This window comes from Gambusia affinis, linkage group LG06, assembly GCF_019740435.1.
Source record: "Gambusia affinis linkage group LG06, SWU_Gaff_1.0, whole genome shotgun sequence".
NCBI classification, from domain to species: Eukaryota; Metazoa; Chordata; class Actinopteri; order Cyprinodontiformes; family Poeciliidae; genus Gambusia; species Gambusia affinis.
This window is the reverse complement of record NC_057873.1, coordinates 31,644,927-31,907,855: the sequence shown is the minus strand read 5'-3', so window position 1 is coordinate 31,907,855 and position 262,929 is coordinate 31,644,927. Positions and strand designations below refer to the sequence as shown.

Sequence of the window (262,929 nt, the reverse complement as noted above, 5' to 3'; positions counted from 1 at the left end):
ACGTTTCATATTAGTATATATCTGTTGTGTTTATGCTGATCATTGCAAAACATGGGATGTTTTGCAGGGAATTCCTTAAATAGGTTTTAATGTGTGTCCATGAGAGGATGACTTGACTTTGTAGTTCAGAGTAATGCAGCCAAGTTGATAATTTTTAGTCAAAAAATGAGAACATTTAGCTATAGATATACTTACCATCGCTTGTGAAAAATAAGTATACTAAGTATATAAGATTTTAGCCCACTTGAGCAAACTTGAAGCCAGACTACTAATCAGTACACTTGAAGTATGTTATTTTTGGAACAACTAATTTGGTGCTTAACATATTTTAATTGTAATTAAATTGTAGAAAATCAGAATTTGATGTGTACTATCACATGTTTTTTGGAACAACTAAAGGTATTCTTTGTACACTTTAAGTATAAGGATTTTATGCTACATAAACATGCTTGATTAGTGTATCTTAAACTTACCATTTTTGTGAACAAATGTCATTTAAAATAAATTTAGAACATCTTCTAAGTATATAAGCATTACGTCTTTTATAGGTTAGCACTGTGATCACAGTATGCTCCAATTAAACTTTTGGTTTATTATAATTGCTAATGAAGTACAATTTTTACTTTCTTATCAATCTCTTTTATTATCCTGCTTTGTCACTTTGTACATTACATGCTTCATACACACTACAGTAATGCAAACACATCAGTACCAGTACACAGAAGGATCAATTACAACATACTTTATTGAATACACAAATACTGAATTACTTTGTGTATACAGTATATTCATATTTTTGAAAAGGAAATTGCCAATATATTAACACAGAATTATACAAATATATTAAAAGTTTACACACAACATGTGAGGATTTGGTTTTTCTGTGTATTAATTTAGATTTGTGTTCAGTTCAGTCTGATTCAGTTGATTGTCCCCAGATGTCCCTTGTTTCTCCTTATTTCCTTCACTATGTGTTTATTCCCACCGGTGTCTCTTGTTTCTTGTCGGGTCCTTGCCATAAGTAGTGTATGTACTGTTGTGTCGTTGTTGTTTCCTGTTGCCCAGTTGCTACCAGAGTCTGAACTCTTAGCCTTCTGCTCACCTGTGCTGCCTGGACTTGTGTACTCCTTGTGTATTTATCATTACATCATCAATTGTCTCACCATAACCTGGGTCCACCGCATCTACCTCACCATTGCTTAACCACACATGATGACACAAGATGCTTATGAAAATTAGCACAATAAAAAATATGTGCCGTGTAGAGGAAATGTGAAAAACCATTTCACCAAGGACAGAGTATTGTTTAAATTCAATGTACCAGTATTCCAGTATTACTCCAGAAAAACTGACATTTCTTCTTCCTGAGAACAGTGAGAATCAACGACAGAACTTTCCCATTCACTGCACAACTGCACTTAACAAAAACCTACAAAAAAGAATAAAACAATAGAGCAATTAAACAGAGGAAGTACTTGTATTTTAAAGAGTACAGAAAAGAGGCAAATGAGGCAAAAGTATGTCTAAATTTTAGCACATTGTGGCCTCACTATGTATTTTCAGAAGTAGTGTGATGATGATTGGGATCGGATGCCTGGGTTAACAAAACATTTCTAGGTGATATCTTTGCCTGTATATGTTAGTAATAGAAAAACAGTCAATAATATCATAGCATCAGTTGATGCTGGATTTAACTATCATGTGTGGTTTAAGTGTTGACTTACAGGAGAGAAGCTACTTTAAAAACTACAGATCATCCATCCATGATCTGAACACGCTGATCCTTGCAGGGTGCTGAGGGGGGCTGGTGGTGCCCATCTCCAGCAGTCATCAGATGAGAGGCGGGGTTCACCCTGGACAGGTCACCAGTCCATAACAGGGTCCTGAAAGCTGACAATGAATAAAATTTATGAAAGAGGAATGGTAGATTAACAAGGAGATACATTTTGTCTAATTATTTTCAAATCAAGACATGTTTATTAAGCATTTGTGGTGTCAGAAAAACACCAGTTTTTGCTGTTAAAAGTGTAACCAGCTGCTCAGTTAAGAAAAAAAAACAAAAAAAAAAACATGCCTTACCCCATGAAGATGATGTAGAGGTTCATCCTCAGAACTTGAGGTGATGTTGTGGAGCCAGAGCCTCTTCTGAAGCAGGAAAGTCTTTAGGTTTTCTAATTCCTGATCCCTGGCTTCCTCTTTCATCTTGATTTGCTTAGACTGCAAAAATATGTTGAGGATAAAAACAATGATAAATGAGTTATAACAACAGACTCACAATGTCAAAGTCTCCTAGGCATTCTGAGCTTAATTACAACCAGGTTAAGTTTATGAAGAAAACTATGTTAAGTCACAACACAAATAGCCTCCTTGTAGTTGTAACATGAAGTTGAATGATTGTAATAATCACAATGAAATTTATAAAACACCTATTTCTGAAATAAACGTAACAAACAAATGTATATACAGTCCCTTGCAAAAATATTCAGCCCCCTTGAACTTTTCAACCTTTTGCCACTTTTCAGGCTTCAAACATGAAGATCTTAAATTTGTATTATTATAATCAACAAGAAGTGGGACACAATCATGAGGTGGAACGGAATTTATTTGATATTTTAAAACTTTTTTAACAAATAAAAAACTGCAAAGTGGAGCAGTACATTTTTAAAAAGAGTATCAGAAGTATTTTTCTACAAATGTATTTATTTTACAGTTTTAATATGATCTTAAGTATATTCACATACTAAAGATGTATTTTAGAAAATTACAGCATACTTAAAATATACTTAAATATACTATTTTTTCAGTAGGGATGTCTTAAGGTAACCAAAACCATGTCATATTTTGATGCCGTACACAATCCTCTTAAAAAGTTCGATATTGAATACATTCTAACTTGTGGTTGTAATGTGAAGAAATGTAAAAAGACACAGAAGTCTTTTGTATAAACTCTTTTCAGTAGTTGATCTGTTTCCACCAGATCATAAAACAAGGACAGATACTAAACCTTAAAATAGGAAAAGAGATAAACAACTAGCTTATCAAAATGATCCACTGATTTTCCGCATGATAAGAAGATCATCTCTAATTATCTCTGTTAAAAAAAACAAACAAACTCTGCACTGATATTTTTAAAAACAAAGCATTACTTTTTTCCACTGGCTTATGCAAGCATTAAATTAGTATCACTAACTTGTACTCTTGTAGGCGTGTCATGGTCAGAAGGGGAATATAAAACTGCAAAGTCATCTTGGAAAGACAGAAGCATCTGAGGAGCAAGAACGAATTCAGCAGCAACAAGATGGATACCTTCAAACATCTAAAAAGCAGATCTTCAGGTAAGCTAATGGAATTAAGTGTTAAGCGTTTTGGAGTCCTCAGGAATAGATAAAATATACAAGTACAAGCCATTTACCACTTCTACTATTTACAACTAGCTTTGCTAATGCAGGTTAAGTCATAATAAAGTACAGGAACATTTTCATGCATGATGATGGCTGATTTCTTCCCACAGGAGACAAAAAAACTAAATCTAGGAAGAATTCTAAGCACTTCACAGATGTTCACGGTCTTCCTTGCATTGAAAAGATTGTAACCTCAGTGGAGGACATTCCTGAGCCCATCAGCACCAACATCATCGGCATCATCCCAAACTGGATCAATGGGAATTTCTTGAGAAATGGGCCAGGGAAATTTGAGATGGGTAATCACAGGTGAGAGGATAATTTGGGTTTCCTGTTATGTAAAGCTAAAGATTTGTCTGTTAAAGGATTCTATAGAATGAAACATTTACTAGCTTAATGAAACTGTTCTGCCTTTTCTTATGGTCTCTCCATCATGTAAAGCTTCAACCACTGGTTTGATGGGATGGCTCTTCTGCACCAGTTCAAAATATCAAATGGGGAGGTCACTTATAGGAGCCGCTTCCTGTCAAGTGACAGCTACAAATCCAACAAGGAACAGAATCGCATTGTGATGTCTGAGTTTGGGACGGTTACCATGCCTGACCCATGCAAAAACTTCTTCCAGCGCTTTGTGTCAAGGTTTGAATTACCAAGTAAGTAGTGTGTGTTACTACACACAATTAAAGCAAATAGTTGAGATACTTTATCTCAATGTAAAACTACACCATTGATAATGTCAGCTTCTTCTGTTCCACCAGAACCAACAGACAATGCCAATGTGAGTTTTGTGACCTACAAAGGTGATTTCTATGTCAGCACTGAAACTAATATCATGCACAAGGTGGACCCAGAGACCCTGGAAGCAACTCAGAAAGTAAGAATAAATATTGTTGTGGAATCTCTAAAGGGGGAGTATTACGTTAGATCAACTTTTTTGATCTGTGCATCATGTTATTCCCTCATAGTGTTGTTTTGATTTTTTAATGCATGTTTGAGAAATCTTTTAATCTGGCAACCATTCAGCTGTGGAAAACAACTGGTTGGACCCAGTTCCATCTTCAAGGACGAACGCTGAAAAGCAGCATTTCAACATAGATGAGTCATGTTGTGTTGACTTTCTGAAGATGGAGTTTCAGAAAGAACAGGAGATTTTAAAGAGACAGAAGCCCAATTTCAAGGTGTTAGATTAGGAAGTTAAATTTCTTCTAAGTCATATTTCATATATAGCTTTTTTTTAAATATCAACTGAAGGTAATAGTTTGTTGATTGTATTTTAATACGCCACTATGTGCCTGGAAATACGTAATACTGCCCCTTTAAATAAAGTAATTATTTTCTTCAGAGGTTACCTCTTCTCCCTGCAGGTGGACTGGAGCAAATTTATTGCAGTAAATGGAGCAACTGCACATCCACATACTGAGCCAGATGGAACAGTGTATAACATGGGCAATTCCTATAGCAGCAAAGGTATTTCATATCATCATATTAGGCCCAAGAATTGCAAAACTTTGGTACTACTCACAGACTTAAAGAAACTCACTGGGGCTGTGTTGTATCTGTGCTGACAGGAGCATATTACAACATTATCAAAGTGCCTCCAACCAAGGTAGCAGAGGAGGAAACCCTGGAGGGAACCACAGTGCTGTGCTCAATTCCAGCAGAGGACAAGACCAAACCCTCTTACTACCACAGCTTTGGTGAGTTAAAGATCTGCAAATTATAAGGTTGCTTTTGATCTTTATGCTAATGTGAGAACCAGTTTAGAACAAATTGTCTTTTCGTTTGTGGTGAACAAAAACAACAGTTTTAGGAATAAAAGAAGATTGTTTTTTTTATACATTTTATTGCCATTACAGTAATCTAACACTTTTTATAGTTACTGACCAACCTTATGTTTCCTTTTTTTTTCTCCCCTCCAGGGGGTCTTTTGTGGGCTCTAGTTTCCCTTATATGACAGTAGGCTGACAGGAAAGGGGGAGGAAGAGGGGGAAGACATGCGGCAAATGTCGCCGGGTCCGGGAATTGAACCCGCGACGGCCGCGTCGAGGACTCAAGGCCTCCAAATGTGAATCGCGCTATCCCCTACGCCAGGGGATGTTTCCTTGATGTTTCATCAAGGAAACATCAACCTTATGTTTCCTTGATGATTTTTTTGTTTAGTTCAATCAGGTCCAAGTTGTTGTGGTTGGAGGGCCCTCTTGCCATCACCCTAATCTAGCTGCTGTCACAGATTCAGGACAGCTTTCTGGTGGGGCCATTTCAAAATTTTAATGTTTCTTCCAGTTAACATGCCAAACATGTCGGTTAACTTACATTTTTAATTTAAATCTGAATCTGCCAGAGTTATGAATACTGTAACTCCGTAACACTGCAGAATTTTCAAAAAGTAACTAATATAATAATCTGAATCTGTTGCAGCAATGTCTGAGAGCTATGTGGTGTTCATTGAGCAGCCCATCAAGATGGACCTGCTGAAAATTGCGACCGGCAAACTAACAAGAAAAAGCATCAGTGATGGCTTCTCCTGGAACCCCAAGCTCAACACTATCCTTCACCTGATTCACAAACTTACAGGCAAAGTAAATGGAACATTCAAAAAAAGTCAAATATTTTACTTTATGTGAGATACATTTTCAACAGATTCATTGCTGCTTCTGCCTTTCAGGTAAGCTCCATCAAGTATCTTGCCAAGCCGATATCTACCTTTCACCAGATCAATGCATATGAGGAGGATGGTTTCTTGATCATTGACTTGTGTGCTTCGGACGATGGACAGGCTATAGCAAACTACAACATCCAAAACTTGCGCAAGTCTGGGGAGGCCCTTGATGAGGTAACATGCCCAAATAAAATGCTAAAATCTTGTAAGCTTAACAACCAATTTGTGAGAAAAACCCAACCAATAAGCACAATTAGCAACTTAACCAGTTGCATGATTGCAACTCCATCTAAAATGATGACAACACTTTCATAAAGTTCAAAACTAGAATAAGAACAAGGAAGAAAGGGGATGCCTTTGAATAAGCCGAGAAGCGGCTGGTGGTGACGACAGCAGAAGGAGGCTGTGTTTGGTGGGATTGGACCGAAATCTGAAGTTGACAGAGCAGAATCGACAAATTGCTGATTGTAATTCTTTAATCATTGGGTTTTTCTTATAAGCTGGTCCATCTTTAATTAAAGTGGCACATCCTCCTTCACCACCATTACTTCTATCCTGTCTTTCTATTCAGAAATCTTTTAAATTCTTGTCCATTAGCTATTAAACTTCTGGCATTCCACTGAAGAATATATAGAACCGTTATAAAAGCTTGGATCCTAATCCTGAGCATTTTCATACCATTTTGAGTTGCACTCAAATTGGTATGAATTTGATCTGCTTGGATTTCTTTCATATCTAAAAACCTTCCTGTTTCTGTTACAATTGCTTTTATTTTATCACTTTTCTTCTTTATTTGTACTGTAACATTAATAATATGGCACATAAATGCTACAAAGTTTTCTATTTTCACCACCACTGTATTTTCATCCACTCTACATTCATGCAAACATGCATTTTGTGTTTTCGTTGGCGGTAACAAGATTTGTCTCAGATAATTCTGCCCTTGGTTTGTATTCCAAGTTGTGTTTCTTTTACCTGTTTCTCCCAAATTCATTCCTCTTGCACTGTCTTTCCTTACTCTCTTTAGAGTTTCAGCATATGAAACTATTAATTGGATTCTTTGACGTTCTCTGGCTTCCCTTTGTACTTTACATGCACCATATGTACCATTTGCTGTTTTAACTTGACAATATGCTATGCTGTGTTCTACTCTGCAGTTACATTTGATTTTAGCATCTGTATTACATTTTCCAAATTCATGTGGACCTCCACATCTTGCAAGCCTAACTTTTCCTTTACAATCCTTTGCAATGTATCCCATTCTTTGGCAAATAAAACATCTGAGGGGTTTAGGGGTGTACTCTCTAACTCTGTAATTCATGTATCCCAGCTGGATATTGTCTGGCATAATGATTTCAAACTGTAGAATCACTGCCATAGTGTCTTTAAGATCCCTGTATTTTTTATTTTTAATCCTGGTGGCATCTCTTATTTTCTCTCCTTTGACTTGTTTTTTTCACATCCTGCATTGTCATTTCAAATGGAACTCCTGAAATTACTCCTCTCAGCCTTGCTAAAGATCCAGAAATATACGTTTTGATTCTTTCCCCAGTCAGGGTTTTCATTTTGATTATCTTCTGTTGTTCTGATTCATTGACAGCATGTATTAGCACTCTTCTGTTATTTATGATCGTAGATGTTTTATTTTTCCCTATTTCTTCCTCTATTGCAGGGGTGCCCAAAGTCGGTCCTCGAGGGCCGGCACCTGCATGTCTTAGTTCTCTCCTTGGTGGCACCAACAATCTTTTCAGCAGGTCAATGTTCTTCTTAGGCCTTCTAACAAGCCATCATTTGAGCCAGGTGCATTAAACCAGGGAGAGAACTAAAACATGCAGGATGCCTGCACTCAAGGACCGACTTTGGGCACCCCTGGTCTATTGCTTTGGTCAGCTTTATTGGGTGAATAGATCCCCCTTCTATTCTATTCAAAGTCATTCCACCATGACTTTGAATTACACTTCTATGGAAAAATCTTTCTGTTCTCGTGAACCCGTTTGTTTGTTTTTGTCCTTTTGCCAACTTCTGCTCTTGCCTCACTTTCTTTTGACCAACTTCTTGCCCCTTCATGTCTTTTATTAAGTTCTCTTTTCACTCTTGATTATGTTGACATCATCCATTTCATCTCATTTCAACTATTTCCTCCTGAGTCATGTTGTTGTAGCAAGTCATGTTGCTACAGTCAATGTGCAGTTTATGCAATCCCCCAAAATCAAATCCTACCACCTTTGTTTGTTTGCTACGTTCACTTCACCTCCTGTCTCCCAGCTTCCCTGTGCCAGCTTCTCCCCTACCCTCAGCTGACTCTTGCTCATCTATTCACACCTGCTACCAATGAGCTCATCAGCCCTGCTCCATTGTTCTCGCCACCTCCTAGTATTTAGAATACGTTTGCCAGTCTAGAAGCCACTCAGTTACTTTGCTACTCAAGTTGTCAGTCAGTCAGTTCACCCAGTCAGTCTACCACTCAATCAGTCATAGTCAGTTGTCAGTCTGCAGATGAAACAATCAGGTAGCCAAACAATAGGGCTCCTGTGCTTGCACCATGTTTTCCCTGCAACTGTGGAATAAAACAACAAAGAACTGCATTTTTTATTTGAGGTTGGAACTGTGTAAGCCTGAAACCCAGAGTGTATCAAGTGGCTATTTGAGTTAAATTCACTTTTATTTTAACCATCTTGAAGTCTTAAGTTTTTTTAATTTTTGAGTTCTTTGAGAGCTATTGGACTAAGAGTTCTGCTTTAACCTGACACTTCTTTGTATGTATATGTATATGTTCAGCTGAACATTTTTCTGCTTACTGAGGCTCATAGGAACCTATTTCCACACCAGGTGTACAACACCCTCTGTAGAGTCTTTCCTCGACGATTTGTGCTGCCTCTCACGATTGACCACTGCACCCCCTACAACCAGAACCTGATTGACCTGCCCAACTGCACAGCCACCGCTGTTAGAATTGGCAAAAACAAGGTATTCAGTCAAAATAATCTACAGACGTTAGTTGTAGAAAATGTGTAAACCACACATTTTTTCCCCTAAAATAAGGGTAGGCAATACAGGTCCTCAAGGGCAGGTGTCATTCAACTATTGGATGTCTCTTAGGTCCAAAACCTCCTAAGTGCAGTCACATTCTCCAGCGTTGTGCTAATGATCTCATTATTTGACTGAGATGTGTTGAAGCAGGGACACATCTAAAGGTTGCAGGACTCTGGCCCTCAAGGCCTGGAATTGCCCACCCATGTTCTACAGAGAGCACTAAATCATCAACAACAAAAAAACTCTGAGAAAAATGATATTTGTGATGCTAACTTTTACATATAGGTGTTCTGTACCCATGAGGACCTCCATGGGGAGGATCTCCATAAATATGGGGGTCTGGAGTTCCCCCAGATAAATTATAGCAAGTACAACATGCATCCATATCGCTATTTCTATGGCTGTGGCTTCAGACACCTTGTAGGGGACACCCTATTGAAGATGGACATCCAGAGGAAAGAAATGAAGGTAAACTGATGTATTCCAACAAATAAACTGAACTAAATTGTGTACATGTAACACACTTTTTTCACTAAAGGTGTGGGAGTGTCCCAGTCTGTATCCATCTGAGCCTATCTTTGTACCCTGCCCATATGCTACAGATGAAGATGACGGTATCATCCTGTCTGTGATCATTACTCCAAACAAGGTCAGGTATATTTTAACTGTGAAGTTCTAATACCTCACAGTACTTCATAGAAATAAGGAGAAATGTTAAATGTAAAATTGACCTTTTTGAGTTATAATATTATTCCCACATCAAAACCATATCTGGAGTGTTGCCTTGATTTTCTTTTTCACGCATGTTTGAGAAATCCTTTAATCTAAAAGGCAACCATTCAGCTGTGCAAAACACTAGGTTGGACATATCACTGCCTCACAGGGTAGCCCACCTCCAAAGATTCCCCACTCAGATCCTTCAGAATAGCAAGCAGCAGTTAATAAACACTTGGTGGAACTGCACATCTGCTGAGCTCATTACAGGAGCTACTTGCTAGTGCAAGGCTGGTCAAAAAAAATACAAGAATTTTGCACAAAAGCTTAATTACCCAAAAACACACCTAAATATTTGAACCCACCTTTTCTCCACACTAGGCCTCCAGACAGACTGAGTTGATCCCCCAACTGACTTTCAACAGTTATAGCCTCTCTCTTTCTCCAGTTTACTTTTGCTGAAGAGATACAGCCAAAAAGAAAGACAGCGTTGACTAAAACATCAATATCTTCCTGTGTGTTTACAAAAACTATTAAATCATCAGCATAAGCTGACATCTTTAAAGAGACATTACACCCAGGAATAGAAACGCCACACAAATTTTTCCTCAGCTTATGAAGCAAAGGTTCAATTGCCAAGGAATAAAGCATCCTTGACAAAGAACAGACTTGCCTCACTCCTCCATCCATTCATCCATTTTCTTCCGCTTTATCCGGGGTCGGGTCACAAGGGAAGCAGCTTCAGAAGAGAGGCCCAGACTTCCATCTCCCCAGACACTTGTTCCAGCTCCTCCAGGGAAATCCCAAGGCGTTCCCAGGCCAGCCGAGAAACATAGTACCTCCAGAGTGTCCTGGGTCTTCCCCCGGGGCATTCTTCCTCCCGGTGGGAGGCATCCTGACCAGATGCCCGAGCCACCTCAACTGGCTCCTCTTGATGAGAAGGAGCAGCGGCTCTACTCTGAGTCCCTCCCGGATGACTGAGCTTTTCACCCTATCTCTTAGGGAGAGCCCAGACACCCTACAGAAAAAAAACATTTTGGCCTCTTGTATCCACTATATATATATATATCTATATATATATATATATATATAGATATATATATATATATAATACTCTTCTCACCCACCGCGGGTGGTCTTCTCTCTGTCTTCCTCTGAGCTCGGGTCCTCTACCAGAGGCCTGGGAGCTTGAGGGTTCTGTGCAGTATCTTGGCTGTGCCTAGGACTGCACATTTCTGGACTGAGATGTCTGATGTTGTTCCTGGGATCTGTTGTAGCCACTGCCTGAGTTTGGGGTTGACTGCCCCGAGGGCCCAGATGACCACAGGCACCACTGTGGTCTTCACCTTCCAGGCCCTTTCCAGTTCCTCCCTTAGGCCCTGGTATTTCTCCAGTTTCTCATGCTCCTTTTTCCTGATGTTGCAGTCACTTGGTATTGCTACATCCACCACAACGGTTTTCCTCTGTTGTTTATCCACTACGACAATGTCCGGTTGGTTCGCCCTCACCATTTTATCTGTCTGGATCTGGAAGCCCCACAAGATCTTAGCTCGGTCATTCTCCACTACCTTTGGGGGTGTTTCCCACTTTGATCTCGGGGGTTCCAGTCCATATTCTGCACAGATGTTTCTGTACACTATGCCTGCCACTTGGTTATGTCGTTCCATGTATTCTTTCCCTGCCAGTATCTTGCACCCTGCTGTTATGTGTTGGACTGTCTCAGGGGCCTCCTTGCACAACCTACACCTTGGGTCTTGTCTGGTGTGGTAGATCTGGGCCTCAATTGCTCTGACTCTCTCTCTCTCTGTGTGTGTCTCTCTCTATACTATAAAATGATGGAAGCCGTAAAACACATACTACTGCCCTTTTAAATGCATCATAGTTATTTTATATTTGCCTTTTTTTCAGGACAAGAGTACTTTCCTTCTGGTTTTGGATGCGAAGACATTCGAGGAGCTGGGAAGGGCTGTGGTGCCAGTCAACATCCCATATGGCTTCCATGGAACATTCAGTAGCACAGCCTAGACCTGCCTTCTTTAAAGTTCTTGTCTAATTATACATTACAAATGACTTCGTTATACATTTAATGATAGACTGAAACCCTTCAAGGCTCTCTGTTTATATGTTGCATGCTGATGTTTTGCTTATATGACAAAAAAAGGCTTGAGAATATTGATACTATGAAAACTTTAAGCACAATGTACCCTATATTAGTGTGAGAGTGTGTGTATTCTATTGTGCAACAGGGCATGTGTAATGAAAAGATTGCTTAAATAAAAGATGCTGCTTCTGAAAACCCTGCAATAGCAGAAAAAATGGTAAATGCTCACACAGTACATTTCTAAATGCATGAAGCATAAGGAAAAACTTGTGCTTAAGTGTAAAGGGCTTTCATTCACTCCTGTTTGACTGAAAAAGAAGAAACAGGAAGTGATTGTTTGAATAAAATGTTTCAAAAATCACTCACACCGTTTATTTTCCTGTAGCTTTAAAAATTACTTTGGTAATTTTAAAGAAAATAATGTCACCCCGCAATGCTTTTCATAAGTCACAGGAATGTTTTCTTCTTTGTTTGTGCTTCTCTTTTAAGTGTCTGTAGAGAACAAAATGCGTCACTATTTGTACTGTGACTGCAGCTGGAATAAGTGGAGACATTTTTATTCATTTAACATTTTATTTCAGCAGAAAGATAAAATAATTTTGTAAATGAATTCTCTGTCATTTATTTACAAAGAGATATTTCTATATTCTAAGTACAGATTCAATAAAAACGTCGGTATTTTAACATATTTCCTCCTGAACTGCAGACAGGTCACATTTAGTACACAAGCAGGGTGACCAGAGAAATAAAACAAACACACCTGCCTCATCTCCCACTTAACGTACAAATTTAACTCTGCAGCTTATTAGAAATTAGAGCCAAACTTTGCCTCAGGTTGCACTTCTTGTCTTTCAGGTAGGACTCCAGGTTTCGAGCTTCTGTCAGAATGCCCTCCAGTTCCTTCATCTGTGTCGTGTCTGCTGCTGCTCTCTCACTGAAACAAACCAGACTGACAGTAAAAATATGATCATACTCTTAAAACAGGGGAAAAGTTACACATCCTGACGTTTTATTAGGTGGCACACACTACACGGTCTTCATCCCACATTTTGAAAACAATCAGTTGTTTAAACAAACCTTAACAACTAGTGATTACTGTTAGGTAAATTGTATTACTAGTATTATCAAATATTCGTTGTATCATGTAGCCTTGTAGTTACATTTAGATAATGTTTACTATATGCTTTTACTCTTTTTACTCTTAGTATAAGTAATGTTTCTGTGTGTTGAATAACTTTGATTCCTTCCTGAGGCCTCCCTGAGAGATAGCAGTGACAACCACTCCCAGCAGAGTTTATTGCCCTGCGAGAAGCTCTGCTCTCCTTTGTTTGTTAGATAGCTATAAAGCCGTCGCCTTGAAGACATACAACGTGCCCTGCTCAACCCCATGCCTGAAACAAGAATATTCTAGTGTTTAAGTAATCTGTGTCTGGATAGTGATTGTCATTAGCGTTGCAACTATGTGATGAATTGTTTTCCCCGCCCTTTGAGAGTTGCAGCGCCCAATGTGAGAGGGATCCTAAATGCAATAAAAAGAGAGGAGCAGGCATATGTGTTTTCAGAGCGGTAGGAGATTGTAACTGAAAGCACATCTCTGTCTGTTCTCCTCGCGAGCACAAGAATCGAACTCTCTTGTCTTTCCTGTGTTTGTTTAATTTGTCTTTAATAGGTATTTAGACCTGACAATTACACACTAAACACCTGGACCCGCTGAAAGATCACAGACTACTAGATACTTTCAGAATAACAAAAACTGACAGAATGCATCAAACTCAAACAGTTTTAAGGGCAAGAGCTTGAAGGAACACACACTAATAAGTGGAGGTAATAGAATATATTACAAAGTAAACTTAGATCATCCTGACTGTATATGACAATGTTTGATGGGGTTAGGAATGACTCAACATTGACCTTAAACATGTAATCTCTTTTTGGCCACAGCGTGAAATCCAGTGCAGTAATGCTTTTATGTTATGTAGACGCAAACTGAGATTTTTTTTAAGTTGCCATATAGGCATAGCCAGGTGCTAGCAGTCGTTCAGCCTTAAACTTTTAATCAGCTGATGTAAGGGTGATCGAGATTTCCAAAAAATATCACAATATTCTTTTAAAAAACTTCAATGACAACATCACAGACAATATTCCACATTTTCAGATTTTCATTTGTTTTTATGATTTGGCCAAATAAATATGTAACTTCAAAACAGTTGCTTTTTTTAGTTTAGTTTATAAACTGACATTAGAATAAGAAATATTTTCATAAATAAAATCACATAATATGTTTAGTGCATCAAAGAAAATATAAAATAGATCAAATATAAATGCAAACTAATTATGGCCAACAAAAAGCTGCCCCGAGGCAAAAAGTCACTTGGTAACTGATGTCAGTTACCAAGTGTAACTAAAAAATGTCAGGTTCCATGTTTTTCTGTGTATTTATTTCTAGTTTCATGTGTGTCTGAGTCACCGTGTTGTCCTGTCTATCTCCTTGATTAGTTCCCAGGTGTGTCTCGTCCCCTGATTACCTCATGTGTATTTAGTGTCACCTGTGTCTCCGTGTCTTTGTTGGGTCCTCGTCTCATTTTGGCGTCAGTTCTGCACATGTCAGTTTGTCCATAGATGTTTTCCTGTTGCTACCTGTTATGAGCATCAACCTACGCTCAGCAGTGCTGCCAGGTCTGTGGACTGTTTCTGGATTATTGTCAGGATTAAATTCATCATCTACATCTCTTCTGGGTCTGCCGCGTCTACCTCACCTCACACCACACCAATTCATGACAAAAAAATACACAAATAAAACAAACTTGTAGTTCAACGGAACATTAGTTTTAGAAGATGTTAAAAGAACACCTACATTATGTGCAACACTAAGAATTTTATTTTAATATAAAAAATAATCTTACTTTTAATAATGCTCAACACCAAAATACATGTTACATAAAAAACTGCACCGAGTAAATGCTTGTGATAACATTCTAATGATCTGGAACTCATTTTCATTTCTTCCATCTGCCACAGACATCTCCACTGAAGTAATAACATCAATGGAATTGAAGTTATTAATTAAATTAATTAATTTAATGTTTAGCTTTCATATTCCTGCAACTGCAACGACCCCTCACCCCCAAGTCCATCTCTCCTGCACTTCCTCCTGCTGCTCTGTTTGCTTTGCTTTACCAACAGTGAGCAAAGTTTGGTTAATTTTTTTCCTAAAGGAATATTTGATTCGAGACACAGAGCAATAAGCACTCTTGGTTCTACTGATTCATTCTCAATTTAGGCAACGTGATTATCTGCAGCTAGCTAGCTTCTTCCATATTCTTGAGTAGTCATTGTAAACTTGTACCTGCCATCAAAAAAATGACAAAATGGACAGAAAATGTTTCTTCTGTCTCTGAATTCCAAGTAACCAGGTAACAGTGGGTAAGGGAGCTGCAGCGGCCAAAACACTACATCCTTCCCTTATTGCTGACATCAGCTAAATCTGTGAGATTTGGTCCAGTTCAGAGTGTGGACCAGCTTAACCAGCTTCTTATTTGTTTTAATTGCAGTTGGCAAACAACTATAGAAACAGGTCAGGCTCAGTTAAGTGGCATCATCATTTGATATTGTTATATTAACTTTTTTCACCAGTGTCAAAAAGTCCACCGGTATTATTGTAAGCAAGATTACGTAGCAAAATCTCAGTTAAAATGCCGTTTTGAGTCATTTGTCTACTATTCTATTTGCACTGTCTTTTCTAGATTTTTTTTCTTTTTGCATTTGGAGATCACTGGTTATGATCTCCAGAATGCAGTTTGAATATTTGCAATTTCTTCACCGGTATTGATATTTTTTGCAGAATTGTATCTGACAGTTAAAATTGTGCCAGTGCTTGTGGTCAAAAACTGTGTTGAGAAAGTGTGATGTAAACACTGTCATTGGGGTGGTTAGATGTAACACTCTGTGGTCTCCTATGCAGTCATAGGCAGTTGCATGGCTAATTACCAGAAATCCAAATACAAGCTATCACAACCCTTAAGCTTCAAGTCAGAGTAGCATGTCTAAAAACTGGAACAACTTCAGGATTACCGTAAAAGGTCAGTAAAGTTTGTGAGCAGCATGCTGATCTCTCTTCTTGCACCTGGAGCAAGAAACAAAATGTTACATAATAGTAATATTTCCATTCTAGTAGTAAAAAGGAACTATTATATGTTTTATATATGTTTTTCAGAAACTGTAAGTGATCTAAGGTTAGTCTAGACTGGGATATTCTGTTTGTTTTATACATATTAAAAGCAGCTTTCTACTACTTGTGAGAACGGCATACCTGCAACTGTGGCATCAAATGAACCGGCTGACTTCAGAGTAGATGCTTCAGAATGAGCTTTTTTCTTCTTTGGTGGAGATTTGTCCCGATATGAATGTGGACAATCCATCTGCAGCAAGGAGAAAAGATGAATACTTAAAGTTTGTCATGGCAGTTTTGTTCCTCTTAATCTGTCACTGTATCTTCTGTCAAACATCTGAACACACGTTAAAAACAGACTCCTCAAAATGGAATATCCAAGGTAAAGTGATGCATGATTTTGAAAATGTCTGATGAAAAATGAAAAATAGTAAATGTGTGCATTGTATTCACATACAGCAGACCCTTTAAATTGAATACCTTGAAATAAAATTCTCTCTCTTCCCCCACCACCACACACCATTTTCTACCTCGTTACATGCCTTGTTTAAAGCGAGCGACACCAGAATAACTTGACCTATGCATGTAACCCCTAAAGCAGGGGTGCCCAAACTTTTTGAAACCAAGATCTACTTTTTCTTTCACCAGCCGGCAGAGAGTTACCACAAGACACAAAGTTATGAAAATTGTAAATGAAACTCTATTGACTAATTTTATATGCAAATACACATCAATAACAGCACACATATTAAAGTGGTAGAAAATTGAATGCAGTTTGGTCCTCAGAGATTTCTGATACTAGAAGGAGATTGCTAGTTTCTCATAGCAGAAGCTTGTTGCAAACTTTAGACCAGCAGGCGTCAATCAGTTATGGTAGATCTAAAATTTAGTTTTATAATTTAAATGTGAGAGACTACAGACTAATAGGAGGAACCAAAGAGAACTGTTAAGATAAAAGCACACCTTCTAAAGTTGGGAAATTTTTCCTCCAACAGGTAGAAGAGGTGTCAACTCAAGCCAGATGTTGGACTGGATGTTTATTTCAGTGTCAATTATGAATGTTAGCTCTTCATTTTCAGCAGTGGAACTATGCAGGTTGAAAAAGCTTCTCATTTTGGAGAAAGTCGCATAAACATCCACATGTAGTCAGTAAAGCTCCTCTCAAACTCTGGGCTCAAGGCAAGATTTTAATATTGGACAAGTAATTTAATTTCACATGATTGTTGTGGTAGGAGCCATTTGTTTGCTAAATACTTCATTAAATGTCCTATTTAATGTTTGTTGTGAATGACAAACAAGGTAATTAGTCCAATTTTGTCGTTTATTGAACACTAAAGTTACAGCAGCTATAATGTGCCATAGCAAAGGTAAACAAAGGTAAAATAACCAGAACAAGTGAGCAACTCAAAACCACTCCTATTTTTTTTACTTAGTCTGTACTTAGAGCGTACTTTAAAAACATGACATTCAGTGCACTACAATATTTTGTTTTCAGGCTTGATGTTTATTTTGTGATTATCTATAAGCGCTGGCCTGAACACAGCAGTGGTTGATTATCCATCCCATCCATCCATTTTCTTACACCCTTCTTCCCTAATGGGGTCGGGAGGGTTGCTGGTTCCTCTCCAGCTGCGTTCCGGGCGAGAGGCGGGGTCACCCTGGACAGGTCGCCAGTCTGTCACAGGGCAACACAAAGACATACAAGACAAACAACCATGCACACACACACTCACACCTAGGGAGAATTTAGAGAGCCCAATTAACCTGACAGTCATGTTTTTGGACTGTGGGAGGAAGCCGTAGAACCCGGAGAGAACCCACCATGCACAGGGAGAACATGCAAACTCCATGCAGAAAGACCCCAGGCCGGGAATCGAACCCAGGACCTTCTTGCTGCAAGGCAACAGCTCTACCAACTGCGCCACTGTGCAGCCCAGTGGTTGATTAGCTACTTTAAATTCCTGCTCTGCTAGTGATGTCAGAAATTCGGTCTGTGGGTCGCCTTTTTTTAATGGAACCGAAATGCACAGAATTGTGCAACATCTTGTTGGAATAATCATTACTGTGATTATTAGTTTTGTTGAGTCATTAATTTGAACATGTTTTGTTGAGTTCTTTTTATCTTTAATAAAGTTACAGACGTTTTGGATCTTAGTGAATATTTTGATAAGTGCACTAGGAGAGGACCTGCTGGTCTCAGCCTCTTGGCAGCGTTCAGCTTGTCTCTTACTGCAGAAATCAACTCAAAACCTTCCAGAGGTCGACCAGTTGATTGTGATTGACATATTGAGCACGCCTGCTCTAAAGCTTTCGAATGCTGCATAATGGTCAAGTGAATGCTGGTAAATTGCAAGCCACACCTCTTTGGTTATGCTATCCAATCTGCATCCACTGAAAATACACCCTTGCAAGGTACAGTGTTTATCACAGAACTAGAGTTGATTCAAGGGGCCTAAATATAAAGATTCCTGCCACATATGTTTTAGACACAATTTTTATTTGTAACAACTTTTGAAAACCTTGTATCCTTTTTCTATCATTTCAAAAAGTTCTTAGTGCTGATTTGTCACATAAAGTGTCAATAAACCTTGTAGTCGTAATAAAATTGCCAAGATGTAAAAAGTTGCATGAATATACTTATTTTATCCATCCACTGTCCATACCTGCTTGTCCTGTATGAAATATACTCTTTCATGAGAAACTATCTGCCATGTAGAGACAACTTAGTAATAGGGCTGCAAGTAATGATTATTTTAGAAATTGATTATTCTATCAATTATTAATGATGAGAAATAACTTATTCAGACAAAGAAATTGGCACATTCTCCAACTGAACCACTTAAATAAGTGGTTAAATTGGGTGATGCCTCCCATCCCTCCACCCCCTACCCATTTTTAAAACCCTCTCCCCATTTCTTTTCAGTCTTAATTTTCATTATTTTTATTTTATTATCTCTATACTTGGTATGTACATATTTTGTCCTGTTCAGTTATGTAAAAAAAAACAACTTTTAGGATTTGAATCCTATGCCTTTATCCAGCTGTTCACTCAGTAATTAATTTGTATTTGTGTCTCCTTTTTTGTCTGTCATGGTCATGGAGAGGTTGTGTAATATATGACATAAGTAGTTAGAATTCCTGTTGTAATGTACCCTTTCCTCCTAATAAAAAAATATGAAAAAAACCCCACTTATTTAATATTTATAATTCCAAAAAATACTCAAATTTATTAGAATATTAGAAATATGTTTTTAAAAATGCTATTAACCAAATAATTTAGTTAATTTTAAAAAAAGAAAGAAAACATTTGAGTGCCTTAAATGCAATGTTTTAGTGAACACTTATTTGTAACATCAACATGTGAAAGCTCAGCCCTTTCTGCTTGACTTAGGATCAAAGTGTAGAGCTAAAGTGTTTTGGATTAACCAAAATATGCTTAATAGAACATTTATTTTGAGGAATTTTAATGGGGTGAAGCTAAAACTATACCAATGGAAGAGTTCTGGATAGAACAGATTTGTAAACAAAGAAAGGTGAAGTGTATATAATTTTTGTACAGTTTACGCTTAATTACTACTGTGGGTGTGTTCTTTGTTCAGCAAATGGCCTGTTTTTGAGTCTCCAGTTAACAAATAATTGATTACTAAATTAGTTGATGATGATTTAAATAATCATTTCATGACAATTAATCCGACTGTTTCAGTTCTATTTGTTACAAACATTTCTTATTGTGTAAAATTTTTGAAGATTAACACTGAAAGTGTGACAAAATCTGTGGAACGCAGTCTAGTGTAACACTGTCACACAAACTAGCCTGTCTTAGTTTGTGGGACAGTATTAAATAATATTAATATAAATATTAAATAGTGTAATTTAATATTTATATTATTAAATAATATTATTTATAATATTACATAATATTCATCTAAAAATCATTTTAGAAAAGAAAAATAAACACTTTTTTATTGCAGTAATGCTGTAAATATTTCATTTTAGGAAATAGGTTAGTCTAAAATGTATGTCTTCTCAAGATAAGTAACATGGAAATTGGCTTCTTATTTTGATATATTGAGTACATGGTTGTTAGAAGATTCCTGCAGATAATGAAACAGTTGGGTGTGCACATGAAGTGATATAAGATGTTCTAACCTCTTGGGAAGTTGTTTGGTTTGTCCCTTTGTTGCTGCTCAGTGTCTGTTTGGCTACTGCTGGTGGCATCAGTTTTCCTGCCATTGTTGCCATGTCTTTCATTACACTGTACACAAGACATTTAGCAAGTCAGTGGCTATTCCTAACACTTCTAAAACAAGTGATAGGTCACGTTTGCATGAGTTCAATGCAGCTCAACACAAATGTTGTAAGGTTCAGTATAAAAAGTGCTAAATAAATGTATCCAGCACAGTTTCACTGAGCAATTGTGGAATATTAGTGGTTTTGCTGATAGCTTGTACATTATCAATGTTTAAGGATAAATGTCCAATATTATTTACATCCACTTTTGCAGCATAATCCGTGACAATTATTATACCTCCGTATATACTAGTGAACGTGTTCAAATATTATCTTCTGTATGAGGACAACCAGAAGCTGCCTATTACACTTCTCAAAAGCTATAAAGTTTATTTATATTAAACGACTTCATACTCACACTTACTTCTAATTTATCAGCAATTTAAATTTTTATTTCTCGACCTTTATTGCTAAGTACAAGCTAACTAACAATATCCTGAGAAGGAAAAATAAATATTAGCAAAACAAGCTAGTAGCTAGCCTGTTACTAATGAACTGCATAAAAGAAAATAACAATGATTATGTACAGGTGACTACTCACAAGCTCACTCACAAGTACAAACGGTCTGTTGAAGAATTAAATATATTCATATATTATTGCGTTTTCATCCGCCGCCGAAGTAGACGTTATTTTCTAATTAATTTTAGAGGGGCGCAAAACAACAGCGCGTGTCAACCGTGATGGATTCAAGAAAACGTCGGGCCAAAGAACTGCGCAACTTTTCTGTGGCTTTTGAAGTTTAACCCATTAACGCCTGAATTCATTTGCAATTGTATGGGCGGGTGTTCTGTCAGATAGCCATACATTGTCAGATCGTCATACGCGTATGACAAACTGACAAACTATATCTGTCAGATCAGCATACGTTTGCATACGTTTCAGCATACGTTGTCGAATCGTTGTCAGATAGTCATACGCTTAGCTCAGACATGTATACGTTGTCATTACCATATGATTTTATTTAATCAGCAACATAGAATCATGACGTAGATAAGGATTTTTTTCAAAAGTGAAACACTGGTTTTGCCCCAGTTTCAGTGTGGGTAAAAATTGCGTTTTCATACACGACATGCTATCCAAGTTAGCAGACATGTTATCCAACCCAAAAATATTAAGGAAGTGGGGGACGTGAATTTAAACAGGGCGTGTTTTAGGACGTGTTTTGTAGTTTACTGCAGCTGCAGCAGCATTAAATTTAATTTATTTAGTTACTTTTTATTGTGTCTCTTCTCGCGTATGACAAGCTGACGACTCCTCTCAGTATGGCGGACCTCCTGCAGAATGCGCATGCGTGCGCATGCGCTCTTACCATATGTATGCTATTCTGACATGTATGGCTATCTGACAGAACACGGGCATTGGGGAGCATTGCTCGCCCACAGAGTCAATCGTTCTCCCTTTTTACTTCAGAGTGACTAACCTTTTATTATTCCTATCTCGATTTGATACAGTAGGGGTTCACGCACTTCCCGTATCTGTGCCCTTTGTTTCCCGCATTTTTTCAGTCGTTACAGCTGCTTAATCCATTGTTAACATGTCATAGGGGAGAGCTGCTGCTACTGTGCAGAGCGGCACGCCGGTGTCTGTTAGAATCATGGCAGCAACTAGCCAAAGGAAATGAACTTTGCACAGTTTTATCCTTCAAACTAACCCGAGTGAGTTGAATAATGCCGTTGGTTATGGTAATATTAGCTAAATGATGACTAGCTAATGCCAATATATCACATTAAGCTTGTTAACAAGAATAAGCTACTAGTATTGTTATCTATGTTTAACAGTAGGTAGTACCGGTCATGTTTAGTTGAGTAAGTTTTTGAGGAAAAAAATAAGTTACTTATAAATACGGAAGAGGATTGGGAGCACTGAAAAAACAGGAAAGCTGTCTTTTAAGCATGTCATTTAAAATAGTTAAATATAGACATTTCAGAATTGTAAATGGTCTCTCACACCTGATGTAATAATATCTGGGTATCTATTTTGGCTCACAGCATAGGTGCAGGTAAGCAACAAGTCAAATTATGTGTTATGATCAAGGTTTCCCCCAGAAAAATTGCTAAGCCTAAAAGATGTTAAGTTGACAGGAAATGTAAAAATATTACTGGGTAATTATGTTACGGAAGACATCGTCAGTGAAATGTTACATTAGAAATTAGTAGAAATGATCATTCTATGTAATTAATGGATAATGAAATACTACTTGGGAACACTATGGATTGCTTTGTGCTTTTCACACAAAAATAATAAATCTATAATTTGTTCTTGTAAGATGGTAAAATATGAAAGATTCAATGGGTATGAGTACTTTTTGATTACTATAAAGTTTTGTTTCTACCTCATTTATACAAGGAATTTCCTGGCAGCTTAAAAAGCTGGATTTAACTCTTGGCATTTGGGTTGGGGGGGTTTACTATTGTGTATATTTTCCCATGAAGAGACTTCATATGTACCTTTTTAAGTGGGACAGTCTGAGCACTCCAACATTACAGTTGGACTGTTGTTTGTGGACACTGTGATTTCCTGTGAATTATTTGTTTATTTCACATTCGTTCGGTTATTAGTTTCGTTTCATGGAAACGCAAGCTGTCAATAACAGCCTTTGTGAACGTGTGTTGTAGATGTTGCTCACATTTCCACGGCTCTTGAACGCAGCATCATTGGCATCACTTGCCAGTAGAAGGAGCTCTTTGGAGCTCACCTAATCCAGGAGCCTAACATACACAAACATGGCGATAACGCAGGCGGACAAGATGCTGTCCTCTCTCTGGTGTTCCATTTGCTTCTCGGTCCTGGCGCTTTCCGGGGGAACCCTCCATCTTCACCAAGAGCGACGCTACACCCTTCCGCAGAACAGAGGCTTTTTCACCGTTGGAGCGAATCTGGATGTATTCGCGCGAGATGGAAGAGGCTCTGCGGCTCCAGCGTTGCCTCTGGCCGCTCAAGTTGCGTCCGGTTCAGGCGCTCAGAGGGAGCATAGGAGCCGACGGAGCGCTGGCAAGTCGGCCATGCCGAAGGTTTACGGCCAGGTAAAGCAGCGCACGATGCAATCCGGTGAGGCTGGGGTAATTTGAGCTCCATGCATCATCTCACACTGTCCTTAGCTAACAGACGTGGACATTTCTCACCATTCACCATAACCTCACATTACTCCAACTTGAATGTGGTAAAGAAATGTCTGTTTGTGCCGTTTACCCTTGCTCAGAATAGTGTTGAGGAGGTTAATCTGGTGTTTGCAATGTTGCACAGTTCAGTGAACATGCACAAACCGGCAGCCTGCAGATGGCAGCCTGTTTAGAATAAGATAAACCAGTAAATTCAGATCTTTCTAGAACCCACTTACAATTCTGCAAACATCAGAGTGTCTGCAGGTTCCTGTAATTAGCTGGGAGAGGGAAGCATGGTGTTTTCTCAGAAAAGAGAATTGTGGTGTTTGCAGGTGTGGACTGTTGGGTAACAAACAGTTAGTTTGTTTTCCTGGGTGCTGAATAAAATGCAGCGCTGCAAGGATTTTATTGTCATCCAGCACTGAAAATACTGGAAGGAAAATGACTTTGCAGAATGCTGTACAGGTATGCATTAAACAAGAGCTTGGTATAATTGATACTTTAGTAATAGTTAGATCAGAACGAGGAAGTGATCTCAACCTGCCTTGGTCAGAGTAAAGCAAGCCTCACTGGAACATACCGTAATTATTTGGATTGGCGCAAGTCGTCAGTGGTGCTAGCTTTGTTGCGTCATTCAATAAAGGCCATCCATTAGTCTGACATTCTGTGTGTGACTGATGCACGCTCCTCGTCTTCCAGGATGACACAACTGTTGAGCAGGAAAACACATTGAAGGAATGAGTGCAGTACCACTGCAGCATGCAAGTTCAGGAAGACTTGGAGAAAGAGGGCTGTGTTTTAAGGAACTCAGCTGAACTAATCCAGGGTGCTGCTGCCATTTGGATGGTTCCTGCAAGTTCTGGAATACAAGAGAATTCAGAGGCAAAACATGCATTAGAATATGGAAAAAGTTCCCTGTCTCATTCTCTAAAATGAAACTACAGATCTCTTGTTACAATTGTTTAATTTAATAATAAACCATTTTGTAGAATATGTACATAAACAAAAACATTGAAGAACCTAAGCTCCTTCAAAATGCATAAACTGCTCTATCCCTTCTTGCTGAGTTTCACTAACCATGTTTCCATCAACATTTTTTATTTAGCACATATTAAAGTATTGCATCAAAAAATGTTAAATTACTCAATTTTGTGAAAAACTAGTTCTTATGCTCATTGGAGTTTGTTGTCGGCTTGTTTGAAAGTTTATAGTTTATATATTTATAAGCCGGAGAGTGGACCAATCACACCGCTGGTGCCTCTGCTCGTTGATGCCCAAGCTGCTGCTGCTTGATCTCAGCACAGATTGTGCGCGCCTCCTTTCACTCAAACAGGACACAGGCTGACTTGTATGCCTGTGTCATCCTGGCATACAAGGTGGATACAGGCATACAGGTCTTGTATACCTGTATGCATACAAGGCATCAAGATAACCTTGATAACAAGTTTATCAACCTCACAACCTTGTAATAATAATTTCTCACATCAACCCCTGTGAGGAATTATGTTTCTTTAGAGAACTCTACATCAAGGTAAGGGTTTAAAGTCTGCCACGTTAGCTCTGGTTGCGCAGTTCAATGTGAACCTCAGAAATAACTTGTAGTTGCGCTTTCAGAGGTGTGCGTTGAGCAAGTGGTGAGAATGATTTATCTTTGTGGACAAAGAATTATATGCAGCGTTTACATCTCAAAACGCTGCCCAGCATGTGGCTCTGTCTTTCCTGTAAAGTTTATGTATGTGCTCCCGGTTGGCCGGTGCATTAATGGTTAACAAACCGGTGCTAATCACTCATCAATCACCCAGTGACGAGCTTTCCTGCTCTCCTCATAGTCACTCATCACACTTGTTTTTATATTATTATTATTATTATTATTATTATTATTATTCCGTTTACATGATGCATCAAGCCATATCAAATGCTTTGTGTACTTAGGTAGCCAGAGGCAAAGATCTCACAAACTCGTCACTTAAAGTTGGGCAACCACAACAGTTTCTTTAAAAACTCAACAGACACGAAATGGAAGAGCTACTAAAGCCACATTAGCGGCCTTGAATTAAATCCCGTTGCAGCAGATTTAACTCATCATGACTCATAAAGTCCAAGGCTTTATGAGGCCTTGAGCAGAATTTGACTTGAGGGCTGCTCTTGCTGCTAAAAACATCAACATCTTTAACAGCTTCTGTGTTAGATTTAGTGAAATCTGGGATTTTTCAACCTAATTTTCCAACCTAAAAAGCAATAAATTAAAATTGCAGTTCACTAATTTGTATTTGTGAACAAACACATCTTAAAGTCAAAGATTAAACTCATATAATCAGAGTGTAGCTGTGGTAAAAAAACAATCTAACTATGAATATTGTTTTTTGAGCTTTAACAAAGTATGCTGAAGCCATTAAATCAAATTTAACAGCATTGATAATCTCAATAAATAAATGTTACATTTATATATCTGTGGTCTGTGTTAAAATATTAGCATATATGGGGTCCCTGAATGCCTGGGGGCCTGATGGAGCCACTGACTTAATTTGGATTAAACAGAAGTGCAAATAATTGATATTCCTTTTAATTGTCTACTTGTTGTTTTTAAGGCTAGTTGTGGGTTTAGATAGCATTTCGCTGGCGATGTCTTCCTGTAACATACGGAAGGCGTACAACTGAAAACTTTTCTCCAGCTTACTTGGTGGAGCTTCAGATTGATGTACATCACTGATTGTTACCTTGGGCAAGCCCTGCAAGCACCTAGTGTAAAAGGCCATTTTCAACAAACCAGAAGCGACCGAGCCACTTATCCCCGAATGCGGAAGCAGATGTTCAAAGAGCCCATTGGTTCAATATATATTTTCTCATTGATAATGATGCAAGGATTTTTTTATTGTCATACCAGCTTGGGGTTGTGGTACAAAATTTGTACTCAGATCCCAGATTAATTTACACAAAAAGTAAATAGAAAAATAATAAAATAAAAATAAATAAATTAACAACAAAGTAATTGGAGAAGCTGCATTTGGTGCAGCCCAATTTTTTATTTATTGACTTAAATGTTTATTTATTTATTTATATATTTATTTTATTCTATTTTGAATTTCACGTCTGAACAACAAATTTTATAAACTCTTCTGAACAGATTGTAGTTTTCTTTTTTACAGTGTTTTTGCCCAGCCATTTATATCTTTTATGCCTATGTTAACGATGTGATTTGGCTTTTTCATCACAAACAGAAACACATCTGCCAGCTGTACTTCCACGATGTGCTCTGCCACGTATTTGTTGTGACCAGGATGATATAAAACTTTGTTTTCCAGTTTGTTCGCAAAGCTGATGCTACGTTAAGCATCAACTACAGCACAGCAGCCCTCTGTGTTCAGTCTGTCTGCTCACCTGTGTAAGTACACCCACCATGCTTGCCCTGAACAAGGCACAAGGCAGCAGCTCCAGGAGGAGAAAGGTTGTTGTATTCCATGCATCGCAACACTCATTTTAAGGATGCCTATTGGTCTCTTAAAAACCTAGACATTATCATCTTCGACATTATCATCTCCTGTACCGAATTTGAAAATCGGATGTTATGCTGCTAGCTCATAGCATTTGTCAACAACTAATAGGTGCAAGTGAGAGCATTATGTAACACAAATAATCACCCGGATGAAACATTGTGTACTAAATAATAAAACATAATTTAACAAAGTTTTGAGGCGGATAATTTGTTTCTAGGAGTTTTAGTAATTGAAGTACTTGAATCATTCAAGGAATCATTCCAGCTCTATTCTTCAGTCAGAAATCCTCTGGCTAACCCTGGCTACGTTCTGGAGTGCAGCTTAAAGTGGCAAGCATCCTGCTGCAGAGGCCATCCACCACAGACACATTCTCAGCTCGCGGTGAACTTGTGTGCTGCTGTAAGTGTTGGAGGAATCTGTAAAACATGGTGCAGTATGCGTATGGGTTTTAAACTGGCCACAGGAATGTTGTAAAGTGGAGGTCTGTTGGCTCAGAATCTGAAGAACAGCTCTGCTGCTGCCTTTGATGTGTGGTTGTCAAACCTAGAGCTGCAATTGCCCAAGACCCTCCCTGTAATCCACTGATGATTGCATGAGGAAGGGTCAGGTACAAGTCAGCTGAGCTTGGAGAAGGCTCGCTAGCTGAACCACAAAGGCTGTACACCAGTTTCTGAACCAATGAAATCAAGATGCTATGTTGCATAAGAAACTAACTGTAGGCTACAATGGTATAAAGTAGCTTCCTACCCCATATTCAACAGTAACACCCTCCAGAGTTTTTGCTCTACCACCAGAGCTCTGATCATCGGTCAATGAACCCTAATTGCGTCATCTTGCTCCCAACAGTTTGCTGCAATGTGTGAAAAACCTTTTGTCTTCACAGCCAGTCTGATTCCAGATCAGCCATGCCAGGCTGCAGAGACTGCCTTCCCCCCTCCAGTTCTCTTCACCCAATATAAAATGCAGAAATTTACTGCTGCAGCAGGACCTTGACTTGAGAGACGGCCCAGGCTTTTACCCAGGCATGCTGACGAGGCGGTGTGTGTCAGTGGAGTGGGGCCTTTGTGTGCAGGTAACACTTTGGCGACAGCATATGCCCTTGTTCCCCGGAATGTTTGCGTTGCTGTGACTACAGCATCACAAAAGGGCAAAACCACACTGATAAATCATCATTTACTTGCCGTGCCTCTTTGTTGTCCACCCACTCCCTGGACAAGAGCTCGATATTTCTAGTTACTGCGTTGGTTTTATAGATTTTTCTTTTTTCAAGCTGTTGTAGGAAAAGATATTAGTGTCTTTGCCTTTTATGAGATTAATTTTTTCTTTCTCCCTGTAAGATCATGGCAGAAACACTGGTGTTAAATCGGCAATATGAAGCTGCAGCCTCTCTTGTAACAACAGAATTGTTTCAAAAGAAGGTGGAGAGCGGGTTGCGTCGGGCCACAAAAACCTGTTTCAAAAAAGTTATGTGTTATTTCTGGAGCAGCAGAAAGATGTTCGAAGACAAATTAAGCTCTTTCATGGATCTGCCCCCTCTTGGAGTCATCAATAAAAGATTAGTAAAGAAGAACTCTGAAAGATGAGATAGCCAAGCAGTGACAAGAAGATGAAATAACCAATTTCTTTGTATTGATCCATTTGCCTGATGGGAGGTGCACACAGGAGGTGTTGGTGTTTTGGCTTGTCATTGCAGTACTTACTGTTTACATGGAAACAGACAGCAGGCAAAATTATAGGTATGCCTCAAAGGTGTTGATGACATGGTCATGGAAAACTACAGATTGGTTTTTCTGTTTAATGAGCTGGGTGCATTTCAAGTTAGTCTGCTGTGGTATAAAATTACAAACAGAAAAATGTTCTAATTTTCTAATTCCACCTGTTTCTTTTTGCCCCATAAAAATAAACATAAGTAGGGCTCCACCAATTTAAAAAAAATTGAGCCAACATTCATATCCAATATTAATATTGGATATGAATACATCCAATATATTGGATATATATTGGATGTATATCCAATATATGGCCAATAACCAATCTTTACTGATATTACATACATTTTTGTAACTTCACAAAAAGACAACCACACCACTGATTTATTCTCTTTGCTAGAGGCAGTTGGGGGGAAGTTATAATGTTATAATGAAGTTATAATATCCCCCATTATAACTGCCCTAAGCCCTCTGGAAACATATATTAAACTACCGCCGCTCAAAATAGATTTGACCTAAACAATGAGCTGCTGGGAGCATTGAGCTCTGATATTGTGGCGAATAAATTCAGAAAAAGTATACAACACTCCTTAGTGTTGTATACAAGGTAAACACAAACGTATTGTTCAGAGGTACTTTACTGATATCCACATGGACAGAAAAACATGAAATGCCAAAAAACATCAGATGCTAACTGTGCTAATGCTATAAGCTAATACTGTGACACTGATGTGTGAAAACAATGTGTAAAGGTCGGAAAAGCACCGCTAAGTTGAACGGTGAAGTAATAAAGTTCTTTGAGTGTCCAGGCTGAACAACATAAGCTAACACTATCTGTTTAAATAGATTATAGATTATGGTGGAGTCAGCCTGAAGCTAACAATTACAGCAGAAATAAAGGAACCTGAGACAACATTTTAGGGTAGGGTTATGCCCAAGGCCTCCAGTCCTCGACGCGGCCATCGCGGGTTCGATTCCCAGACCCGACGACATTTGCCGCATGTCTTCCCCCCTCTCCTTCCCCCTTTCCTGTCAGCCTACTATGAAAAAAGGGACACTAGAGCCCACAAAAAGGACCCCCTGGTGGGGGGGAAAAAAAAAAAAAATGTTTATCATGATAACTTTGTTATTGCAATAGTCAACAATGGAAGGCGTGTTGGTGGGATTGAGGAGGTCTTCAAAGTATTCTACCCACTGGCACAAAACGTCCTGAGTCGAGGTCAACAGCACACCATCCCCACTATAAAGAGTATTGGTGCTGGGCTGCTTTCCCTTCCTGAGACGCTGGAAAGTGAATCAGAATTGCCTTGAAGCCGTGCAGCAGATGGCAAAATTACACAAAAACTGGTCGAGCTCTTAATGCAGAGTATTAAATATATTAGAGTTTCTTAAATTCATATGTGATTTTTATTTTTGTTTCTTATTTGTGTCTTGCAGGCCAACTTGAATGACTCTCATAATCAGATGGTTGTACACTGGGCTGGTGAGAAGAGCAACGTCATTGTAGCATTAGCCCGAGATAGCACGGCAGCCACCGGGCCCAAAACCAGTTCTGTAAGTTCTCATACAGCACAGTACTATTTCAGCTTCCATGCATTCAGCCTCTGCTGGATGGCATTTTCTGACTTCATTTTTTCTCACCCCTAAGAAAATCTACTCAACAGACCAAGATCTTTCATTTCAAAAAATAGACAGTAGTGGAGACAAGTTATCTCAATGTGGTTTTGGATAGATGTGGTTCTCCCAACCAGCCATGGTTGGGCAAACTCCCACGCTCCCTCTGGGACCATGATGAGGCTGTGGAACTGGTCCAGTGTTCCACGACCAGAACGAAAACCACACTGCTCTTTCTAAATCTGAGGTTTGACTATCCGATGGACCCTCTTCTCCAGAACCCCTGAATAGACCTTGCCAGGGAATTTTAAGAGCTTAAGACCCCTCTGTAGTTGAGCACACTCTGCAGTCTCCTATTAGAATAGAAAGACCACCCTGGTCTGCCAATCCAGGGGAACTGGATTAATATCACGTCACGTCAACCAACACAACCCTACAGCATCCAGAGCTTTAAGGAACTCTGGCCGAATCTTATTCACCCCGGGGCTTTGCCACTGAGGAGCTTCTTAACTACCTCAGCAACCTCAATACCAGAGATTGGAGAGCCCAATGCTCTTCTTCCTAAGTGGAAGGCATGTTGGTGGTATTGAGGAGGTCTTCAAAGTATTCTACCCACCAGCACAAAATGTCCTGAGTCGAGGTCAACAGCACACCATCCCCACTATAAAGAGTATTGGTGCTGGGCTGCTTTCCCCTCCTGAGTCGCTGGATAGTGAATCAGAATTGCCTTGAAGCCGTGCAGAAGTCTTTCTCCATGGCCTCTCCGATCTCCTCCCATGCCCAAGTTCTTGCCTCAGCAACCACCCAAACCACATGCCACTTGGACTGCCGGTACTCAACAGCTGCTTCAATGGTCCCACAGGCCAAAAAGGCCCAATAGGATTCCTTATTCAGCCAGACAGCATCCCTCACCAAACGTGTCCATTGGGTTTAAGAGTTGCCGCGACAGGCACTGACAGCCTTGCGGCCACAGCTCCACTGAGCCGCTGTGCTGCATGTTTTTGATGAGTCCAGACTCCAGCACAGCTGATTCATATGATTCCATTACCTCCTTTGCATTCCTGCAATTGCTGTAGAAGCTGCTTAATCACCTGTTCATTAAACTTTAATCTAAAGCTTAATGAAAGCCAGGTATAAAATAAGTTAAACAATGCTTACTGTAATCTTAGTCAAAATAAAACAGATGAAACGAAATTCCAAAGGTAGGATGTATGGAAAAGAAATCTGCTGAGTAAGCAGCATGTGACGTAGTATCGATGTGCACAAGCACATTACTGCTTTGATGGGTAGCGCCCATAGAACACCAGGTCTGTGGAAACGGGATTACTTCAAAGTAGAGCTGAGCCAGGCTGGGTCGAGTAGACAGGAGCTGCTAAAGTAGAGCCAGTGTTAAAGGGACAATAGATGGTCATTAGCCAAACTTGCTGTACAACACTAGTAGTAACTGCAGAAAAGGGATTTATTGTTCTAGAGTTGCACACAGCGAGGCTTTGGAATGGGCCTTAAAATCCTGATCCCCATGTTTCCTCTTCAGGTCTACGTTTCGTACAACTATGGGACAACTTTCATACCAGTGTCGACCAACTTCCAGCTCTCCGAAGCGAAGGCCAAGAACGGCAGCAAGCAGGTCATATCTCAGTTCTACCACAGCCCTGCAGACAACCGCAGGGTGAGTCACTAATCTTCTCCTACTGTGGCTGATATTTTCACAACAAACTTGGAAGCAGCCGCGTAATTTTGCTGCATGTCATGCAGCATTTCATGCGCATCAGAGTTGCCATGGGTGCACATGTGTGTCTGTTTGTGTGAAGAAGTTTACTTGCACTTTTTCAGCAACAAGGCAGTTCAAAGTGCATTATGTGTCATCAGTGCGGCTATTTAACTTTAATTTAAAACATTTATGGTACTTTAGGAACCATGAATAAAATAATTCATCCATCTTTTTTTTTTCTTTTTTAAGACAGGAAAAAACTACAACAATTTAACTTCATATGACTTAATGTGCAACCTTGAAAGACCAACTGTATTGATAGAAAAAACTGAAAAACTAAAAGCAACTTCCATTAATCTGTTTGCTTTTTGGCTTAGTCATGCACAGAGTTTGCTATCCATTAGTGCAGATTGAATATTGATTGAAATATTTTGCTCTCCCTGAGGGGGAACTTCTGAATTGTTCTGATACATTTTAAGCATTTCGATGAGCCATTAGTTGTTTGGTCAGTGATCCCTATGATTCTGGATGCTGTGCTCCTAATTTTCTACCTTCTATCAGCTGGTGTGATGAATAACCATTGTAACAAGGTATTGTTTTAGAACTAGAAGAAACTGATTAGTATCTCAAAAGCTCAAATACAAGTACATCTGGGAAGTATTCACTTTCCGCCTCCATCCTCAATCCTTATTCCAAATTGTATAAAATTATCCTCTTTCTTCAAAACTATGATTCTCCATTATCACCATGTGGAAATGTTCTCGTTGCAAATAGAAAACTTAGGAAACCACATTTATTTAAGTATTTACAGTGTTGCCCTAACACTTTGTTGATCAACCTTTGCTAACAGTTGCAGTCTCCATCTTAGCTCACCTGTCTTTAGGCAGTTACATCCACTCTTCGCTGCTGTTCTTCTCCATTAGGTTGGACGGAGACATCTGTCAGTCATGTTTAGATCTCTCCAGAGCAGCTCAGTCAGATTCATGTCTGGACTCTGGCTCAGCCCCTCCTGGATCTCCACAAGGTCATTTGGGATCCTTCCACAGATTTGTGACTTAATATATTACTATCTACAGACAGTTTTTTTTTATCTCATTTTTGGTGTTTGACCTCTGACCTGTTGTCAACTGTGGGACCTCATAGAAACAGGTGTGTGCCTCCTCAAGTCAAGCCCAATCAACTGAACTGGACACAGCTGAACTCCATTTGACTTATAGAAACATCTCAAAGATGATCAGTTTTTTTCCCTTTATGACTTCTGCAGTTAATATTTATGTAAATGGGATCTCTTGCTTTTCTGTTTTTTTTTGCTTTGTTTCTATTTATTTTTAACAATAAATAGTGACACTTTTTCATAGTTACAACCTTCTTTCTATTACAGCTTAATACATTCCACATTATAAGTTGACAAAAGAAAACAAGATGGCAATAACACTGTCAAAAGTTATAGAACTTTTGACAAAAATGATGACAAGATAGGGATGGAAACAAAACAAAATAAACAAAAAACAAACAATAAAATCCCATCTGACATAAGGTAGGGTGCACATTCTTGTTAGTTTTTCTGTTTTCAATAAATAGAAATGGCGTATGTACCAGGAAACTGACTCTGTCCAAATGGAACACATCAACACCATCACACAGTCTGACTTTCTACCAGGACAGCCAGAGATTTAAAGAGGAACAGCAAAATCAAAGGAGGTGGATGAGCAGAGCTGCTAACAACTGTGTGCGTCATCCAGGAAATGTTACTGTGAAATATTGTTTCTGCTGCCTGGACATTGAGCTGTTAGCAAATGATGATAGCTATCGCTGTCATACAGCAACAATCTTCTTCTTGAGATTGGTTGCAAAACTGACTTCTTTTGGAGATCATCCTTAACGACTCTGAAGATGCTTCAATGACATGACTTATGACAACATTTCATTTCCTCTTGGGATAAAGAAGGCATTGTTGAATTTAACTGAATTTCAATTTTATGCTTGAACAGTGGTTCTGTGTGATCATTTGAACTATTAGTATATGATGCTTCTCCCTCTAACCCAGGTTTTTTGGGGAGTTTTGTCATTATTGCAAACTATATTGCAGATTAAAATCTAATGCTCCATCCTCACTCCTCCTTAGTATCTGTTTGTGGACTCCACCAACAACTACTTATGGACCACATTTGATTTCTGTAAGACGGTGCAAGGCTTCTCCGTCCCGTTCAGACCCACTGACCTGCTGCTTCACCCAAGACACTCCAACCTGCTGCTGGGATACGATGGCTCTCATCCCAACAAGCAGGTAGAGCCTCTTCTTGCTCTCCAGGTTTTAAATCCTCTCCTGTTGTGGGCTGATTTCTGAGTTGACTTTCTGTGTAAACGCTGCCCTGTGTACATTATCCCGATAATGTGTACATATACATATATATTTTACAAAACAAAGGATTTGATGCTGTGGTTTCAGCTGCTGGTATAACTTCTCTGAGCCATAGCTGGTAAATCTTCCTTACTGGGGAATTTTAATAGCTGTTAGCTGCTGATGTTTCCTCAGTATTTGCGTTCCCATTAACCATAAAATTGCACAAATAGAAATTACAAAAATTGCTTAATGGAGACACACCAATTAAAAAAACAAACTTTCTTTTTTTTTTCAATAAAAAGTTTTTGCACAAGGATGAAGTAGATTTTTTTTTATGTAGGTGTATTTTGCAAAACTGCAATGGAAACACTTTTTTTGTATTGCACAAATCACATGATCAACAGCCAGATGTTACTGCTGATGGAAAAGATGAAGAAGGTGACAGGAAGTGACAGAAGGTTGATGATTTGTTTTTGCAGCTGGCTCTATCAGAGCTCTCACAGCATCACACATTTCATAAAAAGTTGTTTGCCATTCCAGAATGCTGAATCCATAGCTCTTCTGTAAAATAATCAACTACAATTTCCCCAAAACACCACATGGGCTTATTGCTCCAATGCTTGAATAAGATGCTGATGGATCTCTGAATAGGTGAATTATGAATAAATCTCATTTTACTATTTTAAAAAAGCCCACTTAGGTGCTGCACTCGTGCTATAACCACTATGATACCAGCATGACACTGCTGTTTTATTCAGCTTGTCTAAGTTAATGTGTGTCTTTCCCTATCAAATAAACATAACAAAAATAATTAAAGATAGAACTGTTTACGTCCATCACTGCCATACCATGAACAAACTTATTCAGATTTGACTTTAATTTAATTTATTATGTAATGGAAACACCGCAGTTGCAACACTGTTTGGTAACACTTTATTTGATTGACATGATGCTGTCATAAACATGACATAACACTTGTCATGAACATGATTAAGTCTATATGAATATTTATTGCTGTTGTCATAAAGTGTAATTTGGTAAATAATGACAATTTTAATGCTAAGTTGACATTATTCAAAATGTCTTTGTTATGACAACTTGACAGAAACCTACCCAGCTAGCAAGCAAATGTACGGACTACGTCCACCGAGCCTAGTCTGAAAGTTGGACTTCAAATGTTCGGACTTGACGTTCCCCAAATGTTGTTTGAACATTCACTCTGAACATTCACACATCATGGAAAAAATATTTTTGCTGTAATTTTATTTAATCAATTTTAATATTTTTGAAACCTTTATGGTGGTTAATATTTTTGACAGAACCTTTATTTTTGTCCTTTAGAAAGTCTGCATCTCTGAATGTTGATTGAAATTTGTATGAACGTCCATGGCCAAACATTATCCTCTCCTTTCAAATAATGGTTATAAGTCTGATTTTTTTGATTCCCTTCCCTGCATTATCTGCATTGCATTTATTCTAAACTAATGTAAATGTATCTCAAAGGAGAGTAATGCTTAAATAAAAGTCCAAGAAGTACTTTCATTTAGAAAATATTTATATTATGCCGAGTGACGTCACTTCCCAACCCAGATTGTATTCAGATTTCTGCAGTTATTAAACAACGCTTCTGTATTTCACATGAAACCGATGAGATCTACCTTGTTTGGTAAGTGTTTGATTTGCATACTTATTTGTATCATATTCTGACCAAGCATGTGGTAAGAGCATAAAAAGGCATATAGCTTGTTACCGACGCTTTTTATGTGTATGTTTGTATCACCCCAAGCTTTATCGTCCTTCATATTGACCACATGGCGCCATTATCTCATGACTTCTCAATCTTTATTATAAGTTTGATGCAGCCAGAAATACTTTTCTGTGTGGAATGTGCTGCTCTTTTTTTCTTCGATGTTGTAGTATCCTGGACCACAGTGTCAACATAACTGGTAAGCAGGTAATCAAGAGATTTTGTGGTCGGATTACTTCATTCATAGACTGAGGGCCTTAGAAAATCCCAGCATGGCCTCAGTCCACATATCTACTGAAAGTCAGGCAGAGTGGTGCTGCTAGCTAACAAGTAAAAATGATAGAAGGAACTGAATGCAAATTGTCTTTTTCAGCGTATGAAATGGAAACATTTATGTTAGAGATGTACTTTGCCCCTTTTAAAAAGCCAGGTTAAAGAAAATAAATGCATTAATACTTTATACTGCCAAATGTGCAAAGCCTACTGACATTTTCCAACACAGCAATGAAAAGAGGCAGCTGGTAAAGGGAGTTACACCATTTAATTTTCCTTTGTGATCAATGAAGTATTTTTGAATTGAATTATTTTTTCATCTACAGGTGGAATCTAACAACAGCAGGATCGACAGGACCAGTAAGAACTGAAGTTTCTGTAAACTAGTAAATAGTTGTGGAGGAACAAAGAATTGATATGTTCAGTCTGATCCATAATACCATGTTGTTGACCCTGTGGTTTATCTTAATCTACTGTCATCTCACAAAACATTGCCTGTCTTTTCCTTCTCTCTGGATCATCAGCTAAAAAAAATATGCAGCTGGAAATATTAATGCCACAACATTAATTGATATCACAATGAAAAGTACTAAGTGATGCTATGCTTTGTGCCAGTTGTAGTTAAATTGCCAATTAGATCTAAGGTTTATCTCATTATTTCAAGGTCCTTCAAAGAGTTGTCAATGCTGATGGCTGTGACTAGGAAGGATCTCCTGTAGCAGTCTGTGTTACAGCCTCTGACTGAAGACACTGTTTTTCTATGATAGTCTCATGAAGAGGATGCTCATGGTTGGTCATACTGTTTATTCATGAACATTATTGGGATTTCATATTGTTAATAATATACTATTTAAATGTTTGCTTTCATAGATTTAATTAAAGTAATGACTATTTTTTCTGATATGTAACTTCAGGTGACAACTTGAAAGTAAGGCATAAATTCGCCTAGCTGCAGATGTCAAACCTCAAAAGCAGAATCCCAGGAGGATCAGGGTAAAAGGTATGGGAGTAATTAGGATTACTGGCTGAAAAGAGAGAGAGTTCTTTGTGGTTTCCTTCAGTTGGATCTCTTTATGCTGCTTCAATGTTATTAGGAGATTTAAAAACAACCTGCCTTTACTACTGTATTACAGACCACATCAAAATACATGACAATCAAGTATTAATGGACAGAACTTGCCTTAATTAAATAAATCGCGCCAATGTTTATGCAGGTTTTTTAATTAAATATTTTTGTTACAGGTGAAATGAGATCTATTCAGATTCCGAGGAAAAGCCACAGATTAAGAGAATCTTCCCCATGACCAGCATCTCCATGTAGCCACAGCCTCCCACCTCTCATCTACCTTCACCATCTTATCCACTCTGATGATCCACCAGCTGCTCTATGTTCACCTGTGGCTGTTTAATCCTACAGGGCTGAAGACTCTCAGTCTACATTGTCTTCTTTGGCCACTGAGTAATAAATGCTCTGAGTTATTTTACATTCTATTTGACTGAATTTCTTTTGTCATTCTTTGCAGACTGGAGAATTCAGTGTAACATCTTCAAAGCTTTAGAAGAGGTGAAGGAGACGGCCTTGGAAAACCACAGGATGCTGCGAGTCATTCTGATCCGACTTACAGCCACTGATGCTCCTGAAGAGATGGATTCACTGGATGAGCTCAACCTTCCATCCTGCACCGTTGAAAAATTAGAAGTCCTGGCCCAAAAACTAGATTTAGGAGCTGTTCAGATATAAATAGTATGTATAATTCTTTGAAAACTTAATTAGCCTTTTTCTTGACATTATTCTTCCCTTCTATCAGAAGCAGTACTGTATAAATAATGACTTTTAAATTCTTTGTAGTGTTATTTTCTCAGCTGGATCTCTGAGGGACCTGATTGGCTGTCTGCAACATCCATCCATCCATCTTCTTCCGCTTATCCGGGGTCGGGTCGCGGGGGTAGCAGCTTCATCCTGACCAGATGCCCGAGCCACCTCAACTGGCTCCTCTTGACATGGAGGAGCAGCGGCTCTACTCTGAGTCCCTCCCAGATGACTGAGCTTCTCACCCTATCTCTAAGGGAGAGCCCAGACACCCTACAGAGAAAACCCATTTCGGCCGCTTGTATCCACGGGTTTGTGGTGTCTGCAACATTTTATCTAAAATCCCCTCAAACCGGTAAGAAGAGCAGTAGAGCGAACGGGATGGAGAGAGAAGTCTTTCTGCTCTCCAGCACTTGGTGACTGAATTTAGTAAGTATAATCTCATGGACCTTTCAGTCTAAAACTATGTGAATTGTTATATATTGTCCTATAGGTGGACTTTATTGTGCACGTTTCTTTGTAGCCAATAAAATATTGTGTTTCATAAAACCATGAAACTTTTCTCTATAATACACATCTCAATTTAATATATATATTTTTTGTTTCTTTTCCAGAGGCTGTACCAAAGAACCAAGGTCAGAATCAGAACACTTTTAAGGCTCAACGTTGTCTGGTTTGTTTGTTTTTTTCTTTGTTTTTTCTATTATTATTATTATTATTATTATTATTATTATTATTATTATTATTATTATTATTATTATTATTATTATTATTATGATGATGTGCATGTGTCAACGCTCATGAAATCAGTTACGGTGTAAATATCTCTTTTAAAGTCATATTTTTAAGCAGTGGTTGGTTTTTAAATGGTAACTTTGCCTGGATTTATTATTATTGTGAATGTCTTTTCTGAAAACTCATTGCACTAAAATTGAATCCGCGCTGTTTTACTTTGTATAACCAAGGTTTCATTAATGTGTTTTTGGTACATATGTACTGCATATGTATGAATAAATGTGATTCTGTTTTTAGCATATTTTGTCTTGGGTAGTCTTTAATGTTAACACTGTAAAATTAATAAATTCTTTGCCAAGTGTTTTTAAGTGGTTGTCATCAATTTTCCAATTTGATACAACATTGGATTAATATCTTTAGGAAATGAAATTGCTATATTAGCATTTCCACAAATCTAGAAGAACCATAAAATAGCATTTTATTTTGACCTACTGTGAATGTCCGCAGAAAGTTCTGAGCAAACTTCCGGCAGACTTTCAACTGAAATGTCTAATGGTGTTTCATTTTGACATTATCTGACGAATGTCTAATGATGTTTCATTTTGATGTTCAGAAAACGTTGACTGTGGACATTCAGCAGACATTCAAGACAGCACTCAGCACGTCGTCTGAACATTCAATGCTAGCTGGGTAGACAAAAATTTCTTTATGACTATTTGACATTAACCTAGACAAAAATGTGTTTGTGTTGACAACTTGACATTAACCAAGAACCATCATATGTCATAAATAAAAGTAAAACAGAATTACTTAAGAAAAAGTTTCTTTCAAGAGTCCTAACATTTTTTGCTTTGATTGTGTCAGCCATCTCCTTCTTTGTAGCCTTCCTGTAACGCTCTAAAAACAGGGAGATCTTGTTGTTTTCATTTCCTAGGAGCAGCTCTTTGAAAGTATCCAGAAATGCTCTGAAATTATAGCTGTTTTCACAATTGTGGTCAATGTAGGCCTGTCGCGATAAACGATAAATCATTTAATGTAGATAAATTAAAACTATCGATGTCATTTTAATTATCGGCTTTATCGTCTCTTCCAGCCTTTTTCTCTTTCTGTTGATGACACTGAATGAAAAAAGGCTCAACTCCACTGCTCTCCACTGACCCTCCCTTCCTCATTTCCTCAGTGTAATGTCCAGTTCACACTACACCATCTTAGAGCTGTCGGCCGATTGTCGGCCCATTTTCAAAACCTGAGAGATCACACATTAGCCGACAGAAATCCTAGGTATAACGGTTCGATCGGGTTCCATCCTGCCGTGTGATGTCCAACAATGGGCACAAAATAATGGCTACAAGTTCAGTTAACTGATTTTAAAACCAGGCATTAATCAATGCTTTACTCCAATCTACCTGCAGTGCATGTGGCTCTAGTGTCAGCGTAACGTCCTGACTGAATAAAAATCATTAGAACTTATTTATGTCTCCTTAACAAAGAACAGCTGAAAAGTTACCAGGTTCATCAACTGGTAGCAATTTGGCTCCAACTCCTACCTTGTCATTTCTATATTCTTTGCACCAAATGTTTTATAAACATTAATGTTGTTTCCACATATCATCTCCAATGTCCGCTGGACTTCGGGTTGGCCGTGTCAGCTGTTTGGGATTCCCCTCTGTAATTTCCCCTCAGGAAACACTGAAGAGAATCCACGCTTTCTGAGTGGCTACCTGTCACATTCAACAGGCTGTGTTAACGCTCCCAGTCGGGGAAAACCCCTGATTTAGATCGGAGCGGCCACATCTACCGTAACACACCACACACTGCAGGATGATCACAAGCGACAATCTTAGAACAATCAAAGTTCTGATTGTCTTAAGGGGAAAATGTAGGTGTGAACTAACATGTAGTGTGAACTATTGCATCAGGTAGTCGATGTTCCATCTTCTCTATTTAAATCTAATGATTACTGAAGGGCAATATGGTTTACAGACTTCATAATCTGCACTCTTTTGGTTGAATGCAGTATTTATTTACACTTTGGTGTTTTTATTCAGGTACATTTTTGTTAATGGAGACTGAGAATCCATTTTATTTTTGTTTTTGGTTGTTTTGTTTATTTTATCAGTTCCAGTGTTAAATGTTCTTCAGAAAATAAAGTGCATCTATCTTTGGCAGGAAATTGCATGCATTATTATGTCATTTCCATTAAATCAGTGAACAAAGGTCTTCAAACAATATTATCGTCTATCGCAATAGTTTTTTGAGACAATTAATCGTTCAGCAAAATTTGCTATTGTGACAGGCCTAGGTCAATGTTAATCAGGGTGAAAGCCTTATCATGAATTCAAACTTGGTGAATCTCTTCTGGACACTCTCATAGTAGGTGATGACTCAATCCATTGCGGTCACTTAAAAAAAGGACAAAAACAAATAAACAAAAAACAATGTGATCTTAATCCCGTATTTACACCATTCCAAAAATGTCCCTTGATGCAGACTCTCAGAATGGTAGACTGGCAGAGAAAAGTGCTTGTTATAAAATGCTATATAATTATTTCTTAATACAAGTAGCATAATGAGTAGAGCTGAACAAAATTATTCTGATCAAATATTTGTTTGGCAGAAGTTCATACAGCTTGCCACTGTTGTTATTCAGAATGCATCATTTAATGCAGTGGTCCCCAACCTTTTTATCAGCGCAGACTGGTCAAGGCTTGTGGTGAACTGTCAGACAAGGCTTCTACATGTTGGTGCGTCTGCTAAAGCCTAGTTCACATTTTAGAATTTTTTGCCCCAATTTTACCCTTAGGACAATCTTAGAACTCAGAACGTTCTAAGATTGTCGGTTGCGATAATTTTAACTGATCATCCTGCAATGTGTGGTGTGTTACATAGAATGCCAGACCACTTTTCCATGTGACAGATAGCCAATCAGAAAGCGTAGTGACGTATGCATGAAGGAGAATTTCAAACAGCTGACATGGCGCAACAGACGGAGCGGGCGGAGCAAGTCAGTCACTGCCTCCATGCATTCCCTTACAAAAATATCCCATGAAAATCACATGTGACTTTCACATGTGATCACATGTGGTTCACACAAATTTTTACATGTGAATGATGTGAATCACATGTGAAAGCACAGGAATACGTGTGATTTTGGAACGTTTCGTGGTAAAATCACATGTGATTCACACATTTCCACATGTAATCACATGTGATCACATGAAAAAAATTTTGTAAGGGATTGCATGGCAGGCACCTATTCTACACCAAAAATAGCAATGTTAATTATTTTATTATTATATATTATTTTGTCATGATGACAAAATAATATAATTCAAAATAAGACAAATTTTTATAACAAATTAATGACAGATCATGATTTCTTGGTTAATGTCAAGTTGTAATAACAAAGACATTTTGAATAATGTCAGCTTTGCATTAAAAGTGCCATTATTTACCAAATGACACTTTATGACAACAGTCATAAATATTCATGAAGACTTAATCATGTTCATGACAAGTGTTATGTCATGTTCATGACAATGTCTTGTCAGTCTTATGCACGCCCCATCACATAAAGTGTTACCAACTAGTTGTTTTTTTTGCATTAGTATAATATAGACAAGGACTTGTGCATATTTGTAATGAAAAAGCAGCTTTAGAAAGCATTCGATAATAGTCTTCCTCTCTTCAGCTCAAGCATTTCCAGTGTTCTCCTTGTCACGTGTGAGAGCTGGAGCATAGCAATGAGTCAGTCTGACCTACATTTTTGAAATTCACCATCCCCCTCTTTCTGCTTCTCCTTCCCTGCCTCCCCCCACTATCCCTCATTCACCGACCCACCTCCACCTCCATAGCTGTGGAAGTCAGACGACTTTGGGGAGACGTGGGTGTTGATCCAGGAACATGTGAAGACCTACTTTTGGTAAGACAACAGCTGTCTCTGTTCGTGATGTGCAGACCTCGCACAGGAGTGTGAACGTAATGTGAATGGGAGGAGTGTTCTAGGCTCTGTGGTATGTTCTCTGGATTTACAGTGAAAAGAAAAGAGATTCTTCCTTCCAGAGAATATCAGTGGAATGTAAGAACATCTTGTTGGAGAATCCAGCTGCGTTCAGTTATATCAGCACCAGTATCATACGTCATGCTCTCATGGCTGAAAGATTTGAAGAGGGTTAAATGTGGACAATTAGTTGGCCAGGTTGAACAATGTAAAAGATGACACCAAAAATCCATGCATTCATCTGAACAATCCGGAGCAATCCATTTTGCTCCGGATTGTTCAGATGACGGGATTTATTGTCCATTACAATCAACCCAGATTTCTTTTTTTTGTATTCTCAGTTTCACCACCATTTATGTGAATTTTAACATGTAATCCACTAAATTTATTAGGGATGCACAATTGTCTTTTGACAGGTAAAAAGCCTGTGTATTTGTAGGATTTATTTTAAGATTTCATTGCTTATTTTTTAAAATCTTAAAAGGATTGGCTCATCCTATCTCTGTGATCTAAACATGCACTCTGCAGAAAGAGTGTTTGAGTCAAACAGCCAGTTTCTCTTAGATGTTCTGAGATTCAGGTTAAAATTCAGAGGTGGTCAGACTTTTGCAATTTGTATTCCCAAAGTTTAGGAACACAAATTGTACGGACCACCAAGACTGTTGAGACTTTTAAATCTTTGCCCAGACACTTTTTTTTTTTAGCTGTTTGATTTAAACATGGTTCGAGTTTCTTTTATGATAGGTTAGGGTTATATTTGTATTTTCTTTTAACCTTATGTATTTTTTATGTTCTTGTTGTTTTCTTGATTTATTGTATTGAATTGTACACCACTTGGGTCAACAGCGGTTGTATTTATGTACTGAATAGACTAAATAAATTGACATTGACATATTGGTACAACATTGTAATTCATCCCCATGAATCAAAATGGACCAATATTAAGAACCAATATGTATTTCTATCTTGTCGCCATTTGTTTCTGGAGGGAGAGGCGAGAGGGTTGGTCATGTGTTATTGGTTTGGTCATGTGACAGTAGCTACATTACCGTTGACTGTATACTTGCACAATTTTACTTTTTGAAAATAAATTTGCTTAATGGAAATACGCCAATTTTGTCATGAAGTGCGGTGAAGAGGTGGTGAGGATGACGCTGAGGACCCAGGTTCGAGTGAAAGAATTATGTTTTTAATGATTATAAGAGTCCACAGGGGGAAAAAAGCAACCCAAATAGGGTGGGGTGGGCGGAGGAGCGCAGGAAGGAGGGCCAGAATACAGGAAACAGAAAACTCAGTCCATAAATAAAACAAAAACTGTGAGGGAGGGGCCTGTTGAAAACGGCGTAGGAGGCGAACTCATGGTGGCGAGTCTGGAGGCCAGCAATCGCGCAGGAATTGGACCCGTTGTGGCAGATCCGGAGGCCGGGAACGGCCCAGGAAGCAGACCCGTCATGTAGAATTTGGAGGCCGGGAACCGTGCAGGAGGAAACCACGGAGAGGTGGAGGCGAGCGGCCAGACTGCCGCACGGACTCTCAACGAGGCGGCTTGATTCACCCGATGTTTTCATTAATAATCCTCTGTCCTTTGTCACTTAGTAAAGCTTTCCAACAATATTGGAGTGTCAGGTTTTAGTTTTAGAATTACTTGTATAATGTGACAGATACTTCCTGTTATGACAATGATGTCAGTTGAAACGCTAACACCTCTATGGGACAATGATGGTGACGTCAGGAAGAGGAAAAAAAAATCAATGTGAGCCGCAGGGCCAGCAAAACTATAAGAAAAAGTTCCACTTACAGTCCGTAAAATATGGTAATTAATTGTCTTTGTAAAAGAAAAAAAAACAACTGATTATTGTGGCATTGTGAACTAAAAGTGTATTGATCCATACTCCGGTGGTGGAGTTTGTCCCGCAATCTGTGGGTTGCCAGTTCCATCCCCACTCTTTCTGCCTCTGTCATTATGTTCTTGGAAGACATTCACCCACCTAGTCTTCTGGTGGTGGCCTCCCCTTTCAGGCTGCCCCAGGACACTGTGGCCACTGTCCAATAGCTTGCCCCATCAGTGTGTGAATGTGTGTGTGAATGTGTGAATGACTTACCGTCACTGATACTCCTCCAATGCAGAACAGAAGCAGAAACTGACTGGAATGTTTTTTGTTTGCAGTCTGTGATAAAATGGAGTCACAGCTGACTCACTGCCCCCCTCCTCCCTCAACCCCCAAATTAGCTTTATGTTCATCTTTGAGCAGCAGATTGGAGGTAGCAGAAGGCTGCTAATCACTCATGTTTCGTCAGCAGTTTTTCATTGCAACTGCATTTGGGTTTCAGGTCACTTGGTCAACTTCCTCCCTCCCCTGGCAATTTTCATACCACTTCCAGTCACTCATGTATTAAAGCATCAGCAGAACAGAGAGCCCTTTTTGATGTTTGGGTTGGATTTCCACCTACTTTTGCAAAGAGCCCTTTTGCCTACAGAAAATGGCAGAGTTTTCTGTTCAGGTTAAATAAAATATACAGCATTAAAAAAAAAAGAATTATGGCTGCATTCTCCAGAGACACTCTGCTGCCCCACTCCAATAGTTCTGCAGAGACCCCTTCCCAAAAAAATTATTTACATCAATTATTAGTGAGCAGAGCTGGGTGGTAACTAGTTACATTTACTTAATTACATTTACTTGAGCAACTTTCTTGAAAAAAGTTAATTTTAGGAGTATTTTTACTGTTCTGTAATTTTCCCTTGAGTAATTTTATTATCAAGGTATCACAACACTTGTAGATTTCTACCTTGTATTTCCTCCAGGCATTAATCTACCGCTCCCTGTGTGGAGGTTCACTTAGGGACTGTCAACAAATATCTGAACCAAACACTCCTGACAAACAAATGCCTTGCCTTGTGACTGACACAAAAAAGGGATAATTAGGGTTACACAAGACACACTATCTATTGAACTTTTAGGTTATATTCAGTATTTTAAATAATTTTAATATTAAATAATATCATGTTTTCTTCAATAGCTTCCAAGTCATGTGCCCTATTGACTCAAAATCAGTGTGAAGTTGTTCTACCAAAGTGTATAGATGAGGTACACTCATGTTTATTCCATTTTAGCTGTTTTTTTTAATTTTTAATTTTTAGCTAATTTTTTTAGTTAAATTTTTTGTATTTTTTCCCTATAGCTTCTGGGATATGTGACACACTGACTTAAAATTAGTCTGAAATTGTCATACCAAAGTGTAGATGAAGCGCATTCATTTTTACTCCATTTTAACCCTTTTTATACTTTTTAGCAACTTTTTTGTCAAAATTTTATAAATATATTTTTTAGCAATTTTTTCCCCAATGTTTCCTAAATTTAGACAAAAAATTACTACAACATATTTTTACTAAATCTTGACAAAAAAGTGCTAAAAATATATTTACTAAATTATTGACAAAAAATTGCTAAAATAAATAAAAAAGGGTTTTTATTTTTTTTATTTTATTTTTCCTGCTCCCTTCTTCCCCCATTCATGAACAAGATCCCGAGATACTTAAACTCCTCCACTTGGGGCAGGAAACCTCCCATCCCCCAACCCAGAGAAGGCACTCTACCCTTTTCCGGCTCAAGAGCATGGATTTGGAGGCACTGATCCTCATCCCGGCTGCTTTACACTCGGCTCGTAATTGCTGTTCAGTGTGCTAACGGTGGAGAAACAACTTTACATTACAGAAAAGTAGTTATCCACCGTCATCAGTGGCCATGCTAACTAGCATTAGCTAACTAGCATTCATGACAAGCTCAGGCATCAGGAAGAAGCTGTAACCAACTTCATGGGTACTGGAAGGGGGAGAGCAAGTGCAAGTGAGGGTGAAGACCGCCTCCTGTCTTTGATTGGTTGTTGCTAGTTAGCGCTGGAAGAAGGCAGAGGAGCTCAATTTTTTCACATATTATTTGTTATGACAAATAATATGTAAAAAAAAAAATAAAAAAAATTAATTAAGTTACATAACGCTGGTTTTAGGTTGGTTAAACCAGCTGATATCGCTCTGTACATAAATTAAAAATATCACATTTTACTGAAATTTGGAATGGAATTTCTTTTTGCTGATGCTTTCTAAAAATATTGCTTTGAGATTCTTGAAAATCTGCCAGGAAGCTATTAATATGCAGGTTGACTCAGGTGAACATAAAAACAACCAAAAGAGGGGAGGACATTCAGAGTGTTCACCCAGGGATTAGTACAGAGGAAGGAGCATATAGAGTCCAGATCATGTCAACAAGTTGAACTGGGAGCTTTGAAAGGAGGCCAGAGAGGCAGAGCCCAGGCGTCACACTGGTCTCTCTGTTCAGCTCTTCAAGCTGCGGAGGGAAACAGCCTGCTTTGGAAAGCTGCTGATAGGATGCAGCAAACCACCTCCATTCATGCGAGCCGAGCGGCTGTACCATGCTACTCCAGTCTGGTGGCTACAAATAGCTAGTTTAGTATAAGGTACACCTGTACACTAATCATGATGTCAGATCAGCATCTTGATGTGGCACACCTATGAGGTGGGATGGGTTATCTTAGCAAAGCAGAAGTGCTCACTATCAAACATTCAGACAGATTTGTGGACAACATTTGAAAGAAATGGTAATATTGTTTATCTGGAATGAATTTTAGATCTTTGAGTCCATCTCATGAAAAATGGGAGCAAAACCAAAAGTGTTGCGTTTATATTTTTGAGTGTAGATGATGGCATTTAATTTACCCTTTTGGAATAAAATAAATTTGAACTGAATCAATAAATATTGCTACAATATAAAATGTGTTCAGTACTTCAAATGCATTTAGATAGTTTTAAAGTGCAATATTAATGACTATTTCTATAGTGAAATTTAAAGTATGTCTGAAAAATTCTCTAATTTTAAACTTTTGTTCTTGAATTGGAGAAACACTCAAGAATTCCAAAGTGCTTGTAAAAGGGATTATTTGTTTGGAAACACAGATTATTTGTTTGTTGCAACTTGACTTGTATATGCAACAAGTCAAGTTGTAGATACATGTGCAACTTGGCTTGTCAGCATACTACAACTGTTTATCACAGAGTAATAAAATAAGTTATTCTACCAAATTGACATTATTGAATGAGATGTGTCTTAATGGCCCATAAGTATTAAGTACAGTTTAGTTGATAATGAAAAAAATGGCCCAACCGTCTCAGACATTGATTACTAGCAATATTAAAGCAATTTGTTCACAGAAAGTCATCAGCTCTCAGTGAGATAAGTTGAGTCCCTCTATATAAGACAAACATACACGTTGAGCAATAAGGGCAACGGAATAGGGCAAATAAAATACAGTAATTTCCCCATATTGTGGTCACAATTAGAGGGAAAATGAAGATGTAGTTGCATCCATCAAGGCTGCTGATCAACTAAGCCTTCAGAAATTAAAAATGCAGAGATGATGTGCTATAAATTAAACCTCTGACTACTGCGGATACTGCAAAGCTGCTTGGGAGGGTGGTGCAGGGTGAAGAGAGGTGACCTGCACTGCCAGCAAGTTGTAAATTGTTTTATTAGCCTAGATGTAAATAGTTTAGGTAGAATAATGTATTCTTGCCTGCATTCTGAATGCGACATGCACTTTAGAGTAAATGAAGAGGCAACATGACATCAACTGATAATCCCTTTATAAAGTATTTGTGCAAACAATAAATTATTGTTTGCACAAATAAATCTATTCTATTCTAAATGCGACCTAAAAATGGTTTTCATGTCCAGTATTGCTGTCAGATTTAATTTTGTATATATATGTAGCTGAGATTTCCACTGTAGTTAAAACACAGGTAAGATCCCCCTCAGCTATTATGAGGGGGTAAGAAGAGGAGAAATATTCAATCCTATGCTCAACAGAAAATAAACAAATAACAAACTCAGGCTTTCAAAACGGAAAAAAAAAAATCAGAAAAGTTTAGTTTGGAGAAGCTGATTTGGATTTATTTCTTATCTTCTTCCTCCCCCTGTTCTTTCACCTGTCAGTTTCAATTCTTCTTCTTCTTCTTCTCCTCTGTCTCAGGGGTGTGGAGCCCTACGACCCCTCCACCACGGTGCTGGTCCAGAGACACGAGCCGCAAGGCGTCTCCACTGTACTAAGTAGCACCGATTTCTTCCAGAGTGAACAGAACCGGAAAGTGATCCTGGAGCAGGTGGACAGCTTCCAGCTGAGAGACAAGTACATGTTCGCTACAACCACACGGGTAAGTGGGAGGAGCCTAGCGCCCTGACCACAAAACTCTGAAATGCTTCCGTCATGTTTCCATTAACAGTCAGGCAATCTGAGAAGTCATTTAGAAAGATTTTTTACTTCAAAGACTGTCAGTATGTTACTAGAAAAAAAATTCCAAGTGCTAAAATTGAGAAGTATGAAAGCCGAAAGTGGACATTTTCCGCATATTGTTTTTCCCAATATGGTAATGTTTATCTTGAGATAAGTTGTCCTTCAGATGCATGCCTTTGTGGATGGAATCAGGTTTAACACACACAAGTACACACACCAATCTGGTGATCTTGAGAAAATCATATGCAGAGAATTTATCAGATCGATACCAAACAGACAGCCATCTGCCAATACTAGGGGTGGACAATATGAACTTAAAGTTTTATTGCAATATTTTGTGGTACTATTGTGATAACGCTAAAAGTGACGATAAGAACTATTTATTACTGTTTTATATATTTTTTTGGTAACTGTCTTGCTCTCACTACATGACATAGCAATGATAAGATGATAACTCCAGAAACACAAACACTGCTCTTGAAAAACATTCTCATTTGTAATGTGTTTGTTAAGGATAGCAGCCACATAAAGAAATGTAATTTTATTTCATAGATGTACTAAACTGCTCTCATTGAAGAAACAGTGGAGGAAATAGTAAGACCCACTGTCTCAACAATGCAGGTGTCATTAACTTGAATTTATCATTGCAATGATGATTCAAAATTCTTATCATAATAAGAAATTTATGACGATAAATAAACAATACAATATAGATGTTGTTGCCAATAAAGAATAGAATAAAACTTAATTCATTGCCAACTTGAAATGTACTATGTCTTGCATGAGGATATGTCTGGATTGTCATTGAATAACACGCCTATTTCTAGTTACGGAACAAAATTCCAGACTAAAATTTTAAAATTGGAGCATATTTTGTGGCTTCAAGATGGAGGCTAAAATCCAGCATATTTTTTTATTTTATTAATCTTTTTTTTTTAAATTGAATTGGAATTGTAGTAAATAGTCATGGTTCTTATGAAAATGTATTTTTCTTTTGCCATACCACTACAATATATCAGGTTTTAATAGACGAAATGCATTTTCTAAAATATCAGTAGACAACTTGGGTTTGGAAGCTGCACTCTCTTTTTTTCAGTGAAAGGAAGATTTTTGGATTTGTGTTGGGTGATTTAGTTGAAAGTTCCTGATTTCAGTCTCTGTATGGAGGAAGAGTGAACAATGAACATCTCTGTCTCTTTCTCTGTCTCTGTCTCTATGACCTTCCCAGAGATTGCTGGGCAGCCACAACCCATCATCTGTTCAGCTCTGGGTCTCCTACAACCGCCAGCCGATGAAAGCTGCCCAGTTCATGACCCGGCATCCAATCACAGTGAGTTTTAAAATAAACAGGGTCGATCCTGTTTCTAGAAAATCAGACAGAGATGCAACTCTGGGACAATTGTTGCAGGTATAGATCAAGTTCAGCTTAAACATCACTGTGTTGGTGTGCTAGGCAGTGATGTTCACTGTGTGTGTGTAAAATGTGACTCTATGGTCTGAACTCTAAGTGACTTGCTGCTTCCCTCGCCCATCCAACAGGAGTACTACATTGCGGATGCATCAGAGGACCAGGTGTTTGTTTGTGTGAACCACACAAACAATGCCACACACCTGTACATCTCAGACACACAGGGCCTGTCCTTCTCTCTGTCACTTGAGAATGTGCTCTACTACAGTCCTGGGGGCTCAGGCAGCAACACACTCATCCGGTACTGCAAACACACACACGCACATGCACACACAGATTTAGTCATCTGTCAATAACACCAAGAGGAAATTCTATTAGGAAAGAGAATTTCCTCAAATTGTTTATTAAGTAAGATTTGCCTGATTTGATTAAAAATTTTCAGCATTTCACATTGATAATATACTTCCAACATAAAGTAATGTCTAAATAGAATTGCTTGATTCAAGCTGGAATAGGTCAGTGGCCTATACAAAACATATTCACTACTTTTAATACACAAAATTATTCTCAGATATTGAGAATTCACCAGATCAGTTCTGCCTGTTTTGAGTTGATTCAAGAATGTGCTATTTTAACCTAAACAAAAATGTATTCATTATGACAACTTGATATTAACCAAGAAATCATGATCTGATATAAATTTGTTATAAAAGTATTACTGCTTAAACTGATTAAAAATAATGTAGCTTTATGTTATTAAAGCTAAAGTCTAATCACTAATACTTTTATAACAAATTTATGTCAGATCATGATTTCTTGGTTAATGTCCAATTGTCATAACAAAGACATTTTGAATAATGTCAACTTTGTACTAAAAGTGTCATGATTTACTGAATGAACCTTTATATTCATATTCATAACCATGAGTAATATTCATGAAGACTTACTCATGTTCATGACAGGTGTTATGCCACGTTTATGACGGTGTTATGACAGTCTCATTCACAGCCTGTCAAATAAAGTGTTACCCAATTTCTACTTCTATTTCAGAATCAAGTTCTATTTTCTGATTTGTCACATGAAAATCTTAAGGGGTATGAATACTTTGTGGGGTAGTGTTTGTCTCAACTGGGTACTGGAAAGCTCAAATTTTATTTTCCAGAAAACCTATTTTTATAATGTGTGCCATTTTTCTCATGACATAAAACACCTTTAACCTCATGTGGCTACAGTTGCACAAAAAAAAAAGATTTGTCATTCCATTTGTGCAACTATTGATCAGTTGGATATAGGTTGTCTTACTACCGATAGATGTTTGATTTCATATTATTTAGTGGGTAACATTAAACATTGTGACCTTGCTGTGCTATCAAACAGCAACCGTACCGTACCAGTAGTAAGGTCGTTACCATAGTAACCTCTTGGACTCTGAGGACAGCCTCCAGCTCTGCAAGCAGATGCTTGGTAACGGTGTCCAAACACAGACAACATGTGTTTCCTTATCCAATAGAAACACTAAAACTGTTACTTGATGTGAAGCATCAGCCTGTTCCCATTTAATGATGATTTGTTGTCTTTTATCAACTTCATTGGGAGGGTTAGCCAGCGTTGGTTCAGGTGTGATCCTTTCTGATGATTCTTTTAGTGCAGGGGTGGGTACTCCTGGTCCTGGAGGGCCGGTCTCCTGCAACTTTTAGATGTTTCTCTACTTCAACACACCTGAGTCAAATAATGAGGTCATTAGCAGAACTCTGGAGAACCTGACTGCACTTGGGAGGAGATTCAGCTGTTGGATTCAGTGGTTGGACCAGGGAGACAAATAAGAGTTACAGGACACCGGCCCTCCAGGACTAGGAGTGTCCACCTCTTATTTAGTGTCTCTGACAGCCTGTCTTCTGCTAATCAGATCAGTGCTGCATGTACTGTTTAGTTTAGTGATGGGTAAATGAGGCCTCACGTATCGTTTCGACCCATAGCAAAACTGTATTGATACTATGTCGATACTGCGTCACTGAATACTGGCACCTGCTGGTCATTAAAAATCCCTACAGAGAACGTAGTTAGACTGATTTAATGACTTAGTCTACGATAAGATTTAAGTGATTGTATAGTATTGTATATTATATATTGTATTATGTCATATCTTCAGTGAAATTCAAAATATATTTGATATTCTTCGATACAGTCAATAAATAATGTGAACATGTACCAAGTGATGAAAGTGAAAGTGGTTGGAATGAGGATGCTTGTAGACTGTCTCCCCCACACCCCCAAAAAAAATTCATAAAAAAAAATTAATTTTTCCGATATTTTGAAATTTAGTCCGTTCCGTTTTTTTGACACAACTTCTCCTGTGTAGAAAAAATAAAGTAAACAATACATTTCTATGAAATAGTTTATAAAACGCAACTGAGTAATTTGTAGAATGGCTGTATACCTGAGTTTATCCTGGGTGTATCTGGGACTTCATCCTGATGCCCTATAATGCCTCAGCATTGAGGAGGTGGATTCATTTAAAGAAAACAGATTTTAGTGACACTGTATATTGTTCATATAAATTTTATTTTTTCTTTTATATTTATTTTGTACACAGATCTTTATGGATGTGTTTTGCTGGAAATGTTTTTATTATTATTTATTTATAACGGGGATGTCTTTATTTTCATTTTTTCAGTCTAAAGATTTTTATTTATGGAGGGTAATTTAAGAATACAATTTTGAAATGTATGATTTAAAAGGAGAAATGTATGCAACACTTAACCTGAAGAACATGATATGAAAGTCAATTTCAGCTGAATTTGGATTCAGATAGATCGAGTAGAAACTGGAAAGAACTGGATGAAACAACAACAAAGTGATAACCAATATTTTATTTTCTGATGTAAAATCAAAATGGTCCCAAACTATGACACCTTTTGTTTGCTTTGAGGCTCCGTAGTTGATGCTGTACCGTAAAGTATCAAGAATTATTTTGGCAAATGCATCCTGCTGACAGATTCGCTTCCTTATAAAGAAAGTTTGGCACGTCAACATTATTTCGAAACAGTTCCTGTATCGGTCACGTGACATGGTGAAAGCAATAGGCGCACCGATATTTTAGATATTTGGCAGCTGAATTTATGCATGTTTAATTTAACAATGCCTCTGATGGACCATTCCTTTAAACTAGCTTCCTGTTGTCCGGCTGGCTTTCAGGTACTTTGCCAACGAGCCGTTTGCAGACGTGCATCGGGTGGAGGGACTCCGGGGCGTTTTCATCACCACGCTCATCAACGGCTCGGTCAGCGAGGACAACATGCGCTCGGTCATCACATTTGACAAGGGGGGGACGTGGGAGCTGCTGCAGGCACCTACTGCTGACAGCCTGGGCGGAACGGTGGACTGCCAGGTACAGCAGGGTCCAAACCACCTGGTCCTTTCAAATGGGAAGTTTATTTGTCCCTTGAGAGAAAAAAAACAAACTTCACATTATTATTATTAAGAACAGTTTCCTAATTATTTAGTGGCAGTGTTATGTAAAATTGACTTAAATTTTTACATCATGTCGCAATGTTGTTCCCTGACTAAAAGCACACCTGTGTTGTTTGAGAAACCCTTTAATCTCCATGGCAACCATTCAGCCGTGCAGAACGCACTCAGCTCCTTCAGACTAGCCAGCAGCAATTAGCAAACACCTGGTAGAACTGGACATCTGCTGATGTCATCCCATCTGCTGATGTCCAGTTCGCTGGTAAAAGCGAACCTATTTTAAATTAAAATAGGACTTACTTTTCAGAGCAACGCTGGTAAAAGCGTTAATAGAGGAGCCGTGTTGTGAAGACTTCTCAAATGTGGAGTTTCAGAAACAGCAGGTAGACCCAATTTCAACGTATTAAATTAAAAAGTCTAATTTTTTAGGTCATAGAAGTAAGTGGAAGTATTTGGATTTAGTAAAAGGTATTTTATTTAAATAGGTGGAGATTGGTGAATTAAGAATCCCCTGTGAACTAAAGGTGGATTGGTCTGTCACAGCTGGGACTATTTAAGGCTGCAGTTTCACCTGCATCCATCTATCCATCCATCCATCTTCTTCCACCTATCCGAGGTCGGGTCGCGGGGGTAGCAGCTTCGGAAGGGAGGCCCAGACTTCCCTCTCCCAAGCTACTTCTTCCTGCTCCTCCAGGGGAATCCCAAGGCGTTCCCAGGCCAGCCGAGAGACATAGTCCCTCCAATGTGCCCTGGGTCTTCCCCGGGGCCTCCTACCGGTGGGACGTGCCCGGAACACCTCACCAGGGAGGCGTCCAGGAGGCATCGTGACCAAATGCCCGAGCCACCTCAACTGGCCCCTCTTGACGTGAAGGAGCAGCGGCTCTACTCTGAGTCCCTCCTGGATGGTTGAGCTTCTCACCCTATCTCTAAGGGAGAGCCCAGCCACCCTACGGAGAAAACCTATTTCAGCCACTTGTATCCGCGATCTCGTTCTTTCGGTCATGACCCAAAGCTCATGACCATAGATGAGGGTGGGAACGTAGATCGACCGGTAAATTGAGAGCTTTGCTTTTTGGCTCAGCTCTCTCTTCACCACAACGGACCGGTACAGCGCCTGCTTGACGGCAGACGCTGTGCCAATCCACCTGTCGATCTCCCGCTCCCTTCTTCCCTCATTCGTGAACAAGATCCCGAGATACTCGAACTCCTCCACTTGGGGCAGGACACCCCCCCTGACCCGGAGAAGGCACTCTATCCTTTTCCGGCTCAAGACCATGGCCTCGGATTTGGAGGCACTGATCCTCATCCCAGCTGCTTCACACTCGGCTGCGAACCGCTCCAGCGAGAGCTGCGGATCACGTCCTGATGAAGCCAAAAGGACCACATCATCCGCAAAAAGCAGAGATGCCACCAAAAGGGAATCCTTCAACATCTTGGCTGGTCTAGAGATTCTGTCCATAAATTTCAAAAAAATTTCATAAAAGTAATGAACAGAATCGGTGACAAAGGGCAGCCCTGGTGGAGTCCAACTCTCACCGGAAATGAGCCCGACTTACTGCCGGCAATGTGGACCAGACTCTTGACACCAGTCATACAGGAACCTGACAGCCCGTATCAAGGAGCCCGGTACCCCATATTCCCGGAGAACCCCCCACAGGGCTCCCCGAGGGACACGGTCGAACACCTTCTCCAAGTCCACAAAACACATGTAGACTGGTTGGGCGAACTCCCATGCACCCTCCAGGACCCTGTTGAGGGTTGTTATTGCGCCACATCCCGCCCCCCTCCTTCTCTCTCTACTCACTCACTCTCTACTTCCTCTTCTGAGAGGGGAGATGTGCTACCAGCTCTCCATCTAACGGGTTAATTGAGTTTCCTAAATCTGCTGAGATTTACCCTGTCCAGAACTGAAGTAAACTCTGTTTAAGCTGGCATCGAGAAACGATTTGCCTGGTTTCTGACGGCCTCCATCCAGGTGTCCCACCCTTCTGCCCCTTGTGAATTAGCCAGACTGATCAACCTGCAGTCAACTAGTTTCACAGAGCTCACCTGTTAACGGTCGCTCCTTCTCTTTTATTACAACTTGTTCTTGTTACTGAACCAGGTAGGTTTTAGTGACTCAGGTGAGTCCGAAGGATGATGTTTTAAATTTGGGCCACCAGCAACCAATAAAACATTTTCCAGCTCTTCCTCTCCAGAATCGAACATCATAGGTATTTTACAACCATCAAAGAACTTTAAGGTGACTCATTAATTGAATGTCCACAACATCTTTTAGATTTCATTTATGCTAAATATTTTATTAGTAAGGCAATTTTGCAAGGGTCAGTACAGCTTAATTCAGTAGCAGAAATAATCAAATATGTAAAATCAATCATCTAGTCTATCTTTCCCTAATACTGACACTGAGAACTAAAAAGGGAACCTTTGAGAGAGACGGACAGAGTTTGGCTTTTCGAACCCCAGACCTGGCCTGATGATGAAGGAGGTGTTGCAGCAGGAGGAGGATGTTGGTCGACGAAGGCAGGGATCTCTGTAGGTCTGATGAGCTTTCTTCTCCTCATGGGTGGTGAGGTCACACAGGACTTGGGTGCTGGCAGGAAGGAAGGCACCAGTTCTTCTTCTTTGCCTTTGTTCTTGTCTTTGCCTTTGTCTTGGTCTTCATCTTTGACTTTGGGGTCTGAACCCAGCGGATGAGAGAAGTGCGATTTGAAGCCACATGTTGTGGGGCTGACGGGTTAGTCCCCATGATCAGGACAGTCTTCAGCTCTGTGGCCCCGGCTCTTCTTCAGCTGCAGAGTTCTTTGTCCATCTCCATCTTGACTCGAAGCTGCCTGGAGGATCCAACCAAAGGTTCCTCTTTTGCTCTCACCTTTTATAGGGTTTATCCAGCCTTTTGGTTCATTGGCATTGGCTAGCACTGTTGCTGTGCTTATTTCATTGGCTGACTACTTGGACAGATGATCTCATATCCATCACTGTCTTAGAGACATTGTGTCTGTGCTAATGTCTTAGGTTGCTTAACAACCTGTTTCCAAATAAGGCGTTGACCATCTCTGCTCTCCTGTTAGTTCCCCTTTTCCCCTTAACCTTTCACCTTCCATCCAACTCCAACACATCAGTGATCTTTAATTGCAGTTACACCTTCTACACTATTTCAATCTGTAGAGACTCAGACAGACAAAAGGGTAACCATTAGAAAAGTTTAATAACAATATGATTTAAATCTTTGGCGCTCAGGCCCCGGCTAAGGACATTGATCATCGCAAACTTTGCGATGGGCTTGGATGAGCATTCCGTATGCTGAGAGGAACGTCATGCCCAGGGACCCGGCACTGGTGGTGGAGGCGATGAAGGATGTGGCCTGATGTTGAGCGAGTGGAGGTGAAGGGGTGGAGGTGAGTTGAGCTCTGCTGGAAAGCGCACGATGCCATGGATGGTGGTCCTTATCAGCTGGGGCTTGGACGGTGATTGGACGTGACGAGTCTTGGTCCGGCGTTGAGGAATCAACGGTGATGAGCCGGAAGTTCCGGCTGGATGATGCAGGTGGGGTTAAAAGAGTCTTCCAGATTGAATTTGCACCTATAGGCTTCATTTCAATCTGTAGAGACTCAGACAGACAAAAGGGGAACCATTAGAAAAGTTTAATAACAGTATGATTTAAATCTTTGGGGAGCACAAAACTCAGCGCACAGGGAGCTCAAAACTCAGCGGATGGGGAGCACAAAACTCATCGCACGGGAAGCACAAAACTCAGCGCAAGGGGAGCACTAAAAAGTTAAACGATGTCATATAGATTATAGTATCGAAGCTGCGAGAATGCAGAGCCTTGGAGTAATGGATGAGCGTAAAGAGAAAACTAAGACTGGAAATGAGGATGAGAAACTGAGGAACTATAGGGAATAAAATTACGGTGCGAGACGTGGAGAAATGGATGATTTGTCTAGAAGCTCGAATGGACTGAACAAAGGCTGGGAGAGACAGCTTATCAGCAAGGGTGTTAGAATGACCAGATCTTTATTAAGCAGAGGTGATTAAATTGATTAATTGCAATCTGGCACTTGTTGAAATGTGCCGTGCAAACTAACTTGGCTTGAATCTGGCGATGATGTTGGTGGTTCAGTTCCTCCGGACGGGGCCGTGGCTTCAGTACAGCTTGGGAGTACTGGTAGTTTGGCTGACAGACCCGCAAGGATGGCTTGTAGGTGCTTTATAGCAATTGGCTCAGAAGTGGGACTGGAATGAATGCGCTTGAGCGTGAAACCTGGGAAGTTAACGGATAAGCAGCATAGACCTAGAAGTGACTGGATGGCCTGGGAAATAATGGTGTGCGAATTTGGACAAACGTGGATGAGAGATTAAGCCTAGAAGTGCCAGATGGGACATGAGCTTGAAATATCGGAATATGGGACAGTTTGCCGTTGGCGACGAATAGCCCCGGATACAGCAAGTTACCAGGGGGCATAGACTTACTGAGGGGGCAAAAAATGAATCTATGAAGCTGAATGTAGGTAGCGAATCAGTAACCACATGTTACTTGTTAACAGACTTAAGGGGCTGTAAATTAGCTGGTCATCTTTTAGCTGTCGTTACCTGCATCCGACAGCATTACTCTACTCAGTCAGTTATATTGGGGGAAAACTTGGCGAAGTTCTGCGTTTGGTGGCATGATTATAATGCACGTACGCCGCTCTGCACGCAGCGGCAGATCTCCTTCACTGCTGCACGGGTGTAACCCAGCAAGCGTCTCTGCATTCAAGTTGCGTTTGGGGGCGGCTCAGGTACAACGTTTTAACAGATTAGACAGCTGAACGTGATGGAGACATAGATATGTGAAATGCAGGAACCCCTATAGTATCAAATCAATATAGGAATAACAGAAAATGGCCGTTCTAAGATGGAAACAGACAGGTTCCGGTTCAAGGGGTGTGGAGGGGCGCTGCTGACACTGGGCAGGCAATACCCTTCAGGGCTCAATGTAACTCTTGGGTTGTGTTTAAGGGAAGGGAGGAGGCGGCAGGCTCGTCAGGACAATCCAAAACTCACAACCACACTGATACTGGGAATTCTACGGTGTTGTCCTTTAATAAATGCTCTCTTAACCAACCTTACAAAGCCCAGTTGAACGGCTGCTATATTATCGGACATGACAATGAGCAGAATCCAAACGACCTGTAACATTAGTAAAAAGTTAGGGAGCAAACATGCCCGTCTTGGTTCATGTGTCCATCAGTAGCATTTTTCTCACAAGCAGTGGCATACTTGTGACATCATTACTGATACTAGAGTATCTTAAAGAGACGTTGTGCAATTACAGCTGATGCATTATCCATGCCGCCGGGCCTGGCGGGGAAGCAGATAAACTACTGAGACCAAGGATATGACCAGAAAAACGACTTAGACAATCCTAAAACTTAAGCTAAGAAAAGAGGGTACATGTTAAAGGTCTGGTGAGAAACTCCTGCCAGGTCACTGAGGTCTTCTAGTTTACTTGGTATTGCACATCTGGGATGAAACATCATTTAGCCTTTTGCATGATAAAACGGGGAAAATTACTGGAGGTCAAACACCAAAACACTTATCTTTTTAAATTGATGCTATACCACCTTCTATTTAAAGTTACCTTTGATGGGTAGTGAATGGGACACCAAGCAGAATTTGATGAGAAATGAGGATGGGATGATGGCCCTGGCATAATGATTTGGTTACCAATTGGTGAAAGCACTGAGCTGACTTGTGTCGGTGTGACCTGGGGGGACTATTAGCCTGCTTCACATTTTATGGTGCATGTCGGTTAACTACTGAGACTAGGGCACAATTAGGCAGAAGATGTACTTTACAGCTTGAGTCAATACAGTCGCCTCTCTTCTACCAGTCGGCTGTCATGAACTGTAGAGGTGGTTGATGAGGCAGGCGATGGAGCCAAGTAGTAGTGAAAATGATGATATTTAAAGATGAATAACAGTATGATAATCCAAAACAATCCTAAATGCCAGGCAGCAGTGTTGAGCGGAAACCAGGTTTCAACACGGGTAGCAGCAGGGTGACGAATGGACCGAGAATGCATAATAAGTGACGAAGAGGACAAGGACCTGACAGGGACCTGAAACGCAGGTGGCATTAAATGCATAGTATTCAGAGAATGAGACGCACCTGGGGCTAATCAAGAGGAGAGGGACAAACACATGTTGAATCAGAGAAATTAATACGGTAACCATGACGACCCGTGAACTGGACTACGTAGCTGGGTATGCATCTGCTGTTTTTCATGGATGAATAAACCCGCAGTGAGAATACCAAACACGCTGGCTTGAGACGACCGAGAAAAGGAGCAGGAAGTCCGGTGCGGGCATAATAAAGTTCAAGGAGTAAAATATATGGGGCTTGATAAAGGTGGATGACAGAGGCTGCTACTGAGTGCCAGACGCAGTAGAAAAGAGGTTGGCGATTCACTTTGGGTCACCGCTCGAAGAGATGCTACTATTAACTCATTTATTTATGCATTCATTGAGTTAAGAGCTCTGAAGCATTTAAAACGCAGCCTGTGTGGCGTGTGCGAATAGGGCCTGCATGTTCGGAAAGGGGATGGACTAAGAAAAGGTTCTACGTTTCCTAACCTTGCCAAACATGAATGAGACATGTGAGGCTACGTCTTACCCCGAAAGCCCAAGGCGGGCGTGGCGTGGAAAATCCGACGGGAGGAGCTGATGACCGGGCAGACAGCGGCTAGGCGGAAGTGAGTGAAGCTCTTTGTGTAGCTGAACCAGAGCAAGGAACCGGTGGAAAGGTGATGTGGTAATCGGCGGTGGAGAGATGATGGATGATGAGCTGGGAGGGCGATGGACATCGGTGCTGCGAGACCTTGGCGGGCCGGCCAGGGCCTGCGGCGAAGAAAGACGGCCTGGATGAAGACGGTGGGATTATGTGACCGCTTGCCAAAGACGGACCGTGGAGTGGGTAGCACAGGAGCAAGGAATGGTGGATCACAGTCAGGCGAGAGAGCGGCGGCAGAAGCTGCTTGGAATGAATGAGGCCGGGGCAGGAAATCTTCTTTCATCTGGGGAGCGTCTGAGGGAGAGAAGCGGCCGAGCACGAGACTAATCTGCTTTTACGACGGACATTAGTGGTGGAAGGGCGAGCAATCACAAAGAAAGGATCTGGTGAGATAGCTGACTGAGATCTGAGGCTTGTGGCTGAACAGCTTGAGCTCTGCTGGAAAGCGCACGACGCCATGGATGGTGGTCCTTATCAGCTGGGGCTTGGACGGTGATTGGACGTGACGAGTCTTCGTCCGGCGTTGAGCAATCAACGGTGATGAGCCGGAAGTTCCGGCTGGATGATGCAGGTGGGGCTAAAAGAGTCTTCCAGAATGAATTTGCGCCTATAGGCTTCATTTCAAGTTCAGAGTAAAAATCACATTTATAACTTCTTTAGCTTCTCTTATTTATCATTCATTTATAATTTTGTTATAACCATAACTTATTAGTTACTCTTATTATAAACTTAATGTGAGTTATTACAGATGTTTTCTGAAAAGAAACCAAGAATAATCCATTATTGTAATTATTTGATACCAAAGTTACAGTTACTTGTTTTACTTGTAAGAGTACCCACCAATGTAAGTGTAAGTATTATTACAAGCAAACCAATATTAATATAAGTATTTTACTTTGAACCTTTGATCCAATTACTCAAAATGTTTAGATTTCATTCTTTAAAATTTTCATGCTTTGAAATAAGTAATAGTCTCAACTATTTTTATAAATCTGCAGGCTGGAAACTTACTTCCTCTTTTTTCAGGAAACCTGCTCTTCCTGTTTCATGACTCTCTTTGTCTGACAAAGATTTCTTATGATTAGATAGAAAAAAGTAAAATTAAAGTAAAGTTTGCAGGAGACAAAATCAACACACACAACCAAATTGATTTTATTGACATTTAAGTCTACTATTTGCTCTAGATGTCACTTAAGTGATTCATTTTAAAGATAACTTTATTTATTTTTACTGTTAAACTAAAATTTCCAGCATGGGGAAGTGGGATGATCTCGGATTTTCTTGACAGGGTGTAGAGCTGGTCCAGTGTTCCACGACCAGGACGAAAACCACACTGCTCTTCCTGAATCCCAGGTTCAACAATCCGACGGACCCTCCTCTCCAGAACCCCCGAATAGACCTTGCCAGGGAGGCTTAAGAGTGTGACACCCCTATAATTGGAGCACACCCTCCGGTCCCCCATTTTGAACAGGGGGACCACCACCCCAGTCTGCCAATCCAGGGGAACTGCCCCCGATGTCAATGCGATATTGAAGAGTCGCGTCAGCCAACATAACCCTACAACATCCAGAGGCTTAAGGAACTCTGGGGAGAGTTAATAATTGATTCTGCCCACCGACCCACAACATCCCGAGTTGAGGTCAGCAGCACACCATCCTCACTATAGACAGTGTTGGTGCTGTACTGCTTCCCCCTCCTGAGACGCCGGATGGTGGACCAGAATTGCCTCGAAGCCGTACGGAAGTCCTTCTCCATGGCCTCTCCAAACTCCTCCCACGCCCGAGTTTTTGCCTCAGCAACCACCCAAGCCGCATGCCACTTCGCCTGCCGGTACCCATCAGCTTCTTCCGGAGTCCCACAGGCCAAAAAGGCCCAATAGGACTTCTTCTTCAGCCTGACGGCTTCCCTCATCGAAGTTGTCCACCAACGGGTTCGAGGGTTGCCTCCACGACAGGCACCGACAACCTTGTGGCCACAGTTCCGATATGGAGGTACAGAACATGGTCTACTCAGACTCCATGTCCCCCAGCTCCCCGGGACGTGTTCAAAGTTCTGCTGGAGGTGAGAGTTAAAGCTCCGTCTCACAGGGGATTCCGCCAGACGTTCCCAGCAGACCCTCACAACACGTCTGGGCCTGCCAGGTCTGACCAGCATTCTCCCCCACCAGCGGAGCCATCTCACCACCAGGTAGTGGTCAGTGGACAGCTCCGCACCTCTCTTCACCCGAGTGTCCAAGACATACGGCCGCAGATCGGATGAAACGATGACAAAGTCGATCATTGAACTGTGGCCTAGGGTGCCCTGGTGCCAAGTGCACATATGGACACCCTTATGCTTGAACATGGTGTTCTGTGCAGTCCATGACGTCCAACAACAGAACACCACTCGAGTTCAGATCGGGGGGGGGGGGCGTTCCTCCCAACCACACCCCTCCAGGCCTCACTGTCATTGCCCACGTGAGCATTGAAGTCCCCCAGCAGAACAAGGGAGTCTCCAGGTGGAGCACTCTCCAGTACCCCCTCTAGGGTGGGTAATCTGAACTGTCGTTTGGCCCGTAAGCACAAATGACAGTCAGGACCCGTCCCCCCACCCGTAGGCGGAGGGAGGCTACCCTCTCGTTCACTGGGGTAAACCCCAACGTACAGGCGACGAGAGCAACAAGTATGCCCACTCCTGCCCGACGCCTCTCACCCTGGGCAACTCCAGAGTGGAAGTATGTCCAGCCCCTCTCAAGGAGACTGGTTCCAGAACCAGAGCCATGCGTCGAGGTGAGACCGACTATTTCCAGCCGGAACCTCTTGACCTCACACACTAGCTCCGGCTCCTTCCCCACCAGAGAGGTGACATTCCACGTCCCAAGAGCCAGCTTCTGCAACCGAGGATCGGACGGCCAGGGCCCCCTCCCTCGGCCGCCACCCATCACACAATGCACCCGACCCTTTTGGCCCCTCTCACGGGTGGTGGGCCTATGGGAGGGGGGGGGCATGTTTTCTCTTCGGGCTGAGCTCGGCTGGGCTCCATAGGTAAAAGCCCGGCCACCAGAAGCTCGCCGTCGTGTCCCCCATCCCAGGCCTGGCTCCAGAGTGGGGCCCCGGTGACCCGCGTCTGGGCGAGGGAACACGCAGTCCAAAGTTGTTTCTCATCATTGGGGTCTTCGGGCTGCACTTTGTCTGGTCCATCACCTAGGATCTGTCTGCCTTGGGTGACCCTACCAGGGGCATGAAGCCCCAGATAGCATAGCTCCCAGGATCATTGGGGCACTCCACCACAATAAGGTGGCAGCCCAACGAGAGGTCTTGATGCTGTGAGAAGAATAAACCACTGCTGTTTCCACCTGACTCTGCCCCAACTTTTCATTCTCACTCTAAAATCCAGCCGCAAAAGGCCGCCTTGTTACACAAACCAATGGCCACGACATCATTATCAACGCAAAAAATTTATGTGTAAAATGAGCTTTGCTGTTATTTCAGTGTTTTTAACAGCTTACCACCTTGCTGCCTACCTTGTTTTAGAAAAGAGAAGTAACTGACCCTCAATCACACAAAGTCTGGGAAAATCCCTCTTGATATTGGCAGAGATTGCTGAAGCACTCACCCTTAGTCAGTGCAAACTGACTTTTCCCGCTTAGCTGCATACATTTCCAAGAAAAGTAATTTATCCAGACACCTCAAAAAGGCTGGAGGCAACGTAAAGAATTGTGTACACGTACCAACCAAACATTTTGACTTAATTTCTACCAAATTTGGCACAACTGAAGTTTGACTACAAAATCGCTGCGAGGAAAAATATGGTAAATTAACACAACTGATTTGCCAGAAGTAATAACCTTGTTTAGCAGTTCAATGGAAAATTTGGTGACGTCTTAGAATAGAAAAATGAACAGACTGAAGAATATAACCCAAAAAGAATATAAAGATATCTACACAGTAGTACTAACCCTAACCCAGCACTGGAAAAAAAAAATAAATATACATTTAGTTCACTCATAAGCACACAAAGTATACAAAAATATTCATTAAAATATACTTGATTTTGTTTGTGTCCCCTTTAAAGCTAAAAAAGCAAGCAGTATAATCTGAAAATAGTGCATCAGCCTGTCTTGACATTATTGAAGTTGTTGTTTTATATTGTCCTCCAAAAAGAATATAGAATAACTCGTACTTTCTGCGTAGAGTCCTCCTGTTCTCCTCATTTTGTCTGACTTCCCTTCGTTTCTCCTCCCCCAGCTCAGTAAAGGTTGCTCTCTCCACTTGGCCCAGAGGTGGAGCCAGCTGTTTAACATCCAGTTGAGGAGGATGTCCATTCTATCCAAAGAGTCGGCTCCAGGACTCATCATGGCCACAGGTGGGAGAGTCAGAAGTATGACAGATGTTAGAAAATCCTGCTACACTCCCGATCACCAAGGCTGCTTCTTCCACATGTTTTCTGTCTCCTACATGGCATTTTGCAAACATCAAGTTTGATGTCAGTTTTTTTTTTTTTTTTTTTTTTTTTTTTGGAACCATGATCTTTATAGCCTCTTCCATAGAAGCCAGATTTACAGAGCATACCTGAGCTGTGGATCTCTCCAGAGTTTCCAAGAATCCCTTTGCTGAGGGTTCAGATACATAGAACGTCTTTCAGATTTTTTGCAGCTACTTAGAAAATTTTCCACTTTATAAATTGCACAATACTTTATCTATAAGAAAACATATGATTAAATCCATTCAGGTTTGTGGTTTTAACTTAAAATCTTATGATTTTGATGGTTTTTTGATTGATTAATAAAAAAATGGCACATTCTACAGCTTTTTTATTTAACCATTTGCAATACTATGGCAAAGCAGGTGAAGGTAAAACCACCACTTGAGGAATTTTGTCTAAATCACAGAGAAATGTGTTTTTATCTTAAATGCAAATTTTATATATTTCTTGTACAATTTTGGCTTAATTGCTGCTTTGAATATGTTGTTTTTTTCATCAAATGGCCTTTCTTAAATCTGTGTACTCCAGTTATCAATTAATTGATTACTATATTAGTTGACAATTATTTCATTAATGGTCAGAGGTTCAAAATAGGGCTGGGCGATGTGAGGAAAAATCTAATATCCAGAAATGTTTTTTGTATATCACAATACATAATATATATCACTATATTTTCAAATAATCCCCAATATTATTTTATACTATAGACCTGTTGCCTGCGACAGACTGGCGACCTGTCCAGGGTGACCCCGCCTCTCGCCCGGGACGCAGCTGGAGATAGACACCAGCAACCCTCCCGACCCCATTAGGGAAGAAGGGTGTAAAGAAAATGGATGGATGGATGGATGGATGGATGGACCTGTTGCAGCATTACGTCATGCGCTCAGGTTCCCATCCCCATCAGCAAAAAGCTGCTTGCTGACGATGACTACTATTCTTAGCTGTCAAGTTATCTATATTACTTAAATCTTAAATGTAAAGAAAAGAAGGGAAGCAGGGCTTTGCTACTAGCAACAATTTGTTAATAAAAAGATTTATCTTTATTTTTAATAAATAGTCTCCCTCACTATTTGTTAAAAAATAGTGAGGGAGAGAGAAGAATTTCAGTTATTCTGTTGACCTTGACAACCTGTAGATGTGTATCTAAATTTGTGTTTTGGTTCAGTAAAAAATAATTTTAAAAAAGGAGACCTGCCAACACACCAACTCTGACAGATTATCAGTAGAACAGGTGTTTAATTTCGCTACTCACCCAACGCTGTGTTAGATTAGCTAATAGCAGCGATAGCTAATCTACCACAGCGATCACTTATTAACAGAGCCAGCCCAAGGCAAAGCACAAATAGTGGCCGCTTAGGGCCCCCTAACGGGAACTGTTGCAATGTCGCAAAAAATGACTTATCCTTCAGGGATAGAAAGAAAGAGGAAGAATAGAAAAAACGCCAAGATCAAGGTATGTTTTAATGTGTCTTGGTAAAGTAAGGTTTATCAAAAACATTTGTGCAGCTGCTTATAGAAACTTAGCTTGCTAGCGACCTTGAACGGTCCAGTACATCAATCAAACATTTATGTTACAATGTTTGTATTTGTGTGAAACTGAGCTTTAACTTTAAATGAGTTGAATCTTATGGTTGGCCCTAAATGTTTCTGAGGGGTTTTTTTGGCTTCAAAACGACATGTTTGACAACGTTTGATAGGAATAATTAAAACTACGCCATGTTTGGCATTGGCTAGCAAAAATGTTTTTGCATCAGGCTAGATACTACAGTGACCAATCAATGGGCTACACTAAGCTATAGTTGGTGATATATTAGTTTGCTGCTGAGCATGATCGTTTTTGTATCTAAAACAAACATTATTTTTACATCAACTAATAAGTGATGTGAAACTTCTCACTTAAAATTACTTGAAGGCACGGGATTCAGCCCAGTACTGGTCAACATTCTCAGGTGAGAAAGACTCCTGGTATAAATTAATTTTGTAACTATTGTAATTACACCTAAGACAAATTAATTTAATCAAAGAATGTCATGAATGTGTGTTTATGTATTCCGTCTTAAGTAGGGTTGCACCGATTGCAGTTTTCTGGCTGATTGACTATTATCAATCTTTGAAAATCCTTACCTGTCTATTCAGATTTTGGCCAGTACCAATTTTTTTTTTGTCTGAAATGTTGCTAAATATAGCAAAAACGTTGCTGAGTAGGCAACGGTAGGGTGACTACGTTCAGACATGACCTGATGGGCAGGTCTGTAAGTCATCCCTCTCTCACTGCAGAGCAGGAGAGCTGGCTAATTTTTAAACCTCTAATGAGCTAGATGAGATCACGGGATAAGATTGTCTTCACATGTAAGTATCGGTCGATCACCAATCCCCCAAAGTTAAGGAAGTCGGTTGTCAGGATCTGTTCCTTTTCTGTGTTTATTTTGAGTTTCTGTGTCTCTGTGTTGTCCTGTCTCCCCTTGATTGTTCCCAGGTGTTTCTTGTCTTCTTGATTACCCTCTGTGTATTTAACCCCACCTGTGGTCTGTGTTCCTCGTCGTGTCTGTCTAGTTTCCAGTTGTCACCAGTTGTGTTCATTGCTCTCCGCTTCTCTGTGTTCTGGACTTCTGAATTTTGGCTTTGCATCACATTAAATCATCTGTTTCATCTCTACCTGGGTCTGCTGCCTCTGCCTCACCACCAAATCATAACATCGGCACCAATAAATCAGCCAATAAATAGAGACTTACGGGAACACCACAGCAGAAGTTGGCCCACATTTTCATGTGAAGAAACATAATACTTAAAGGGGCAGTGTTATGTAAAATTGACTTTTTTGAACTTTACATCATGTTAATTAAACATGTAAATCATGTTAATTAAACATGTAAATTATAGAAGGTACCCCTATTTGGTACCTTCTATAAAAAAAATAGTACAACAGGACTTATGTGGTGGTTGAGACAGTAAATAGGACAGGACGGTCCTTGGTGGAATATGCATGGACTGGCATTAGTGGTCCCTTACAACCAAGAGCAGTTTGGGGTAATTTTGAAACCAAACTGAATACCTTAGCTCAGTGTTTCCCAATTCCAGTCCTCGGGGCCCCTGTTCTGCATGTTTTAGATGTGCCTCTATAGCAGAACAGCTGATTCAAATGATTGCATGACATCTTCTGCAGCCACCAAGTACTGCAGGAGCCTGTTAATCACCCAAAGATTCAATCCAGGTGTGTGGCAGAAGGGAAACACCTAAAACATGCAGGCAGGGGGGCGTGAGGACTGGAATTGGGAAACACTGCCTTAGCTAACCGTTTTTTCATCCATTCAGTATCTGAGATTTGGTCTTAGGTGTAACAGGTCCAAGAAAAAGCACTGGGCATGAACCAGTATGGAAACTTGGGCAAATTCTAATTATTGAAATAAATATTGCTGTAATGGCAGATAACTGAAATTTACCAATTTATATATCCGTAAATGTCAGTGAAGTATATTATACAATTCATTACTTTCTTGACACCTTGAAAAAACTTCCACACTATGCTGACTTCACCACTGTTTCTCTGCTCCAGTTAAACTCTCCACAGTCCTTTGCTCACTACCACTGTCACATGACTAAGCTGCCCAGTCCCACACACCCCCTCCTCACTCCTGCAACAAGACAAAAATAAATATTTGGTGTGAATATCGGTTTAGTTTTATTAATCAAACCGATGCTAATATGTTAAGAGAGGATTAATATATTCTCATTCTGATTAGTGCTGATTTATTGTGCATTCCTACTTTAATTACTTTTTATCTTCTGTTAATTATTGCTTCATTGATAACTCATGTTTCTTTTTAAATCTGCTAAAAGTACAACATATGATTTCCCATCTGCCAAATTACAGTCAGAAGTAATGAAGAAGCTGAAATGTTTGGGGGAAATTCCCAGAGACGATGCCTCTGTGTGGGTTTGTCACTGTGTGAAATGCCTTTTTGTTGTCTGGCTGCAGGATCTGTTGGCAGGAATCTGGCCAACAAGCCCAATGTGTACATATCAAGCAGTGCTGGAGCCCGGTGGAAAGAGGTCAGTACAAAATGTGACAATGATATCAGGAATAACACAGCTGAGTCACAGTCAGCATGTCTGGCAATCATTGTACTGCCCTCAAAGGTACATTAGCTTCTGCGTTTTGGTGTTGGTACTAAACCCAGCAGGGTTCTTTTCTCTTCCAGACAAAAAAATAACTCATTTATATCAGTCTTTTGCAAGTTATTGCAGAAACATTGCATGATTTTTTTTTCTATTTGCAGTGCTGCTAAAAGAGTTTTAAGAGTTTCAGGATATTTCAGGATCTCCTTACTGGGCCATGAAATAAAGTGGAAACATGACATTACGTATTAATGTTTTTTAATTGTGTTTAGATGTAATTAAACCAGCATGCTGAAGTAGTGAAGTGGAAAACAACGTCTGTACACCATTAAATGTAACTCAATCGTAGCAAAATGGTCTTTATAACTGAGAGCACTGATTAGCATCTCAAAAGCTTAAATACACCTGAACTATGAATCCCAGAGGAGTTGAAAAGAAAGCGAGAGAAGGAGGAAATTCAGACCATCTTTTTCATCATCAGAACAGACAAGAACCATTTACCGACTCCGATGTCCTTCTAACCATCCAACCAACTCTTCCAAAACAAACTGTTCTGACTGTTCTGATTCGTTTCTGCTGTACTTGCATTTTCCATATCCCTCTAGCAAGTTTTGTAGGGTCTCTTAAGGTGATATGGATTTTGATTACGGTAGGGTCTGTCTTACTCATCCTCATAATTTCCACAGAAGCAGGATGGACCTGGCTTTACCCACATTCAATCTGTCTTTTGTCCCAGTTTTTCTCTAATAATTGGTGTCATTGGTCATAACATTGATGTAGCAAAGTATAAACAAGCTAACTACTGTTCCTGAACATAATTTTCATTACCATGGGACAACATCCCCGATTCCTGTCTCAACAAATTAAGCATAACAATTGGAAAACCTAGTTGCCCAAACGACAGATTTGTTCTACAATAACACAAGATGGTTCACTGATTGCATGATTCACTTTGAAGTACAAAGACTTAATTTTTATTTATTTATTTATTTTTTACCAGCAGGGTTGCACTAACCCTACATGCACGTTTATGTTGTTTTTTTTTCTGTGTGGTTTTGGGAGCTGATGGCCCCTCCTGCTCCTCACCCTCATGATGACATCTGCTGTGCTCCTCCTGAGCATTGCACCAAGACTGCAGGAGGATTAATTGATTTATCGCAATTAATCCGATTAATTGCTTCAGCCCTCTGCTTCTACCCCATATACTGTGAATATTTATTCATAGCTCACTTTTCATTCCCTTCAGGCTCTGGCAGGCCCTCACTTTTACACTTGGGGTGACCATGGTGGTATCCTGATGGCCATCATACAGGGAGGCTCCACCAAACATCTGAAGTAAGTCAGACTGATAAGTGGGAAACAATGCAAATAGAAACTTGGAAAGCTTGGAAGGTTTCATTTGTGAACCCTTCCAAGCTACCAATAACTCACTGCTAACATACCCTTACTAGCTTGCTAGGTAGCTAGCTACAATTCTGTTTGTCTCTATAAATAATTGATTCTTTTATTTAACATTTCCTTCAATCAATCCATCAAACAAATTTTATTTGTATAGCACATTTCAGCAGCAAGGCATTTCAAAGTGCTTTACATCAAATCAAACACAAAAACAAAAACATTCCTTCTCACATCTTTACCCCTCTCATAGCAGTGAGAATCTAATCAGATGTAATGTGTTGCTTGCAGGTTCAGCACCAATGAAGGCGAGACATGGACTGAATTTAAGTTCTCAGACAAGGAGGTGTACGTGTACCAGCTGCTGACAGAGCCAGGGGAGAAAAGCACCATCTTCACCATCTTTGGCTCGTATGCTGAGCAGAGACACAGCTGGCTCATCCTGCAGGTCAACACTTCCGATGTTCTGGGTAGGTTGGAGAGCGAGAAGGCTGTTCTGGAAACATGCATTTTCTGAGTCTCAAGTGAAAACTGTGACGACAGCCTAAGGCAGTGGTACTCCAGTCCAGTCCTCTTCTTTTTTTTTCTTCTTTTTGTTTTATGGCGGTTGGCAAACAACTTACAGGTGCATTACTGCCACCGTCCAGGTTGGAGTATGGATCACACTCTTATACCCTCCCCATAGTACCTGTTCTTCTTAGAAATCTAAAAATTCTCTCAAATATTATATCTCCTGATGATTTCTGAAATATTTCTTCTAAATCTAATTTACAATTATTCATCTCATTAACCAACATCTCTCTCTCCCTTCCATATTTACTGCATTCTAAAAATACATGCTGTATTGTTTCCATCTCTCCACAATACTTGCAACAACCTGTACTGTGTTTATTAATTAACTCAAGAGTACTATTTATCCTTGTGTGCCCAAATCTGATTCTGGAAATAATATCTTCTTCCCTTTTACTCCTATTACCTTTTCTATATCCCCCAACTCTTTTTTTGAATTTTATAGTAAAATCTCCCTTTTTCTCGTCCATCGCACTGTTCTTGCCATTTTTCCTTCATGTATTCCTTAACAACACTCTTAAGCTCATTCCTACTTATTTTAATATTTAACTCAACCATTTCTTTATTAGAGGCTCTCTTAGCAAATTTATCAACAAATTCATTTCCTACCACACCGGTGTGGGCAGGAATCCAAATTATTTTAATCTGAGATCCTTTATCCTTAACCCTGAAAATGATTTGAATTATATCCTCTATAATATCTTGACTAACTTCAGATTTCATTCCTTGTATACTTATTAATGCACTACTAGAATCTGAACAAATTACAAACTCTCCTCTTCCTGTTCCCTTTATCCATTCTAAGGCTATAAAAATTGCCATTAATTCACCTGTATATACTGTTACTTTATCACTAATTCTTTTATCTTTCATAACATTTAAATCTGGAGCAATAAATGCTATCCCTACTTGATTATTTGACATTTTTGAAGATTTTGTATATACTTGGATATATTTTGAATATTCTTTATTTATATAATTTTCCACTTCATTCTTTTCCATCTCTCTTCCCTTTTCCAATAACTTTAAGTCAACTTCAGCCTGTTCTAATATCCATGGATAGACAACTACCGAACTAATTTGAACTTTATTGATCCCAATTTCTTTTATTTTATTTAAAATTACCCATCCAAAACTATTCGTATTTTTCTTTTCTTTTTCTTGACAAGGTTTTAGTGTTAAATATGGAGGATAATTTTTATTATGACCTTTAATATTCGTCCAATACATTACTGCTATTTGTTCTCCTCTGATCTTCATTGGCATCTCAACCTGTAGAGCCGAGACTGGAGTTGTTTTCATCGCTCCGCAGCATAATCTTAACGCTTGATATTGTATTTCAATCTGGAGAGACTCACAAAGAGAAGAAAATAGCAGTTAAAAAGATTTAATGATACAATTCTTTGGCGCTCGGCCCCGGCAGAAGACCGTGAGCCGAGGATCGCCGTGAGCAGGCAGTCTGCTCGGCGAACTCGGGATAGTCTTCCCCCCGGGACCGAAACTGGTGGTGGAGCAGCCTGGAGAGGGAGACGACAGGGGATCCTGGAGGACTTCCCTCATGGTGGAGGTGGCAATGGGGAGGAGGTGGGTTGAAGCACGGCTGACGAGCAGGAAGTCCCCAGGGTAGCTTGAACTCTTGAAGGTGTCCTTGGATGACGATTGGCTGGAGCGGCGTGGAGCTCCGTTCCAGATTGGCTGAGGCCAGGCGTGGTGATTAGATGATGTGGTGAAGCTGGTCGAGTCTCCCAGTTTGAATTTTCGCCTAGGCTCCATTTCAATCTGGAGAGACTCACAAAGAGAAGAAAATAGCAGTTAAAAAGATTTAATGATACAATTCTTTGGCGCTCGGCCCCGGCAGAAGACCATGAGCCGAGGATCGCCGTGAGCAGGTAGTCTGCTCGGCGAACTCGGGATAGTCTTCCCCCCAAAAGAGGGAGCCGGGCCGAGGCCCGGATGACCTGCAGTCTGACTGGACTGATAGGCGTAGGCCGGGGCCTGCAGTCTGACGAGACTGATAGGCGTAGGTCGGGGCCTGCAGTCTGACGAGACTGATAGGCGTAGGTCGGGGCCTGCAGCACGGCGAGACTGATAGGCGTCGGTCGGGGCCTGCAGCACGGCGAGACTGATAGGCGTCGGTCGGGGCCTGCAGCACGGCGAGACTGATAGGCGTCGGTCGGGGCCTGCAGCACGGCGAGACTGATAGGCGTCGGTCGGGGCCTGCAGTCGGACGAGACTGATAGGCGTCGGTCGGGGCCTGCAGTCTGACAGGATTGATAGGTGTCGGTTAGGGCCTGCAGTCTGCCGAACTGATAGGCGTCAGTCGGGGCCTGCAGTCTGACGAGACTGATAGGCGTCGGTCGGGGCCTGCAATCTGCCAGACTGATAGGCGTCGGTCAGGGCCTGCAGCCGGACAAGACTGATAGGCGTCGGTCAGGGCCTGCAGCCGGACAAGACTGATAGGCGTCGGTCAGGGCCTGCAATCTAATGACTGATAGGCGTAGGTCGGGGCCTGCAATCTGCCAGACTGATAGGCGTCGGTCAGGGCCTGCAGCCGGACAAGACTGATAGGCGTCGGTCAGGGCCTGCAGCCGGACAAGACTGATAGGCGTCGGTCAGGGCCTGCAGCCGGACAAGACTGATAGGCGTCGGTCAGGCCTGCAGTCTGACAGGATTGATAGGCGTCGGTTAGGGCCTGCAGTCTGCCGAACTGATAGGCGTCAGTCGTGGCCTGCTGTCTGGCGAGACTTGTTAGGCACGACCGCTTGGTGACCTGTGGAGGATGGAATGGCTGCTGTCGAGCCGAGGGCTGAGGACTGATGGTCCGGCCGGATCTCCTAGGCAGAATGAGATGTTAGAAATGGCGAAACGCTCCACCACCATATATGACGAGATGCTCACCTGCAGAAATGGAACTTTGAGCTTTGAGTATGGTTGAGAGATCAGGTCTGATGTAAGACTAGAAGGCTGAGGAGGACCAGCGACCGAGCTGAAGGAGGGAAGCTGTGGAGATGTTGCTTCTAAAAGAATGGCCCGAAAAGTGACTAGGTGGAAGACCGCAAGCTGTTAACGTGAGTCTGAGGTGGTGAGTGAACCAGTTAGCAGTCCAGGTGAAGCATTCAGGTGTGAGAAACAGAGATTTTGATTCGTGGCAGAGTTGATGTCTTTGCATGTGAATCTGAGCATGGTGTGAAAAGAGCAGAACGGACCGTCCATGCGTCCAATAGCAATAGTACGCAAACCTTTTGTTTTGTTGTGTTTGATGTAAAGGATTGTAGTGGTCCGCAAAGAATTTTTAGATCAGATATAGATAGATCTCATGACGAACTGAATACTTTCAATGCAGACGTGAACTCACTCAGCCCAAGAAATCCATGGAAGGCTAGGATGCAAGCGCATGGAGGAGCGCTTAGGTGTAGGAGGAGAAAACTCCGGAACGGAGCGCAGTGATGAGAAGCCTAGGTAATGGGAGTGATCGGTCTCCGCTATCGGGAATAGAGGAGCTATTCCTAGCAATCCCTTTGGAAAGAAGCTTCGCAGCAGAGTTCGAGAAGAGGCTAGGTGATTAACTGGGTTTCTGTAGCTTCATGTGAAAACTGATGCCCGTGAGTGGACTGCGGATGGAGGACAGTACGAATCGACGATGGTCGAAACAGTGTGATAAAAGCGAGGACTATGGATATATTATCAGGGTAAAGGGGATAATTGATAGCAGCGCAGACTCGGTGAAGGTTTGTCAGGTGTGAGTATGTGAAGAAGTGTAGATGGGGCGAAGACCAACTTTATGTAGTGGTGTGATGAACGCGAGAGGGAGTGGAGAGAGCCATTTATTAAGCATCAGATCTTCGAAGCCTGGCGTTAGCTCGGATTGAGCGTCGGTAGGACAGCATGAACATCGAAACCTGAAATTTAGAACGGGACGGAGAGTCGGCGATAGCATTGTATGACCGGACACGTGCTGAGCTGAGATGATGAATGTTGTTGACAGCTTGCCATGTGCAGCGGCGATTGAAAGGCATAATGGAGCTAACGGATGGCGGCCTTTATTAATGCTTGGACGATGGCAATATTATCGCAGCGTGCTAATAAACGCATTCTGCTCCAAAGACGGCCCCAGAGGCAGGAAGCTATGGCAAAGGGAAATATTTCATAAAATGAAGAGGATTCAGACTGAGGAAAATAGGATGGCCACTCCGGCAACCATTTACCTTTTAAAGCCCCCAAAACTAGAGGGCGGGGCGGCGTCCGTGAAGACTGAAGTGAGTCGGTCGGTGGTGGGGTGTGCGGTCTGTGAGACTTGATGGCCGTAAGCTTTGTTGTCTCCCCACGACGAACAGCCCTGCGCCTGATTACTCTTCTGCAAGGAACACATCCTACCTTCACACATACAACATGACACAACGCAGAGCCCGTAGGGTGTCTCCACCAGCTGCAGGTTTGAAGAGGGAAAGCCTGGGTTACGTTTGCAACCGACAGGGAGGGACAAACGATAACAGTTTTAGGTAAACGGCCACATGCCAGGGAAGTTAGATCTTGTAAGCTTTATCGCAGGCGACGTGTGTTGCCACAAGGTTAATATCGCTGATTTCCCTCGTGTGTTTGAGGAGGAAAAACACAACTTCCACAGCGCTCCGATGTAAAGATGTAAAACAAAAAGATTTATTCCACTGTATCTTGTGTTATCCTTTCATAAGCAGTCAAATCTTAAATAACCTCCACAAAACAAACTACGGTTGAAAAACCGTGGCTCTGTCGATTCTCGCTTGCAGCGACCTCGCCTTTTCCCCTTTCTCTTCTCTTCCGTTAACACCAGCTCCTCACCTCTTTTGCATAAATTACTAAGTGGCCACTGAAGTTATAAGGCATACAAACTAAAATAAAACACTTAAAACATTATGCATTTAGATACATGCAATATAATAATACTTCCTAAACCTCAACAAATTCTCTTACTAAATTACTAATTAAACGATTAAGTTTTTTCAGTAACTGAATATTTTCTACATTAACTTGGTCTCCACACGACGGTTAAACTTAGTGATAAGCCATCAGGCTATCGAGGACGACGCTTGTTTATGCGAGTGCGCTTTGTGGTTCATTGCAAATAGCTCCAGCAATGATTACGTATAGCAATTGTGAAAAACATGATAGATCGTGCATTTATCAAAGCGCTGGCTAGTTGTATGCTGACGCGTGTTGGACTGGCAACTGTGCAGATGGCACGGACCTCTTTAGAGCGCATGTCTGCTTATTCGCTGCGTGAGTGCCTCCTTGAAGGAGTCAGAACCGATGAATGAGGAGGAAAGGAAGCCGTCGGTGCGGGTGGTATTGCCACGTGTGAATGACTTGAGAGTGGACGCTCGTGAAGTTCGGATCGCTGTGCAGGTGAAAACTGACTGTAAGAGGGTTGAGGTTGCCGCAGGCAACTGGAACTACGTGGATGAAGGACGGGCAAGCACGTCTCCTATGACCCTGATAAAAGGAGTGTGAAACTAGACGAGAGCGGCAGGTCCAACGTGTTTTTTTTTTTTTCTTTCTTTCTTTTTCCCCTCCCCCGATAATAGAGGAATTTGTAAGTAAAAGATTGCACCAAACTCGTTTGTTTTCAGGTGCGTTTCATGTGTAGCTTTAAAAGAATCCCCTCTATTAGTGAAAAGAGCTTAAAGAAACATGGTGCTGTGATTAGGAGACCAGCGCAGCTGGGCTGGAGGGCAGAATGTGCTGAGATACGAACTGGGACTTCTGACAGAATTTGGAGCGAGCTAAGCAACAGAGTAAAGAGAGGGCTACAGCGGCCTGAGCGGGGAAATAACGGAATGAGGTTGACAAAGAGCGTCCGTCATTAAATGGCGGGCCGTGAGAACCCCGGCTCTTCTAACTAATTGAGCTACTCTAGACCCTGAAGATGCCAACTGACCAGCAATAGGAGGCGAGATAAACTTGAATTAAAGGTACTGGTGCGCTGACGGTGACATGATGCGTATGAAAATGAACGAATCAGGAGTGGGTACGTCTTACCTAGACGACGCCCGATGGGCGTAACGAAGTTCCCGGTTGATGAGGCTGAAGAGCCAGCTGCGAGCTGAGCTACGCGGAGGTGAGCGTAGTGATCTGATTTCGGTTTTCTCCTGGAGGTGGACTGGTAGAGAAGATCGGGCAACGGATCGAGTCCATGATGGGACGAGGAGGAAGAGCCGACGTGCGTCAATGGAGCCACGGCGGATCGTGGAGACAACCAGCGCTTGGCTGCAGGTTGACAGCACCAGTGAGCCGTAGCAGCTGACAACGGTGAGCCGGAGCGGGGAGCCAGGCGGATGGCAGAGGACGCCTGCGTCATCAATGAGGGAAAGACATCAATGGAGGCCGAATGCAGGCTTGATGGGGTGGTTAGATCGGTGAAAAATGACCGGGAGTCGACAGGAGCGCAGCCGGCAGGTGAGGGACATTCCCTGTATTTGGTTCTGAAAGAGGGCTAAGATGATCGGAAGGTGCTTCTGCGAGCTGAATTGGGGACTGCAGGACCGGGATTGCAGGCGGACGGGAGGCAGCTGACTAGCTGACTGAATGTGGGAGAGGTTGGAAAGCGCATACGTAGAGTCGAAGCACGGCTGACGAGCAGGAAGTCCCCAGGGTAGCTTGAACTCTTGAAGGTGTCCTTGGATGACGATTGGCTGGAGCGGCGTGGAGCTCCGTTCCGGATTGGCTGAGGCCAGGCGTGGTGATTAGATGATGTGGTGAAGCTGGTCGAGTCTCCCAGTTTGAATTTTCGCCTAGGCTCCATTTTGTCTATTTTTGCCAATAAATTACTTGAAGCTGAATTATATAAAATACATAATCCATAATCAAAAATAGATCGAATTAAACCAATATAAATCATCCTTAATGCTTTCCTATCAGCTCCCCATTCTCTGCCTACTAGACATCTTATAATATTTAAAATTCTTTTACTTTTCACCACTAGATTATCTATGTGTATTTTCCATGTGAGTTTTTTATCAAACCATATTCCCAAATATTTAATTTCTTCTCTCCTTTCTATTATACTCCCATATAATTTAATTTCCACATTACTACCCACTCTTTTTTGAAAAAACAACAAACTTATGTAACCCACGTTGCATTCTAGGATTAATAGGATTTTAATTAATCCGAATTAAAATTTATCCAAATAGTTTTTAAAGTCTAGCTAGGTTCGTCTACTGGAGGAGGTGGCAATTTGTAAAACACAGAGACAGTTTGATGGTGCAAAATTGGTGAGTTGTATTTAATATTTACAATATATATACAAATTAGTCCATAATTTAATGTCCAAAAAGGGTTCCTTATACCAAGGACGTCCACCAGTCTTTGTTGATGATGGAAGAAAAAAACAAAATAATCCAGTTCCTTCAATGAAGTCTTGAGCTGAACCTCCAACCAGTTCGGAAGAGTGTTCTCAGATGATAGGTGTTGTGTTTCTGGATCCGCTTAGGTTAACTCGCCAGTCTGGTCAGTGAAGCCAGACAATCCTTGCTATTGTCAAGACCCTTCAGCCACTCCTTGCGCGAGGGATCTGAAATGCACCTGGCCTGTGTAAACAGGCCTAATTAATCAATTTACATGTACATGTATTTTCCTATAATTGCAGAAGTTACATAATAAGTAAATACAACTTATGCAAACAGTATTGTTACGTAACAGATCGATATATAATTACAACAGGCTGGAAGACTAGTGCTAGCATGCTAGCTCCCGACCAAACACTCACCAGTTCCCTCTTGACTAACCGTGATCGTTTCAACGTTTGGTTGAGTAATCACCTGGCTGCAAGTTAACAGAAATACACGATTGAAGAATATACAATAGAGATCTGAAAACCTCTTTGGGAACAGACCAGAAGCCTACCTGCACGTCAGAGTCCCGCAGCGTTTCCTGCCTAAGCTGCGATTAGCAGCCATATAAACTGTGCTGTCAATTTAGGACGCTGACGTGCAGCTGTCACATGACGTCAGAGCTCTTTGTTGAACACTATTGTTCTCGCCTGGTTGGTGTTAAATAAATTAAGGAAAAAAAGGATTTTAATTAAACCTTTAAATAAAAATAAATCTAACAAAATGGAAAATAAAATAAATAAACTAAATCTAATATAGAAAAATTATCCTGGTTACACTTAGATTTAGATATTGAAAACCTAAATCCCCATTTTAACGCCCACGCTTCTACATTATATAATGCTTCCTGCACTTTCTGTTTTATAAATTCAATGTTCCTTCCCCTTTTCCAAATAACACCATCATCTGCAAATAGCGAAACACCTAAGGATTTATCTATATTATTAAAAATATCATTAATCATTATACTAAATAAAATAGGGCTTATAATACTCCCTTGGGGAGTTCCATTTTCCACTTGATACTCTGAGCTAATTTCCCCTTCTATTTTCACTCTAATATTTCTTCCCATTAAGAAATTTTTAATCCATCTACACATTTTACCCTTTATGCTTGTTAGTTTTAATTTAATCAGCAACCCTTCTTTCTACAACAAATCATCCAAGAACACTGCTACTATCACACTCTCTTTATTCATTTGAGCTCGTCTAATTTCATGTTCCAAACATACTGCTGGATCAATCGTACTCCTTCCTTTTCTAAACCCAAATTGGTATTCTTTAATCTTCCCCTTGGATTCTAAGAAATATATTAACCTATTATTTACCATGTTCTCCATAACTTTACCTAAACACGACGTTAGGGCTATTGGTCTATAACTTTCAGTTAAATATGGATCTTTCCCAGGTTTGCATATAGGAATAATAATAGCTTCCTTCCATTTATCAGGCAAAACTCCTTCCTCCCAACTTTTATTAAACAGTTTTTTTTTCCTTTACTCACAACACTAAGATTACTCAACATATTATAAGTGATTTGATCATTACCAGGGGTCGATTTTCTAGAATTCCTCAACACTTTATTTAATTCAGCTAAGGAAAATTCTTTAATATAGTCATAATCCTCATCATTTTGAATTAATTCTATATTCTGCTGCTTGTTGGTTTCACGTCCTAATTTTTTCCTATTATTTAGATTCTCTGTACTATGTATCTTAGCGAACATCTTTGCTAATACTTCAGCCTTACTTTTATTATCTATAATATTATTTCCATTTTCTTTTATTATTGGAAAAAATGATTCTTTTCCATTCCCTGACATTTCTTAATAGTATTCCAGACCTTATCTAATGCTGAATTCTTCCCCAAAGATTCACGATACTTTCTCCAATAATTTATTTTAGCACTTTTAATAACTCTCCTAACTTCAGATTCTGAAAACTTATCATTTTTTTCAATATCTTACACGCCTTATTTCTCTGTTTAATAACTATTGAACATTCTATTGTCCACCAAGGAACTAATTTTATTTTTTTTTCTATTTCCAGTACTTTTGGGAATACTTAATTTAGCCGAATTTATTATATCCTTGCTAATTTCTGAATTAACCTCATTGATTGGATTATTTATCTCTACATTTTTTAAGCATTCTTCACTCAAAACTCAAAACATTTGCTCTCCCAAACTTCCACCTCCCCTCAACCTTTGACTGATCCTGTTTCATAACTACCCCTATATTATTGATTATTGGGTAATGATCACTTCCCATTGTATTTTCTATCATTATTTCCCATCTGCATACATCAGCAATAGATTGAGATACCAATGTCAAGTCAATAGCCGACTCTTTATCTCTTACAATATCCACCCGAGAGCCTTCTCCATTATTTAAAACAATCAATCCTTTTTCTTCTATTAATTCTTCTACAATCTTTCCATTATAGTTATCTTGATCAATAATGTGCTATAAGCATTAAAATCCCCACACCACAGTATTTTCCCTCTCCAACGTTTTAGGATTTCTACACGTTTTGATTTTTCTAATTGTTTACAAGGGTTATAGAAATTAATTATTTTGACACTCCCTTCATTTGTCCATACTTCAGCAACAATGATTTCTAAGTCTGACACTATTTGTACTGGTATTTGAATAAATGTTATGTTAGTTTTGATAAATATAGCACATCCTCCATTTTTACTTTCCCTGTCTTTACGTAGAACTGAATAACCGTTAATAATAACCTGTAATGATGGTTTGAGCCAAGTTTCTTGAATACATATTATGTCCGGTTTTGGATTTAATTTACTAATTAAACCTTTAAATTCTTGTCCATTTGCTACTAAACTTTGAGCAAACTGTTTGAGACGCTTCACAATCAGCTGACCCTTCACCTTGTCTTAGCTCATCATGTATTTTCTCCCAAGACAAATCTACCTTAAAAAATTTTGTAGCTGCTTTTACTATAATTTTAATCTTCTCAGTTTTATTTCTTACTTGTTCTGAACAGTTAATAATGTACGCAAGAATTGGAATTAATTTATCTAACGTAATATTTCCCTGATCATTATTTGTCATTACTTTCCTTTCCTGACTTATATTCAACTTATTATCATTACTTTTCACCTGTTTCACTGCCTCAGTATAAGTTATTCTCTTCTCAGTCCTAATTTTTTGAATTTCAGCTGCCTCTTTCCTTATATTGCATCCTGCATATGCTGCAGTATGATTTCCTCTGCAGTTGCAACACTTGACAGGATTATTTCCACATTCTCCTCCACATCTGCCACACCTCTGCTTCCCTTTACAAACATTTGCAACATTTCCATATCTTTGAGATTTATAGCATCTAACTGGTGATGGAACATATTGTCTTACATTATAACTCAAATATCCAATCATTATCTTATCAGGCAGAATTCTATCTTTGAAGACCAATAGTACAGATGTACTATCCATTTTCTTTCCATCCCTAAAAGCTTGTAGTTTCTTGATTTCTGTAATTTCTCCTCCTTTAATCATTTTCTTCATCTCTTCCAAGTTTTCTCCTACACGGATTCCTGAAATCACCTGTTTTACCCCTTTTACCTACCCAACCACCTTTCTTTCTATCACTTCCTTTTTACACACCATTTGTAGCTTAAGAGCTTTATTTCTTTGTTTTTACATATAATTAGTAGACTCCCATCTCTTATCACCTTAGCCAACTCTACCTCTCCAATAGCTCTCATAAGTCCATTCGACAAACTAATGGACTTACCCCCATCAAATCCTGCCCAGTTTTAAACTTTAATATTACTTTAAAGTCTTCCATCATTGCTTTCTTTCTTATTTCAGTCGTTTCCTCTTCATCTTCAAGAGATCTTTTCCCATTACCCAATCCTTTTTTTCCCTTATCTCTCCCCCCTGCCCCTCTTCTATTTTCTACCACTGACCAACCTGTTTCCATATTATCCTCCTCCAAACTTCCCCCACTACTACTAGCCATCTGACCCACTCACAACCCGGATTATGCCACAAACCGCTTCTTTTTCCCAACCTTCAGCGTCTCTTCTCCAGATCTCGGTATTCTCGGACTCCATCCAGCCATCCAGTCCAGTCCTCGAGAAGTACCGTCCTGCAACTTTCAGATGCTTCCCTGCTCCAACACACCCGAATCAAATGAATGACTCGTTACCTTGCCTGTTCAGAGCTGAATGACTGCTGATGAGGGAATTGGTAACTCTCGAGAACTGGACTTGAGCACCATTGGCCTAAGGTGTAAAACATCCGTATAACTGCAGTTTGAGCTGCGTTTGTTTTTACATGAGCAATTTACTGTTTTTCTTTTTCTTCTGAATTGCCTACATGTCTATAACTTTGCCACTCATGATGTTGGAGTATCTCTGTTAATTCTGATTCATTCATTTTGTTGACTTTTATTCAGATTTCTTTGAGGGGAGAGTTAAATGTTTGGATAATTATTATCCCAGCACAGAATTTTTTATCTTACTTTTTAAGTTTTAAAGAGTTGTAACAATCCATAACTATGGAAACAAGGCAGCATCTCAACAGAGCAGAAAGAGAAGGTGGACGTTCGAAGCATCTTTTCTAGAAATAATTATATCCCAGACTCCAGAGAGAGTTAAAGAGGAGCAGCAAAAAAAAAAAAAAAATAGGTGAATTAGCAGAACTGCTAACCACTGATGATGTCATCCAGGGCATATTACTGTGGACTATCGACTGCTGCTTAATATTGAGCTTTTAGCATGTGATGACAGTTCTTCAGCAGCAGTCTACAGTCAGAGGCTTTTTCAGATTACTTAGGTAATTCGCTGCTAATATGTGCTGTCTAGCTTCTTTGCATCTGTCATGAGTAAATGAAAATTTATTCCCAGTTACTTCTGTTGCCAACCCATAAGGTGCTACATGGATTCTGTGCTAAAAGGTTCAGATGCTTTAGAGAGGCATATGCATCGTGAGAAGCACTAAGCTACGATGAGTCTGGTTCGTGAGAAGACATACACACTAAGAGGCGTGGTTAAGAGGGGTACATGGCTTGGACTTGTAGATATGTGGGAACAGTTGGGAGCTGGTCCCGTCCTCTTCCAACATGACGGTGCACCAGTGCACAAAGCAAGGTTCATAAAGACACGAATGGCAGAGTCTGGTGTGGATGAACTTGACTGGCCTGCACCGAGTTCTGACCTCAACCTGATAAAACACCTGTGGGATGAATTTGAATATGAATGCCTTTCTTGTTTTTTTATTTTTTCCCTTAAAAAAAATCAAAAGGTGTAATAATAACTCTGTGGATGACAACAGAATTTTTTTTAAACAAGGGAACAAAGCTGAAGAAAGATCTTATTTCCATCTTGTTCTATTTGTTTCAAAGTTTCTATGCATTTAATGTACTCAATGCAGATAGCATTAATGAGGGGAAGTCAGGAGTCAAGGTGCTGCTCTGTTGTCCAGGTGTTCCGTGTTCTGAGGCCGATTACAAGCGCTGGTCTCCATCAGACGAGCATGGTAACGAGTGTCTGCTGGGCAGGGAGGTGACCTTCAAGAGAAGAGCTCCTCACGCCACATGCTTCAATGGGGAAGACTTTGACAGGCCTGTCACCATCTCCAACTGTTCCTGCACCCGCCAGGATTATGAATGGTGAGGGACCTTCACACCTCTGCCACCATCTCTTCCAACTGTTACTCTGAGGGAGGGACTTCAGGGCAATAAAGACAGAAACTAAGAGTGAAAGGCAGTTTCTAACCAAGAGCTGTTATTGCCCTGAACACTACAAATTAATCCCAAACCCTGAGCATCATTCTTTAATTTATTTATTCATGTGTTTCTAGTATATTTTTTAGATTTCTTGAAATATACTTATTATTTATTTTCACTGCCTTTGAAAGTTTTTGTTTTTTTAAATGTTGTGCTTTCTTGCACAATGACGGTAAAAGGAAATCTGCTTCTTCTGAGAAGACTGTTCTGTTTTCTGGAGACACAGCTGATTAGATTGTGTTCCAGCTGCTTTAGCAGCACTACTTGTAGAGTTCAGAAGTTAATCTGAGTGTGTTTCTCTCTACCCCCCTCTCCTTCCAGTGACTATGGCTTTAAGCTGAGTGAGGACTTGTCTCTTCAAGTATGTGTACCTGACCCGGAGTTCCTGGGAGACCTCTATGCTCCTCCAGTTCCTTGTCCCATTGGTACCAGCTACCGCCGCAGCAAAGGGTAAACTCTGCAAAACACAGATGTCTTATTGTTTTAATTTGTAGAAGTAAATTGCCATAAGACTTTAGCCCCACGCATATTCTCATGAAGTGTTCATGTCAGATTTTAAAATTGAAAAACAAGAGAAACAGCTACAAAATTATTCCAACCTTCTTTTCCACATTTTATCACACTTTAACCACATTTTTATTTTGGTTTTTACAAATGTAAAGAAAAGTTTTCTGTGTTTCTACTAATTAAAACAGGCCGTTCCCTTCTAGGGGTGTTGTAAATTAATGTTTTAGTAATCGAGTAATCCATCAATTATTCTTACATTTAATCGAGTAATCGGATAAAAGAAAAATTACCAAAAAAATATTGGTAAATCTGGCATAACACCGTTGTTACTATTGGATATCAATATCAGTCCAATTTTTTATTTTTGTGCATGGCTAATGGTTACTTTTTTGTAGTTTAGAAAACTAGCCTGTAACAATAATAACTCACTTTCTAAGTTATACAAAAATCTAAAATTCTATTCACTTTAAAAATAAAGAGGTAAGCTCACAAATATGTTTATAAAAATATCTATACTCCAGCTTTTAGTTTATGTATTGATCTTCAGTAAGTTTAATAGATGGATTCTCACCTTGCCCCATACCTGTCAAGCTTTGGGTTTGAGAATATTGGAAATGTCGCCTGGGGTTGGGGGGTTGGGGGGCTTGCGATGGCGGTGGGGTGCAGGCGAACAAAAGCACGTAAGATGGAGGTGGAGGGCAGGAAATAGACCAGGGAACAGACGAACGAACAAACCTAATGTACGACCGGTAGACCAAGGGACGAAAGTAAGAAGGGGGTGGACCAATACGGGATATTTACAGCACCTTTGTTCGTCACAGTCAAAAACTCATCTACCAGCCATGTACCGCCACGATGATTTCCACCACCCGTTTGTTCAGACCGGGATGATATGAAATTTATTGTGATTCGTTTCGTAAAGCTACACTTGCACTGCAACCATCAACTACTCAGCTATTCAGTCAATCTGCTCACCTGTATAAATACTCCTACAGCGCTCTTCCCGCTGTTTGCTCTGAACCAGGAGCTCTCAGAAGAGAAAGGTCGCCGTACCCCAGGCATCGTGCCAGTCATTTTAAGGATGCTTATCAGTCCCCCAAAACCATGAAAACTCGGACATTATCATCAATCAATAAAATCATCAATCAATGAAATCCCCATGGGCCAAACTTGAAAATTGGATGTTATGCTGCCAACACTTAGCTTTTGTCAACAACTCAGAGGTAGAAGTCAGAGCTACACGCAAGGCAAATAATGTCCTGGCCGGAACACAGTGCGCTAAATAATAAAACATAAATTAACTAATTAACTGTGAGGCAGGTACATTTTCTTTGAGGAATTTTAATAATCGAGGTACTCGAATCATTCGGGAATTTGTTTCAGACCTATTCCCTTCACAAGTCCTTGTTAAGAACTTGGGTAGTTTAGTGTGCATGCAGCTGTTCTGTGCCACGGAGGTTTGTTGGAGAACAAGCAGTCTTTTAAAGCTCCATCTGCAGAAGCCATCAGCAGTGCAGCAAACGTGTGGAGGTAGGTGGTCAAGTGCAAGTGAAATTGAACATTTTTTGGCCTCTATGAACAAACTTGTTTGGTTAAAAGCATAATACAATATCACTCTGAACACATGGTGGTGGTAGCATCATGCCGTGGAAATGTTTTTCTTCATCAGGAACATGAAAATTGGTCAGAGTTGATGGGAGGATGGACGACTACCCTGAACATTCAACCAGAGCTGCAATACAATGGTTTAGATTCTTTTGTTAGTGGCCTAGTGAAAGTTAAATCAGAGCCATATATCAGCTTTTTTTCTGCTTTCCAACTATTCATTACATCTGGTTGCCACCTGAAATTCTAATGTGAAGCCTTGAAGTCTGTGGTCATATTGTGACAAAATGTAAAATGAAAAGATTTAAAAGACTTTGTTGATTTCAGCAGTGCTGCTCCAGTTTGATTTAACTTCTGGATTACTTTTTCTGTGCTCATCACAAGAAGGACATGGGTAATCTTTTCACTGATTCCTACTGCTGTGTTAGTGGGAGGAGCATCTGCCCTCCTGCTGAGGAGAAACTGTTGTATTGCTGCTGCAGCTACAGGAAAGTACCGGGGGACAGCTGCAGTGGGGGAGACGTTGAGGCCAGGCTGGACGGAGAGATGCTGCCCTGTCCTGTTGGAGGTTATTACAACAAGTCTTTAGTTGCCTTTACATAAGGAATGCCCTAACCTGAATCAGTGTGTGCTTTGTTTCACAGAGAGTAATGAGTTTATCCTGTATGCTGTGAGGAACTCCATCCACCGCTACGACCTGGCCACCGGCGCCGACCAGCCTCTGCCACTGGTTGGCCTTAGGGAAGCCGTGGCACTGGACTTTGACTATGACAGGAACTGCCTGTACTGGGCGGACATCTCGCTGGACACCATCCAGGTATGAGCTGGACCTTATGCGTCTTTTCTCCCAGTTGCTCTGGAGAAGTCAATTCATTTTGCTCTTTCCTGAAATAACTGCATCGCCTCGGCCTTTACGGTTTCTACGTCCTGCTTCTTCTGCAGCGTCTGTGTTTGAACGGCAGCACAGGTCAGGAGGTCATTGTGAGGAAAGATCTGCAGAATGTGGAGGCTCTGACCTTTGACCCCATCAGCAGGCTGCTGTACTGGGTCGATGCAGGAGCCCAGAAGATTGAGGTATCAGAGAAAAACATTCAGACACATTTAAATACATTCAGGTCAAATATCATTTCCTTCTTAACAGAAAATATTTTTAGCACCAAAGTGTTCTAAGAGTTAGTCTTGGGCAGCAGCTTAATCTTTCAAATATTTACAGATGACCATTCTTTTTCAGATTATTATACATAGTGACGAAATATGAAAGATTCAATATACAGGGTTTACAGCTGATAAATAATTTTTTTTGCAATATTTTTATTCAGGCACTAAATGATAATTTTACTTGACTTTTAGTCCGTTCTCATGATCACACTTCTGAAAGTTGAGAGGCATATCAGTGAGAGACAGCGCTATGAACATTTACAAACGGCAGAATCCTACCTGTGGCAGCGACAGACAGCGTCTCCCACCTAACCCAGTGAGCAGCAGCTGTCTATTAAGATGCTGACATATGGCTGCTCATGTGACACTAAAACCACAAAAGCACAGAGACACTTATTTGGTTTATTTTCTTGCATAGAAGAAATTAAGGAAAGGAGGATTTTTAAAATACATTTTTAAATTAATAAAGATAAATAAAAGTGAATCTAACAGAAATGGACAAAATTATTCTGGTTACACAATGGATCTTGTTTTCACTGTAAAATGATTTAAGCAAGTTCTCACATAATATGAATTATGGAGCTCCAATCACTCTACTGCTACATTCAAGATGGAGTCGACATAACGTAGGACTCTTTGTTCAAGTAAATGTCTATGTGTTCATGTTAGTGATGGTGACAACCATAGTCATTGGGCCTAATCTAGTAACAACAAGCAAACAGGTTTGCACCACCAAAATGACCAGCATAGCATGTGCAATCTATTTTTTGTTTCTACCTTCAGCATCAAGGCAGACGTACCTTCAAATAGAGTTAAGATAAAATAAGATAAGATTTATTTGTCATCGTCATCAACAGATTACAACCAGATTGAGACCGTGCTTGACTCTAGTTAAAGTGCAGGTTATATACACATACACAATATAAATATACATACATAAATAGCACCTATTTTGGTAGATTTTTAAATCTTCTCACTATTGTTATATGTCATTGAGATACTTATTTAAATGAAGTGAATTATAATAATAATAATAATACTTTCAACTACATGCCTACAAGTTTGACTTTGCTCTGCTCTTCAACACTCCGTGATGACAGCACACACAACCTTCTCAAATACAGCGGTGTGCACCACTTTTCATGTGCAGTCTTTGTAGCTCGCTCACAACACGCCCAATTTCTTTGCATGCAAATTAAAAAATTGATTTTTTGCTCACACAATTCAGTGATCCTTATTAGGAATCTTTCATAATCAGGCCGACAATGATAATGCCTTAATTTCTCTGAAGTTCTTAATTCATTCCAGCGTGCTATGTTCTTGTTCTTTTCCTGTTAGCTTGCCTCACCATAATTCCTTGTGGTCGGGTCCTTCTGTCATAAGTTGTGGTGTGAGATAGTGAGGCAGGATGCTGTAGACCCAGGTAGAGATGAATGATGGCTGTTTAATCATTAAAAACAAGGCACAAAAACAATCCAAAGTTCAAAATCCAGGCAGCACAGCTGAGCAGAAGATAAAAGGCTCAAGACTGGTAGCGCTGGTAAATAAATGGACAGTGCAGACAGACTGGTTTGACAAGGACCCGACCAAGATACAGAAACACAGGGGACATTAAATACACAGGAGGTAATCAGGGAATGACACACACCTGGGAAAAATCAAGGGGAAGACAGGACAACACGGAGACTCAGACACAGAAACTTGAAATAAACACACAGAAAACCTCGAATCGGGACAGTATGCAATTACATTTACCTATCAAGCCTCTGCAGCACAGTGTAGCATTTGAGATACTGCACTCATGTTAAAATGAGGGAATGAATATTTATAATAAAGGGGTGTTTATCAGAAGTCAGGAGGATGTAGCAGCTCCCCAACTCTTGAATTAGCTTGCGCAGTTTCGACAGGTGATTTTCAGAGTTTTGTTTATTTTCTTTTATGCAGATCATCACAGTCACCACATCCACCTCATTCACCATGAAAACTAGAACATGTATAAACATTAGAATACAAGACATAAAACGTACCTCGCTGCTTTCACTGGGAAACACCAAGTGTTGATTTCTTTGTGCCAAACCCATCTTGAACTGTTGTTCAAGTCATTCATTGGTACAATGATTCAACCAGCTTTTATTGGACCTGTCCTCATTAGCTACGGCAGCCTGTGGAACAAGTCATCTAGTTTAGCAAAAAATGTAGTCATTCCAGTGTCTTTATTTAGATCGTCTACCGGAATTTCCATCTCCGTGTCCCGCGCTCTTCCAGACGGTGCCAGGGCGACAGCAAGAGCTTGCTTTTTCTTTTCCAAATCTGTAACTCTCGTCCAAATGTGGACTTCATTCTTCCAGCTTTCATAAGACTTTTCTTCTTCAAACGTTGGTGGAAGTCTGTAGTTACTAACCATCCTCTGCTACCAATGTTAGTCAGTAAAAATAACTTGTTTCTTTGCTTAACTTTATTCCGCTATGTGCATCTGTCTAACAGCCAACCAGAGACCAAGAAGAGTACAAACCCAAAAAACATATGCTCCTGGCATAACGGTGCCCCTAGCGGATGGAGATGTAATACAAACATAAAAAGGAGTAACAACTCCTTGATTTATCAACTCCAATTGTTGATAAATCAACTGCAACCAATCTCTATCCAATTAACCCTTTAGGGACAAACTGAAACAGTGAGAAGTGATGAGCTGCTGTAGACTGGAGGAAAGCTAGATTTGCTGATGAACTACTCTTCTGATTGTTTCGACATCTGGCCAAGCTTTAGCCTGGAGAAAAAAACCATGCAGGCAGTGCTGTGGTAACAGTGAAGCACCCTGATCCAATCCATGTGTGGGCTTTGCTTCTCATCTAAAGGAAGTGTGCTTATTCACAATCCTGTTGAAGAAGCCTGGCACAAATAAAAAGTGGGATCAAAGTTTCCTCCAAGATCAACTTCTCTAACAATCCAGGAACAATATGCTGCTGATCTGTGGGTTTCCAGAATGATGCAGCGCCGTGTCACAAGTCTGAAGTGGAAATGAAGCACATCATAGATCTAAACACAATCTGGGCCTTTGGTCAGGACACTCTTAGGATCCAAACCTAGAACCAGGTGGACAAACAGAAGACAGTAAACTGGGATCAAATCCATACTTGTTATATTCATTTTATGCTTTTGCTAAGGGAAGCTTTTCAAAACATGAAGACACTTGGCTGCAAAACACAAAACCTGTGAATAGAAACCTTAAGGTCATGACCTCCCAGTATTCTGGGTTGTTTCTGCAGAGTTTTATGTTAATCTTAACATTTGACAAAATCTATATTCTCAATAACAGTAGTTGTTTAAATATTTAAACTTAACCCATCAAAACTAACAGGGCTCCTGTGAAAAGTTCCTTCTTCTCTTTGAAGGTTTCTAATCCTGACGGAGACCTGCGTCACACTTTGCTTAACTCCTCCGTCCTCGAACACCCCCGAGCTCTGGTCCTGCTGCCTGCAGAAAGGTAACGATACTTCTGTAATTAATGTAATTAGGTTTGGAGTAGTGCTGATGAGGGTCAATACTACTTGACAGTAGAATTGCCTGAAATACAGAGCATTACAAGTAACAGTTTCAGGAAACTCATAAATGTCTAAACACGTCATTGCTGCACCATGTCTTTCCGTTTTGAAGTATTTTAAGTAGGCAGGCTTGTCCTGATAGTGGCCAGCTACCATCATTTCTGGAGTATACGGTAATTCACACATTTAGTAGTCTGGTTGTCACATTTGGTTGTCAAGCAACTCAGACTATGGTTGTAACTCATGTTTTTCTCTTCGTGACATATTTTTTGACTGATTAGACTTATACTTGGGGGCGAGTTATTGTCTGGAGAATACGACAACTAAATATTCGTCTCATATGGCCATGAAATTATTTTTGTGCTTAGCTCCTGCATGTAGAGGTGTGAAAACTAGTGAAATACCAGAACTTTGAATCTTCACCAGTATGATGTTCTGGACTGACTGGGGAGACCGGGCAGCCGGCATCTACCGGGGCTACATGGATGGAAGCAATGTGTCCTGCATCGTGGCAGAAGGAGTCCGCTGGCCCAACGGGATCACCGCAGACGACCGGTGGCTGTACTGGACCGAGGCGTTCAGCGACCGCATCGAAAGGGCAGACTTCACCGGGGGACAGAGAAGCATTCTGATGGAGGGACTGCCCCATCCGTACGCCATTGCTGTCTTCAAGGTAAAGTATGGTTCCCAGTTCAGGTCTTAAGCTTTGGACAGACAAGTTCAAGTCAAGTCTCAAGTGTCTGAATGAAATCCACTTTCTCACATCAGATGCATGGTCTTTCAAACACACAAAATGGCTGTTGGTTATGTCTAAATTAATACATAACACACATTTTTATCTTAAAAAATAAGGTGTTTTTTTTATTAATAAGCTATAATTACTCCACTACAATGTAAATATGTATTTATTCATAAGAGTGGAAAATACCTGTTAATGATAAGTGAACATTTCACTATAATTGATTGTACAAATGGCTAATATTGCTAATAGCAGATAACTAGATAATTAGTAAATTCTGTTAGCCGTTACACCGCTCCAAAACGGAAACCTAAGTTACGTTAGATCAAATCCTCTAGATCTAACTTTCAACTCTTGAGTAAATGGAATCCAGTATAAGCAGCCACCATGCCTTGTTCCTGATTCACTCTTCTTTTCACTTCATAATTAGAGTTTTCTCTACTTTGAAGAAGATTTTGATAAAGCTGAATTGAATGTGCTTTAAAAACTCCTCTTTTTGCCATTTGGGAATTCTCAACTCTACACAATATGAACGTCTTTTTATTTACATTGTACATAATCCATTCAAACATTTTCATTAAGTATTACTAATAGCAGTCCAAGTACCACCAGTTGAACTTATACCACTGTAGTACCATGGGTTTAGATGTACTAGCTTACTTTCACCCTTTCTGGCATGAGATAAGGATTTTTTTATGAGATTTATGTCTTTTCCCTTAAGTCTCAGTTAAGTAAGGAGTTTTTCAAGTCTCAGTTTAATGCCTTGTTTCCACTAAGCTTTATGGTGTGACTTAGTTTAGCATTATGCCATTTTGTCTGTTTCCATTGTAAAAGTATACCATATAACCAACTATATATGGTTGGTTCTATGGGACCAACCATATAACCAATTCCTGGGCCATTCCTGGACCCCTTCAATTGTAGGTCCATAAGACCACAGTACAATACAATTGGATGGAGCTATTGGTGTCACAACACAGTCTATTGATTGGAGGACAGAAAATTATTGCTGCTCACAACAAGCATGTGACATACCAGTGTGACACGTTTGCTGTCGCACTAAAACGACGCAATGTTAGGCATACAGGTTTAACGCCGCCTGCCCAGTGAGAGGTTTAACTGGTGGTGAAAACAGTGTATCGACTCATGGTGTACCGCTGATTGGAAACGGGGCATCTGTGAATTGAAGACTTTGTCTTTACAAAGAAGGTCTTTGTCACAGACTTAAGTCTCCACTTCTGGTATTTACTGCCTTCAAACAATTACCTTTTGTCTTTGTTGTGGTCACGTACTCATGTTAAATCTGAAAGTTTTAGTGTTTACATTGAACGGTGATTTCAGAATGATCTGTACTGGGACGACTGGTCAAGAATGGGAATCTTCAAAGCTCCAAAAGCTGGATCTCAGAACAATGAGCTGATTGTTGGCAGATTAACTGGAGTCATGGACCTCAAGATTTTCTATAAGGGGAAAAACAGGGGTGAGGAACATTCATCACCATTATTATGGAGCTGGGTTCCCTGCTCTGGTTATGTATCAGGACTTGTTATGATCATCTGGTCATTCTCTCTTCCTTATCAGGGCATAATGCCTGTACCTACCAGCCATGCAGTTTGCTGTGTCTCCCACAACCTAGCCACAAACACACCTGTGTTTGTCCGGAGGGTGCACCGACCCTGACCATACCCAATGGAGAGCTGCAGTGCCAGTGTCCCCCTGGTTACCAGCTCCAAAACAACACCTGCACCAAAACCGGTGAGCATAACCAGGCCTTAACCTCTCAGTGATTTATAATCTTTTCTGTCCTGGAGCAGAGGAATCCATTCTTAGAGAGTAATTTGCAGCTTGCTTGTCATTCTTCCTGTCCCCCCATCAGAGCACAGCTGCTTGCCCAATCAGTACCGCTGTACCAACGGACGCTGCATCAGCAGTATCTGGAAATGCGACAGCGACAATGACTGCGGAGACATGAGCGATGAGCAGGAGTGTCGTGAGTGGCTTAACCTTTTCCACGTAAAAAGCAAGAAAAGCAGCCAGATTAGGAAAGAATTTCACTTTTCTCCCATACTCATCTCTGTTTGCAGCCACTACAACTTGTGATCCATCCAACCAGTTTCGCTGCATAGCCTCAGGCTCGTGCATCCCACTGGCCTTTAAATGTGACCATGAAGACGATTGTGGTGACAACAGTGATGAGGAGCACTGTGGTACAAAACAGACAAACATCCATAAGCAATTTCTATTTGTGGTGGGGACAAGGAGAAGCGGGGGGTTAGGGTGATGATGCACCCACAGTTACTGGAAGGCCTTTTCTTTTCTACTGCTAAGAATAATTCCAAAACTTACATGTGAATGCCATACAGTCTTATTCAATAAATTAGGATTTACGTTTAGACTTGTCAGATCAATAGTACCTTCTGAAAATAACGTCTTAGGAGGTATTAAATATACTATGAAATATAAATATGTTACAAGATAGGTAATCTAATGAATCTACATAACGTCTTTCATTTAGTGGTGGAATTGCAAACATAGGAACTTTTCAGTCATATTCTATTTTATGGAATCAGCCTGTATTTGTTGAATGCTTGCCAACAGTTGAAAACAGTTTGACAATTCAGTAATCTTTTTTGTGAAGAATTATCACATTGTTACCTTTTATTGTCTGAGTTTATCAAGTGCTAAAAACATCAACACCATGAAATTCTGTGGCAAATAAAATGTTATTAAACATTTCAAAAACAGAAAAAGTAACTTCTGTGTAAACCTAATGAATCCTTCTCAGTACAAACTTTGTATTTTTCAATTATGTTATTCTGACTCCACAGCTGTCCCTCAGTTGGTTAGCAAAACCTTTGCCCTGCTGACTTACACATAGTAGATGAGATAAGATGTGTCATTAAGATGATCATAAGGATCATCGCCGCTAGTAATCTCCTGAACACTAGCAGTGGTTGATTAGCTAACTTAAACACCTGCACTCCTGATTATGTGTCATTTTTTAGCAAAAATAATGTTATAAACCAAACAGCTGACAGGTGCAAACCGAAGTCCAGCGGACATTGGAGATGATATGTGGAAACAACATTAAAGTTTATTCAACATTTTGTGCAAAGAATATAGAAATGATGAGGGGAGGAGTCGGAGTAAAATTGCTACCAGTTGATGAACCCGGTAACTTTTCAGCTGTTCTTCATTAACATGACATAAATAGATTATAATTATTTTTATTCAGTCAGGACGTTACGCTGACACTAGAGCCACATGCACTGCAGGTAGATTGTAGTAAAGCATTGATTAATGCCTGGTTTTAAAATCAGTTAACTGAACTTGTAGCCATTATTTTGTGCCCATTGTTGGACACCACATGGCACGATGGAACCGTTGTACCTAGGATTTCTGTCGGCTAATGTGTGATCTCTCAGGTATTGAAAATGGGCTGACATTCGGCCGGCAGCTCTAAGATGTTGTAGTGTGAACTGGGCTTTACACTAAGGAAATGAGGAAGGGAGGGTCAGTGGAGAGCAGTGGAGTTGAGCCTTTTTTCATTCAGTGTCATCAACAGAAAGAGAAAAAGGCTGGAAGAGACGATAATGCTGATAATTAAAATGAGATCAATAGTTTTAATTTATCGTGCGATTAATTGATTTATTGTTTATTGCGACAGGCCTGACAGTCTGTGTAAACTTTGAAAAGACATCAGTTACAAGAACAAGAGCATTTTCTCTACCATCTGTAGCAGGTTCTAAAACTGTAAAATCTTTTGCCAGAATCTTATTAGGTCTAGACGCTTTGATTGTGCCCATATAGATTTTGACTTTTGGCAACAGAGCCTTCACTAATGTTCACACAGACTGTCTAAAAGGTATGGTGGGGGCACGGGGGTTACTACTTTATAGCTTTGAGTGAATTCAAATGACTTAAATTTGTGAACACATTAACTATGTAGCATAATAAAGACTCTCTTTCCTCATTCATGCATTAATTTTTAATCAACTCTTCAGAGTCTCACCAGTGCGGCCCCGGAGAGTTCACATGTGCACAAGGCGTTTGCATCCGTGAGGTGTGGCGCTGCGACGGGGACAACGACTGCAGAGACTGGTCAGATGAAGCCAACTGCACAGGTTGGCAAATGACAACAAACTAATGGGATATACAGTAACTGCTGTACAAGTAATTTAAATGTAGAATGTTTATAAAGTTGTATCTAGCAAATTTCATACACATGAACCCATAATCCGTCCTGTGTTGAACACAGAGGAGGCTCCCCTTTCAGAATATCACTTGTGAGAAATTTGTTTAACTTGCTTCTTCCTGCATTTGTTTCTTTTTTGTTTGTCCCTAGTGGGTCACCATACGTGTGAACCGAGCAGCTTCCAGTGTCACACAGGTCACTGTATACCACTGCGTTGGAAGTGTGACGGAGATGATGACTGTCAGGACAACTCGGATGAAGATCCTCAGTATTGTGGTGAGTTGAGACTGCTCTGTGGTGAGGCCAATAGCCACTGTTCATTGTGTACAATTTATTTTCTTCAGAGAAATTAAATAAAATGGGGCCCTGTCAATTACAAAATTAATCATATCATGTTTTCTAAAATTGTTTTTATCAGTAATAAGTAAATGTTCCCACGTTGATTTCAGATGTCACCAAAATGTTAGATTTGTTCTTTGGGTTGTGGAAGTTGGTGTAGTGCGTCCGTTGAAGAACAGAAGAACACAGAACCGTACTTCTGATTTGGTGCGCTGAGAGTAAAATGGTCAGTATTTGCTGTGAATTCTGAAGATAAGCAATACTGACCATCAGCCCCTCACTGTAGCCAAATGTTACTTTTATTGTCCAAGTAGTTAGTTTTGTATTGTTTAGACTTTTCCTTCTTTTTTTAATATATGTTGTATCTGTAAACAAAACAAAATAACTGCGTTTACGAGACTTATGTTGCCACGCAGTATTTGCTGTGAATTCTGAAGGCGAAGCCGCTGCGCATTAGAGTGCTGCATAAACTTTACATTTATATTTTAGGAATAAATTTGCTCCTTCAATGAAACGCTCAGAGCAACAGAGATGCTTGCAGTCCGGCTTTAACTTAAAAAATGACTCATTTTTCATTTTTTAATAAACAAAAAGCAACACTTGGCCTAGCAGGGGGCTAGTAAACCATGGTGGGCCACCAGGCTTATTATACACTGGGGGAAACCTTGTACTCACACTGTCCTGTTCCTTATGCACCTGAATTGTGCACATGCTTGTGTATAATCAAATGTCCCAGTGTTTTGATGTGGATCTGTAGTCTGAATCAATCTGCCAACACTGGAAACTGGACTTAAAGATGCCACTTTAGTCAAAGTTTTGAAATCGGGGAACAATTTTCCAATTGATCAAACGTCAGCAAGACTTGGGACGAGCAGATTTCTTGTCCCGTCTGATGCACACGACTGCAGAAATTTCACACCATGCACCCCAACACCAGACATGCTCCAAAGTGTCCTGTTCATAACTCTTAAAAGATGAGGGTCATTGAGGCTGCAAATGTGGCTGTGAAGTCACCCTTCACTCTGTTCAGTGTTTGGTTTGTTTTTCCAACTGTCCCCAAAGGAGAGTGTCCTGTTCTTGAAATAATGAATAATACATTTCAATTGTGTTGTCGTTAGAGGGAACCCAGTGTAAAGGTTTCCTGTGCTCCAATGACACCTGCCTTCCAGCCAAAGCTCACTGCAACGGGAACCACGACTGTCCTGACGGTGCTGATGAGCTCAACTGTGGTGAGTGTTTCTGTCATAGTCTGAGGTATGACAGAAACGATGTGACTAATAGATGTTCCTGCCCTTCTGCACTAAATAAACAGTTTTAAACAGATTAAAGTAAACGGTTAATAAATAAATCAGAGATACTTGATCAGATAGGAAAGAAACATGGCAGTAAGATGGAAGCTCATTCTTCCTCACCAAAATGTTCCTTGTCTTTTCCCCACAGATCCCCTTTGTACTCGGTACATGGAGTTTGTTTGCAAGAACCGTGCTCAGTGCCTGTTTCAGTCTCTGGTGTGTGACGGTATTAAACACTGTGAGGACGGCTCTGATGAGGAGGCTGCATATGCTGGATGTGGTGAGCAACAGACTCTAAATGTGTTGTTAGTGATTCATGTTCAGACCGTTCACCCCTCAAAGTCTAAAAGCCAGGAATATCACTGGATTGTGGCTGTGGAAATGCAAAGCAAGCTGACCTTTCATGTGATGGCAGCAAAAATACAGAACATGTGAGAGGTTGTAGAGCAACATCATCTATTCCAGGGATAGCCATGCTATTTTTCCACTAAGATAGAAGAGACCAGTCCCTTCTCTTTATCCATGGGCAGGGTTGTCCTCTCAGCCCACTTCTCTTTGCTTTAGCTATCAAGCCACTTTCAGTTATGCTTAAGACTTCACAAAGCTTTAATGGAATTTAGAGAAAACAGCTAGAATATTGACTGTACTTATTCACAGACAACTTATTGCTCTAAATCTCAAACCAAGCATTTTGTATCTTCAGCATTATGAATTTACTGGACCGTTTTGGTAAATTTTCATGATACAAGTTGAACTTCCTAAAGAGTGAATGTTTTCCAGTAAATAACACCGGGCTCCAAATTACAGAAACTGTTTTGTTGTTCCCTCTCTCTAGAACAGGGGTGTCAAACTCCAGTCCTCAAGGGCCGGTGTCCTGCAACTTTTAGATGTGCCTCTTCTGCACCACACCTGAATTGAATAATTACGTCATTAAGGCTCTGGAGAACTGATCTACATAAGAAGGAGTCAATTAAGCCATTTCATTCCAGTGTTTTGTACCTGTGGCACATCTAAAAACTGCAGGACAGCGGCCCTCCAGGACTGGAGTTTGACACCCCTGCTTTAGAAGGAACAACTACGCCTAGAACAGGATTTAAATATTTGAAAATCAATGTGACCTATTCATTTTCTGATCTGTTGGAAAAAATGTCACTCCTCTGCTTAATAATCTTAAACACAACCTCCAGAATGCAGTGTCCTAAATTTATCCCTAGCTGGCAAAGTAGCATGTAGCAAAATTAATATTTTGCCAAGATTTATGTATCTCTATTCTGTTTTTCTTCCAAAATCATTCTTCAGACTTATTTATTGAACAGCTGTCCTCTTTAATGTGGAGTAATAAACACACCATAATCAGTAAACACTTCCTTCAGAGACACAAAGAACAGAAGGGTATAGCTTTACCCTACCTGATGTATTACTACTGGGCAGCAAACCTACAAACAGTAGCCTCTTTGCTTCAACAACCAGATGACGACTGGTGCCAATTAGAACTGAATGCATGTAAGCCAGTGGTGTCCGAAGTTGGTCCTCAGGGGCCGGCATCCTGCATGTTTTAGTTCTCGCCCTGGTTTAACACACCTGGATCAAATGATGCCTCATTAGAGGCCAAAGAAGAACATTGACCTGCTGAAAAGGTTGTTACTACCACCATGCAGAGAACTAAAACATGCAGGATGCCGGCCCTTGAGGACCCACTTTGGGAACCACTGATGTAAACCTTCATCATTCCCTGTTTTAGTTATCTCAAAGCCTTGTGTCTTCCCTAAGCAATACTCTTCATACGCAGTTGTAATCTCCACTCTAAAAATCTGTCCACAATTTAGACAACACTTCAACATGACAAACTTCTTTATCTATAGTCCCACATGTGATAACCATGTTTTCCTGCCAGCCATATTAGATCCTGTCTTTGCCCAATGGCAGAGAGCAGGCTTAAGTAAATGTAGTGATCTTTATAGATATGGAATTTTTGCTATCTTTGATGCCATCACGTCTAAATTTAAATTACTGCGTTCCACCCTCCTCCTCTATTTCCTGATTAGAAATTTTGTTTGTAACATCAGTCCTTGCTTTCCCAATTTACCTCCAAAGGGAAGAATGGAAATCATTTAGCAAATTCCCACACAATATAGAAATCTCTTCTCAATACAGAAAAGCTCAATGAGACCAGAGCAAAAGAACTTGGAATAAACATCTCTGAGACTTGGAATCACAGATTACATAGAAGTAAACAGGTCAACTTCATGTGCTCGACTTGGACTAATTCAGTTCAACGTTCTTCATAGAATTCATTATAGTAGAGTCAGATTTTCAAGGATATAGTCTACAGTCAGCGAAACATGTCATACATGTCAACAGGCAGATTTTACTTGCATGTTCTGGTCCTGTAACAAACTGTGCGACTTCTGGTCTATGATATTTTGGATCTTATCTGAAGCTTTTGGAATAGACATCCAACCCAGTGCTGAATTGGCAATATTTGGAGTAGGTGCAGGAACTACACGAGAGCGTCGATGGTGGCGAGCAGGTGCCGTTGCTGGAGCCCCCACCATTACCATGATTCTGGAGCAGTGCTGAGCTGCGAGGGCCGTTCGAGGCTGCTTGCAGCTTTAATTATTATTATTACTACTATTAGTATTAGAGGTAGTAGTAGTAATATTGCTCTTGTTTTTATGATATTTTATTTATTTATTTTATTTTTTATTTGCAACAAGGTGAGGATGGATGGTGAAAGGAAAAAAAAAAGTCAAATTTGTTCTTTTTCCTGTAATAAGATCAGGAGTACAAACAATGTTTTGTTCTTGCTGGATAATAAAAATGAGAATAAAAATGTCATTTCTACACTTCAAAAGCACGTATATATATATACATGCCGTGTGTATATATATATATATATATATATATACACACACACACACACACACACAGTGTATCACAAAAGTGATTTCTGCAGATATTTAGGAATATCTTTTCAAGGGACAACACTGACAAAATGACACTTTAACAGAGTGTGAGAGCTGTACTACAAAATCTAACACACCTGCTTCCTATGCACACCTTAGGCCTAGTAACACTAACTAGTCACATGACATTTTGAGGATTTTTTTTGAGGAGTTTTTCTGTGTATTCATTTAGGTTTTTGTATCTATCGAGTCTCAGTGTTATCCTGTCTACCTTTTGGCTGTTCCCATCTGTTTCATTTCCCTGATTACCCTCTGTGTATTTAATCCCACCTGTGTTCCTTGGTCCTTGTCGAATCCTCGTCTTGTCCACCGTCAAGTCTGTCATCAGTTATTTTGTTACCATTTAATACCAGTTTTGAACTTTTAAGCTTCCGCTCATTCTGTGCTGCCTGAACTGTGGACTTTTGTATCTCTGTCATCTTCATTAAATTCATCATTCATTCTCTACAACCTGCCTCACCATCTCTTACCGCAATTCGTGGCAGACATTTTGGAGGGAAATGACAAGCAGTGCTCAATTTGGACATTTAGGGGTGTAGCCTCTTAGGGGTGTATTCACTTTTGTTGCCAGTGCTTTATACATTAATGGCTTTGTATAAGTTATTTTGAGGGAAGAATAAATTTACACTGTTATACAAGCTGCCTGCACACAGACTGTTTTTCATTATGTCAAAGTGTCATTTTGTCAGTGTTGTCCCATGAAAAAAATGTACTTAAATATCTGCAGAAATGTGAGGGGTGTACTCACTTTTGTGATACACTGTGTGTGTGTATATATATATATATATATATATATATATATATATATATATATATATATATATATATATATATATATATATATAGTACACCTGTGTCGTGATATAAGTCTTAAAATTTATTCATAATCATCTTAAAATTATCTTTGAACATCTTAAATTTCAGACGGTGAAACCTGCCGAACCTGTCTTAGTAGTTGCCCCTCTTTCTTAATTCTTTTATTTTTTGCATCCTCAAAAAAAGATAAGAAAAAATAATATTTCTGTTTCCACCTTTTCAAATTTCATAAAATTTTCGCATGTGTTGTTTTTTTTAGCTACACCATCTGAGTTTGGCAAAGTGTGTGATGCCTACACATTCCAGTGTGCCAACGGAGTGTGTGTGAGCCTGGAGTGGAAATGTGATGGTATGGACGACTGTGGGGATTATTCTGATGAAGCCAACTGTGGTGAGGAAATTGCTGCACTGCAGATCACTATCGATCCTGGCAGATCCAGATTAAAAGCAATCGCCCGTCCCAAACCAGCACCTACACTAACTCTCAACATTCCAGCTCACACTCCTGAGGTGCCAGGCTGCTCCAGATTCTTCCAGTTTGAATGCGGAAATGGGCGCTGCATCCCTACCTGGTGGAAATGTGATGGAGAGAATGACTGTGGTGATTGGTCAGATGAGGCACAATGTACAGGTACAACCAGCTAAACTTGAATACCTATGAGTTTTCCTTTGCTTATTCACTGATTTACTTTGATTTCTCACCGTCAGGGGGCGTTACTCCCCATGCTGTTACATTTGGTCCCGTCACATGTGTGCCCAACCGCTTTCAGTGTGGCTCTGGAGCCTGCATCATCAACACCTGGGTCTGCGATGGCTACGCTGACTGTCCTGATGGCAGTGATGAGCTTGGATGTCCCACAGGTTGGAGTCCTCTGCTTCAGTTCAGGATGTCTTTTAGATCAGAGTGGGGCCACCAAAGGACACTAACGGGACCTCGGAAAGCTGGAATAGCCATGAGAAATAAAAAAAAAAAAAAATTTAATCTAATAAACTTTTTTAATCATAACTCCTTTATCATAAAATTGAATCTAATTTCTAGCCATTATTATAAAATTCAAACATTAGAAAACCTCCTATGTGATTTAAAAAGGTGTACACAAAAACTTTTAATGCTAAATATTTCTCAAAGTTATAAATATAAGTCAAAATATTTTAAGATGTGGTTTGTAACTTTCATTTGTTCGAACTGTCACCAGAGTTTCCCCCAGAAAACTTGCTCAGTCAGGTGGTCGGAGCATCAAGGAGGCCCACCAGCAGCCCACTGTGATTATGTATTAAGAGATGTTGACAGGAAATGTAAAAATATTACTGGGTTATTATAAATGTTGCGGGAAGACATTGTTAGTGAGAAGCTGTTTAAATCCACAACCATAGAGTCTTAGAAATGACAAAAAAACAAAATAATTATCAATTACTTGCACCTCTGATAAATCCAAATTAAGCCAGCAGCTACTTAAAGCCTTCAGTACTCCATAAATGCTAACATTTTAACACAGACCACAGATACAGAAATGTAATTGTCAGATTTAACACCTATTAAAGACAAATTAAACAAACACAAGAAAGAGAAGAGAGTTTGATTCTTTTGTACTCGCGAGGAGAAAGAGCCAGAGAAATGTTTTCAGTCACAAATCTCTCCTGTTTCTGAAAACATGTGTGTCCATTCTCCCTTTTTATTGCTGTTAGGATCCCTGTTACAGAGAGCTTTGCAATTCTCAAGGGGTGAGGAAAACACTTCAATCACATAATTGCAATGCAGATGTCAGTCACTATTCTTCTGTTCCACACACAGGGTAAAACAGAGCAAGTTGTACATCTTCATGGCGACAGTTTTATAGCGATCTAACAGGTCAGGAAGGCCGAGGTTTCTGCTGAGCGATCAACCCTGTTGGACCTGGTCGTCACTGCTTTTCTTCAGAGAGACCTTCTGGAGGAAAGAAACAGAGCAAAACAACTGCTTTTCTTCAGAGACCTTCTGGAGGAAATTATATAGGTAAATCTATAAAGCTACATGAAACAACAAATATGTGATAATAATATATACAATTTACCTAACAGTAACATTTGTTCAAAATCATTCTTTAGGCTAAGACAAAACAATAAAGGTATATAAGTCAAGAACATTACTCTTTGAGTCTGAGCTCTGTTTGTTCACAAACATAGCTACAATTATCACTGATTTCTTTTTAGGTTGACCAATGAAACCACCTTCCCTCACCCACATTTCTCTGAATCCATGGTGAAACGTTGTTAGTGGTGCTGATGTTCTTAGCAGCAAGAGGGCCCATACATCCAATTCTGATCAAGGCTTCATACAAACTTAGACCGGCCCTACATGATGAGTTAAATCCACTGCACTGCCCATGTTTCTGCTGTATGTAGAAAGACAAATGAGAGATTTATTTCATGTGGCTTTAGCAGCTCTTCCAGTTGTTAATAAGTGCCACACTATATCTCACCAGTATTCTGTAATCTGATTTGGACAGTAACATCCCAATGAAAAGAAACTTGCTGGAGAAAACATTAGGCTCTATGGGTGCTTTGTAAAGGTTTAAACTTTTGGTTAAAGCACAGTAAAGGTACGAATGTAGGACAGTTGGTTGATGTTTGAAAAAAAGTTAGCTTATTCAAAAAGCAAACTTCTGCTTAAACTCTGACGTCTCGGTTCCTGAGCAACAAATAATTTGTCCTCATTTCGCTTTTCTGTTTTGCCTTGAAAGCACAGGAGAAGACAACCAAACAGGGAGCAAAAAAAGTGTTTTTTTTGTGTTTTAATTAGCAACACATTTATGTCAAAGAAGCTTCATAGATTGCTAGTGTGTTGCCACACGACTGTGGCCGCTGCATTATGTGGTTCAGTCTTGGTTGTGCTCCCTTTGAATACAAACATGTAATCTGGAACGTTCTCGGCTTCTTATTCCTCTGACAGCAGTTAATAGCTCCATGGCCCCGGCCCCTCCTTTATCTCCTGGACGCTGCACTCAGCATCAGTTCCAGTGTCACCGTCCCCCCCACTGCATCCAGGAGTGGCTGCGCTGTGACGGACACCCACACTGTGAGGACAGCTCAGATGAAGCCAACTGCCGTAAGTCTCTGTGATCCACATGCAGGGACTGAAATACTTCAATAGACATTTTACTGAGACATTCAGGAATTTTCTTTGATCACTTTCCAGATCTGAAAAGGTAGAAAAGAAAGAAAACTGAATGTTTGATTTTTGACTTTTTTGCCAGCTTCAGTTGGTTGAAGCTAGCAAAAAATAATAGCAATGACACATCAATGTCTATAAAATAATCAGGTATAATAAGAGAGATCCGTAACATACAGTACATTTGAATGAATCCAGAAATGCTACCTTTGCCACTCTCTGTTCACAGTTAAGAAAAATTAAAACATTTCAGATGAGTACTTTGTCCAGAAAAAAGGGGGCAAGTACTCTAGCATCACCTGCTGTTTATCTGAATACACTTTTGATTTTATAGTCAGTCGATATTCTTTAGAGGCGGCATCCTTCAAAGGTTGGATTTGGTAGGCCAGTTACATCATGGTGAGGCGACAAGGCCTGTTCGAATTCAAAGACTCCTCCAAATGCGGCCAACATATGCATCTACCCCAGATTTGAAGGATGGGTCTGGTGCGGGCAAACCAGGCGTTCAGGCAGTGACAGTGAAGAGCGGTAAATTATTTTACTATGTTACACTTTAAGCGACTCAATATGGCTTTATACGTAGTTTTCATTGAACATGTTAGAAACAAAATAAATGTCTTTTTAGAGGTGTGCCGATCAATTGGCCATCAATCATAATCGGCTGATTTCCATGAAAAAGTGTATGATTGGTGATCGCTGACCACCAAAATCGATCACATTTATCTCACTTTGCAGCTGATCTCCTCTTTCCTTCACACTGCGCAAGCGCGCGGCATCAAATCTTGTTGTGTGGAACTTTCATGGTCTGAGAGTGAATGGGGACGTTTGCGTGTTGTGGCGGAAAATTACCTCGGGGTGAAGCATGTCAAAATGCATCAACACAATGAATCTAATATGGCATTTAAAAACAAGCACTTTACGGAGTTTGGCTCCATCGAGGTTCACTTCAGGAAAAAAAAGGACATCCAGAGCAGCCAGATAGCAGGTAAAGCAGTGCACAACTACACACACTCACCCGGATTAGCATCACGGTCAGAAAGCTAAACAAAACCCGAAAAACAATTCAAGTCTTTGAGCTGGCGATGTAAGATCCTGGGTTCTGCTCAGGCTCTTGGACTGCTGCTACTCACTACTGGTAGTAATATTTCACAGACTTAACGATGCTCAACCTCCAACAGACAGTGAACTTTCACACCGAACATCTGCTTAAAGCTACAGCATGTAACTTAAAAAAAAATAATAAAAATGTTAGATTTTGTATTAAAAATATGTCTAGATTAAGTGAATTTATTGCCAGATAATTTTTCCATTTTGCCAGATAACGTACTATCATTTATACCTAAACCGAAAAATTAAGAGGCATTCTAGGCGTTAGGCAAATGTCATTGATCGGCAGAGATCAGCCTCATGGATAATTGGTATCGGAATCAGCAGCAAAAAACCTGATGGAAGCATCCCTATTTTTTTTTTCACTAAGGAACAGCCTTTACTACAAAAGATGAAGATTAATACAGAAATCACGAGTAAGAAAACAAAAACAAACTTAGTGTAGTGACTATTTGTCCAAAATTCTAATTCAAAAATCAAAAAACTTAAGACTGAAAGGTGATCAAAGCAAAAGTTGAATTTAACTCAAATAGTCACCTGATGCACTGTGGGTTCTGGCCTACACAGTCCAAAAAGATCACAAAAGTCAAAATGCAGTTAGAGGGTTGTTTTATTCCGTATTCAGGCTTCACAGGATTCTGCTGCTTTTCTTGCTCTGATTCCTGCACCTTTTCTCTGACTGATTAACTGAAAACTGATGACTGATTGGATAGACTGGACACAAAAAGAAAAGATTTATTTCCTTTTTCCAAACAACTATGTACAGACCTATTCTTTCTTACAAGAATCACATTGGAATAGTGATAACTATTGAAGTCAGTCAAGGTGATATTCCTCAAATGTCCACACTGTTCTAAAAATTTGCAGAAAGAATTTAGGAATTTGATTCTGAAAGGTGTGAAATTTTGAAATGAAAAATGTGAAGGAACTCTATTGTCAGTATAACAGTTGCATATTCAAAAGTTCCTGTTTTTCTGTCTTCTTCATCCTTGCTCTGCTCAGCTGTAAAAACGCTGAGTTTCATATTGTCTGTCAGCTCTGATGTTATTTAGCTGGAGATTCCTCATTCCATAATAACTCATCTTACTTCTTCACTCATCTTGATATTTAAAGATGCATGTTTTTTTTATATTATTATTTTTGTCTTCAGCGTCCCTTTAGAACCACACCTGGGACAAGATTTTGCCCACAAATCCTTTCAGTTATGAAACATGTTGTGTTTGTGAGTGAGAATGGGTGAAAGTGACTCTTGTGTAAAGAGCATTGAGTGGGCCAAAGGATTGGAAAAGCGCTATTCAGTCCATGTACTATTTACCATTTGTTTTGAGTCATCAGAAACAGGTAGCTTACTAACAAGAGTCTAATGTAGGAGCTGTGTTTGTGTTTAGCCACACGGCAGTCTCTGCTCTGCACCAACGGGACTCGCTGTTCTGACGGTGAGCTTTGCGTGTTGGATAGCGAGCGCTGTGACGGCTACCTGGACTGTTCAGACCACAGCGACGAAGAAAACTGCACCAGTAGGTTTTTGATTTTTTTCTATGCTGCAAGGTTATTATTGTTCCCTGGAACTAACAAAATAACAAAAACTGAAATAGAGAAAAATGTTTTGTTAGCTGACACGAATAAAATTGGTAATTAATGGGGAAAAATTATAACCAGCTGGAACTATGTTGTGCATTATAAACCGGACTAAAGCATGCTGAAGTTATGTATAATGTCCTTCATTTTTGTGTTTATGAATCTATATATTAGCTGTTGAACTTTTATTCCAGACACAAGCAGGTTATCAGAGTATGTAAGAGTAAGCATACTCTTACTGGGAGGAGTCAGTCCATAAAATAACAGTAAAAGTTGGGAGAAAACATCAGAGTCATTCGTTGTTCAATAAGAATTAAATACATTTTTTGAAAATGGTTTCTTCTGTTTAGTATTCTGATTGATGCATACATAATAACAATGCAATGCTTTCACCTTTTTGAGTTCTGCACCTAAAAATTAACCAAGTGTGAAAAACGTATTAATTTCACTTATAATAACTTATAATAACTAGCCAACACATTCTAAGAACTAATTACAACTAAAAGAATTAGACAAATAAAAAGTCACAACGAAATAAAACTAAGATATAATACAAAACCAAAAGCTATCATAACCCGGCTATCCTGGAGAATTTGGTTGGAATGGGGTGATTCTAGGTGCCTTAAATAGTCTAGTTCTGCCTCCTGCTGGTTGCATTTGTGGATTACACAGTTCCAATTTCTTCCCTTTATCTCCCAGTGGACACACTTGCCTACAAAGTCCAGAACCTCCAGTGGACCCCAGACTTCTCTGGAGCCATCACTCTGATCTGGTCCCGTCCCAAGAACCTCCCCTCGAACTCCTGCTACTTCCTTGTACACTACAGGTGAGCTTGGTGGACCGTTACCATCTGACGTCTGTGCTGCTCAGCTTAGCCCCAATCAGATGTTTGCTTTTGTGTTCAGGCTGGTGGGAACGCAGGAGTGGACCAATATGGACACCCACAGCAACAAAACCAGCTACAGACTGACTGTACTGAAACCAGACACCACCTACCAGGTGAAGGTTCTCACTCAGTGCCTAAACAAGCTGCACAAGACCAATGAGGTCATCACCATCAGGACACCAGAGGGATGTGAGTGTCTCATGACCTGCATTCATGTTAAGTCAAGTCAACGTTTATTTATGTAGCATATTTACAGCAGCCTCAGCTGACCAAAGTGCTTCACAAACAGTGATGTTAGTAACACGTTAATCAAACCACTTTTCTCAGCAACAACTGATCTAATGCATTACTATTTCAAATCCAGTAATCAGATTAAAGTTACTTATCCAAATCACTGTGCATTACTATTTTGTTTTGTAATTAGACCCGAGCAGCGAAGCGCTGTGAAGGCCTATTGTTACCGCAGGGTTTCTTCTTCTTATTTTTCCACAAAAAGATACAGCTTTTTTGAGGCTTTAACATACTCAAAAACTCACCAAACATCACTCAAAACTGTCCTCCAACTAAATTGTTTTAATTCTAGTGGAATTGCAAGTGGGCGTGGAAAAACTACTCTATAGCGCACCGTAACCTAATAGGACAAACCGTAGGTCATAGAAATCTGAAATTTGATACTTAGGTAGATCTCCCCAAATCAAGGAAAATGTCTCTTGAAGATACCCCTAAAAAGTACATGGGAGGTGGCCATTTTGGGTCAAAGGGTAAATTTTGGCCATTTTTCACTTTTACTTTTTAACACTTTTACTTTTTTTTTTTTAACTTTTTTAACAAACTCCTCCTATGGATTTTGAGCTATCACTGTTCACAACAAACACAATATCACAGTATACAAAGACAATCAGAAAATACCCAAAATTTTATAACATGAATAAAAACCAAAACAATATTTAATTTCAGCTGCAGATATTTTCTCTTTAACTGGTGTTGAAGGCTAGAGAGAATAGATATGTTTTCAGTCTGGACTTAACTGACCTATTGACTGAGAGGGCCTAACAGGAGGGAGACTGCGCCACAGAGAAGGCTCTGTCCCCTTCAGCTTTTAGCCTGGCTTTAGGGACGGCCACTAAAGGATGGTTAGTCGCTTTAAAGATCAGACAGCAGTGAAGAAGAAAGAGAAACTGTGTAGCTGTGGTCAGCTTTCTGACTTGGCTACAGTTTTACGCAGACAGTGTGAAACACCAGAACTACATAATATTAGCTTGTGATGTGGATTTTATTTTTCCTTTGGATAAAAAAAAAAAAGAAAGGTAATGCGTGGCTGTTTTTCTTTTTTGATTACATTACCAAAATCTAAAAGACTGCACATTTAAGAAAATAAAGTGCCAGAATGTGATTATATTTATTTGTATCCCAAAAATAATCAGCTGATTTGAGTCTTTATGTTTAAACCAGAAATGAAATTTCTGGATTTATTTGATTCAGTTGATGAGTGTTACTGCAAACATCAGGGGAGAGTTAACCACAGTTGCTGCGCACTCATGTCCCGCCCACCATAGTGAGAAACAGACTGTATGATGGAAAAGCTCACTACCTGGGGTAGAACTGAACCACACATTAAATGGTTAATGTGCGACGTGTCAGTGGAAAAGAACAGGAACCGATTTAAAGCTAATTTAAAACTTTTAAAAGGGCAGTTTCAATGCTGTGCCACAATTTTAAATCACACTGAAATTTTTCACCAGTTTCGTCAAGGTCAAGATAAGTCTGCCGTTGGACATGAGCAACTTTCTCAAACTTTTTGACATAAATGGTAATTTAGAAACAGGTCTGAAATTAGACAACACATTTGAATCCAGGTTACTCTTTTTAGTGAACGAATGGACCATAGCATGTTTCAGAGTTGCAGGAAAAGCTCAGAGAAACATTTACAATTTTAACAATACATGGACCAATACAGTCAAAGATATTTATAAACAAACGACTGGGCATGGTGCCTATAGGGCATGAAGAAGGCTTAAACTTTTTATCAATTTTAGTCAATTCGGGCATTCGTGGTGGCGTAGGGCATAGTGCGACACATGTTTGGAGGCCCTGAGTCCTCGGCGCTGCTGTTGGGGGTTTGACTGCCGGACCCGACGATATTTGCCGCATGTCTTCTGCCCTCCTCCTCCCCCTTTCCTGTCAGCCTACTTTAATAATAAGGGTCACTAGAGCCCACAAAAAAAAAAAACCTTGGAGGGGTAAAAAATAAATAAAATTAGTCAATTCACTAAGGGACACAGGCTAACTTTTCTAGTAAGTGGTACAAATATTCATACACAGACTGGTATACGTAATCAAAACAGAGTTCAGATACACTTGGGTGCCTGCAGAATACAGCGAGGAAAATAAGTATTTGAACATCTTGCAACTTTGCAAGTTCTCCCACTTAGAAATCATGGAGGGGTTAGAAATTTTCATCTTACATAATCATTTCGAACCCCTTACTGACACTTAAAGCAGCTGGCTTTGAGTCTCTTTCACTAACAGCAGTTCTACCAAAGGTGGTAGAACCTGGTGGCATCTTGATATTGTGTTTTCACTGATTAGAAAATGAGATTTTGACCTTTCTCACCAGCCAGTCCTTCATTTAACTTAAAAATGTCTCAATTCCAGTCACCAGCCAATTTCACTGTGAATGTCCAACACTTTTCTGTCTTCTGATGGCTGTATGTGTGTTTGTGTGTTAATGTGGGTCAGTTCCTGACCCCCCCAGGAACCTGCAGCTGACTTGTGACAGTAATGAGGATGGTACAGTAAAGGTTTCCTGGAGCCCTCCTGACAACAGGCACGGTCTTATCAGAGAGTACATTGTAAGTGGTTCTCAGTCACACTCTGTTTCAATTTGTCCAGTTTTCTTCTTTTTTTTTTTTAATTTTGAAATGATTGAAAATGGTAATTAATGGCATTTTATGCATAGTTGTTGGGTTATTCCTTTTATATAGAAATCATTTTATGTTATGTGTCAAAAAACCCTCAAATGGACGTAGTTGAAGTTGGTTTCCGATTGCAGCTTCCAATTTGGGAAATGGCTAAAGGACGATTACACCTAATTTTTCACTTCTTATAGACTTTTCAAACATGGGCAGGATTATTCTCAACTAATAGCAGCGTATTTAAACCATGTGTGGGATTTGTGAAACTTTTATCTGATTTGTGAAACTACAATGGGCGATTTACCACTTTTTATGCTTCTGGTCCACATGAGAACTGAACTTCTCTGAAATGTATGTTATTTTGATCTTATATCCATTTACTGTTAGTTTTCTGTTTTCTCTTTTTTTTTTTATCTTCAGTGTAGGAAGATTTAGTATTGCGTTCTTTTTATCTCTGATACTGTTCCTTGTTTTAACTCTTTTCTCCTCAATAAATGCAGCTATTTTATTTATGTTACAGTTTACTCCATGTTATGCGAGTACTTGGGTCACCAGAACAAAGCAGAAGTAAAGAACCTGCATCCTGACTCAAGCGTTCATTCTATTGGAGTTAGGCTTACTGCTAAATTGTGTTAATAAACACAGAAGGAGAGCAGAATAGATATGTTCCTGGAGGTGGCACCAACTGGGATATTGATTCCTACACCCTAATGTTTTCCTTACTCTGGTATTACCTTTTTGCTCTTCTTTACACAGAAAGAAGTCCAGTTAAAGAAAGTGTTTGGTCTCTGTCGTCGCTCCATGCTTGCTTGCTATAAGGGTTTGCTGCAAAGTGAAAGACAAATGCAAAAGATGTTCACTATGGATCTATTCATAACAAAGACTAAATGTACCATGCCAGTGACTGGATGCTACCTGTTGGGTTTCCTCATATAAAATAACTGCATGGAACGAGTGTGAATAATAATTTGAAGGGCTGAAATCTCCCTTTTGAAGTTTTTATTTCAAGGTTTCACAAATCCCAAATTTGGTTTGATATATTATGCTATTAGTTGAGAATAATCTAGTCCAGGATTAAAGAGTCAAGTTGTTTTGGTTTTGGAATTACAGCTGTTCTAGTGTAATCCAGATGCAAAAACGTGGTGAAACCTCCTTTTATTGAAGTTTCACAAGTGAGATAAAAGTTTCGTAATTCACAAAAATGATTTTAAATTTTCTGTTGTTAGTTGAGAGTAATCCAGTCCAGGATTAAAGAGTCTACATGTGGTAGTATTATTTTTTTTTTTAACTAGACTAGATTAAAGCTGCTGGAGGTAGTAAAAAATTTGGTGGAATCGTCCTTCCCAAATTGGAAGCTGCAATCTGAAACCAACTTCAGTTTGTTTAGTAAATTAAGCCGGCATGGCAGAACCAAACAAGGACACTGTGCACAACATGCTTTTTGGGCTTCTTCTTCAGACTCAGAGATTTGATAGTTCTGTTGGCCAACTAGGTGCAAACAGCTGTGAATTTTGGTATTTTTTCATGCATGAGATCTATCATCAGTTAATTTCTTGAAATGGGTTATGTAGAGACAGGAGCTTCAAAAATGAAGCAGGTTATTTTTCAGACACCACAGAGGACCAATCAGAGAAACAAACAACTACGGAATTAACAGGAAAATAACAGAAAAAGACTGCTGAGACAACCAATTTAAAACAAAACATATCACAGTTCACTTTCCTGTTTAGAATAAAACTTCCTGTTAGGAAAATCCACTAATTATACTTAGAATTTATTGAAATGCATTTTTTGAACTAAGTGAGTTTTACTATCTGTATGAACTAATTTTTCATATTTTTCCTTTGAGATATGTTACTGGTTTTACATCTAAATATTTTACAACAGGTTATTTGTCCTTCGAAGTCTGAATTTTCAATTCAGAATCAGAAAAATCTCAGGAAATCTGACTTGAAAAGTTAGATTTTTTTCTACACTATTGGTTGGACTCTTATATTCAGAAATTAGCCACAAATCTAAACTTATAATGTTTGAATGTTCAAAATGTTGAGATGCATGGACAGTAATTGTCAAGGTCCACTGGAGGATTTTGATATTACTACAAGATCCAAGTTTTGAGTTTCAAAATAAATGGAATGCTGCAGAGAAAAGGAAGTGCCTCGACAGCCAACCATTTTGTTGGTGTCACATCCAAACTTCAGCATTTTCTTTTCACAGTGCAAAACACTAAATTCCATTCTTATTTAATTAGTAATTGTTGTTTTTTTATTCTAAACACTATAAACATTAGAGGCAACAAATGTTCCCTAAGTATTTTGGGAAATTACTAGTTAGGAACTCCCTTTCCACCCCCAATCTTCCCGTCCCAAAACAGGAAAATGACAAGATTACTCCTACTTGTGGGTGAAATCTGAAGGCCCTAACTGGTCGCCTCCATGTCGACAGGTTGATTACAGTGAGGACAAGGTTCCTGACTGGACATCACAAAGATCCACCAAGAACATTACTGAGGTGAAAGCGTTGCAGCCTGACATGCTGTACAGATTCAGGGTGAGCAACCGATTTGGCTTGTTCTAGGCAGATATGAAAAGATAGTGTTGACATTATTCTTTCATTGTTTATGGATTTCCAAATGTTTCCAGGTGGCTGCAGTGACCAGTCGAGGTGTTGGAAACTGGACTGAGATTAAGTCCATCACTCCCCAGAAAGGTATGCTGATATTCTCTGACAGGATCAGGTAAACTCAGTTCTTAGATTTGTGTAACACTGCCATCTACTGGCCAAGACGTTACAAACATTTTACCAGGTAGACTGGAGCTTTTGGTTTTATTAAACATTTATTGGATTCTGATTGGTGCACCCTTCAACGACCGGATATCTAATCCAGATGCTTTAAATGAAATTTAATTACATATTTAACTACTTAAACACTTTTTAACAGTCAGTAACCAAAACTTCAACACAGATCTCGTACTTACTAGCATACTAGCAAAAGCCATCCATCCATCATCTTCTCCCGCTTATGCAAAGTTGGTTTTGCGGGGGTAGCTGCCTAAGAAGTCTGGGGAGACTTCACTCTCCCCAGCAACATGTTCCAGCTCCTCTGGGGGAATCCCAGGGCGTTCCTGGTCTTCCCTGGGGCTTCCTCCTGGTGAGACATACCCGGAACACCTCACCAGGAATGCCTCCTAATTAGATGCCTGAGCCACCTCAACTGGCTCCTCTTGACGTGAAGGAGCAGCAGCTCTACTCTGAGTCCCTCCCGGATGACCGAGCTTCTCACCCTATCTCTAAGGGAGAGCCCAGACACCCTATGGAGAAAACCCATTTTCTCCATAGGATTGTATCCACAACCTTGTTCTTTCGGTCATGATCCAAAGCTTATGACCATAGATGAGGATAGGAAGATAGATCGACCTGTAAATAGAGAGCTTTGCTTTTTGACTCCGCTTTCTCTTCACCATGATGGACCGATACAGTGCCCACTTCACTGCAGATGCTGCACCAACCTGTCTGTCAAATCTCCCGCTCGCTTCTTCATGAACACAATCCCGAGATACTTAAACTCCTCTACCTGTCTGCCCCAGGGCAGCCTTGGCGGAGTCCAACCCTCACCAGAAATGAGCCCGACTTACTGCCGGCGATGCGGTCCAGACTCTGACACCGGTCATACAGGGACCTAATAGCTTGATTCAGGGGGCACCTATGGGTGCACCGATTTATGGATGCCGATTTCCTTAATTTTGGGAGATCGGTGATCAGCCGATTTTTACATTTGAAGCCAATCTTATCCACCGATGTTATTAAACTTGGGTTTAAAACTCAACCACTGTTCTTTTCTTTTCCCTTGTGAGAGAAGTGTAGCTGACTAACTGGCCGACCAGATCATGTCTGCACATTTACAGTTAACAATAGTCACCCCATTGTTACCAAGTCAGCAACTTTCTTGATATATTGAGCAACATTTCAGACAAAAAACTGATAAGTTTCCAATTCCTAACTTATCGGAATCGGTAAGTTAGGCTTTTTAAAAGATCGGTAATTGGTGATTGGCTAGAAAACTGCAATTGGCTCAGCTTCCTCACTGGAAGGCATGTCAGTGAGATTGAGGAAGTCTTTGAAGCCCACCGGCCCACAATGTCCCGAGTCGAGGTCAGCAGCACACCGCCCCTGTTAGAATAATTATGTTTTGTTATCATTCTTGCATAAGTAGTTACCCGTTTGCTTTTCATTTAAAGGGTTAGTATTCACACCCCAGAGAGGAAGAATTTGTTAAACTGTGTGAAAGACAAAACTTGCTTTCTCCCTTAACCTTGAAGCTGCAGCTGCTTCTTATCTTGGGATACTCCTTAAACTGCGAGTGTGTAGAATGAAGTTCTTCCTTGTTTCAGAATAGCCCCCTTCTTTTATTTATTACTCTCCCACATTTCACTCCCGACTCCTTTCTTTCCTCCTGCTTAATAAAAAGACAGGCTCTGCTGCAGGGAGTCAGAACACATGGTGAACACCTTGGAGAAGTGGTTTGCTGTGTCTTCTCCTTCTGCAGAAGCTTGGTTGAAAACTCATAAACGTTGTCTGTGGTTGTCTTTTTATGTAAGTTTAGAAAAATACCTATCAGCCCCCACTATAAACAGTGTTGGTGCTGTACTGCTTTCCTCTCCTGAGACGCCGAATGGTGGACCAGAATCTCCTCAAAGCTGTGCTTTTCTCCATGGCCTCATTTCATTTGCTGGTCATAAGGGGTCTTAAGGCTGCGGTTTGTCTAGTTCAGGGGTGGCCAACCCTGGTACTCGAGAGCCGGTGTCCAGCAACTCTTAGAGGTGTCTCTACTTCAACACACCTGAGTCAAATAATGAGGTCATTAGAAGGACTCTGGAGAACCTGACTGCACTTGGGAGGAGATTCAGCTCTTGGATTCAGGCGTGTTGGACCAGGGAGACATCTAAGAGTTGCAGGACACCAACTCTCGAGGACCAGGTTTGGCCACCCCTGGTCTAGTTCCTCACCTAAGATCTGTCTGCCTTGGGTGGGGTCACCCAAGATAGGGGTAGGGGCATGAAACCCCACACAACATAGCTCGTAGGATCACGGGGACACTCGAACCCCTTCACCACAATAAGGTGGCAGCCCACAGAGCAAAAACACTAAGTGAAAATTACCTCTGCTATTTGTGGATCTTTTATTAATAAAAAACTGAACCAAACAATGTGGTTACTACCAGCTAATTCTTGATTAAACAATGGATATAAATATGTTTTTACATAGGATCAGGTTAATTTTCATTCATCTAAATGATCATTCAAAAACTGCTTTTTGTCTTTACTCAGGATTTCTTTGTCAAATGCTGATAAAATAACGAGCAATCTCTGTGGGAGCAAATACCTTCTCATAGCCTTGTATCTACAGGTGTACTCATTCAAAGCTGCTTGGTAATATTCTTGTTGTCCTTCATTATCAAAGTTAAATAAAAATCAACAAAAGTACAGTACATGATGTAATATTCTGACTGTGATGTCTTTAGCTCCAATAAAATCTGCCTCCTTGTCCCATTTATGACTCCATACGATCCTTCTCAGGTCTGTGTGTAGACCGCAAGCCAATGCTAACTTACATCAACAGAATCTGACTGATAGTGAAGCTCGTCTCATGCATGCTTTGTCTGCTGCAGCTCTGCCTCCTCCTGTAGTGAAAGCTACCAATATCTCCTCTGACTCCATGTCATTCAGCCTCAGCTTCCAGTCTGAAGTAAGCGCTAATCTTTATCACCTTCAGGTTTTGAACAAGTGAACTGGTTTCTGGGTACAGTGTTTCATGAACCTCATGCGTTTTTCTTTTCCAGACCAAATATTACATTGTAATCCTGCACTGGCAGTTCGACTCTCATGTGAAAGAGAGCCACATGTACAACATCACCCACGGAGAGTTTAAAGGTAATCTTCCTCTGTGCTGTCTTTCTTTTCTGTTGTGAGGAAAATTAGCACATCTGGTACAAAACAGTCTTCAGATAAATTCAACTTTTATTGCAAAAACTTATGCTTAGAATAAATCACTGTATTTGCTGATAAATGTATTTAATTTATTTATTAAATAAATAAATGTATTTAAACTATATATTAAATACATTTATCGGCAAATACAGTGATGGATTTTAAGTATTAGTTTTTGTAGCTGTACTTTAAAACTTTCAGCAGCTGTTATTGTAGTGCTGCTGCTAGAAGAGCAGCAGTAGATACTTCTGTTGCACACTGTCAATACTGCTACCATTATAACACATATGCATTATCATATTAGCTACTTTAGTTAAAGTGAGGAGGCCATCTGTATGGCTAATCACCACCCAATAATTGTATTCAAGAATATTTTCATATGTATATTTTAGAATGCTCTACTAAAACCAAGAGTTGAAATTGGAGTTAGGTAACTGCCCTCTACTGGCAGAGTGATCTATGTTAAAGACATAGCTCTTTACAGCTACACAGTGTTGTTCAGAGTTACTTTCCCTGTTAGGCAGATGGATAGGAAAAGAGGGAATGTCAAAAGATGCCCTATACTAGCTGTGCTAATGCTACAATAATAATGCTGCACTGATGTTTCACAGCAACTTAAAAAGGTCAGTAAAACTGCTTAAAATATTGTGATATGAAACGAGGAGTGAATGGAAAAACACTCAAAAACAGTGGAGTGTCCATGATTCTGTGGGGCTGGTTTCTCCTCTAGATGTCCTTGGATTTTGTTAAAAATGTGGCTAAATTAGAGAAGTTCTCCTGACAAAAATTCACTGTCTTCCATGGCTGTGTCAGTCCCCATAGCGAAATGGATTAACCATTTGGTCAAAGATATCTCTGTCTATATTCTCCAACCTTATGAAATATTACAGGAAAAGAGCTGTCCTGTTTCTTACATTTCTTACACAGAACTGTTGTGATTCTACTCCAGTTTATAGTGTGATTTGATGCTGCTCCAATAACAGATACATTTCCCACATCTTTACTAGGAGTGTCAATGAATGTTTCCAGTACAGTACGTCTGAAACAGTCTGCTATGTTGGCAGCCACAAACCTGACAGCGGGGACGGTGTATGAAGTGGCTGTGTGGGCTCACACCAGTATAGGAGACAGCCCCACCGCTTTGTCACACTACCAGACCCGTGGCACCCAGCCAGAGCGCCCTCTCCTCAAAGCCAAGGCTCTTAACCAGACGGCGGTGGAGTGCAGCATCAGCATTGACTCCGCTCCACTGGTACATTGTGTGTCTGTCTGTCTCTCTCACTTGTCTATTTCTCTGACTACCTCTCTCTCTCTCTACACCTGAAGCCACAATCTGTAATTCAATACTCAGGTTATGCAGGTATGAAGAAGAAAAAAACTGACAAGTGTGCATTTCTATCCCTCATTGAATCACTATCCTAAAGAGAATAATTGGTTTATTGCGATTTCATTTTAAAAACATACTTGTAAACTATAGTTGGTAACGTTCTTGATCCAAACCAGTACTATTAGATCACCTCAGTAACATGAAGGGACAACTGTGTCTTATTTCTTTGTGCGTGTGTGTGCAGGTTTATGGTGTGTTTTATGCCACCTCTTTCCTGGATCTGTACCGCAGTCCTCATCAGGTCCAAAGCACATCCCTCACCCTCTCTGTGACTGTGGACAGCGGTGAGCAGTATCTCTTCCTGGTGAGTCACTCCTGGAAACTTTGTAAAATTCCTTCTCGGATGTTACTTGATAAATGAAATATTCAGGATTACTCCACCCCTTGTTTTTCTTTCATTTTGAATTATGGGTAATCCACAACATTAACTGATAAAAACTATCAACAGTCAAGTCAGAAAACATATCCAGATGTGTTGACTCCCTGAAGTCTGGAGTAAAGTGACATATTTTAGTCGATACCCAGTTTTCACACTTGCTGTATAATCAAATTTGTTCTTGCTGAAAAGACTCTGACATAATGTAAGATAATGAGAGGCTCATCCAAAAGGAAATTAGGCACATATGTTGTTTATTTGGTGTTGAGCCTCCCTGATTCAGAAACAAAAGGAATCACTGTCACATAGTGCTGCAAGGTGGTGGTTGAAGTGTGGCAGGGAGTGTCAGAGCGAAGAATTAATTTCAACTTTGTTTAGGTTGCATTTCTAAAATAGTCATTTTAAAAATGGGGATTTTAAAAAGAAGCTGCACAACGTGGCTAACAACCCTGGTGAGAATCTAGTGCTCACTAGTCTTTTATTCTTTTATCTTACCTTTATTCATTTACCAACTTGAGTGAAATGGTACTGAGGTTTTTTAGAAACTAAATAGAAAAAAATCTGTAATTTTTGTTCCAAAATATGTACCTGCACATGTAAGGTTCTGCAAAGGAGGTGTTCACAGGACGTAGTGAGCTGATGTCATTGACTCGTTGACAGTAAATATAGTTCCAACTAGAGAGCTGTCAGCTGAAACAACAGAAAGGATTGGGAAACTTCTACAAGATGGTAGGTCAACAAAGAGAATGCAAGAAATGTTGGTCAGTAGAGCTGGACGATGTGGCAGAAAATCTCATTCATTTCATTTTCAGATATTTAAGACAGAAAACTAATCAATAATTATTGATATCCACTGATATGAAGCGTCATATCAGTGGATATCGATAATTATTGATTAGATTTTTGTTTTAAATATCTGAAATTCTGCCAAACTTACATCATGGCCTTTTCTGTTGTAGCCAGTTTTCACTCGATGCTTTTCTTTTTTTATTTTTAAGCATTTATTAGGTACAGTGGCTAAACTTTAAACTGCTGCTACTCAAGTTACTCAACAGGTCGTTGCAAGGTAGCCACAGATTGAGTGAGTTGATGCCGCTAACCTAGCTTAGCTCGCTATGAGAGGTTGAGCAGCTAGTCTTTCCTCTGCCTTCTTCTGTCTTCTAGAATTCTGTGCTGTTGTGGATTGGAGGACAGTAAATATTCTATAAAACCGATTATCTATTGATACTGATCACGTGTCTATTGCAATATTGTCATGGTTGTTATGGATTAATTGTCCAGCCTACTAGCTAGTTAATGTTTGTGACATGAAGAAATCATCTTCTTGGATAATGACACATTTATCCCCTTAGCAGAGGGTTGAAGTTTTACTTTAGGAAAGAGATGGACCCATCCACACGACCAACAGATCATCTGAGTCAAATTAGTCATTCATCTTGCAAATTAAAGCAAAGGCTGATCTTTAAGCTGCTATACAAAAATCTTGCATAACACCATAGAGAGTTTTTTCATTTGATGAAGATTTTTTTTCTTTGTAAAGTCTGTCTCACACAATTCAAGCTGTTAAGAAAGCAAGAGCAGATGGAGCACAGCTATAATTCTTTTTATAATTTGATTTCTGAATGTTTTCCATGAGTAATTATTAATTCTATAACGGTTTCCTCTAATTAATTCAACCAGGATTGACCATTAATTACAGAAATATCTTTCCTGATTTTTTTTAAAAATTTATTTATTTTCTTACTTTTTTTTGTCTTACGCGTAATGGTTCACAAGTATAAACACAGCTCCTGTAAAAATGAGTAAAACATTTTTTTTTAAACTGAGACCATCTAAAAAAGGAACAAAACTGCAAGGAATACAAAAAAATGTGCAAAGGAGCTGTAGCAGAAATGTGGTTACCTTTAAACTAATACCTTTTTGAAGCATTTAATTCAAGATCGAGAGTCTTCTTGGTTCTGCCATGCAAATGTTCTCAAATCTATTTGTTTGTGATGAGGTCTTTCATACACAGCCCTAATTCTGTGATCCCTCTCATTTTACGTTGCATTTTAGTTCTAGGTTTTGGCTGGGCCATTCTGAAAATGTAGCTCTATTTAAGCCTGACTGACTGCCAGAGGCCAAGCACACAACAGAAAGGGTTGGGAACAGACCACATGTGAGACTAATACCATATTTGGAAATGGGACCTTTAATGAAGGGAGCACTATTTCCTATATTATCTGCGGTCTTCCATTTTTAGTTTCTTTTGAAATCTGTGATGTCTTCACCTTTAGGAAGGAGATCCACTCCCAGCGGGTATTTGAATTCCTCTCTTTTATTTCCTTCAGCACAGTTCTTAAATGGGCTCTCTGCATGTCACGTCTGCATGAGCGAATGCTTCCGCTTTGAGTGACCATGACAGCAAAGAAAGACAAAATCATATTTGAAAGCAATTTAAGCAATACCATGAACACTGTTCAACGGTGCACAGCGTCTTCCAATGGATTTCCAGGCGATTCTGAATTAAGAAGACGATGCCTGGGCGTACCGTGGTGGAGCAGGGGATAGCGCAACCCATGTTTGGATGCCTTGAGTCCTTGATGCTGCTGTCACAAGTTCAACTCCTGGATCGGGCGATGTTTGCCGCACGTCTTTCCCCCTTTTCTTCTCCCTTTCCTGTCAGCCTACTGTCATATAAGGGACACTAGAGTCCACAAAAGACCCCCTGGAGGGGTACAAAAAAAAGAAGACGATGCCTTGTCAATATTCAAATTCAAGCTAATGCCGCACAGCCAAGTTTGCAGCCTTCACTTAAGCCTTCACACCATTCCCCTGAAGAGGGTACTCCTTTAAGTAAGGAAAAAAAAGGCACACATGTATTTAACCTTCCTATGGTGTTAGGGTCCCTACGGATCCGTTTTGATTTTTAGCATGCATAAAAGTACTTCATACATTTTTTTTTTGCGTTGAAACTTTTTGACTTTGTCAGGGACTTCCATTTAAACAAAGTAAAATCTTTTTTTTTTTTTTTTTTTACTAAATTATAAAGTGCTCTGCTGGAAAAAAATGACTTTTGTGGTGTTTGGGTCATTTGTGACCCGGTTAAAATTTTTGATTATAAAACAATAAAAAATGCCAACAATTAAATCATGAACACACAATAAACCTAACCCTAACAGCCTCTTCCTCCAACCACTTGAGCTTCATTTAGGGAAAGAAAATATGCATGGAAGGACAGCTGCTGCAAACATCATCAAAATGACCCCAGGGGTCACGAGGTTTGCTGTGACAAGAGTAAGTGACATCAAGACGTGCTTTGATCTTTTTTTTGCCATTGTCACTAAAAAAGTCATAATTGCTATGACAAACCTTGAGGGGAAAAAAGTCCATGGCAACACATGGAAAGACATTGATGAGACGTACCTGGATGCCTACATTGGTGTTCTCCTCCTTGCTGGAGTTTACAGATCCAGCAATGAGGCAACTGAGAGTCTCTGGGATGCATCAACGGGCAGAAATATTTTCAGGGCAACAATGTCTCTTCGGACCTTTCAGATGATCTCAAGAGTCATCAGATTTGACAATCGAGACACCAGAGCAAAATCTGAGCAGCTTGCTCCCATCAGGGATGTTTGGGAGAGATGGGTGCAACTCCTTCCACTGATGTTCAACCCAGGGCCAAAGGTGACAGTGGATGAACGTTTTCTCCCTTTCCGAGGAAGATGCCCGTTCTGGCAATACATGCCCAGCAAGCCAGGCAAATATGGCATAAAAATCTGGGCAGCCTGTGATGCTAAAACAAGATATGCATGGAACCTACAGATTTACACAGGCAAATCTGCAAGCGGCATAGATGTTACTATATTTGATAATATTAAAATTAAAATCTTTTTTTTGTTGAACATTTAAAAGATGTGTTTTAATATCTCTCAGTTACACTCAGGTAACAGAACAACTGATTATTTTGTTGCCTTCTTCTCTCAAGGTTCATTTGACCACTTTTTATACATTGAAAACGAGGGGCATGCTGTTAAAACAAAGGCCCAGGGGGCCACAAAAAAATATTAAAACCAATCTTTTCATGAATAAAGAAGCCCAACCAGCTAAACAAGAGTTAAGAAAAACATTGGATGATAAAAGATTGTTTTTAGGGTATTTTATGGCTGATTTAATACACGGGTCCAAAATGACCCGCTAACACTACAGATGGCAGCAGAAAGCTAACACCAGAGGAAGGTTAACTCAGGGCTAAAATATATAAAGGCAGCAATACATGAAAATTAAATATGAGCATTATTTTACCTTACTCCTTCTTTATACAGTAGGCCCTGTACAGGCTTTACTACCACTATCGTGCCAACTGGACCATGTTTCACAGCCTTTGAAATACAGAACCAGAGACATAGTGTTTATAACAGTCTTCATCATGTGATTAAAGGTGAACGTCAAGTGCAACCTAAATTTTAATGTTGTACTTCAAATTTAGTCATTATATATTTTTATATAGTAGTTTTATATGAAAATCATTTATTTTGAAATAAAATAAATTATTTTATTTCATCACAGACATTTCACTGAACTATTTTTAATGAACATGTCATGCGTGTGCACAGCTTTAAAACCTACAGCAGTTGACTTTTCAATTTTCTGACATACTGACCTTCCTGCAGGCATTACTGGATCAGTGACAGTCTCTATCTACCTTCAAAGTATATGAGGATGATATTTCCTATAGGCATGTTTGATTGAATGGTTGCTTAGTGGGCTAAATAAGGACTTTGTGCTTTTCTTAAGAGGTACTTGGCATACTCACCCAACTGCTTTGTGGTGTGGGATCTTTCTCTGGTGCTTTAGGCTCTTCGGTCCCCCATGTTCGAGTCCTTTTCATCTGCAGACCTCAAGTGGCTCTCACTGAAGATGGCATTCCTTTTACCAATGATTTCTGCAAAGTGTGTGGGGGAATTGCAGGCTCTCTTGATACCTGAGCCCTGCTGCCGGTGGAACCCTGAGGGCTCAGGTGTCACACTGTGGCCTGATGTGGCATTTATTCCTAAACTGTCACTGTTGGCAGGATGTACCCAGCCGCTCCATCTTGCCCAGTTTGACACTGGGGGCTCCTCTGAACATCTCTGCCCTGTTTGTTCTCTTAAGGCATATATATAAATTTCACTGTTTCCAAAAGATGAATAGTCTTTTTGTTTGCTACGTGGACTCACAGAAACTTCAGGCCCTTTCTGAGCCGTAGCTTGCACACTGGGTTATGGATTTGATCACAATGGCTCATGCCTTGCAGGATTGTCCACTGCTAGCAGGTGTGACGTTCTATTCTACCAAGGGCATGTTCTTACATCTCACAAGAAGGTTGAGGGATTGAGTGCTGGGTGTCGTGTGACTATACAGAGTCACATTGGTCACCGGCAGGTCAGGTGATTTTGCTGTGATTAATACTCGACCTGTGCATGCGCAAGAATGATTATTCAGTGCTCGAAGCACTGCCTCAGGCGGGCATCCGGGATTCATGAAACCTTAGTTACAGTGATAACTTTTGCTTTACTCTGGGACTCTGACAATCCAATTCCTCCTCATTGACAGTTTTCTTCCACCATTGAAGGAATTTGAACTTTCTGTATTTGAATATGTTCTTGATTTTATCCACCTTGACAAACAACCGTGTTTCCGTCTGAAGAAAAAAGTAATCCCCATAGTATAATTCTGCCACTACCATAATGTTTGCCAATTTCTTGTATTTATCAGACTATCACACATTGTTTCATGTTAATGTGTATTTAAATAACTAACTCTGAAGTTAAAAGAAAATGTCTAGTTAAATAGAAATCTCACAACACCCTGCAGTTCCTCCGTGTCCCTCATGTTGAAGACCTCTGTTCTGTTCTATAAGTTCTGCTCTAGTTCCAGAGTGAAAAGTTCTATCCAGACATGGTGTTGATGCAAGGGCAGCAGAATGTTTTAGTATCCTTACTGAGTGTGACAAAGCGGACAGTATGGTGTGTAGTTACAGGACAGACATAATCTCACACTAATGATTGATATTGATATGATATTGATTCAGGCTCGGGTTGTCTCTCCCTTCCTGGGTCCTCCCTCTGACTATGCTGTGGTGAAAATGATCCCTGACGAGAGGCTGCCTCCGCGGAACTTCCATCATGTGCTTGTGGACAAGACACAGGCCACGCTGAAATGGCAGCCACCCTACGACACGCCAGATGCCCCTCTGGTATGAGGCTATCACTCTGCTCTGAGACGTTGCCGTGTTGGTGCTTTTAAAGGGGCAGTGTCAAGTAAAATCAATTTTTTGAGCTTTATAATGTTATCCCCTCATCAAAAACATAACCTGGAGTATTGCTTTGATTCTTTCATGCATGTTTTGAAAAAAAATTATTGTATTACCATGGCAACCACTCATCTGTGCGAAACGCTGTGCCTGCCAGCCCCACCCTCTAAGTTTCAGAGCTTCTGCCTGATAGAGCATCCCTCCCTCATAACTCCCCCACTCCTTCAGACTAGCCAACAGCAATAAGCAAACACCTTGTGGAACTGGGAATTTGCAAAGCTCATTGCATGAGCTACTTCTCAGTGAAACACTGGTAACAGTGTTGTTGAAGGGTTAGTAAAGTAGCCATTGGTGACAACTTCCTCAAGCTGGAGGAATTTTTAGACCAGGAATTTTTATAGAGACAGAGGCCCACGACACTAAATTACAAAATACACTTTTTAAGTCATATTTGATATATATAGCATTTGTATGACAACTGAAGTTCACATATTTACTTGATTGAGCCATAGCATTGTATGCCTGAAAATGTGTAATAGTGCCCCTTTAACTTTACTTTGAGGAGTTCTGTGAAAGAATACCCAGTTCAGTTTGAATGCTTGTGATCCAGCTGGGGTGCTCACCTGCTCTGTTTGTGTGTCCATCCTCTAAGACATATGTGATTCACGTAAAAGATATAATCCGGAAAGGGGAGAGGGACTACAAGCTGACCACCCAGAACAACACGGTGGAGTACCTGCTGAGAGGCCTGGAGTCAGGAGGAAGGTACAGCGTCTCCGTCCGCCTTCGCAACATGACCAAGGAGGCCAGCTTCACCCTCAACACAGGTCTGTCAAAGCCACTCCTCAAGGGATGGAGTTTAATCAATTGTATACTTTTTTTCAGAAAGAAGTGGTCAAAGTTTTCACCAGCTTTCATCCCAAAACATGAGTAAACACAAGGCAGCACAAATATATCCATTGTAGGAGATGTGTGACTCCTCCTACACAGCAGAATGGAAGGAGATTGAATGTACAAGCAATGGTGTCCCATTGCAAGCAGCAATTGGAAATATAGACTTAATAAAGTCTTAAAGAACTCAATCCATGTTCAGAAATAGCACTCAAGACCTGGTCAATATTAGTAAAAGAAAAGAAAGAGTCCGGTTTGCCAGTCAGATGGATAGCATATGACCAAGACTTTACCCCAAATAAAACATATAATACTTTTAAAAAATGAATTGAAAAGGGCTTGGTAAAATACAATGATTCATATCATAAAGGCTGTCTGAGGACCTTTCAAGACATTAAGCAAAAATATGGTCTCGACAAATGAGATTTTTTTTCATTATCTACAAATCTGGCACTATGTAGAAAAAAACGAATTTGTTGGTATTTTAAATATCTTTCTAAAATTGTCTCAATCAACCTCCATTATTAAATTAACATACAAAATGTACAATGAGCTGCAAAACCTGGAGGGAGGGGATACATTATATATTAAAAAAGAAATGGGACAAGAAAGGGAACCATCAAATTCACATTGAAGACTTGTTAGACATTTTGAATAACTGTTGGAAATGTACATCATCACTAACATATAGGGAATTTGCTTGGAAGATTGTTACATGCTTCTTCAAAACACCAGCTCACAGGGGCAGAAATGCAAATAGAACATGCTGGAGGTTATGTGGGTTGAAACAAGCTGGCCATTGCTCTCCTGAGCTACTTTCTTAGTGGGGGATAATTAAACAGTGTGGAGACTGTTATTGGGGCCAATTTTGTTCTAAACTTTGAGACTATGTTCTTGGGCAAACAACCAAACTGTGTAAAGGGATTCAATAAATCTTACATTTTCAATATAATGTTAATTGCCAGTAGAAAAGCAATCACTTGATTTGTTCATTCTTTTTCCTCCCCATTCTTCTGAGAGGGATTCGGGGGATGAGGAGGAAAGAATGGAAAAAGAAAATAAAAAGTGGAACACTAGATACCAGAGATGGGATAATCACTTGAAGGGGTATGCTTTACAGATCAATATAACAAATTGAATAGATGATTGTATAAGACTATACCACCTTTTGTGTACACACAAGAAGCACATTCTTCATGGTGTTCCTTAATAAAAATTTTAATGAAAAAGAAAGGTTCCACCAGAATAAACCAAAAGTTTGGTAAATACTGAAAAATCGGCATAATATAGAACAAACTGCATTATGCATTTCAATACATATTCATGTATACCTTAGACCAGGAGTGCCCAAAGTCTGTCTTTGAGGGGCGGCATCCTGCATGGTTTAGTTCTCTCCCTGGTGGTAGTAACAACCTTTTCTGCAGGTCAATGTTCTTCTTTGGCCTCTAATGAGCCATCGGTTGATCCAGGTGTGTTAAACCAGGGAGAGAACTAAAAGATGCAGGATGACCGCCCTCGAAGACCTGCCTTAGACCCTGTGTAAATCATCCATCCATCCATTTTCTGTTCACCCTTGTCCCTTAGTGGGGTCAGGAGGGTTGCTGGTGCCGATCTCCAGCTACGTTCCGGGTGAGAGGTGGGGTCACCCTGGACAGGTCGCCAGTCTGTCGCAGTGTGTAAATCATAAAATTTTAAAATTAATCCAGAATCGTCCAGCTAATTTATAACTTTAAAAATCATTATAGTTTTATTCAGTAAAAGGTAAAAAAAAAGGCCTGCAATGTTAATATCAATATCAGCCCAAAATTTTTTATGTTGCTGCACCTCTGATATTTTTTTATATCTTTGCAGCAAAATCTTTTAAAATATTTTACATACAGTATTATTGCTACACCAGTGGTGTGGTTTAACCCACTTGGCTCAAATGATGGCTCGTTAGAGGCCTAAGAAGAACATTGACCTGCTGAAGAGGTTGTTTGTGCCACCAGGGAGAGAACTAAAACATGCAGGATGCCGGCCCCTAAGGACCCACTTTGGGCACCCCTTTGCTAGACCATATTATAAACAAAGTTGCAATGTTTTGGTAAATACTATAAAATTGTGGTTATTTTAATTTACAGTTGTGTTCGAAATAATAGCAGTGCCTCAACAGCAGCAAGAAAATCACTGGTTTTATTAACATTTCAAACTCTATACCCCAGATAAGTTTCTGGGGGGTAAAATAAAGGTATAGAAAACCAACAAACCCAACAGGACAGCCATGCATACTGTGGATTCTGTGAAATTGAATGATTAACTGAAAAGGGTGTGTTCAAAAAAATAGCAGTGGTGAGTTCAATTAGAGAGGGCATCAATTAGGGAGGGTATTCTGGGAAAAAAGGGTGTTAACAGGTGATCCGTATTTAAGGATCAAGACAACTGGCATGCTGGCTGTGCATTTCTCCTGAAAAAACAATGAAAATGGGTCGTTCAATACACTGTTCTGAATATGAGCGTTTCCTAATATTAAAATTGAATAAAGAAGGTAAAAAATACAAAGAGGTGCAGAAAATCATTGGCTGTTCAGCTAAAATGATCTCAAATGCCCTGAAATGGGAGCAAAAAACTGAAAAACGAGGAAGAAAAAGAAAGACAACCCCTCGAATGGACAGAAGAATAGCCAAACTGGCGAAGACTCAGCCAATGATGGGATCCAAGAGGATCAAGCAAGACCTTCAGTTGACAGTGAGTACTGTGACAATCAGAAGGCGTCTTACTGAGGTTAACCTTCCAGCAAGAAGCCCCGCAAAGTCCCACTGCTGAGAAAAAGACATGTGCAGAAGCGTTTACAATTTGCCAAAGAGCACATTGACTGGCCTGAAAAGAAATGGCATAATATCTTGTGGACAGATGAAAGCAAGATTGTTCTTTTTGGGTCTAAGGGTCACAGGCAGTATGTCAGGCGCCCTGCAAACACAGAATTCAAGCCACAGTACTCACTGAAGACCATTAAGCATGGTGGTGCAAGCATCATGATATGGGGATGTTTTTCATACTATGGTGTTGGTCCGATTCACGCATACAAGGGATCATGGATCAGTTCCAGTACATCAGGATCCTGGAAGAGGTCATGCTGCCATATGCTGAGGAGGAAATGCCTTTGAGGTGGACCTTTCAACAGGATAATGACCCCAAACACACCAGCAAGCGAGCAAAAGCATGGTTCCAGATGAACAAGATTCAACTGATGGAGTGGCCAGCACAATCCCCGGACCTTAATCCCATTGAAAACTTGTGGGCTGACATAAAAAGTGCAGTGCATGAGGCAAAACCAAGAAACGCTGAGGAATTGTGGAATACAGTGCAATTATCCTGGGCTGCAATACCTGTGGAACGATGCCAGAAGTTGGTTGACTCCATGCACCACAGATGTGAAGCAGTCATCGGAAACCGTGGTTTTGCAACAAAATATTAGTTTAGGATACTCAGCTAGGTTCACTTATCAAGAATTTCTTTGTTTGTACAGTACATTTTTGAGTTTCCAAGGAAAGATGGCAACACTGCTATTCTTTTGAACATGCCATTTCTTACTTTATTTGAAATATTATTATTATTATTTAAGTTTTGATGACTTTGCGCAATTGTTTTGCTTTGGAATAGAATGTACTGTGTCCCCAATGTATCTGTGTTCATTAAAGTACAATTTCTTTGAAGAATTTTGACATTTACTCATTTTTCTAAAGGCACTGCTATTATTTCGAACACAACTGTATAGTCATCATAACGGTGGGATTCTAATTTGGATCCAACGTTAGCATGGAGTTAGTGTCATTCAGTCTATGATGAATTAATGTAGGCGTCTGATTTTAACTGTAGTTTTGCTCAAAGAGCAGCAAAATGATTGGATTTATTTTTTCCCTCCTTTTCAGTTCCTTTGCCTGCTCCAGAAGCCTTGAAAATTCTGACAGAAAATGACCACGTGTTCCTCTTCTGGAAGAGCCTTGCAGTCCGAGAGAAGGGCTTCAATGAGAGCAGGGTGAGAAATGACTGACTACTGCATTGCTTTACAAGGCCTACCACCACCTCACCACTTCCTAGACCAGGAAATTCTCAAGCTTATTTGCATGATCCAACCCCAACATTATATTGTTGTCTATTAAGATAGGAATTCAGCTAGCATTTAAAGTTGTTTGAACCATACAAACAAACTCTGTATGTCAAATAAACCTCTAACCTCTTAACATGAGTATAACAAATAATACAGTCACCACTATCCAAACAATATGATTTGTTATATTTGGGAGTGGCACATTCCCTTTAGAGTTCAGAGACCATCTTTCATTACTGCCACTTACTTGTGTGTATGTTCCTTCACATTAGTAAAATGCTTTCTCTGCTTTAGTGGGTCTGATAAATCCTGTAGTCTGTGATCTATCAGGAGATCCAGTTGTTAAGTGATCCCCAGTCTTTCAGTTGGGAAACATAATCCGGTCAGTAGTGTGAACACTTTCTATATTCAAAATCTTGGATGACTGCAGGTAACATTTGGCTGAGGTCAGAGTTTATGCTTCAACAACAAGAAAGTGATTGTGGAAAAGCTACATTCATCCAAAAGTTCCAGCACCAAACTACTGCTGATCTAAAGAACTCAAAGTCCAGTAAATCACCACAGAAAAACATTTTGATGATCCTTGGCTGGTTCCCACAACAAGATTTTAAATGATCTGCTGATCTTCAAAACCTGAGGGAACACACATGGTAATAACTGTGTGGTCCCCCTGAGAGGAACCAAACCTGCTGAAACTTGACAGGTTTGGTTCTACAGTGTGTGATGTTAAATCCCATGGCTGGAGCAACACACCACACACAAACTGATTTGACTCCCCAACATTCTGCTGTCAGATAGGAAATTCTACAAAATCTCACAGGACCAAACATGAGTTAAGAGTAAATAAACATGGCCGAAAGCAATAGCTTGTGGACTGTATTTAACAGAGAAAAAGACCTAATGCAAACAGACATGCAACGTACACCTGCTGGTTGCCATGCCAGAGGTTTTGTCTTTGTTGTATTTTTGATTCCTTTCTGTGTTTCCATCACTTTCCTTTCTGATTGGCTAAACATCACATTCAACAGGTTGCGTTGTCGTTTGTCTTTGGGGAACACCACACGCTGCAAGACCATCCAACATGTTGAATATCCCTGATTTTAAATGCGAGTGTTCCTGAGCAGAACAGATTTGTTAATATTCCACACACGGCAGGAAGAAGATCTCTTAATATGATAGGAAGCAGCTCAATAATCTGGATGTTCTTAAAATTGTCGCAAAAGGAAGATCAGAACAAAAACTGGCATAAAAGTCTGTCCACGTGAACTAAGACAGAAGGGATAAGGCAGAAGACAGAGGTTCAGGCCTTCTGCGGGGGCACACGGGTCACGCACAAATCACATACAGAGGCCTCAGTTCCTCACACGGCTGTCACAAGTTCGAGTCTCGCGTCTTGAAGTCAACAATCTTTGCCACATGACCTTTCCCTTTTTCATTACCCACCTTCCTGTCTGACCACTCTTGAATAAAGGCCACTAGAGACAATAAAATCTTTTTAAAAAGACAGAAGTTCAACCACTAGAAGCTTGTAAGTCAGTATGATTTATTTACTGATAGATTCTACCTCTGTTGTTCACAGGGATATGAGGTCCATGTGTTTGACAGTGTGACCAACCGGACAGTTTATCTAGGAAACACCACAGAGACTTACTTCCGCATCAGCAGTCTGCTGGTGGGACACAACTACACATTCTCGGTGCAGGCCAGATGCCTGCTGGGTGGCCAGCTGTGTGGGGAACCTGCACTCTTGCTCTACAACCAACAGACAGGTACAGTTGATCCTCCAGAACCTCCAGGGATGGGTTATCACACAGATTGATGAAACTGGGTTTAATGAGGAGCGCAAACCACATGATAACTACTCAACTTGTATGCTACTTTTGATAATGTCAAAGGTCCCATGCATTAGAAAGAGAAATCTTAATTTCCTTTTCTTGATGATGTTTTTCCCACCTGTTCAGGGAGCAGCGATACATCCCGCAGCGAGAACCATTCCACAGATATGGCATCAGTGGTGGTTCCCGTCCTCTTTCTGCTGGTGGTGGTGGTGGGCAGCGGCCTAGTGGCGCTCTACATACGACACCGCCGGCTGCAGAACAACTTCACTGCCTTTGCCAACTCCCACTACAACTCCCGCCTGGGTTCTGCTATCTTTTCCTCCGGGGATGAATTAGGTAACTGTAAAGGATTCTACAAATAGCACATTCAATCAAGTTTGGTACATTTTGAGGGAATTTTATGCGTTAAATCAAAATAGCACCAAATGTAGAGTAGAAGAAAAAGGTGGTTTTTAAAGGGCATAATGATGGAAAATCAACTTTTTTGAGCTTTCTATCATGTTATAATGTTATTCCCTCATCAAAAACATACCTGAAGTGTTGCTTTGATCCTTTCATGCTTGTTTGAAAAATCCTTTAATATCCATGGTAACCCTGGATCCCCAGTGGCCTAATGGAAATTTTAAACAAGAAAAAAAGAGCCTTTAAACAAGCAAAACAAGGAGTTATTGGGGAGTATACAGAAGCAGTTAAAAGTCCAGATTAGAGACAACAAGGAAAGGTACAGCAAGAAGCTGGAGAACTAACTTCAGATGAACAAAATCAGAGATGTGTGATCAGGGATGAAGAAGATCACAGGCTTCAAGCAAAAGGAGGATCAGATCAATGGAAGTCTGGACAGAGCAAGTGAGCTGAACACATTCTTCTTCAGGTTCAGCTCAGGAACAAGCTTGTCGTCATAATCTCCTGTCTCCAGCCATACAAACATCCCACCTTCCTCTGACCCTCAGCTTTCCTGTCAAACCTCAGATGTTCTATCTTCCACCTCAGTCATGGACTCTTCTGCTTCCACAAGTTTGTCTTCAACCAAATCAGGCAAAGCTGCTGCTCTTTTTACCTCCACCTCACACTTTTCTGTATTTAGAAGTCAGTTGGAGAGACTACACCAGAATGAGGCTGCAGGTCCGGATGGTGTCAGACCCAGAGTCCTGAAAGCTTGTGGGATTCTGCAACATCTCTTCAACATTAGCCTGATCCAGGATGTCTCCAGAAGACACAGACAGAGGCCTCAACAATCACCTGGATCTATGATTACCTCACAAACAGACCACAGTTTGTGAGACTGTGTTAGACACAGAGTGTTGTTAGCCCGCATGTGTACATCTATACATACAAGTTCAAAATTTCACATCAAATTACGCTTTTCTAGATGAGAACAAGTGACTGTGGCCTCATCGCATTAGCAACATAGAAGCACCAAAGGGCACTGTACTCTCTGCATTCCTTTTCACTCTGTACACTTCAGACTTCCAGCACAATTCTGACTTTTGTCATCTACAGAAATACTCAGATGATTCTGTTGTCAATTGTATCAGAGATGAACAAGAATCTGAGTACAGAGATCTGGTGGACTGTTTTGTGTCATGTTGTGGGAACCATCATCTCATCTTAAATGTGTACAAAATAAAGGAGATTTAAGGAGGAGCAGGGTTAGATCAAACCCTACTTCCATCACGGGAGAAGTGGAGGTGGTTGAGGAATAAAAATACCTCACTGTTCATCTGGACAACAGATTGGACTGGAGACGCAACAGTGAAGCCGTCTGTAAGAAGGGACAGAGCAGACTGGACTTAGTGAGGAAGCTAAGATCCTTCAAGGTTTGCTCCAAGATGCTACAGATCTTTTATAAGTCTGTCTTTGAGAGAGTCATCTCTTCATCTGTCATCTGCTGAGGCAGCAGCATCAGAGCCAGGGACTTAAAACGGCTCAACAGCCTTATAAAGAAGACCGGTTCTGTTCAGGGAACGACTATGGAACCTCTGTAGATGATAATGCAAAGAAGGATTCTTCATAAAATCAAGAAAATTATGGACAACCCTGACCATCCTCTTTACGAGAATATCTTGGGCAGGTGGATCATCTTCAGTCACAGGCTTCTTCAGTTTCATAGTGGTACAGACCGCTTCAGGAGAATTTCCCTGCCGACAGCCATTACCATTTTCAATGGCTCTTTAAAGAATCTTGATGAGCTACTCCAACATTTAATTTCCCTTTGGGATTAATAAAGTATTTTTGAATTTAACTGAACTGAAGCATTCAGCTGTACAAAGCTTTGGGTGGTCCTAGTGGGGACAGGGCAGACCAGCAGCTGCTCTCTTTTTTCATCATATTAACATGTATAAAGGAAATGTGTACATCTTACTTTTTTCTGTCGCACTTTTCAAAATTTGTCTCCACACCAATTTTTAGACTGAAAGCTGTGTGCTCTTTTATACACTGTTTAAAAAGGAGTCTCTCCTCTTGAAAAGAGGAGTTTTTAAAGTTTTAAAGAAACTCCTCTTTAAAAACTCCTGGGGTTTTTAAAGAGGAAGAAGAGTTTAAAATCTCCTGAGTCTTTGCAATTTTGTTAAGCTACTTTGTTAAAATTTTAACTCCAATTTTAAGGAGTTAATTTAGGAAGTCAAATTTCTTTTAAGTCATATTTTATAAATATAGCGTTTTCATTGCAACTGAAGGTAACAGTAAATTTGTTGTGCTGTAATATGGCACTATGCACAAATTCTGAGATTGTTGGAAGAGGGAAATGAGTCTCACAAATCCTTGTGCACTTGTAACCTGATCTGTGCGTAAATGCAGTTTTGACTCGTTTGTACTTATTTAACATTTGTAGGCGTAGGAGAAAGTTTTTGTCAGATTTGTAAGGTTAAAGTTTAAAAATCTGTGTGTGGAAATTTAACGTTTGTAGAAATTGTAATTGTGTGTGTACTTTTATTTTGTATTTGTAATTTTTTTAATATTTGTGTTTTCATTTGATCATATTGCACACATACAACTATCCACAGTTACAAAGATGTGATAGTTATAAAGATGCTTGCATGGATCATGAATCCGATATTATACACACGCAGGTATTTTGAAGCTGTTTTCACTCCATATTTCAACCCCTTTAGGATTTGGGGTCATAATTCAAGGATTATTTGAACTCTGGTTATACCAAACACCAGCTCTCAGTTAGAAAAAAAAAAAACTCCAAGCAAAATAGTATAGTGAACAAAATAGTGAACTTAAGTCTGCAAAAAGAAGAAACCAGAACTGACATAACAGAGCTTTGCCAACATGAGGTCACCATGAGTGGCCCAATCCTAGATACATAAATTATATCTGAAGTGTTCTTTTTTTCTTTTGCTTAGGTGATGATGATGAAGATGCTCCGATGATCAGTGGTTTCTCCGATGATGTTCCCATGGTTATTGCATAGCAGAACATCTCTTTTACTACCCCCCTTCCCCCTTCCTGCTCCTTTTGTACCCTTTTCCCCTCCCTGAGCCCCCGGCACTCCCCATCAGTGGTGCCTGTACATCGGAGTGTCAGGATAACATGTGGAAACTTACCGCCATCTCAAATCCATCAGCTGGAATCCATCCACTTGGCAGGAAGCGTAAAGAAAAATGAGAATATCTTAAAAGATTAATATTTTTCAAGGGTACAATGCACTTTTTTGGAGGCGCAATAACTTATTTTTTATAATGTTAAATATATGTGTATGATGTGGGGCCAGAAAATGAACTTGAAGGGAAAAAGTAGAAACAGAAGAAAACTGTGAATGATTGGAGTTTGTCTGGCGAATGAAAGACCCAATCTGGAATTTAAACTCTGCACGTTCGAGTGGTTTATTGTTTAAAGCCAAAATAAGTAAACTGAAAATATATATAGAGAGAGAGAAAGAGAGAGAGAGACGAAAAAAAACTAGCTTCAGGTCAGTAAAAGGTAAATGCTTTAGTAGTGCAATGTGTACTCTTGAAGTATATGTTGTACTATATAAGCATGTCCATATTTGGTGCCCCATGTGAGGCAGCTGGAAGAATTCACTGTGGATCATGTTCTGTATTTGCAGAAGAATCCGCCAGTACAACCAAACACGTCTGTCACTGTGTACATAGAGAAACACTTTTCCTTTTAACCACCAGCACACTGTTTTTTGTAGAGTCAAACACAGGCAGGGATTGGAGAATAAGCCTGACATTTGGCCTCCAAGCTTTGCCAAGATCATCTTAACTATTTGTAAATATTGGCTTTTTAAGATCGTCTCCATGTAATGCTGTATGTTATGTTATGTAAAATGTGTTGGTTTTTTTATCCTTCAGGATGACAAATTATTGTCCCGAGCATTTTTGCCTTAGCTGTGATCATAGAGCAAGTGAGTTCAGGGTTCTCAGGGAAATGTGTCAGAGTGGACACCAGCGCAGCTTCATAGTCACTACCACAGCTTTTTCTCAAATGGACTGATGATCAGTTTTTTAGAGAGCTATGGGTGGCTCAAGCAGCTTTCTGTCACTGATTAGGTAACATAGTCAAGACCTTAATGGTCGTTTGAATCGTGTTCTGTGGAGAGGTTATGAGCAGGTAACATCTCCTGCAGTAGCTCCTTAAAATGGATCGTTTGGAACTTTTAATATGAGCAGTTTACAGTTGCAGTATATATAGTCATATGAAAATGTTTGGGCACCCCTATTAATCTTAATTATATCTATCTCTAAATATTTGGATGTATGCCACAGCTGTTTCAGTTTTATACAACCAATTACTTATAGACACAGTAATATTTCAGTATTGAAATGAGGTTTATTGGACTTAAAGACGTGCAGTACGCATTAAAACAAAATTTGGCAGGTGCAAAAATATGGGCACCTCAGCAAAAAAAAGAGACATTAATATTTAGTAGATCCTCCTTTTGCAAAAATAACAGCCTTAGTCACTTCTTGGAGCTTTTAATGAGATCCTGGATCCTGGATGAAGGTATTTTTGATCATTCCTCTTTGCAAAACAATTCCAGTTCAGTTAAGTTTGATGGTCGCCCAGCATGGACAGCCCGCTTCAAATCATCCCACAGATGTTCAATAATATTCAGGTCTGGGGACTGGGATGGCCATTCCAGAACATTGTAATTGTTCCTCTACATGAATACTTGAATAGATTTGGAGCGGTGTTTTGGATCATTGTCTTGCTGAAATATCCATCCCCACGGTAACTTCAACTTCATAACTGATTCTTGAACATTATTCTCAAGAATCTGCTCATATTGAGTGGAATCCATGCATCCGTCAACTTTAACAAGATTTCCAGTTCCGGCATTGGCCATGCAGCCCCAAAGCATGATGGAACCTCCACCAAATTTTACAGTGGGTAGCAAGTGTTTTTCTTGGAACGCTGTGTTTTTTTGCCGCCATGCATAACGCCTTTTTCTATGACCAAACAACTCAATATTTGTTTCATCAGTCCACAGGATCTTATTCCAAAATGAAGCTGGCTTGTCCAAATGTGCTTTTGCAGACCTCAAGCGACTCTGTCTGTGGCGTGCTTGCAGAAAAGGCTTCGGTCACATCACTCTCCCAAACAGCTTCTCCTTGTGCAAAGTGTGCTGAATTGTTGAACGATGCACAGTGACACCATCTGCAGCAAGATGATGCTGCAGGTCTTTGGAGGTGGTCTGTGGGATGTCCTTCACTGTTCTCACCATTCGTCTTCTCTGCCTCTCTGATATTTTTCTTGGCCTGCCACTTCTGGGCTTAACAAGAACTGTCCCTGTGGTCTTACTATGTTCCTCACAGTGGAAACTGACACTTTAAATCTCTGAGATAACTTTTTGTATCCTTCTCCTGAACAACTACGTTGAACAATCTTTGTTTTCAGATCATTTGAGAGTTGTTTTGAGGTGCACTCTCAGAGGAGATTCAGATTGAAGAGCAACTTGCAACTGGTCACCTTAAATACCTTTTCTCATGATTAGATACACCTGGCTAAGAAGTTACCAAACCAATTTTGTGTTTTAGTAAATCAGTGAAAAGTAGTTAGGAGTATTCAAATCAATAAAATGATTGGGGTACCCAAATTTTTTGCACCTCTCAAATTTTGTTTTAATGTACAGTATATAACACATTTTCTGTTAGACCAATAAACCTCATTTCAATACTGAAAAATAATTGGTCTCCTCTGACTTTCGCTGTGCTGCTCCAGCCATCTGCAGAAATACAACACTGGGTCAGAACCAACCAATCAGAGCCAGGAGGAGGGGCTTAGATCTGTCAATCACTCTCATGTTCACACTGCTCACACTTTCCCTCTTGCACCCGATGGAGTCTGCTATGAATGCTATTTAGCGCTACTGATTACGGCAGTAAGTTGTTTCTCCACCATTATCACATTGAACATTGTGAACATAAAACTGGTTCTCAGTACTAAGACCTTCCTCCTGGCTCTGATTGGTCCTTTCAGACCAAATGGTGCATTTCTAAATGACACTAGGACCGCAGGGAGCAGGCAGAGGAGTTTAGATTTTTTTTCACAGATTATCTGTCTCATACTGTCACAACATGGTGACACTTCTAACAAATATTTAAAAGACATTTATAAAACTTACATACTGTAGCTTTTATAATGCTGATAAGTGCTTAATGAGTTGGTATTGGATACTAAAGCTAACGGTTAGTCAAGCATTGGCTCATCCTGAGATAGCCTAAGTCTCAAAAATATAGTTTTTCATTCATTATAAACCTTTAAAACTTCAGAGTAATAATTTAACTATCAATAACATAGAGTACACCTAATCTGCCATGTGACTTTTACTTTGCTTTTTTAATAGTCAATTGAACTGGTATTGATTTACATGTTCTTTACTCAGTCTGATTCACCCTGGAAGATAAGAGGTGGTGCACTTCTTCCTACCTCAGTATCCTGTGTAAATAATCAGCATGTTCATAGTAAATAATAGACTGATGCAAATATAAGTTTCATAGTGCTCACTTCTATGACATGTGAAGACAGTAGATATCCTGTCATCAGAACCAAGTAACCTGGACTGATAGTAAATGAAAACAGCAAGAGAGTTAGCTATGGCACATAAAATAGTTCTGGCTCACTGTCTTCTACCAGGACTTCACCAGAGTTTGGGTAAGATGTAAGATGTTTTGACTGCCTCTGTGTGCTAATGTCAAGTTAGAGCAGGACTCGCATCAAAGCGCAGTGCTGTTATGTTAAACATGTCAAGTCTCAGAAATGGTATAGTCATGCTAACTATTCATAACCTGTCCACACAACACTTAGATAAACAGTTGAATGTTCTATTTAACTCCATCCAGACTTCAACTTCATCAGAGCCATCAAAGGATTCAAATCATTGAGATCAAAACATTCTGCCTCTCTATTGCCTCATCTCCACTGTGCTCAGTGTTCTGTATGGAACAGTTTGATGTCTGTTTTCATTATAAAAGCATCCCCGTACCCCACCATGTACAACGGTACAGTACAGTACAGGGTGGAGCTGCCAGCTTCACATATCACAGTCCATTTACTGGAGGACAAGAAAACTATCACTGCTTCCAACAATCACGAGACGTACTACTGAGTCACATTTGCCATTGCACAATTCTGATTCAATATTAGGCATTTGGGTTTAAGTCTACCTGCCCATTGAGGGTCTAATTGGTGAAAATGCTGTTCTGAATACGCCGGACCATGAAACAGCATAACAAACTACACCGACCCAGGGCATACCACTTAGTGGAGACGAGGTGGTTCTGTCTAGTCAACAATCTGCTGTTGTTGATTGTTCAGAGATGGCTTTCATTTGTCTGTGTGAACAGAATACCTGTAAACAAGTTTACATCAAGAATAAGAAAGAAAAAAAGAAAACACGCCAGTGTTCATCTCTACACCACACCTCCAGCTCCTCCACACTGTTTGCTGATGTTTGTTGTTTTGCCTTCGGGCCTGAGCCGTTTGAGATTTGTGGTGTCCTGCTTTCTTTCATTCATGAAGTCTTCATAAATGTATTTTTAAATAAGTTCTTTCCAAAGTATCAACCCAGCTCGCTATGCTAATGTCGCCACCTGTCTTTGCTTAAGAAGTTGAGCTGGCAGCCTTTATGTCTGCAGAGTAGTTGCTCTGTAAAACTCCACCTGTGAATATAGAATGTCCATTCACTAGTTCAGAACCGTTTGGTTCCTCTTGACATCAGCGCTCAGTTGTGACATTAATTCAGGGTTCCAATGCAGTCTGGAATTTTAGTTCACCAATTTCCAGAAGTATGGCAAAAGAGAATATGGAAAAATATTTGTATGTCTAAGCTCTTGTATTGTTTGTTCTGACATTGGTCTTATTTTTGTCTATTCTTCCATTTCTTACTCCATTATGACTCTTCGTGGTTCATCCCATTGTTGTTCTTTGTGCTCTTACTTCTTTCACCCTTTGTCTTTCTTTTCATCCTTGCATCCTACTTCCAGTACTCTATAAACATCCACCAAAAATTCATAAACTTTACTATTTCCTATTTTAAAATGAGCAGAAAGGATTGTGATCAGGGCTGGCCCAAGGCAAAGCAAACTAAGCAGCTGCTTAGGGCCCCATGGGGGCTACAAAAAATCCTATATTATACATGCATAGGATATAATGTAAACAGCACCATCAGGGACGCAATAAGTTTATAGCAGGTGTGTGAACGATCTAATATTCTAACTGTTGATTCCAGAAATCTACATTGTTAGCCAAAATAGAGGGCCCCAAAACCAAATTTTGCTTAGGGCCCCATGGAGGCTTGGGCCGGCCCTGATTGTGAAGTTAAGGCTGAAAAAGAATGGAGACTTTCCATGAGAAGTTTTGGAACCTGCCTCTTTTCAGAACCTCAGTTTGAGTTATGCTGATATATTCTGTTCTGTTGTTTGGCCTTAAAACAGTTTTCTGGTACTGATGTTCCTGTTTGATGTTCTTTTTTGCCACATAATGCCTTATCACAACACAATGGATGGTTATGTGATGTCATGTTTGTATTATAGGAACACAAGTGCACATGCATGCACACATTGCCACACACTCACTCAAGCAGTACGAAGTAGCAGTATGAAAGACGGAGGAAACAGCTGATGACGTAATCGAGCCCATCAGAGTGTTTGTAGTCGGGTTTTCCGCCTGTGCAGAACATAAATATTGGTGGTCATGTGACTGTTTCCTTCCCACCTGTCTTAACATTAACTCTTGTCAAATAGTTTGCCTCACATCATTTGACGTGGAGTTGAATCATATTTGATAATGTTCATGTTGCTTGCTTGTATTACAGATTGCAAGAAAAAGAGAAGTTTAGAGAAATAACGTGAGGTGTTTTAAACAACCACTTATACTGAAATAAACTGGCTGAAAACTAAATATTTGTCCAGTAGTCTGAAGGTACCAGAGCTGAGATGTTGACTTTTTCCCCCCTCTTAAATCCTTTCTGCATCAGTGAGAAACTACTCCACTGATTCTGACCATCAGCCAGCAAAATATAGACTGTAAACAATATTAAACTTTCTGTTTAGGCTGCCTATTCCCTTTGTTTCAGCAATGCATTAGCATTTACTAATTTAGGCTAAAATAATGTTATTTTTCATCATTCTGAGCTGTTAAAAAATAAATAAGTTTGAACATAGAATGTGGAGCTGCGTCTCTTCAGACTCTCCATTTTCACTTCTTTGGCTGAGATAAAGCCATCTGGGCCCTGACAGCTGCAACTCTCATGAAACACAACATTTAGACTTGGTTCAAGTTTCAAACCACCAGAAATGTTAGGTTGTATATGGTATCTATTATAAAAACATAAATATTTAAGCTTCATAGAGGTGCTGGTCAAAAAATTAGAATACTGATTAGAACACTGATAAAAAAGAACAATCTAGACAAATCACTACTGCAGAATTACAGGCTGATCTCTGACCTCTGACCTCCCATTCATCAGTAAAGTTATTGAAAAATCTGTTTAAACAGTTAAATAGCTTCCTAACGATAACCAACTGCTTTGACTCCTTCCAGTCTGGTTTCCAGTCTCACCACATCACAGAAACTGGCCTAGTCAAAGTGTTCAATGACATCAATATAAATACGGACTGTGGGAGAACCACAGTGCTGGTTCTGTTGGACCTCAGTGTTGACCAGGACATATTACTGAATGGACTGGAGAGTTGGGTCGGACTCTCCAGTCCAGAGATTAACTGGTTTGAATCTTACCTAAAGAACAGGGATTTCTTTGTTTTAATTGGAAACTTCTCATCAAAGAGGTCAAAGGTCACATGTGGGGTACCCCAAGGTTCAATCCTAGGACCCCTCTTATTCAATATTTATATGCTCCCACTGGCTCAGGTTATAATAGGAAATAATATTAGCTACCATAACAATGCAGATGAAACACAGCTTTATATTATGATGTCACCAGGTGACCTTTGACCCCATCCAATCACTGAACAGATGCTTAGAACAGATAAATGTGTGGATGTGCCAAAACTTTCTCCAGGTGAAAAGAAACAAAACTGAAGTTATTATTTTTGGACCTAAAGAGGAACGATCTAGAGTTGTAGATCTAGAGTTATAGATCTAGAGTTATAGATCTAGAGTCAGTGCACAGCTTCAGTTATTACAACTAAAAACCAGCGATCAGCCCGAAACCTGGGAGTAGTGATGGACTCTGACCTGAAGATCCAGAGCCACATAAAGACAGTCACAAAGTCGGCCTTCTATCACCTGAAGAACATTTCCAGGATTAAAGGACTAATGTCTCAGCCAGATCTAGAGAAACTCATCCATGTGTTTATCTTCAGTCACATTGATGATTGCAACAGCGTCTTCACAGGTCTGTCCAACAAATCAATCAAACAGCTGCAGCTGATCCAGAATGCTGCTGCTGGAGTTCTGACTAAAACCAGGAAGATAGAGCACATAACATCAGTTTTAAAGTCCCTCCACTGGCTCCCTGTAGCTCAAAGAATAGACTTTAAAATACTGTTAGTTTATAAATCACTGAATGGTTTAGCACCACAATACATTAAAGATCTGCTGTTGTTGTATCAACCTTCCAGAACCCTCAGGTTCTGGTTCTGGTTCTGCTCTGCATCTCCAGAACCAGAACCAAACGAGGAGAAGCAGCATTCAGCATCTATGCACCACAAATCTGGAACAAACTTCCAGAAAACTGTAAAACAGCTGAAACACTGACTTCCTTTAAATCTCAACTAAAAACCCACTTGTTTAGATTTTTATTTGAAACGTAATCAATTACAAATTTATTGACGGAATCTGACTTCATGTTGTGTTTTGATTGTTGATTCTATGTTGCATTGTGTTTCTGTGTCTGATTTGATGTAAAGCACTTTGAAATGCCTTGCTGCTGAAATGTGCTGTACAAATAAAATTTGTTTGATTGATTGATACTGACTTGACAGTTGTCGAAAAGATGACCTTTAACACCTTGCACAAGAAGGTAAGACACAAACATCAAGAAGCTGGGAGTGCACAGAGCCCTGTGTCCAAACACATTCATAGAGGTGAAGTGAAGAAAAAGATGTAGAAAGATGGAAAAGATTACTGCACCTTGGAAAGGATTGTGAAACAAACCCATTTAAAAATGTAGGGAAAATTCACAGAGTGGACTGCAGCTGGAGTCAGAGCTTCAAGACTCACCACACACAGATAAGACATAGGTTTCAGCTGTCGCATTCATTTTATCAAGCCACTCTTGAAAAAGAGACAGCATCAGAAGCACTTTGTCTGAACTAAAGACAGAAAGGACTCTGGACTGCTGCTGAGTGATCCAAAGCTTTGTTCTCTGATGAAAGATAATTCTTCATTTCCTTTGGAAATAACAAGCAGTGCCGCCGACTGTGGCCTCTATGCCACATGCATTACTGCAGTAATCTGGGGAAAAGAAGCCCCAACTAAGTACTGAGTGCTGTACATGTTCATACTTTTCAGTTGGCCAACATTTCTAAAAATTCTTCTTTTTTTGGTCTTAAGTAATACTCTAGTTTTCTGAGATACTGAATTTGGAATTTTCATTAGTTGTGAGTTCTAATCATGAACATTAACAATAAAAAAAACCCATATGATATACATTAGTCTGTGTGTAACAAATGGATATAATATACAAGTTTCATTTTTTGATTGGATTTACTGATTTAAATAAACTTTTTCATGATATTCAAATTGTTTGACCAGTTCCTGAGCTTTACGATGATGATGGACAGCAAGATAAAACTCTGGGGATGGAAAATTAATGAAATGTAGAACAAGAACTAGGGAAAATTGAGGGACAGGGAGTTAGGGCTGGGAGGTGAGTAGTGATTAGGGCTGGCTGAGTAAGTGGAGTGAGGAAAGCTGCTGTCTGACCTAATGAACTCACAGTGTGATTGGCTGGGATTGCTGGCATGCATACCTGATACTAGGCCCTGCTCTAATCGTTCTTTTCCTGCAGCTGAGTTTTCTCCTTTTATCTTGCTTCTGCTCCACGCCGCTCAGATCAGGTTGCTAAAAGAAGAACACCGCCTGCCAAGTCTCTATCTCTTTAACCCCCTTGCAATTCCTCTCACCTTTTTTCTTGCCGTCTCCCACTGCCACTCTCCCACCCTCTCTCTGTGATGACAAGAGTCTGCTTGGTCTCCACTTGGTGCTGCCACACAGGACATTATTGTAACATAGCTGCTAAATGTAAGCAGTTAGGCCCACATTCAGAGAAGTTAAGCAGCTTTGCATGGTACTTTGGTGAATCTATCAGTTGGGTAGGGGGTTGAGTAGATATCTTATCTACAGTGCTGTGAAAAATATTTGCAACCTTAAGGATTTCTTCTGGTTTTGTTTTTCTGTCACCCTGCAGTGTTTCAGATAATCAAACAGTGTTGAATATGATACAAAAATAACCAGAGTATTTTTTAAGGAATGATTTCTTGTAAAGGAAAAAGCTATCAGTGCCAACCTGCCCTTGTGTGTCACCCTAGTAACCAGATTAGGGTTATGCCACACCATCCTGATTTGATTTAAAGTTTTGACTGTAACTGCACTACTTTAAATTTTTGTTTGTTTGTTGTTTTTGGAACCATTCACAGGTACACTTTCAATTAATTTCAGCTTATTGATATAGTGTCAATTCACACCAACTGTAATTTCAAGGCACTTTACAATTTGTATTAAATGATTTCAATTCAGTCTCACATATACTGATCCTAACTATCTAACAGTACAGCAAGCTCAACTAGAACATTTCTGAAGAAATTTAAAAGGGGCCTGTGTCTGTTGGGTACCCAGCGTTCTGTTCATATGTTGAAAATGAGCAAGAATACTAATGTTAACTTGTCAGTGACATGTGGAGTATCACTGTTTTGTTGAGTACTATGGACTAACTCCATTCAGTATGCAAACATTAGTGTATAAGCTAAAGTTAGCCAAAATGCTACCAATAGCACGTGGGGTATCACCAGCATGTTGACTTACATAGACATTCTCCATTCAGTATGATAAACATAGGTAATAAAGGAAAAATGAACAAAAATGTTAGCATGAGGGCTTTCATTAGCATACTGATTCACTACTTTGTTGATACTGCCAGTAGGATGAGGGTTACCGTTAGCATGTTGACTGACAAAATGACTCTATTCAGTATGTTAACATTGGTGTATAAAGTAAAATTATCAAAAATGCTATGTTTAGTTCAAATGACCTTTGACATGGGGGTCATTAGCAATAGCAAGTGGGGTATCAGCATGTTGACTTCAATTAACTTTCTCCATTCAGTCTGATAAATGGGTAATAAATTTTAAAAAATCAGTTAAAATGGTTATTGTAGGAACAAGACCAAGACCAGCATGAGGACTAAAACTAGCATGCAGAGCGACTAGCATGTTGACACTACCAGTATAATGTGGGTAATCACCAACATGTTGACAAACACTGACATACTGCATTTAGTATGTAAAACTTAGCTTGTGGGGCTGCACAGTGGCGCAGTTGGTAGAGCTGTTGCCTTGCAGCAAGAAGGTCCTGGGTTCGATTCCCAGCCCGGGGTCTTTCTGCATGGAGTTTGCATGTTCTCCCTGTGCATGGTGGGTTCTCTCCGGGTTCTCCGGGTTCCTCCCACAGTCCAAAAACATGACTGTCAGGTTAATTGGTTTCTCTAAATTCTCCATAGGTGTGAGTGTGTGTGTGAATGGTTGTGTGTCCTGTGTGTCTCTGTGTTGCCCTGCGACAGACTGGTGACCTGTCCAGGGTGACCCCGCCTCTCGCCCAGAACATAGCTGGAGATAGACACCAGCACCCCCTGCTGACCCCTCTGAAGGACAAGGTGTACAGAAAATGGATGGATGGATATCTGAATTAAGAATTGTGGGGAAGCCCCTTTGTGATGTCCAAACAGTGCCCGCAGAATTTTATGTATCTTGCTCAAAATTGTCAGTAAATGCCACAATGTTGAAAGAGCTTGGCAATGTTGGATATGGGGAGATAGATTCATTCTTTTCTGACAAACCGAATGCACTTAAAACCACCTTTAAAATTGCTATTGTCAAACCACTTTCAACATGAAAGTGGTGCATTTAACATCTTTTTCCTTTTTTTTATTGTTTTATTAAACGTTCAAATTGCTGCATAAATCAGGGACGTTTTGACTATACAGAATACATATTCAGGTTATCAGTGATGTCATTCTGACTAGTCAGGATGTTAATTTAAGATATCTTGAATAGGAAAGCTATGTTACTCAAGATATCTCATTAATTTGGAGATATCTGAAAAGGAAGTTTGACTACTCAAAATTACAATTAAAGATATTTAGTTTTGTCTAGTAAATAATTATTTGAAGATATCTATAGATTTAATTTTCACTAGTCAAAACTACAAATCTATCTAAAAAATACATTAAAAATATCTTGAATTATGGTGTCATTCAAGATATATTTAATTAGAATAATGACTTGTCAAAACTAAAATCGAGATATCTTGAATTCACGCTGTGTCTAGTCAGAGTTCAATTGTAGACAGGGGCGCCACATGGTGGGGGAAGTTATGACAATTTTAAGATCCCCTGACCGACAGGGGGCCTTCCGCAATTTTATATATTTTTTCATAGAAGTAAAAACAAAACTAGGGCCCTGTCAATTGCAAAATTTATCATATTGTGTTTTCTAAAATAGTTTTTAGAAGTAAAAATCAAACAAACAAACAAACAAAAAATCAAATGCTGCCCCTTCCACAAAAAAGCACACATCCATATTTGCCCTGAACCCCCCTGGATCTGCATGAAATGGTTCGTTCCTGCTTGGAACGCTTGACGGTGACGATGTTCAGCAGCAGTCAGTAGAAGACGAGAATGACTGTGGCAGTTATTATGCCGCTAAGAAAAATAATTTTATAAAAATAATGTCTTTTATCAAAAAACAAAGAAATAGAGAGAGAAAAAGACAAGTGTGTCAATTTATCACCCAGTTTTATTTACACCCAGTGTAATTTTATGAGTTTTGAAATTAAAAAAGCGGAAATAGGGTTGCACAGTGGCACAGTTGGTTGAGCTGTTGCCTTGCAGCAAGAAGGTCCTGGGTTCGATTCCCGGCCGGGGATCTTTCTGCATGGAGTTTGCATGTTCTCCCTGTGCATGGTGGGTTCTCTCCGGGTTCTCCGGCTTCCTCCCACAGTGTGTGTGAATGGTTGTGTGTCCTGTGTATCTCTGTGTTGCCCTGCGACAGACTGGCGACCTGTCCAGGGGGACCCGCCTCTTGCCCGGAACGTTAGCTGGGAATAGGCACCAGCAACCCTCCTGACCCCATTAGGGACAAAGGGTGAATAGAAAATGGATGGATGGAAAAGTGGAACTAGCTTTAACCTCAAGTTAGCAGCAGCAGGATGAACTCTCCTATTCGTACGGATAGCTAATAGTTCACTGCTACACCTTACTGTTGTGCTTGATGGCATTTCTGACAGTTTAAATTTATATGGTCTCAGAGAGAGATTATTATGAAAATGTAACATTAAGGTCAGTTTACAGTCAGTTCTTTTTCATCTCGTATCTACTGTTGTCCTCCACTCAGTCCTTATCCTCCTGCAGTAGAGTAGAGGGGGGTTCCAGAGGCCAGGTGCTGCTGCACAGTTGGAGGACAAAGACAGTATTGAGGTGGGAGGCATGGTGCAGGGAGCAGAGGATACTTTTACAGACTGACCAGTGTTTGTGCCAAGTCCTCCAATCATACACACAACAGACACTGTGTTCTGTTTCTCCCCACTTCCCAGATTTGTCCTGTCTGCCTCTTTTTCTCCACCTCCCCTTCCCTCTACCTTTTCTCCCTTTTTTTTGTTTTGTGCAGGTAGGCTTGCATTAGAGTCAGCAACTAGAGTAGAGATCAGATAGTAGATGCTCTAAGAACAGTTTTGAGACTGTTTACCCAAAAGGTAGAATGCAAAGCAAAGCTGGTGGAACTCAGAGGCCAACATTAGCCATTAAGTAAAGAGAAGAAGTAAAACGCAGGAATATACCAACAGCCTCTGGTGGAGAGGGTGTGGATCTCCCATTTTCCTCATCGAGCAAAAGCATTTTGCTGTGACGTGCACAATGTTGGAAGCATCGCATGGCTCAAAAAGATGACATGAACTTCTTAGTTCCTCTGTCCATTGTAGTTGCTGATATATTGCAAAAATCTGGTAGAAATGATGCACTAATAGAGTCAGAAATGCACTGCAGAGAATCAGTCAAAGTGGAAGCTCTGTTTGAGACTTGCGGCCACGTGGGATTTTCTAGGTCGGTTGTGGACGGAGCTTGGTAAGACCCATTGTTGCTTATTCTTTTGAAAATAAAACCAATTCCTTAACTTGGACTTTGTTGACTCTGCATGTGGGTCAGAAGGTTAGATCCAAACATGTCAGACATATGGGACAAAAAATGGCAGAGAAAATCAGAATCGGCAGGTCAGGGTTTCTAAAAATCGGTGATCGGCCAGAAAACTGCAAACACTAATGAATCCACAGCACTGACCCATGTAACATGGAGGCCAAGGTTAGACAAAAGATTATCCCACTTACTGGGTGATGAGGGTGTAACTGACTTTATCTTGCTAATAAGTTGACTTATTTAACTACAGATCTAGCCCTGCCTCCCATTACCTTACATTCAACACATGCGCAGTATGCTACTTACAACTTAGCATGGTTTGATCACAGACACAAGGTCATATACTTATGTATTTTTTTCTTTAATACTTTACAAAGCGCTTCTCTGGTCATCCAGCCAAAGTCGTAAAAGCTTATATTTTGTCATGGTGAGGTGCAAAATGTCTCAATTGGTTCTGCTGTCGATCGGACAGCGGAACCAATCGAGTCTGTCAACATTAGTTTAAGTTCTGGAAGTAGTTACAATTTTTAATACAGATTTTATAGTTAAACGAATTTAAAACGAAAAGTCAGCATCCATGTAAAGTTCTAAATATATTGAAGGGGTCATAAAAAGTTTTTTTGAAAAATTTACTACCAGGTCAAATTCTATGTGTTTCCTTGTACTGACCTTAATTTGAGCTAATTTAATTTATTTCCTTTTACTACCAAGCGGAAACCCTGAGAGTTTTAAACTGCCAGATATATTAAAAGTCTGAAATAATTTATAATTGCTTGATGTCTCATTATAATCGGAGCGCAAAGCATGCAGGTTTAACTTGTACTTACTTCTGAGGGCAGACAACCAGGACGCTCCATCTTGTTTCACAACCTGTTTTTCCAGCCAGCGAACCATTTCACCACCCAATGGTCATTTTTCAAACCGCGTAATCTCATCTGTACCACTCAAACATGCACAATATGTCTACAAACAATTTCTGAGTATTATAAAGAAGTACTGAAATGTTCTGTTTTCCAACGAAATAACGTATTTTCCACTTCGGCACAAGCACCGTGAGAAATGTTGGATGAAAACACTGGACTCAAAAATCAGATGACCCAGCTTTCCAGCACCATTTAAATGAACCACTTGTGCACAAATCTGGGCTGTGCTAAAATGTGAAATGAGTCTCAAAAATCCTTGTGCACTCGTAACTGGATCTATGCATAATTGTAATTTTGTGTACCAGACAACTTATGCGTACTTACTTGACATTTGAAGGCGTAGGAGAAAGTTTGAATTCATAATTATCAGATTTGTGAGGCTGTAGTTAAAAAGTTTGTGTGCAGAAATTTAATGTTTGTAGAAATTGCAATTGTGTGTGCGCGCGTGTGTGCTTTTATTTTGTATTTGTAATATCTTCATATTTGTGACCACATATTTACAAGTACCCAGAGTTATGCACAAATGTTCTTTTTACAGTATACAGGTCATGTTTCAAAGATACAACTATTCAAAGTTACACACAAAGATCCTTACATGAGTTACAAATCCAGTATTACACACACACAGGTGTTTTGAGACTATTTTCACTCCATACTTAGTCCACCGGCTATTCACTCCGCCTCCAGCAGACTCTCACTGTTAGGAGCAAGGTGGTGTTTTGCAGAGGAATTCCTTGTCGTTTTTAATTTTTTTCTTGTAGATATTCCCCGCCGCTTTGTGCCCTCAGATTTTATGCTGCAACATTAACACGAGCTGACACGGTGGATTAAAAGCAGACAGCTGGAATGCCCGGACCCTTTGTTGCAGAGTGGACCTCAGCCAATAACCTTCGCTCTAAAGCCAAGAGAGACCTGGGAAAGAAGAGGCGTCCTTGGAAATAAACACAAAACTGGCCAAGAGGGTTGGAATGTACCTGATGAAGTAAATCTATTTTGAGCAGCCTGGCCTGGGCTGTTGTAGCTTAGTCAGGTGTATCGGAGAGAGGCCACCAGTCTGGAAAAGGAGCAAGAAGTTAAGAGGGGAGGAATGCAATTTAAAAATCAAAAGTTTTATCCCATTTTCACTGAAAAGCTGCCAGTTTTCCTGCTAATGAAGAGCTGTACGCTGAATATACAATAGGAGTAAAGGCTCACCAGTTACTTTCTTAGGCACCAAAGTCAATCATTCTAGCAGAACCTCAATGCATTTAGACACTGATGATGCAGATGAGGTGATGCAGATGACATGCTGAAGTTCAGATGAAGCGTCTCAACAGTGAAGAAAAGGGATCAAGTTGTTTTTTTTTTTTTATTTGGTCAGTTGCTGGTGACATTCAGGGTAAGAAAGAATTAGAAAAGGAGAAGGGGAAAATTCTAATGAACTTTATTATGGTACATATGTCAGCTCTTCAATGCAAAAAACAGTATGCTTAATACATTTTTCTTCAATACAATATACATAAAATTGTTCAAAGTACAAAGTGGAGAAAGTAAAGCCCACATCAGTGCTTGCAGTTAATATGTCATAGTACATTTTCTTTAACACAGGTAGATTGCTGGCTTCTAGTGACGGTCTATCTGAATCCAGGCTTCGAGGCTTGTACCGAGTAATAAGGGGGCGTGTCCGATGAAGCCCCGCTTTGAGGCTTGTGTCATCTTGCTGAAAACCACGTAACTGGCAATAAACGAGGCCTCGCATTGCATGGGTCACGTGACTGCTTCATTTTGCGTGTCGGTTTTCAAAATAAAAGCGTGATGAGTCGCTGCTTGATCGCATCAGAGGAGTATTTGTCTTCAGCAGTGGCTGAAATAAAAGGAATCTTTTATAGTTCATGTGTATTAATGATTTTGATGATGACACTCATCAAAGTATAATGTTTGTTACCAGTTTTCTCAATGGTTGATTATTGAGACAATTTTGAAACTTTATATTTATGTGTTTTTATTATGTAAAACATTTTGACACTGCATCGTTGCTGAAATGTGCTACACAAATAAACTTGATTGAAATGGAGCCAGCAAGAAGAAAAAAAATCTGACATCAGGGAATACTTGAGATGATTCACTCACAAGATTCTTAAATAACAATACATAAACATAAACAGAATGTGACTCTATTAGAGTATATTTAACTCTGCTTTTGCACAAAGTTTACTAAGCAAAACATTTAACACTTTAACACGTTTGAATTTTCTGTGAGCAGAAGAGCATGAAATAATCCTAACACTAAAACTAAACAAATATGATGAACAGGGACATAAAGAGAAAACATAGAACAGGGACAGGACAAATTTAATAAGAAGTGAGGAACACAAACTAAAATAACCAAAAGCACTATTCAGAGAAATAAACCTAACTACAATCACTAAGTAAGAATAGAAGTATACTGACACTAAATAATAGCTAGACCAAGAGTAACAAAACAAAACATACTAGAAACACACCGAGGGACTGAAATAAAGAAAACAAGAACATAGTGAATCAAATAATGGAGTTAGAATGACCAAGAAGGGCTAAACAAAAGAGAACTAGAAAATAACTGATTAAACAGAAAAGCACAAAAAACAAAATCCCAACCCAAAACCCAGAGTCTTGACAATGATGGGATAAGCATGAAAGCCATCATGATGCTGCACACTCCCCAACTACATCCATGAATGTAATCACAACAGTCCATGATGCCATCTCTTAGGATCATTGGACTGAGAAATAATTTGTATGATGATCTTAGCAGACCTCCAGTTCCACCAGGTGTTTGCCACTTGTTGCTACCACTAGTCTTGGAGCTAAGTGGGGGGAGGGTGTGGGAGGAGAGCTCTGTGAGGCAGAGGCTTGACTGGAGACTGCAGCTCCAAAGAGGAGCTTTGTGGAAATGGACGGTGTTTTGTGAGAGCATTGAGGCACCCCGAATGGTTGCCATGGAAATAAAATAATTTCTCAAACACGCATGAAAGAATCAAGGCAACACTCCAGGTATGTTTTTGGTAAGAGCATATCATAATATGATGTAAAGCTAAAAAAAAAAAAATGTCTATTTGACAAAAAACCTCTCCTAAAACGTTCTTTACAATCAATGTTGTATTCATGTGTCCTTTTTTGTTTTAAAGTGAATAAACATTTTTTGCTGCACAAGAAGTAGCTGACATGCAGCGTCCAGATGTTGGTGTGATATGAAGAAATCATCTTTTCACCAAACGCTTCCTACCGACAAATGGAGGAAGCTCCTAGAGTTGAACCACTGACCTGACCTCTGTCTCTCTTTGTGCACGCTCTTTTTTCCATCCCTTCTACCTGCTCTGAAGTCAGATGTTTTTATAATAAACAATGCTTGTGGATAATAGCCTGCCGTTGCTATAGAAACCAGATCTTTGCACTTAGCTGTTTTCGCTTCCCTTTCGTCTATTCGTCTTTGATGGAAAATGACAGTGAGTTTGAAATCTGCCCCTCACCACCACCCTACCCAGCCTGCCTCCTTCCTGTCTCGTCCTTCTAAGACCTTCTCTTCTTTCTTGTTTTCTTCTCTCTTTTCTTTTCAGGGATCAAGTTGTTCATCATACCTTCCCACCACCAGCGCCTCAATGCCGCTCCTCTTTAAAGCTTAATCTTTCCCGCATAAGCTGTGCTACACATGCAGAAAACAGGATCACGAAGAGTTTATGCTTGTGTTTTTACAACATTGCCAGTTGTCGCCAGAACTAAGGTTTAGGGCTGGGCAGAAAGAAAGGGAAAAACCTGGCATACACACCCCATCACTAACCCTGTCCCAATTCTCCAGCTGTCTGGTTGTTTCATCAGATTCCTACTACCAGGAGATCCTGATCGAAATCATGCCACTTTTAAGTTTCTGGGGAGAACTTTGACTGTTTTCCCCTACTTCACATAATGTATCATCAAAGCCAGGATTATAACTTTTTTCTCTCGTTCTGTCGTTTTTTTTCTCTCTGTAGAGAATCAGCTTAGCTGTTGGAAGATTTAAGCTTATTAGCTTAAAGAGAAGGGAAGGGAGGTTTCAATTGATGTATGGCAAACTTCAAAGATGGTTTAATCTGTCGGTACACATGCCCTGTACAGGTTATTTATACTGAGGGTGCAATGGTTTTTTCAAATGACTTCCTGCAGCAGCTTGTGTGTATTGCAGGCTTTTCTGTTGGTCTGTATGTGTAGACAGCTGAGATGGCGCTTCCTGTGTTTTAACACCAATACCTCTAGGTAACACTTAGCTAACTTCTGAACTAATCTGAATGATGAAAGCACAAAGCTTAAGACACACATGGCTAAAGCAGCTAATTTACAATTTCTCGTCCAGGAAAGATCAAAGACATCAGATCTTTATTTGTAATTTGCATGATTTTTTTATTCAAAGGTAATATTAGTTCAACTGTCATCCTAGCAGCTAAAAAATTTGATGTGTCTCTTCCTGTCACCATAAAGATTTGACGTTGACATGATTGATGAGCCTCAACCCAGGTTAATTATGTTCTAAGAGGAAATCTCTGTGAATACACAGCCCCGATTCATCTCTGCTTTGCAGGAGGACTTTTAGAATCTCTTTCTTATGACAGATTATTGAGCCTTACTGAGGATTTATGCAAAGATCTAACACAGATCTGGTTCCCGGGTGATGAATTACGACTGTCACTCATGGACAAGTTTTCATTACTTTGACATGTCTCTAAAGCACACAGTTGGGTACAAACAGCTAAAAGTGCATAACACAGTAAGACTTTTTTATTCTGACGAGGAAAAATTACAATAAGGTTACACCTGCTAGTTGTATTGCTATACGTTCTAAGTTCTGTATATACCCACCAAGTTTTCACTATTTGGGTTACATGTACAAGGTTGGACGATGTTTTTCGCAACTGCATGTCTGTTTCCCATGCTTTGGATCCCTTATCCCTTTGTATAAAACTCATGTGTTTCCGGTCAGACTTGCTTCATTATTGATTGTCCTGTGAGCTCTCTGAGTTGTGCACAATTCATGAACAAACCTGATTGAGTGATTTTACCTGAACAGTGCCTGGAAAAGTTTTTTTTTTCCCATATTCATTCATATTTTGTCACATAGTGCTGTATGCAAACAATTTTAAATGAGCACATGAGTTCATCATTACCCTGGGTATAGCTTTTAACATTCAAATGTTCTTGGTTTCTATGTTTTTAAACAATTTGAAAATAATAGGAAGCCCATTGAGTGTTATACAGTATGTCTGGTGGATTAAGAATTAAAGTGTCTTCTTGGAACTGCAGAGGATTACAGAAACTAAAAAAAGTTAAGCAGATAATGACTAGGGTAAAATCTATGCACTCTGATATTGTGTTATTTCAGGAAACTCACCTGCTGTCTGGACAGGAGGCAAGGATTGGCAGGAGGTGGCAGGGCAGCATATATTCAGCACCTTTTACTTCCCAAGCAAGAGGGGTTATGATTCTGATTCATAAATCCATACCATTCCATGTGACAAGGGTTATTAGAGACAAGGCTGGGAGGTACATTATTCTGCAGGGCACACTTATCTCAGAAAAAATAAATCTGATAAATATTTATGCCCCAAATGTTGACGACCCAAAGTTTTTTCAAAATCTTTTTCTTACAATTTCATCTTTGTCTGGCAGCTATATTATAGCAGGAGATTTTAACTGCACAATGAACCCAGAACTGGACAGAAGTTCAGGTACTGACAACTCTCACTCTAAAAGTAGACAAACAATTCAACACTTTATGAAGGAACTTAATTTGATGGATATTTGGAGAGACATGAATCCAAAGAGTTTAAAATTCTCATGTTATTCAAATACACATAAGTCATATTCACGTATCGATTACTTTTTAATTTCTGCCTCTTTGAGACATAAAATAAGAGACTGTCAATACGATAGCATCCTAATTTCTGACCATGCACCAAATCATCTTCTCTATGAGGATTTAAGACTAAGGAGAGACCCTCCTAGGTGGAGATTTAAACAAAAATGGCTCTTGGACCCAGAATTCATATTTTTTGTAGATAATCAAATTAGCATCTATTTTGAAATCAATAGGGATGAAACACCACCCTCTTCAAGGTGGGAAGCCTTCAAGGCCTATATAAGGGGTCAAATAATTAGCTTTACGAGTCATAAGGCAAAACAAACTTATCAAAAAACAAAAGAGTTGGCAGCAGAGATTGAGCGGCTTGAGAGAGATTATTATCAAACACTATGTCCAAACACCCATAAAAAACTTCTGATATTAAGAACACAGTATAACGAACTTTCTGCCTCAAAAGCCGCCTCACAACTTTTGCGTCTTAAGCAGTCGTTCTATGATCAAGGGGAAAAACCTGGAAAATTATTAGCCTGGCGACTCCGACAATTACAAAATGAGAAAAATATTACCTCAGTTGAAAATAATCAGGGAGAGATTATTACCGATCCGTTAGAAATCAATGAAGTTTTTAAGGTCTTTTTTGAAAAACTATACAGCTCAGACATGACGCATAAGGAACAAGAGCAAAATGTTTTCTTAGGATCTCTCCAAATGACCAATATTTCAGAATTAATGAGTACAGATCTCAGTGCAGCTATAACTAAAGAGGAAATATCTATAGCAATAGATCACTTGAGAACAGGTAAAGCCCCGGGCCCAGATGGGCTGCCAACAGAATTTTATAAGAAATTCAAAGCTAAACTGCTAGCCCCCCTTTTTGACATGTATTTAGACTCATTTGAAAAGGGAATTCTTCCTGCCTCACTAAGAGGAGCCCTGATTACTTTATTACCTAAACCTGGCAAACCTTGCAACAAATGTGAAAATCTAAGACCAATAAGTCTTCTTAATGTCGATTTAAAGATTCTTTGTAAAGTCCTGGCTCGAAGACTGGAGAGAATATTGCCCGAAATAATTAGTTGTGACCAAAATGGGTTTATTGTAGGAAGACAGGGATTTCACAATGTGAGACGAGTGTTGGATATCATTTATAATATGGAAGAAAAAACAGACACTGCTTTGCTATCATTGGATGCCGAAAAGGCCTTTGATAGAGTCGAATGGCCCTATTTATTCGAGATACTGAAAAGATTTGGCTGCGGGGACAACTTCTGTCGATGGGTTAAACTTTTATACAATGAGCCTTATGCTGAAATAGTAACAAATGGAGTTATATCTAAATCATTTAAAATTAAAAGGGGTTGTCGGCAAGGGTGCCCCTTGTCCCCTTTATTATTTATTCTAGCAATAGAACCGTTTGCCATTGCGGTGCGGTCCCATAAAAACATAACCGGTTTGACAATAGGCCAACAGGAACATAGAATTGCTTTATTTGCTGATGACGTCATCCTTTTTTTAGAAAAACTGAAAGACTCTATTCTAGCCTTGTTAGATCTAATAAATACATTTGGAAAAATATCAGGATATAAAGTAAATAAAGATAAGTCTTCATTAATGTTACTTAATTCAGAAGAAAGAAACAGTGTTGGGAATCCTTTCCAATTCAAAAAGGTAGACTGTTTTACATATTTGGGGATTAGGATAGTACCACATATAAATGACATTGTTGCAGTTAACTATAACCCAATGATAGACTCAATTGCTGCCTCTGTGGATAGATGGAATCACCTACCTTTGTCACTTATAGCACGAATCAATGTCCTTAAATCCAACATAATGCCCAAACTTCTGTATTTGTTTCAGAACATTCCATTGCCACCTCCTGCCAATCTATTTTCGGCCCTAAAAAACATTTTCATACGCTTTCTGTGGAATAACAGACGACCAAGGCTTCGTTTAACACTTTTGTATCTACCGTATGATAGAGGAGGCCTCAGGTGCCCCAATCCACTTTGGTACTACTGGGCAGCTCAATTGAGGACTATGATGTATTATTTTACAGATAAATGTCTCTTGCCATGGGTGACTATTGAAAATTGTTCTGTTCCTCTCCCACTACCCCAGTACATTTTCTCAGCAAACGTCAAAATGCTGAAAAAAAAGACAAAAAACCCTATAGTCAGAAATATGATCTTGGTTTGGTATCAGGTCAAGAAGTATTTAGGTGATTCCTCCTCTCTATCACGCTTCAGTCCAATATGGGGTAACCAATCCTTCCCTCCAGGTAGGGCAGATCCTGGCTTTAGGAAATGGGCTGAAAAAGGTTTAAAGACAATAGGAGATCTGGTGGAATCGGAGGACGGGGTTTTGATGTCATTTGAAGAGTTAAAGGCCAGGTATGATATCCCAAGCAAACATTATTTTAAATATCTGCAAGTGAGAAATTTTATTAGATCATCTCAAAATCAATGTGAGTCCATCCCTCTGATGTCCACCTTGGAAATTGAAATGAAGACTGATTGCTTTAGAAAAGGAATTATTTCTAAACTATATAGCATGTTAGTGGAGGGATCCTCTGAGTCATCTCTATGGAAGCTCAATGCCTGGAGGGAGGATCTACAGGAGAACTTGCTTTTGGAAGACTGGGAGAAGGCGTGTGCTGAAGCACAAACACAAACTATCAATACACGCCTCAAAGTACTGCAATATCATTGGCTAATGAGAACTTATGTGACGCCAGAAAAGCTTAATAAATACAATGGTGCCATCCCAGACTTGTGTATTAGATGTGGAGAAGAGAAGGGAACATTCTTCCATTGCATCTGGAAATGCAAGAAAGTTATACAATTCTGGAGGGAGGTAAAACAAGCTCTAGAGACGATACTAGGTATAAAGCTAGTTCTTGACCCCAAATTGTTCATCCTAGGTTTATATCCTGACAAACATCATATGTCCAGAAAAATTATTACTGCCATGGATTTATGTTTACTACTTGCAAAAAGGGTCATAGCGCTCTCATGGAAGAGTACCAGTAAACCACAATTCATTAAATGGATTACTGAAATATCCACAACCTTACCAATGGAAAAGATCACTTTCATTATAAAAGGGAAACTATCGCTATTTCAAAATATTTGGGGTCCTTTTATGGAATATATAGAAAACATAGATATGAGGGTGGCGGGTGAGTTATAGTAGCGGTTGGTCTTCTGCAGTGTCCTAAAATAATCTTCTTTATTTGTATAATTGACTACTTTACTTTGAATTGTACATTTGAGCTTGTATTCTCTGAACCATGTACAATACTAAAATAATATGGGCTAACTCCTGGAAAATAGAGAAACCGTTATTGTTGTATTTGTTGTTTCTTCTCAGGGTGGTTAGGGTGAGGGATATTGTTTTCTTTTTCTCATATATTTTGTATGTAATAAGTGCTGCTCTAAAATATCCTATAAAAACTTGGCATGCAAGGAAAGAAGCTGAATATTGGACATTAACTTAACTACCCTGGACTTTCCTCTGATGTGGGAGCACACTTGTGCCTTGTGTATTGTTGGAAATACTGTTGAAAAAATCAATAAAGATAATGTTGGAAAAAAAAAAAAAAAAAAAAATGAGCACATGAATTTTCTGGACTTTAAACTTGATGATGCTGGTACTTACTTGATGGAAAATGGCATCATCTGTCAGTCATCAGAGAAATGTTGGTGTCTTATTCAAACAGTAGAGTAATGAGCAAAGTGGTGCCTGTACAGGGGGCATTAGGGGGCCACTGCCCTCTACTCCCACTTTACGGCCCTGCTCTGCTCCTTAGCTGGAACCCCAAAAGACATTTACACAGACTGCACTCAATTCTGTGACCAACATCTGTGTGTGTGTCTACATACAGACAGATGTGCAGACAAAACCTACAGCTCTGAGATCTGGACCAAATCCGTAAAGACTCCAGATCTTATAACAATCACCCAAAGGTTTACGCGCATGCGGCAGCTCCAGGTTGGTTTGGGAAAAAAAGCCTTTGGCACTGATTTGGTCCAGGTATTATGCCCAGAGCAGATCATTTTTGCTGTCAAGTGCACAAATAGGTTTTTTTCCTTTCTGTTTGCGTATTCAAAAAAAGCCAGCCATGCAAGAAGGCATGATAGACAAAATATTTTGAACAACTCATATATAAGGTCAATGGAGATTTTTTTTTTGGAAAGTCACGGAGAAATTAATTTTTGTCAAAGTGTTTTTTTTTTATTTGTTTCATCTTCTATATTGATGGCTACTGATGGTTTTCAGTTTACGGGTGGCTGTTAAAATTTGTATTTGTTTGTTAAATAAGCACATTAAAGTTTGTTCATGGTGTGTTTTATTTAGGTTTTATTGCAAAAATACTGTATAATCTGGCTGGTTATCAGTCCCACTCAGACAGATTTCGCCAGAACAATTTGTGGAACAGCAAATATAAGTTGAGTTGTCTTTTGGCATTAGATTCAGAGCATCCAGATTTAGCGTTGCTGCGCTAAAACGCGATGATGCGCTGGAGTGGCTGTGCTGGAGGATATTTATCATCTTTTTTTTAAAATCTTCCAAATATTTGAGCAGTCATAACTTTTGTCAGATCTATGCATCCTCAGCATAGCTGTATTGTACTAATTTCCATCCATCTATCTTCTTCTGCTTATCCAGGGTCGAGTCGCGGGGGTAGCAGCTTCAGAAGGGAGGCCCAGACTTTTCTCTCCCCAGCCACTTCTTCCAGCTCCTCCTGGGGAATCCCAAGGCGTTCCCAGGCCAGCCGAGAGACATAGTTCCTCCAGCGTGTCCTGGGTCTTCCCCGGGGCCTCCTCCCAGTGGGACGTGCCCGGAACACCTCACCAGGGAGGCGTCCAGGAGGCATCCTAACCAGATGTCCGAGCCACCTCAACTGGCTCCTCTCGACGTGAAGGAGCAGCGGCTCTACTCAGAGTCCCTCCCGGATGACTGAGCTTCTCACCCTATCTCTAAGGGAGAGCCCAGCCACCCTGTGGAGAAAACCCATTTCGGCCACTTGCATCTGCGATCTCGTTCTTTCGGTCATGACCCAAAGCTCATGACCATAGATGAGGGTGGGAACGTAGATTGACCGGTAAATCGAGAGCTTCGCTTTTTGGCTCAGCTCTCTCTTCACCACGACGGACCGGTACAGCGCCCGCTTGACGGCAGACGCTGTGCCAATCCGCCTGTCAATCTCCCAGTCCCTTCTTCCCCCATTTGTGAACAAGATCCCGAGATACTTGAACTCCTCCACTTGGGGCAGGACACCCCTCCTGACCCGGAGAAGGCACTCTACCCTTTTCCGGCTCAAGACCATGGCCTCGGATTTGGAGGCACTGATCGCCATCCCAGCCGCTTCACACTCGGCTGCAAACTGCTCCAGTGAGAGCTGCAGATCACGACCTGATGAAGCCAAAAGGACCACATCATCCGCAAAAAGCAGAGATGCAATCCTAAGGCCACCAAAACAGATTCCCTCAACACCTTCGCTGCGGCTAGAAATTCTGTCCATAAAAGTAATGAACAGCATCGGTGACAAAGGGCAGCCCTGGCGGAGTCCAACTCTCACCGGAAACGAGCCCGACTTATTGCTGGCAATGTGGACCAGACTCTGTCACCGGTCATACAGGGACCTGACAGCCCGTATCAAGGAGCCCGGTACCCCATACTCCCGGAGACGCCCCCACCGGACTCCCCGAGGGACACGGTCGAATGTCTTCTCCAAGTCCACAAAACACATGTAAACTGGTTGGCCGAACTCCCATGCACCCTCCAGGACCCTGCTGAGGGTGTAGAGCTGGTCCAGTGTTCCACAACCAGGACGAAAACCACACTGCTCTTCCTGAATCTGAGGTTCCACAATCCGACGGACCCTCCTCTCCAGAACCCCCGAATAGACCTTGCCAGGGAGGCTTAAGATTGGCAGACCACCCCAGTCTGCCAATGTAGGGGAACTGCCCCCGATGTTCATGTGATATTGAATAGTCACGTTAGCCAACACAACCCCACAACATCCAGAGCCTTGAGGAACTCCGGGCGGATCACATCCACCTCAGGGGCCCTGCCACCGAGGAGCTTTTTGACCACCTCGGCTACCTCGATCCCAGAGATTGGAAAGCCCAACCCCGAGTTCCGATGCTCAGCTCCCACTATAAAAGGCATGTTGGTGGGATTGAGGAGGTCTTCGAAGTATTCTGCCCACCGGCCCACAACATCCCGAGTTGAGGTCAGCAGCACACCATCCCCACTGTAGACAGTGTTGGTGCTGTACTGCTCCCCCCCCCCCCAGACGCCGGATGGTGGACCAGAATCGCCTCAAAGCTGTACGGAGGTCTTTCTCCATGGCCTCTCCAAACTCCTCCCTCGCCCGAGTTTTTGCCTCAGCAACCACCCGAGCCACATGCTGCTTCGACGGCCGGTACCCATCGGCTGCTTCCGGAGTCCCACAGGCCAAAAAGGCCCGATAGGACTCCTTCTTCAGCCTGACGGCTTCCCTCACCGAAGGTGTCCACCAACGGGTTCGAGGGTTGCTGCCGCGACAGGCACCGACAACCTTGGGGCCACAGCTGAGCTGTGCCGCCTCGACAATGGAGGCACGGAACACGGTCCACTCAGACTCCATGTCCCCCACCTCCCCAAGGATGTGTTCGAAGTTCTGCCAGAGATGGGAGTTAAAGCTCCGTCTCACAGGGGATTCCGCCAGATGTTCCCAGCAGACCCTCACAACACATTTGGGCCTGCCAGGTCTGACCGGCATCCTCCCCCACCAGGTAGTGGTCAGTGGACAGCTCCGCACCTCTCTTCACCCGAGTGTCCAAGACATACGGCCACAGATCGGATGAAACGATGACAAAGTCGATCATCGAACTGCGGCTTAGGGTGCCCTGGCTCCAAGTGCACACATGGACACCCTTATGCTTGAACATAGTGTTCGTTATGGACAATCCATGATGAGCACAGAAGTCCAACAACAGAACACCACTCGAGTTCAGATCGGGGGGGCCGTTCCTCCCAACCACGCCACTCCAGGCCTCACTGTCGTTGCCCATGTGAGGGTTGAAGTCCCTCAGCAGAACAAGGGAGTCCCCAGGTGGAGCACTCTCCAGTACCCCCTCTAGGGACTCCAAAAAGGGTGGGTAATCTGAACTGTCGTTTGGCCCGTAAGCACAAATGACAGTCAGGACCCGTCCCCCCATCTGTAGGCAGAGGGAGGCTACCCTCTCGTTCACTGAGGTAAACCCCAAGGTACAGGCGCCAAGATGGGGAGCAACAAGTATGCCCACTCCTGCCCGATACCTCTCACCTTGTCCAACCCCTCTCAAGGAGACTGGTTTGGCGTCGAAACACCGGGTCCAGACCGACGGGCGCGCTTTGGCAGGCGCCCGTCGTAGGCGGTGCAATGATATTCTGCATTATCTTTTTCTCTTAGGTTAGGGAACGGCCTTGCTGCGATGCTTCGAAGCGTCATCCGATGCTTCGATGATGCAGTTTTTATTTACATCTTTAAACAAAACTGAGGAAAAGAACTATTTACATTTGCGTAAAGGTTCACATCCATTTATGAACAGCAAGGCAGTTCATTAGCATTAGCCTTTTACCTTAAATAAGCTAAGCTCTGACAGAGTCTAAGTCTTTAACTATGACATCACTATGTCATAAGTGATGTCATGATATTTGAGCTAATGACATCAGTGTTCCTGCAGAAGTATTTTTCTATCATGAGATCCTTCAGATGTATGTAACATCATTGAGTGATAAAACTCTCATATGATGCCTTTCTTCAAACTGTGTTAACATTTTTTCTAAAGTTTACATGGCAGGTTTTTTCAACTCATTATTATTTTTGATTTGTTCTTATGAAATTTCTGAGTTGGAGATATTTAAGGAAATGTTTTCTATCTGGGTGAAATTTATGTTGCAGATCCTGAAAGCTCATTAATATATCTGAGTCTGGTTCATAAAAATTCTGAATCATTTGGAGTCCTTTTTCTTTCCATACTTTAAATGTTGAATCAGCTCTTCCAGGTACAAAACATTGGTTACCCCACACCGGACTGAACAGCGATAAACAATTTGGTTAATTTAAAAATTAGCAATTATAATAAATTTTCAATTTATTATAATTTATCCATTTATAATTAATTTAAGTTTAATGTAATTATAGAAAATCGAAGTGAAACAAATCAAGTGTCTGTCCCGTGTGTTGCTCTAAACACACCTTAAACATTTAACAAAACTTTCACATTTTACATTGGGGGGAAAAAAAAATCTGGATGACATAACTTTGAAGCAAGTGAAAAACAAACTACCACGCACACACGCACACACACGCACCCACACACCCCCCCACACACACACACGCAAACACACACACACACACCCACACAAACACACACACACACACACACACAAACACAAACACAAGGGCAATTTAGACAGAAAGAATCTAAATGGATCCAAATTTAACCCAGATCAATCCAGCTCATTGCATTGCATTGTTTACAATTGTGGCACATTTAGATTTAAAAGTTTCAGCCAATCAAAAACCACTGAGTCAGGCATTTCCCAAAAGTGATAAAATACTCCAAAATGAGAATTAATTTTGAAAAGACATAAAGTTATTACCAATTCCCAAAAGACCACAGCAATAAAATCTAACTTCTGCATCATTCCATTGGTATTTTTTTTAATTTATATTTGGTGATGAGTTCCAAGTCTTTGGGGTTGGATGGCCTCAATGCCATTACCTTAACCTTTAACTTCTTTCACAGATTTTCTACTGCAAAATATTAAAATTACTTCCAGAAAAAAAAAGAAACATGTTTGTAAAATTTAAAAATTACTTTCAATTCATAAATCTACCAGGAGTATTAATATTTTTTGGCTTAGCTCTGCTCAGATTCTGTCTATTGTCAGTGTAAGGAAGCCAAGCCAATGGCATCTCTTCATTATATGTTTTAACTTTGGAAATGTTTTAACATAGGAGAGTTCAAAATAAACTCGAGGAGATAACGTCCCATAAAAGAGCTGAGTTAAAGTAGCCCCCCCTTCAGGTTGTTGTCACACTCACTGCTGGATATTATATCAACCAGAGTAGCTCGGGGTCATTTAACACAACAGGGTTTGGTTAGAAGTTTGACACGGCATGCTGTGTTAGGTTTTGAGCTAACACGTCATTTTAACACCAGCTAAGGGTGGATTCAACAGAAAACCCCCAACAAGCATTTCTAAATAAGTCATGTATGGGTTAAAAAGAATGATTCATTGGGGCCTGCCCAGAGCAATGCATAAGGAGAGCATTAGTGCACTAACCTGACAGGAATATTGAGGCTTTTATTTTGAAATTTTGAGTAAGCTTCATATTAAGCTTCATATTAAATGGTAACACTAATCCCATGTGTAACAGTGGGATTAAGTCAGTTATATAATGGCCAATGATATATAGTCTAATGATACCCCACATGCTAGTGAGAGCGTTCACGCTAACATTAGCATTTTTGCTCATTTTACCTTATACACTTACTCTACCATACTGAATGGTGCACGTCCAGCTTACTTAAAATTATTGTGATTCTCCACATGCTATTGATTACATTGCAGCTTTTATTTAGCATTGATGCTAATTTTTAGCATCAGAACGCTGGGTCCAAACCGACGGGCACACTTTGGCAGGCCCCGGTTAAATTTCTTCAGGAATTTTCTAGTTTTGCACTTGCAATTGGCAGTTGAGCAATTTCTTAATAGTGCATATGTGTAGTAGCGCCTGCAGCTGTACGCACCTGTGCGTACCTTGAGAATTTTCTTTGAGTAAAATATATATATATATATATATATATATATTTTTTTTTTTTTAAATAGTTTTTTTTTCCCTTTGCAAGTCACAAAATTGGGGGAAAGAAAATAAAAATAGTCTTTTGTGTCAAAATATATGTATGACATTATGTCTTTTGTGCTAAAAATATTGCGTATGTAACCCACATCTGCATGAGTCTGTGGGGGTGGGCATATGTCCATCGTAAACCTCAATATTGGACCGGTTACTCTTATTTGGCAGCTCTTACTGTAAACCAGTGCTTCTCATTTCCAGTCCTCAGGCCCCCCTGCTCTGCATGTTTTAGATGTACCTCTGCTCCAGAACAGCTGATTCAAATGATTGCATGACCATCAAGAGCTGCAGAAGCCTGTTAATCACCCACATATTCAATTCAGGTGTGTGGCAGAAGGGAAACACCTAAAACATGCAGGGCGGGGGGGCCTGAGGACCGGAATTGAGAAACACTGCTGTAAACTAAATGTGACTATGTAGGGAAGCTGTCTACAAATGAATAAGTAGACTTTTAACCCTCATGCAGTTTTAAGAGGGCTCGAGTGGACCCCACCAGAATTTTTCATTTAGTGTGCGGTCTATGTGCTCCTTTACAAACTTTTTTTTAGGGTCTATGTCTATTTCTCAGTATTTTCTACTGAGGTTTTGTCATGTTCCGTGTTTTTCTGTGTGTTTATTTTGAGTTTCCTGTGCGTCTGAGTCTCCGTGTTGTCCTGTCTCCCCTTGATTAGTTCCCAGGTGTGTCTCGTTCCCTGATTACCTCCCGTCTATTTAGAGTCACCTGTGTGTCTGTTTTTGCCTGAGTCTGCAATTCTCTGTCCATTTGTATACCTTGTGCTACCTGCGTTGAGCAGTGCTGCCTTGTGTTTGGACATTTTCTGGACTACTTCTCATCATTAAATTATCATTTTCACCGTACCTGGGTCTCTAGCGTCTGCCTCCTTACACTGCACTTCATGACAGAAGGACCCGACCAGACCAAGGTGGACCCAGCAACCGTCATGGACCCAGAAGTATTGTGGGATAAGATTGCTCTCACAAAGTTTCCACAGAGCTCCTCTTTGGAGCAGCTCACAGCCCCCCCACCCCACCCTCTTTCTCAATGCTACGCTATAGCTCCTTCCAAACAGCTAGTTAGCATGGCCACCAATGATGACGGACCAGTAGTTTTCCTGGAACAGTAAGCTTCGGCATCAGCAAATTGAATACTGTGTACATGAGTGTGATGGAAAGTGTTACGACCTTCCTCCTGGCTCTAATTGGTTGTTTCTGACTGAGCGGTGTATTTCTGCAGATGACAGTAGGACCACAGGGGGGACCCAGAGGAGCTCAATTGGTTTTTCACAGCTTATCTGTCTCATGCTATACTGTCAAGAGATTGTGAAAATATGTAACCAAATATTTAAAATTAAAAACATGTGTATAAGTTAGGTACTGCAGCTTTAAGCCCACATTCTTGTGTTGAAAATGTTTTGTTAATATGCTCTGATGTAATATTATATTCTTAGATGACATGTTTTACTTAGCTATAAGCAGAAAATCATCCAAATTAACTGAAATACAGGCTTTAAAACATAAGGACGTTGGAATTAATCTATATATCATGTTTTGGTTTGTGAATTGATTTACTGAAATAAATGTATTACTAGTAATTAGTATTAATTAGTAATACTAAATATTACTTTTCTCATCAATTAAGAATGACTACATAAAAAGTAGAAATTTTTTTTTATGACTCCTTTTTCTGTCATAAAAAATGACATGGCGAATTAAACACTTGCAGTGTCTAATTCCATGGCGAGTGGAATTAGACAGAATTCTTTGGACCTCAACATTACTGAATCCCTTGTTGCTGTTTACATGAATGGTTTTTACTGAACACAAAGTTACACAGTCTGTGTAACTTTGTGATGTCATTTGTCTCACAGTCTGTGCATGTGGCACACGTCTGCAAAAATCTGTTAACTGGTCTGGAAATAGAGTCCATGTTCATCTGTCCATCTTTCTCCCTTGCACACACACACACACACACACACACATGCATATACACAGCATGTGGACAACAAAGCACATAGGAGCAAATGGCTTGTTTCCCAGTACTAAAGTGCAGCTCAAGTATTGATATCTGATTAACTTTTTTGTGTCCAAAGTGCACATATCTCCTTCTACCTTCCATTTGTAATACATCTCTCATCTCTGGCTTATAGTCTGGATTTCTGGAAGACTCCATCACAATGTGGGGCAGAAGAGAGAAAGGAGGCCCTTACCAAGAAAGTGGACGAATATTACATCGATGTCAATGTATATTGGGATTTTTTAAAACTCTATTATAAGCAACACAGGTTTTCACCCATAAATGGTACATTTAAATGGACTGTTAAAGTGGCAGTATTCTCTATTTCCAGGCACATTGTCTCATTTTATAGCACAATCAAATATGTTTTCTGCAGTTGTAATAAAAATGCTATATATTTCAAATATGATTTAAGCAAAACTTGACTTCTTGGTTTGCACCTTAAAGTTGGCCTCTGTCTCTTTAAGAAGCTCATTCTCTTTCTAACACTCCAAAGGAGGACTTCTCTGTGAGGCAGAGGCTTTGGTGGAGACTACAGCTCCAGGGAGGAGCTTTGTGAGAGTAATTAGGCACCCAAATGGTTACCTTTGCGAGATTCAACATCTCCTCAAGCATGCAGGAAAAAGCAATCAGGTACAGCGAGGAAAATAAGTATTTCAAAATCCTGCAACTTTGCAAGTTCTCCAATTTAGAAATCATGAAGGGGTCTGGAATTTTTATCGTAGTGTCATGTCCACTGTGAGAGACATAATCCAAAAAAATTTTGAAATCACAATGTATAATTTTTAAAAAATAATTTATTTGTGTGTTACTGCTGCAAATAAGTATTTGAACACCTGCCAATCAGCAAAAATTCTGGCCCTCTAACACCTTAGTTCTCCTCCAAAGAGTCCACCTCCACTCCACCTGTCATTCTAAATTAGAAGCACCTGTTTGAGGTTGTGCGTGAGAGACCAGAAAGTTCTATTTGACCAAGGAGCTGTCCGAAGACACCAGAGACAAAATTGTAGGTCTCCACAAGGCTGGAAAAAGGCAATGGGCCATTTGCCCAGCAGCTTGGTGAAAAAAGATCAACTGTTGGAACAATTATTATAAAATGGAAGAAGCTAAACATGACTGTCAATCTTAATCGGATGGGGGTTAACAGTAGGGGTGGTGTTTTTGGAATGGTACTCATCATTCTTTGTCCTCCAAACATGGCGAGTGGAATTAAGACCAGAAAGTTCTATTTTGTTCTTATCTGACCACATAACTTTCTATCATGACTCCTCTGGATCATCTAAATGGTCATGGGCAAACTTAAGGCAGGCCTGGACGTGTGCTGATTTAAGCAGGGGAACTTTCCATACCATTCATGATTTTAAACCATGACGTCTTAGTGTATTACCCACAGTAACCTTGGAAACAGTGGCGCCAGCTCTCTTCAGGTCATTGCTCCTCCCATTTAGATCTGAGCTAATTCCTCACCTCATTGGAGGGAACAATTTCACAGTTAAACTTTTGTTGAAAAAACTTACACCCAACATAACTGGCAGGAAATGAGAGCTGACAAGGAGTCTTATCAGAAAGTAGTTCTCCATCACTGGAGGAGAATAAACTCATAGTTGCAAGTGCTCTCACACTTACATAGTGATAAACATTAAAGAAAAACATTCATATACACAAAACATCAATCCAAATTTAGATTAAATTCAAATGAAATACTTAAAATGAAATTTTCTATTACATGTGTTAAAATCTCAGCAGACCAGTAGGTTCTGAAGCAGTCACACCGGCCCTTCTACTGCTCAATCGAAGTCCAGCAAATAATCTCCTCCCATCTAGATGCTATTTGTGCTAAAGGGGCAGTATTATGTGTTTCCAGCCACATAATGTTACAGTACAATCAAGTAACTATGTTACTGTCAGTTGTTACAAAAATGCTGTCTAAATCATTATGTAATGCTTTGAAATTGGTATTTCTAAAAACAGAGGTCTTTCTGAAACTCTGCCTTCAGAAAGTCATCACAACATGGCTTCTCTGTTAACCCTTTAGCAATGTTTGTACCAGCGTTTCACTGAGAAGTAACTCCCATAATGAGCTCAGTAATTCCACCAGGTGTTTGCTAATTCCTGCTGGCTAGTCTGATGAGCTGAGTGAGGGAGTGGTAAGGGAGGGCGACTCTGTGAGACCGTAGCTCAGAATCTAATAAAGTGAAGATCTGAGGTGGAGTTGTGTCCTTGAAGGAAGAACTAGGTACAACCAGTGGTTTTGCACAAATGAATAGTTGTCATGGCTATTAAAGGATTTCTCAAACATAAATGAATAATCATAACAGTACCCCAGGTGTGTTTTAGATGAGGGAATAATGCTAAAAAATTGAGTAAAGCTAAAATTGATTGATTTTACATCAAACTACCCCTTTAAGAAGCATTGAACAGGTGTACCTAACGGTGGTAGCCAACTACTAGAAGCAGATTGCTACGGAGTCCAAATCTTAAGCATCACTCTACTTTTTAATTTAAGAATCATGAAACTACTCTTTCTGGTAAAACAATGCACATGCAGATATATCTCTACACTTCAGCCCCCTAGCTGTGTTCAAATGTAGAGAGGAACTAAATCTGCCCTCACACCTTGTGCAACACCATGTGGTACCTTTACAGATAGCCCACCCACATCTGCATTTGACACATCTGCTTGTTAAGAGTCGTTGCACTTGCAGCTACACACTGCTTAAAAAGATATCACAAGCTCTTCAATATGTTTCACTGTTCCTCTCTGTATGTAATATAATCATCATTGTCCTTTGTTATGGTTGGTTGGTAATTTGATCTCTAAGCTCTATTCTTTCCTAGGTTAGGTGGTTTACAGTTTTAAAATCCCAAGTGACTTTCACTGCAAAACCAAAGTTTTACCTACTTTATTTTGTCTAGTTGCAAGTTCAAACTATCTTGGTACACTTGAAATTAAATTCTACAGAAAGTCAACTCGAACATTTAAGTTGTTCCAAACTAAAATATCCAGAATGACATTATTGTACTTAAAATACAGCTGGAATTTAAATTATTTTAAATGTATGTTTTAGCATGTTTTAATTTTTAAAAGATCCTGTACACTCAAAATAGTTTTTCCAACTTCATTTATTACGTTTGTTTAACTTAGTAAATAAGAAGGGGAAGACCTACAGCAAAGATCACCAGGCTGGAATTGTACCTGCTATGGTGCATTAAGATCTAAGGTCTCCTTATCAGAGTGTGCTCTATTCCTGCACCAACAGCACCACGGTTGGTATACAATCTATCGCTGATGAAGCTTACGTCATGACATCAGACGTAGGATATGAACACACCATTGAACTTAATTGTTTCAAATACAGGTTTTAAGAGTATTATCTAAAAAGTACACTTATGACAGTGCACTCTACCCTAAAAATACCAAGTGGCAGGGGTAGAGCACAACTCGCATAAGGAGACCTTAGTCCTCAATGTGGCCATCATAGGTTTGATTCCAGCCTAATTACCTTAGCTGCATGTCTTCTCCCTCTGTCCTTATCCATTACTCTCAAATAAAAGCCGCCTGAGCCAAAATACCCTGGTAAAAAAGTTAATGTATTAGTTTTCTTCTTTATTTGAAGTAAACTAAATGATTTGAGTAAGACTGACTTAAATTTTAAATTTAAAACACACATAAATTCAGTTAAAACAAACTTAATAAATTGAGTTGGCTAGCCATAATAATGAGTTAGTTACACTTCATAAATTAAGTTGGATTAACTTAATTCAATTTCTTTTTCCAAATTGAGGCAATTCAATGAAGTTTGTTCAACTATTTTTTTTTTACAGTTTAAAACTAAATAAACTTTTCAAGTAACTTTTCAGCAAGATATGTGAGCTTATTTGAAGTTAATAACTCTTTAATATCGATTAAAAAGCAAAACATGCTATAACATGGGGTAAATGTCCTGTTTTAATGGTAATAATCTGACAGAAGAACAGGTACTTATTTAAAAAAGGAATTATTTACTTAAAACAAGCTCCTATTTCTTGCTGAAGGGTTACTTGTAAGTTAGTTTTGTCTTATTTTAAGTCTACTAAGATATGTGCAGACAGTAGATCAAAAATACTTTTATGTTTTTGCAGTGTTCCCTGTTTCAGTTTCAGTTCAAATGAAACCATTAATAGTTAACAGTTTTATTTTGTAGGTCCTAATGCCTCTCTCTTCAAAAAACATACTTGCACCTTATGTGTATATTTGGTGCATATTCTTTGAATGAATTCATCAGAAAAGATAAAAAAGAGACAAGGAGTTTAGATTTGGGCCATTGTTTGTCTGTCAGAAAAGTGTGCAGTAAAATATGTAAAGACCTCTTCCAGAAAGTCTGCTCCATTCCTGTTTTTACTCTCGAGTGCAAACAGAGGTTTTGTTTTCTTAGCCAAACAAAAAGGAACCTATCCTATTTCTCTGCTTCACAGTGGATGTGACTGACCTCATTGATCATTTGTGGAACAATGTCAGAGAAGTAACTCCTGAGCTGTGACATACTCAAAAACAGTATAAAAGTGTTCACAGCATATCTATTCCTGCTCTATGTATAAGTGGAGCTCTGACTAATAGTTGCTGCATGCTTCAGAGGTGACAAATTACTGTAAACCATTAAGCAGTTGGTTTAAAGGTCATTTGAGCTGTGAGTGCCCCTAATGTGTTTTAGTTGGAGCTCTTATAAACTGATTGTCAGCCTCCAGAACAAACGTAAATATAGACACAGTTGTCCTGCATCCACATCCTCTTTATACAAATTCTGGGCTGCGATGAGTTTTATACATTCATACAAGTCTCTAGATGGGTTTCCATTAACCATAGAATTGCACAAACTGAAATTACAAAAAACAAATTAGTTTAATGGAAACACGCCAAACTTGAAAAAATATAAATTTTTCAATAAAGAGTTTTTATGTATTTTATTAGGTGTATTTCATAAAACTACAAGGGAAGCACTTTTTAAGCACCACACAAATCACATGATCAGTTGCTGGATGTTGCTAAAACATGGCCTAAAGCCAAGGACAGAATTTGAACAATATTTTGTATGTCTACAAAACACTTTAATAACATCTTAATATGACAAACAAACATATAAAACCAAATTTCAAGAAGAATCTGAAACCAAAGTATCAATCTAGTAATGATCCGATACAGACTTGGTATTGATATTATCAATATTTTGGGTCGATTCGCCCACCTCTACAATCCAGAGAGACGTGAAATGAGTGTTAACTGTTCAATACAAATAAATACATCATTGGAAGCTAAAGAGCCTAGCAGACGTACACTGTGTCATATTCTGACTCTTCAGCTGATTGTGAATTAACTGGGATTATTTTCAAACAACAAGACCTGCATAGGTTTGTGCAATCTTTGAAGCTGTTGCACAACTGACACATAGTTTGTAAGTTGTTGGAAGAACTGAAGTGGGCTGAAGGGAGCCAGGCTTGTGGCTGACTGATGTGACTTCTGGTTGAAGCAAACAGTCTCCACCATACAGCGGTCCATTCTGAAATCCTATTCTAATAATATCTACCAACACAATGCTTCATCCCACTGACAGAAACATTTTTACTTTGAATTGTTTTTAAACTTCTGATGTCAGATAAAACTTGTTCCTCCATTTAAGAATGAGAGTTTGAATGAGCATGCATATTTTAGTCAGCTAAGACTATATATCACTGTTTAAAAATTTTCTGACGTCTCAGCCCCAGGCTGCTTGAGGCAACTGGTTTAAAAGTTTCAGTTTTCTTCTTAATTGAAAAATGTTGCTCTCCACACTGTAAAAAAATAACTTAGGGGGTTATCAGATTAACAAAAGAATATCGTGTACTTTTAACTAAATAATTTCATGTTTCAAACAAAAACATGATACAATCATGTTGGATAAACAAGAAATTCAACAACTTCACGTTTATGAAATTTAATCATGTTGAGATAACATGATTCATTATAGTCAGACTGATCTTGTGCTGAAGCCGAGTGAGATCACAGGATATCACACGAGACAATCATTTGTGTCTCAACTTGAATAAAATGTATTCAAGTTGAGATAACGTGATTCAATTTAGTCAGATTCATTTCCCTCCGAAGAGGATCTAGCATAGGGTGACCATATTTTCATTTGGGAAAACCAGGACACCTTGGAGCGGGGGAGAAATATGCTTTGGCATGTTGTTGGCGTACTGACAGCCACGCTATCTATCTTCTGATTAAGAACAGGGCTGCCCGCACTGACGCGGCTCAGGGATTACGTTACACGCAGCGCCGTGCGCAGTGCCCGTAAATTTAATGGTCCAATGAAGGGAATTTAAAATACAGGACATTTCCTCACTTTCTAAAAAAAAAACCCGGGACGCCCGGGACAGGACGTGGAATACGGACATGTCCCGGGAAATACGGACGTTTGGTCACCCTAGTCTAGCAAGATCAGGGGATCACGAGAGATTATGCAACATAACTGTTTTACACCTGGGAAGACTTCAAAGAGGTTTTAGTTAAACATTAATCTATAGACATTTGTTTTTCTCTGCAGGGCACTATTGGTATTTAAGAACTGCACTGAAACAGTTCTTACATTTCTTTCAGCATTTAAGAACTGTAAAAAAAGTTGAGAACTGTTTTGAAAGATTTGACTGCAGAAAAAAAACAGGATAGATTAAAAAAAATGTGGTGCTACCAGTCACTGACCCATGTCAGAGCCTAAAAAGTGTAATACTGTACAGAAATACTCCAAGGCATAAATTTTTAATGGGAATATTTTTATTTTATTATCTTTTCAGTTTAAATCCTATGATGTTTGTGTAAACAAACTGATTAAACTCTCCAAATTACAGGTATTACTGGCAAGCCTAAAATGCCCCATAATCCTTGGAGACCTGGGGCTTTGTCAGCCAAGTAGTTTACTAATTGGAACTGAGACTTGGATCTCTAATAAGAAAAGAAAAAGTGGCAGTTATGAAAAATATGGTTTATGTTTTTTACGTTGAGATTGTATTGAAAAACAGTCACTGATATTTCTACTGATGTTTGCTGATTTAAAGGTCTGATTTCCATGAGCTCCAGGTTTTTGAAGTTGGAAATCCTACTTGCCATGACCCTAATTTTTAGCTCTCTTCACAGATTCTTTGAGGCAGAGAGTTTTTTGCCCCTGGGGTAAAATCAATTAGGATGTTAAAGGACCACATCAGGGATAAAGCATTGTACAGGCCAGGCATGGTACTGTCAATGGTACAGTGGTGCAGTAGCTTCAGGTGTCATCTGAATGAGACTGTCACAAGCAGAGAAATAGAGTCCAGATTCTATTTCCAGTCCAGGTGTACTGTCCGTACGTGCACATTTCAATACTGCAGCTTTAATGGGACTCAAGATGTAATTCTTGTAGAATTATGAGACGTCGAATTATGTCTACCAGAAGACATAATTAATCTTTTGTCGTGCTTCCTACTTTCAAAATGTGCAATTTAAAGTGGGATAGATAGGGGGCAATTAATCAACCTTTTGTTCAGCTTTATATCACGTTATAATGACAGTATCTCATCAAAAACACACAGCAAGGAAAGTAAGTATTAGAACACCCTGTGACTTTGCAAGTTTTCCCACTTAGAAATCATGGAGCGGTCTGAAATGTTACTTTTAGGTGCATGCCCATGAGAGACATTATCTAAAAACAAAATCTTGAAATCACAATGTATAATTTTTTAAATAATTAATCTTTGTGTTACTGCTGGTTCCAGGTTTGCCCATACTGCAGCAAAGATTTTGGCACATTCCTCCACACAGATCTTCTCTAGATCAGCCAAGTTTCTGGGCTGTTGCTGAGAACACAGAGTTTAAGCTCCCTCCAAATACTTTCTATAGGGCTTAAGTCTGGAGACGGGCCAGGCCATTCCAGAACCTTGACATGCTTCTTATGGAGCCACTCCTTGGTTATGCTGGCTGTGTGCTTCAGGTCATTGTCATGTTGGAAGATGCAGTCACGACCCATCTTCAATGTTCTAACTGAGGTGGTTAGACACAGAATAAAAGTGTTTCCTATTTAAACATTTAATTACACTTAAATCACTTTTTTAAAAAATCATAAAATGTATTGACAGTATTTTGAACTGACAAACTTTCAATGCAGCAAACGTTTTAAACATTTGTGTGTGCTGCTTTACTGTGTAGCACTTGGCCTGCTTTGATCTCACCCTATCCCCTTGTCCCTTTTCAAAAGAATTCTCTAAGAAGAAAAGTGTATGTGCTGAGAGGAAGGAGAAAAAGGAGGGGGAAAAGAAGAAGGAGAAGGCAATGGTTGGGGGGTGAGGGGGTAGACTGGGAAGGAAGGGGTGAGGACCACTGAAGTGTGAAGGGTGTGCAACTTTCTCCCTCATCACTCTCCCGCTCTAAGAATGCTATTATGTCTGTGGAAAGTTGAGGAACAGGCAGGAGGTTTGCTCTCTCTGTTTCTTAATATAGGAAGTTGGTTCTCACAGACTGAACAATACGGTAGCCAAGCGGAGCAGCATTGTCTGGGTGTGTGAGGTGGTGGGCGGGGGGTCTGGTGGAACTGAAACTATACTACTATACATTAGCTGCTTATGGCTGCAGGGGACACTGAAGCTTTGTAGAACACAGAACGGCTCAACTGATATGGCTTTCACATGGCCGATCTTAGCTCATTCATGGTAAAGCCACAGAAAATAATGAGTTCAAACAGAATAGTATTTTTCTTTCTACTGTGTACTTCTAAAAGGTGAGCTCAAAGAGAAAAAGAATATTTGTAGCAGGTGTTCATTCTCCAAGAACAATAAAATTAACCAGCTGGTTTTCAGTTCATGTAAAAGTATGAGAAAGTGACGAAAAGAAATTCTTCCTATGAAACCGAAAGGTTCATAGGAAGGAAATGCAAAGGCACAGAGCACCACTAATAAAGATGTATAAAAAGATGTAAAATTAGTTCATCTGAAACATTTCAGAAAAATCCAACCAAAAATTTAATTAAATGTACTGAGGAAAATTAAGAAAGTGGTTAAATTTTTCTTTCTCAGTACTAACCAGTACTGATTGGCACTAACTTACTGGTTGCAGAATGGGAGTCTGCTAGAATAATTTAATAATATGATGTTGTTGTTACTCCATTATTTGTGGAAGTACGTGTTGCCACAAGGTTAATTTCAATCTGGAGAGACTCAAACGGAGAAAGACAGCGATTAAAAAGGTTTATTACCTAACTTTATAATCTACCCTAACCCATGAATTAACGTTATTTGGCGCTCGGGCCCCGGCTGAGGACATCGAGCTATGAATTACATTAAGCTCGGATGAGCATTCCCGATGCTGATTGGGAACATAAAGAAGAGTAGAGGCTGGGTCTGAGGCTGGGCAATTAGCAACAGGGAAAGTGGAAAAAGGCAGGAGACGCTACGCTAACTCAGAGCTTACGGGTTGGGACTTAAGGAGTCTATAGAAGGTGACATTACATAATAAGGGTAAGTGATGTAGAGCTGGTGGACGAAGGTCAGCTGGGGATGCCGCTAGGTGTGGAATGACAGGATGCTGGTAGATGAAGGCCACCATAAAGAAATAAAAGCTAAGACTCAAAATGCAGAGGCACAGGATATATGAGGATGAAAAACTGAGAAAATATATGGAATAAAATTACAGTGGATGACATGAGAATGAGATTTGAAGTGGGTGATTTAGTCCCATAGTTGGAGTGGACTGAACAAAGGTGGAGAGAGACAGCTTATCAGCAAAGGTGTTAAAATGACCGGGGCTGTAACAAATAGAGATGATAAAATTGAACCATAAAGACAAACCACCCCAATCTGCCTCATGTCATCAATTGGCATATATCAGACACGACAGCTTATTACGGAAAGTGAAGATGAGGGATTGCTTGCGGAAATGACCTTTCAGGAAACAAGTTACAGCAGTGGAACAGATTTCATAAAATGCTGGGAATTTGAGCTGCTGCAATGGAGGTTGAAGTTGAATCAGCCACATTGGAGATTCTGTCCCAATAGAGTCATGTCCAACAGAAGTGGTCCTAACATTTCCTCCATACTCCGCTGAAATGTTGCAGGGGCGTTCATGTCTTTCATTCTCATCACTTATTATTTTCCTCATCTTTCATAGTATTGCTTCATCAATTACACAAGGGTCAGCTAGAAAGGGTTTAAGTTCTCTATGAACATCATTATGCTTGTACCCAAGGCCTTGGTACATAGTATGAATGAGAATGTCTTGAACTGTGCTTGGGCTGTACTTAACATCTGTATCAGCATGTTTTGAGGCCAATAAGATCTTTTGCTTAAGCCCAATGGCTCTGTACAAGAATTGTTGGGGTGTTTCATTGTCCCTGTTTGGTACACATGAGCTCCTGGAAAAACTCTGTGTTGCTTTGCTCACCAAGATGGGAGTGTAGAAAGGCTTTAAGTTCTTCTACTGTCAAATCGTCCTTATTCATTAACATCTCCTTAAAATTTCCAGGTTTGATAACTCTGAGGACCACCCTCACAATTTCTGTGTCACTGAATTGATCCCTTAATCCAGGGGTGTCAAACTCCAGTCCTCAAGGGGAGCTGTCCGGCAACTTTTATATGTTCCTCTGGTGTACCACACCTGAATAGAATAATTAGATAGATAGATAAATCTTTATTGTCGTTGTCACAAGAACAACGAAATTTAAAAAGTGCCATCAGTCAGTGCATATGCTTAAAAATAACTGTCTCACAGTTTACACACAATATAAGAGATAGATAACAAATAACTGATAAAAAAAAAACCTAAAAAATAAGAATAGATCATTAGCAAGGCTCTGGAGAACTGATCTACACAAGGAGGAGGTAATTAATCCATTTCATTCCAGTGTTTTGCACCTGTGGCACATCTAAAAACTCTAGGCCAATAGCCCTCGAGGACTAGAGTTTGACACCTGTGCCTTAATCCGTCATCAATCTGGCGACAAGACATCCGGTTGGGAAGAGTGAGGAGTAGATGCTCGCTTGGACTGCTGCTGCGTCTGTGCTTTACATACTTCCTTGAAACCCCATCTCCTTTGCAGAGAGTACAGTATTTTATTTTTTTGAAGTTATTATTTCTTGTAAACTCACTTTGTCATGTCCAAGGCCAAAGGAAAACCCTCTGAACGAGAAAAGATGCCCCCGACTACAGCTAGCATAACAATGGCGGACATTAGCTCGCTCCTTAGCAATCCTGTCTGCAGAGTTCAAATTGTCTTTTGAGTCTCTGAACTCCACACTGAACAGCATCAACTCTACTATCACGGATCCCGGTCAGCATATTTGCTCTTTGGAAGATAATGCAACTGCTTCTGATGCGCGCTTGCTACAGGTGGAGAAGGTGTGTGCTAATCTTCAAAAAGAAAATGAGATGCTGAGAGCTAAAGTGGTGGATCTGGAGGGGCGCAGCAGGTGCCAAAACATTCGCATTGTCAGCTTACCAGAAGGTCCCCGGCCATCCTCGTTTTTTTCCTCAGCTTTTGACTGAAGTCTTCGGTCAAGACACGCTCCTTCCCCTCCTGACATAGATCGAGCGCACCTCACCCTCGCCCCCAAGCCCGTCCCGGGATCTCGTCCTCGCCCTGTTATCCTGCGCTTCCACAGATTCCAAGAGAAAGACCTGATTATCCGCGAAGCCCGCAAGAGGGGTGCACTGTCGTATCAGGGGCATAGGATGATTATAGGATGGGCATAGAATTCTATGATTACTAGAGTCCAGAGGTTGTGAAGCAGCAATACAGTGGTGCCATGACCGAACTGTACAAGTGGGGATACAAGCCGGCGTTACTATTTCCTGCAAAGTTGAGCATCACACTCCTGAACGGAGATAAGAAGTGGCTCCCGTTGGCTGCGGGTGCGGCTAAATTTGTCCAGGATTTGGGTCAGGCTTAAAAAAATCCACGTAACATTCTTTGTTGCCTTTGAAATTTAACATTGGTTTCTGGTTTCTTTTCTTTTCTCAATTGCGTTTTATTTTCCTAATTCAGTGCGGCTTGTTGGGCCTATTTGTTAATGAATAATACTGTAATACATTACATATACGCAGCTTGATCATTCGAATCTGTAAGGAGTGGGGTTCTAATCTAATCTGTCTGTTTTTTCATAATGCGGTGGCTAGTAGCTGGGATTTAGGAAAAAGGAAGTATTAAAATATGCTGATAGGTTTATCAGAGTTCTGGTGCCAGCCTTTTGCGACACCTTTTTTTTCTGTTTTTCTCTTCTTTTTCCTTTTTGTTCTTTCTTCCTTCTTTTTGTATGTGTAGTTTGCGGGTCTCCTTTATCTGCATGTATCGATGCTACTCATTACATATGTGCTACAGTTCATAGCTCACTGTCATTTTTATATATATCACACCTAGGGTATTATGCCAAGTACTAACGCCCCGTTAGCACAAGGGGATTCTTTAAGATTTGTCAGTTGGAATGTGAAAGGGTTGAACTCTCCCATAAAGTGTAAAAAAGTATTTAATCACCTAAAACACTTAAACACAAAAATTGCTTTTTTAACAGGAAACACATTTAAAAGTGTAAGACCAGCTCAGGCTTCACTGTGGTTGGGTTGGCCAGGTGCATCATTCATCATTTAATAGCAAGGCACGTGGGGTTGCTATTTTAATACATAAATCTGTTCCCTTCTCTGTGACCAAAGTAATATCAGACCCTAACGGCCGTTAAATTTTTTAAAGTCCTGGGAAGAATTAGCAGCAGCAATTTGGCATTACTAAACATATACGGTCCGAACGGGGATGATGAGGACTTTTTCAAAAAAAAAAAATTCTTCTCACTTCCTGATCTAAATAATAGCCAGCTCATTCTTGGGGGTGACTTTAACTGCTGCCTTGACCCTTTACTTGACTGTTCCTCAAGCAAGTCATATTCAGTCTCTAAGTCATCCAAAGTTCTACATACATTTATGCAGCAATATACAGTCTCAGACGTTTGGCGATATTTTAACCCTAACATCAGAAAATGGTCATTTTTCTCCCCTGTGCATTCTACTTTCTCTAGAATTGACTTTTTTCTTCTTGTTAACAAACTGCTCTCCTCAGTTAGGTCATGTTACTATAATCTCATCATAATCTCTGACCATTCTCCTGTCATCTTGGATCTCTCTCTCCTAAGCAGACCCACTTCACAGCCTCTGTGGCGTTTTAAATCAGTTTTACTCAATGATACTGTTTTTGTCAAAACTATGAATGACCGTTTAGACCTGTTTGTCTCCTCTAATGTTACTCCAGATGTATCTGCTGCAACAATTTGGGAGACATGTAAGGCATATTTACGGGGGGAGATAATAGCTTACTCAGCATATCTTAGAAGAACAACCACACAAAAAAGTCTTACCCTATCTAATGCTATAGCTGACCTACAAACAAAATGTGCAGAGTCCCCTGCTGCAGACCTTATAAAAAGTTTGTATATTAAACTAGCATTGGAGGAATGGAGACACTGGCTGGAGGGGTCCACGTACCCTTTTACTGTGTGGACAGACCATAAGAACTTGGAATACCTCAAGTCTCCCAAGAGACTGAATCCACGCCAAGCTAGAGGGGCTCTATTCTTTAGCAGATTTGACTTCACCCTGTCCTATCGACCTGGCAGCAAAAAGTCAAACCAGATGCCCTTTCTAGACTTCAACAGCCTTCTGTCTGTTCTTCTGATTCTGTTGACCATGACTACACCCTTCCCTCCAAGACCAGGCTAGCCCTTACCAGTATTGAAATCCTGCTCAAGAGGACTCATCAGAAGCAACCACCGCCTGTTCAATGTCCTAAGGGTCTTCTGTTTGTTCCTGAAGAAATGGTGTCTAAGGTTCTTCAGTTCTGTCATGGCTCCAAACTTTTCTGTCACCCAGGTATAACAAAGACTCTAGCAGTGGTCCAGTCAGGATTCTGGTGGCCCACTCTCAGAAAGGACACACAAGAGTTTGTGTCAGCATGTGCCACTTGTTCCAGAGTAAAGCCCTCCATGCGCCCCCCCAGCCGGTCTACTGAGGCCTCTGCCAATTCCACATCGACCATGGTCCCACATGTCAATGGATTTTGTCATTGGCCTGCCTCCCTCCCAAGGTAACACTGTACCTTGGGAGGGAGGTTTGTGAGGACACTGTGGTTGACAGATTCTCCAAGATGACCCACCTCATTCCTTTACACAAGTTGCCTTCAGCACCTGATCTTGCTGAAGTGATGGCCCGAGAAGTGTTCAGACTTCATGGCATTCCCCGCAACATCGTGTCTGATAGAGGACCGCAATTCATTTCCCGTTTTTGGGGTGAGTTTTGCACCCTTCTTGTCATTGATGTCAGACTCTCTTCAGGTTTTCATCCACAGACAGATGGCTAGACAGAGACGATGAATCAGGAGGTTGAGTCCAAGTTGCACATCCTTTGCATGGATGCTCCCAGTCGCTGGTCCCAGAACTTACCTTGGGTTGAGTACACCATCAATGGATTACCATCAAGTGCCACAGGTCTGTGGCCATTTCACATTGTTTATGGCTATCAGCCGCCCATTCTCTCTGTTCGGGAAGGGTCTACCAAGGTTCCTGCTGCCCATTTATCAGCACGTTGTTGTCTCAGAGTCTGGAGAAAGGCCAGAGCAGCTCTCTGCAAAACCTCTACTGTTCATGCCCGTAATGCTACTCGCTACAGATCCCAAGCTCCAAGATACCTGGTGGGTCAGAAACTGTGGTTATCCACTAAGGATCTACCCATCAAGGTAGAGAATCACAAGTTGGCACCCCGTTTTGTGGGCCCATTTTCTGTTGCCAAGGTTATTAACCCAGCAGCTGTGCGTCTCAACCTGCCTTCGTCAATGCTTGTACACCCCACCTTCCATGTCTCCAAGGTCAAACCTGTGATGTCGTCCAGGTTTTGCTCTCCATCCAGACCCCCACCACTCCCCCGACTCATTGATAGCACTCCTGCCTTTACTGTGAGACGCTTGCTACGGTCCTGTGGCATCCAATACCTTGTGGACTGGGAGGGTTATGGTCCTGAGGAGAGGTCCTGGATACCTTCCTGCCTCATCCTGGATAAGGCCCTCATCCACGACTTGCACCGCCAGAATCCAGACCAGCCCAGAGGGATGTCAAGAGCTGCCCCTTGAGGAGGAGGTGATGTCGTGACTTCAGCCTTTCTGTTCTGCCTTGATTGGGCTTATTGCTCATTGCCCTCACCTGCACTGAGCTGGTCCCTATTTAAACAGCTGCTCTTCACCAGCTCAGTGCGAGATCATCTGTTGCCACTGTCACAGCTTTCAATCCTGCCTGTTTTTGACCACAGATCTTTGCCTAATCCTTTTGATCTTGGAAGTCTTGTTGCCGAACCCTGCCTGTCCCTGACCCTGCCTCCTGCCTTCTACTTATTGGATTTCCATTGCCTAAGACCCTTCCGTGCATGACCCTGGACCATTTCATGACTCTCAGCTTCTGGTTGGTGGATTTTGTCCCTATCTGCTGGTGGTCCCCTTAGCCTCCCCCCAATCTCCCTTTGTCTTTTCACCCAACCCTCCCCAACCCTCAATCCACATGCTTGACCCTGTCAAGAAAATCCGAGATCATCCCACTTCCCCATGCTGGAGATTTTAGTTTAACAGTAACAATAAATAAAGTTATCTTTAAAATTAATTACTCAAGTGAAATCTAGACCCAACATTAGACTTAAATGTCAATAAAATCAATTTGGTTGTGTGTGTTGGTTTGTCTGCTGCAAACTTTGCTTTAATTTAACTTTTTTCTATTTAATCATAAGAAATCATAGTCAAGACAGAGAGAAAGTCATGAAACAGGAAGAGCAGGTTTCCTGAAAAAAGAGGAAGTAAGTTTCCAGCCTGCAGATTTATAAAAATAGTTGAGACTATTACTTATTTCAAAGCATGAAAATTTTAAAGAAAGAAATATAAACATTGTGAGTAATTGGATAAGATTCAAAGTAAAATACTTATATTAATATTGGTTTGCTTCTAATAATACTTACACTTACATTGGTGGGTACTTTTACAAGTAAAACAAGTAACTGTAACTTTGGTGTCAAATAATTACAATAATGGATTATTCTTGGTTTCTTTTCAGAAAACATCTGTAATAACTCACATTAAGCTTATAATAAGAGTAACTAATAAGTTATGGTTATAACAAAATTATAAATGAATGATAACTCAGAGAAGCTAAAGAAGTTATAAATGTGATTTTGACATTGAACTTGAAATGGTGTAGAAGGTGTAACTGCAATTAAAGATCACTGATGTGTTGGAGGTGGATGGAAGGTGAAAGGTTAAGGGGAAAAGGGGAACTAACAGGAGAGCAGAGATGGTCAACGCCTTATTTGGAAACAGGTTGTTAAGCAACCCAAGACATTAGCATAGACATCAGGACACAATCTCTCTAAGACAGTGATGGACATGAGATCATCTGTCCAAGTAGTCAGCCAATGAAATAAGCACAGCATCAGTGCTAGCCAATGCAAATGCACCAAAAGGCTGGATAAACCCTATAAAAGGTGAGAGCAAAAGAGGAACCTTTGGTTGGATCCTCCAGGCAGCTTCGAGTCAAGATGGAGATGGACAAAGAACTCTGCAGCTGAAGAAGAGCCGGGGCCACAGAGCCGAAGACTGTCCTGTTCATAGGGACCAACCCGTCAGCCCCACAAGATCAGCTGGGTTCAGACCCCAAAGACAAAGATGAAGACCAAGGCAAAGGCAAAGACAAAGAAGAAGAACTGGTGCCTTCCTTCCTGCCAGCACCCAAGTCCTGTGTGACCTCACCATCCATGAGGAGAAGAAAGCTCATCAGACCTACAGAGATCCCTGCCTTTGTCGACCAACATCCTCCTACTGCTACAACACCTCCTTCATCATCAGGCCAGGTCTGGGGTTCGAAAAGCCAAACTGTCCGTCTCTCTCAAAGGTTCCCTTTTTAGTTCTCAGTGTCAGCATTAGGGAAAGATAGACTAGATGATTGATTTTTCTTATTTGATTATTTCTGCTACTGAATTAAGCTGTACTGACCCTTGCAAAATTGCCTTACTAATAAAATATTTAGCATAAAGAAAATCTAAAAGATGTTGTGGACATTCAATTAATGAGTCACCTTAAAGTTCTTTGATGGTTGTAAAATAGCTCTGATGTTCGATTCTGGAGAGGAAGAGGTGGAAAATGTTTTATTGGTTCCTGATAGCCCAAATTTAAAACATCATCCTTGGGACTCGCCCGAGTCACTAAAACCTACCTGGTTCAGCAACAAGAGCAAGTTGTAATAAAAGAGAAGGAGTGACCATTAACAGGTGAGCTCTGTGAAACTAGTTGACTGCAGGCTGATCAGTCTGGCTAATTCACAGGGGGAAGAAGGGTGGGACACCTGGATGGAGGCCATCAGAAACCAGGCGAATCGTTTCTCGATGCCAGCTTAAACAGAGTTTACTTCAGTTCTGGACAGGGTAAATCTCAGCAGATTTAGGAAACTCGATTAACCCGTTAGATGGAGAGCTGGTACCACATCTCCCCTCTCAGAAGAGGAAGTAGAGAATGAGTAGAGAGAGAAGGGGAGGGGGATGTGGTGCAATAACAACCCCTGTGGATCCCCCATCCCTGACCCACCGTTGTGACCACACCCTTCTACACCATTATTTTGTTAATAAACTTTTGTTAATCATCGTCTTGTCTTGGCTGCGTTTTGGGTTCTGGCTGAGTTTGCTTTCACATTACACATCCAGAGGCTGCACTTGTTGTTGAGATGCATGACCCTGAATGGCTGCATCCACAAGGTCCCTTAGCTCTAACAAATGAGCCATGCTAGTGTCGTCAGACTCTAGCAAAGTCTTACTGCTCATAAAACTGGTGATGTACTCATAACAATCCTCTTTATCTGTAGACTCAAGATGAAGTGGCTCCACCTCTGAAACTGGACCCAATGATCTGGCAATCTGGAACAGTTAATCTGCAGGTAGGTTGAGCAAGTCCTTCTTGATGGACCACACCAAGCTTTTCCTCTCACCATCTGTCATAGCTGTTCCTTCTTCCCAGCAGTTGACTACACCATCCAAAGGCCTGGAGCCCTTTCCCTCTTTGTCTTTTCTTTCACCAGTGGACAGGGTTAGATTTAGGTTTGTGGTGGTTAGGGTTAGGCTGTAGAAGTGATTGGAAGTCAATGAAAAGTCCCCACAAAGATAGAAAGACATGACTGTGTGCCTGTGTGTGTGTATGTGTTCAAGTAGGGTGCCCCCACCAGGGTTATTCCACCACAGCCAAACCGTAAAAGGCCTTACATTACACACTATTTATGTCCAATTGGGTGAAACTACATAAACCGTCTTTGCTGTAAGTGTGTTACAGTCTCTTTCCTTGTCAGTGTAATATCCTCTGCCTGCTGAATGAGCAATTGTTTACCAGCCCAATTGCAGATAAATACAATTACACTCCTTGTATTGGTCACTGTAGACCAGTGTTTCTCAATTATTTTCTGTCATGCTACCCCTGGGGATCATAATTTTTTTCACGCCGGTGACCTTCACTCCCCAGAATGAAAATACTATTGTGAATCTGCTCATATTTAATAATTTATCTGTAGAAACCACGGGCTCCAGCAATGTATGACATTATCAAAACCGCTGCTTTATTGTGCGAACTCTCAAAATAATTTCCAAAATCAGTTTAACAAGTGAATCAGTAACTTTTAATAAAGACAGTTTGAAAGAGAAAAAGTGCAAATATTTCAATGGGATGTGCATTTTTAGACTTGATACTCTAAAACGTTTTTGGTTACTTATCATCTCGTGAAGATGTTCATCCTCTTATGTTCAACACCTTATGTTGAGCAGAAGATGTTCTTGAGTTGAACATCTCATACAATTATGAGACATACAAAAGCTGTTGTGAAATTGTTCATGTCATGGTGGGTTCAATGTTTCTAGCCCACATGCAGAACACAACACAGGAGAGAGATGTAATATAAAGTGAATTTATTTAAACACAAAATAAGGGAGAAAGAGAGATGGTACGGATCTAGTCCAGGGAGGAAATGGGCTCACAGAACTCAGCTCACTGTCGGAAGCAAAATGGGGAGATGATGAGTTCAATGCCGTCGGAGACGAGAGTAATCATTGATAATCGGAATAATCTTACTTGTAAGACGGGGATTCAATATTTGAGAGGATCTGCTGAGGTGTCCGGGGTCTTGGCCACTTTGTGGGTCCAGGTGGTCCAGTGCTCAGTCACAAAAATCCAGACGGCAACGAGGAAGTGGAAAGGAAGGCAGAAAGGTAGGCTCTGATGCAGCGGGTACGGAGGAACGGAGTGGCTGCCAACCAGGAAAATCCAGGAGGACTTGTGATCAGACGGTTGAGGTGAGAATGGGGCTCGGGCGACCAGCGGGTAAGTTCCACGGCGTCAACGAGGAGGTCTTAGTCCAGAAAAACCAGGTTTGATCCCCACGAGGAGGACCCAGGGCGTCTCGGGGAGACACCTGAAGATCAAGCAAAAACAACGAGGAGATTACTAAGCAACAAAGCAACAAGGAAAGCAGAGACAGGCTCTAGGGGGCTCAGAGGTAGCTACCATTACTGGCTAACACTCGGGCGTTGAAGTGTTGGCAGTCCACTCCTCTTGTACAGGCTGCTGACGAGCTGATGAAACTCAGGTGTGCAAGATGACGACACCCAACTCCAGAGATAGGTGAGTCTGGCGCTATCTGGTGGCTGAATGCCGATTAGTAACAAAAAGAAACCTACAAAGAAAACCAAAAAACCCCAGGACACAACAGTACCCCCCCTCAACGGTCGCCACCTGGCTGCCGAGAAGAAGAGGAGGGAAGCGACGAGCGATAGTCCGTGATAAGGGAAGGATCTAAAATAAAAGAGCCAGGGACCCAGGAACGGTCCTCCGGACCGTAGCCCTCCCAGTCGACGAGGTATTGCCAACCGCGACCTCGCCGACGGGAGTCCACGATCCGGCGGACAGAGTAGGCAGGATGGCCATCAACTTCTCGGGGGGGAGGAGGGGGATCGGAAGGAGGGCAGAGTGTGCTGGTCTGGACGGGTTTGATGTGGGACACATGAAAAGTGGGGTGGATGCGGAGGGAGGTTGGTAGGCGGAGACGGACTGCTGAGGGATTTATGACGGTTTGGATTTCGAATGGACCAATAAAACGGGGAGACAGCTTTTTGGACATGGACTTCAGGGGAATATCACGGGACGACAACCAAACCTTTTGTCCGGGAGTGTAGATGGGAGCCGGAATCCTTCTACGATCAGCTTGGCGTTTATTTTGTTCAGCAGTATTATTGAGGTTGTGGATGATGGTTTTCCAAATATTCTGACAGCGGCGGATGTGGTGACGGACAGAGGTGACAGAAATGTTTCCTTCATCAGACTGAAGTAGCGGGGGCTAATACCCTATGGAAGCCTCAAAAGGGGACAGACCAGTAGCCACAGAGATATGGCTATTATGGGCGTACTCGACCCATGGGAGGAACTGACACCAATCTGAAGGATTGGAGGAGGTGAAGCAGCGGAGTGTAGTCTCGAGGTCTTGGTTGCGTCTTTCAGTTTGGCCATTAGTCTAGGGGTGAAAACCAGAGGTTAGGGAAACCTTAGCATGTAATGCAGAACAAAAATTTTTCCATACTAGGGAAATGAACTGAGGACCTCTGTCTGATAAGATCTCCTGCGGGATGCCATGCAGGCGAAACACATGTTTGATTAATAGTTGAGCAGTTTGAAAGGCTGTGGGTAACTTACGGAGTGGGATGAAATGGCAGGCTTTAGAAAAACGGTCAACAACGGTTAGAATGGTGGTCATACCCTTAGAGGGTGGTAAGCCGGTAACAAAGTCAACAGAGATGTGGGACCAGGGGCGTTTGGGTATGATTAGAGGCAGAAGAAGACCAGAGGGGGGCTGATGGGAAGACTTATTTCTAGAACAAACTGTGCAGGCTGAGACATATTCTCTAACGTCCTTATGAATGGAAGACCACCAGAACTTACGGTTGATGAGAGCAATGGTTCAACTGGTTCCTGGATGACCTGAGAATTTAGAAGCATGGATCCACTGGAGGAAACGGGCTCGGATGGATGTGGGAACGTAGACCTTGTTAGGTGGGCACGAGTCGGGAGGAGGTTCGGAGAGTTGAGCTTGTTTAATAAGATCTTCTATTTCCCAGGTGACCGTAGCGACGGTGCAGCTGGGAGGGAGGATCTTGGCAGGGACCTTCTCAGAGTCATCGGGCGAGTGGATACGGGAAAGTGCATCTGGCTTGATGTTTCGGGATCCTGGACGGTAAGAAATGGACAGGTTAAATCGGGAGAAAAACAATGACCAACGTGACTGACGGGGATTGAGCCTTTTTGTAGATTGTAGGTATGACAGGTTTTTATGATCGGTCCAGACCAGCACCGGGTGTTCCGCCCCCTCCAACCAGTGCCGCCACTCCTCCAAGGCCAGCTTTATCGCCAGCAGTTCTCGATCGCCCACGTCATAGTTTCATTTGGGGGGTGATAATCTGCGGGAGAAGAAGGCACACGGGTGAGTTTTATTGTCATGGAGGGAGATTTGGGAGAGCACGGCTCCTACACCCGTATCTGAGGCATCGACTTCTACGATGAACTGCTTGGATGGGTCCGGATGGATGAGTATGGGAGCGTTGGAAAACAGGTTTTTAAGACGTGTGAAGGCAGCTTCCGCCTCCGGGGTCCAGTTGAACGGAACCTTGGTCGATGTGAGAGCGGTTAGTGGCAAAACGGTCTGACTGTAATTTCGAATGAAATGGCGGTAGAAATTTGCGAACCCCAGGAAACGCTGTAGTTGTTTACGGGTCTCTGGGGTCGGCCACTCCAACACAGCCTGGATCTTCTCCTCTGTGGGCCTGACCTGTCCGCCTCCTAATATAAATCCAAGGAAGGACACAGATGACTGGTGAAACTCACATTTCTCTGCCTTAACGTATAGTTTGTTTTCCAAAAGCCGTTGCAGGACCTGGCGGACATGGTGTTTGTGTTCCTCTAAAGACTTGGAATAAATCAAAATGTCATCAAGGTAAACAAATACGAAAACATTTAGGAAATCTCTTAAAACATCATTGACGAGGGCTTGGAAGAAGGCAGGGGCGTTAGACAAACCAAATGGCATTACTAGGTATTCAAAATGACCTATGGGTGTCTTGAAAGCCGTTTTCCACTCATCTCCTTTGCGAATTCGGAGAAGGTGGTAGGCATTTCTTAAGTCAAGTTTCGAAAAAATGGTTGCACCATGAACAGGTTTGAAGGCAGAGGACAACAGAGGGAGTGGATACTTATTTTTGACTGAAATGTTTTTTAGCCCTCTATAATCAATACAGGGTCTAAGTGATCCATCTTTTTTACCCACAAAAAAGAATCCCGCTCCTAAGGGAGAAGAGGAGGTGCGGATTATGCCAGCAGCCAGAGACTCCTTGATGTACTTCTCCAAGGTCTCTCTCTCTGGCCGGGAGATGTGGTATAGGCGGCTTGTGGGTAGAAGAGCTCCGGGTAGAAGATCTATGGCACAATCATATGGTCGATGAGGTGGTAATGATAGAGCCTTGGACTTACTGAAAACGGGAATGAGGTCATGGTAATCAGGGGGAATGGTTGACAGGTCAGGCGGATCTGCTTCCTGCGAATCTGCTGGTAAAGGACCTGGGGGAACAGCAGAGCGAAGACAAGAGAAATGACAAGAAGAGGACCAGGATTCGATATGTCTGTCGACCCAGTTTATACGGGGGTTGTGTTGTAGGAGCCATTTGAAACCAAGTATGATGGGAGAACTGGATGCGGGGAAAACCAAAAATGAAATTTGTTCACTGTGGTTTCCGGAGATAATTAGATGTAATGGTTTAGTGCAGTGAGTTATTTTGGGAAGAGCTTCTCCATCAAGAGCAGTTACGTGTAGAGGAGTTGTTAAAGGTTCAGTCTCAATAGACATCTGTTGGACCGGGGAACTGTCAATGAGATTCTGTTCACATCCCGAATCAACCAAGGCGGATAGTGGGACTGACAAGTTCTGGTAGAAAACAATGGCTGGTAATGATAAGCGAGGAGAATCTTTGCAATGGAGATGGTCCGTCAATCTCCTCGCCCCTAATGGCGGACCTGGAGGTTTAAACGGACCGGGCATTGGGCAAGGAAATGACCTGGGGACCCACAATACAGACATAGGCGAGCGGAGATACGTCTTTGTCGTTCCTCGGGTGTGAGGCGAGTCCGACCCACTTGCATGGGTTCGGGATCCTGAAAAGTCGGTGAAGGAGAGGTCACTGGTGTGGAATTAATACCAACGAGATGTCTGGCCAGCGGATCTCTCCGACTCCTCTCCCTAGCTCGAGACCGGATTCTATTATCGAGCCGCAGTGTTAGGCTTATTAGGTCCTCTAATGTCTCCGGTTCGTCTAGGGTAGCGAGTTCATCTTTTATACTTTCATTTAGAGCGTTAAAATACACGCTCTTTAATGCGGCTGCATTCCAATTGGTACCTGCGGCTTTGATTCTAAAATCTATGGCAAAGTCTGCTATAGATCGCTGGCCCTGTTTAATTTTCATTAACTCATGTGAATTAAATGATTTATCAGAGTCATGGCTAAATATCTGTCGAAACTCTTTCAAGAATGCATCAAACGAGCAGTTATAACTGGCTGGTGACGGAAACCGGGCCTGGGCCCAAGCTAAGGCCCGCCCGGACAACAGGGACAAAATGTAAGCAACTCTCTGAGGGGAATGGTTGAAAATGATTGAACACTGCAACAGAAAACCCTGACATTTGCTCAGATCTCCAGTAAATCTTTCTGGGGTTGGGGGATGTATCTGGGAAAACGTGGGTTGAACTTGCTGGACCAGAGGGTCTGGAACTGATGCAGGATCTGGAGAAGGAGTGGAAGGAACAGATTTTTTCAAAGAATCAGCGATTTCTATTAACTGTCGGTTGGTCTCGGCTTGTCATGTGCCAAGTTCTCTTAAAGCGGATTCATGCGACTGTAGCTGGGTGTGTTGTTCAGCTAGCGTTCTCCTGATTGCGTCTGCTGGGCTAGTTTGCTGGCCCGAGTGTTCTGTCATGGTGGGTTCAATGTTTCTAGCCCACATGCAGAACACAACACAGGAGAGAGATATAATATAAAGTAAATTTATTTAAACACAAAATAAGGGAGAAATAGAGATGGTACGGATCTAGTCCAGGGAGGAAATGGGCTCACAGAACTCAGCTCACTGTCGGAAGCAAAATGGGGAGATGATGAGTTCAATGCCGTGGGAGACGGGAGTAATCATTGATAATCGGAATAATCTTACTTGTAAGATGGGGATTCAATATTTGAGAGGATCTGCTGAGGTGTCCGGGGTCTTGGCCACTTTGTGGGTCCAGATGGTCCAGCGCTCAGCCACAAAAATCCAGACGGCAACGAGGAAGTGTAAAGGAAGGCGGACAGGTAGGCTCTGATGCAGCGGGTACGGAGGAACGGAGTGGCTGCCAACCAGGAAAATCCAGGAGGACTTGTGATCAGACGGTTGAGGAGAGAATGTGGCTCGGGCGACCAGCGGGTAAGTTCCACGGCGTCAACGAGGAGGTCTTAGTCCAGAAAAAACAGGTTTGATCCCCACGAGAAGGACCCAGTGCGTCTCAGGGAGGCAACGAGGAAGATCGAGCATAAACAACGAGGAGATTACTAAGCAACAAAGCAACAAGGAAAGCAGAGACAGGCTCTAAGGGGCTCAGAGGTAGCTACCATTACTGGCTAACACTCGGGCGTCGAAGTGTTGGCAGTCCACTCCTCTTGTACAGGCTGCTGACGAGCTGATGAAACTCAGGTGTGCAAGATGACGACACCCAACTCCAGAGATAGGTGAGTCTGGCGCTATCTGGTGGCTGAATGGCAATTAGCAGCAAAAAGAAACCCACAAAGAAAACCAAAAAACCTCAGAACACAACAGTTCACAAAAATCAAGCTACATTTTGTTTTGTTGTGGTATTTTTATACCTCCACTGACGATACTTCTGGAATACTATCTATAACTGGTAAAGACCCGCTCTTCACCCTGGTCATGTGTTTAGGGCACATCATAATTATTTTTGCGTATTTTTTTCTTTCTAGATTGTTTTGTTTATTGATTTTAGTTGAATGACTTTTGTTTAATATACTTTGGGGTTTGGATAATTCCTTTTTGGTAATTAACTTGGTCTCGTTAATTTGTGGTGCTGTTGGACCGCCTATAAATATTCTGGGTTTCGTCATGTTTGTAGTCGGCCCTACCGCCCTTCCGCTCGGTCCACCACCACCACCACCACCGAGGATGCGTCCTGACGCGGTGCGCGCACGTCCCCAGTAGCTGTAGGCCTCAGCTGACGTCTCCAGTCTACCATGCGGTATTTTTGTTAGCCTTTGTTTGTTTGTCGTTTTTTTGTTATGATTTTGGCCTTTGTATAGGCCCTGTATAGGGTTGGGCCCCTGCTGTACTGTTTTGTTGTTTTTGATTGGCTCACCAGGTCCAACTTTCTGTTAATACTTTTGGGATTTTTGTTTGTTCCTTTCTTTTTTTGGGACACGGGGAACTGTGGATATTCTCTCTCTTTTTCCTCCACAGAAAACAAAAGCATCTGAACCAGAACCCGCCCTCCAACGACTCTCCCATCTGCGACCTCAGAGAATCCTCCGGCCATCGGACCCCAGACCGAACTCCTCCTCCCGTCAGCTATTCAGGCTCCAGTACCCCAACCTCAGTTCCCACCAGTAGATGCACCTCACCTCTTTTTTTCCTCTGCCCTGTCAAAATTTCTTTTGATATTTGTGATATATCTTCACCTTTAGGAAGGAGTTGTACTCTCGGCATGTATTTGAACTTGTCTCTTATTTAATTCAGTGCAGCTCACAATTTTTAACAAATTCTGTAGCTTTCTGTGTACTTCTAAATCTGCTTCTTAGTCACATCTTTTCGGGCCTGCTACCGCCTTTGGTGGCGTGGGGGTGGTAAGACAACTAATATAATTACATTAATCAGAATGGCACAGAGTCTTTATTATTAAGTTTTCATTTTCTTAAGGATGTAGAGCTAATTAAATGTTTCTCTTGTTGGCCGACCTGTTGAAATTAAGGCAAATATTAAATACCTTGGATCATTCCTGGACAGTTAGAAAACATTTCTTAAAAATATAGTCAGTGTTTTCAGCAAAGTTGAGCTATCTTTTAAGACGACCCAGAGATCTTAGGGTTAGACAACTACAAATTGTGTAGAAGCCAGTATTGAGAGTTTTAACTTCATCTCCTCGGCTGGTTTGGTCACAAAGAGCAGCAGAATAACAGAGAAACTTTTAAAAGTACTTTGAATGGCAGGTAAAACGACTCTGTCTCAACTGTTTGGTGAAAGAACATGGAAGACGGCAAGAAATTTCAGCAGAGAGCATCCATCCTCTTTATTCACCAGTTTGAACCTCTGAACTCATGAAGGCGTTACTGTTTCCCTCTGGTACCTAAGGACATTGATTACAAGTCATTTATTGACAGTGCAATAATCATTTTTAACCAAACTAAATGATAAGATTTACCTGTAGCATGCTGAGTGTTTTACTTGATGCACAAATTGTTGATATTGTGATTTTATGAATGTATTTTATTTTATAGTTTTAGTGTGAAAGGAAAATTTCCACCTCGATAGAGTAAATAGTTTCATCTGATTTTTTCTTCTATACAAGATTCTACCAACAAAAAACCCCTCAGAATAACATATGGCATCACATAAACAAAAAATTTGAATTTTTGCTTTCATCTGTTTAACGATCCTAGTTGTAACTGTCATGAATTGTGGTGGGGGCGGGTCCGGCGGGTGGGGGCGGGTCCGGCGGGTGTCGTCGGCGCAGGGGGCTGACAGATGGTGACGAGGAGGAGGAACTGGGGGGCCACGAGGGATCTCAGGAGGAAAACGAGGAGCCACTAGGGGGCGACAAAAGGTCACTGGGGGCGGAAGCTCAGAGGGAGCACTAGGAGGCGGAGAGTCGGAGGGAGCACTAGGGGGCAGAGACAACGAGGAGTCACTAGGGGGCGATGAGGAGTCACTAGGGGTCAACGAGGGACTACAGAGAGAGGGGGAAAACCCACTTACAGTGGTGGACCACGCCACCAGCCTTTATGCCTTACGACCAGGCGCCAGTCTGGCCGCCTGGAACCCCATTACCATGGGGGCAGAGGCTGGAGTGGAGGCTGCAGCAGAGGCTTGAACGGAGGCGAGAAGCAGAAAGTCCGCAGCGGCGGCTAGAGGAGGTGTGGCGAGTGCAGGAGACGAGCCTGAAGCTGTGGATGGAGATGGTGCTGGTCCCGGAGATGCAGGAGCTGGGTTGGTGGACCGGAAGAATGGGATGTCCGGCTTAGGAGGCAGAGGGTCGCCAGCCATGACAGCCAAAGCTGTTTGGCGTTCCCACTCTGTCTCCAGCTGCAGCTCCACCAACCCCAGGGATGAGAGATGTAAAGCCAGTCCTCCAGCACCGAGAGAAGTCGGACGGCAACCCCAAGCCGCCTGAGGGCAAAATACGGTTCCGCCTTAATTCCCACATAGTTTTTATTGTAGAAATTAGTTTATTTCAGCGTGTAGGGTCCAGGATGATGTTTTCTTATTAGAGTTCCTCACCGTAGTTTCTTGTGGTCGGGTCCTGCTGTCATGAGTTATGGTGTGAGTGGTGAGGCAGACACTGAGGACCCAGGTTGGTGTGAGGAAAAATGATGATCTTTAATGCAGTCCAAAATACAAAGTCCAAAAAAACAGGCAGCACAGCTGAGCGGAAAGCTAAGGCTCAACACTGGTAGCAAACTGGTCAACGAACGAACTAGACAACAAACTAAATGGCACGACAGATAGACAGATTAGACAGGTTAGACAGCTAAGACAAGGACCTAACGATGAACAAGGAACACAGGTGGGATTAAATACACAAAGGGGTAATCAAGGAACCAGACACACCTGGGAACAATCAAGGGGAAGACAGGACAACGCAGAGACTCAATAGATACAGAAACCTAAAATAAACACACAGAAAAACCCAAAACTTCACAGTAACAACAGATTTGTTACTCTTTTGTGACCCTTGATTTTGCTTGTAATTGACTTTTGCTCAATTAAGTTTCTTATACATACATTATAAATAGTATTTTTATGTTCTGTTTTTGTGTTGCTTTTCATGTCTCCTTATTTAAGCCTCTTGTAATTGATGGAGATTTATAGATATTATTTATGATATATAAAGGTGTTGTTTATGTCATTTAATTAGCTCTACATTGTTAAGAAAATGACAAAAATATGGTGTTTTATAATTTATCTCTTACAGTGCCAGTTATGCCAGAATTAATAGCAAATAATAAAGCCTTTGCGGTACTCTGATTTAGTAATGTAATTAGATTAGTTGTGTTACCAACCCTACGCCGCTATAGGCAGTACCAGGCCAGAAAAGATGCGACTAAGGACTAAGACTTAGAAATACACCAAAAGTACAGAATTTGTTAAAAACTGTGAGCTGCACTGAAGAAAATAAAAGAGAGCAATTCAAATACATGCTGAGACTGAAACTCCTTCATAAAGATGAAGATATATCACAGATTACAAAAGAAAATAAAAGCTGGAGATAATAATAATAATAATAATAATAATAATAATAATAATAATAATAATAATAATAATAATAATATAGGAAATTACGTACACTCCTTGCATTTCACAACACAATGTCTTCCACCGGGATCCGAGTGCCAATGAACTTCTATTCATTTATGTTAATAAACCCTTTTAATCGCTGTTTTTTTCTCTATCTGAGTGTCTCCTGATTGAAATGAAGCCTAGGCATAAATTCAAACTGGAAGACTCCCCAGCCTTATTTGCATCCAAGGCGGCACCCGTTGTCCAGCCGTGCTCAACCCATCTCCGCACCTTCTCCACCTCCGTGCTCTTAGCTTCTCTGACCTCCACCACCGGTGAACAGGCCCAGGGGGATGACATCCCTAATCAGCATCAGAAAAGCTTCATCCAGGCCCATAGAACTTTAATTCATTCATGTCAATACACCCTTTTCAATCGCTGTTTCTTCTCCGTTGGAGTCTCTCCAGATTGAAATAAAAGTCCACCTGCTGCCTTGCAAATACAATTTAAGTCAACAAGAAAATTGTTTTGGTTTCAACTCAGAAATTAAAAGTTCATGAAGTTGATTTAACAAGAGACAAGTTATCTAAACATTGTTTTTCAAGTTCATTATTCTTGAACTGTGAGTTTTAACTTAATACCTCAATTAAACCAAACAATTATTTCACAATATGCAAGAAAAAACTGTTCTAACCGAGTTAAATAGCATGCATTTCTCTAATATCAAGTAAAAGTAACTATTTATTTTACTTGAAAATAATTCAAATTCTTGTTTCACATTATATGAACAAACTTTCTGATCTGATAATGGCTTTTATTAAACATCACAATGAATTCTGCTCAAAAACATTTAGTGTGAACAGAACATTATCCTCAAACTTTGCACACTGTCAGTTACATTCAAATGCACATTTGCCCTAATAACACACACGAGTCAGATCAATGTAACACACTTCCATCACACTAATGGATAGAAAAACATGCCGTTAAACACACTGGGAAATAGTTCCTACTCCTGTCTTTTTTTCTGTCATTTTTTTACAGTGCTAACCTAAAAACTCCAGTTTTGACAAAATTTATAAAAATTAATAAAAAGTTAACACAACTTACTACTGTAAGTTTAACTCAAACATTTAGGTTCAAAATCTAAAACTCATAAAATTTGACTTAAAGAAACACAACTAAATATTCCTCAAATGTTTTGACAGTGTGAGTAGTAGCCAGAAATCTTATTACTGTATAAGTAGAATTACTCCAACATGTTTAACTCAAGCAGAACTAGAAAGTGGTTATGCAAAATATTACGACAAAATAAAAAAAATTTGGTAAACTGCTACATGTGATGTAACTACATGTTCAAAATATAAAGTTATGTTGAAATTCTGGTATCTTAGAGAAAAAAATAAGAAATGAGAAAATGGTAACGTCTTGTTGCAAAACTATTATTTCCAAATCAATTGTTTTTTGCAGCATAAAGCCAGAGAATTAGAAAAGATTAATGTGTATGATAATATAGATAAGCTACTCATTGTATACTCACTTGCTTTCTGAATGACAGCAGAATCAGCAACTAGAAAATAACACTAGAACAACAAAGCTCATGTTCATACAAAAAGTCACAATTTATCACAAACTGTGTTAAATTGTTATAGATGTAAGAAAATCAATAAAATGACAACTAAAACTTTTTTTTTCTTGTCTGATGTCTGGGCCACACAAAGGTCAAGTCAGTAAGCTCTGAAGAAGCTGCATGAACTTGGATGCATGAACAGAAATTTTCTTTCATCTTTAATCTGAAGAAATAAGTAAATACAAAACCTGCTTTCCCTCTGTATATAGTGTAAAGGTTATTAACCATAAAGTATCTAAATAAGATATCTGAAATCTTAGGAGCATATTTTACTTTGACTAAAATGTTTCTTTCAAATGTACAAGCTCTTTGAAGTAAGTTTTAGCCCAAGGTTATGACTTAATACTCTAACAAACATTTTCCTTTTTATAAAATAGCATGTATCCTTTAGGCATGGCCCGATAATTGTTACTGCTGTTTTAAAAGCTGCAATTTTAAAATTTTAAAGGTTGTTAATCACACTGTTTTCATATAATAGAACCCTTTAACCCAGAACAAGTGTTACAACATTTAATCTGTATTTCAAACAAACAAAATATAAATGTGGATTTTTCTTCTGTTTTTCTTACTTAAAATTAGAGATTGCTTCCTGGGGTTGTCTTGGAATACTACTGGAAAGGAAATTTGCTCATAAGTGACAGGGTCACAAATGACCACAACTTTATAAACCTGTAACCTGTATTCACTGTATCAAATTATTCACATAGAAATGAAATGTATTTTCACATTTTTTGGTCACTAAAATCTCCAGAACATGTCTATATATGTAATTTTTGTGCAACACTTGAACAATACGCGCAATAGGGTATATCTTATTCATAGTTACTGTATATACTTTCAAAAACTTTACAAAAAGTAACTCTGAAGAATCTGAGTTAATGAATTGCAACATTTAATGATAAGGATAAATTCTCCAGATGAAGTTTGAGTGCAACCTTGAGGTTGTGAATAAATGTGGCTGAGCATACATACACTGAAAAAAATAACTCTTTGGATGAACATAAAAAAATCATGAAAAGGTTTTCCACCTGATTACTTTGCTTTATTTCAGCACCATGTCATTCTGTGACTCCTATTTAAAGCAAATGTGTTAGGTCAACTTAATTTATTATGGTTATTCCAATTTAAAGCAAATGTGTTGGCTCAATTTAATTTATTAAGGTTGATTCAACTCATTTACTATAGTTGGACCCAATGTAATTTAAAAGAACCAGCCCAAATAATTTGCAATGCTTTGGACCAAATAATTTACTTGACTAAGATTAATGGCAATTTAGTTAAAACCAACTTTTTTTTTTCTCCAAAGAGTTTTTGCGGCGCTAGTGGCTCGTATTTTTTTGAGACAGTAGGCAGACAGTAGGCAATAGTGCCCTGCAGAGAAAAACAAATGTCTATAGTTTAATGTGTAACTAAAACCTCTTTGAAGTCTTCCCAGGCATAAAACAATTATGTTGCATAATCTCTCGTGATCCCCTGATCTCGCTAGATCCTCTTCGGAGGGAAATGAATCTGACTAAATTGAATCACGTTATCTCAACTTGAATACATTTTATTCAAGTTGAGACACAAATGATTGTCTCGTGTGATATCCTGTGAACTCAGTCGGCTTCAGCACAAGATCAGTCTGACTATAATGAATCATGTTATCTCAACATGATTAAATTTCATAAACGTGAAGTTGTTGAATTTCTTGTCTATCCAACATGATTGTGTCATGTTTTTGTTTGAAACATGAAATTATTTAGTTAAAAGTACATGATATTCTTTTGTTAATGTAAAACCCCCTAAGTTCATTTTTACAGTGTATTAAGAAACAAACAAATCATTAACTTCTTTTTACGTTTCCCTGTGAAGTCTTCAGAAAACAATGGCCATTCAGGAATGCTTGGATTGATTGGAGAGTTTGAAGATTGTTTCAGGAATCCATGAAAATAAAAAAATGTTTAAACTCTTAACAAAAATGGCATAAAACGTACCACAGAGTTTAAATTTAATATTCTGTTTATCTGTAACTTTTTGGACTTATTTGAAAAAGCACAGAAACCGAATTAACAGTTTTTTTTAATTCATACTGTTTTACAGAATCCAAGCACAGCTTTTGTTGTCATCAACCTTCAAAAATCTCCTTTTATTTGTTGGTCAATATTTTAATCAAAAGTCAAATTGACAACTCGGTTTAATAATCTCTGTATAATTGTGTCTGAAGAAAAACTTTCAGCTGCAGATAAGCACAAAAGTGTCAGAGATCATTTCTGTAGAAAACAGCCAAAGATTAAACTATGAGCCTGATTTCCAGAAATGAAAGATATTCCTAAATGACGTTGCATTTTTTCCTGCCCCACCCATCAGTAGCTCTTTGACTCTGCATGAGCCTCGTCCTCAGAATGCTTTTGGCCTACTTTCAGCAGCAGAGAGCTAAAGCGTATGAGCCCAACCTCAGCGTGGATTTAAGGCAGAGTGTGTGAGCGATGAGGCAGCAAGGCACAGCAAAAATCAGCGGACAAAGACAACAGAGACAAAATGCAAAACATACACACACACTGCTTCTCTGTGTATTTCTGTTAGGGTTCCCTTTAGGCCAACTATCTATATTGACTCTTAAAAATACAAATGAGCAGAAAAATCCATCATCACATTTTTTTGTCTAGAGTGAAGTTAAACCAAGTAACATTTTCTGTATTTGCAACACATCATTCACTACATATAAAGGATATCCACGTTGTTTTCTATTTCCCATAATTGTGAATTTGGAATTATAGGAAATGAAATCAATAATAAAATGAACGCACCAATATTATTTTCACATAAGCAAAGAAATAAAAATCACAATTCCCAACTGTGTGTTTCAAATGAACTTTTATGTTTACTCTAATATTCATTGCAAGGCTCTGTCTACTCAGAATGTTAACTCACATTTTTAGCATCAGAACAAATTGCTTTATCTTCTAATTAAATAAAGCATTTGTTTTTAGTTTTATCGTATTTTCACATTCTGCAATAGTCTCACCAAATAATAAAACCTGAGAATAATTATTTTTGAAAGGTAAATTTAAAAAGTGCAGTTTTATTCAGGTAACAAAAATGCTACACATCATGACAGATGTTCATTACTTATTTGCACAGTTGAAAAAGATGGAAATAAAAATTACATTTAAGCAATTTGGAATTAAATAAAAAAAAGTTTTAGAATTAATGACAGATTTCTCATCTGGTTATCTTCAAATATGCAGTTGTATTTTCTTTTTAAGCTTCTGCAGCAGTAAAATCTTAGTGCAAACATTCCTCTGCTGCTTGCTGCGGGTCAAACCTTTAACCAAAACCTGACTGGGAGGAAACGCTTCACATGAGAGGCTATCTGGTAGTGGAGTCAGTCACAACAGTTGCAGATTCAAATCAAAATTCAATAGATACTGAAAAGAAATTCAACATTTGATTTAACAACAACAACAAAAAAAGGTTGGCAGCATTACACACTATAGTCAGAAAAGCAGGAATTCCCATGAAAATCCTCCATTACATTCAAATTTGTACTTAAATGCAAAATATATTGTTATTGATTCAGTTGGTATAATGAAATGTTAGAATGTAGCAGTAGTTCTCACATCTGATGATCTGAATTCAGGGTCTGCATCCTTTGAAGGCCATGAATAAACGAAAACCGGAAGAGAAAAGCTGTGAATTCAGACAGGTGTAGCCTTCACTGTCCCTGCCCCAACCTCAGTCTAACTTATGTCACCTACCAATCATGAAAGCAAGAAGCAGAGAGCAGCCAAGAAAAAACAAACAGTTTGTTTTTCAGTCATGTGTTACTCCTGATTTTTGTATTATTCTTCACCTTTTATAGTAAAGGCTGTTTCATAGTAAAAAAATGAATCTGTTAGTTTGATTCTAAAATGTTCAAGCGTGTATTGCACATTACTACCAGGGCTAAATATTAGCAAGTTATTCATTTTCAGCTGTAATACTCTCCAGATAAGATGTTTGAAAGCTTAACTTTGATTAATCAAACCAATTTGCTCAGGAATAAATTAAATACTTTAGTAAAAAAACCAACATTTGACAACTAGATGTTACCTATCTGAATAATTTCTGTGTTTAACTCTGACTTATTGGGGAAAGCTACAGGGAGTTTTTAAAACAATGTGCCGGGAGTCGGGCGTTCTTCCCCGGCAAACCAAACCTGGAGCTGGATGTTAATGCAGCGGGAGCAGACATCTCCGAAAATGTCAGACCAATATTACAATTAGGTGATGTATAACTGAACTGAGCGAATATTTGGGACTTACAAAGTCACATTCTCACCTGCAAACATTGTAAAAAATTATGCTGTCACTTAAGGTGTAATATAGCAAAATTATTTGCTGCTCTTCACCACCATTACACTTTGCCTGAACGCTCGGTTTGGACCCGCAATGAGTAATGGGATATGGGGGGCTGTGAAGAATACACCAGACCCATCTGGTGGAAAAGAAGGATGCATTTGAACGAGTCTTCAAATTTAGAAAGGTCTTGTTGCCGGCCTACAAACTTGTCCTTTGAAGGACGCAGACCCTGAATTTGGACACAGCTGTGGAGTTCTAGCTAGAGCATGCTAAGCTAAGGCTGTGCTAAAATGATAGCAATAAATCTGTATTTACTGACAACATTGGTACAAAACAGGTTCAGTTTGATGGGCTTTCAGATGGACAATCACAATCTTCACAGTTATAAAGTATAGCAAACCTAAACATTTTTGACAACTCAAAGTAATTTGTATGCAACATGTTATCATAGCACATAAAGTAGTAGTTTTATTAAAGCTAAAAACAAAATAGCAAAAACCTATATAAGTCATTTTCAAATGAAGACAAAAATTAATAAACCTAATGAATAATAACTGTTTAAATAAAGTTTTGCTATAAACTTAATTAAGGAGCATGATGGATATATTCAAGAAAGTACGACACAGGAACTTTAGATGTATTTTATTGTCATTACAGTATTTCACAGAGACATTCAAGGAGACATGCAGGAATATTTAAATGTACATTCTGGAAATGACATCCCATACCGAGAAGGGTGTGTGCGGGTGTGCGTGTGTGTGCGTGCGTGTGTGTGTGTGTGTGTGCGTGTGTGTGTGTGTGTGTGTGCGTTCATAGGGGCAGCTAAGACTTTGTAATCCATCTCAGGTACCTGGCCTGTTTCAACATGTTATGATCTGGTTTAATCATCTGAAATAGAGAGAAAGACAAAACCTGTTGAGTGTACAACAGGTATCCAACGTACAGCTATATCAGAGAACAAACAGAGTTACACTGGAACTGTACAGATGCTTGCATCCACTATTTCTTCATTTAAGAGTAATAGAAGTATAAAACAATATCATACACAAAACCTTTAAATTTACCGCAACCCCTCATAATTACTTGTGCTACTTGTGACTCTTATTTGCATTGTTGTTGTATTATTTTGTAAACTATAACTATGCAAAATAAATTTCTAAATAAAACCTCCCATTTTAAATCAGGTGAAAAATATAGCAAGCAGTGAAAAATCGGAGCTTTTCATGTCCACTGCTCATATCTTCATGCAGAATATAATGGTCTTTGTTGTCAAAGATGAGCTGCTTTAATACATCCTGTCACACACACGCACAAACACACACACACACACAATACACGCACACGCACGCATACACGTGCATGCACGCATGCAGTGAAGAATTATTCTGTTCTTAAACAGTCTGCCTGAAACCTTCTAAGTGGCATAAAAATACCCTGAACAGATTTGGTTTCATAAAAATACCCCACATCTAATATAATAAGGTCAAAGGAAATGTGAATTACAGCAGCAAAGTTTTTTTTAGACACAGCAATAAAATAACTCCATCCCAACAAAAGCCTTCTGATGAGAGCGCCTCAGTGCTCCCAGATTACGACTATATTAGGAAGCAAAAAAGCATGTCATTTAACACTATACCATCTATTTATGTTGTGTTTGTATTTCAGGGAGCCACATTTCTTATTTCTAAGTTCCATTCTTTTTACAAAACTAAAATTTCTAGATTTAGAGCCAAAGTAAAATGAATCAGCTTTTTTCAAGACCTAGAAAAAGAATAATTAATGTACTTGTTAAATTAAAATTTATAGTGGTAACTAGATAGTTGGTTTTCTTCCATAGGCGTAGCTTCCTGGAGGACCGGTGTGGACATGTCCCCACCAACTCTGGCCTGAAGGGGACAATCCCCACTAATAGAATGCCTGCATTTGCAGACAGTAACTTGAAAGCAGCTGCACACTCTGTTCAAAGCATTTACAGCCAGTGAATGACTGAAATTTTACATTTCTTTGTGAAACATAAATGGCAAGTCCATTCAGTGATCTAGTTGATTGGACATCACTTGAGTTTCGGTGCCGGCAGTGCGCCACAGGCGCTATTCCTTGGAACTGACTGAGGAATATCAGTGGTCGGGGAAATGACACAAAGAATCTGAAAAAGGGACACAATGTTTTCTATCAATTGAAAACACTATGAGAGCAAGATAAGATCCAAGGGAATCACATTTCACAGGTAAGTAAAAAGGTTTAATTCGAAACATATATATATGTAACGTGAAGTTTTATATAGGGTTAGCATTGAGCAAATATACACACTCATTCCATAAATTACAATATCATTATGAAATTGAATTTTTTAGTAATTCCATCAGCAAGCGAAGTACATTACAAATTAATTAGATGACTGATGTTTCAACATCTTACATCTCATAGAATGCTTAATACCTTCTAAAAGGTTTTTATTTTCAATAACTACTATTAATCTTACAAGCGTCATCAGAATGTATAAGTTACTGAGCAAGACTGCGTGGCGATCACATTTCAGTTTTGGCCTTGTTCTTAACACAAACAAAGTCCTTCCAGGGAGCTCTGCTTCCCCCAACCCCACCCGCCCAGCTGTTCCTCACAATGCGTCCCCACCAATTTGCAACAAAAGTTACACCCTTGTTTTCTTGTCACTGCAGTTTAATAAAGTTAAGCTGTATCATTCTGTCTAAAATTCAAGTGTTTCTGTGGGTCATATTTGTAATAAAATAGGACATTGATGCTGCACCTCGTTTGCAGACCAGACTGATATCAAACCCAAACACCCTCCATTTTATTTTTCTTACATGGAGTGCTGCACATTTTTTTTTTTAGCTTTAGTACAAAAGCTCAAATAAGAAACAGCAACTATTATTTGGAATGTATAAGGAGGGATCAGCAAATAAAGTCATAATGTACTGTAACTTTGAGAATCCTTAAAATTTTAATTCTCAACTGCTGCAACACATTTAAACTTAATTTATACAACAAAACAAATTGAAATTCCAGTATGAGCTTTAAACATTTATCTCTAAAAAAAATACAAATATTTTTATTTAATGTATCAAAAATAATCAAAATGTATTTTAATCTGCAATACCTGTAAACAAATATTTATGTAAAAGTGACTGCTCTGCTGCTGCCTTTACGCCCCTCTCAGTGTGTGAGTTTCACACCTTTAGAATACAGATTGATGAAAGTTACTTCAAAGCATGTCAGCTCAGTTGGAAAACAAAGAGAAGCCCACTTGAACCCTTAAATCTACTCAGCCTGTCAACACACATCGGCTCAGCTTCCTGCTCTCAGAACAGGTGAGGCAGATAATGCTCATAACATCAAATACAACCACATCACACTATAAGTTCATTGTCATTCAAATGTCTGAAAATGTTGTTGTTGTTTTTTTTTTTTTTAATCAGACTAGCTAGCTAGCAGTTGATGTTGCAGCCAGTGTTGTAGTCCAAACCAATTAACCAGAGACCAAGTCAAGACCAAGACCAGCGCCCTCTGCTGTGAAATGTGAAATATGATCCAAATTGCTAATCAAATTGATCTGAAAGATTCAAATTCTCATAAAACCACCTAGATATTAAATACTTAGATCTGAAATAAATGTAACCAATATTAAAAGCAGAACAAACTCTTTGTTCTGCGTATCTAAAAAGATAATACCCTGGGCAGTTGACCATATCATTCATGTCAGAAATCACCACTATCTGCACCACTAAACACAGCAATTGAAACAATGCCCTGATGGTAAACAACACTCAACTATGAACACTGACCAAAGAGCAACAAGCAAGACGTAACCAAGCACAAGGTGCTCACCATGACTGTTCTCACACTCTCCCCCACTACAAGAAAGCACCAGGAAGCACAACGCTGTAATGTCTACCATGATGGCAGACATTACAGTTGCCACTTTGAACAAAAACAATCAAAGAGCAATGTGCATGCTCTGTGTGTTCTGTCATTCTTGTGTTTTATTTATTTGCTAATTAAATAAATGTCCATTCATCCATTTTCTATTCACCCTTTGTCCCTAACGGGGTCAGGAGGGTTGCTGGTGCCTATCCCCAGCTAACGTTCCGGGCGAGAGGCGGGGTCACCCTGAACAGGTCGCCAGTCTGTCACAGGGCAACACAGACACACAGGACACACAACCATTCACACACACACTCACACCTAGAGACCAATTAACCTGACAGTCATGTTTTTGGACTGTGGGAGGAACCCGGAGAACCCGGAGAGAACCCACCATGCACAGGGAGAACATGCAAACTCCATGCAGAAAGACCCCGGGCCGGGAATTGAACCCAGGACCTTCTTGCTGCAAGGCAACAGCTCTACCAACTGCATCACTGAGCAGCCCTAAATAAATATCAATGTATATAATTAAATGAAACAATAATAGCTACTGCAGTGTACACAGAGCATTACAAGAACAAAGAATGACTCTCAATGAGGCTCCAGTCCAATTTTCGTAGCAGTGACGTGCGGTCAGCGGAGGCAGAGCCTCACCTGTCATCATGGAAAAATAATATATAATGATAAAATCATTTATATTGCTATTTTCACGCTTTTTGTACAATATAGTACCTATTTTCCATTTAGCTTAACCAATTCTGATTATTTTTTCTTCAAAATCGCTAAATTTTCGCATTTTCCCATTCAAATCCTCAGAACCGAAGCCGGTGAAGCAGCAGTGAGCTGAGCCTCAACTGAGATTGCGCAACTTCTCGCTAACTGCACTGGCTGTCATTAGATGAGAGCACGTTCCTCCTGTTTGTATGTCGCTAATAAAATGGTTAAAAAACATTTAATATGTGAACTGATTTTCCATAATTTACCTTATTTATATAATGTACAGTGTTTTTTGGGGTTTTTTTTTTGCCACCAACTGTGTGTAACACAAGGGCGTAGGTTTGGTCTAAGTTTTGGTGGGACCTTACAACTTACTGACCAAACCCCCCACCCCCGCCGCACCGACCATTTTTGAGGTAGCGAAATAACTTCTAATGTCTGTCGTCCTTTTCTTTTTTGGTCTCGGAGACTCATAATAAATGTCAAACTCAGAAGGAGACGCGTTCACTTTCAGCTCCATGGACCAAGCTTCCGTTCCGCGTGTGTCCAGCTGGCCGCCGCCTGTTGCAGCCAATCAAAGAACGTAGATCCACGTTCTTTGAGCCAATAGCGGCATTGGTCATCATAGTTCATAACAGCGAATTTTAAAATGAATGCTACCACTGCGTAGTATATTGAAATATTAAACTAATCAATGTAGATTTTTGTTTATTTATTTTGTTTTTGTTAAAAAATACATGTTTCTTTTTTTAATTAATATGGCAAAAATTGGTCGGGACTATTTTATATCCCTTGAATATTGGTCGTGACATGTCACGACCGTCCATACCCAAACCTACGCCCATGGTGTAACACGTTTCATGTGCTGAAAAGTGATCAGAAACAGAGAACAGACTCGAGGTGAGGCAGGCAGTTTTCCTGCCTCATGGCAGGGGGCGCTCATGATCCCAGACATTCTGACTCCACAACTGCAGAGTAAAAGACAGTAACAGCGAGCTAGCCATACAGTAAAGTCAAGTGCAGCAATATATTTAAAATCATACTGAATGTTCCCCTCTTTGTGTGGGATATATCAGGTTTTTTTGTGGCGCTGTTGTCAGTTGCTATGGCAACAAGTCTGCGGGTAGCTGCGCTAATACAGAGAGGTGAAAGACGTGGTTTTGAGTTCTACTTCAATGGTTTTTCCCTTTGCTGTGGAGCACAGTACAAAATGAATGCTGTCTACATGTCCACGTTTGATTGAGTTAACAGAATTATTCTATGGCAGCTGCGCGGCTATGCATGACATGTAAAAGAATAGCCTTTTTGCTCTCCAGCTTTGTGCGGAATTTCCTTATGTAAACAAAACCAATAATAATATATTTGTAAATATGATTATGATTGAGTCAGTGCCTCACTGGCTATGAACCTTCCCACATGTCACTGCTTCATAGTAAAGAGAAGTTCAGAAAACTCGGATCGCTCATGAATGTCACATCACTATATGTCAGACTTCTGGACACAGTGTTGTCCCATATATAACACACGTTAGTCAACACCTTTGCACAATAATTTAGTGCAGTGAGTGACTTTTTTTTCATCACAAATGCTTATATCTCTGTAGAGCTAGCTTTGCTAACATCATGTCAACATCTTTGAGTTTCTTTCCTAAGTGACGAAAAACGTTAGACGTAGTACCTACCGTCTGTGAAAGCAAAGCGCTGCTGAATTAATTGTTGCCATCAGATTGCTTAAGATTTATGCAGCGCAATTCTATTTACTAATGATTGGGCAGACATCTTCTGCCGCTCAAAAAAACGCTGTGCATGTCTTGGAGAGCCGTATACGAGTAAAAGGTGGAGAGTAACAGAAACACGTAATTGGTATGTCACGTTATTGCTTGGATTTTAATCGGTTTGTTTTGCATCCAGTGAAATCAAAGATGTTACCAAACTGGACAGTATGCTGTAAGTTTAGTGATACTTACACAGCTGCGGTCTTGACTAGTCTTGAAATAAAATCTCAAGTGCTCAACGCCCGAGACCGAGACCATCAAAAAATGGTCTCGAGACCAAGACAGGCATTACGGCAACACTGAAAATCTAATCTTTGTCATAGCCCCAGAGTTCCTGTCTGAACATTCAATCAGCATTACCTCGGTTTGTGGTACAAAAACATCAGCAACAGTTATTACCTGCATGTGTGTGTGTCTGCATGTGCAATTGTTAACACTGCTAACATTGCCACACAGAGGGAAAAAAAGCTTATTTGGCAGCTAATGGGCAGTGAGCATGGGAAAAGAGAACAATAAAAGTGTTTGATCAGTGAGCTTGGTCCTCTCACTGACCGAGAGAAGATTCAGAAGAGCTTCTGCAATTTCAGGTATGTGGTAAGTAAATAGGCCCCAGGTGTGTATGCATTATAAAAAACATGACCTCTGCAGCAGCAACTAGAGGCACGTGTAGTGGGCATTATTTGGAGAGGAAAGACCCATGTGGAGGCGTGGCACCATCTTGTTTCAGTGAAAGACTAGGAAGAAGGGACTGTAAATCATTCTGCAGCAAGAACTGTTCCGCAAACACACACAAAAAGAACAAAAAGCCCCTGGCATATTGAAAGATATTATAGAAATCAGACAGTTACCCACTGACCAGTTCTGGGTATTGATGTTTAAGGCTGTCCTGTCTGCAGCCGACAGCAGACAGCCTGCTGAAGGGAGTGACAGAAAAAACACGGCAGAATGGTGAGTACGAACTCAACACAGCAAAAAGCAGTGTCATCCTGACCAGACTGACACTATTTCTTGAATAATCTGGTCAGTTAATTCACTGCCATACAGATATGCAGAAGATTTTTCTATGAAAACACACTGCCACACACATCAGCCTGAGCTTAAGTGACCGTGGGGTAGCTGATATTTAGCGGCACAAAGATGCATTTTGACTGAAAACACTGTAACAATAGCTGAATTATGGGCTGGCTTTGGTCTGGGACTGCTCTGCTGCTCAAGCTTTTCTATCCCAGGTTTTATTACTGACTAACTAACACATCTAGGGCTGCTGTGGCAAAAAAACAAAAAACAACAACAAAAAAAACACACATGGAAAAGCATTCAGGCTTGATCCGATCTAAATTTGGCTGATGCAAACGTAACTCAATGGACCACCTAATTTACCTATCGGAGAAAGGGTCCAGGCAATGCAGAGGTAATCAAGCAGCTTATCATAGTGGGTGCATGCCCACCAGTCAGTCTGGCTGTCTGTGTGGCAGTCCTTCATGTCAGACTAAGCTATGGGGACACTGTGTACCAACAGCATTTGAAGAAGCAGAACAATGGAGAACACTGGATAGACGCTTTATCACTGCAGGTGACTGTTTGTTTGCTTGGGCTGGGCCAATAAGAAATGGTTTTAAGATGAAAGGAAAAGACAGGAATGAGAGAAGTACTAAAACAGCGGATTAGCAGTGCAGATGGGATTCAAATCAAAATCTATTCTGGTTGACTAGCAACGTGACTGCATCTCCTGATCAAAGCTCGCAGTTTGAACATATTAGCATTTTACATCCAACTGTTGTTGTAACCCATGGTTGTGTAGATAACATTTAAAGGCAAAAAACAGTGGGTATTAAAATAAATTAACTTTAATCACCACAGATATGTAGGAGCCAGTTAACTGTTATTTATACTGTCAACTGGATATTTGGAAAATTAAAATTAGAAGGCATTGCTACAAATACAATATAAAGGATTTGCATTTGCTAAAATCCTACTAAACACACATGTCTAAGACCCTTCTTTCACAGAAAGAGAACTATCAGTGAAGATAGATTATCTCCTTGTTACACATCATATAGACCAGAGGTGACAAATAGCTAAGATTCATGCTGTAAATAAAGTGCAGCTGTTTAAAATATGCTGCTATTAGATCTGATCAAGAAATGGCCAGGCCTGACTGGCAACTGGCTAGTGGGGACATCCAACATCCAATCATATACCTCGTAGTAAACACATCAAAGTAGCAGGTTGGTAAGACTATTTGGAGTAGATGTTGGTTCTGAGGGAAGAAGATTCAGTGCTAGATATTTCCAGTATCAATGACACAAAGCAACAGGCTTGATGTTCTCAACCTATTGAGACATATCTATGGTTCTTTAAAGACTTGAGGGAGGCAAAGAGAGCAAGATTTCCAGTAGATAACAGAAAGGCTGAATGAAGTGAAGCAAAGGTTTTATTTTCTTTAGCTTTCAATGTTTGTCTGTCATAGAAAATGTTACATTTTAAATTGTCAGCACTCTTTTGGTGTAGAAAGGTAACTGCCATTTCAAGTTAGTGATGCTCGTGGTGCTAATATAAGAGTCTAAAAGCAATTTACAATGTCAAATCAATTTAGTCTTTATTGTAAAATTTTAAAACCCATTGATAGTTGCTCTTTTTCCATTACTAATGAGCAAAACTTTGTCGATATTCTACTTATGTAAAAAAAAAAATTAAAATTTGAAAACAGTGTTTCCATTAAAATGATTAAAATCACACGTGAATAAGTTTGTTCGCTCAAAATGTAATTCAAAATGATGGTGGCAACACTTACATGAGATATATTCATAATTCAGCTATGGCACTATTACTCATCCTCATCCATTATTGAGACAGTGGAGTGATATGTCTGTTACACTTGAGTGCAGCGTTTTTGGAAAATTACAGAAGAGCTACAAATTCAACTCTTTAGAATGACAAACTCAACTTCTGATGAATTGTTCGATGCTGTGTCTGGTAGAGCCAACTGTGTATAATCCCAAAAGATACTATTACTTTCTGCCATCCTTTTTGGCAGTAGTAACATCTGGTTGCTGATTATATAGCTTGTGTTGTAAAACAATGTTTACATTGCAATAAATACATCTATTTCAAAATAGTCAAAATACCACCTCATTCTAGCACAAAAAACCTTTTACCAAAAATGTCATATTTTCATAATTAAATAGTTTCTGTTTATTCTTGTAATTCCAGTTTGCACTGTAACACTGTGGTCAATGGCGAGACCAGATACTGACTCCTGTCTCCAACACAGAGCGTGATGTTGCCTCTGCTTCCAATATAAATAATTATCAACCAATAATAATGAGCATTCAAAACAGGAGGGCCAAATAAGATATTTTGAATGTTACTTCTATATTTTTATCTACTATAGTTCAAACCCGCCATAAAAGCTTCACAAAAACTGGAGATTAGAAATTGGCCCAAAATTAGTGATGTCCCCAAATCAAACTGGGACCAAATGTACCAAGTAAAAGACTTGCCATTTAGTAAGCTGCTATCATAGCAGAGTGCCTTTCCTATCAGCGGAAAATCGTGCTACCTGCAACAAGAAGCATACATAAAACTGACATCAGCAAATTCACAACCCTACGTAAGACATTAACAGCAGACATGGACAACACTCGCATCAAAAAGAACAAAGCTGTGCATGTTTTCAACAAGGTGATTATGCCATGCTAGTGTCACCTTTATCTTTTGTTACCATGAGTGAGTAAGTTTTAACATCGCAGAGAGTTTGCTGAGGTCAAGCACATAATGTACAGAGCAGTCATGGTCAGGCTCTCAACATCACTCTGTGCTGCTCTCAAGTCAGGAAGTACAAGCACTGGTGAGCAGGCATCCTCAGTGGTAGTCTTTGTTAGCTTCTAGTGCTACTCAGACAGAAGACGAATTATTGATGTGTACAGGTAAAAGTTTAGCATTCCTATTTCAGTTATGGTTCTGCTACTGTCATCCTGAGCTACTCTGCATAATAATTTCCTTTCCTTGTTATATTCTTGAACTGTTTTAAGTCAGTACTGGTACTCTTAAAATATTTTTATTATTTATGCTATTTTTCTTTGAAATGTATTTAGAAAGCAAAAAATAAGTTATTATGTAAGCAGGGGCAATTCTTGCTAAAAGGTAGATGCAGAAATTAAAATCAGCGAAAATTAGATTTATTCAAACCAAAAGACAACAAAGGTATTGTTAACTCATTATTTAGTTTAAAATGATGTTAGACAATAGTTGCCATTTATTTATTATTTTGATTTTGAAGTATAGAATTAAAGGATTAAAGCGTTTCTCTCAGACTGTGGTCAGAGAGAACTCTGGTGATTCTGGCACTTTGCCTGACAACAACTTAAAGAGACTTTAAAACCTAAAAAGGGTAAGATGAAAAAAAGAAGCAGCTGCAAATCTGAAATTTTTAAAAACCTCAACATACCTTGATTGCTGACTTGATTGACTGTCCCTGATTCCAAATACCCAAACATAGGCAAATAATTACTTCCTGCAATTGACTCTTTGCTTGTATGCCAAGGGTCAATGCTAATACCAGAAGGATTTTGTCAAGTCTGCATACTGTCTTGCCTGAATCAACTTAAAAGCAGAATTCACGCAAATTCACTCTCATCTTCCACATTTGACAGGTTCCACGAACACATGCTAACTACCTGATGTAGATCTCTGCTGGCATACCGATGAGCACCTTGGCTAAAGCTTCAAGATAAAACTTTATGGGGAACATTATAGCAAGGTCTACATGGAGAGCACACAAAAGAGCCTGAGCTTCATTGCGCCATGCCACCCTCTCACCCCCATCCCCATCCCAACACTTCCCCTGACCGCAGTTGTTGGAGGCAGGAATGTGCTGGACATTGTGTTGGCCTGGCATCCCTCTCAGCTCCCGAGAGCCCAACCCGTGGACATGAAAACACAACGTCACAAGTTAGGGTCTCAGGGACAGAGAGAGACACAGAACAGACTGGTCTGTCACCAGCAGCAGCTGATAGGATGCTGGCTCCTCAGAAGTCCAGTGGGTTTCTGGTCTTCCATCTTTAAAGTCAGCTCTGGACATGTGATCATAATCCTGCATCCCATACAGTAAACACACTCCAAAACAATCTGCATTTATTGAAATACCACTGCATGACTAGGATCTTACAAGTGCAAATGACAAACAGACACAAAACCGACCAGCCTTTTCTGAAACTCTCCCTCTGCTGTCACCCTCTATCCCCCCAGCCCCATACTTCATCCCATCTCCACCCCGACTCCCCACCGAAGCCTCCTCACTGTACTCCTCACCTAAAGAGAACAATACAACATCTGAAAGACTCCTCCTGCTATCAGGTAGAGAGCCTGCTGCTGTACAGTATGCCTACAGACGTCCTGGGGTGTGTGGGAAAGTCTGAATCGGCTAATTATTTACGGTTCACAAGACAAAAGCCAAGCGTGGACAAATCAATTATTGCATCAAAATCCAAAGCCAGAACTGCCCAGTGTCACACAATTCATCTGACACCATGACTCTCATGCTTGTCCGACAGACTCATCTTCCACCCTGCAGTGAAACCTCTCGGTTGCACGCTCGATGGCTGCAAGAGCAAGTCTCTGTTCAGCGTGAGGTTCTGAATCCTGGTAAGGCTTTGCAGAGGAAAAAGAGGTAAAAAGCTCCAAGGTTCCTCCAAGCTGCCACGGTGGTCTGAATGCTTAGGAAGCAGATGGGGGGAGCTGAGAGGGAAGCAGAAAGAGGAAGAGCGTTTATCGGTGTCGACTCACCCTCCCCTTTGGGTCCAGGATGCCCTCACCGCCCAGTGCTCCTTTTGCTCTCTGCCTGCTTGGGAGTTGGAAGATAAAAAAAGCACACACATAGAAAGAGAAAGCTTACAGCATGCCAGGACGATTCCTCTGATACTGAGGAAAAAAAGAAGAGCGTTTCTAATTGTTATTTTGTCGTAAAAAGTGGATTCAATACAAGGGAGACTATTCCTCCTGGGCGAGCCGCTCCAAGTCTGGCTAAACAAACAGAGCGAGAGCGACAGGCTGAGCCAAGGATGAGGATGGGTGGCAGGACAGAGCTGGAATGAACCATGTGCATGCTCTCTTTCTTTTTTCCCTCCCTCTATTTTTCACACACACACATCCGCACACAATTAGGGCGAAAGCAAGCAGTCCTACGAGAGGACAGATTTGCTGCAACTTAGCAGAAAACAACAAATTGAAGGTGAGTAAAGATTACAGTTCAGAAAGAGCCAGTATTCCAGAGGATAAAGAGAAGGGGGTGGGATCAAGAACTGCATGAGAAGAAGGATGGATGAAAGGGGGAAAAAAGAGAGGGCCAAGACAGAGTCCATACTTTCAGCTGGGGCCACAGTGCCAGCGGAGCATACCAGTAAGCTGCCTCACCAAGATGAGAAAGGAGGGGGGAGGAGAAGGCAAAAAGAGTGCTCGGGTGGGCACACACACACACCCACGCACACACACATGAATGCACAGCATACACCATACATAAAACAGCCGTTTACTCATTTGCTATTCCTTGCAGCAGATCTTCCACTCACTTTTCATCCAGACCTGCAGGTCCAAGGCAGGTGGGCAAGAGAGAGGACATCAAAAACCCATGCATGGACATGCACATTAAAACAGAGACACACACACGTGCGCACGCCTCCAAGTTAAAGGAAAAAAAAACACTGTGCCTGCTGATCTCTTGTCTTGCTCTGCTTTCTCTCCTCCTCACCCTTTTCCCTCGCATTGTTTTCTTCCTCAATCACATGCAGAGATGGAAGGAGGGAAGACTGGAAGAAAAAAACACACACTCTCTCCACCCTCTTCATGTCCTCCCCCTGCCTCACTCACATTCTACCTTTCTCTCTCAAGCTTTCTACTTTTACCTTTCTCACCCCCCTCCATTTCTTCCTCCACGCCTTCCAGAGGGTGACAGGATGGGGTGGAGGTGAACGGTGAAAGGGACATTTGCAAAGCGGAGAAAGAGGAGAGTGAAAGATCATCATTTAATTTGCCTCACAGCTGTGATCACTTACAGCCAGAGGCCCTCTTTTCCTCTGCATCAGGCCAGAACGGGAGAAAGAGGGACACAGAGGGAGAGGAAGGTGAGCTTGGGAGGAAGAGTAGTCCACCTTGCTGCTGTCCGTGTGCCTCCAAGGAAACCATTTATCTCTATCCTTCTGCTTGTGTGCAAAAAAGAAAACAAAGTGGACTTTTCAAAATTCCACACTTGCGGCCTGATCTTTCTCTACGTCCTCTTATCATTCCCCCCGTCCTCCGAGGAGCAGCAGAGGGACGGGGCCACAGAAACATTGCTACGTGATGTGCTTTGGCTTATAGAGACTACATTTAATCTCCGCCAGCTCCCCCCGGCTTTGGTATGGAGAGAAAGAGAAAGGGAGGACAAGAGAGAGAGAGAGTGGGAGGAGGCTGAAAAAGAGAAGAGATGATGGGGGAGGGACAGATGGAGGGAAGCAAAGGAGAACGACGACGTACAGCCGGCTGGGAGCTCAAATAAGCGACAGGGCCTGAAAGACTGGATGAGGAGGGAAAAAAATAGAAAAATCCCCAGGACCACACTGCCCCCTGCTTTCCTTCTTTTCCTCTCTCTCTCTCTCTCTCTCTCTCTCTCTCTCTCTCTCTCTTATGAACTGATCGACAGACTGCGTCTGCAGCCGGCTAATCCCCGATCCTCTTTGACTGCTGTCTGCCAGGCGGTGCATTGTGGCTTTTTTCTATTTTATCTTTGCACAGCTGTAGAACATTGCACATCTGGATCTACAACACCCTGCATCTCTTCACAGACACCTCTCTGAAACACAATGACAGCATTCATTTTAAAATTCCCTCTACCCACACACACACACACACACACACACACACACAGACACACACAGTGCATCCAGGCCCATTTATCAGTGTTTGTGTCCAGACAGAGTCAGCCCTCAGCATGGGGCTAATATTAGCCTGCTTTGAGGGTGAAAGACAAAGGCTCACGTGTGTGTTTGCAACATATAGCATCATGCAGAAAGAGAGAAAAAGAGAGAGAGAAGGGCTTTCATGATTTATGCAAATATTTGTATTCATTTTCCTTCAGAGGTCCTAAAACCGATTTCATCTGTGTGGTTCATAACAATCTTTCTAGGTAAATGAGAGCAAGTGGGTTGTTAATTATCAGTCCGAATTTGCTCTCTCTTTGTAATCTGCTGGGTAAGGACAGGAGGAAGCAGCAGCCAACCAGCCAGGCGGCATGTCAAGAGAGACCCAGATCTGTCATGCTGTGGCCTACACATCCTCGGGAAAACGTCGCACATGGCCGTGGCGCGCTCAGCCTGCAGAGACTGAGAGGCGGCAACAGAAACATGCAACTCTGGTCCGGTTTCTAATTTTCTGCGTGTTTAGCAAGGAGTCAGAACACACACTCTGGAGACGAGACGTGGTTGCAGAGATTGAATGACAGCTGTCACGTCCGATTGTCACATGGAGGACAGAAGAGGACAACAGAAGGTGATAGATGGGGGGCTTAACAGTGGGCTGGGATGCAGTTCTGCAAAACTGAAAGTACAAATGTGCAAGACAAAGGCTGTTGGGTACTTCATCCAATACAGTCTGCTCTTCAGACTAATGGCTTACAGTGACACCTATCTGGTGCTTTTCTAAAGAAAAAAATTCACATTTTAACAGGTTAGAACTACAAAACATTGATGTGTTTTATCTAGGTTCATGGGATCGACCTACAAAATGTAGTGCAGTATTGTGAAATGAATTGAAAAGGATTTATACAGAAAAAAATTGAAATGGTGTGATTTGCATTTGAATTTAGCTCTTCTGAGTCAAGACATTGTAGAGCCACATTTTACAGCAGTTGCTCTTGAGCTTTGAGCAACTCAGAGCGTTGTTTTTTTTAGATGGACTGGTAGATATTTCAGAGTGAGTTCAGACTCAGTTTGATTGGGGAAAGAAATTTCAACATTTATTCCAATTTCAGCTGCTGCGGTTCTCTTTCACACCACACTGTAAAAAACACACCAAACCTTATGAAATGCCTGCTTACCTCCTCGCCTGTGGTGGCGCTGCAACAAAAAACTGAAGAAGACACTGACCACAACTTCTTTCTTCACAGAATGTTAAATATTTAGTGGTGCCAGATTTTAGTTGTTGAAGGATTTCTCTTTTGTGTTTGGTAAAAGACCACAAATCATTTCTCCCCAGAAGGATAGACTTGTGTGTTTGTTTTGGTTATATTTACCCAGAATGCCATGCTCTGTAGTCTGCTTCCTGTTTTTCGAGTGATCTTCTGTTCGCTTGACATTCACATGCCTTCAATCTGTACCAGAGTTCACTTCAACTGAACCCAGACTGAGGTTTATAGGTGGACGTCATAAAAAACAAGAATAGCCATAGAGCACACAGTTAACAATTGAAACATGACATTTTGTCTTGTGGCAGTGTTATACATCAGAGTATTTATCAGTGTTTCATTTATAATGTTTCAAAACAACTCTAACCAGGTGTGTCTTAAGTCAGGATTTGATGGAACTCAGTGTTTTGGCTGTTTTGCAGTTTTCGGGAAGTTTGTTTCGGATTGCAAAGAGAAGCATAGAAGCTGAATGCTACTTCTCCATGATTGGTTCTGGTTTTAGATGTAGAGCAGAACCAGAAGACCTGTGAGGTCTGGAAGGTTGATACCAGTCTGTTGATACAGATCTTTAATGTATTGTGGTGCTAAGCCATTCAGTGATTTATCAACTAACAGTACTTTAAAGTTTATTCTCTGAGCTACAAGGAGTCAGAGGAAGGAGTTTAGAACTGGGTGATGTGCTCTATCTTCCTGGTTTTAGTGAGAATGCCAGCAGCAGCGTTCTGGATCAGCTGAAGATATTGTTGCAATAATCAATATGACTAGATAAACACATGGATGAGTTTCTCTTGGTCTTGTTGAGACATTAGCCATCTAATTGTGGAAATGTTCTTCAGATGATAGAAGGCTGACTTCGTAACTGTCTAGTGGCTCTGGAGGTTCAGGTCAGAGTCCATCACTACTCCCAGGTTCCGGGCCTGATCTGTAGTTTCCAGTTGTAATAACTGAATCTGTGTCTTGAATATAGATTCTTCCTCTTTAGTGCCAAAGATTACATTGTTTCTGTTCAACTGGAGAACGTTATGGCACTTCCAACTTTTATCTGTTCTAAGCACTTGTTTACTGTTCAGATCAAATCAAAATCAAATCAAATTTTATGGCACATTTGTACAGCACATTTCAGCAGCAAGGCATTTCAAAGTGCTTTACATCAAATCAAACACAAAAATACAATACAACATAGAATCAACAATAAAAACACAACATTAAGTCAAGTTCCGTCAATAAATTTGTAATTGATCACGTTTCAAATAAAAATCTAAACAAGTGGGTTTTTAGTTGAGATTTAAAGGAAGTCAGTGTTTCAGCTGTTTTACAGTTTTCTGGAAGTTTGTTCCAGATTTGTGGTGCATAGATGCTGAATGCTGCTTCTCCTCGTTTGGTTCTGGTTCTGGAGATGCAGAGCAGAACCAGAACCAGAAACTGAGGGTTCTGGAAGGTTGATACAACAGCAGCAGATCTTTAATGTATTGTGGTGCTAAACTATTCAGTGATTTATAAACTAACAACAGTATTTTAAAGTCTATTCTTTGAGCTACAGGGAGCCAGTGGAGGGACTTTAAAACTGGTGTTATGTGCTCTATCTTCCTGGTTTTAGTGAGAACTCCAGCAGCAGCATTCTGGATCAGCTGCAGCTGTTTGATTGATTTGTTGGACAGACCTGTGAAGACGCTGTTGCAATAATCAATGCGACTGAAGATAAACACATGGATGAGTTTCTCTAGATCTGGCTGAGACATTAGTCCTTTAATCCTGGAAATGTTCTTCAGGTGATAGAAGGCCGACTTTGTAACTGTCCTTATGTGGGTCTGGAGGTTCATGTCAGAGTCCATCACTACTCCCAGGTTTCAGGCTGATCGCTGGTTTTTAGTTGTAATAACTGAAGCTGTGCACTGACTCTAGATCTATAACTCTAGATCTATAACTCTAGATCTATAACTCTAGATCGTTCCTCTTTAGGTCCAAAAATAATAACTTCAGTTTTGTTTTTGTTCAGCTGGAGAAAGTTTTGGCACATCCACACATTTATCTGTTCTAAGCATCTGTTCAGTGATTGGATGGGTTCTGGTGACATTGCAATGTAGATCTGTGTACAGGTCATCAGCATAGTTATAAACTGTAAAATATTTTAGTCACATTTAGTTGTTTCTACTAAATGTATTCTACTCTTTAAGTCAAATAAATTTTGCGAGTTTTAGATTTTCAACCTAAATGTGTGTGAAAGATAAACTTACAGTTTTTTGGTTAGCACTTAAAAAGAATCTGAAGGAAAAGACAGGAGTGGGAACTGTTTCCCAGCGTCTTTAGCGGCATGTTTTTGTATCTTGTGTTGCACTGTGAGTGAGATGAAAGTGTGTTACATTAATCTGACTTGTGCATCATTAAGGCAAATGTGTATTTTAATGCTTGAAGATAATGTCCTGTTAACACCAAATGTTTTTGAGCCAAATTAATTGTGATGTTTAAAATTCATTTTCAGATCAAAAATTTAGTTCATGCAATTAAAACAATAATTTAAATTATTATACAGTAAAATAGTTATTTTAATTTGATATTGTGAGTGAAAATAATATCAAAATTTGTGCTCTTTAACTAGGTGAGGGAAGTTTTTTTTCTTGCATATTGTGAAATAATTATTTGGTTTAAATTGCAGCATAAAGTTAAAACTCACATGACAATATTAATGACCTTAAAAAACAATGTTTAGATAATGCTTGTTAAATCAACTTTAAATAGCATGGGATGACTTGACTGAAAAAGATCTATTTGATTAATGTGATCATACAAACAATATGTTTAGCAATACATATTTACCAAAAGGAGCAATCTCATACCATGATATGAACTGTAAGGACCTGCATGGTGTTGAGTTATGTACTTTGCAAGAGAATGTTGTGAAGTTCCTCCTTACCTCAAGCAAGCCACTGTATAAAACCAGCTCACATAGGACCAAGCCAAGCTGGAACGACTATGTAGGGGAGCTTCATGCAGAGGCCAGAAGGAATCTTAAAGCATGGGTTGATTCAGGTAAACAGAGACATGGCTCCTTGTTTGAGTATAAAAACAGGAAAATGCTCATTTTAAATATATAAGAGAAATGAAAATACTGTGAGGTCTGACTGTCTTGCAAGGAAGTTAGGAAATAATAATGTTAAGGACTTTTGGAAAGAAATTTAAAAAATAAATAACTGAAAAACGTCACTACCAACTATGGTGTTAGTGATGTAAAAGAAATTACTCAGTTATGGTAGGAGCACAGTTGGTCTTCTAGTGAACTCCCTTGCTATACTCAGGTTTGCAAAGTGAATCCGAGATGAGTTTAGTTGTAGAGTCTAGATATCAAAGATCTCTTGTCACTCTATGCTGAAACAAGCAGAAACTCTGTAGTTTTCTGTTTGTTATTATGACTACTGTTAAGCCACTGCTGAAGTGTTTCACCACCTATCTGCTGCATGCACATGTCAAACCTGCAATCATGCTCAAACAGACTTCTTAAATACAGCAGGAATAAAGCTTCATGTTCACATGCTCTTTAATAGGGTTCATATTTTGAACGGTGCAGACTAGACACAAAACACAGCAAACACAACCTTAATATAATCAACATACACACTCACACTCAGACATGCTGCAGTTTATTTTACCCTTTGTCAAATTTGCTGTTCTTGTCACTGAAGGTCATTTCTCAAAGTAAACCAACAGGGGGCAGTCTTTTGCTCCTCTTCTTAATGCCTTAGCTGCTGGAACAGAACTCCATTCCAGGACTGTAAGACTTTGAGGTGCTGTCATGCCCACTGCTGCATAGAGAGGGGAAAACGAGAAGCGTCCTGGCAACGCTGCTAAGACCAGACAAATGTTGGTGTGTTTGGTTTCAACAGGATTTCAGCTCGAAGACACTTTTCTGATTTCAATCTTAGGCATGAAGGAAAAAACTCTGACGGAGGAGAAGAAAGCCCAGAAATAGGATTCTGTCTCCTGGTGCACTGGCAGGAATTATCCTCCCATTTTCACTTCCTCCCTTACAGTCACAATATTTCGGATGTCAGGATATTATGACAGTGGCACTTTCCACACACACTGCGTCTGGCAATTGGAAATATTGTGACAATAATTGTTCTGAGTGACAGCTGCTTAGCGGATGGAGACGGTGCCATCTCTATTTTTTGCTCCTCTCTCCCCTTGATCTCTCTTATTGATCTGTCAGCACATGAGCTAAATCACAGAAGCAGCCTGTCTCCTTCCACACACTCATCAGTTTTAATGAGGTTATCAGCTAGTAAATAAAATGCTGCGCTGACATTTCATTGTGGTTAGAAACTGCCGTACATCGAGCCCATCGGCTCTGGAATGGCTCAGACCAACAATGTTCACCAACCAAAACAGGAAAGATATTAAACATAGAGCTGAATCATTCTGGTTAGCTGTCATTTTGGACAGTATCCATAAATATTCTATTTGATATGCAATCATGTGACAATAATATATAGAAGAGAATGTTTTGGTAAAAAAAAAAAATCTGGTCACATCAAAAACTAGAAGCTTTGTAATTTCCCTCTGATTTGCCCTGATTGATTCTTCGGCTTTATATTTGAAATTTAAAACACAGAGATGAGCTTTTATTTTATGTGGGGAAACAGATTTAAGCACATATATTAAAAATATGATGGTTGTGATATCCAAAATAAATTGGCAACTGCAAAAGCTGCCGACCCAACATGCATCAAAGCTCAGGAACAGTGGAGGCCAACCCACAGCAGCAGAAAGTACCACTTCATCAGAAAAGCAGCCTGTACTCCTATTGGACCTGGTGAGGGGCCATTATCTGGCTGTGACAGGTGGCTAAATAATAACAGTGGACTGTATCGATCTCGCTGTGAAGAGTGCCATGCAGGGAAAGCTAAGAGTTTGTACAGTTATCTCCCAGGATGTAATTCTAAACTATACAACCTACTACCTCAACCTGGGAGCAAGCAGACCCTGGACACCATGTAGGGCCCTGTGGTTTCATGGGCCACAGAAGCCACTCAGAGTCTGACGGCATTTTTCATGCAAATTTGAAAGCCTTTCTTCAGCAGCAAACAACATATTGCCAACTACAGCTTAGAGTAGCTCATTGATATACATTGTTATTAAACACGTTTTGAAGGCAAAAAACTCAGAAATATACAGAGCCAACCAACGAGAATCAACTCAATTAAAGTTAAAACTCAGCTTCACACAAATTCAATCATCCATCCATTTTCTATTCACCCTTTGTCCCTAATGGGGTCAGGAGGGTTGCTGCTGCCTATCCCCAGCTAACGTTCCGGGCGAGAGGTGGGGTCACCCTGGACAGGTCACCAGTCTGTCGCAGGGCAACACAGAGACACACAGGACACACAACCATTCACACACACACGCACTCACACCCAGGGAGAATTTAGAGAAACCAATTAACCTGACAGTCATGTTTTTGGACTGTGGGAGGAAGCCGGAGAACCCGGAGAGAACCCACCATACACAGGGAGAACATGCAAACTCCATGCAGAAAGACCCCGGGCCGGGAATCGAACCCAGGACCTTCTTGCTGCAAGGCAACAGCTCTACCAACTGTGCCACTGTGCAGCCCCCAAGTTCAAACATTCTAGTATAATTGTTTGGCTGTTGAACTGGACCGTTCAAGGTCACTATCAAGCTAATTTTCATGAGGCTGAAGTAGTTCAGTTTTGCAAAAGTTGTCCAAAGTGTCACATGATGTCTGCTAAATTTCCCCCAGAGCTCCACTCCAACCCCTCCTGGTCATTGGTGTCCCTTTTGAGCGTCTTGGAATGAACGTTGTAGGATCTGTGGACAGGAGTAAAGCGGACAATCGCTACATGCTTGTTGTAACAGATTATGCAACAAAATGCCCTGAGGTGTTCCCTTTAAAATCTATAAAGACCAGACCCATTGCATCTTTTCTGGTGCAGTTATTTGCAAGGGTTGGATTTCCTCAAGAGGTTTTAACTGATCAAGGAACAAACTTTATGTCTTTTCTATTGAAACAAGTATATCAGCCTGAGGACTTCCCCATACCACCCTCAAACTGATGGGATAACAGAATGCTTTAACCAGACCCTCAAGCAAATACTTAGAAAATCTGTCAATGACTGGGGTACAGATTGGGATCAGTGGCTGCCCTATCTTCTTTTCGCCTATAGGGAAGTGCCCCAAGCCTCCACTGGTTTCTCTCCCTTTGAGCTGTTGTATGGATATGAAGTTTGTGGTCCTCTCTCTTTTTTAAGGGAGATGGGGGAGGGACCCTACATTTTGTCTTATGTCATTCAGATGAGAGAGCGGTTGGAGAAAATGAGCGAGCTGGCCCAATTACATGTCAAAAGCCCAGCAACAAAAGAATACATGGTATGATAAAGCTGCTCGGCAATGCTCATTTGATCCAGGACAAAAGGTATGTGTGCTCCTCCCCAGCAATAACAGCAAAATGCTGGCCAAGTGGCAGGGGCCATATGAAGTTATAAGGAAGCTTGGACCAACCACATATGAAGTATCCACCCCAGAACAGTTGCGGCCCAGCAAGGTTTTGCACATAAATCTGAGTGGGTGCAGCGTGTTGAACACAAGGCAGATGCACTGCTCATTCGGGGGTGGATAAGTAATATTTATCACCTGCTGCCCCTCTAGATTTGAGTCTTGACCATCTCCCCAAGAACAAGGAGCAACAGGTGAGAGAACTATGTAAATCTGCACTGTTTCAACAGAAAACAGGAAAAACAAGTGTGGTGGAACATGATATTGTTAGGGTGACCAAACGACCGTATTTCCTGGGACATGTCCGTATTTCACGTCCTGTCCCGGGCATTCCGGGATTTTTTTAGAAAGTGAGGAAATGTCCTGTTTTCTAAATTATCTTCATTGGACCATTAAATTTACGGGCACTAGGGCACTGCGCTGCATGTGACGTAATCCCTGAGCCGCGTCAGTGCAGGCAGCCCTGTTCTTAATCAGAAGATAGATAGCGTGGCTGTCAGTATGCCAACAACATGCCAAAGCGATATCATGTTATTGTAGGATTACATAGGCCTGCTGCAAAGATCCCCCCCACCCACAAGGTGTCCTGGTTTTCCCAAATGAAAATATGGTCACCCTAACCCAGTGGGTTTGATAGACAGAATGGATCAGGAGAGGAAACGCAGAACCTAGAGATGTTCGCATCCACCTAAAAAATATGTTGTTGTGCCCCTGGCTGTGGTAACAGAAGAAAACTATAAATATATGGCTACACTTAACTTTACTGGATGGCTAGCTCGTTGTTGCTGTCTCTTACTCTGCGCCCCCTAAAGACCTATGTTGGAAATTTTGGTTTTTGGAAGGCTGCGACAAAACTTATGCATCCCATTTAAAGAATGTATCGTAGAAAGAAACACAATATTCAGTACAGGTAAGGATGCAAGTTATTAATTAATGAGTTAATCTAAAGTTAATTAGATTAAAACAGAAAATTATGGCTGTGGACAAAGTGCAAGAATAAATACACTGAAAAAAATAACTCTTTGGATGAGCATAAAAAATCATGGAAAGGTTTTCCACCTGATTACTTTATTTCAGCACCATGTAGTTCTGTTACTCCTATTTAAAGCAAATGTGTTAGGTCAACTTAATTTATTAAGGTTATTCTAATTTAAATAAAATGAGTTGGCTCAACTTATTTTATTATGGTTATTCCAATTTAAAGCAAATGTGTTGGCTCAATTTAATTTATTAAGGTTGATTCAACTCATTTACTATAGTTGGACCCAAATAATTTGCAATGCTTTGGACCAAATAATTTACTTGCCTAAGATTAATGGCAATTTAGTTAAAACCAACTTTTGTTTTTTTTTCTCCAAAGAGTTTTTGCGGCGCTAGTGGCTCGTATTTTTTTGAGACAGTAGGCAGACAGGGTGAGGACATGGCAAAGGTCGCTAGGACCGGGAGTCGAACCAGCGACGTCTGCGTCAAGGACTAAGGCCTCCAAACGTGCAGTGTGCTAAAGCCCTGCACCACCACATCACGCTGGAGAAACCATCTTATGTTACAGTGATACCTTCACAATAATTATTAAGTTGATCCAACTCATGAACATTAAGTTAGCTCAATAAACATGCTTCATGCTGAAAGAAAGCTATTTAATCGTGTGGAAATCCTTTCCATGATTTAATTACGTTAATTCAAAGACGTTTTTTTAAAAGTCAAAGACTTTTTTAACTTTTTTAAAAAATGTCTGAGAACTTTCTTAAATTTTTACAGTTCTTAAATGGACTGATACAGAACAGTGCAGATATTTGTTTTCTCTGCCCTGCAGATGAAAACAAATGTCTATAGTTTAATGTTTAACTAAAACCTCTTTGAAGTCTTCCCAGGTGTAAAACAATTATGTTGCATAATCTCTCGTGATCCCCTGGTCTCGCTAGACCCTCTTCGGAGGGAAATGAATCTGACTAAATTGAATCACATTCAATCAGACGAGTGAGTTCACACGAGACAATCGTTTTTGTCTCAACCGACAAAAACGATTGTCTCGCGTGAACTCACTCGTCTTCAGCACTATATCAGTCTGACTATAATGAATCATGTTATCTCAACATGATTAAATTTCATAAACGTGAAGTTGTTGAGTTTCTTGTTTATCCAACATGATTGTATCATGTTTTTGTTTGAAACATGAAATTATTTAGTTAAAAGTACATGATATTCTTTTGTTAATGTAATAACCCCCTAAGTTCGTTTTTTACAGTGTAAAATCGGACGTTATTAGTAAATACAAGAGGCGTATAGGAACTGTCCATCCGTCCATCCATCCATCCATCCATCTTCTTTCGCTTCAGATCACATAAGTTAATAAGTTCATATTCTTTCTATCAATAACAGTTAATGAGCGAGAAACCAAGAAAAATTTAAAAGACACCAATTAGCCTAATCACTTTTTTCCCGAAGGTAAGAAAAACCGGAGCACCCGGAGAAAACCTATGTATTGAGTTTAATGAGTGTTTCGTAAAAAAAACACAATGTCCAGGACAGGGAGGAATGCAAGTTATTAATTAATTAGTTGATCTAAAGTTGATTAGATTAACACAGAAAATTATGGCTATGGCCAAACTGCAAGAAACCGTTATTAGTTAATACAAGAGGTGTATATGAACTGTCCATCCATCCATCCATCCATCCATCCATCATCCACTTCAGATCACAGGGGTAACACAGCCTAAGTAAGGAGGTCCAGATTCCCTCTCCACAGCCACTTGGTCCAGGAGTTCCCAGATCAGCTGAGAAACCTCCATAGTGTCCTGGGTCTTCCTCTTGGCCTTCTCCTGGTGGGATGTGCCTGAAACACCTCACCAGGGAGGCGTCCAGGAGGCATCCTAACCAGATGGTCTCCAAATCCGAAACCATGGCCTCGGATTTGGAGACACTGGTCCTCATCCCGGCCGCTTCACACTCGGCTGCGAATTGCTCCAGTGAAAGCTGTAGATCACGACCTGATGAAGGCAGTAGGACCACATCTTCTGCAAAAAGCAGAGATGCGATCCTAAGGCCACCAAATTGGATCCCCTCAACGCCTTGGCTGTGCCTAAAATTCTGTCAATAAAAGTATTGAATAGAATTAGTGACAAACAGCCTTGGCGGAGTCCAGCTCTCACTGGAAACGAGCCCGAGTTTCTGCCGGCAATGAGGACCAGACTCTGGAAGTGCAGGGAGCATCCGTAGCCCAGGATCAGATCACCAAGGTCCCACCTTCTGCTAGGGAATCCTGTCTCCTCTTCGGCTGTGCCCTGCTGGGCTCCATGGGTTAAAGCCCAGCCCCAAGGTGTATACGCCTCTTGTATGCGATGTTCACAAACGCACCTCATGATATTCTGTTGCCTTCAACCTCTAATGAGGGAACTTTACCGTTCTCCCCTCTCCTCCAGGTTGACCGCTATTTTTTTCTCCCCTTAGATTTTCCAGATCTTCCTGCCTCCTGCTATAAATGGAGGTCTTCCAGGCGTTCTTTGGCTAAGGGGTTCTGGCTTAAGTTGTGTTAAATTGCCTTTAAAATCTGGCATTAACTTGCCTTCACCCAAACTGAAAGTTCTTTGATTAGAAGATATCTTTGGTTTGGGTGGCTGGACGTTTGATGCAATTGGCGGTAGATATGTAATTTTTCTATTTTTTGTTAGTGCCTTTATATTGTTTTCGACATCCGGTCTCACCACAGCAATGTCATCCTGTTTATTATTTATAGATTCCTTCAAATCCTCTTGTTCAAGTCTCTCAATGATCACCTCTCTTTTGACCTTTGACAATTGCTCGGTTAGGTTTTTTATTTGATTTTGATCTTTCCGTCTGTTCTCCATTAGTACGGCTATTTCAGCATTTAAAGCCACGTTGTCTCTTTTTAGCTGTCTCCAATCCGACGCAGTAGGTTCAAAACTTTTCTTCCCAATCTCAGCCTCTCTCTTTACATGGGAGAATGAGGAGCGTCTTTTAGCCTGCTCCTCCAAGAGCTCATTGAGCTGCCGATCTTTTTTTGTTAGAGATTGTTGTAAACTCCTGCTTTGCTGTTTTTCTTTAGCTAAGGCATCAAAATCAAGCCTGGCTTCGAACGCAATCCTTGTCTTCTCAATGGCTTCTTCCCTTGGAGTTTTTGACAGTTTCTTAGTTAGATTTTTGTTTTCGTTTTCTGCCTCCATCAACTTCTTTTCTAGATCTCTTATGATCTCAAGAAGTTTGGATTTCTCTCTCTTTCACAATTTCAATGTTTTTCAATCCGATGTCGTTCACCCTCCTGGACAATTCAATCTCAAGTTTCTTCATTTCACATTCTTTCTTTTCAGTCTTTAGTCTGTATGCTTCGAATTCTGACGTCACTTGCCTTTTTTCTTCTAGTGTCCTTTCAATCTTAAATTTGGATTCCCTCTCCAGGGTTTTGAAAGAGTTTTGCAGATCTTTTACTTTACTTTGGTATGACTTTACTTCAGCTAGCAGTTGATTCCTGTGTGAACTCCAGGTCACTATCTCTGGTTTTAACTTTGGTATTTTTTCACTATTCAGATATTTGTGCCTAAGAGAAATGTTTAGCTCTTTAGTCAATGAATCAATTTTCTCATTTAAAAGCTCTTGATCTTGGGCTTTCACCAAGTCCTGCTCCAGTGTGTTCTCCTTTATCAGGATTGCAGATTTCTTTTAACCTTTGTAGAAAATCCACAAGCAAGGTAACCAATTCCTCTCTAGACATTAGTCTAATTTGAGAATGTGTCAACGAATTTGTATCAAATGACGACATTTTGATTATCCAACTGACCTATCACAAAAGCTACAAAAAAATGTAACGTTAAATCCAATATGGCAAAACCACCATCCGTACTGCTGCTGCTTGAGATCTGCAAGTTTGATTCAGATGCAGGATATTCAAGGCTTCTGTCTCTTATGACATCATAACACTTTGACATCCTCAGATTCCATCAGTGGAAAAAAATCTAACATATGCAATGTTGCTAGCCAACAGCAAAGCAAAGCCTCCTGGGAGGCTTATATATATTAGGGTGACCACACGTCCGTATTTCCTGGGACATGTCCGTATTTCATGTCCTGTCCCGGGTTTTTTTAGACAGTGAGGAAATATCCTGTTTTTTAAATTACCTTCATTGGACCATTAAATTTACGGGCACTAGGGCACTGCGCACGGCACTGCGTGTGACATAATCCCTGAGTGCAGGCAGCCCTGTTCTTAATCAGAAGATAGATAGCGTGCCTGTCAGTACGCCAACAACATGCCAAAGCGATATTCCCCCCCGCTCCAAGGTGTCCTGGTTTTCCCAAATGAAAATATGGTCACCCTAGATATTGTAGTACGAGAAGGTACTACTGCGAGACAATTACACTATAGAATCCCAGAATGCCTGCTGTCTTCATTAAAGGCTGAAGTTGACATGATGCTGTGCTTAAAGATCATTGAGAAATCTAAAAGTGAATGGTATAATCCAGTGGTGTTGGTGTCTAAGAAGGATGGAACCATTAGGTTCTGCATTGATTTCAGATACCTAAATTCTATCCTTGTTTGACTCCTACCCAACACCCAGAATTGATGACCTGCTCGAACATCTGAGAAAAGCAAGGTATTTGACTATAGTGGCTTTGTGTAAGGGCTACTGGTAGGTCCCCCTCACTGAACAATCCAGAGACTTCACTGCCTTCAGGACACCATGGGGGCTTTTTCACTTTACAGTCTTATCATTTGGGTTGCATGGAGCACCAGCCACTTTCCAATGGCTGAATCAGGTATTTGCTGCTGCTTACTTGGATGATATTGTTATTTACACTACAACCTGGGAGGAGCACATGGAACACCTGTGCATTGTCCTGGATTGCCTTCAATCAACTGGGCTGACTGTGAACTCATCAAAGTGCATCTTTGCTGCTGCTGAGACAGAATACCTGGGGCATGTCATCTGCAAGGGGGTCATCAGGCCACAAATTAATAAAATGAAGGCGATGGAATCATGCCCTCTGCCCCACACAAGGAAGCAACTTAGATCATTTTTGGGCATAGCTTGGTTCTACCATCTTTTTATCCCCCAGTTTTCCAGTAGGGCAGCTCTGCTCACAGATCTGATGGGATCCCGCTCTCCTAATCACATACAGTGGACCAAGGAGACAGTGGTGGCATTTTATGACATCCAGCAGTCACTAAGTAAGCAACAAAGTTACAGTCCTAACTTTGATGAAGAGTTCATATTACTGACTGATGCTTCAGATCAGGAGGCAGTCGTCCAGTGGCATATATCAGCCGGAAGCTATTTCCACGGGAGGTTTGCTATTCCACAGTGAAAAGGAGACACTAGCAATCAAGTTGGCTCTGAACTCCTTCTGTTACTACCTGCTGGGAAGAGACTTCACATTGGAGACAGATCATAAACCACTACAGTGGCTTAAGAAGATGAAGGACACAAATGGGTGAATTACCCGTTGGTACTTGGCCCTACAACCATTCCAGTTCACCGTGTGCCATGTACCAGGAAAGGAGAACCTCACTGGCATCGACAGCTTCTTCAGGACTCTCGCTGCATCAGCGAGAGTCCTGAAGAGAGGAGATGTGTGATGTCGAGCCACACAGGGGTAAGATCCACATCTCATCATAAGTTGTGTTCGTTACTGCGCAATAGCCAGCCCCGCCCTCTCCTCACTACTCCTCGGGCTGACTACTGACCAGTTCTCTGTCTAACAGGTCCAGAAAATCTCTAAGACCTGGGTCTTACCCTGAACACGATCTATAAGAGATAATCTGTTTAAACTGGTGGCGAAAGAGACTCGTCTAGCTCTCACTACCTCCTATCCAGAAGTTATGACCCTTTTCAGTTAAGAAACAATCAACTGAGTAGCCCTCACAGCTGCATAGCTTCAATAACCACTTCTGTTAATGGTAGCTCTCTTTCTGAAAATATAACGGGCACTTGTTAACGGCTAGATATTATTTAGTAACTAAGATTTAAGTCCCAGGGTCATTATTTACACTCACCAAAGGAAAGTCCGAAGCCACCACATTACTGGAATCATGTATGCTGGTTTTACTATAAATAGAAGAACTGTGATTCAAATGACTCTATTAATTTCAATGTCCACAACCTAATTAGAATTTTAAAATATACGTATTTATTAAGCAAGCTTTAGCAGGGAAAATGACAGGCATACAGAATTTCCTTGAGATTACCATACAAAGAAAATCAATAAAATTTAGATCAATTCAACTTTTCCTAATAACCTCCCTACACTGTCATCTATCTATCAGATAAGGCTTTGGGGTGCGGCAGAACTCATACCCATCGGTGGAATTGGATCAGGGCAACAGAAATCCTTGTAGTCGTTGGTCAGAGTCTTTGTCTTTAAATCATAAATCCTCTTTGGAACCGAAACAAGATGAACTGTCTGCTATATCCAGCCGAACAGCTCGCGGTCGATCCTGTGATTTTTGTTCAGTTCCCCAAGTCTGTTGCGATGTATTTTAAGTTCGTTGAGTCGAGTGCAGAGTGTTGGAATCTAATGAGGAACCAAGGCAGTGGGTCGGTGGATCTCGCCCTGTTAGTCCGGCGTGAGGTGCTCCGTCGTCCTCCTTGTGAGGCGCTTTTCTTGGTTCCAGGGTGTGGTCCTCTGCTGGTCTTTTAGCCGCACTTGTGTCGAACCTCCGCCGGGGACGAAGAACATTGTATCACCTCGGTCTCATGTTTTTATACTTTTCTCCCTCCCCGGGGAGTACACCGAGGGAGAGACCATCCTGACCATCCGCAACTTGGGTCACAATGACCCGATTGTGAAATAATGTGCTTGTGACATTTGGGACTTTCCGAGAGCAATAGACTCCAACTTGGGACACAATGACCCTATTGTGAGATTATGTGCTTGTGACTTTTGGGACTTTCCGAATTGCAACAGCAGCATATGTCAGTCTCCACACCCCAACCTTATACTTCTCCTTTGATTCTGTACTAACTTCAATCATACAAGTTCCTTCAATCATTAAAATCATATAAAAATATTAGTACATTAGATGATTTGATCCTAGTTTCTTGTTACAACATTAATAAAATACAGAGAACATATTCTCGTACAAAGAATACACAGTAAGCAATCAACATACAGGGCTGTAGCAATCTCCTAGGCATTTTATGATCCGTTTTTTTGCATGAACCTGGACAGATCTCACATTTACATACCAGATTTCTTAACACCCCCTCCTTGAGATCGGACAGTGCTCAGCAGAACCCGCACAGTCCTACTCAAAAGAAATCAAGACCGTCGTCCAGTCCATCATCGCAGCAAAGAAAGAGAACATCCTCTTCATCGTTGACTGTAGGAGAAGGAGACGGTGTCCACGCGTCCACAACGGCGTACTCCGTCAGATTCGATGGTGGAGGGAGCCAGGCATCCGTGTCCATATCCTCGCCAGATGTAGAGCAGGGCTGGGACTGAGGATGTGGTGGACTCAGCTGAGGTGGAGGAAATTTCCACCTCGGCTCATTTTAGTTTGCTTTGCAGTTATTTAAGTATTCCTTATTATATTATTTTCTTACACCTTACAATGTTTATATGGAGTGCACACACATTAACACTGCAAGGTTGAAATTCAGTTATGTTGTATTAATACTATTTTCTTTGTTTGAGTTACCAGGGTGTTTGGCATTTGGGTCCCCCTTCCTGGCAGGTAGAGGGCTGAGGTTCCTGAAGTACTGCTGATGGCCTCATTGGACTGAACAACATGCTTCATGCTGGGAGAGGTTTTGGTTTGTGTTAGTTGTCATCTGGCAGCCATTTTATTTTCCCCTATTCTGTCAACATGGTTTAGCTAAGCCTAATGTGTCATTTCATGTAAGGTCAGTCTGTCTTATGTCAGTTATCTCTTTGAGCTTAATATTTTGCACTGACTTTTTTTATTGGCATACCTTTGTAATTGTTATGTTAATCATTGCTCATACTTTGGCGTAAATAAAAACCCAATTTTTGAATTCAACACCTATGTTCTACATTCTGTACTGTTTGGTCTCTGACAATTGGTGTCAGATTTGGGGGTTATTTTCTTAACAAAGGAGATGGCAAGAGCGACAAGAAAAAGGGATCTGTTCAGCCGCTTGTTTCAGGAGTCACTGGAGGCACGGACGGAGAGGAGAAGGACATTACTCTATCTGATCTGGTGGCTATCTGTGTAACACCTGTGTTCTCTGTTCTGCACTGTTTGGTCCCTGACAGCTGGCCACCGCAAAAGCTGGAGTTTGCATGTTATTTAGGTCTCTCAGGAAACGTCCTGTTACTTATAGAGATATGCACCATTCAGTTGGTCAGTTATTACTGTTAGGTAACTCTTCCTTCATTGAGTCCAACTAGTGATAAGCAAGTCAAATACTTAAGAATTTGATCTGTTTTTGTTATATTTGACCCATTGTCAAGTTTTCTGGCCTCTACAAATCACCTTAGCTTCTGCCCAAACTTGACAAGGGCTTGCTCCCATCAAAGAAATACAGGACCAACTCTTCTCAGTGTCATCTTTTCATTTTATTTCTCTTTTCTCTTTAAATCACTGTACTTTCCAATACATGACACCCAAGCAGGTTGAAAACCAGTGGTGTTTCTGCAGGAGCTTAAAGATGAGGTCTTTGTTTGTAGAGATTATTTCAACACAGGTGTGCTGAGTTGCCTTATAGGCTCTTGAAGGCCTGAGTGAGAGACAGGTGTGCTTGATTTTCTGTGAGCCACGTGCCAGCTGGGTGGAGATGGTATTGCACTCACACAAATACACCATTTGCTGTTTTAACTTGACACCCATCAAAATGGAAAAGTTAAGTTTTTTATGTTTGGAAGCACATCAACACTCTGCAAAACAAAATCTTACCAAGAATTGTAGTTTCTAGTGCAAATATCTTTGTACTTTTGAAGTAAAACAATAAATAACATTTATTAATGTACTTGTTGCACTCGCTAATTATTTTACTTATAACAAGACATTTTCATCTGCAAGTTGAACTTGTACTTAAAAAAAAATCAATATTAAGGCAGGGCAATGCAACTTTATTTATATAGCACCTTTCAGCCAGGCACAATTCAAAGTGCTCATATGTACAAGCATTAGGCTAACATAAGATAGATTTCTTTGCCTGACAACGATCCCATTAAGGTTGTGTAAATTGCTAATAATCCAAATGCTTGCTTGCTTTGGCAATGGGAGATCAAACTCTTTTATATCTCCTCCAATTGTCATGACATGCGCTACATTGATGTCTTCTTCATCAGTATTGACAGTGTTGCTGCAGCTAGTTGACTACTGTCTGAAAAGATTTTATGGGAAGGCCCCCATCTGACATGTGGGCAACACAGCAAGAACATTTTATGGATTAGTCCTCTCCTCTGCACCATGTCTTTTAACAGTTTAAAACTATAATGTTCATGAAGAAAAAATGTGGACAATGCTAAGCACCTCAGGAAGACAATGAAAGCTGGCATAGGTTATGTTGAAAGAAACTGAGGGTTGTAGTTGTGAACCAGCAGTCGCTGTTGGCTGCAAGGGAAACTGCTTTGAGGGGATTTGGGAAGAAACAGTTGAAGTTAGTAGGAGTTTGTGATTGGCCCCAGCTGTGTTCAGCTGATGTTGCTCCGAGATGTTGGAGCTACACAGACGGGAACCTGTAGATGCAAGCTTTTGGTGTCAGTTAGCACAAGTTCGGTTCTACGGGTTCAGGACTGTGAGCAAATGACTTCCTGAATCCAGCAGCAGGACAGAAGAAATGTCCTCCTCTGTGTGTGTGCGCAGTAAAATTAATTAAATAGATTTTTAATGTTGAAAAAAATTATTTGTTAAAGTTCAATGATTCTATCGCCAAGATGTCAACAAAAGCTTCTACTAACATGAGCTTTTGGGTTGTATTTCAGCAGACAATTAGGGGATTTTCTGCATCACAGTTTTATTTCAAGATGTTCTTTATGTTTTGATTTTTGTTTAAAAATAGCTGAACTAAAAATAACTTTTTCCTAGCTTCACACAACAGCCTCTGACACGCAAAATTACAGATTGAAGCCCTAATCATGACCACAATCAGTAACGTTAACTGAACGTTGCTTGTTTTGCCAGCTTTTGCACACTACTTTTCTCTAACTGTATCCCTCAATGAGGAATAGGTGGAAAAATCCAGAGGCAATCAAAGAGGCCTGTGGCTGAGCTCAACACACACTGAAGGAAAGGAAAATGTTCTGAAAGGAAATTTGAAAGAAAATGATTTTCATAAAATAATGCTGCTTTCTAAACACCTGTGTGCTAAAGGGGCTTTGAGAGTTCAGTGAATGAGAAAAAACAATTCTGAAAATAATTAGTTGGAAAATTTGTTGAAATGTAAAAAAAAAAAACAAAAAAAAAAACAAGGCAGAAATTTTGATATTTGTTTCCATAAAGTACTTCATAAAACTAGTGACCTATCTTAAAAAATGTCTATAAAAATTACCAAAATTACAAGCCAAAAATAATGATATACAACAAAAACGGCTTGTGGAAAAATAACAAGCCATTTTTGGGGTTTTTTTTGTTGTAAAATAAAAGACATACAAAATAATCAAGTTTTAAATAAATGTGTGTAATTTCTATTTTCTAATTGAATCCTGAGAGCACAAAAAGATGTCATGTCCTCAACACACCCCTGTTCAAACCAGACAAACTGAGCACCCAAGAGGGTAAAACCTGTAAAAATCAAATGAAAAATAAAATAAAAGGTCCAATTTCAACTTGCAGACTCCTTCTGCACTTTTCCATCTGCCTGAATTTAAATGAGACATCTGACTTTGCAGCTGTTGCAAAGTTCTTTAAGCATGTCAGAGGTTCTTTGCCAGAGAGCTGAAAGACACCTTCAGATCGGGTGAACAAAGAGTTCGCTGGGGTCGGCGGCACTGCAGCGGCCCACACTGCGTGCATGTGCGTGTGTATGTATGAGGAGGGACTCCACCAACAAAATGAAGACCATCTAAAGGCCAAAACCTGCAATGTTCAGCGCTGAGTGGCGACACCAGCCGAACCCAGCATCGCACAGTCTACCAAGCAACAGAGCCAATAAAGAACGGGGGGGTTCAGTGGAAGTGAAGAACTGAGAGGTGAGGAAGTAGCATGTTATTACCCCTTCATAATATCACACAGTGTAAAACGACAGCCACCGCCAAGCCAGCAGGTAGTATTTACTCTCAGCTTTGCTCATACACAGCAAACATCAGTGGAAAGCGGCACCACACTCCATTCAGGAGCACAAGAGTCACCAAACAGCAAAGCTGAACAAAACAGAGATCTGGAGCATATTAGCAAGGTGGTAACTTACCAATGTGCCTTCATGTTTAGCTTCCCAGAACTCTAATGTGAGGCCTATGTAGCAGAAGTTATAGGCTGTCACGTCCACCGTGGCCCATCAAAAAAAATAAAAATAAAAATTATTTAAAGATTACAAACAATAAAATGCCCCAAAAAATCCCCTCAGGCAGCAGAGGGGAGAGGAAAGAATGAGACAAATGAAAGAGGGCAAAGCAAGGAAGAAAAGAAACTGTAAAGAGGGAGAAAGAAAGGGGGAAAGACAGAAAAATGTACTAGTTTTCAATTTGACCGCGTGCCAGTAATTATTATAACTACCCCCAAAAAAAAACAAAAGGTGCAGTAATCGTTCAGCCTCTTAATTGTACAAGCTGCTTTGCTGCACTGCGAGCGAATGACAAGCAACATCTGTTTGTAACACAGCCAGGATCGCAGTCCAAAACGAGGAGGAAAAAAAAGTGAAAATTCGCTTGGTCTTTCTCTCTTATCAGTATAAAATTCTAAAACTCTCCTTGTCTCTTTGACTCTCTCCCTCGCTAAGCACAATGAGGCAAAACACAGAACAGAGAGAGGGGAGTGTGGAGACACAGCAAAGGGAAAACGCAGCCAGGAAGTCGTCCTCTTGTCACCCCTGAACCTCTCCACTTTCCTCTCCCCTCCTCTCAAGTCTCCCCCCCTCCTCATTTTTCTCCTTCTCTGCCTCACAGATCTCTCCTCTCCCTCCACCTCTCCTCCTCCAGCTCAACAGGGACAGCAGAGTCCAGGTATAGCTTCTCCTCACTGAGTGTTTCTCTTCCCAAAATGCAGCTCACACACATTTGCCCCCACAGCCTCCTGCAACATCTCATACAGCCAGAAGCACACTGCCCGGCTTGCACTTACACACTCGTGCAAATCCCAGACAAAAGTGTGTGCACAGACCACACACGCATACACACGCAAACACACACATTTCTTGGAAAGTTGCCCTGCACCAAAAAACAAATACCAATTTTTAGTTAGCCTCAGCTGCGAATAGAAAAGAAGTAATTCCGGGACTTGGCTCTGGTTTATGGAGGCATGGATACGGACCAGTCGTCCATATGCCTGATGTTCACAGCTCAGAGCGCCTCCAGATCTGACTGCATTGTACCACAAAACATTTCTTCTACCTCTCTAGCATTGTATGTTCTCCTTCCTTTCAGCTGTTTTTCAGCTCAAATTATAAAACCTCACTGTCCATGGAAACGGGTCGGGGGCTTGGGGAGGGGGGTTACTTCATCATGTTTTGGGCTGGGTGGCCAGGGTTCTCCAAACAGATGTGCTCTATTCTAGGACATAGGTCCATGCCTAACAGATCAATACAACATTCAGGTCTTTGAATTAAGACTCACACAACAACTATGTCATTCTGAAATCCATCTGAAATCCATCTGACATGAATACAACATACCAAGAGAAAAACAGAAACATCAGGCTACTGGTCACTAATGATGAAACAACACAAATTCAAAGTAGTTCAGAACCGCAGATAGCGATTGGATCATTTTAACACTTTATCAATTTCAACTCAGAGCCTGAAGCCCTGGTTGACTCGTTGAACCGAGCATGCAGCAATGCGCGTTGAAGCGGGTACGCAGAGGTAAGCGCCTCATGCCTGCACCTCTGGATGTTTGTAACTTGGGGAGGATCATGCGCGCCGCCGTTCACACAAACTGGACGATCTGGAAGATGCTCTTCCAGGTGGCTCCAATGTAAACCTTAACTATAAACGCCATACTGCTGTCTTGGCTCAAAAACGCGCTCGACCCGAACTGCTGACAGCAACTATAACTCAGCTGTCAGTCCCAGACATCACAGCTGTACCACCAACAGAGAGAAAAGGGGACGTAAGCGAGGCGGCTCAGCTGATACAGTTTACAGTCTACAGTTAACTCACACTTTGTGAATAATGTCAGAGTTGCTACCTGTAACTAGTCCGGCTCCTTCGCTGGGCTTCCAGTTTTGGCGGGTCCGAATCGCTGCCAACAAAAAAGTCCGGTTCATCTCCAAGATGAGGAACAAAATATGCGTCCAGTTTTTGGCTTTTCCTTGCTCTCATTTTTTCCATCCTTTTCACTTTGCCGCTCTATGGAGCTCCACTGACTTTCCATAAAAATGCTCTAGCTAGTTTGCGATCTGTTGCCAAGTGACCGTCAGGTAAAACTTCTACATGTTAGTGCTCCCGCTAAAACTTTTTTTTTTTCTGCCCCGATTTCCCCTTTACTACAGTCTTACAAGTTTCTGCAGTGTGTGGTGTGTAAGGTGGTGGTGTGTTGAATATGCCTGATCTAAAATTGGGCATATTCAACATTGTCTTGGCCCAATTATCGCAGCCTGTGGGGTTTTCCCTGACTGGGAGCGAGAACTCAACGTGTTGAACGTGACAGGTAGCCAATGAGAAAGCTCCATGACGGAAGCAATAATTATATTATATTATAGCCGACCAAACAGTTGCCATGGCGCAACTGAGAGTCCGGTGGACATCGAAGGTGATATGTGGAAATGTTTATTATTATATGTAAAGGTCATTTTTATATATCTTTATTATATGTGGTTATGTTTATTCAGTTGAAATTGTTAACTACGAAAAAACATAACTCACCTCTAAATCATAGTACAACAAATACCTGGCTGCTCCCTCCATCTTTTATCAAACGCCTTTTTTTGTTACGCCTTTTATCGCTTAAATGAGTCCACCAGCTATCTCTACTGTTTCTACGTTGTCTGTGTTTGATTATTCTAAATTCACATATGGTATGTTGGGGGTTAGTGAATAGGGATGTTTGTGAGTGGAATCAGTTTCTGTGGTGTGTTGCTCCTGCCATGTGAACCGATCGAACATGTTGTACTTTTATCGGTTCATGTTGTGTGTGGTCACAGAAGTTTGGAAAATTGTCCGACAATCCTTAAAATATGCCAGTGTGAACCAGATCTCAAACTCACAAGCTCCACTCCTGTTATCTCGTCTCGACCACTGCCCTAACGGTCTCTGGCTCTGGTCACTATGGTAACGTTTACATATTGCTTCAAAATAAGATACAAATGTGCCACAAAAACGAACATTTTACTTTCGTGCAAATTCTAACTCACGGTAACGACTAATGGGAGCCCTAAGCTTGTTTCTCTGAGATGGTTCCATCTGGGAGACAATAACACCCAAGGTGTGTCGCTAATGCACAGGGTGCTTGGTCTGTACGTGGCAAAGCAGTTTGAAGCTTCATTGCCTCATTAACGAGCCGGTCGCCATATCATGCAGAGCTTGGAATGTGGCAATCACCTACTGGGATAAATCCATTCTCCTGTGTCTTCTCTGGACCTTTTCCCCTTCAAAGAAACTTTCCAAAAACTCTTTGGAAAGTTTATGCATGGGTCGGGAGGGTTGCTGGTGTCTATCTCCAGCTACGTTCCGGGCGAGAGGCGGGGTCACCCTGGACAGATCGCCAGTCTGTTGCAGGCTCAAATAATACATAAAACAGAAATATTTTATTATTTCTTGCGCGGCCCGGTACCAATTGGTCCACGGACTGGTACCGGTCCGCAGCCCGGGGATTGGAAAATACTGGTTTAGATGATAAAAACACTAGACTCAGAGCAAAAATTGGATGACCCAGCTTTCTCCTAGAATATAAACGCATCATCTACACATAGATTTGGGAGCTCCGGAAGTGTGAAATGATTCTCAAAACCGGATTTGTGCGTAAAAGCAGTTTTGTGTGTTTGTATCTGGCAACTCATGCGTACTTTTCAACATTTGTAGGCATAGGAGAAGTCTCTTGTTACAGTTTACAAATCATTTTTCACAGACACAACTATCCAAAGGTACACACAAAGATGTTTACGCGATTTACAAATCACTGGATTACACACGCACAGATATTTTTACACACGCACAGATATTTTGAGACTATTTTCAGTCCATAGTTGTCCCCCTTTTTTCAGACTACTCAACTATTCTCATTCTAGGTTTATTTGTTTGTCTTTTTCTTAACAAATGTGATTTTTAGTCATAAAACTTTCCATTTACATTCCATGAATAATCACCAATATTGTAAAAAATGTTTGCACCATGTTTATTTTGACTATTTAAATTTCCGTTTGTAGTTTGCATGTTCTCTGTGGAGTTCCATGCATAACTTGCTGACATGGGCAAAAAAGCATGACATAAAGAGGAAGCAACATTTGTCTTAATATGCAAGGAGAGTTCCAGTGACTCTGAAGGAAAAGAGTGAGGTCGGTACTATGGAGGTTGTGCTTGAGGTAACAAAGCTTTATTCAGATTCATTTTGAACAGAATGTTGTGTTCTGGGGTTCTTTGGTTTTCTTTGTGGGTTTCTTTTTGCTGTTAATCGGCATTCAGCCACCAGATAGCGCCAGACTCACCTATCTTTGGAGTTGGGCGTCGTCATCTTGCACACCTGAGTTTCATCAGCTCGTCAGCAGTCTGTACAAGAGGAGCGGACTGCCAACACTTCGACGCCCGAGTGTTAGCCAGTAATGGTAGCTACCTCTGAGCCCCCTAGAAGCCTGTCTCTGCTTTCCTTGTTGCTTTGTTGCTTAGTAATCTCCTCGATGTTTTTTGCTCGATCTTCAGGTGACTCCCCGAGACGCCCTGGGTCCTCCTCGTGGGGATCAAACCTGGTTTTTCTGGACTAAGACCTCCTCGTTGACGCCGTGGAACTTACCCGCTGGTCGCACGAGCCCCATTCTCACCTCAACCGTCTGATCACAAGTCCTCCTGGATTTTCCTGGTTGGCAGCCACTCCGTTCCTCCGTACCCGCTGCATCAGAGCCTACCTGTCCGCCTTCCTTTACACTTCCTCGTTGCCGTCTGGATTTTTGTGGCTGAGCGCTGGACCATCTGGACCCACAAAGTGGCCAAGATCCCAGACACCTCAGCAGATCCTCTCAAATATTGAATCCCCGTCTTACAAGTAAGATTATTCCGATTATCAGTGATTACTCCCATCTCCGACGGCATTGAACTCATCATCTCCCCATTTTGCTTCCGACAGTGAGCTGAGTTCTGTGAGCCCATTTCCTCCCTGGGCTAGATCCGTACCATCTCTATTTCTCCCTAATTTTGTGTTTAAATAAATTCACTTTATATTACATCTCTCTCCTGTGTTGTGTTCTGCATGTGGGCTAGAAACATTGAACCCACCATGACTGAACACTCGGGCCAGCAAACTAGCCCAGCAGACGCAATCAGGAGAACGCTAGCTGAACAACACACCCAGCTACAGTTTCATGAATCCGCTTAAAGAGAACATGGCACACGACAAGCCGAGACCAACCGACAGTTAATAGAAATCGCTGATTTTTTGAAAAAATCTGTTCCTTCCACTCCTTCTCCAGATCCTGCATCAGTTCCAGACCCTCTGGTCCAGCAAGTCCAACCCACGTTTTCCCAGATACATCCCCCAACCCCAGAAAAATTTACTGGTGATCTGAGCAAATGTCAGGGTTTTCTGTTGCAGTGTTCAATCATTTTCAACCATTCCCCTCAGAGTTTTGCTCACGACAGCGCTAAAGTTGCTTACATTTTGTCCCTGTTGTCCGGGCAGGCCTTAGCTTGGGCCCAGGCCCGGTTTCCGTCACCAGCCAGTTATAACTGCTCGTTTGATGCATTCTTGAAAGAGTTTCGACAGATATTTAGCCATGACTCTGATAAATCATTTAATTCACGTGAGTTAATGAAAATTAAACAGGGCCAGCGATCTATAGCAGACTTTGCCATAGATTTTAGAATCAAAGCCGCAGGTACCAATTGGAATGCAGCCGCATTAAAGAGCGTGTATTTTAACGCTCTAAATGAAAGTATAAAAGATGAACTCGCTACCCTAGACGAACCGGAGACATTAGAGGACCTAATAAGCCTAACACTGCGGCTCGATAATAGAATCCGGTCTCGAGCTAGGGAGAGGAGTCGGAGAGATCCGCTGGCCAGACATCTCGGTGGTATTAATCCCACACCAGCGACCTCTCCTTCACCGACTTTTCAGGATCCCGAACCCATGCAAGTGGGTCGGACTCGCCTCACACCCGAGGAACGACAAAGACGTATCTCCGCTCGCCTATGTCTGTATTGTGGGTCCCCAGGTCATTTCCTTGCCCAATGCCCGGTCCGTTTAAACCTCCAGGTCCGCCATTAGGGGCGAGGAGATTGGCGGACCATCTCCAATGTAAACATTCACCTCGCTTATCATTACCAGCCATTGTTTTCTACCAGAACTTGTCAGTCCCACTATCCGCCTTGGTTGATTCGGGATGTGAACAGAATCTCATTGACAGTTCCCCGGTCCAACAGATGTCTATTGAGACTGAACCTTTAACAACTCCTCTACACGTAACTGCTCTTGATGGAGAAGCTCTTCCCAAAATAACTCACTGCACTAAACCATTACATCTAATTATCTCCGGAAACCACAGTGAACAAATTTCATTTTTGGTTTTCCCCGCATCCAGTTCTCCCATCATACTTGGTTTCAAATGGCTCCTACAACACAACCCCCGTATAAACTGGGTCGACAGGCATATCGAATCCTGGTCCTCTTCTTGTCATTTCTCTTGTCTTCGCTCTGCTGTTCCCCCAGGTCCTTTACCAGCAGCTTCGCAGGAAGCCGATCCGCCTGACCTGTCAACCATTCCCCCTGATTACCATGACCTCGCTCTTGTTTTCAGTAAGTCCAAGGCTCTATCATTACCACCTCATCGACCATATGATTGTGCCATAGATCTTCTACCCGGAGCTCCTCTACCCACAAGCCGCCTATACAACATCTCCCGGCCAGAGAGAGAGACCTTGGAGAAGTACATCAAGGAGTCACTGGCTGCTGGCATAATCCGCACCTCCTCTTCTCCCTTAGGAGCGGGATTCTTTTTTGTGGGTAAAAAAGATGGATCACTTAGACCCTGTATTGATTATAGAGGGCTAAATAACATTACAATCAAAAATAAGTATCCACTCCCTCTGTTGTCCTCTGCCTTCAAACCTGTTCATGGTGCAACCATTTTTCGAAACTTGACTTAAGAAATGCCTACCACGTTCTCCGAATTCGCAAAGGAGATGAGTGGAAAACGGCTTTCAAGACACCCATAGGTAATTTTGAATACCTAGTAATGCCATTTGGTTTGTCTAACGCCTGTTGAAGAAAATAATTATTTTTAGTGCTTAATACAGCTAATCTTACCCCAGATGTAAAGGTTATAATGAACAGTCTGATTTTGAACAAATTTCTTAATTTTGTGTCAAGGATTTACAACTAAACTATCCAACAGGGTAACTATCAGAGGTCAGGAACTACATCAAAAAGATTCTTTAGGAGTGTTATCAGGGCCCAGGAGGAAGCCATAAAATTAGCATTTATTGCAGGGCAGAAGCCTGTATGGTTCACAGAACATCAATCATTAACATTTAATTTCTAAGACATTTTTCTAAGTATTAATAGCAGGTTTTTAACCAAAGTGTATTATCTAAGTTTAGAATGGTGAATGCTGAATGAATTTGAAAATTGTACTGTCTATGATAATTTCTGAATCAAATGGAAATTGGTTCAATGAAAATGTGTTGTTTAGTATTAGAAAATTGTTCAGGATTTATGTAATAAGGCAAAGATTCAAATCTTTGGAGATGCTGAGTGCAAAACTAGGTTTGTGAAGATAATCTTTCCTTAAACTAAATTACTTGATTTGGCTTTGTTCTGAGAATGCCTGTAAGGACAAGATAACGGGAGGCACTACGAATTTCACAGGTATCTGTGAAGTCTTGTTGTATGCTTTTATTTGCCCAAATGGCCCGAGAGCACGGAAGACCAGGACGCAGCTGCCCCTGCTCCTTTGTCCTCTCGGAAACCAAATGGCCTTTGATCTTATGCGTAAATTAGGGAGGCTCTAAGTTTTTATGAGTCTCCAAGGTAACTTCTAGTTGGTTAACCACAGGTACGCCTTGATTGAATACATTAAAAGTAAAGAAACGCCTTCATTATAAAAGTCCGTGCACAGTAATAATAATTCAGATTGCTGTTATATTTCTGCCGTTTTGGCATCAGCCTTCTCCAAAGACATGTCTTTGCCTTTTCTATCTCTGTCTTTGTTTTTATTCTTTGTCTGTCTCAGGTAATGAGTCTGTATCTTGGCTGCTTTGCAGCTTTTGTTGTTACTTCATTGTGGTTTTCTATTGGATTGAACGCTGTAACTCTGTGACGTCATCACGCATCGTCGTTCCTGATTGCCACACGCTGCTCGCTGGAAGAACCCGGGAAATAGGAAGAAAGAGAGAGCCAAGCTTTTTCCAAATTAAGCTAACTTAGCAATTTCTTCCTTCAACACGCCCCTGCCTTCTTCCAAGCCCTCGTCAATGATGTTTTAACACTAGAACTACCAGGGATTTCAACCTCCTCCTAGAAGTCCCGAAAGAGGGTCAAAAGACCCTGAGTCCAAACTGACGACTCTGATGGCTCAAATTAGCATCCCCTCTTCAAATGTAAATATGGCCATTGCCTGAGGAATCAGGAGGGGGGGAGGAGAGCCGTCAGGCCAGAAGGTAGGAGTGTGAATAGTCCATGTTGGGGGTGGGTGCGATCTATGATGGAGGCAGCTCTACAGTAGACTTTCCTGTTGGTAATGCTCTTCAGAGAGGGTTGGGTAGTTTTGAAGCATACATGAAGTGTTTTTGGAGAGATGTGACCTTTTGCAGCTGATTCATGATGTTGTGCTGCATTAGGTCATTTTGCATTAGGTCCAGGTCATTTTGCCAAATGTACATATAGTTTGCAAAACATACAATCTGTTTCAAGAAATATGCAAAGGTTTTTCTAAAAGAAATTAGTAATGTTTTTCTTTTAAATAAAGCTAAGTGGATTTAAAATGGGGCTGCACAGTGGTGCAGTTGGTAGAGCTGTTGCCTTGCAGCAAGAAGGTCGTGGGTTCGATTCCCGGCCCGGGGTCTTTCTGCATGCAGTTTGCATGTTCTCCCTGTGCATGGTGGGTTCTCTCCGGGTTCTCCGGCTTCCTCCCACAGTCCAAAAACATGACTGTCAGGTTAATTGGTCTCTAAATTCTCCCTAGGTGTGAGTGTGTGTGTGAATGGTTGTATGTCCTGTATGTCTCTGTGTTGCCCTGTGACAGACTGGCGACCTGTACAGGGTGAACCCCGCCTCTCGCCCGGAACGCAGCTGGAGAGAAACCAGCAACCCTCCCGACCCCATTAGGGACGAAGGGTGTAAGAAAATGGATGGATGGATGGATGGATGGATGGGTTTAAAATGACAGTTTAGAAATAAACTAACCAAATTAATTTTGTTGATCCACCTAAAAAAAATCATGCAAAAAGTGTAAGCAAAAGAGATCTGGGAGACTTTGCACATGCAAATTTGCATGCAGCCTTTTGTGTGGAGGATAAATGGGTGACTGCTTCACCTATTTAGTTCACAAGAAACAAAATGCAGAAGAGGTTCACCACTCAGAAGGCATTGGAACTGATTCTGAGCAGATTGTGATTCAGATGGAGAAGACATAGACTTTCAACTGGATTCGGACTCTGAGCTGTCTTCAGGTTAGATTTCTCAACCTACCTATTTTATTTTCCTGACTATTTTTTATTTAGAACCAATCAAAAGGTTAATTTGAAATTGTTTATCTTGCAGATGAGGAGACTCTCCCTCTACCAAAAAAAGAGAGCTTGTTTGGGGAGTGAGCTGTCAGAGACCATGAAAAATGGCACAGTGTGGCGTGAAGAACAAGTGGGGACACATCTCCATTTCACTCCAATAGAACCGTACGCCACAGATGGAGAGCCAAGCGCTAAGGCCAGAGAAAGTATCTGGAGTCGCCTTCAGAGCTTCCTCTGTTTTATCACTCTTGACATGCTTCGTAGCATTCAAGAATGGACTACTCAACATGCACGTCACACGGAGCAGCTGGATTGGTTCATGGATCTCCCGGAACTAATGGCATTTATTTCAGTCATTATCTTGTGGGGGGTGACCAAGGTTCCATCACTATGTGACAGCTGGTCAGCAAACCTGGCAAACCCAAGGATCATTGCAACTATGGCCCAAAAACGCTTCCAAGACATCATGCGACACCTACGCTTTCATGACATGTTTACACGCAGTGAGCGAGCGGAGACCGATAAGTTTGTTGCAATCTCCGATGTTTGGGGATCGTTTGTCACTAACTGCATCGCATCCTACAACCCTGGTCGACACATCACTATTGATGAACAGCTTTTTTCATCAAAGACTCGCTGATGTTTTCTGCAATACATTGCAACAAAACCGGACAAGTTTGGCATCAAGTTTTGGGTGGCTTGCGACTTGAAATAAAAGTACATCTGTAATGTCTTCCCATATCTTGGAAAGGACCCCAGTCGTCCCAGCAGGGAGAGACTGTCCGAGACTGTAGTGATGAGGCTGATGGAACCGTTCATGGACAAGGGCAGAACTGTAACCACGGACAATTTCTTTACATCACTGTCACTTGCACAACGACTGCTTAGCCGGAAAACCACTATCCTCGGCAAAGTCAACAAGAGATGTCGGGAAATTCCTCAATCCGCTAGACAGATGGATCGCACTGAATTCACCACTCAGGTGTTTTCAACCACTGGTGCCACGCTGGCAGTGTATGTGCCCAAACGGAAGAAGGCTGTTTACGTTCTCAGCAGCATGCACAGCGTGGTTGAGACTGAGGATACCACCAAAAGGAAGCCAAACACGGTCACACAATACAACAAAACAAAGTGCGGTGTGGATGTGATGGACCAAATGGTGCGGGAGTACAGCGTGCGTGCAGGAACACGGAGATGCCCAGTTGCAGTGTTCTATAACATGATTGACATGGCAGCACTGAATGCACATGTGCTTTATTAGGCATGCATTGGGGTGCAGAAGAGACGGGTGGACTTCCTGGTTGAGCTTGCAAAAGAGTTGGGTAACTCTCATGTGAGTGGGAAGAAGGCACACAAGGAGAAACTGCTTCGGCAACCACCTTCCACACCCAGCTCAGGCAAAAGAGCGAAGTGTCAGGTCAACCATCGATGCAGGAACAATTGTACAACTGTGAGATGCGTTGAATGCTACAAATACACATGTGGCAAATGCACTAGGGTCATACCCTGGCAGTGCCAGGTATGTTCCGACAGTGCAGACTGCGTGCTGAAATGCCAGTCACACACAGCCCCCCACTGTGCCTAATGTAAATATGTGTGGAATTGTTTTATTTCTTGTATTTTTTGTATCGTTTTTAATGGCAAAAATAAAAAGCATTTAAACAAATAACAGTTGTTCTTTTGTATATTTCTCATGCTGGAATTTCAGTCCTCTTGACTTAGACACAAATACTTCTGGTCATTGCTCACAGCTGTACCTGGCTGTAAAATTTCTAATTCTCCATTTAAAATATTAAAATTATTCATTGTGGTTTTTTGCTAAAATAAAACAAAGCTAAATATAATATATATAATCTTTATATTATAAAATACAATATACTGAATAGAACTAACTAGACAGTTAGTTGGGAGTTAAGCTTTCCCTCTTCCTTTGGTGCGCCAGTAATGGCCTTATTTACAGAACAAAAGCGCCTGTTCACACCTCCTTTAAGGATGCTAATTAGAATCCTTCAGGTCATTTGACCCCTCTCTGGGTTCCAAAGGTAGAAATGTCAAATGACCCTTCTCTGGTAGTTCTAGTGTTAAGAGATTTCCTAAATGTTTTTGTATTTGTTTACCTTGATGACATTTTGATTTATTCCAAGTCTTTAGAGGAACACAAACACCATGTCCGCCAGGTCCTGCAACGGCTTTTGGAAAACAAGCTATACGTTAAGGCAGAGAAATGTGAGTTTCACCAGTCATCTGTGTCCTTCCTTGGATTTATATTAGGAGGCGGACAGGTCAGGCCCACAGAGGAGAAGATCCAGGCTGTGTTGGAGTGGCCGACCCCAGAGACCCGTAAACAACTACAGCGTTTTCTGGGGTTCGCAAATTTCTACCGCCGCTTCATTCGAAATTACAGTCAGACCGTCTTGCCACTAACCGCTCTCACATCGACCAAGGTTCCGTTCAACTGGACCCCGGAGGCGGAAGCTGCCTTCACACGTCTTAAAAAACCTGTTTTCCAACGCTCCCATACTCATCCAACCAGTCCCGTCCAAGCAGTTCATCGTAGAAGTCGATGCCTCAGATACGGATGTAGGAGCCGTGCTCTTCCAAATCTCCCTCCATGACAATAAAACTCACCCGTGTGCCTTCTTCTCCCGCAGATTATCACCCCCCAAATGAAACTATGACGTGGGCGATCAAGAACTGCTGGCGATAAAGCTGGCCTTGGAGGAGTGGCGGCACTGGTTGGAGGGGGCGGAACACCCGGTGCTGGTCTGGACCGATCATAAAAACCTGTCATACCTACAATCTACAAAAAGGCTCAATCCCCGTCAGTCACGTTGGTCATTGTTTTTCTCCCGATTTAACCTGTCCATTTCTTACCGTCCAGGATCCCGAAACATCAAGCCAGATGCACTTTCCCGTATCCACTCGCCCGATGACTCTGAGAAGGTCCCTGCCAAGATCCTCCCTCCCAGCTGCACCGTCGCTACGGTCACCTGGGAAATAGAAGATCTTATTAAACAAGCTCAACTCTCCGAACCTCCTCCCGACTCGTGCCCACCTAACAAGGTCTACGTTCCCACATCCATCCGAGCCTGTTTCCTCCAGTGAATCCATGCTTCTAAATTCTCAGGTCATCCAGGAACCAGTTGAACCATTGCTCTCATCAACCGTAAGTTCTGGTGGTCTTCCATTCATAAGGACTGTTGAGGAAATATAACTATTTTGAGCGTTTAATATAGTTAATCTCACAGCAATGTGTATTTAGGTAGATTGAACATTCTTATCTGGACAAAAGCTAAACAGATGTAAGCCAGGAGACAGCAAGGAGGCAAGAGATAAACATTCTCTTGGAGGAGTTTAACCAAAACACTATTCTCTTGAAAGGCTTTAAATTAGGTGGGCCATAAACCATATCTCCCTGGCTTAGAGGTTGAAGGTCGGGGGTCTCTCAGAGAAGAGAGCTGCATCTGGAGATGGTTACAGCCTGGTACTAACGTCTAATTTTAATACATCTTTAAATACTAATCGCATGTTTTTGATTAAAGTTTATTATCCAAGTTAGAAGTATTAATCTACTAGATGATGAATGTATTTGAAAAAGTGTATAATCAGGGATAATTTCAGAATCAAAGGAAAATTGTTTGAATTACAAAAAGGAATTCTACCTCATTTTGTTCTGTGACAAGACAAAGATTTAAGTTTTTGGAGATGCTGAAATCAGAAAAGCAGAAAACTAAGTTTAATGAAAATAACTTAATTTTAACAAGTAGTAAACGACTTTTGATTTCTGCCGTAACTTAGGAGAAGGTATAAGTTTTTACAAGGTAGCTTTTGGTTGGTCAAAACAGGGGTACGCCCTATTCGCATATATTAACAAAAAGAAACGCCTTCACTAGAAAAGTGAATGCTCAATAATAAGAATTCAGATAGCTTTGTCCTTCTTTCTGTCTTTGCTTTTTTATTTTTTGTCTGTCTCAGGTAATGAGTCTGTATCTTGGTTGCTTTGCAGTTTTTGTTGTTCCTGCATTGTGGTTTTCTATTGGATTAAAGTCTGTAACACTGTGACGTCAGCACGCCTCATTGTTTTCTTCCGGCCGTGAAATCATCCGCTCAGGACCCGGGAAAGAGGAAGAAAAAGAGAGCCAAGCTTTTTTCCAAAATTAAGTTAACTTAGTAATTCTTCCTCAATAGGACGTTAGAGAATATGTCTCAGCCTGCACAGTTTGTTCTAGAAATAAGTCTTCCCATCAGCCCCCCTCTGGTCTTCTTCTGCCTCTAATCATACCCAAACGCCCCTGGTCCCACATCTCTGTTGACTTTGTTACCGGCTTACCACCCTCTAAGGGTATGACCACCATTCTAACCGTTGTTGACCGTTTTTCTAAAGCCTGCCATTTCATCCCACTCCGTAAGTTACCCACAGCCTTTCAAACTGCTCAACTATTAATCAAACATGTGTTTCGCCTGCATGGCATCCCGCAGGAGATCTTATCAGACAGAGGTCCTCAGTTCATTTCCCTAGTATGGAAAAATTTTTGTTCTGCATTACATGCTAAGGTTTCCCTAACCTCTGGTTTTCACCCCTAGACTAATGGCCAAACTGAAAGACGCAACCAAGACCTCGAGACTACACTCCGCTGCTTCACCTCCTCCAATCCTTCAGATTGGTGTCAGTTCCTCCCATGGGTCGAGTACGCCCATAATAGCCATATCTCTGTGGCTACTGGTCTGTCCCCTTTTGAGGCTTCCATAGGGTATTAGCCCCCGCTACTTCAGTCTGATGAAGGAAACATTTCTGTCACCTCTGTCCGTCACCACATCCGCCGCTGTCAGAATATTTGGAAAACCATCATCCACAACCTCAATAATACTGCTGAACAAAATAAACGCCAAGCTGATCGTAGAAGGATTCCGGCTCCCATCTACACTCCCGGACAAAAGGTTTGGTTGTCGTCCCGTGATATTCCCCTGAAGTCCATGTCCAAAAAGCTGTCTCCCCGTTTTATTGGTCCATTCGAAATCCAAACCGTCATAAATCCCTCAGCAGTCCGTCTCCGCCTACCAACCTCCCTCCGCATCCACCCCACTTTTCATGTGTCCCACATCAAACCCGTCCAGACCAGCACACTCTGCCCTCCTTCCGAGCCCCCTCCTCCCCCCCGAGAAGTTGATGGCCATCCTGCCTACTCTGTCCGCCAGATTGTGGACTCCCGTCGGCGAGGTCGCGGTTGGCAATACCTCGTCAACTGGGAGGGCTACGGTCCGGAGGACCGTTCCTGGGTCCCTGGCTCTTTTATTTTAGATCCTTCCCTTATCACGGACTATCGCTCGTCGCTTCCCTCCTCTTCTTCTCGGCCGCCAGGTGGCGACCGTTGAGGGGGGGTACTGTTGTGTTCTGGGGTTCTTTGGTTTTCTTTGTGGGTTTCTTTTTGCTGCTAATCGCCATTCAGCCACCAGATAGCGCCAGACTCACCTATCTTTGGAGTTGGGCGTCGTCATCTTGCACACCTGAGTTTCATCAGCTCGTCAGCAGCCTGTACAAGAGGAGTGGACTGCCAACACTTCGACGCCCGAGTGTTAGCCAGTAATGGTAGCTACCTCTGAGCCCCCTAGAAGCCTGTCTCTGCTTTCCTTGTTGCTTTGTTGCTTAGTAATCTCCTCGTTGTTTTTTGCTCGATCTTCAGGTGACTCCCCGAGACGCCCTGGGTCCTCCTCGTGGGGATCAAACCTGGTTTTTCTGGACTAAGACCTCCTCGTTGACGCCGTGGAACTTACCCGCTGGTCGCCCGAGCCCCATTCTCACCTCAACCGTCTGATCACAAGTCCTCATGGATTTTCCTGGTTGGCAGCCACTCCGTTCCTCCGTACCCGCTGCATCAGAGCCTACCTTTCTGCCTTCCTTTACACTTCCTCGTTGCCGTCTGGATTTTTGTGGCTGAGCGCTGGACCATCTGGACCCACAAAGTGGCCAAGACCCCGGACACCTCAGCAGATCCTCTCAAATATTGAATCCCCGTCTTACAAGTAAGATTATTCCGATTATCAGTGATTACTCCCATCTCCGACGGCATTGAACTCATCATCTCCCCATTTTGCTTCTGACAGTGAGCTGAGTTCTGTGAGCCCATTTCCTCCCTGGGCTAGATCCGTACCATCTCTATTTCTCCCTAATTTTGTGTTTAAATAGATTCACTTTATATTATATCTCTCTCCTGTGTTGTGTTCTGCATGTGGGCTTGAAACATTGAACCCACCATGACACAGAAGGTCCTTGAAACTCCTCCAAAACCTCTGTTTATTGGTTCCATTTATTTTATGACTTATTAGATTAAAAAAAAAGACATTTAAGACATTTTAAGAAAGCAAATGAAACATCTTTTATGATTATTAGAAAAATACCGCCTTCACAAATTCAAGGACCAGTTCAAGAGAATAGGATCTTTATACCTATTCAATCTTTCTAAGTCAATCTTGTGATCTAGTGTGCCCTTCATTGACTTTGACATCACTCACTCCAGAACAGTCTGTGGTACATAGATATCTCCTAGAAAGTTTTCCTCAAAGAACTGAAAAAGATGTATGCCTTAAATTCCAAACAGAGCCACAGTAATCTGTCTGTGATGAAATTTTACTGTCAAGCCTTAAGCCTGAGTCAGGGTTTATGAGATGTGTTTCCTGCAGTGCTTGTAATCCCCCCCAGATTGCTTTCCATGCAGAAATGAAATTTGCATGATACCTTCTTATAGATCAGGGATTATGAGTTGTGAGTCAGAGGCACCTGATGAACCTGGGTTTGATTTGTTGGGAGCTTATTATGAGGAGACAGGTCAAAGTGCAGAAGCTTTCAGAAGGCTGTTCCCATTCTGCTGCAGATGGCTGAAATGGTTTAAGAGTTTTAACTTTACACTCTTCATTCAAGAGTCACTTGAATCCACTTTGTGGATGACGCCTTACCTTTTCATCAAAGTTTATTGTCTTTGGTGTTGTAACACACAGAGACTATCACCTCTTTCTAAAATGTCTCTGTCGGTACCCTTTCCATCTTCTTTTCTCTCTCCTCTACCTCCGTCTGATATTCTGCTCACGCACAACTGCGGCAGCTCTCCTCCAATCGCTGGCAACCATCCATTCCTCAGACTCCCCAGACACACTGTCTGCTTTCCCACAATGCACCTCAGCTCCAAAACTTTCCCATACACATTTGGCCTGCTCATTGTGCCCCTATTTCTCCATCCCTCTAATGTCCCATTTAATTCTCCCGTGGCATTTCATCGGCCAGTTCTCACACCAGTCTGGAATATTGTCAATGTTGCTGTACAAGGAGCAAAACTCACATGTTTAACTAAAAACACAAACTCAATTTAATGCATTTTCTAAATTTCAGATGAAGTTAATGTAGCAAAATAAAAATAAATGTTAAAGGTAATAATAATTGTAATGTAATGAATCATTTTTGCAGCATAAGGACAAAGTGCCATCTCCTATTCTTTATTTTTGTTACGGTTGTTATATAGTGCTTTTTCAGCTGATTCAATAAATAGCTTTTGGTATTTTTGAAAACATAAATCTCACATTTTCAGTTTAGAATATTGTTATGGAATAATTCTGATTCCCAGACAGTTTTTAATGAAAAATCATAGTCAACTGAAAGACATCCATAGGGTGGCTGTTGAGGCCTTTATGTGCCTCCCTGCTAACCTGCCCTCCCTACCATGCGTAAGGGAAGCTGTGGTTCGCCATCTTTCTCGCAGTTTATAAGATAGTTTGGATGCTAGCAGCATTAGGTTTGATGGGATTTCAAGTTCCTCTAAGTACTGTAAATCTTGCATTGCATTACAACATCCTCTCAAATACATTGCATATGCATACAGCATTTTTCCATCCTCAGCTTTAATCGCTGTCCAGTTCAAGGCTTTATCCAAATAAGCTCCAGAAACTTTAATTTCATTTCCAAAGTGCTCCTTTAATAGTTGTTTAGCTTCTCTGTAGCCTTTACTTCCTTCCATATATAAGCAGCTTCGAACCAAATCCCTTGGCAAACCAGATGTAAATTGTAGATAATATAGTCTGTCTTTATCATTTTTAGTCCTGTCTTCAATTAATTGTTCAAATGCATGAACAAAAGAATGGTATTCTAATGGGTTACCATCAAACACAGAAATATTTCTCAGAGGTAACAAAGACAAGTTTTGCTGACTGACAATGAGTTCTGCTATGTCATTTTGTCTTTGAATAACAATATTCAAATTTTCATCATCAGCAGTAACAACCACATTTTGATAATCTTGTACAGTTTGAGATGCATTATGATTGTAAGTTGCAGCTTCAGTTTCACTTTCAGTGGGATTCCCACCTTGAGGCTCATTCTCTACTGTGCCCAAACTCCTGGGGAAGACCTACATCTCTCAAGAATGGTCTGTTGAAGGGGAGGTTTTGGTATAGCACCTTGCTGCATGAATTCCAGCTTGCCCTCTATCGAATCTGGTTCTTGATGAGACCTATAATATTCATTCATGCCGTCCCTTAAAGATGGTTTCTGATCCACCTCATCACTTTGCAAAGTCTTTATTTTAGCAGTTGATGCTGCAAGATCAGCTTCTAGCTCAATTTGCTCCATCTTTAACTTCAATTCTCCTTCCTCCATTTGCAAATCATGTTTCTCTTTCAAGGCAGCGACTCATTCCAGTGCAGCAGCCTGTTCTGCTTTGGCCTTTTTTAACTCTAAAGAGACTGAGGAAGATCTGGATCTTGATGATCTAGTACAAGAAGAGGATTTTGATTTCTGTGATACATTAAATATGCTGTCAAATGGTCTGATTGTTGATTGTACAATGTCTTTTTTCCATGCTTCAACATCTTTCAGTAAATAATTTAGGTTAGTTATTCGAGGCTCAAACCAATCATTGTAATAATGTTCCTTTTCTTCCTCTGATAAGAGCTCTTGAACCAACTTATGAGCATTTTTAGCTTCCTTAAATGCTTGCTCTGCATCATTGACTGCATCAACATTTCCTGCATCCGTCATCAAAGCCTTTATTTCATTAATTTTTCTAGTGCAGGCTCCCAATCTGCCTCTGCACCAAAGAACGCTCACCTTTAACATCCTCAGACGCAGGCAGAGTTTCCGGATCAGACATTGCTAATGATCACACAGATCTCTTCTCTTTCAAATAAGTTTATCAATAAACATTCTTCTTTGCCACAGTCCTTTTCCAAAAATCAACAACTTTCCTTTCTGTAGTCATCGATAGTTTCTTTGTAGTTCAGCGGCGCCTCCATTCATAAACTCAATCAGCTGATTTTACTCACGGCCCGCTGGCTGCTTTCTTTGTTCATCTGCGAGTGATCGGCTGGATCCCCCAACTTTGAGCTTTTCTTCAAGTCGTCAGTGAAGTTTCTCTACTTGTTGTGGCTGCTCTTGCATCCTAATAAGGTCCAAAAATCCAAAAATGCCCGAGTAGTTTTTAGGAAGATGTTTTCGACTCACTCAAAATAAAAAGCACTTGTGGAGTTTTCTGGTTTCAAAAGATGTGTTATCTTTACTTATAAAAATAACGGAAATATTCTCCGAGTTGACTTCATACAAAAAATGTAAATATAAACGTTAATTTGTGGTAGAAAAACTATTTCACTCCTCACTCCTTCACCAAACAATCAGATCAATCACAGCAGGAGGCCGACTGACAGAGGAGGGGCTAAGCAAAACAAATAAATAAATAAATAAACAACAATAGAGCTACCATCTGCATAATCTTAGATATGTAACATTAATAATTTAGCAAAAAATAAATGTATCTAATTCTTAATAGGCTCCAACACTCTGCTTATGTTAAAAACAAAACTTTATCCGTACTTAATGTTTTATGTGTGACTGTTTGTGTATATGTTGTCAACATTAAGTTGTGCTATTTGAAATGAACTTTACTATTTTTAAAATGTACTGTGGGACGATGGGCTTTTGTGGTGAATTGGCTGTTGCTGTTGCACTGTGAAGCAAACATGTTGTTCTGTTCTGTCCCTATCAAAGAAACTTAAATAAATAAATCTGGGCTTCATTCGGTCCAGTCCGATGTCAGAATGAGGATGATGCTAACTGTTTTAATAAAAGGTACAACATTCCATTTATATTCACACAAATCACTGTAGAACCTTAATACGTCCTCTAATTAATATCATCGATTTTTAACTAGTGAGCTAACAAGCAAATCACCCATCATACAAATGGTTATCTGGCATTCTGAGCTTTAGCTGATGTCTTCCTCTGTATTTGGAAATAATTTTATTACAATACTTTTATTGGAGAGCAAATTAGTTGAGAATGCTGTCCACAGCAGCTGTGTTGTTTCAGGAGCTCTGGAGGTGAAAAATTACAATTTGAGCCACATGGAACAGAGAACAATGACTGACTGAGGTCACTGTTTGATTCACTGCTTGAAACACAAATGGAAGCTTTGACAGCACAAGCAGGCTAGTTCTGCTTTAAATCTGACCTCTTTCTGCACCAGTGAAACATAAAGGAAACATACAAAAACACACTGATAATAATATATATATATAAAAACTGAGCAGAATTGAATTCTTGACTTGTTCCAGAGTGAATAAAATCCATTTGTGGGTCATGCTTTTCACTTCTCAAGCTTCAGTTAACTTCTAACATATAAAGATTTTCAGCTTTTGCATTTCGGAATACTCAAAAGAAATGCTGTCAACAAAACAAAATAGTGAACACCAAGCCAACCGATTGCTAGATTCTAACGACAACAGAGCTGCTAAAAAACAACTTGGACACTGAAAAGAAAACCTGTTAAAATGTAACCAGTCAAAGTTGAAGATTTCATTAAAATCTACCATTTTATTTAAGTAGATTTTAATGAACATTTCCAGATATATATTATGGCTGTTTAACAAGGAAAAGAAAACTAAACAACTGTGTTAGCCCAGATTCACTCCACTTTTTAAAATGTACTCACTTAACTAAACTTTTCAGATGTTCCTCACAGTATTTATTTCAATCACTCAAATCTGGTTATCTATTATCTATTTAATGGTGTGCACTTTAGAGCTAACCATCAATATTGATTAATTTGTATTTTGAAAATCAAAATAAATACCTACACATTCAACACCATTTTAATCGGATTCTTATCCTGAATTATGTTAAGTTAAACGTGATGCCAATAGCTCCTTATCAAACTCCACCTTTTCTTTTTTGAACTCCTCTGGTTGGTCCTCCATGTTAAAAATAACCTAAGTTTGACTAAGTAATAAAATGTAACTTAATCAAAATCAGCGCCGACCTAAACAGCTTGTGTTCAGGATGTGTGGGATCTGCAGAGATTGTAGCAGAAGATAATATATTATTTTAATATATATAATATGTATGGAAACTACTTCATAATTTACAAGTTTACTAAAACCATATCTTGACAGTTGTGAGACTAACTGAATGAACGATTTAAAGGGCTAAAATCTAATGGAATATCAAGGAAACCTTTTGGGAAAATCTTGTCACATTGGAGGGAAAAACCTTTTTATTCTTATGCCAAGCCAATAATGGCCATATTTTTCAGACATTTTTAAGATGGTTTTTATCTGGAATTTGTCTGAAAGAAAAGTAAAGGTAAAATAATTTTTCTACGATCTAAAGAGAAAAAGACAAAAGGGAAAAGATACTTAGCAACATTTGATTGTTCAAAAAAATGATACAGCCCTGATCCTTCAGGTGAAATTGAAACTAAATCTGATTCCAGTAAAACATCGTCCTGCTGGAAGCAAAATTATGTCAGCAGTTTTAAAAGAAATCAAACAGATGGTCTATTGTAACTTTCTATTACAACAATATATGCAAATGGTTGAGTGATAAGTAATGGAGTAAAATGTGAAAGAGGGAGCTGGATCCTTGCAACCTCCCTGCCTGGTCCAAACTCTAGTCTCACACCTGCATCCAGGCAGACACAGGTAGAACAGGTAAAACATCCACTGCATGTTTTACCACCTGAACATTACTTCATGCTTTAAATCTGGTAGCTTCGTTTAGATGTGCAAAATTCAGCAAAACCTTTTCAAAAACAAAAACTGTGAAATGCAGAAGCAACATTCCATACACAGTGTATGGTATATTACTTGTAAACAAAGAAAACTGCAAGAAGGAAGAAGACAACAAATGTACAAAAACTGTGAAATGCAGAAGCAACATTCCAGAGAGCAGCAGAATCCTCTCTGTAACTTCTTAGCATGTGGCCTCTTTTAAACACATTATATCATATTATACCCTCTCATTATCTTTTTACACTTCACCTATACACCCATCCATCCATTTTTCTTACACCCTTGTCCCTAGTGGGGGCTGGAGGTGCTGGTTCATCTCCAGCTAATGTTCCGGGCGAGAGGCGGGGTCACCCTGGACAGGTTGCCAGTCTGTCGCAACACTTCACCTGATTGTGTTGATTTGTCATTTCCAGCAGCTCTGGCGCTGGAGATTGACATTTCGTCTTAACCTCAGACATCCCAACACTTACTGTTTGATTTGACTTCAGAAAATGGTTCTGCTGACTTGCAGTGGCTGAAAAGTAACTTTAGACAGGATCAAAGCAAACATGGAAGAACCTTTATTTTTTACAGTAAAAATGAAAAAAAATGGTTTTAGTTGCCTTTTAGTCGAGAAGAAGCGTGCCAGAGGGAATGCAGTGGTCTGCGATTATAATCACAGATAGAATTAATATAATGCAGACACAACTAATTATTTAAACTACTAATGAATCAATAGACAATTATCTGAATGATCTAATAAATCTGAGTCATGGCATTCTAAATACAATACTCAACAAAATTTGAATTGAATAAAAAAAACTTACAGATCCATATTTCTAAAATTGAAATGTATCTTTCATAATGATTAATTTCATATCAGATATTGGGCTGCACAGTGGTGCAGTTGGTAGAGCTGTTGCCTTACACCAAGAAGGTCCTGGGTTCGATTCCCGGCCTGGGGTCTTTCTGCATGGAGTTTGCATGTTCTCCCTGTGCATGGTGTGTTCTCTCTGGGTTCTCCGGCTTAAGTGGTCTTTCTAAATTCTCCCTAGGTGTGAGTGTGTGTGTGAATGGTTGTGTATCTTGTCTGTCTCTGGTGACTTGTCCAGGGTGTACCCCGCCTCTTGCCTGGAATGTAGCTGGAGATACCCTCCCAAGCCCTCTATGGGACAAGGGTGAACAGAAAATGAATGGATGGATGGATATCAGATATTGACTTTGCTTAGTTATCATCACCTTGACTTTAGATGTTATTGTTTTCAACTACTTAATTATAAAACCCTAGAGGAAATTATAAGTCAACTCAGCTCCAGTTCCTGCTGTCTGGATGTTCTACCCTCACATTTCTTTAAGAAAGTTCTGCCTGTTGTTGCTACTGATCTGATCCAAATAGTAACTCATCGCTCTCATCAGCCATTTTCCCCCAGGCTTTGAAAACGGCAGTAATCAAACCACTGATAAAAAAGAACAATCTAGACAAATCACTACTGCAGAATTACAGGCTGATCTCTGACCTCTGACCTCCCCTTCATCAGTAAAGTTATTGAAAAATCTGTTTAAACAGTTAAATAGCTTCCTAACGATAACCAACTGCTTTGACTCCTTCCAGTCTGGTTTCCGGTCTCACCACAGCACAGAAACTGGCCTAGTCAAAGTGTTCAATGACATCCATATAAATACGGACTGTGGGAGAACCACAGTGCTGGTTCTGTTGGACCTCAGTGTTGACCATGACATATTACTGAATGGACTGGAGAGTTGGGTCGGACTCTCCAGTCCAGTGATTAACTGGTTTAAATCTTACCTAAAGAACAGGGATTTCTTTGTTTCAATTGGAAACTTCTCATCAAAGAGGTCAAAGGTCACATGTGGGGTACCCCAAGGTTCAATCCTAGGACCCCTCTTATTCAATATCTATATGCTCCCACTGGCTCAGGTTATAACAGGAAATAATATTAGCTACCATAACGATGCAGATGAAACACAGCTTTATATTATGATGTCACCAGGTGACCTTTGACCCCATCCAATCACTGAACAGATGCTTAGAACAGATAAATGTGTGGATGTGCCAAAACATTCTCCAGCTGAAGAGAAACAAAACTAAAATTATTATTTTTGGACCTAAAGAGGAACGATCTAGAGTTGTAGATCTAGAGTTGTAGATCTAGAGTTATAGATCTAGAGTCAGTGCACAGTTTCAGTTATTACAACTAAAAACCAGCGATCAGCCCGAAACCTGGGAGTAGTGATGGACTCTGACCTGAACATTCAGACCCACGTAAAGACAGTTACAAAGTCGGCCTTCTATCACCTGAAGAACATTTCCAGGATTAAAGGACTAATGTCTCAGTGGGATCTAGAGAAACTCATCCATGCGTTTATCTTCAGTCACATTGATGATTGCAACAGCGTCTTCACAGGTCTGTCCAACAAATCAATCCTCTGCAATATCGCATGAACATCAGGGGCAGTTCCCCTGGATTGGCAGAGGGTAGGGTGGTCCCCCTGTTCAAAAAGGGGGACCGGAGGGTGTGCTCCAATTACAGGGGGGACACACTCTTAAGCCTCCCTGGCAAGGTCTGGATCAGCTGCAGCTGATGCTGCTGCTGGAGTTCTGACTAAAACCAGGAAGATAGAGCACATAACACCAGTTTTAAAGTCCCTCCACTGGCTCCCTGTAGCTCAAAGAATAAACTTTAAAATACTGTTGCTAGTTTATAAATCACTGAATGATTTAAGACCACAATACATTAAAGATCTGCTGTTGTTGTATCAACCTTCCAGAACCTCTCAGGTTCTGGTTCTGGTTCTGCTCTGCATCTCCAGAACCAGAACCAAATGAGGAGAAGCAGCATTCAGTATCTATGCACCACAACTCTGGAACAAACTTCCAGAAAACTGTAAAACAGCTGAAACACTGACTTCCTTTAAATCTCAACTAAAAACCCACTTGTTTAGAGTTGTATTCAAAACGTAATCAATTGCAAATTTATTGACGGAATCTGACTTGATGCTGCAACAGACTGGCGACTTGTCCAGGGTGACCCCGCCTCTCTCCCGGGACGCAGCTGGAGATAGGCACCAGCAACCCTCCCGACCCCATTAGGGAAGAAGGGTGTACAGAAAATGGATGGACTTGATGTTGTGTTTTTATTGTTGATTCTATGTTGCATTGTGTTTCTGTGTCTGATTTGATGTAAAGCACTTTGAAATGCCTTGCTGCTGAAATGTGCTGTACAAATAAAATTTGATTGATTGTTTTTAAAAATATAGGCATGGCTGTTTCTGGAATCTTACTTTTCCAGCATTTGGAACTGCCTGACGTAAACATGTTCTCTTTCTGTCCTTCCTGTCTTCCTCTTTTTCTCTCGTCCTGCTATTTCCATTTATCAATCCCCAAGCGAAGGACAGCTGCTCCAAGCGAACGAGCTGGCCGCCTGCCATTCATTACTCTGCCAGTCGATATTTTTGCCATCCCCCCACCACTCTCCTGCCACACCAGTACCCATCATGCATTTGTAAGGCAGTGTCTCCGTACTGTTGATGCAGAGTGAAATAAAGGAAAGCAAGAAAGGAATTAATGTAGCGTGCACTCTAAACATCTTGGACGCTACAAACCAATCGTACAGTAGAGAAATGAAATGAAAATCTTCTATTCACATTTAGAGGCACTGACATTCATCATGAAATACAATACCCACAAAAATTCCACAGTAAGCAGTGAGACTCAAGCGTTCTTTCAAGGCAGTGGAGAACAGTCTACAGCTGAAAAGCTGCAAAATTTGTGTCAGCAAATTAAAAAGATTGGAACTGAGAGCCATGTACTTATTAGAAAATATCTGACAGTTGTTTTGATCAATATCAATATCAACCACACAACAGAGTATAATAAATTTTTTCATCAATCATCCTGATAGTCAGCCTGATCCTTTAATGACCATCTAAATTGCTCACTTAACATAAATAAATAATAATAATAAAAGGTTTTTAATTAAAACAAAAATATGTTTACTTTTCCATCTGAAATTGTGTTGTCCTTTCAGTGATGTACAGAGCTGTGTTGCTATGTGAGAAGGAAGGAATTTTTGTCCTCATTCTGAGTCAGTCAGCTAAAAATGATCAATTTCCTACAGTCAGAAAGTTTGAATTAACAGTGATGTCAAGTCAACTTTTTTTTCATCTTTATATCCTGTTGTTCCCTCATCAAAAATATACCTATTGCTTTGGAGTGTTGCTTTGATTCTGTCATGCATGTTTGAAAAATAATTGAATCTCTCATGGCAACTACTTGTTGTTCTTAAACACTTGCTCTTGCTAAGTGCTGCCTGTTTACCTAAAGCTCTTCTTTAGAGCTGTAGTCTCCAGCTGAGGCTACTCTCCACAGAAACTCCCCTCCCATCACCAGCTCCTCCAGACTAGCAGCAGCAGGAATTGCCAAACACCTGGTGGGACTGAGGCTCATTATAGGGAACTATTTCTCAGTCCAGTGCTTGTGGTCATTCCTCATTCCAAATGCTGAGCCTCTGCTGGTCAAAGTGACAAAGCTGCTTTAATGTAGCCACAAAAGACCAATTCAAACATTCTTTCTCATTAGTTATTTTCTTAATCAACACATAAAACAACTATCTTCCCTAAACTCATGTTATTCTGGTTGACATAT

At 40.5% G+C, this 262,929-nt stretch overlaps 2 protein-coding genes and 1 long non-coding RNA gene across 5 annotated transcripts; 2 read left to right on the top strand and 1 right to left on the bottom strand.

Annotated features, from left to right (window-relative positions):
• The first annotated feature begins 3,271 nt into the window (after nucleotides 1-3,271).
• Nucleotides 3,272-12,103, top strand: bco2b (beta-carotene oxygenase 2b). The gene is made up of 12 exons (XM_044119109.1): nucleotides 3,272-3,335; nucleotides 3,512-3,710; nucleotides 3,843-4,054; nucleotides 4,160-4,275; nucleotides 4,766-4,868; nucleotides 4,970-5,098; nucleotides 5,820-5,980; nucleotides 6,067-6,234; nucleotides 8,890-9,027; nucleotides 9,379-9,561; nucleotides 9,632-9,742; nucleotides 11,716-12,103. The coding sequence occupies exons 1-12, from the start codon at nucleotides 3,299-3,301 to the stop codon at nucleotides 11,830-11,832; spliced, it is 1,674 nt and encodes a 557-aa protein (XP_043975044.1). The 5' UTR covers nucleotides 3,272-3,298; the 3' UTR covers nucleotides 11,833-12,103.
• Nucleotides 12,104-23,021: 10,918 nt separating this feature from the next.
• Nucleotides 23,022-141,777, top strand: sorl1 (sortilin-related receptor, L(DLR class) A repeats containing). 3 transcript variants are annotated; one of them, XM_044118710.1, is made up of 49 exons: nucleotides 37,086-37,149; nucleotides 37,275-37,360; nucleotides 37,884-38,104; nucleotides 38,210-38,599; nucleotides 38,785-38,843; nucleotides 42,760-42,827; nucleotides 48,948-49,128; nucleotides 50,437-50,538; nucleotides 50,748-50,917; nucleotides 53,812-54,004; nucleotides 65,085-65,202; nucleotides 69,299-69,372; nucleotides 70,685-70,773; nucleotides 71,125-71,303; nucleotides 84,222-84,408; nucleotides 84,847-84,975; nucleotides 87,120-87,205; nucleotides 87,282-87,454; nucleotides 87,580-87,711; nucleotides 91,188-91,279; nucleotides 91,764-92,010; nucleotides 93,418-93,556; nucleotides 93,658-93,831; nucleotides 93,953-94,066; nucleotides 94,161-94,283; nucleotides 96,081-96,200; nucleotides 96,422-96,547; nucleotides 97,729-97,839; nucleotides 98,051-98,182; nucleotides 101,944-102,075; nucleotides 102,181-102,315; nucleotides 102,393-102,545; nucleotides 104,614-104,769; nucleotides 107,328-107,456; nucleotides 108,217-108,343; nucleotides 108,423-108,592; nucleotides 111,143-111,255; nucleotides 113,764-113,868; nucleotides 113,961-114,027; nucleotides 116,987-117,063; nucleotides 117,158-117,248; nucleotides 118,370-118,557; nucleotides 118,877-118,996; nucleotides 125,121-125,285; nucleotides 125,995-126,169; nucleotides 130,142-130,248; nucleotides 131,900-132,089; nucleotides 132,282-132,494; nucleotides 135,509-141,777. In XM_044118710.1, the coding sequence occupies exons 7-49, from the start codon at nucleotides 49,108-49,110 to the stop codon at nucleotides 135,574-135,576; spliced, it is 5,712 nt and encodes a 1,903-aa protein (XP_043974645.1). In that variant the 5' UTR covers nucleotides 37,086-37,149; nucleotides 37,275-37,360; nucleotides 37,884-38,104; nucleotides 38,210-38,599; nucleotides 38,785-38,843; nucleotides 42,760-42,827; nucleotides 48,948-49,107; the 3' UTR covers nucleotides 135,577-141,777. The 3 variants fall into 3 exon arrangements, with proteins under 3 accessions (XP_043974644.1, XP_043974643.1, XP_043974645.1); XM_044118709.1 differs by lacking the exons at nucleotides 37,086-37,149; nucleotides 37,275-37,360; nucleotides 37,884-38,104; nucleotides 38,210-38,599; nucleotides 38,785-38,843 and adding exons at nucleotides 23,022-23,390; nucleotides 30,109-30,225; nucleotides 31,820-31,954; nucleotides 34,122-34,283 and having other exon boundaries at nucleotides 104,617-104,769; XM_044118708.1 differs by lacking the exons at nucleotides 37,086-37,149; nucleotides 37,275-37,360; nucleotides 37,884-38,104; nucleotides 38,210-38,599; nucleotides 38,785-38,843 and adding exons at nucleotides 23,022-23,390; nucleotides 30,109-30,225; nucleotides 31,820-31,954; nucleotides 34,122-34,283.
• Nucleotides 141,778-202,882: 61,105 nt separating this feature from the next.
• Nucleotides 202,883-216,168, bottom strand: LOC122832996. The gene is made up of 2 exons (XR_006370914.1): nucleotides 214,419-216,168; nucleotides 202,883-204,401 (listed from the first exon to the last, which is right to left on the bottom strand). It is a non-coding gene; the product is annotated as an uncharacterized LOC122832996 (long non-coding RNA).
• Between the last annotated feature and the right edge of the window lie 46,761 nt (nucleotides 216,169-262,929).

What these genes read in the sequence shown, in the direction of transcription:
- bco2b (XM_044119109.1), top strand. Translation starts at nt 3,299, where the DNA reads ATGGATACCTTCAAACATCTAAAAAGCAGATCTTCAG. An exon ending in TTTGAGATGGGTAATCACAG is followed by an intron (nt 3,711 to 3,842) that starts GTGAGAGGATAA and finishes CATCATGTAAAG; the next exon opens with CTTCAACCACTGGTTTGATG. An exon ending in TCCAGAGGAAAGAAATGAAG is followed by an intron (nt 9,562 to 9,631) that starts GTAAACTGATGT and finishes TTTTCACTAAAG; the next exon opens with GTGTGGGAGTGTCCCAGTCT.
- sorl1 (XM_044118708.1), top strand. Translation starts at nt 23,091, where the DNA reads ATGGCGATAACGCAGGCGGACAAGATGCTGTCCTCTCTCTGGTGTTCC. An exon ending in CTGGAGCCCGGTGGAAAGAG is followed by an intron (nt 69,373 to 70,684) that starts GTCAGTACAAAA and finishes CATTCCCTTCAG; the next exon opens with GCTCTGGCAGGCCCTCACTT. An exon ending in CACCCACGGAGAGTTTAAAG is followed by an intron (nt 117,249 to 118,369) that starts GTAATCTTCCTC and finishes CTATGTTGGCAG; the next exon opens with CCACAAACCTGACAGCGGGG.